The 264451-nt window shown below is 44.3% G+C and overlaps 2 protein-coding genes across 2 annotated transcripts; one reads left to right on the forward strand and one right to left on the reverse strand.

The window, feature by feature from the left end:
- Positions 1-56898: 56898 nt before the first annotated feature.
- LOC143973986 (annexin A1-like) lies at positions 56899-92245 on the reverse strand. The gene is made up of 13 exons (XM_077474935.1): positions 92100-92245; positions 86279-86358; positions 83764-83854; positions 81931-82025; positions 75404-75517; positions 74756-74846; positions 73212-73291; positions 70121-70177; positions 69905-69998; positions 67474-67569; positions 66732-66790; positions 60449-60571; positions 56899-57103 (listed from the first exon to the last, which is right to left on the reverse strand). Exons 2-13 carry the CDS (start codon positions 86342-86344, stop codon positions 57041-57043), a joined length of 1029 nt encoding a protein of 342 aa, XP_077331061.1. The 5' UTR covers positions 86345-86358; positions 92100-92245; the 3' UTR covers positions 56899-57040.
- Positions 89239-230111, forward strand: LOC143975837 (uncharacterized). Its single transcript, XM_077478401.1, has 10 exons — positions 89239-89337; positions 120279-120326; positions 163298-163421; positions 164095-164286; positions 179031-179144; positions 190723-190847; positions 209062-209142; positions 212534-212656; positions 223376-223468; positions 229882-230111. Exons 1-10 carry the CDS (start codon positions 89239-89241, stop codon positions 229885-229887), a joined length of 1005 nt encoding a protein of 334 aa, XP_077334527.1. The 3' UTR covers positions 229888-230111.
- Positions 230112-264451: the final 34340 nt, after the last annotated feature.

Raw genomic sequence — 264451 nt, forward strand, 5'->3', positions numbered from 1 at the left:
CCTCCCAGTATATGGTAGCCGTGAGTACCCCCAGTCCCCCCAGTGGGGGAATATAGCTGAGGAATACCCTCCCTCGGTGAGAAGAGAGGAGCCAAGCTTAGTGCACTGAGTGTTTCTGTGTTTTTGTGATGGTTTAAAAGATCACTACACTGGGGTCTTTTCCGTTCCACTTCTGGTATACAAAAGCTAAATCAGCTGGATGCAATCTACACTCCCCCTGTGTTTCACACATTTGTTGTGTATTCCTCTGTGTTGGGATCTAAGGTTTACACCGATATAATGCCATATTTTGAACTGTAAATAGCTCTGCATCTCTGAAGTTGATAAGGACGATTTTTTTTTTTTTTTTTTTTTTTTGGAAGCTGGCTTGGCAGGACGCAATCTATAATTTACATGTGTCTTATATCTGTTATACTTCCCCCGGTGCTGGGATCTAAGGCTTACACAGTGATAATGTTTTACACTGAACTGTTATCGGCTCTGTTTTTTTGAGGTTGATAAAGACTATCCCTTTTTTTTTTAAACCCCCTGAATGATATTATATATAACTGATTAACGGCAAGTTTACTACTGGTTAACTACTCCTGATTAAGGTTATTAGTGGTTACAGCATTGCACGGGTTTTTTTTTTTTTTTTTATTATTGAAGGAAAAAAAAAGGAACATGGGGCTTTAGCAGGAATCCTATAGAGGACGGTGGGAATAAGGGAGACACTTTTTCTATTGGAGGGGTATTCCCTCTTTTTCCTCTCACAGTGGTTTCCCCCTTGTGTATGGTAAGGAGCTGGGGGTCCCCTGGGGAGGTTTTGATACTGGTACACCAGGTCTCCAGCTAAATTTCAGGCTCTATCTTGGGGGAACGGCCTACATAAGTAAATATGTCTAGACGCCGCGGGGAAGACCAGGGGCAGCAGGAGGGGCAGGGGATACAACATCTCCGCTCCTCTAAAGAAAAAGAAAAAGAAAAAAGTACACAAGCAGCAAGGTCAGCCGCGGCAAAACTAGAAAGGTTTGCGCATGCCCCGATGCACACCCCAGATCAAACACCAATAAAAGGGGCACAGGCGGTACAAACCAAATCTCACCCCGGGGGTTCCACGGATAGAAAAAGTCAAGGCCAAGTGGCCCCATTGTCTACCTTGGTTCCTGAGGGTAAGAGTAAGAAGAGCATGGGTGGTACCCAAGGAGAATCGGAGGCTGATAGACCTGGCAGGCCGCAAGAGGAGGCCCCAACCCTGAGGGATGTATTACAGGCGGTTAATGTATGTCAACAGTCTTTGGGAGACCTGGCAGCTCAGCTAACAGGAATGAAGGAGGACATACTGTTAGTGCGACAGGACATCCAGAAAGTAATTGAAAGAACAGCGGAGCTGGAAGTCAGAATAAGCCAGCTGGAGGACGAGCTAAATCCAATACCGCATACGGTTAAGAATATGCAAAAAAACTTGGACAGCTACGCCTTTAAAATGGATGAGTTAGAAAATCGAGCACGCCGGGTCAATATTAGACTCCTGGGGCTACCTGAGAAAAGTGAAGGCCCAGACGCCGTAAAATTCTTGGAGTCCTGGCTGCCAGACAAGTTTGGAAAGGAAGGTTTTTCACCGTTTTTTTCGATAGAGAGGGCCCATAGGTATCCCTCTAGAATACCACCGCCAGGGGGACGCCCCAGACCTCTAATGTTGAAGTTCTTTAACTATAAGGACAAGGTGACATTAATGCGTAAAGCAAGGGAGAAGGGGGACATCTCCTTTAATGGTTCAAGGATTTCTTTTTATCCAGACTATTCTCCTGACTTACAGAGGCGCAGAGCGGAATTCCGGACAGTTAAAGCCACTTTTCAGACATATAACTTAACATATGCCCTCTTATACCCAGCAAGGCTGCGAGTGGTAACCCCCTCTGGGGTTCAGATTTTTGATTCAGCAGCCGGAGCACTGAAATGGCTGGAGGATAACAAGGAGTCTTTACGGTCTAGCCACGGGGAAAGGGAGGGGAGATAGGGGAAGAGAGTGCTTGTAAATGAGTTTGATAAATTCATGGCTGGAAAATGTAGCTTTCAGGATGGGGAGGGGGGGGATTATTGCGGCGGTGTTTGTGAGATAGGGTGTGAGGAGGGTTATGGATGGTTTGGTCATGTTAAACTCCCGTAAGGGATACCTGGTTAGGTGGGGGGGAGGAAGGGAGGGTTTGTTTTTGTTCTCAAACGGGCGGGAAGGTGGGCTGTGGGAGGGTGGAGGGTTTAGAGGGGCAGGGATGGGAGGGATGGAGGGGGGAGGTGGGTTGGGTGGAGCTGGGGTGGGTGGGGAAGAAAAATTGTTTGTAAAAAGAAAACACGTAGAGGTAGAATTGGAAAATAGCACGATAATTACACAAGAGAGTAAATACCCGAAGGGGAAATATGTAGGTGGTAGGATAAATGCACAGGAGAGAAGGAATACAAACACAAAGCACCATTATAAGACATTCTTTAGGGTTAAATTTAACTGCGTGTTATTATGGCACATAGCTGGGAAACACCAATGGGTTATGATATTTGGGAATCACCAATGGGTTATGATATTAAGTGGGCTGTACTTGATGAGGATAGGTATCCTAGTAGACCCAATACTCGATAAGTCTTATATACTCCCTTCCTGCTTGGCTGCGTGGTGCTTTCTGTTTGTTAGCATGTCTTCTTTTATAACAGATGGTAAATTTGGTGCAGGGTAAATTTATTAACATTGGATCTTGGAATGTGAGGGGCTTGGGTACCCAAGCAAAAAAAGCGATAGTTTTAGCTATGTTGGAGAGATTTGATATTTGGTTTAGCATGTTTGCAGGAGACCCACCTAACTAACATTTCTAAGTCACTGTTAAATAATAGGAAATATCAACAACAATACCACTCAGTTTATTCCTCCTATTCAAGAGGAGTAAGCGTGTTAATAAAGGAGGGGGTGAGTTTCTCATGCACCCAGGTTAGCATAGATGAGTTGGGGCGATATGTTTTCCTGTTTGGTAAACTTGAGGGTATTAGCTGTATACTGGCAAATATATATATACCCCCCCCGTTTAAAATGGAAGTTATCTACAAACTGATGGAATTCATCGGGGACAAAGAGGACATTCCTATTATCGCGATGGGGGACTTCAATGAAGTCCTAGATGTAAACTATGATAGGTTTCCCCCTAAGGATCGGTCCGGGGACTTGGGTGAAACTAGGCTGAGTTGTTTCCTGAGTGAAATTGGCTTGAGGGACCTTTGGAGAGAGAGACACCCGAGAGTTAAGCAATATTCCTGCTTGTCAGGATCGTATGGTACCCTGTCTAGGATAGACATGGTTATAGGAAATTTGGAAATGGCACAAAAAATAAGGGAGATAGAATATCTGCCAAGGGGGGTCTCAGACCACTCTTTGCTGAGGGCTGTGTTCAACACGGGGGTTAAAAAAGTTCAAGGGGGTTGGAAGATTAGCCCTTTTTGGTTAGAACTCATGAAGGATGAAATGGAAGTCAAATTAAGATTAAGAGAATTTATAAGCTTTAATTTGGGCTCGGCGCCAATGAATGTGGTCTGGGATACCCTAAAGGCGTTTATTAGGGGTGTGTTGATTCAACAGGTAGCAAGAATGAAGAGAAAATCCAGAATATGGGAGGAGAACATCAGGAAGGAACTCTTAGAAGCAGAGAATACCTATGTCATGGACCCAACTCCAGAAAATCAAAAAATTTGGCTAAATAAACAACAAGGTTATAAAACAGCGATAGTAAAAAAAGAAGAGAGTAAACGAATCTTCGTGAAACAGCGATACTTTGGAGAAGGAGAAGGGGTGGGAAGATTGCTTGCGCAGTTGGTTAAGACAAATTCCTCACCCTCACTCATTTTAAATATTAGAAATATAAATGGGGCGATAACATGCAATAGTGAAGAGATCGTAGAAATCTTCGGAAATTACTATAGGGAGTTGTACCAGTCACAAGGTACAGGCGAGCCAGGTGCAATGGATAGCTTCTTGGAAAACTTAGAAATGGTGACCCTTACCCGGGAGGAACGGGAAGTTCTAGACGCCCCGATAACCCTTAGTGAGCTTCAACAGGCAGTGGCCGGGATGCCAAATTGTAAGGCCCCAGGCCCGGATGGGCTCCCGGTAGAATTATATAAATACTATGGAGAACTGTTACTCCCTGAGTTGTATAAAACTCTAATAGACATAACGGATGGGAAATACCTACCGGCATCAATGACAGAGGCAACGATTATAGTGATCCCCAAAACAGATAAGGATCCGCTGGAAGTGGCCTCGTATAGGCCAATTTCACTACTGAATGCGGATGAAAATTTTTTAGCTAAAGTACTTTCAAATAGGCTGAATCAATTTATGACAAAGTTAATACACCCAGATCAAACAGGGTTTATTATGGGAAGATCTACTAGTATGAACATCAGAAGAACTTTCCTAAACATGCAGATCCCAGTAGAGAATGCAGGAGAGAGGGCTATAATGTCTCTGGATGTAACGAAAGCTTTTGACAGCTTAGAATGGAACTTTCTGTGGCGGGTGTTGGAGAAAGTAGGAATGGGCCCCAACTTTATCGGTTGGATCAAAAGGATGTATAACGCCCCTAGCGCTAGGGTAAGGGCCAATGGCAGATATTCGGAGAGGATCGAGATGAGTAGAGGGACAAGACAGGGTTGCCCCCTGTCCCCTCTACTCTTTGCGTTGGCCATAGAACCTTTGGCCATAGCCATTAGGGTAAACTCCGGGATTAAGGGCTTTCAAAGAAGTGGAGGGAGACAGGAAAAGATAGCCCTATACGCAGACGATGTGTTACTGTTTTTGGGAGATACTGGTCCATCCTTGACGCAGGCAGTCACTTTAGTAGAAAGCTTTGGAGATCTCTCAGGGTTGGCCATTAACTGGGCGAAATCCGAACTGCTCCGAGTCGACCCCCCGGTTGTTGCGTCTTCGCCGCCGGGTATAAAGGTAAGAGAGGTAGATGCGTTGAAATACCTTGGCATACTCTTGACACAGAAACCTGATCAATATATCAATAAAAATTTAATTCCCCTTCTGCATAAATTTAAGCGTAAATGCGACGTCTGGAGTAAACTTCCGCTCTCAGTAATGGGCCGTTGCAGCTTGATCAAAATGATCTGGTTGCCACAGCTGCTGTACGTTTTGCATAATGCGCCGGTATGGATTTGTAAAAAATGGTTTAGGAAATTAGAGACCCTCTTTCGGGAACTGATCTGGAAGAAAGGCAAGGCCCGGATACGACTCCGAACGCTGCAAATGCCAATAGATAGAGGAGGCCTAGCGGTTCCACATCCTAGGAGCTACTACTTGGCGGCGCAGATGCAGCACCTGGCGGGTTGCGACTCGGAGCAGGGAAGGAAGCTAAAAGGAGGGATTAGAATGATAGGAGCCCCACATGAATTCATGGCTGAGGTCCTGGAGGCCGACTCCTTTCGACATAATAATTCGATAACTAAAATGCTAACCAAGGTATGGAAAGAGGTGAAGTTAAAACTGGGTTATTCAGGGTTATTAGAATCTATACCCCTCTGGGACAATAAAAATCTACCTGAAATATTAACCATTGGTAAGATTAAATCATGGGAAAAAAAGGGTATAACTAAGTTGATCCAGCTTTATGATGGAGGGGCCTTAAGGACATTTTCGGATTTAAAAAATAAATATGATATACCACAATATTCATTTTTCAGCTACCTGAGGGTGAGACACGCCCTGGCAGCACAATTCGGGGGAAACATGCCCACGTGGGATAAAACACCTTTACTTCAGAAGTGGCTCACTACAGATGGGGTAAAGGGGTTTATCTCAGGTATCTACAATCAATTAGGTATGGTTCTTAATCAGGAAACTGCTCATCCGAACTTGAAGAAGAAATGGGAAGAGGATGTAGGAGAAATATTGGATACACAGTGGAGGAGAATTATGGAATTAGGGCCGGTAACCTCAATCTCCCCTTCCCAAAAGGTCTCACAGTTGATGTTGATCCACAGGGCTTACTACACACCCAAAAAATTATGTCAGTTTGGTAGGAGGATAGACGACAGATGCCCTAGGTGTCAGGGACAGGGAGATCTCCTACACATGCTGTGGCGTTGCCCGAAGCTTTTTCGTTATTGGAGAGAGGTGTTGGCGAGTATTAATAGGGTTTTTAAGTTGGAAATGGTAATGGACCCGATTCTGTGTGTACTGGGATGCAGGCAAGAGCCGAGAGAAGGGAAATGTGTCACGGAGGCAGTGGTAAGATGTCTGTTTCAGGCACGTAGATTGATCACGCAGAGATGGCAAGCTAAAAGAGCCCCCACAGAAGGAGAATGGATCCAATGTATTAATGATTTGGTCTGGAAAGAGAAGACATTGTATGTAAGGAGAGGAAACTATAGAGAGTGGAAGGGAATATGGACCCCTTGGATAACAGAGATGGGATATCCTATAGATTAGTCTGATTAAGAGATATCGTGGTAGAATACCGATGTGCTTGAGTATATGGGTGCTTGGGAGGCCTACGGGAAGGGGGGCTTGGGGGGGAGGAATTAGGATGGGTAGGGGTAGGGTGAGGTTGCTCGGGAGGGTTCGGGAAGGGGGGGGTGGGGGAGCGGAATTAGGACGGGTAGGGGTAGGGGGGGTAGGAGATAAATTCCACTGGGAGTTCGCTGCCGGTTAGATATGATTTAGGAAGGTTTGTAAATGCTGTTCGGTTACTTAATAAAAAAAAGAATAAAAAGTTTAAAAAAAAAAAAAAAAATATATAAAAAAAATAAAAATAAAAAATAAAAATAATAAATAAATAATAACGCATAAACCACGATGATGAGATATTGTGCAGTGATATAGATGAGAGGCAACATGAATGAGTCTCTAGCACACGAACTCTGATGTGGAAAAAAGAAAGAAAAAAAAAAAAAAAAGAAAAAAAAAGTTAGCACTTTCCATTTCGAACGTTCGAGTCCCATAGACTTCAATGGGGTTCTAACGTTCGTAACGAACGTGGGGTCCGTTCGAAAGTTCTGGTGCGAACCGAACCGGGGGGTGTTCGGCTCATCCCTAATCACTGGACAGAGATGGTGCTCAGGTAAGTATAAGTTGGTCTTTTAATCTTGCTGTATAGCATGCATTAGGATATAAAAAAAAACTTTTTAACTTTACAACCACTTTAACCACTTGCCGACTACTGTCAGCACATATACATCGGCAGAATAGCACGGCTGGTGCGGACTCCGTAACCGTGCCCGCAGGACCCGCAGACTCGATCGCCCCTTCATCGAGAGCAGCGATCAGTGTCATGTCACTGCTCGCCCATCCCCCAGACAGTTAGAATCACTGCCCAGGACACACTTAACCCTTCCCCGCTCCCTAGTGGTTAACCCCTTCACTGCCAGTGACATTTTTACAGTAATCAATGCAATTTTATAGCATTGATCTCTGTATTAATGCCAATGGTCCCAAAAACATGTCAAAATTGTCTGATGTGTCTGCAATAATGTTGCAGTCATGATAAAATCGCTGATCGTGGCCATTACTCACGGGAGTATCCGACACACGGGAGTATCTGAGACCCCAGCACATCACGGATCATGGTAAATGGTGGCCATTTACCATGTGATCGCTCTGTCAAATGATGGAGCGATCACTTAAAAAACAAACCAGTGTCATGTCCAGTTCCTCTCTCCCCTCTCTGTACCGATCGGTACAGTGTGAACGGAGAGGGGAGAGATCTGTTGCAGCAGTGCTGTGGGCTGTATCTGTAGTGCCCACAGTGTTGCTCTGTGCCCATTGCAGCCTTATTCATCCATCCATGCTAAGCCATCCCTCTGTCATACCCATCCATCCATCCATCCATGCTCAGCCATCCACACTCAGCAATACTCATCCATCCATCCATTCTCAGCCATCCCATCCACCCCCAGCCGTACTCAGCCATATTCAGCCATACCCAGTCATACTCAGCCATCCCATCCATACTCATCCATCCACATTTATGGCTCAACCATGCTCAGCCATCCCCATCCACGGCTCATCCATCCCCATTCATGCTCATCCATGCCACATCAGTTCTCATCCATGCCACATCCATGCGACTACAGTGCCTCACAAAAGTGTAATTGGTAGTCAAATTAGATTTGAGGAATTTATGCTACTAGAACACCTGATGGTGCTCCCTGCATGCTGGGCCTTTGTATGTGGCAGGCTGTAGAAAAGTTTCTCAAATGCGGTATCACCACATTACCATAGGAGGAGTTGGAGAATCTATTTTGGGGTGTAATTTTTGGTATGTACATGCTATGTGTTAGAAATATTGTTTAAATGGAAACTTTGTGTAAAAAAAAAAAAAAATGATTTAATTTTATTTCCACATTTTCTAAAAACTTATAGAAAAAAAATGACATGTCAAAAGACTCATCATGCCTCATAGATTATACGTTGGGGAGTTTTCTTTCCAAAATGAGGTCATTTTTGGGGCATTTCCATTGTCCTGGTGCTCCAGGGCCTTCAAAATTGCAAGAGGTAGTCAGGAAATTAGCAGTAATTTATGCTCCTGGAGGTGCTCCCTGCGTGTTGGACCTTTCTATGTGGCCATGCTGTGTAAAAGTCTCACATATGTGGTATCACCATACTCAGGATAAGTAGCAGAATGAGTTTTGGGGTGTAATTTGTGGTATGCATATGCTGTGTATGAGAAATAACCTGCTAATATGACAATTTTGTGGAAAGAAAAAAAAAACTCACCATGACTCTTACTAAGTAAATACCTTGGAATGTCTGCTTTCCAAAAAGGGAAAATTGGGGTGTATTTGTACTTTCCTGGCTTGGTAGGGTCTCGAGAAATGAGATAGGCCAACAGTACTTCAGGTGTGATCAATTTTCAGAGCTTGGCACCATAGCTTTTGGACTCTAAAACTATCACAAAGACCAAATAATATACACCAATTTGGGTTATTTTTTACCAAAGCTATGTAGCAGTATAAATGTTGGCCAAAATTTAGGAAGAAAAATTACTAATTTGCAAAATTTTATAACAAAAACAGAGAGAAATGCTTTTTTTATTTTACAGAATTTTCAGTCTTTCTTCTTTTTGTAACGCAAAAAATGAAAAACTCAGCGGTGATTAAATACCACCAAAAGAAAGCTATATTTGTGTGAAAAAAGGACACAAATTTCATATGGGTAGTGTTGCATGACTGAGTAATTGTCATTCAAAATGTGAGAGCACCAAAAGCTGAAAATTGTTCTGGTTAGGAAGGGGGTTTAAGTGCCCAGTGGTTAAAGGAGAATTTTCTTTTTTTCTTTCAATTATTTTTTTTTTTAATTTTTTTATATATTTTTTTAATTTTAATGTAAATATGAGGTCTAAGGTCTTTTTGACCCCAGATCTCATATTTAGGAGGTCCTGTCAAGCCTTTTTTCTATTACAAGGGATGTTTAATAGTAATAATATGACAGTGATTTCATCACAAGAAAAAGACAGGAAGTAGGTAGTATGCAAAGGGACCTATTATTAACCGAGAAACCAGTACATAATAAACAAGAACCACCCCCCACATTAGTTTTAGATTATAACATACAATATAAACAGGTAGAGAAAATAATTGAGAAGTGGAAGGAGTAGAAGGAGTAACAAATCTTTAGGTACAGACATAAGGCTAATATGGATCATAATACAAATGCAATACATTTTATAACTTTGTTTTATATTCACGGATGCACGATCACTATTCAGGAGTTGCATAAGTTTGTATGTATAAGGATTTTGCACATATATATATATATCATATACTGCAATTTTTTAAAGAGTATCACTATTAGGAGATCGCAAGTTGCTTGCGATTAATAGCGTGACACTATAATATATATATATATATGTACACACATAGGTATGCGCATGAGTATTGTTTAGGAGGTGTATACGTTTGTATGTTTATGGATTTTGCACATATATATTATATATTTTAAAAGTTCATCACAATTAGGAGATCGCAAGGAGTTTACGATTAATAGCGCAACACTTTATACATATGTGTACACACACAGGTGTATAATACATTCAGGTTTCAGTCATTCACACTGTGGGGAGGTGTGGGAAGTGTCCGCAGCTGAGATACATTTTAGCTTACAGTTTCAACACTAGCAGCGCACAAGGTCCCATCCGTTTTGCTTAGGAATAAAAGTGACCCAATTTTTTTTTTTTTTTTTTTTTAAACAGTGTCAAAATAAAAAAATTTAAAGTAAAATAAATAAGAAAAAAAATGTTTAAAGCACCCCGTCCCGTTGAGCTCGTGCGCAGAAGCGAATAACTACGTGAGTAGCACCCGCATATGAAAACCGGTGTTAAAACCACTACGTGAGGTATTGCCATGATCGCTAGAGTGAGAACAATAATTCTAGTCTTAGAACTCCTCTGTAACTCAAAACTGGTAACCTGTAGAAATTTTTAAACATCGCCTATGGAGGTTTTTAAGGGTAAAAGTTTGTTGTCATTCCACGAGTGGGCGCAAATTTGAAACGTGACATGTTGGGTATCAATTTACTTGACGTTACTTTATCTTTCACAATATTAAAACAATTGCGCTAACTTTACTGTTCTCTTATTTTTTTATTCAAAAACTTGTTTTTTTCCCCAAAAAAGTGTGCTTGTAAGACCGCTGCACAAATATGTGACAGAAAGTATTGCAACAACCGCCATTTTATTCTCTAGGGTGTTAGAAAATATATATAATGTTTGGGGGTTCTATGTAATTTTCTAGCAAAAAAAATGATTTTAACTTGTTAACAACAAGTGTAAAAAAGGAGGCTCGGTCTTTAAGTGTCTAAGGTCACACACAAGGCTTTCCAGACACCATGTCTCTAAACACGGGATTCCAGCAACAAAGATGGCCGCCATTACCTCGTGCATGTGCAGCAGTGTGTGTCTGGCTCCGCCCTACTGGTTTTGTCACAGATGACGTTATTAGGTGCACGGCCAAGTGCTCTAACTGCTCAGTTTATATAGTTACAGCCAACCAGGAGGATCACACCCATTGGATCAAGCGGGAGTCAAACAACAAATGTAAACTAATGTTATCATGGTCAGTGTAGATTACTGTGAGGCTCTTAATCGGCATATCGAACACCAGGAATTGTACTGAATAGCCCCATCTTGTGTAAATAAAATAAAATGCAATCACTGAGGAACTCAATATCACCATCATGTGCAAGAATAATACGTTGCATAACAAATGGATTCTAATAAAAACTAGCTAAATTGAAATATAAACAGTCAATTTAGCACCAATCCTCCTCATTTTCTACTCAATAAATTATAACTAAAGGCAAAATGTTTTTTTTAGTTTTGGATAGAGGAGATTCAGTCTCTAATCCTGTACTGTTGTCCCTGAGAATTTAACTGAAAACCAAAATTTTGAGCTGTCATCATAATGGCAATAGTGAAAGTCCTCCAATTGGGACCCTGGTGACAGCCAGGGTTTCCTTCATTTGGAGGGATTTCCTCTCAAACCCTGTCTTGGTTGTATTTTGTTTTGTATTTAGTTCTACCTTAAGCCATCATGGGTGATTCAGAATAAGTAGATAAGTAGTAGTTCACTAGCAACCCATCAAGTAGTGAAACATGGAAAAGGATAGAAAACTCTGCAGCCTGCATATTCAGAAAACTGTTTACTGGGGCATGCTTGTTCTGGGTCAATAACTTCCTCATGAGTGAATAAGGAAAAAGGCCACTATCTTGCAAAACAGTTTAACCGGGACAAGCTTGCTCTGGGCCAAGTCACGTAGTAGCTAACAAAGGAAAAGAATGCAGCCCTGAAGCTTACACCTTTTAAGGTCAGCAATGGTAGCTCCCATGTTTCTATGCCTGTTTTTTTTCAGGTCGGTGACTCCCTAGGGCAGTGATGGCAAACCTTGGCACCCCAGATGTTTTGGTACTACATTTCCCATGATGCCCATGCATTCTGCAGTGTAGTTGAGCATCATGAGAAATGTAGTTCCAAACTATCTGGGGTGCCAAGTTTTGCCATCACTGCCCTAGGGTATAATGTGAGGACCAGGGTGACAGCTCAATAACCTTCAACTTTAAAACCATATAGCAGTGGCAGCTGCCATATTTATATCCTTGCAGGTTTTCTTAACACCATAAGAGCAGGAATAAGCTTTCTGTATGTTGAATTGCAGTGTAGACAACACTCCTTATAGAAGAATGAGAACGCCCTAAATACAAAACCTTGGTATTTGCAAAGCAAGCAGTAACATGTTCCACAGACAAACTACACAAAAATGATGAGAATTCTAGAGAGGGCAGGAAGATTCTGTCTGCTCACCTACTAAAATATACATAATGTATGTTATGTTAATGATTAACTCATTGTAAAATCTTTAAAAATATTCCTGAGATGAGTCCTGCTACAAGATGTGTACAGAAGCACCATATATCTTATGTATACATTTAGAGTATTTCATTTAGTCCTAGTTATTGGTTTTAAACATGAAATAAACTAAATAAATTATACCTTTACAAATGTGTAACTATTTATGTCTTTTAGTACCCTATTTTCATTTTACAATACACTTACATTGTACATATAACAATATTGTAAAGATTAATTTTGTACTTTGTCACTTCTTTTATCTGCCAATATGCCTAAAGCACCTTTTACATCTCTCCAGTGTGTCGGAGCACGATGCTACATGCATGTTTACATTTAGTTTTTAATGTGTTAACAACGTGTTTTGTTAAGGCACTTTATTGATTTTTTTTATGGGCTGCCAATGCACCACAACACACATAAATCTGGACATGCACCATTTTGTACACAGACCACAATGCACAGATAGTCCACATATGTGCCCTATATTGTTGTAAAAACGCACTTCATTGAATTTTGATGAGTGAGGTAGAGAAAATAGATATGGCGCTATACCTTTTTGAAATCACTAAATATAAATGTCATAGAAATGTACAGATTTTTCAGCTTGCTGGCTAATGGTTTAAACCCTAAAAAATCCTGAATGGACCAAGATATACTAAAATGATAAACCCAATAAATAATATATCAGTCAATATTAAGATGTGAATACAAAAATGAATATAAATTTTCCAGCGTGCTGGTTAGTAAATTAATATAATATAAAAATAAGGGTGAAAATAGGAATAGGAATAAAAAATATATATAAATGTGAATTACACAATAAATGAATTAGATGCCTAAAATAAATGATGCTATGTATACTAAACTCAATCTATAATCAACAGTGAAACTTTAAAAAGTATATACTAAAAAATACTCAATGTGCCTGTGACTGTGGTGATGGCGTAACCAAGAGCTTTGGTATACAAATTCAATCAAATAACCTTAAAGCAAAAACCAAAAAATTCTAATTTGTACAATTGTGAAACACAAGTGAAAAAATAAAATATGAAAAGTGCAACAATTATATACACACTGTGTTAAGTTTCGAAAAATTCCCAATTGTAGATATGAAAATTGGGAAAAAAATACAAGAAAAAATAAATAATGGTTTAGTCCATTATATAAAAAATATAAAAAATATAAGAAATAGAGATTTAGTCCATAATATAAAAAATAATAGATAAATAATGTGAAAAAATCTTGCAGCGGCAAATCAGATGTGAAAGTCTAATAGGGTAAAAATTGAAAAATGAAAAATACAAAAAATGGAAATTAGATAGTGAAAAAAGAGAGATTTTATATGTATAGAAGAGGAATGGAGGGAGTAACTTCGCTTATCTGTTCGTGTTTATGAATTTTGCTCTCACCAGAAATACGACCCCGTCCGGGGTGGATCAGCCTCCACAGTATAAGCCACTGTGTCGCTTCTTGGGCTGTCTTTGCTGGAATGCTGGGGAGATCCCTCGTTCCTCCGTGGGGATGTTGTACCTCGTATTACATATGGTAAAAAAGAGGACTTTCCATGGTATAGTATGTTTGCAACTCAGTTTATTTGTAACAACTTAAAAGTACTCACATTTAGTACGATAAAACACGTATTGTAAAAAAGCGTTCGGAACTTCCGCTCGGCTCGCACGCCGTTTGCACTGAAGGTGTACGTATCTGGCCACGCCCTACGCGTTTCGTCATTCAGACGTCACCTGGAGCGCTCCAGATGATGTCTGAATGACGAAACGCGTAGGGCGTGGCCAGATACGTACACCTTCAGTGCAAACGGCGTGCGAGCCGAGCGGAAGTTCCGAACGCTTTTTTACAATACGTGTTTTATCGTACTAAATGTGAGTACTTTTAAGTTGTTACAAATAAACTGAGTTGCAAACATACTATACCATGGAAAGTCCTCTTTTTTACCATATGTAATACGAGGTACAACATCCCCACGGAGGAACGAGGGATCTCCCCAGCATTCCAGCAAAGACAGCAGAAGAAGCGACACAGTGGCTTATACTGTGGAGGCTGATCCACCCCGGACGGGGTCGTATTTCTGGTGAGAGCAAAATTCATAAACACGAACGGATAAGCGAAGTTACTCCCTCCATTCCTCTTCTATACATAGAAAATCTCTCTTTTTTCACTATCTAATTTCCATTTTTTGTATTTTTCATTTTTCAATTTTTACCCTATTAGACTTTCACATCTGATTTGCCGCTGCAAGATTTTTTCACATTATTTATCTATTATTTTTTATATTATGGACTAAATCTCTATTTCTTATATTTTTTATATTTTTTATATAATGGACTAAACCATTATTTATTTTTTCTTGTATTTTTTTCCCAATTTTCATATCTACAATTGGGAATTTTTCGAAACTTACCACAGTGTGTATATAATTGTTGCACTTTTCATATTTTATTTTTTCACTTGTGTTTCACAATTGTACAAATTTGAATTTTTTGGTTTTTGCTTTAAGGTTATTTGATTGAATTTGTATACCAAAGCTCTTGGTTACGCCATCACCACAGTCACAGGCACATTGAGTATTTTTTAGTATATACTTTTTAAAGTTTCACTGTTGATTATAGATTGAGTTTAGTATACATAGCATCATTTATTTTAGGCATCTAATTCATTTATTGTGTAATTCACATTTATATATATTTTTTATTCCTATTCCTATTTTCACCCTTATTTTTATATTATATTAATTTACTAACCAGCACGCTGGAAAATTTATATTCATTTTTGTATTCACATCTTAATATTGACTGATATATTATTTATTGGGTTTATCATTTTAGTATATCTTGGTCCATTCAGGATTTTTTAGGGTTTAAACCATTAGCCAGCAAGCTGAAAAATCTGTACATTTCTATGACATTTATATTTAGTGATTTCAAAAAGGTATAGCGCCATATCTATTTTCTCTACCTCACTTTTCTTACTGTTCCATCCATTAGGACGGAAACAAAATAGAGGCTGCTCTTACCTATATTACATTATATTATATATACTTTCTGTTTAACAAATTCCATAGCGCGCCCTATCCTTTTATTTTTATTGAATTTTGATGGCTCCTGCATTGGGGCTCCATTTAAAATGATTGTGTGTTGCTGTACATTGTGGTAATGCATTGTAAGACATGCATCTTACATGGTGCTACCACAGCACACAGGTGTGTCATCAACTCTGTAGCCCCTGCCTCATGGGTAGTGTGCAATATATGGAAAGTATAGGTCTTGATTCAGGTACATAAGTTTATTCTAGACTTTGCTTTTGTGTCCTCCCTAATGATGTTGATATACATATATATGTATACATATATATGTATATGTGTGTATATATATATATATATATATATATATATATATATATATATATATATATATATATATATATATATATGTGTGTGTGTGTGTGTGTGTGTGTGTGTGTGTGTGTGTGTGTGTGTGTGTGTATGTATATATGTATGTATGTATGTATGTATGTATGTGTATATATATATATATATATATATATATATATATATATGTATGTGTATATATATATATATATATATATATATATATAATGTAAATGTCCATAGGTGTGTGCAGGGGGTGTGCCAGGTGTGCTTGGGCACACCCTAATCTGTGCGGTGCCCGACTCCCCTACTGCCTGGGTGTCACCCTGTGTTGCCCCCTCTCAGTGCTGTTGGCTTCCATCCTCTTCTCTCCTCTCAGTTGCTGCCGGGAGGATGGAGAGCAGAGGAACTGATGTTTACTATGCTTCAGTTTGTGAATGAACAGGAAGATGCTCAGCAAAGAGCACTTCCCATTCATTTACTGTCCAGCGCAGCTGAGGCTGCAGAGAAAGGCATGTGTGTTTGAGTTTTGGGGTGCACACCCTAATGCAATAGGCTGCGCACACCTATGTCAATGTCATAACTCCATGGGCGAATGTCTGAAATGCAGGCAGTATGGGTTCCTGGCATGAGTCCTTTGGTGCATACTACCCTAAATGTTAGTACTGCTTGGTGCAAAGTCCAGGTGTAACAGGTGATAGGCTATCCTAGATTTTTACAGGTTTCTGGTAGCTATCTGCACCTAAACACCCAGTGTGCATGAGGCCTAAATTGATGAGTAACAAAAATGAGTACATTGAACACGTGGTTGAATTGCTTAGTTTTCACCCACGTGGGTTTAGTTAACTAAATACAGTAAAAGGATCATAGGTGTGCGCATCCTATTGCACCCCTAAGTTCAAACACACATGTGTGCGTATATACTGTACACTTTTAGAACAGACATCCCAAGTTTCCAGTGAGGTGCAGGAGTCTTCCGCATTTCAGGAGCGGGTGCCTTGCAATATCCCGGAAGGGCCAATCCTGGGCGGGTTCGCAGGGTGGGAGCAGTGTCAGGCCATCTGTAGTGGTGAAATGTTCTGATCCAGGTTGATTCCTCTGCCTTCAATCCACACCCCCTCTTCTCTCATTGGCTCCAGAGAAGATCTGAATTTCCCTAATCGTCTTTTAGGACAGCCACTATGAGAGAGAGAGTCTCCTCCTCTTCCTCTGGAAACACTGCGCCAGCCCATAAATTCTCACTTCCCCTGCCGGACCTCAGTTATTAGTGTTTCCTCCGGCGGGGAGACACTGTGCAGGGACCAGGCCGGTCAGTCAGGGAGGGTGTGACCATTTTTCGTCAAGAACCCTGTTAAAGGAAGCAGGGGCTTCCTAAGGAGAAAGTAGGTTCAAGCCGTTCGAATTGACGTTCGGCTTATTTACCTTACCAGGTATTGTCACCCCTTCCTAGTCAAGCGTGGCTTCAGGTCGTGGGGGACTCCTATCACGTCTACAGGGATGCAGCTGGCAAGCCATTCGGATTTCCCTGTACAAGGGTACAGACTGCCTTTTTTTTCTTGGAACCAAGCGGGCCGAACGATGGGCGTCGTTTCTCCCGGAAACAAAGGCTTGACCTCGAATATGATCGAGTTCCGGGTCGTGAAGCTCATAGGAGGGCCGGGCACAATCTGGAGACGAGTCAGGAACGCGCACAGGCAACGTGAGACTCGGTAGTAAGCAGCCACCTGCAGTCATGTCGGAATCTGATGCTCAACCAACAGACACATTCCTAAAGTAAGAGCACCCTGGGGAGGGGTACTCTCTATCTAGGATTGCCCCCCCCCCCCGTGTATGGTTCCTATCAAGACCCTCTGGGTGGCCGGGGGGAGGCTCAGATCCCTGCATTTAAAGAGGGGTCTAGTGCACTCCCAGGGTTGTATCCTGAACTTTGTAATGACAGTTTTTTTTTCTTTCTGTTTTTTCTTTTTTTACTTATATTTCAGAAAGCTTTGGAAAAAACTAAGTCCACGCATAGCTCTAAAAAGAAGTGTGCCTCCTGTAGGGACATTTTAGGGGAATCTTGGACAAAGGTGTTGTGCAGAGACTGTATAGACTCCCTTGTTAAGGAAAGGGAATCTGAACAGAAGTCAGGACTAGCAGTTTCAGTCAAAGAGCTCTCGTCCACCTTCTCTTCATTTAGATCCCTGTTTGAAAAGTTTCAGCTTCCCACGGGTCCAGCTCCCCAGGATACAACCCCCCCCCCCTCTAGCACAGAGTTCTGCTCCGGTTCAACCTGCTACGACAGGGGGGGCAGAGGTTGCAGGCCCTTCAGGGACGGGAAAGGAACTTTCAGACAGTTCCTCTTCCGATTCCCAGGAGAGTTCAGAGGGGAAGGACCAGGACAGGGGGTCCAGGAAAACCTCCAGATATAAATTATCCCTTGATGAGGTAGAGGACCCCTTAAAGGCAATTTATACAACCCCCGGTATCCAGGCGGATAAGAAACCCCTAACCCTTCATGACCAAATGTACTTGGGTTAGGGGAACAAAAGAGAAGGGTGGTTCCAGTACACAAGGTACTGATAGAAACAGTTAAAAAGGAGTGGCAGGATCCTGAGAGAAAGCCCTTCTTTTCTAGATCTCTTAAAAGAAGATTCCCATTTTCAGAGGACCCGGAATGCATTTGGAATAAAAGCCCCAAATTAGATGCTGCCTTCTCCCAGGTCTCCATACACACGGATCTGGCGTTTAAAGACATGGGGGCCTTGGCAGATGTCATGGACAAAAGGATTGACTCTCTGCTTAAAAAATGTGGGACTCAGCTATTGGCAATTTAAAGTCTGAAATGGCAGTTACAGTAGTGGCTCGCAATTTAGAGCACTGGCTCTCACAGATCCAACAACATATTGAGGCAGGCACAGATAAGGAAACCATTCTGTCTTCCTTCCCTACTATGCTGCGAGGTGTCGCTTACATAGCAGACGCCTCTGCTGAGTCTGTCCGCATGTCGGGCAGAACAGTGGCTCTAGCCAATTCGGCCAGGAGGGCCCTCTGGCTAAAGACTTGGCCAGGGGATAGTGCCTCCAAGGTAAAATTGTGTGGGATACCTCTGACGGGGGACCTCCTTTTTGGCCCAGGGTTAGAGACTGTTCTAGACCGCACAGCGGACAGGAAAAAATCCTTTCCTCTTAAACTGAAAACCCCTGTACAAGGGGTTTCGTCTACAAGGTCGCAGGGAAACCCCAAAACCAGAGGGGAAAAATAAAACCTGGCCCCAAAAAGGCAGGGGGCAGAGGAGGGGAGATTTTTCGCCCTCCTGACCAGCCCCGTAAAACCCAGTGACGTTCCAATTACAGCGGAAGGAAGACTGGGGGCCTTTCTCCCACAGTGGTAGGCAATATCCCCCAATCAATTTATTTTAGGGGTGATAAGAAGGGGGTACCTCCTGGAATTCTCAAGACCGCCCCCACAAAGATTCCTTGTCACGCATCTACCCAGGTGCATGGCAAAGGCCGAGGCCTTGCTGGAAGCACTGAGGGAATTAGAAAATCAGGATGTCATTCAGAGTCCCAAAAGCGGAAGAGGGACGGGGGTTTTATTTTCATGTTTTTGTAGTAAAAAAAACCTTCAGGAAAATTCAGATTAATTCTGAATTTAAAGCCCCTGAACAGGTCAGTGGCATACAAAAGATTCCGCATGGAGTCAATCTTTTCAGTAAGGGCTCTACTACCCCGCAACTGTTTCATGGTATCTTTGGACCTACGTGGAGGCCTCACAGAAGTTTCTACGCCTTGCCATAGATCTAGGGGGAGAAACAGTACACCTTCAGTTTCAGGCCCTGCCATTCGGGCTATCCTCATCACCCCGCATTTTTACCAAGGTCCTGGCAGAAGCCATGTCCTTTCTTCGGCTCCAGGGGATAGCTATAATAGCCTACCTGGACGACTTGCTCTTATATTATATATATATATATATATATATATATATATATATATATATATATATGTATATTAAAAGCTAAGGGGTTTTCAGGGAGGCTAGTTTCTACCCTCCTTCACAGTAGAAAAAAGGAAACACGCCAGATCTATGAAAAGGTCTGGTTACGTTTCAATAAATGGTGCGTAGGAAGCTCTTTCCCAGTACGGAGCTCCTCTGCAGTGTTGGAATTTCTGCAGTGTGGGTCAGATAAGGGCTTATCCATTAGTACCCTCAGGGGTCAAGTGTCAGCCCTCAGTGTTTATCTAGAAAAGCATCTGGCTGCCAACCCGTGGGTAGTCAGATTTTTTAGGGCCCTGGCTAGACAGAGACCAGTCCAGGGTCTGCCTTTTCCCAGATGGGATTTATCCTTAGTTTTACAAAGCTTAACAGGACCCCCCTTGAGCCTTTAGAAGAGTGTTTACTAAGAGAGCTTACTTTGAAGACCGTTTTTCTGGTAGCGGTAACAACTGCCAGGAGGGTCAGCGAGATTGAGGTCTTTTCAGTCAGGTCACCCTTTTGCGTTATTTTTCCGGACAGAATAGTTTTAAAGACCAATCCGGCCTTTTTGCCAAAAGTGGTATCCGGCTTTCATAGAAGCCAGGAAATAGTCTTACCCTCATTTTGTCCCAATCCCTCCGGTGAGAAGGAATTGAAATTTCATTATTTGGATGTTAGGAGATGTATCCTACACTATTTAGAGCTCACCAAGGCATTTAGAAGGTCAGACTCCTTATTTGTTTTGTTTTCCGGGGCCAGAAACGGATGTAAGGCGTCCCGACGCTCAGAGTAGCCATCGAGCAGGCTTATTCACTTTCAGGGAAAGAAATCCCAGTGGGTATTAAAGCACACTCTACAAGAGCTATGGCAGCCTCCCCGGCAGAAAGAGCGGAAGCGACGCCAGAACAGATTTGCAGGGCAGCAACATGGTCCAGCTACTCCACTTTCGTAAAACACTAAAGAGTGGACCTGGTGTCGACAGGTGAGCAGGCCTTTGGGCGAAAGGTTTTGCAAGCTGTAGTCCCACCCTAACTGGTAAGTGCTCGTTTATCCTCTCATAGTGGCTGTCCTGAAAGATGATTAGGCAAAATTAGAGTTACGCTTACCGGTAACGTCTTTTTCAGTAGTCTTTCAGGACAGCCCTAGTTACCCACCCGAAAATTGGGGGGAGTCTTACAAAAGACCAGAACGCAGCAGGATAATGGTATTTGACAACATGTTATTAATGTGTTCTTGTGTCTCTCCAGCTGGCCAGAGGTAATCTCGATATAAACTGAGGTCCGGCAAGGGAAATGAGAATTTATGCTCTGGCGCAGTGTTTCCAGAGGAAGAGGAAGAGGAGGAGACTATCTCTCTCATAGTGGCTGTCTTGCAGTGCCACCACCCCCTAATCTGTGGCCAGCCTCTAATCTACATGCGGGGCGCCAGACGCATGGATTTCAATTAGTTTTTTTTTGTTTGTTTTTCAAGCACGTGATTAGAGCCTGAGGCTCGAATTGGCTTCAAAAAGGGGTGGGCTCGGGCGCAGAGCCCTGCGCCCTGAGCCCACCCAGGTTTGTGACAATAGCGAATTAATATTTGCTATTGTCTTCCTCCTTCTCCTCCCAGCCAGTCAGGAAGCAGCCCAATTGGCTGAGAGGAGAAGCAACCATATTGGACAGGAGCAGAGTGGGAGGCGCCAAGGAGGAGATGCAGGGGGAAACCACCTAAGCTGCCCATGACCTGTATGGGGTACGTGCGAGGGGCGAGCAATGGGGGTGTCTGACCGAATGAACATACAAGGGAGGCGGGGTCGGGTGGTTTGTTTGCCGCCTCCTCCCAAAAAATAGAGCACCAGCTGTCACTGTGACCAGGCCATTTTTTACTATTCAGCAATGTGCTACTTCAACTGGCAATTATGCTATTATTGTAACATTGTACCCAAATAACATTTTTTTTTTTTTTTTTTCACACAAACAGAGCTTTCTTTTGGTGGAATTTGATCAATGCTGAGTTTTTTTATTTTTTAAATTTAAACAAAAAAGACTGGGTTTTCCAGTTCTTCGTGTGCAGTGAAGGGGGTTGAAGCAGAACAGAATTTTCTCCAGTGATAAAGGTACTGCAAGCTTCTCCCCATCGGCCACTTACCACATGGCTGGAAGTGGAGGACTCCCAGGTCTGCTCTGCCTCCTTCCCAGTTTCAGCCACTCAATCAGCCAGAGCAGCCACCTGCGAGTGTATATGAAGGAGAGTTTGGCCACACCCCTGAGCCATCCACCACCTCCACAGCCCAGGAAAATATAGGTGACCCCGCCAGCTGCAAGCCCCAGTATGCTACGTACAGAGCACTAGAGAAACACTGCAGTTGGTGTAGAAAGTCAAAGACAGGCCTTTCAGACCTAGTGACAGAGATGGTCACAGAGATGCAAGTGAACCCAAGCACCTCCTGGAGCTGCTTCTGGATTAGGGTGTGCCCAGGCACACCCCCTGCGCACACCTATAAAAAGCATCATGCCTGCAAGGGCTTAGGAACATACATAATAAGCTATCTTGCACGTGCAGAAATTTCTACTGCACTGGCCAAGGTGAAATTATAAAAAAAAAACGGAAAATTTATATCAAATACTTACCGTAATTTTCCTTTCCTGATAGGCTCCATGGCAGCATACGTGTGGGTAGCCCCGCCTCCACGATTACCCAATAGGACCCAACTCCCATAAATCTTTGCTCCTGGCCACTATCAGTGTTCCGTAACTAGCCGACTCCAGACATTTGGGAGGGAACTCCTGCTGCCATGGAGCCTATCAGGAAAGGAAAATTACGGTAAGTATTTGATATAAATTTTCCGTTTTCCTGAAAGGCTCCATGGCAGCATACGTGTGGGAAATAACTCGCCAAACACACCCGGGTGGGCAAAATGTCGAGCAAAGAACAAAAGTTTATTTAGCATTGTCAACCGACAAAACTTGCAAACCAAAATTAACAGAAGACAGAGCCGCTGGCTCTACACAGTAATGAGAAATAAAGGTATTAATAGAAGACCAAGAGGCCGCTCTGCAAATAACTTCAGGCGCCACATGGCGAGAAGCTGCCCACGATGTTGAAATACTCCGTGTTGAATGAGCCGTTAATGCCTCAGGAGGAGCCAAGCCCTTTGCTCTGTACGCCCTCTGAATGATCTGAACGATCCAGGTAGAGATAGATCTAGCCGAAGCTCGCAATCCTTTATTCTTGCCATGAGGGAGAACAAAAAGAAATTTTGTTTGTCTAAAGGGAGCTGTGACTTCCAAATATTGTTTCAGCGCGTGTCCTACGTCCAGAGGATAAACATCCTGACTCTCCGAGTTTTTGAAAGTGGGAAGCACAACTTCCTGATTCTCATGGAAGACCGAGGTTACTTTGGGATGCGATCCCAACATGGGAATCAATACTGCCCTATCTGGAAAGAAAGTCAGAAAGGGTTCTTCTGAACCTAGATTCCTAATCTCAGAAACTCTCTTGGCTGAGGTTATAGCTACCAAGAAGATGGTCTTGAGAGTGAGATCCCTTATGGACAGAGGCTCCGTAGAATCCTTTCCAAGGTTTGAGAGAAAATCCAGCACTAAAGGGAGGTCCCATTTAGGAAACCTTGGTTTTCTTTGGGGTCTGAGCCTAGTAGCTCCCTTGAAGAATTGTTGTACCAGTGCATGGTTTGCCCAGGAAATACCCGTAAAGGCTGAAATAGCCGATACTTGGACTCTCAATGAACTGATAGCTAGAGGTAAATCAAGGCCTGTTTGAAGAAAGCTTAGTATGTCTTGTATTGTTGGAGAACTGCAAGAATTTTCTCTGGAGGACATATGGGCCGAAAACTTGGACCATATACGCTCATATACCCTATTAGTACTCCCGCGTCTGGAATTGAGAAGGGTTGGGATGACCTCTTCCGGACAACCAAGAGCTTCTAGCCTTTCCCTCTCAAAAACCATACCAGCCTTTCCCTCTCAAAAACCATACCTTGAGGTTCAGACATGATGGGCATGGATGTAACCTTGTGCCTTGAGATAGCAAATCCGACCTGAGAGGCAGGGGAACTGGCTCTTGATAACTGAGGAGCAGCAGTAGAGGGAACCAAGGTCTGTTGGGCCAGAAAGGAATTACTGCGAGAATCTCCGCCTTCTCTGACCTGAGTCTCCGAAGGAATTGCAGGATCACCGGAACTGGAGGGAAGGCGTAAGCTGTCTGAAACTTCCAATGTTCTGTGAGGGCATCTATCCCATATGCCTGGGGATCCCTGAACCTTGAGTAATATTTCGGAAGCTTCCGATTGCACGGGGAAGCGAACAAGTCGACTTCCAGGGACAATCCTAAGGTCAAGAGCCAATCGAATACTTCCCGGTGTAGAGACCACTCGTTGTTGTCCAACTCGACACGCGATAGGAAGTCCGCCTGAACATTCTGCACCCCTGGGATGTAGACTGCAGAAAGGTTGGACAAATTCTTCTGAGCCCAATTCATTATTGGCTCCGTCTCCTGTAACAGGGACCAGCTGCGAGTTCCCCCTTGCTTCTTTACGTAAGCCACCGCGGTTGTGTTGTCCAACCTTAGCATGACCGAGGCATTCGCTGTCAGATGATGGAATGACCGAAGCGCCTGGAAGGCCGCTCTTAGCTCCAGAACATTGGAGACGACTCTCTGTGATGGAAACGTCCACCTGCCCTGAGTGACCTCCGAAAGGCAGTGAGCGCCCCATCCTCGGTTGCTGGCATCTGAAGTTACCGTGACCCATGAGATGGGAATGATTGAATGGTGGTTGCGCAGGTTCTTCCCCTGTAGCCAAAGAAGAGACGTACTCATGGCTGGAGTGAGGAATATGCGCTGTGTCTGGCTGGATAAGTCCCACTGTTGTAGAAACCCCTTCTGAAAGGGACGAGTGTGCCACTGGGCCCACTTTACCATGGGAATGGTGGCTGACATTGTGCCAATCACCCTCAGACATTGGAGAGCCGAGAGATGGGATGCTGCAAGGGCTGCATGAATCCTGTCTCGTATGACTCCAACCTTCTCTTCTGGAAGGGCGATAGTACCTTCTGCTGTGTTGAACTGCGCCCCTAGGAAAACAAGAGACTGAGTTGGATCTAGGTGACTCTTTTCTAAGTTCAGAAGCCACCCGAACTCCTGTAGAGTGGAGATGACTAGGTCTTTGTGCTCCAAGAGCTGATCTTTGTTCTGGGATAGCAGAAGAAGGTCGTCGAGATAGTGATGGAGACGAACACCTTTGACTCTGAGAAAGGCCACAACTGCCAAAAGAACTTTGGAGAAGACCCGTGGGGACGTTGTTAACCCAAAGGGAAGACATGTAAATTGAAGATGTTGAATGCCTACTGCAAAGCGGAGGTATTGTTGAAACTCCTTTGCCACGGGAACATGGAAGTAAGCGTCCTTCAAATCGACTGATATCATCCAGTCCCCCAGATACACGGACTGCTGGATGGTAAGCAGAGATTCCATCTTGAACTTCTCTTTGCGAATGAAGGAATTGAGATGGGTCAAATCTATTACCGGCCTCCATGTGCCGTTTTTCTTTTGAACCAGAAACAAAGGGGAATACATGCCCTCTCCACGTTCTTCTTCTGGAACGGGAACGGCTGCGCCTTGATCCAGTAAAGAGTTCACGTAGGTCAATAGGACTTGTTTCTTCTCTTTTGATTCTGGAAGATTTGTGGGAATAAATCTTAGCTTTGGGGTGCTGATAAAACCCCACTTGTGACCTGAGGAAATTGTTTTTTACAGTCCAAAAATCCCGAATTGAGGCCGCCCAAACATGCCTGAAGTGGAGAAGACGAGCCCCCACCTGACAAGTTTGAGCGGGCCCAATTTCAAAAGGATTTCGCGGAATCCTGCTTGCCGGACGAACCCCCTTTTGAGGTATTTTTGAAAGAAGATTGCCTGGATCTCCATGACCTTGAGAATTCTCGACCAGGTCTATAGCTCCGCGCCTCCCTGGCACGATCAGGGCCTTGTCTTCTAGGAAATGGACGCCTTTGATTTTGAAGACGTCTGTCCTGGGGAAGAAACCCAGATTTCCCACCTGTAGCCCGGGATATGGCAGTATCCAGCTTGTTACCAAACAAAGATGACCCCTCAAAGGGAATACGGCACCAGGCCTGTTTGGATGCTGGATCCGCCAGCCATGGACGGAGCCATAACGCACGGCGAGCTGAGACTGCTGCTAACATATCCCGAGATATCAGGCGGATAACATCAATAGATGCCTCCCCCAAAAAGGCAGACGCCATCCTGATTTCTTGAATAGGGGAGTCTTTTGCTGATTCAATAGAAATACCCCTCAGGAATTCCTCTACAGAATCAGCCCATGATTCTATGGCCTTGGATACCGCTGCCATTGCAAGCACTGGTTTGCAAGCCATTCCAGAAGTCAGATATATCCTCTTAAGGTCTGAATCGATCCGCCTTTCCAAAGGATCTTTAAAGGATACCGTATCCTCTAAGGGTAGGGTTACATATCTCACCAAACGCATGAGCGCTGCATCCACCAGTGGTGCTGACTCCAGGTGCTTCACATCCTCTTCTTTAAAGGGATATAATTTGAGGATTTTTGACTGCATGGAACCCTTTTTATCCACCTTGCTCCATTCCTCGGTAATAATGTCACCCAACTCTGAAAGGAAGGGAAAAAATTGTCGCTCCTTATTGAGCTGTTTAAAGAACTTTCTCTGCTTTGGTGGGGAAGTAATAGGGTCTTCCCACTTCAGAGCCTCTCTCACTGCTTTGACCAACGAAGGCACCAGTCCATAGTCAAAACCTAAACTAGGATCCTCACAGTCAGATTCACTATCTGAGATGGGAGCAGATAGGCGGCTTGGCTGAGAGGATTCCCATGTCTCCTGCAATGGGTTCTCTCCAGGTGGAGGAGCCAATAATTCTGACGGGGATTCACACAGCTGTAGAGCATCCCTCTCCTGCAGAGACTCCTTCACAACCCGTCTTACTATTGACTCCAAACGCTGGTCTGCACCATCCCTTTCATCTGCAGCTTTGGAGAAGCAATGATCGCATAAGGATACGTCCGAAGGAACAGGCATCCTGCACCCCCAGCATGATTTTTCCGTACGCTTGCTGGAGTGAGCAGCAGGGGGGTGAGAATAATTCTTATTATGCTGTTCAGATCTTGACCTATGCTGGCTAGATCTTGAGGAGGATTTATGGCGGTGTGATCTTGATGATCCACTGCGTCTAGAAGTGTTAGGTTGTGGATCAGACCCAGAAGGGCTGTAAGGGTAAAACAGACAGAGAGAGAAAAGGATATACAGTCAATCCTACCTATGCCAAACACTCTCTCCAATATATAAAAAGCATAAATACTAAAAGACCTACCTAACATGAGCGGGCTGGCCACTAGGAGGCAGTAAGGCGTCCATATTCACAATAAACCCACAGTTTAAGAAACACTGCAACCAAAGAGAAAAATAAAACACACATTTTTTTTTTTTTTTTTTTTTTTTTTTCAAAAAAAGCATTTCCCCAGCCTAAGGGACACGCTCTTACCTTAAACCGCCGCGCTGACAGCCCCGGGAAGTCGCTGCGACCACTGCAAACATTCCCAGGGTTCTGACAGCTTCCAAAGCCTTTTAAATTTGGCGCCCGTGACGTCATCGCCGACGTCAGACGCGAGGCGCTCGCGCGCATGCGCGGGAACCAAGCCTCGGTCTCATACCGGGTTCGCACATGCGCAGAACGCCTGCATAACCCGGAAGTAGGAGAGAGGTTTGCTGGAACGCGGAAGCGAACGCAAACGGCATGGAGGAGACCGCAAGACAAACAAAAGAAATACACACAAATACAATGCTGCCATGGATAGATAAAAGGCTCACCACTCCACCAACGATCACCTGGCCGAACGGACTGGAACACACACGCCATACCTCCAGCAGATAATGGTCACCCATAACAACGGGACACAGACCGTGCGCACTCAGGTAGGAAATCCTTTCTTCAGCGCTACTCTGCAAATACTCTCCATACCCTGCTTAACAGTCAGGGCCTATCGGAGGAAAATTTCTCAGTCAATCAGCCAATCGATCGTCGTGAAGTTTTATTTCCAGGAAAGAAACCATCTGGTCCTACTGGGGAGGACAAAAAGGGAACACTGATAGTGGCCAGGAGCAAAGATTTATGGGAGTTGGGTCCTATTGGGTAATCGTGGAGGCGGGGCTACCCACACGTATGCTGCCATGGAGCCTTTCAGGAAAGGAACGCGTGCAAAGGGTGCATCTGATAACTTCAGTTCCTCAAGATTAACACACCTCTTTATTTAGCAACTGTAGGTTTATTTACTATTTCTATAGAATAAAACGGTATCTCATATACATGCTATTTTTTTTTACAAAAGCTGTCTCTTCCTACATGGAATTTTACCATAATTTTCCTGAATAACATAAGGAGTCAATTTATATCTAGGTGGTCTGTTTAGTGTGTGTAATGTACACGTGGTATACTCTATGTGAATGTGCATTGCATTAAGGTAAACCATTTATTTGAATAAGCTACCAATGCACCAAAAACTAGACTTGCATTATTTTTTATTTTTTTATTTTTTTACCAAGCATACCACAGTGCATGGGTGTATTGCTTTAGTGTGTGAAAACAAGAAAATTCCTCTTTTGCTTTAGTGTGTGGAGTGCAATGCAAATGAATAGCTCGCAATGCACTAACACACGTAACCTGTTTTGCTATGAGATGCAATAAAATGCACACATTCTATAGACATCTCTTATGTCACTTTTTTTTAGAGAAGAAAAAAAGTACCGTCAAAGTGATGCCTTTAGTGGCTAACAATTCAATATTTTGCCACTCCTATCACTGCATGTGTAAAGACCTGAAAGCGCCATAAAGTAGGTTATTTCTTGATTTTGAATTGTGACAGGTAGAAATTAGCAGATGAAACAATGTTTTACAGATCAGAAATAAGTGGTGGTGATGTGTGTGTCAAGATCAATGGCAGATCTATCAGTCCGTCCCCACATGCCAGGGTGCTAGGGGTAACCTTAGACTCTGTATTGTCTTTTCAAGCCCACATCCAATACCTGTCCAAATCATGCCGCCGTAGACTGTGCAACATTTCCAGAATACGCCCCTTTTTAACTAGTGACACCACCAAGCTTCTAATTCACTCCCTGGTCATCTCTCGCCTCGACTACTGCAACTCCCTCCTCATTGGATTACCTTTACATAGACTATCCCCCCTTCAGTCCATAATGAATGCCTCTGCAAGACTCATCCACCTTACCAACCATTCAGTGTCCTCCACCCCTCTCTGCCAATCCATCCACTGGCTTCCACTCACCCAACTAATAAAATTCAAAGTACTAACAATTTACGAAGCCATCCATAACCCTGCCCCCAGCTACATCACTAACCTAGTCCAAAAATACCAACCAAGCCGCTCTCTTCGGTCCTCCCAAGACGTCCTGCTCTCTAGCTCCCTTGTCACCTCCTCACATGCTCGCCTCCAGGATTTCTCCAGAGCTTCTCCCATCCTTTGGAACTCCCTACCCCAATCTGTCTGACTGTCCCCTAAACTATCCATCTTTAGATTATCCCTGAAAACCCTTCTCTTTAAAGAAGCATATCCTTCTTCTAATACACTGTTTTACTTCCTCCATCAGCTCATTCCCCACAGCTATTAGCTTTTGTATCAATTAACCCTCCCTTTTTAGAGATTGTAAGCTCTAATGAGCAGAGCCCTCTGATTCCTCTTGTACTAAATTGTAATGTAACTGTAATTTCTGCCTTTATTTTGTTAAGCGCTGCGCAAACTGTTGGCGCTATATAAATCCTGTATAATAATATTAAGACCCACTTCACACATGTAGGTTGTGGCAATGTTCGCTGTACTCCAGGTTATCACAATTCATAGTAGTTTGTGCGGTGTGTTGCAGTGCAACTTCTTTAAAATGGCACCCTATTGAAAAAGTACAGTAGGTGCAAATCAAACTGTGTGCAGCACACTGACATGCCTTTACCATAGATTGGGATAAAGTGTTAAAAATTGCTAGAGTTCCATTTTTTTTTTTTTTTTTGCCCACTGCCGTCTGTTAATGCAATGCATATTAGCACATAGAATCCTGTATGCAGTAACAATGCAACTGTGTTTATTTTGTTAATTTTCACTATTTGTTGATAGTCACTTAAAGTGGAGGGCCACCCTGAAAACAAAAAAAATATTAAAAATTACAAAAAAATATAAAAAAAAAAAAAATGAAAAAAAATTTTTTTTTTACTTACCAGAAATGCCTGTTGCTAGGCACTTTCTCCTAATCTTCCTCTTCCTCCTCCGCGGAGATCTTCTGTCTTCTGTCTTCGTCGCGGCGTCTTCTGGGTAATGAGTCGCGCTGTGTTCTGGGAACTGTGTGTTCCAGAACACAGCGCGTCCCATTCAGAAAGCGCTGCGGGACTCGCGCATGCGCAGTAGCTGCGGGACTCGCGCATGCGCAGTAGGAAACGGGCAGTGAAGCCGTTAGACTCCACTGCCTGTTTCCCTTACAAGGAATGGCAGCACCGGGACCCGAGAGCCGAGGGACGGGTCGGCCTCGGGCGGCCGACATCGCGGGCACCCTGGACAGGTGAGTGTGTTGATTAAGTCAGCAGCTGCAGTGTTTGCAGCTGCTGACTTTTTTTTTTTTTTTTTTGTATAACTGGCCCTCCTCTTTAATTTGAAAAATATGATTAAAGTAAATAAGCAGTTATGTCAATTCATTTTCCTAGGCTGACATTTTTTCAATGCTTTCTGTAATGCAATTGACAAACTCTTTAAACAGGCTGTAAGCCTAGCTGGGGGTCGCTAAACTTCTTGCACCTTAGGCAAATGTTTAGGATTTCCTTCTATCCACCACTTTGACCTAGCTGTCAAAGGCAGTCCTCAAGTTCTAACTTTCACCTTCATTTAGGCCAGTACCTGACCACAAGAGGGCAGAGTTGAACTATTTCTGCCCTAACTCCTAGTACAAAATACATTACAGGTAATAATAGTAAATTGCTAAGTGGCATTTCAGTTAGCAGTAGTTTACTATAATCACAGATTTGGTGCAGGGGGTGGGTGGGGAGAGAGGTGACTAAGAAAAAAGACCTGACCTCATTTAGCAACTACATTTAGAAAACAAATGAGCAAACAGTGTGAACAGGCAGTGGGAAAATCGAATAGAATTCTAGGATGGATCACTAAAGGAATCACTAGCAGGAGGAAGGAGGTCCCTTATATAGATCTTTAGTGAGACCTCATTTAGAATTCTGTGTCCAGTTCTGGAGACCACACTTACAAAAAGATATTGTCCGCAGACAGGCAACAAAAATGATAAAAGGTTTGGGGGATAAAACAAATCAAGAGAGATTTAAGGAGATTAAAGTGGTTGTATACCCATTTTTTTTTTTTTTTACCTACAGGTAAGACTTACCTGTAGGTAAAAGCACGGTTTAGGAGATATTCACTTTGCATGCAGCTGCTGACATCAGCGGCGCATGCACTGTGAAGGCCCAGCTGAAGGTCTGGCAGACGCTGCCAGACCTTGCCAGGAAGAAGACTCCCACATGCATGCGCAGGAGGTTCATCAACACTGCCTGACATTGCCGGGAAGAAGACGCCCGCGCATGCGTGCGGGAGTGTTGTCAACGCTGCCTGACATTTCCAGGAAGAAGACTCCTGTACGCATGAGTGGGAGTATCATCTACTCTGCCGGACATTTCCAGGAAGAAGACTCCTGTACGCATGAGTGGGAGTATCATCAACTCTGTCGGACATTGCCAGGAAGAAGACTCCTGCACGCATGAGCGGGAGTATCATCAACGCTACCGACATTGCCAGGAAGAAGACTCCCGCACGCAAGTGCAGGACTGACGTCATCGCAGCTCCGGCCACTCACAGCACCAGAGTCGCAAACCCAGAAGACACGCAGAGGGCAAGATATCAGCTCCCATGGCATGGACCGCCTGCGATACGATGACCTCATTCTAAGGTATTTCATAATGAGCTAGTATGTAGTACATATTAGCTCATTATGCCTTTGCCTTACAGGGTTTTTGTTTTGTTTTTCCTGAGGGTATACAACTGTTTTAAAGGGGTTGTAAACCTTAAAATTTTTCACCTTAATGCATTCTATGCATTAAGGTGAAAAACCTTTTCTCATGCTGCAGCACCCCAGAGCCCCCGTTTTACTAACCAGAACCTGGTCTTTTTCTCCCCGGGGACGAGCACACCAGCTCCAGCTGGTGTCTCGTGTCCTGATTGAATCAATTGATAGCAGCGCAGCCATTGGCTCCCGCTGCTGTCAATCAAATCCAATGACTCGACCCTGGCACCCAGGGGCCAGGTCTTGCTTTCTGTGTCAATAAACGCAGAAGCAGGACTCGGGAGCATGCCCGTACGGGTGTGCCAAAGGAGAGCGCTTCTCCGACAGGGCACTCGAGAAGAGGAGGAGCTACTAGCACTGCTGAGGGATCCCAAAAGAGGAGGATCAGGGCCACTCTGTGCTTAACCAACTGCACAGTGGAAGTATGACATATTTGTTATAAAAAAAAAAAAAAAAAAAAACTTTAATAACCCTTTAATTTGTACAGGCTCAGAGAAAGAAAGAAAAAGTTGAAATACATCAAGGGGGTGAATAAAGTTCAGAAGGGCAGTATTTTCAATATGAAAGAAAGTACAAATCTAAATGTAGAGTATTAGTTTACAAGAGTCGTTGAAACATGGAATAGACAACCAGCAGAGGCAGGGAGTCAGCCAATAAGTAGATTCAAACATGCTTGGGACAACTATAGATCTATACTCTGACAAAAAAAGGAAAACATTATAAATATGAGAAAAAAAAAGAAAAAAGGGGCACACGCGAAAGACCACTCTATGTTACAGTTGTGGAAGAGCTCTGCTGCTTTATCAGGAATTACATGCTAGTACATTTTTTGCTTGACTTGCCCCATTTAACGGTTAGACAAATGTTTAATTTTAAGCATATGTTTGTTTGTTTTTTAAAAAAAGCTCTGTTTTGCATATTTCCCATATTTGACCAAAGCTTAAAAATAAAAATAAAAATGTTTCCAAAAATCTGCTACCAATTGTGGTCTCTTTCGCCCTCTCCAAAAACAATCTATGGTATAAAAAGTCTTAAAGGAGTACACAACTTAAGAATAAAATATACACATTATAATAAAATACAGTAATATATATTTTATTTTTGAATGTACTACATCTCAAAGACATGCCAATTCTATTAACTAGGAGCTGTTATATGATAGGATGATCAAATGGTTTCTGAATCACTGATCTGGAACATGCATACTGATTAGAAATTCAGGCAATGCTGTCTGCATACTTGAAGCATCTGAAAATATTGAAGCCAATGACAACCAACTGCATTTTAAAAAAGGGGACACCAATAGAGTTTCCTTTTAGACATAAAGTATATAGAGTGTCCATTCACTTCAACCCTACTGAATACCAAAATCAGTTGGCAATAAATTGTACTCAGGGGATTCTAGAGATGATGAGGTCCTCTGCCAATCTCACAGCAAATGTAGGGATAACTCCCAAGGGAGTCGTGATTGCTATTGGTCTCCCCTACCCATTCAGACAAACTCAGCTTTCAATTCAAGGGTCTTTTAACTGTTTATTGCTGAACAGACAAAATGCAGGATAACCCAGGCACAACATTACAGAGGACAGCTTCCTGAGAATCCGAGCAGCAACAAACCTATAGCAGTAGCCTCATAGTAGCAGTGGTATTTAGGAAGGCCAAGTATGGTAAGACTCAGTAGACTCAGACACAGTCCAGCACCACATGACCCTTGTCTCTGGATCAACAGTTTGATGGTACCTGGAGCTGTAAACTATGGATTTTTCTCCCATTGTTCAGGTGGTAGCATTGTGGTGCTTTATAGCACTTATGTGTAGTAGCTGTGTTGCCTTAATGCATTGGGTGCCATTCGAGATAAATGGCACCTTAACACACAACTCGTGTAATATGCATTGTGATAATTTGCATATATCTGCAGCACAAACGTGTGATTCAGCCCTTAGCATGAGGTGTGATGTAATTTCACTCTAAAAAGGGACCAACTGAAACACTTGCATATAAGTGCTAGTGTCACATAAGGTTGCACACCATCAGAATACAGGGTGTGTCTGAGGTTTGCATACATTTGTGGCCAGCAGCCTCTACAAATCAATCACAGGCTGGCAGACAGTGTGCATGGGGGTGTACCGGGTGTGCCTGGATACACCCTTATCACCCAGTGCAGTGTAGATTTGCACTGCTATGTCTTCAAAGCCCCCCAACAGGGCTCCTAAAAAAATATATATAAAAAAAAGTGAAACAATTGAACTAAAAATAAAATTGAAAAAATAATACTAAAATAATAAAAATAAAAAACTACTGACACCACCCACTTCCCTACTAATACCAACCTCAGCCCTACTGACAAGTCCACTGCTCTACTGACACATTCATGTGTTAATACATTTTAAAATGTTTTTTTACATTTATAGGAGTGTGTGTTTGTGTATGTATGTGTATGTGTATACATATATATATTTTACACATACATACGCATGTTTGAGCTTTGGGGTGCATGCTCTAATGCAATAGACTGCACACACCTGTGACAGTTGCATACGTACAGGGGCAGATTAGCAGTGTAGTTCTGTCAGTGTACAGCCCTTTGTGCCCATGTGAATGAGCCCCAAAAATTGTATACTGGATTACTGAGATGTGAGGTCTGCTTTAGTGGGGAATTATTACACTGGATCACCAATTTACAGTGGGTATAAAGAAGAATCACCCCCCAGTTAAAATAATCACATTTTGTTGCTTTGCAGCCTAAAATGAAAACAAAATTTTTTGTTTTATCCAGCGGTATTTACTAATAACATCCAAGTGAAAAGATATAACACCAACATGTCAGAAAAAAATTCAAACACAAAACCACTGAGTTGGAAAAAGGATCACCCCCTTGTGTTAGTATTTTGTTGAATCACTATTTGCTTTAACCACTTAAAGCGGAGGTCCATCCTAAAGTGGACCTTCCGCTCATCGGAACCCTCCCCCCCTCCGGTGCCACAATCGGCACCTTTCAGGGGGGAGGGGGGTGCAGTTACCTGGATAATCCAGGTAACTGCACCCACTTCCGGGACAGCTCTCTGCGGAAAGGGGCGTAACTTACGCCCCTTTCCGCAAGTGCCCGCCCCTTCCCGCAAGTGCCCCGCTGCCTGCTGGGAAACACACAGCTCCCAGAGGCAGTGGGGAGCGTCCTTATTGCGCAGCGCAATTCGCGCATGCGCAGTAGGGAACCGGGAAATGAAGCCGAAAGGCTCCATTTCCTGATTCCCATACCCAAGATGGCGGCGGCAGGACCCGACAGACGACCTAGCGATCGGCTTCGGGTGCCGACATCGCGCGCGCGCTGGACAGGTAAGTGTCACTATTTTAAAAGTCAGCAGCTGCAGTATTTGTAGCTGCTGGCTTTAAAAAAAAAAAAAAAAACGCGGAGTCCCGGTGGACTCCCGCTTTAAGGACCAGGCCTCTTTTTCAGACTTGGTGTTTACATATTTAAAACAGTTTTTTTTGCTAGAAAATTACTTAGAACCCCCAAACATTTTATATTGTTTTTTTCTAACACCCTAGAGAATAAAATGGCGGTCATTGAAATACTTTTTTTCACACCGTATTTGCGCAGCGGTCTTACAAGCGCACTTTTTTTGGAAAAAATTCAATTTTTTGAATAAAAAAATAAGACAACAGTAAAATTAGCCCAATTTTTTTTTATATTGTGAAAGATAATGGTACACCGAGTAAATTGATACCCAACATGTCACGCTTCAAAATTGCACCCGCTCGTGGAATGGCGTCAAACTTTTAGCCTCAAAAATCTCCATAAGCGACATTTAAAAAAATCTACAGGTTGCATTTTTTGCGTTACAGAGGAGGTCTAGGGATAGAATTATTGCTCTCGCTCTACTGATCGCTGTGTGGTTTGACCACCGTTTTCATATGCGGGCGCTACTCACGTATACGCTCGCTTCTGTGCGCAAGCTCGTCGTGACGGGGTGTTTTTAAAAAACTTTTTTTTTTTTCTTATTTATTTTAATCGATTTTATTTATTTTTACACTGTTTAAAAAAAAAATGGATCACTTTTATTCCTATTACAAGGAATGTAAACATCCCTTGTAATAGAAAAAAGCATGACAGGTCCTCTTAAATATGAGATCTGGGGTCAAAAAGTCCTCAGATCTCATATTTGGGCTAAAATGCAAAAAAAAAATTACATTTAAAAAAAATATACCTTTTAAGAGGTATGGGCGGAAGTGACGTTTTGATGTCGCTTCCGCCCTCCTATGGTATAGAGACGAGTGGGGGCCATCTTAGCCTCACTTGTCTCTATGCCAAGCTAGGAAGAGGACCCGATCACCCGTGGTCTTTAAGGCATTCCACAGATTTTAAATGGGGTTTAAATCTGGGCTCTGACTAGGCCATGCAAGGACATTCACCCTTTCTCCTTTCTTCCCATTGACAACTTTCTGGCATAGGACAGCAGATTTTCCTCAAGAATTTGACAGTATTTTGCCCCATACATTTTTCCTTCTATCCTGACAAGTGATCCAGTCCCTGCTGCAGAGGAACACCCCCATAACAGGATATTACCATCTCCATACTTTACTGTAGGAATTGTGTTATTTGGATAGTGAACTATATTGGATTTCCACTAGACATATATTCTGTTATTGAGGCCAAATAATTCAATTTTAGTCTTATCTGACCAGAGTACCTTTTTCTATGTGGCCTCAGAATCTTTAAGGCGCATTTTGGCAAAGCTCAGTCATTACTGCATGTTGCCTTTCTTGGAGGAGTGGCTTTTTTCTTGCAACCTTCCCATATAAGTCACATTTGTGGAGAATTTGTGATATTGTTGTCACATGCACACAATGACAAAACCTTGTCATAAATTTCTGCAACTGCTTCAGAGTTGCTGTTGCCTCTCTGACCAGTTGAAATAGGCAGACACTCAGAGGCTGTCCCCTCTATTTCTTCCTCCCCTATGGTGTAGTGACCGCTGGCGGGTACATGAGACACAACTATCTATAGAACCCTTAAACAGACTGTGTACTAATTCAAGACTGACTTGTTCACTTGAACGCACTTGTGGGACTGTTTTATCTACCTTATCAGCTGCCTTATTTGTACATTGGTGCAAACCCGGAATTGAGGCATGTCAGCCCATGTTGAGTTATAACATCCCCAATGCAAGTGAATTATGTAGCTTTATATTATATATACATACATCTGTATGTCCCCCACATCTGACAATTTAGCTAAAACTCTGCCCGGTCTGGGCTTCCTTTGGGCCCTGGTGGTGAGCGCTGTGACCCTGACATCCCTCTGCGAATGGCTTAAATCTCCTGAAGAAGCGTCCAGGTCACAAAACATGTACAGCGGAATCTGTGAGATCTATCGAGGACAAGTGAAACCCCAACTCGGCAGGATATGTAAATACTTTGGTGTATATTTCTCCAACTGTATGCAATTTGTTTCTCTAAAAGGGATTTACAGCTAGAAAACTTTTTTTATTATTATTACACGGTATACCAATGTTAATGCAGATTAATAAAATGTGTTAATTTTATACGTATGTGCCTATAAAGTCAATGATGTTCCTACTCTTTAACCAATAGCCTCTCTGAACAGTTTCCTCTTGGCTCTTTCAAAGAGGTTGGAGCAAAGTCCTGATGCAGGGAGGGTCTGTATTGTACCAAATACCTCCAACTTCTTTCTTAATAGTAGACTTCACTGTGCTGCTATGCATTGATAAAGTGTTTGAATCATTTTTTTATTTATTTTTTGGTATCTATCTCCTGACTTGTGCCTATCCTTAACTTTATCCTGGAGATCTTTTTGACAATACCTTGCCACCTATAGATGCTTGTTTGCATCAGTTGCATTACCTGGGACTTAAATGCTCCAGAAAAGCAATTTTCTTGCTGCACTAATCAAAATGACCACAGCTTATCACCATTGAGAGTCAAATGGCTGTGTGCCATTGAGGAGGTAATTAGCTACAGGAGGGTGATCCTTTTTCCAACTCAGTGAATGTGTTTTAATTTCTGACATGGTGGCTTTCTATTTTTCACTTGGATGTTATAAATTGCACTGAGTAAATACAGCTGGATAAAACAAACAAATACTGTCTGTCTTCATTTTATGCTGCAAAGCAACAAAATTTAATTTTAAGGTTTGTTTTTTTTATTCCCCCTGTACATCATTAAATTTACTAACCTCTCACCCACTGGGCAGCATTGGGGGAAGAGAGAGCAGTAGAACCAGTGTGTTGTGTAAGCAACAGGTATCTGAGCAAAGCAACTGTTTTTCAGAAAGCAGTCTACAACAACAGTCTCCATTTTACTTTCATCATGGGTCTTCTTTAAGCTCCTGCAACAGCTGTTCTATAACCAAATGGAACAGTAGGCCAGGGTCATAAGACCAGAACAGACAGCAAAAAAGCAAGTGTACAAAAAGCATAAATGTGAAATTGCCATAAACCATTATACTTCACTTTAGTGTAGTTATACCCAGAGGCAGGTGCAGAGGAGGACCTTGACTAGGCAATGGGGTGCGTGTGGCAAAAGTTCTGGATATGGGAGAGATATTGGACTGAGTGCTTGGAGGTCCTAAATTACGGGGGGGGGGGGGGGGGGGGGGTGTCTTGAGGCCCTGCCTAAGACAGCAGATGCCTGGTGGTCTTGTACTATGAGAGAGAGATCGTAGAGGCCCTCTGACCTAGGAATAGGGTGCCTAAAGGACCTGCCAGCTTCAGGGAGAAAGAGACTGGACCTAAAGCCTCAGCTAAGAAAGAGCCTGTTGGCAAGAGACCTGCTGTTTGATAGATGTATTAGTTACGCCACATCACCTCTTTCCAGCCATCTGACCCGCATTCACATGGAGCATATGTGTCCATACCCAAGTGTGATAACCATGTGTTTTGTGCATCCCTGTGCAGGGAGCCCCAGTGCCAGATGTGCTAGCTGCACTGCTGATTATACCATTGCACATTTAGATTATTCAATATTGCTGTTTGCTTTTTTTGTCAATTTAAGACCATCATTCTATTAGTTTCAATAAGACCAGCTTTTCTTGTTATATACTTTGTTTTTCATTAATGTCAGTTTTTAACTAAATGCAAGGTTGCAAAAATTTGGACGGGACATCGGAAAACATAAGATTTTTGTGCTTTTGCCAGTGTATGTAGCCAAAGGCAAACAGATTATGAACAGACAGAAGATAAAGCTTGTTTCCTCCTTTTTATTTCCAGAAGTGGATCACATGTTCTTTTGATCACTACACCAGAAAGCAGTATGAATAAAGCAATCAGTCATAAGGCATTATATAACAAAATCTTGTTGGGCTGCTTGAAAACATTCACTGCAAAACATATCAACAGTAAAATACCATTTACAACCAAACTGAAATAATTAAAGGTGTCAGTTTGCGCAAAGAATAGTTCACTCCTGGGTATAGCTCGGTGGGGTCAGGCACAACTGCCATTAGAACATTAGGTCACCATTCCTGGCCACCTTTTGAAAATGCTAGTTGTCAACCTGGCTTCCATAGCTTTGAATAACTGACCTGGCACAAGGTATAAAAAAAAGTCATATATGAAGGCTGGGGAAAGCCAGAATTCCTGCTCCGTAATCTACCTTTTTCCAGGTGAGCAACTCCAGGAGGTACTGAAGTTAAAGACCACCAATTTTCAGAAGCAAACCTCAGCATCAGTCTATACAGTCTTTTCATGACAGTGTTCCTTTAATCCCAATATCTGTCTTATGAGCTATGTCTGCAAGCTGACCCCATCACTAGGTTGGTAGTTTATGAATTTACACTATTCAGAATGCAACTGGAATGCCTGTTAGTACAAAAGCCACAGAAAAAAAAAAGTCTGCATAATAGTTCACTCCTGGGTATAGCTCGGTGGGGTCAGGCACAACTGCCATTAGAACATTAGGTCACCATTCCTGGCCACCTTTTGAAAATGCTAGTTGTCAACCTGGCTTCCATAGCTTTGAATAACTGACCTGGCACAAGGTATAAAAAAAAGTCATATATGAAGGCTGGGGAAAGCCAGAATTCCTGCTCCGTAATCTACCTTTTTCCAGGTGAGCAACTCCAGGAGGTACTGAAGTTAAAGACCACCAATTTTCAGAAGCAAACCTCAGCATCAGTCTATACAGTCTTTTCATGACAGTGTTCCTTTAATCCCAATATCTGTCTTATGAGCTATGTCTGCAAGCTGACCCCATCACTAGGTTGGTAGTTTATGAATTTACACTATTCAGAATGCAACTGGAATGCCTGTTAGTACAAAAGCCACAGAAAAAAAAAAGTCTGCATAATAGGACAGAGAACCCAAGATTCCCCTGTGGCAAGATCTGGCCATACAACTTCCCCAGAGAATGAGCAGCCAGTGGTTAACCCACAAACTTGAACCGTAGAGTAACACATACCACTGTGCACATAGTGTAAAGCACAGTATTCAGGTTGCAATAGTCCTGACTAGGAATGAGCTCAGTGTTTTGAGTCGAACGCAAGTTCGACTCGAACACTGGCTGTTCGCCCGTTCGGCGAAACCAGAACTCAGTGGGCCGTTTCGCACCATATTCGTGTGGTGCTCACAGCCCCTAATGCACTGCACCATTGCAGAGAATTGCTGGCTCATGATTGGCCAAGCATGCACTGTGACCCCGCATGCTTGGCCAATCACAGCGCTGGCAGTGAGGACAGCCATAATTGACAGGATGCCTGTGGCCAATTATAGCTCGGGGGGTTTAGTACATGCCCCACACTATATAAGGCCGCCAGCGTGGGCGGTGGAGGTCAGGGAAAGAGGTCGATAGGCAGGGACAGTGTCTTTACTGCTTGGGAACCTAGCACTGTTACAGTGGGTGTTGTGTGCCTCCTGCACAGTATACACCTGACACTACCCTTTATTACTGGTGTTCTATTTCGTAATACAGGCATCTGCAGTGCAGATGTTAGAGTGGATGTTGTGGAGGGCGTGACCGGCCAGAACGGAGGACGGACGCTCTTTCCTTGTGCTCAGCTGGCCGCTTTGTAATCCACAGCCATCTTCCGCTGTGGATCATCCTGCTCAGACAAAAAGTGGTTAGACCTGTTCCTCGGACTCTCCTCTACAGCCCCATACTGTTTTGGCTGCCCGTTGATATCCACGGGCCGCACCATCCGGCCCGTTCACGGACCCTATTAGACGCTCGTCGGCCGCCATCTTGCGGCCTACTAGGCCTCCAGGAACGCCACGCTCCCCTGCGGAGCCCGCCGGGAGCCGATCTGATGGCGGAGGGTGGACATCGAGAGCGGATCTGACCGATTACAAGGCCCCTGTGGCCGAGGACTGCCTCATTGATCCCGCACGGACATCCGGCCTGGTGAATCCCCTCAGGGGTTATTCCTGGACCCCCTCTCAGTCTCCCCCCACCGGACGGGCACCCCCCCTGGGATTTCTAGGGGGGCAGAATCCTGTACAGGCCTGGATAATCTGACCTGAAATTGATCCTGGTGTCCTCTGGCTGCAGCTTCAACTGGGCAAGGTCCTGGTTCCGGCCTACTCTGGAAGTAGTCGACCATCTTGCTACACCCAGCATTTTACAACTCCTGATTTCACAGACTGCTAGTGTGAGGGAGGAGTGGATTCTCCTGAAACCATCATCAGCTATTGATATGTTTCTCACTACCACTTGCCATCATGACTTTTAAATTAGTTAAAGGGCCTGTCTGCTCCCCGTGACCCTCGCATCACCACATTAGCTACCAAAAGCTCCGGGGGTAAGCATTCCTCTTCATTGCAGTGCTAAAGCGCCCCATGGGAAAAATTGGTCAGCAACAGGAATATTACAAACACATCCCTGATCAGCAGTCGGGGCCTATTATGGACTGCTTTGTTACCAGATCTCATCCGCCCCCCTCACATTCCCCGCCGGACCCCTTCTCCAATATAGACCTGCCCCTGGGAATGGAGGGCCCTGGCACCCCCCCCAGTTATTGCCCCCCAAGCCTCCGACTCGGGTCTGGCAGCCCCGCAGGGGATCCTTACCCCCGATATACTGGATGCCAAGCTGGATGCCAAATTACATCTCCTGATTCAACAGATCACAACTAATGTCTCGGCCGAGGTAAATAAACTTGCGGTGGAACTGCGAAAGGAAATTAACCAGCTTGGTGATCGCATGGACACGCTTGAAAACAAGTTTGATGAGATGGTCAGCTACGTTCAGGCTGTTGAGGAGGACAACCACAATCTACGCCTCTCAGTGTCTCAACTACAGCTCCAACAGGAGGATCTTGAAAATAGAGAGAGACGCCAGAATCTGCGCTTTAGAGGTATCCCGGAGACTCTGGGAGATTCTGACTTACGCGCTTATCTGCTAGGCCTCTTTAACACCCTGGCCTCTGGTGCAGACGTGATTATGTTACAAGAAACTCATTTTAAAGCAGGTGGCTCCCTTAAGTTTGCCTCCAAACATTTCCCCTCCTCCTTTCTAGCCTCTGACCCCACAGGCAGGGCGGGTGTTGCGATTTTGATCAAGAAATCTTGCCCCATTAAGGTTAAAAACTCCTATGTAGACCCCCATGGTAGATACCTAATCCTAGACTGCCAATACTTTAACACCTCTCTGACCCTCGTTAACCTGTATGCCCCTAATGTTGGTCAGATTGACTTCCTTAATGGCCTGTTTGATTCTCCCGATTATCCTTCACAGCCCTTTATGATTGTTGGCGGGGACTTTAATTTGGTTATGTCTCCCACTAGAGATAGACAAACACTGTTCTCTTCAACACCCTCCAAGAAGCTAGCCTCTCAAGCTACCTCCTTTCGACAACTTATTAGATCCCACCGCCTTTTCGACTCATGGAGGATAAAACACCCATCAGATCAGCAATTTACCTTCTATTCCCCAGCTCATAAAATGTATTCACGGCTCGATCACTTCTTTATATCTGCCCCTCTCATCCCACTTGTGGTTGACTCTGAGGTGATGCCGATTACCTGGTCTGATCATGCCCCTATCACCCTAGATCTCCTGCTCACCCAGGCCTACCCCAGAGCTTGTCACTGGCAACTTAATAATCATCTCTTACAATCTGAAAGCTCCGCTCTGTCCTTGCGCAGAACCTTGTAGAATTCTTCCAACTAAACAGTGGGTCGGTTTCTGATTCTTCCACCCTGTGGGAGGCCCATAAGGCCGTTTTTAGAGGTGCTTGCATTGCAGAGAGCTCCAGACTGAAGAGAGACAGAACCGAATATATTCGTTCTCTAACTTCTGCTCTTCTCTCGGCGGAGCAGAGGCTTTTGGGCTCCCCCACAGTGGAGAGATTGCGGAAAGTTACCCTACTCAGGGAACAGATTAAAACAGCCCAACTCGATTGGGCAGCTAAATCACTGCTCTGGATGAAACAGAAATTTTACGAATTTTCCAATAAACCCCACAAAATATTAGTTAATAAATTGCGTTCGCGCACATTCAGTTCCTTCCCTGAGTTTCTCTCCTGTCCAGACGGAACTAAGACTCACTGCCCTCGTGAAATCTCCAACATCTTTGGCGAATTTTACCGCAATCTGTATAATTGCTTATCCCCAGAAAACCCTTTTCACTTTACAGAGGAGAAATTTAAGTCCTTTTTCTCCGACTTGAAACTTCCCAAGTTGTCGTCTACTGATTTAGAGTCCCTAAATAAAGCAGTAACGGCAGATGAGCTCTCGGCTATTATACGGGAGCTCCCTTCGCATAAATCACCTGGCCCTGATGGCCTCCCCTACTTCTACTATAAAACCTATCTGGATATCTTGGGACTGCACATGCTCACTTTATTCGATTCTTTACTAGAGGGCACACCCCCCCACCCCCAATTTTCACACTCTTACATCTCAGTGATCCCTAAACCGGGTAAGGACCCCTCCATCCCAGACAATTATAGGCCCATAGCCCTTTTAAATTCGGATTACAAGATATTTACGAAAATTCTTGCTTTTAGATTGTCAGTCCTTGCCCCCCAAACTTATTCACAGAGACCAGGTGGGGTTTGTCCCTGGCAGACACACCGGAGACAATACCCGACGCACAATTAACCTAGTGGACCTTCTGGATAGGACCAGCAAAACAGCACTGCTACTTAGTTTAGATGCACAGAAGGCCTTTGATAGGCTATGCTGGCCTTATATGTTCGCCACGCTTAACCACCTTCAGACCGGACCATTTTGCTGGTAAATGACCAGAGGTCTTTTTACAATTTGGCACTGCGCTGCTTTAACTGGTAATTGCGCGGTCATGCAATGTTGTACCCAAACAAAATTTGCGTCCTTTTCTTCCCACAAATAGAGCTTTCTTTTGATGGTATTTGATTGCCTCTGCGATTTTTATTTTTTGCGATATAAACGTAAAAAGACCGCAAATTTTGAAAAAAAATTATATTTTCTACTTTTTGTTATTAGAAAAATCCAATAAACTCAATTTTAGTCATACATTTAGGCCAAAATGTATTCAGCCACATGTCTTTGGTAAAAAAAAAGTCAATAATTGTATATTTATTGGTTTGCGCAAAAGTTGTCACATCTACAAACTAAGGTACGTTTTCTGGAATTTACGCAGCTTTTAGTTTACGACTGCCTATCTCATTTCTTGAGGTGCTAAAATGGCAGGGCAGTACAAAACCCCCCCAAATGACCCCATTTTGGAAAGTAGACACCCTGAGGAAATTGATAAGTGGCATGTTGAGCTCATTGAATATTTTATTTTTTTGCCTCAAGCGATTGAATAATGACAAAAAAATTTTTTTTTTTTTTTTTTACACAAAGTTGTCACTAAATGATATATTGTTCACACATGCTATGGGCATATGTGAAATGACACCCCAAAATAAATTCTGCTGCTTCTCCTGAGTATGGGGATACCACATATGTGGGACTTTTTGGGAGCCTAGCCGCGTACGGGGCCCCGAAAACCAAGCACCGCCTTCAGGCTTTCTAAGGGCGTAAATTTTTGATTTCACGCCTCACTACCTATTACAGTTTTGAAGGCCATAAAATGCCAAGATGGCACAAAACCCCCACAAATGACCCCATTTTAGAAAGTAGACACCCCAAGCTATTTGCTGAGAGGCATTTTGAGTCCATGGAATATTTTATATTTTGCCACAAGTTGCGGGAAAATTACAAACTTTAATTTTTTTTTATTTTTTTTTCACAAAGTTGTCACTAAATGATATATTGCTCACACATGCTATGGGCATATGTGAAATGACACCCCAAAATAAATTCTGCTGCTTCTCCTGAGTACGGGGATACCACATATGTGGGACTTTTTGGGAGCCTAGCCGCATACGGGGCCCCGAAAGCCAAGAACCACCTTCAGGTTTTCTAAGGGCGTAAATATTTGACTTCACTCCTCACTACCTATTACAGTTTTGAAGGCCATAAAATGCCAAGATGGCACAAAACCCCCACAAATGACCCCATTTTAGAAAGTAGACACCCCAAGCTATTTGCTGAGAGGCATGTTGAGTCCATGGAATATTTTATATTTTGCCACAAGTTGCGGGAAAATTACAAACTTTTTTTTTTTTTTTTTTTTTTTTTTCACAAAGTTGTCACTAAATGATATATTGCTCATGCATGCCATGGGCATATGTGAAATGACACCCCAAAATAAATTCTGCTGCTTCTCCTGAGTACGGGGATACCACATATGTGGGACTTTTTGGGAGCCTAGCCGCGTACGGGGCCCCGAAAACCAAGCACCGCCTTCAGGCTTTCTAAGGGCGTTACAGTTTTGAAGGCCATAAAATGCCAAGATGGCACAAACCCCCCCCAAATGACCCCATTTTGGAAAGTAGACACCCCTAAATTTAGGGGTACACTAGTGAGACTAGGTAATAAATGGCGGGTGCCCTGAAACTATAAAAAAAATAACTAACCAATCAGCGTCACCTGTAACAGTTATATGGTGATCACTGGTGAAAGGGTTAACTAGGGGGCAATCAGGGGGCTTTATGCGGTAGTATATGGGGGTCCCTGGCGCTATAAAAAGCTGCGGCGAACCTAAATACCTACCTGCCTAACAAGCGTCACCTGTGACACTAATACAGCGATCAGAAAAACGATCGCTTATTAGGCTGGGTTCACACTGGAGCGATGCGGGAACGCCACGAATCCGCGGCGGGTTCCCGCATCACATGCCTCCCGGCGGCAGTTCACACTGCCCTATGCGAACTGCTGGGAGTGTCAGTGAAATGTTAATGACACCTCCAGATCAGTTCGCATATCGCAGTGCGATCTGCAAACTTGGATCGCATGGTGTGAACACCCATGCGATCCGATTCTGCTGCGGACCAAAAAAAGGGTCCCGTGCGAGTTTGCGGCGGGTGCGGCGGGTGCGACACAAATTCAGCCATACTATCTGTATGGCTGAACTCGAATCGCACAGAGATCGGATGTGATTTGCACTGCAGTGCGGTGCGAATCACATCCGTTCTCATAAACCGCTGCAATGTGAACCCAGCCTTAGTGACACTGGCGACGGGGGGTGATCACGGGGTTAAACCTTTATTGGGGGGGTTAGGGGGGTACCTTAGAACTAAAGGGGGCTAACCCTAACTGCCCTAACAGTTATTACAGTCACAAATGACACCCGCCGGGTGATCAGGGGGTTAAACCTTTATTAGGTAATAAATGGCGGGTGCCCTGAAACTATAAAAAAATAACTAACCAACCAGCGTCACCTGTAACAGTTATATGGTGATCACTGGTGAAAGGGTTAACTAGGGGGCAATCAGGGGGCTTTATGCGGTAGTATATGGGGGTCCCTGGCGCTATAAAAAGCTGCGGCGAACCTAAATACCTACCTGCCTAACTAGCGTCACCTGTGACACTAATACGGCGATCAGAAAAATGATCGCTTATAAGGCTGGGTTCACACTGGAGCGATGCGGAAACGCCACGAATCCGCGGCGGGTTCCCGCATCGCATGCCTCCCGGCGGCAGTTCACACTGCCCTATGCGAACTGCTGGGAGTGTCAGTGAAATGTTACTGACACCCCCAGATCAGTTCGCATATCGCAGTGCGATCTGCAAACTCGGATCGCATGGTGTGAACACCCATGCGATCCGATTCAGCTGCGGGCCAAAAAAAGGGTCCCGTGCGAATTTGCGGCGGGTGCGGCGGGTGCGGTGGGTGTGGCGGGTGCGGCGAATGGCTGAACTCGAATCGCACAGAGATCGGATGTGATTTGCACTGCAGTGCGGTGCGAATCACATTCGTTCTCATAAACCGCTGCAATGTGAACCCTGCCTTATGTGACACTGGCGACGGGGGGTGATCACGGGGTTAAACCTTTATTGGGGGGGTTAGGGGGGCACATTAGAACTAAAGGGGGCTAACCCTAACTGCCCTAACAGTTATTACAGTCACAAATGACACCAATGCAAAAAAAAAAAAAAAAAAAAGCAATTGGTGTCACTGTGACTGGGGGGGGGGCAGGGGTAATTGGGGGGGTGATCGGGGGGTAAAGGGGGGGTGTGAGTGTGCCTGGCGTGTTCTACTGTTAGTGTAGTGCTTGTGCAACTCACCGATGTTCTCTCCTCGGTGCCGGAACGAAAACTACCGACACGGAGGAGAGAATACATCACTTCCTCTCCTGTGTTTACATTACAGGAGAGGAAGTGATGTCACCGGACAATTTCATTCGCCGGGAGCGATCGCGAGGGGGTGGCCATGAATGAATGGCCGTCCCCTCGTCCGGGATCGCTCCCGAACGAATTCCGACCGCCGCAGGCACCGGGCGGGGGCCCGATCGGGCCCCCGACCCGCGGGAGGCAAGGGACGTACATGTAAGCCCTTATGCCTGCCCGTGCCATTCTGCCGACGTACATCGGCGTGCGGCGGTCGGCAAGTGGTTAAAGTCTATGGTCTCACGGGCCCCTTTTTAAAAGCACTTGAGGCTCTATACTCAACTGTTACTGCTCAGGTACAGATGTCGTCCTTCATGTCGCCTTGCTTCCCCTTGATGAATGGAACTCGGCAGGGGTGCCCTTTATCACCGTTGCTATTTATTTTATGTCTTGAACCCCTAGCCGAATCCATACGCTCTCATCCAGACATAGGTGGGGTGGTGATGCGACAGGGGGAGTATAAATTATCACTCTTCACGGACGACATCTTGCTTACTATTACCAACCCACTGGTCTCTCTCCCTTCACTGCACAAACTACTCTCATCCTTTGGGGGGATCTCTGGTTACAAAGTTAACACCTCAAAGACTGAAGCTCTTCCCATACACATACCCGCTACACAACTCTCTAGGCTTAAAGAAACTTATCCTTATAGATGGTGCACTGACTCACTCAAATACCTGGGTATTTTTTTGACTCCGTCGTATTCCCATCTGTTCCGTGCAAACTTCCCTCCCCTATTCCAAGACATTAATAACTCCCTATTGACCTGTTCCAATAATCCTCTGTCACTCTTGGGCAGGATCAACGTTCTCAAAATGTCAGTTTTGCCCAGACTGCTCTATCATTTTGAGACACTACCAGTAGCCATTCCAATTCCGCAGCTCAAACTTCTCCAAAGACGGTTTTTAAAATTCATATGGGCCGATAGATCTTACCGCCTTGCCAGTTCAGTGGTGTCTGCGCCCCGGGGTCGGGGTGGTCTGGGTGCTCCAGATGTTGTGAAATATTACCATGCTACTCATTTACGAATTATTACCTCTTGGTCCTCTCTCTACGCCATGAGTCAGTGGGCTGCTATTGAGAAGGTGGTCCTATATCCGGTGCACCCATGCTCCTTGATCTGGGGTGCCTCGTCCCCTCTTCACCCTAATCTTAGGCGTCAATGTACGGCCCCGATGTCCTTTACCCTGGACTTAAGGCAAAAGTGCAACAACAAGTACTCCCTCTCCTCGCCCTGCCCCCCCCCCCCCCCCCTTACAAATGTGTCGTTTAACCCTAGTATCCCTGATGGTTTGTCTTTGGGTAGGGCCTTCATGTGGCTAGACCCCCCCCCCCCTTTTCCAACTTAGAAATCTGGTGCACCCCATCTCGCGTAGGCTTCATACTTTCGAAACCTTACGTGACAAATATAATATCCCTAAGCATTCGTTTTACTTCTACCTACAGGTTAGACACCTTTTCATCTCCAAGTCTCCGACCCTAACCCTTGATAACCCCACGGCCTTTGAACACCTATGCACTCAGGGTCCCCACCAATTACATCTAATCTCCTCTATCCACCAAATCCTCCATGAGTCGACCCCCTTAAATGAATCTACACATCTATATATGAGCAAATGGTCCCAGTTGCTTGATAAACCTACCCCCCTACAGACTTGGGATAAGATTTGGGCTTCTACTTTTAAATCCTCTAAGTGTGTTACGCAAAGGGAAACAGCAATAAAAATTCTCATGTTCTGGTATAGGACCCCCGATGTCATCCACAAATTCGATCCCTCAGTTTCGCCGCGCTGCTGGCGTTGTGGGCTTGAAGTCGGGTCACTGTTCCACATCTTCTGGAAGTGCACCCTGATACGTCCTTTTTGGCTGGAGGTGGGATCGTTGGTGATGGAGGTGATGGGGGCGTCCCTTCCGATCGACCCCCAACATTGCTTATTAGGTCTCCCTATCCTGGGCCTACCCAGAAATACAAACCGGCTGATCTCCTATATTCTATTAGCTGCTAAGAGGCTTATCCCGCTATGCTGGTTGTCTGGCGCAACTCCCCCCTGGCCTAGATTTCTCCAACCGGTGTCCGAGATATGGAGAATGGAGTACCATGACTTGGTTTCCCAGTTTGATAAAGTCCGGGAACCCTGGGACCGGTCGGAATACAGGGCTCCCCCGCCTGTACACCCTTAACGGCCTCTGCTGCTGGTAGGCGCTTCTTCTTTCTGGCCTCTGCTCCCTTCCTTTCCTCTCCCATTAAACCTCGTTATGTGTTTATCCGGGTGACCCACTCCACCCCTCTGAGATTCACCATGATGATCCTATGGAGGTTTTGTTGCTTTGTCTTTCTCTGGCCTCCAGCCTATTGTCCTTCTGATTCTTTTTTTGTCATTCATAAACTGTTTGTTATTTATTTTAATTGTTATAGTTATGCAGTTCACTTTTGTGCCTGCATTTGTGGACATTAATATCTAACTTCTCTAGTTAATGTCTATGTTGTACGTTATGTTTATTTCTGCTTTTCGAGTATCTCATTGCTCGATTATATTGTACTTGCTTTGAAATTTAATAAAAACACAATTATAAAAAAAAAAAAAAGAGTGGATGTTGTGTGCCTACTGCACAGCATACACCTGAAGATACCCCTTATTACTGGTGTTCTGTTTCTGTAATACAGGCATCTGCAGCAGTTAAAGTGGGTGTTGTGTGCCTCCTGCACAGTATACACCTGAAGCTACCCCTTATTGCTGGTGTTGTTCTGTTTTTGACACAGGCAGGCAGCTGCAGTAATTACAATCAATGTACGGTGTCATCTGCTCAGTGTACACCTAAAGCTACCCAATTGCTGGTTTTCCCATCTTCCTGCAGGCCATTACTATGTCTGGAAGGCCAACAAGGAGAGACAGACAGTCACAAGCCAATAAAAGAGGGCAAGCAGGCTCTGTGTCTAGAGACAACAGTGCTGGACGTGGTGCATCATCATCAGCACGTGCCCATAGGACTCGCTTGTTCTTTTCGGCAGCTGGACGTGTTGAGCCGCATCATGCCGAAGACTTGGTAGAGTGGATGACCAAGCCCTCCTCATCCTCTCTCACCCAGGTTCAGGGTACTAGCAAAGCAGCTGCCAACGTGTCCTCTTCCCTCGTCTCAATGCCATCAGTCACTCCTTCCCTAGACCCACCATGTCCTCCTGAGGAGTCCCCCAAACTGTTTGAGCACAGTGTTGGGTACATGCTCTAGGAGGATGCCCAGCGTTTTGGAGGCTCTGATGATGATACCCAGCTAGAGGAAGGCAGTAGCGTGAGTGCAGATAGAGGGAATGCTCAAGGAGAGCAATCTGGCAGTCATATTTCGACTGAATCACAGCACAGAGCTCCGCCTGTGAAGGGCACTGCCTCTGCGCGTTATTCCAAAAGTTATTTGGTGTGGGCCTTTTTTGAGACCGCACCACTGCTATTTGCAACATATGTCTCAAGCGTATCTCACATGGCCAAAACATCAGCCGCTTGGGCACCACATGCTTGACCAGACATATGTTGACCTGCCATGCAGCTTGTTGGCAAGCGTACCTTAAAGACCCACACTAAAGAACAAAGCAGTCCTCTCCTTGCTCCTCATCAGCTGGGATCTCCAACCCCACTAGACCTTCAGTCCTCTCTGAAACCTGCCCTGAGAGGAATGAAGGTGTAGAATTAGGTATGTCACAGCCAGGTACTTGTGGGCACTCTGCTAGCAGTACACCGATGTCCGATTGTAGCAGGCAAATTTCCCTGCTCCAGCTGCTGGACCGTCAAAAGACATTCACTCCCAGCCATCCACAAGCCCAGCAGTTGAATGCTAGCTAAATTGCTAGCACTTCAACTGCTGCCTTTTCAGTTGGTAGACTCGGCCCCCTTCCGTGAGTTTGTGCAATTCCTCAGTGGCAGGTTCCCAAATGGCACTTTTATTCACGGAAGGACATTCCGGCTCACTACCGGCATGTGGAAGGCAATGTCCATGCCTCGCTGGACAGGGCGATGAGCGGTAAAGTTCATATTACCGCTGACTCGTGGTCCAGCAGGCATGGACAGGGACGTTACCTATCTTTCACAGCCCATTGGGTCACTCTTCTGGCAGCTGGGAAGGATGCAGGACAAGGTGCAGTAGTTCTGCCACCATGCCTCCAAAATGCTACTACTAGTTGTGACACACCTCTTGCTTCCACCCCCTCTTCTTCCTCCTCCATGGCCTCTTCCAGTGCTTTGTCCTCAGAACCAGCGGTGCTCCATAGGCGTTCAAGGGGCTATGCAAGTACGCAGGCAAAAAGATGTAATGCCATGCTCGCGCTGGTTTGTTTGGGCGAAGGGAGCCACACTGGGGCAGATATTTTGTCAAGGGCAGGCCGAGAGGTGGTTGACGCCATGCCAGCTTAAGCCAGGAATGGTGGTTTGCGGCAATGGCACCAACTTCCTCTCCGCCCTCTGACAAGGATAACTGACCTATGTGGCTCATGTCCTTAACCTGGTGGTGCAGCAGTTCCTGAGCGGGTACCCGGGCTTACAGGATGTCCTGAGGCAGGCCAGGAAAGTCTGTGTGTATTTCCGCCTATCATAATGCCAGTGCTCGGCTGGCTGAGCTCCAAAAAGGAGTTGAACCTGCCCAAGAACCGCCTTATATGTTACATGCCCACCAGGTGGAACTCAACATTGGCCATACTGCCATAACTGTGTGACTACGGCACCAGGACAAGGGCGGGAGAGTTTTTTTTTTTTTCACCATGCTAGTGGGTCATGATCAGGGATGCATGCACTGTCCTATCACCATTTGAGAAGGCCATGAGGATGGTGATCAGGGACAGTGCCTGCATTAGTGACACTGTACCCCTTGTCAACCTTTTGGAGCATACTCTGCGTGGAATGGACAGGGCACTTGAGGCAGGAAGAGGACTTCCTTGCCTCTCAAGGCCCCCCTTTATCCAGATATAACACAAGAAGAGGAGGATTGTGTCAGTATGGAGGTGGCGCCTGGCACTCAGCAGCAGCCTTTTAGGGATGATTTACAGTCCCAAGAAACCCATGGACTTGCATGTGGCAGCTGCCGAACATGTTGTCCTTAGTGACCCAGAGGGCTCCAGACCGAATGCCTCAGCTAACGTATGTTGCATGGTCTCCCTGATCCTGCAAAGCCTATGGAAGGATCCTCGTATGCTTTGGATCAAGAAGAGGGACCATTACTGGCTGGCCACTCTCCTTGATCCATGGTACAAGTGTAATGTTGCAGACCTTATCTTGCCATCGCAGAGCATGAGACATTTCCGGGAGGCCTGGCAGAAAGGTCTATGCAACGCGTTCCCAGAGACTAGGGGGTTACAAACTCCTGGTCCTGGACAACGTGTTGCTGAGGCTTCGGTCAGTCACAGGAGCGGTGGAGAAGGTGACCGCCTGACCAATGCTTTCAATTTTTTTTAGTCCGCAGCCCCAAGGTACAATCGGTTCCAGCAACCATCACCAGCCTCCGATTTACATGGTGCAGGAATACCTAGGGGCAAGGTCAGACTTTGACACCTTTCCCACCAAAAATCCTCTGGCTTACTGGGTCTTGAGAATGGATCACTGGCCAGAGCTTGCACAGTATGCAATTGAGCTACTGGCCTGTCCTGCATCCAGCGTTCTTTTGGAACGCACCTTCAGTGCTGCTGGAGGCTTTGTAACCGATCACAGGGTGCGCCTGTCCACCAACTCGGTTGATCGGCTGACCTTCATAAAGATGAATCAGTCTTGGAGCACCACCAGCTACCAAGCACCTGAAGCTGATGTAACCAAATTTTTTTTATATGTCACATCCCTTCAAGACTGCCTATGCTGAGTGACTGTCCTGTTATGTTGACTGACTATCCTCTTCAATGATCCTGCTGATAGCTTGGAAGAACATTTTTGGTTCTGGGTGACACCACCAGTGGCTAATGCCCAATTTTTCAGCCCCTGTTTAACAGGGGCATGCAATTAAAATTTGATGCAATGCTTTGCAGCAAGGCTCATTTCTGCACTCCAACTAGAGTATATGGGAGAGGTTTTAGAGTCATGGCACCAGTGCCCGAGGCCCAATTTTTTCAGCCCCTGTTTAACAGGGGCATGTAATTACAATTCTTGATATAACATTTCACAGCAAGGCCCGTTCCTGCACCCACCGAGTGTAACTGAGGACTTTTAGTGTTGTGGCACTAGCACCAAAGGCCCAATTTTTCTACCAATGTTCAACAATGGCATGCAATTACAATTCTTGATATAATCGTTCAGAGCAGGGTGCTCCAGCGCCCACCAAGAGTCACTTTGAGGGCTTACAGTGTTGTGGCAACACCAACACATTAAGCCCACATTTCTGCAGAGCATATAGGGCAGGCCCCTACTTTCAAACAGCCAACTTACAAAACGGAAGGAGACAACAGGAAGGGAGATGAACAGGGGTGATAACCCTCCATGTTTTCCAAAAAGCTTAATAGGTTTTTTGACTGGCGCTACACTTCACAACAAATCTACACAGCCCGTCTTGTTTGCACCACCTGTAAACTGCTGTTCTGCGTATATAGGGCCTGGGTGCCCCAGGCCTCTTTAATTTGGGTACGGGGTTCCCCTTAATATCCATACAAGACCCAAAAGGAGCTGGTAATGGGCAGGGGGGCTACCCATGCCATTTTTCTCTATGGTTTTCATCCGTATTGCCAGAACCAGACATTAAAACTGCAAGCAGTTTTAAATGACTTTTCTGTTAAATGTCATTTTGTGCAGGAACTGTTCTAAACACGTGTCACTTCACAGGCATACTATAGACACACCCAGGAACGATATTTAAAGGAATTTCATTTTTTTTCTCACTTTAAGCGTAAAAACAAAAACAAAATCAGTGCTCCTGAAAAAACTGCTTTTTTTTAAGGCATTGATCGATGTCCCCAAACCCTTTAGGACAATATCGTGCATATTAAAATTAGTACTTTTGATTTCGAACATTCGAGTCCCATAGACTTTAATGGGGTTCTAAAGGTCGTACGAATTTTCGGTCCGTTCGAACTGAACGTGTTCGGCTCACCCCTAGCCCTGATTAACACACACAAGAGAACAGTCTTCTGTATAAAACCATTAGCATGGTGTACAGAAGGTAATGGTCCAGATTATTTCAACTGTCAAGTATATGTAACAGACATCAAGTCTTGTGGGCGTCTGCCACATTTTACTGCAGGCTCCCTAGACACCTGCAATTGCCAGGTCATCTCCCAGTTGGCCTGGTCACTGCCAGAGAAGACAGAGCTGTATACTGCTGTCCCCAGCTTGATTTGGCTGCTGCACAGGCCTATTTTCTAGGTCAGGTCTGGCATTCAGCAGGCAAGGAAGCAGATGGGCAGAGGCAGACTAGACATCATGATCTGCAGTCAAGCGGATTCTTTCTGCACTTTTGGGTGCTGCAACACAGTAATCACCTGTGACAAGCACGACAATCCTAGTCGCTTCTATATCACATCATGAAATCAGTTGGCCCCAGGCACTGAGGGGGGGGGGGGGGGGGGGGAGTTCCTCAAACAGTAGGCAGGGTTTAAATTGCATGTGGTTAGTCTGGGATGACAGTGAAGAACATGGCAAAGTTAAATAGGGAATGTACAGTGAGGATATATTAGATATATAAATATAGGTAATAGCACTCAGTGTTTAGAGATCAGCGTTATATGTAGGTTATAGCACCTAGTGCATGAGCCGTCACTGTAACACTGAGCCTGTAATAGAATAAAGCACACACTAAGGCAGTGATGGCGAACCTTGGCACTCCAGATGTTTTGAAACTACATTTCCCATGATGCTCCACTACACTTCAGCGTGCAAGAGCATCATGGGAAATGTAGTTCTAAAACATCTGGGGTGCCAAGGTTCGCCATCACTGCACTAAGGTATTGGTGAGCACTGACCTGCACACAAGGCAGGCTGCTGAGCCACACACTTTGCCACCGCTTGACAGACTTGCTGTCCACCATGGTTGGACTGTGGGACTTTCCTCTTCACTGCCCAGAGCAGAGACAGTTAGGCAGGGCGTATCCTTGTGTAGAACACCTCAGGATGAGAGTGGCCTGAACTGGCTGCCCTCAGTTGCATTGCTCCACAAGCTCACTTCAGCCAGTCCTTCCTCCCAGTGCTGCTGCATCAACTTGACAAAAACCTAATGGGGGCCTCCCCCCCACAGACCACTGAACGCCAAGTTTGCCCCCCCCCTAGGTGCTGTATGTACTTAATGACAGGCACTGATTTAGCACCTGACACATGGCTCAACCATGGGTGCAGTGTGTCAGCACAGTGCTGCCCTACGCAGTGACCACATTGCATACATGGATGATATGGCACTGTGTGCTACACGTTGTAGCAGCCCAGACTATGAGCCTCAGCTATATTTGGTCATCACCCACCATCCCCACCCCTTGTTTACAAACCAGCTGTCAGACTGGGAATTCATTATTCACATTTATACAAATGCGGTAGAAGGACATTGGTGCAGTTTCAGCTCATCTGTGTAGTCTTGCCAACAGAGATCTACAGGGCTTCACAACCAAATTGACAATGGATTTAAATATTGGTTCTCTTAGCCCTTTCCCACCCTGGCATTTCTTTAACTGGTTCTTTATGTGCAGGGGGAATGATTGACCAATCATGTGACCACTAGCTGTCACATGACCAGAATGTCAATACTAGACACAGTGATGCTCAGTCATTGTACTGGGAGCACAGTCACTGTGTGGGCATTAAAGCCCACCAGTGGCAGCCTGTCCCTCTCGCCACCCCTTTCATGCTAGGCATGAATATATCCACTGTATAATCTGTGGCAACCCCATATTCATATGTCTAGCCCCTATCAGGACACTGGGCACATACATTACAGCAGCCAGGTTTTTTTTGAAGCACCCGATTTGAGCCAGAGGCACAACACATCGAATACTGATCCTCCTCCCAGCCAGGAAGCAGGTATGAAACCAGTTTCTTTTGGCCAAAAGACATTAGGCAATCCTACTGGACTCCTCTCTGCTCCTCCTGGCACTAGGAGATGCACCAGAGAGGACACCGAAGCATCTTTCCCCGATTTCCCTGAGCCTGCCACGCTTTTGGATTCCAATAAGCCCCCATGAGGCAAGATGTGGATTTAGAAGCCCTTGTCCTCAACATGCACACATTTGCTAGAGAAGTCAGGCAAGGTACCCTCAACCCTGTGGCCTTGTATGGTTCCCTTTTACTGACCAGCTGAGCTACATGCTTAAATAAGGCTCCGATATGGGGGGGGGGGGGGGGGGTGCTTTCCCCCCCTCCATGTGGGTTCACCTTTAAGTGCATACCAGAGCCTCAGGTTTTTTTTCTGGGGATATGCATTTGGTGCATCACATCCTTCTCTATATGAAGAAAAAAAAAAAACATGTGCAGCAAAGAAATGGGACACTATGTACATAAACAAATTTATTACATATGCGATTTATGCTTATAGTGACTTGCAATTTTTTGGCCATTGAAATTTTTCCATAGAAATATAAAATGCAGTACTTCCAGCAAACCAGTCTTCTACAGATTTTACTAATGAAATGCTTTCTAGTAGTCGGGGCCACAAAGGCTCAACATAATGGTTTCATAGTCTCCTTTCAGTTTTTCTTCCTGTAAATGTAAAGAGTGTATTATGGTATGTGTATTAACAGTGGAATGTGATATTGCAAAAAACTTTACATATCAATGTATATTGGATTATAATCTCACTAAATCATTCACTTCCAGTGTTTTCTAGGTGAACATGGAGATAAACAGGGATAAATGAATGCAGAAACAAGGTCACACGATAAGGGTTTTGGATTCCTCAGGGTCTAGTCTATATTCAAGCTGTGATAAGAATTCTGTGGGTTACAGGGAAATGTTGATATAACTACTGTATGGAAGACAGTTCAACCCAAATGAAAAATGTATACATGTGAGCGAATCATACCAGCCCCAAAACTGAGGACTATGCCACTATACTGATGGCAAAGATGTACCAATCATACTTGATGCTACTAAAACCATTTAGGAATGCCATGAGCATCAAGCTGCTTGAAGGCAATGTGAAGATTTGCTCTTTGCAGAGAAGCTGGTACGTTGCCTGAGGCAGAAGCTTAAGCTCCAGTTTATAGCCCCTGGATATAATGTTCTAGACCCAAGCATCGGAGGCGCCTTTGCTCTTGTTGGCCACCAATTGTGGTGAGAACTGGTTCCCCAACTTGGCAGGTTTGAGGACCAAGTCTTGCAGAAGATATGCATTCTAGACAGTCTTTAAGCTGGAGGGCTGAGAGAAATGAAAGGAAATCTAGATTCAGAGTCAGACCTACTAGCACAAGCTCTTGTTTGGGGGGGGGGGGGGGGGGGTGCAAAATGTACTCTTGCCACCGGTGATCTTCTTGATACAATAATTTTAAAGACAAGAATAAACCTCCCATTAACCACTTGCTTACTGGGCACTTAAACCCCCCTCCTGCCCAGACCAATTTTCAGCGCTGATGCACTTTGAATTGCGCAGGCATACAACAACACTGTACCCAAATGAAATTTTATCATTTTTTTCCCCACAAATAGAGCTTTCTTTTGGTGGTATTTAATTACAGCTGGGAGTTGTATTTTTTGCTAAACAAAAAAAAATACACATGTTTAATAGTTTGTTATAAAATTTTGCAAACAGGTAATTTTTCTCCTTCCTTGAAGTGCACTGATAAGGCGGCACTGCTGGGTAGCACTGGCAGGGCTGGCCGTGATCAGGACCGATGTCCCGATCACGGCCGCCGGTGATCGGCTCTTTTCTCCTCGCGCTGTCAGCATGAGGAGGAATAATAGCCGATTACCGGCTCGTTGTATCACATGATCAGCTGATCATGTGGTAAGGGGGGGGGGGGGGGTCGGGATCGACCCCTTGCTCGGATCCGTGATCAGGCGAGTGACTCGCCGATCACAGAGCACGCCGCGCGCACGGGACAACGTCAATAGAAGTCGTCCCGGCAAAGGAGGTCCGCGCTGTAGCTGTCATTTGGCTATAGCGTGGGTCTCTACTGGTTAAAGACAACCACAAAACCAGTTTCTTACATGTGAGCTTGGCAGAACATTTTAGCCACACAGTCCTCATGAATCAAGAGAAGGCCCATGCTGGAGATCTGGTGAAGCAAGACTCAGGCTATCCACGCAGTAGCTCAAGTTCATAGGTAGGAGCTTCAGTTGCTGGAGAACTGAAGGGTCCACCAGTGTCCCAAGCTATGGATTTGGGCCAAACAGCTAGGGTTTGACAGAGGAACAGGCAGCAGCCATGGGTTACATGGAAGAGAAAATAAGGCATTAAATCGTTATTTCAGCCTTTTGTCCACAGCCAATACAGAGCAAGACTGTAGAAGTGGATACTCCTAAAAGTATAGAGACAACTGGGATGCCACATTTGTTCCAGAATTTAATCCTTGCAGATTTGAGGTGCTCAACAGAACAGATCAAAAACAGCCTTTCACTAGCCGACATTAAAAATGAATTGCACATGCCACAACCAGCACCGGAGATTTAACAAGTTTGTAAGCTACAATCATTGCACTGACTCAGTCGGTCAGAGCAGTAGTTGATATGGACTTAAAAATCAGTTTGAAGGAAATAAAAAAATAAAAATAAATTTGGGTTATGTGAAGACTGAAGTTGTGAACCACTGAGCTATGGCATAGAATTTTCTCTTTTGCCCTCTACAAGATGTAAAGATAATCTAAGTCTATGTTGCAACTGTAGATGGGACAGATGCAGCTGTTGCCCTATGTTGTTTTGATTACCACTTACAAAAGGATTTGGGGAAAAAAATAAATAAAAAAAACACCTACTACAGCACTCAATGAGCACATTTGGGAGGGGGGGGGGGGGGGGGGATGTGCCCTAGTACCTTAATATGCAAAGTGTGAAGGGAAACATTTTCTGCTTAAAATTAAAGTTATAAAATTGACGTGACCCTTAAATATTTTGTCACAGCTTAAAATCCAAGGTGTAAGCACACCAATGGAAACCACTTACCTAAAAAAAGTTAAGAGCAGATCTACTGGTGAACAGTACAGACAAGCAGTGGGACACACTGAACCACTACATGTCCAGATATTGGCAATCGCAAGCAGGTGCTTCGAATAGTTTTTTCAGGGTTTTGTAGCCAAAATATTCCCCACCTCAAAAAAAGGGGCCCAGATTATATATTCCTGTGCATGATCTGACTGCATTTTGTGTTAGTCAGTCATTTGTTCAACTTCATATCTTTAAGAATGTAGTTTACAGTTATTCAACTTGGCCTGGTCTGACATTACTTGAAGACAACTTTAAAAAAGGGATGCATGCAGGTATGGTATGTCACAAAACATGGCTTGAATAAAAAGGGACAAGATAAACTACAAAGGTCCAACCTGCAGTGAAGCCATTTGGAGAAGGTCTTATTGCCCTGGCCAATGACTACTGTACTTGTCTGCAAGAGCAACTAGGCATGGAAGCACAGGGCATCCTATGGACCCAGCTGGGATGTTGGAATGAGGCCTTGGAAGAAGCACAGGTTTAATACAAAACAGATGTGACAAGGAGCAAGGTTATTGGGATGATGCAGTTTGGTACAGGTGCAGCAGGCCCTGGTATACAAATGCTGCAGAATACAGGGAGAAGCATTATGAAGTATATTAAAAAGGAATATGGTGTGCATAGAGTAATGAGTAACTAATAATTGGAGTGAAGTACTGTACATAGGTTGGGCCACGATTACAATGTATACTTGTGGTGAAGCATTGCTTTAGTTGGAGTGGGACATGCAAACATCAGCCTTGTTCTCAAAAGGCTTGCTGAGGCTGTCTAACACTAGTGTCTTCTCTGGGTGCAGCAAGCCCCACTTACAAGCTGCCATGTCACTTACTCTGGAGGTGTTTGTAAACCTGAAAAAAGGAACTGGAATGCCATGGATAGCTAGATGTTGAAAGAACCTATACCAACCTTAATAGCCTGGCGCAGGGATTTTCCATACAGCTTCTTATAGTGATATTTGATCTCTTTTAGGTCAATTTCATTTCGAGATACCAGCAGCCTGATTAAGTCTTTATGCCTGGTTCCAGATCCCTAAGAAAGAGGGAAAAAACCGGAGTTAGACTTACCGGTAACTCTTTTTCTAGGAGTCTTCCAGGACAGCCTTTGAGATATAGGGCTCCTCCCTCCGGGACAGGAAACACGTCAAGCCAATTAAATAAAAGGTGTGGTCCTCCAGGCCCTCCTCAGTTTTACTCCAAGAACCGCCGGGAGGCTCTGAAAGACATAACACACTAACAATCATGTTAATACACATCCTCACCACTTAGTCCAATTTAAACAACTTTGGGTGGGAAGCCAGGCTGTCCTGGAAGACTCCTAGAAAAAGAGTTACCGGTAAGTCTAACTCCGGTTTTCTCATATCGTCTTCCAGGACAGCCTTTGAGATGATAAGCAAGGAGCTCACCTTGTCAGGGCGGGACCACTGCCTGGAGGACCTTACGTCCAAAAGTCTGCTCTTTATCAGACCATAAATCCAGACGGTAATGTCTTGCGAACGTTGAGTAGCTGGACCACGTTGCTGCTTTGCAGATCTCCTCCGGAGAGGCTCCAGCCCTCTCTGCCCATGATGCGGAAACCGCCCTTGTAGAGTGTGCCTTAACTAAGGGTGCCTGCTTCCCCTCTAACTCATAGGCTTTAACTATCGCCATTCGTATCCACCTGGCGATAGACGCTTTGGACGCCTTGCAGCCCTTGCGGGCGCCCGAAAAATTAACAAAAAGTGAGTCTGACTTCCTGAAGACCTTAGTGGCTTCTAAAAAAAATCAATAGACTTCTCCTGACGTCTAACAAACTTAAAGATCTCGCCTCATCCTTGTCTGAGGTTGAGAAAAAAGTTGGCAAAATAATATCCTGTGTCCTATGAAAAGTGGACACCACTTTAGGAAGAAAACTAGGATCAGTCTTAAGTACTACCCTGTCCTCTAAGATTAACAGAAATGGCTCTCTGACCGAGAGCGCTTGTAGATCACTGACCCTTCTAGCTGACGTGATCGCTATCAAAAATACAGTCTTTAGTACAATCCACTTAAGTGAAGCCCCCTCTAATGGTTCAAATGGATCTTGGGTCAGAGCTCTAAGAACCAAGGCCAAATCCCAAGTAGGACAGGACTTCATTCTCACAGGCCTGGATCTAGATAGAGCCTTGAAGAAGTTCCTGACAAATGGATTCTGCTGAAGGGAGGACTGAAGGAAAACACTTAAGGCCGCCACCTGTACCTTTAGAGTGCTGATAGATAGGCCCAGTTCTACCCCTGCCTGTAGAAAATCTAGGACTGCCGGGACCCCGGGACTTGCAATCCCCTGTTCTCGCAACCAGGAATTAAACCTCTTTCCTACCTTGGCGTAAATTGCCCTAGTAACAGGTTTACGGCATTCTAACAAGGTCCTAATCACTCTCTCTGAGAAACCCTGTGACCTTAAGATTTGTTCCTCAGATACCAGGCCGCAAGCTTGAGCCTCTCTATCTGAGGGCACAGGATCGGCCCCTGGGAAAGTAAGTCCTCCCTGACTGGTAGAAACAGCGGAGGATGTACGGCCAATCTCTTTATGCTGGCAAACCAGGGTCTCCTTGGCCAAAAAGGAGCTACTAAAATGAGGTCCGTAGTTTCCGAACGGAACTTCTGCAGAACCTCCGCCACCATCCTTACGGGAGGAAAGGCGTAACACAGGCCAAACATCCATGGATTGGCAAGGGCGTCTATCCCCCTGGCCCGATCCTGTGGGTGAACCGAAAAAAATTGTGTCACCTTCCTGTTGCCTTCTGTTGCAAATAGGTCTATTTCTGGCCTTCCCCAGCATGACACGATCTCCTCGAACACTTCCTTGTTGAGGGCCCACTCGTCCTGACCTATCTTCTGGCGACTGAGAAAGTCGGCCAGGAAATTCTGGGTTCCCTTTAGGTGAATGGCTGATATTGAGGACAAATTCTTCTCTGCCCAGCAGAAGATTTTGTCCGCAATTACCTGCAGTGCAGGGCTTCTGGTTCCCCCTTGCTTGTTCAGGTAGGCTACTGCTGTCACATTGTCTGAGCGAACTTGCAGATCCCTGCCATGTAACCGGGACTGGAATGTTTCTATAGCTTTCCAGACTGCCAGAAGTTCCTTCTGGTTTGAGGAACGACCTGTCTCTAGGTTCGACCAGGAACCCTGGGCTAAGGTTCCCTCTAGGTGGGCACCCCAACCCAGCGCACTGGCATCGGTCGTGACCACCACCGTAGCTTGTGGGGACCAGGGAAGACCCCTGTCTAGGTTGACCTGGGCCCGCCACCACCAAAGAGACCTCCTGACTGCCGAGGATAGGGGCATAACCTGATCCAGGCTCTCCTGCCTGCCATCCCAATAACGGAGCATGAGTCTTTGTAAAGGACGCTGATGATGTCTTGCCCAGGCCACCGCTGGAAAGCATGATGTCATCAACCCTAGGACTCTCATCACCTCCCTGATCTGGGCTTCCCGACCAGATTGAAGCTGGGCTACCGCCTGCTCTAGCTTGCCGATCTTCTCCTCCGGAAGAAATACTCTCATTTCCACTGAAGAAATCCTGTATCCTAAATACAGGACCTCCTGTGAGGGGGTCAGCTGGGATTTTTCCTGGTTTATCAGCCACCCCAGTGAGCGCAGGAAAACCAAGGCCTCCTGTATGTCCCTCTGCAGCTGTTGGGCCGACTGGGCTATGAACAGTAGATCGTCCAGATATGGGATCACTGTTATAGCCTTGAGCCTTAATGGGGCCAGTGCCTCTGCCAGAACTTTTGTAAAGACTCTTGGTGAGGCTGAAAGCCCGAAGGGGAGAGCTCGAAACTGGAGGTGTAACACCCCCGTGTTCAACCTCACCGCCAACCTGAGAAATCTCTGAGATTCCGGATGAATCGGGATATGCAAATATGCATCCCTGAGATCCACTGTGGCCATGTGACAGCCCTGAAACAGGAATTTGGTTACCGAGAAGATTGACTCCATCCGGAACCGCTTGTATTTTATAAATCTGTTCAGGGGACGGAGATTCAGTATTAACCTGAACTTCCCCGAAGGTTTCTTTACCACGAATACGTGGGAGTAAACCCCCAAGCCTCGCTCCTCCTGAGGTACCTGCACCATTACTTCTTGGTCCACCAGATCCCCCAGAAGAAGAGCCAAAGCCTCTGCTTTCTCTTGGTCCCTTGGTAACCTTGTTACTTGAAAGTTCGGGAGGGGAACTGAACCAAACTCCAACCTGTAGCCGTTCCTTACAAGATCTCGAATGAACGGACTTTCGGTTGAAGCTTCCCACTGTGGGAGGAACTTCCCCAGTCTTCCTCCCACCGGGACGCAGGAGTCACTGGGTTTTAGGGGAGGGTTGAGGAGGATTGAATAAGATACCTCCTCTGCCTCTTCCCTTGTGACCCGTCCAATGCTTTTTGGGGCGAACCTCCCTTTCCTGCAGGTTTTGCTGCCTGGGGCTTCGAAAAAGGCGTTTCCCTTCAGGTCTCTTTTTCCTTTCTGGGAAAGCTTTCTTCCTATCCTGCGTGCGCTCTAACGCCTCTTGCAGGCCGGGCCCAAACAAATGGTCCCCTGAAAAGGGTAATCCACACAACTTTAGTTTTGAAGCTGTGTCTCCTGACCAGGTCTTAAGCCAAACGGCCCTTCTGGCAGCGTTCACTAGTGCTGCTGATCTAGCAGCCAGTTTGACTGATTCTGCCGAGGCATCCGCTAAAAAGCCCACCGCTTTAAACAGTAGCGGAAAGGACTTCAACAGCTGTTGCCTAGAAGTACCTGCAGAAATATGCGATTGTAACTGTGTAAGCCAACACTCCAAGTTTCTGGCCACACAGGTAGCTGCTAGGGCCGGTTTAAGCCCGATGGAAGAGGCATCCCAGGCTCTTGAGCAGCAGATCTCCCCTCTTATCCATAGGGTCCCTGAGTGAACCCATATCATCAAAGGCCAAATCTGTCTTCTTAGAGACCTTAGCCAAGGGAGCGTCTAATTTGGGAACCTTGTTCCAGGGATGCATCGCATCCGATTCAAAAGGGAACCTCCTTCTAAGGCTACCTGAAAAAAATTGCCTTTTTTCCGGTTGTTCCCACTCCAGCAGAATCGCCTCCACTAGCGACTTATGGACGGGGAATACCCTGTCTTTCATTACACTCGACCCTTGATACATCATGTCGTGTTTTGAAAGCTGGACCTGTTCTTCTCTGATCTCTAAGGTGTCATATATAGCCTTGAGGAGGTCACCCACATCATCCAAAGACAGCTTGTATCTGGCTGATCTAATGGCCTCTTCCTCCCCCTCAGATTCTGAAGTAGACTCTGTCCTAGAGGAGGCTAATGACCTGGATAACCTCTCCCTATCCACCTCCTCCTCCTGACTTGGTTCGGATAAGGAAGGCATACTCACGGCTCTGGGTAAAGAGACAGAAGGACCCTGCATCCTATCCATCATGTTTTTAAAAGATTGGAAGGTGGATGCAATCTCATCCTTTACGGATGTTAAAACATTGTGACAAGCTGCCACCGAGTCCTCTTTTACCAGGCTACTGACACAATCTGGGCAAAGCGGCTTCTCCCAACCGGTGCCTAACTTAGCCCCACACACGGCACATTTCCTTCTGGGTAAAGGTATCTGGGCTCTGTCCTGTTTAACCTAAAAACAAAGAAAAACAGGGTCCCATTAAAATACCACCCCTGACCACACCACTGTGCTTCTAGGGTCTGTTTAGGAAGTGCCCCCCTTCACCAGCAGGTTCTCCACCCCGGGAAGGTGCTACGGGTCAGAGTGACCCCCCACCCCCCAGTGTAAGTCCTGGTCTGCCCTCACCAAGCTTACCTGAGAGGTACTGGAGCCTGTTGAACCGGAGTCCACCTGCACAACCGCACTCTCCATGGTTCCTGTGTATCACTCAGTCTCTCTGAGCCTTCACACTGCTCCAGGCAACCCTGTAGTCACACCGCCGCGCCCAAAGGACTGGAACGGGTCCTGCGGCGCCCCCTGATGACGCGAATCCGGCGGAAGTGCGTCTCTCCCACTTCCGTACGCCAGAGCGCAAAAACTCCGCCCCGACGCCGTGCGTTCTTACGAACGTACCGCTCACAGTACCCGAACGCCGGTCGGTAGAGCGAACGTCTCCCGCCGCCTCCGACCGACAGGTACGAGCGGTTAGCGCTCCGAGGGGGAGATTGCCGCGTATCGGGGTCCCGTTCTCTCCGAACGTTTAAATGGCAGCGGGGACTGAAAGCTACCCTCTCCTCCCTTCGTTCGGACCGAGGGGTGCTAAGGGCCAGGTCCATCAAGGCGCTCTCCCCAGGTAAAACCCCTGAGAAGGAGCTCCCCTTACCAGTTCCAAGACGTGCTCCTTCCCGTCCGGCAGGAAACACAAAAACTGAGGAGGGCCTGGAGGACCACACCTTTTATTTAATTGGCTTGACGTGTTTCCTGTCCCGGAGGGAGGAGCCCTATATCTCAAAGGCTGTCCTGGAAGACGATATGAGAAAAAATAAAAATAAAAAATAGAAGTAGACCATTTGAAAGGGATATTGCTAAAGAATGCAATAAACACATTTACATGAAAGTTTATACTTTTTATATGCCAATCAATATGAAAATGAAAGCAAAATCCTTTTAAAGTGCCTCTCCTTATATTGCAATGCAACTTAAATAGATACCAGGCATTAAATGCCTTCATCTACCATTTCTTATCTAGTACCCCCTGGAGACTCCAAACCCAGCAAGCTTTTTATGAAACATCCAACTAAATCTTGGATCTCTTTAAAATCTGCATACCAGCACACCTGTCAGGGGAATGTCAATGGCACGTTGAAGCCAGATATAAGTTTGCACAATTTGTCTCCTTCAATGTACATTAAAAGAAACCTGAACAGAGATAAACATAGGTTGCCTGCTTCTGAAAATGCTAGTTACCTGGCAGTCATATCCTTTGGCTTACATAAAGTTAAAAACCCTAAATAATGCATTCACAAGTTTAGGTTTGTTCTGTGTCAGTTATTTAGAAAGCCAGGCAACTAGCATTTTCAGGACACCCCAGAAATGTTTTTCCAGAACACTTTACATCAGTAAACACGTCTACAGCCCCATTGCCATTTTGGTTGGGACCACAAAGTAATCCATCCCTAAATAAATGTTGGCGCACATTAGGACATCAGCAATTGTTAATTTCTGGATTCTGGCCTTTATTGTAAGCAGTAATAAACGTACCTTCATTGCCAAGTAGAATCTTTCAGCAAAATAAGCCGGTTTGCATGATGCAACCTTCACTGCAAAGTGATACAATAGTTAGAAATCCATAAAAGGGTTACCTTTTCATTGGCAAGAACACATGCAGTCAATGTATGCAGAGTTTTCACAAAAAACAGTTTTAGCCTTGGATCAGCTGTTTTTGTGATTGGTGGCAATCAGACCAAGTTTACTTTTGAGGCAGTTAAATACAAAGTGCACAAAAATCTGCAATTCCGATCAACACACATGTTTTTGGGGAATCTTAACCGCCATCTCATATGCATTTAACCACACCAAACCTGAGTGGAATTTAAATGGTCTCAAAAACAAAAAAATGAAAAAAAAGTAGAAGAAATGCTGCGGCAATACAAGGATGCTAAAATAGTTTTGTAGGATTAGAGTCAGGTGTATGATTAACAAAGTTATACCACTTAGGTGCTACTAATCAATTTAATATGTAGATTGAAACAGTCATTAATCCAAACAGCTGTGTAGGAGGCTTAAATATGGGTGAGGAACAGCCAAACTTACCAAGATGAGAGGTTGTGTTAGAGTTTCACAGGTCATACACCATGGCAAGACAAGTTATACATTTAGCTGGGGTTGAATACTTTAAAAACACCCAGGTTTACAATACATGTTTAAAATCAAACAATGCCACTTCTATTGTCTGCTCATAGCACATGCGGCATTTGTACCCCAATGATAGAAAATCACTTACCAAGGGATATCAGTGTGCTTTCAATGTCTCCCTTCAGTTCAAGATCTATAGCCTTAGACATATCATTTTTGCTGTAGGAACGATACCTGGTGAAAACTAGAAGAAAGCAGAAAATTGTATGAGTGATATCTGCAGACTAGATATTCCACCAATATCACAATTCTGACACTGAAGGTGTCACAATGTTTCAGATTACAATAAAACTGTTTCATGGTACATTACAGCATTCAACTAAAAATGCTCTATATTAAAGTGCCTATGTCATGTGATGAGCATGACTAGTTCAAGACAAAGCCATGATACAAGCTAATGGAACATTCTTTAAACCTTTATGCCAGTGTGCAAGGCAGTGTCAGATCCAGCACATAGGTTTAATATACCTAGTGTTCGGATTGCCAAAGTTATTCTAGATTAGCATAGGCATAGAAACAAACGGTCAGGGAAAAGACTGACTTGACTAGATCTCCTCCGTCCCAGTACACAGCTTTGGCCTGTGGCATCACAGGCTCTGGGCGCTGTGAACAGCCTGAGCCACGATGACATCACTCCCATGCATGAACCACCGGTAACAGCACACTAGCTGAAACAGGAAGAACGTGGCATTGCTTCAGTGCCGATGACATCGACATGCTAATACAGGGGATATTGTCTCAACCATGTAGATTTAGGAGATATCCGGGGTAGCTACAGTAAGCCTCATAGGCTTACCTGTAGTGAAAAGGGGATTGTAAGGGTTTACAACCACACACACACACACACCTGTATAAACAGGCTGTACCATTTGCCTAAACCAGTCTATAGATTAGCCTTTTCTTTCAACCATACAGGTCAGAAAACAATCGGCATTGCTGGCTATAGCCTGCAGCACTGAAAAATCTGACAGGGCGATTGTACAGAAGTACATTGGTAGATTGACTTCTATACAGTGCCCATACATTAGTAAAAATAAAAAACGTGATCTCGGTTCAACCCCCCTGACCATCTCTATTGCAGAGTTTGCAGATTCTGTCATAAGTGCAGAGACTTATCTGCTCACACAGCTCTGAAAAACAGAGTGCCAAGTTTTCAACAAGAAACATTGTAACCAACTCCTCCCTCTTAGATCAAAGGGATAAAACTTCTGTGTGGAAAAAAAAAATCCAGGCAGTTTTTAAAAACGTGTAAATGCAGGAAGTTTAACCAGTCTAAATCTTTCTAACTTAAAAGAAGTGTCAATCAATATTTTGGGCTAGAAAATTACTTGGACCCCCAAACATTTTAGCAGAGACCTTAGGAAATAAAAATGTCAATTGTTGCAATATTTTATGTCACACTATTTGCCCAGCGGTCTTTCAAACACAATTTTTGGGGGAAAAAAAAAAAAAAAAAAACACACCAGTTAGCCCAGTTTGTTTTACTTTGAATGTTATGCCGCGAGAATAGTGATCCAAGCAAAATTAAAAAAATTCTCATTTTAGCCAAAAAAGTGCAGCTCTGCCATACATGGGTCAAAATTTGGCTGGTCTGCTGAACCAACCAACTTTTGATCCATGTATGGCTGGCTTTACACTTCATACCTCTCTCCATGCAAGTCTATTATTCAGTTTTCAGATTGCAAATTACACCAAAATACACAGAACAGTTAGAGGGAGAGCCTATAATCTGTATATGAAATAGAATTCTGAAAATCTAGATACAAGTAATTTCTCCAGTGCCAAGACAAGGTCACCCAATGCCAAGGGGCAAAGATGACAAACTGAGCCTCCCTCATATGCAGGCTTAGGAGGATCCTACCCCCAGTAGTCATCCGCTTGTCAATAGGAATATTCTTATTCGTGTGGACTCATTGCAAGAACAGAGGCTGTACATGGGAGACCCCTGTATCAGAGGAGGCATTAAAAACACTCAAGCATAAAACCTGAGTTCACAGACGGGGTGAGCATACATTATACATGTGAGAAATCCTTGGGTATTAATATTGGGCAAGGCCTGCATGAGAACCACATCTATTAGGTCTACTGTGACTTTTTTGGCATGGCGTTTGGTGAATTCTAATGTGCATTTTTGTATCAATTTTATTTGTGAAATTTCTTATTTGGGGGTCTCCCTTCTGATACTGCACTACATGATTGATACACAGTTGTCTGTTTGTATTGTTTTGTAATTATATTCATTTGGAATGTATTGTGCCATGAATATTTATTGGTTTTACCTGGCTCTACTGCTCCAAGCGCTTTCATCTGACAGGAGTGTTGATGCAGCTGTCAATACTCCTGTCAGCTATATAGTCAGCATGGAAGTGCCCCCATCCTTGCAGTATACAATTGTGCCCAGGGGAGCTGCCCCTCCTGCCCACCAGTTGTCCCAGCCCTGGATTTCAGAACCTACTGGTAAACAATACAATCACAACTCAATTTGCATTCACTGAAAGGATTCTAGTTTTGGCCTCTACCTTTGTAAAGCTGGGGAAAGCTCCTTGAAGTGAGAATATTTATGAAAACTCCTGTATCTGTTCCTTTGCGCTTTTCTCCTGCTTCATAAAGAGCCTGCAAAAGCAAAAAAAAAAAAATTTTTTTCAACAAATCAGATCTACTGTACAGGCAAAACACTAAAATTTAAAAAAAAAAAAAAAAAAAAAAAAAAAATGGATCAGTGGCCACTTTATTACCCTGGCATCGTTGTCAGCCTGCTCATCATTCAGAGGTGCACTTTCATTGCGTTCACCCTAGAAAGTGTAAAACAAAATTTGAATGCAAGTGCATGTACAACATGGAACCACGTGATTTAAACATAATGTGGTACAGCTTCCGTTAAAATATGTACACGTTTGAACATAATTTCAACGACTTGGGTAAAAATTAGGGATGAGGTATATGACTGACATGTAATTTTTAACTACTATTCATGAGCTTGTATATAGTCTTACAATTGATGGCAGACTTTTTTGGTCTGTATTGAAAGGATTTATAGATCTAATGTTTACATTTACTTAGCACCTTGTTTCTCACACTATTGGGTTCATTCTAATGCAGTCAGGCTCTGTGGGACTGCCTGCTTGTTTGAACCTGGGAGCTGCGATGCGCACCTTGAGCCCTCCCTCTACCCATTGTGGTGCGTGTGCGTATCCCAATGCGCATTGGCGCCATGCATGACAGCCACTTTTGGAGCATCATGGCACTGGAGTGGCTTTTATATCTTGGCCACTCTGCAAGGCAATACGTGTGCACCAATCAAGGACAGCTATTTGTTGTTAGTCCTTTCAGGTTCTCTTGGACATACAATCAACACCTGTATCATGGTTTTTAGTGCCCACCTAAGGGCATCATTCTGGAAGCTTTTTCCCCATCCCATCTTACTGGCTTGGTAGGTCTTGATCACTACTTTTATTACACAATATATTCACTCCCTTCTGCACTTTACTATGTCTACAAGATTCTGGTTTACCTCCTGTTTCTCCAATAGGAACACTTGCATGGTGGGTTCATGCAACACTTACCATACACCATGGTGTTATGCCTTCTGTGCACCAAGGTTATGGTTCATCTGCAGCACCATCTACCCACTGTTACCATTTCTACATATGGTTATGGAATATGCATTTCCATGTTAACAGCTACAGTGAACACATACTGTTATAGGCATTACTCTGCATCAGAGTATAACATGGAGCTCCATATTCCTTTGGGGCTATGCTTAGGTCTATGTGTGCCTTTTTCCAGCTCCCAGGACAAACTCAGTATAAAATATATATATATATATACATATACACACACATATATATATATATATATACACACATACATACATATACACACACACTAAAATGGGTGATGTGATCATTTATATAGAGAGTCCTGCAGCCATACACCCCTGAAGGGGGGGAGGGGGGGGTCAGCGGAGGGACGGCATGACAGGTGCAGGACAGCCCTGTCGCCGTTTTAATTAGTAGCCCCGGGGGCCGCTTTAAGAGGAGGGGTCAGGTGGAGCTGAGGGGCAGAGCTATGGCATGGTACGAGATAGCGGCGTACCATGCTTCCACTCGGAGAGCGGAGGAGGAATCGATTCCCACCCACCCTCCCTGGTTTATGACGAGTGTGTTATGTTGGGGGTTATAGGGGTGGGTTGCAGGCGGCGCTTGGGGATTTTTGAGTAGGAAAGGGGAGGATTTCAGGTAGAAAAGACTGTTGTACCCATCCATGGGATGGGGGTGGTTAATGTACTTTCGGGTTAAGAGTTGTTAACCTGGAAGGGTTAAAAGGGGTAGGTCACTGATGGTTTGGGTATAGCCTCCGAAGACAGGGGATACCATCTGGGAGGTCAAGAGGTCAAAAGTGGGAAGTCATTCGCAGTGACCAGTGTGTTATGCTGGTACCCATGACTCGTTTAAAGGCTGGGAAGGTTTACATTTGAAAGTTATTTATGGTATTTTATTAAACTAGATACATTTTTGTTAATAAATTAAGGCCAGTTGGCCATTTACTCCATACCTTGTCCGTGGTTTATTAAAGGTGGGGGATCAGGTTTTGGAGGCGGGTGTGTCATGGGTAGGAGGTTACGGATACACATCTAGGGGGGCTTAAGTCCTTACAAAATGTCAAGTCATGTGACTCATTTAAAGTCCCAAGTTCACACTGCATGGATGCAGAAAAGCCATTGGTAAGTTTTCACAAGCATTCTGCCTAATTGACATTTGTTCCCCTATAGCAGGGGTCTCCAAACTTTGGAACAAAAAGGGCCAGACTATGGCCATTAGGAGTAGAAAAGGCCCAATAGGGGAATTAAACAACAACTTGTCTTTGGTTTTAGGAGGAATAGTGCCCCCCATCAATTGGTGTTAGTGAGAGGAATCATGCCCCATTGTTATTGTCAATAGAAAGGCCAGTGAGCTGAAATTAAATGCTGCAGAGCTCAATGAGAGCTGATTGGAGGAAAGGGACACCTCCTTCACACATGAACAGATGTGAGGCCGTCAAGCTGGAGGTCCCTCACTTTTAACCTCGGTGTCAGGAAAACTTGTAAAAAAGGACTCTTGCTGAGGGGAATAAGGCAGCAGACACTTTGTGCTCTGGGATTGAGAGACACTATAGAGGGATATGCTTTGTTCTCATTTGTCTGAGGTTTACAACCACTTTAAAAAGGTGGGCATAATCCGACACTGGTAAAGCACTGTTCCTGTGTGTCCTTATATCTACTGCAGCGTGCAATTTTGGCTCCATCAGAAAAACTAGAAGCCCCTTTAATCAGTTTTGCATTACAATCATATCCTAATCACGTTTGACTTAAAGAGTTTGTTACCCAGCATTGCCTGCTGTACCATGTACGAGAAAGTATCCTGTTCCCCTTGTATTGCTCCCTTTAGAATTCCTGGCATACCTGCCAGTCCCTCTGCTTGCCAATTAAAATTAAAATTTCCTATTAAAAATTGACCATACCTTAGTCAGTGCTGCTGGGAACTCAGTGTGCTCGCCAACACTGATCAGACTTTTCCTGACATGTGCACACACACTGGGAAGATCAGTGTACTGCTGCTTCTCCCACCACCAGCTCTTATGCAGCCAAGAGGGAAGATACTCATGTACAAGGCAGAGGGGGTTAGGATTTCTATTTTTCTTATATCTATACAAAAAGGTTTTTTATTTCCATGTTAAACTTAATGGGTTGTAATAGTTTACAAGTCACTTGTAATATCCACATACCTTGTCAATGTACATACAAAAAGCAATACATACCAATCTGATTAGCATAAAATGCACAAATACCTTAATGAGTGCTAGAAGGGCTTTTTGGAAGTCTCCAGATGTGTCAGAAGCAACATCTTTTGCAAGTTCCTTCTTAAAATCTGATTGAGGGGGGAAACAAAGACACCTTGCTTAATGCAACCAGCTGTGCCCCAATTTAATCCAACATGCAGAAGCTAGTCTTAAGAGTCAATTTATTCTACCCATTTGCACACTTTGATGATTTTGTTTACCCAATTTGTCATGGAAGGGACAGTGCTTCACAAGAAAACATCTTGCAATATTTTGCAATTGGTTGGGGTAAAAGCCTAATAGTTATACTAAAGTTTAGTAATGGCTCCCCAGTTAACAGGCAAGGAGCACACAGTGGATCCCTTGACACGCACGCATCATACAGCCATGTAACTTATAGCTGGTTAAAGATTTCAGGTGCATCTCAACATAAAGGTGTGCCAAGTATCAGGGCTCATTTACAAAGGCAACCAAAAAACACTCTAAAAGCAACACCACTAATATACATGTGATGCCTTACAGCACAACCCACAGTAACCTATTACAATGCATTGTGATGTAAACAAACTTGCAGTGTCTGTTCATTCATGTGCATTAACAGGCCATTTGTTTGTGCAACGCCAACAAAATTACATGCAAGAGGACTTTTACAAGCTTTTCTAAAAATGCAGCCACAGGAAGAGACCCTTGCTTTTGGTTTGGAAGCAATGGTCTTCCTGCAGGAGGTTTGACAGCCCCTGCTGGGACTCTGATCAGCAGAGCATTCATGTTGCTGATTGCAGAGCTGTAGACTCCTTCAATGAAACCACAACTTCCCCGTCAAGGTTAAGAGCTCCTTTCCCCATGCTGGAAAGGGACATTATTTTCTGCTCTGGTTAATCTTTAAAGAAAAATGTGGGGCTTTGCATGCATGCCATGTGCGTCAAAGCAAACGTATTTGGCATAATTAAAACCAAGAGTTCAATTATGCTTTAAATATAATATATTTAATACAGGTGACCAGCAAGGCCCAAATAATCCTTAGACTCCTCAATCCCTATATAGAATTGCCACAAAGTGTTTCACATGCTAATTTTTTGTAACTTAATTTAGTAAATGTATATTTTGATTTAAGTCTTTCCACACTGCTAAACAGATTGGCCCTATATAGTATATCCAGATTGAAACTCAAATTCTACAGGTTTCTTGTAAGCAACAAATCTTAAAAGCTTTAGCTTTGTAATTGTATACCAAAATGCTGTACTTTATAGTAAGCACACTATTTAACCTGTAAATGCACACTGGAACATATAAAATTAAAGTCAGTCAAAAGCTTTGCGTTTTAGGCTGGCAAGATTTCAGATGCTCACATTTCATAACCAATCCCTTTCATGAAAAAATTAAAAAGGGGTCTGGTTTCTTGCAGTGGAGGTGAAAAAATAAAAATCACCACTTTTGAATGGAATTAACCTGCAAGGTTTTAGAATAGATAGTGCCAGATCATAAACAGCATTTGCCAACAACTTCTATTTCAACAATTCAACAGTATGGATTTTACTAATAACTTTGCCTACCTTCTTTGTAAACCTTATTAATTTCTCTGATCTCACGATTGTCCCGCGATACAAGAATTTCAATTAAAGTACTTTCATCTGTTCCAAGTCCCTAAAGAAAAAAATTAAATAAAAAAAATAAATAAAAAATATGTGGCGGACCTTTTGTTCATATACTCATGAACTGAAAAATATACCAAGTTCAGTGTGATTTGCAATTTGGAGTAGAACAAGACCATCTAACCAAAGTTTCCATTAGCTATCAAAAGTCATCTGAATGTGTATTCTGGGATGGTTGTGCGTTAACTACTCAAAATTTCTCACGTTCATCCAAATATATGTGGAGCCTTTACCAGGAGCACCAGCACCCATGCCAACATTAGATTACCTATTATGGTGGGGAAAAAAAAAAAAACACAAGAGCACTCTACAAAGTGTACATACTGTAAGGGCCCTTTTGCACCACATGTTTATAATGGATGCTTCTGCCATGCGTTTGAGTTTAATGCACACTTTTGTTTGCATGTAAGGGCAGTGTCAAAGCAACTTACAGATTTTTCTTCAATGCTACAGATGGTCACACACACACACACGAACTGCTTATCCATCATGAACACATTGGTATGCTACATGCATTTTCACTTTTAATACATGCTATTGTGTCGTTACCTTGACGGCATTCTTCAGGCAATGTGCATCATACTGGGCTGGGGTTTTCATCAATGCCAAAACTACTTCCTCCAAGTTGCTTGAGAGTGCCTTTTTCAATGCATCATCTAAACTCTGCAAGACATTAAATATGTTACAAAAAAATAAATAAAAAAGTGATCTTATAGCCAAAATGAATCTCTAGATTTCTTATAATGATCACCAGTTGTATCCGATTACATCAAGACTTCTTGTCGTCCTGAGCCAAGTACACATCAGCTGGCTTGAGATTCTTTAGTTTGTGAAACATTGTGGCAGCAAGGAGCTTCAAAATGTTAAAATGCCTGCCATTCACTGGCTTATACATGTCATTTTTACATGAGTATTACAGTATGTACAGTCATGATACACAGTTCATATTATGGTGATCAGACATCTAGCAAAGCTATAACCCAATATATAGGCTCAATATAAAAAGCCTGACCTTTAAAAAGGCTCTTAAAATAGCTAGTGAAGCCTTGCCTTACATACACAAAGTATAAATGGAGTTTAAAAATTAAGATGGCGTCTTTAAGCCAAGGTTACAAGCGTCAGAAGAACAAAGTACTAGCAATTCCTAACACTTGTTTTATCTTTTAGCACTAAAGTACAGTTCACAAAACGTGAAAAAGACTCAGTTAGACTTACCGGTGACGGTATTTCTAAGAGCCTTTCAGGACAACCCCGGAGAGAGTAGCTCCACCTTGCAATCAGGAAACACATGCCCACTTTAAAAACACCTCCTCCTCCTCCATGGCTTCAGTTATTGTGGCCTTCCGACGCTGGAAAACAAAGCACAGAAAGCACAACACCATGGTAGAACTTAATACATTTACTAAGCATAACCTAGGGAGGGAAGTAACGGTTGTCCTGAAAGGCTCTTAGAAATACCGTCACCGGTAAGTCTAACTGAGTCTTTCTCAAATCGCCTTTCAGGACAACCCCGGAGAGGATAACCGAGAAACTTACCCTAGGGCGGGACTACTGCCTGCAGTACCTTCCTGCCGAAGGCCTGATCTGCTGCAGACAGTAGATCTAACCGGTAATGCCGGAGAAATGTCGAATAACTGGACCAAGTGGCAGCCTTGCAGATTTGTTCAGGCGTGGCACCGGCCCTTTCAGCCCAGGAAACTGCCGTGGATCTAGTAGAGTGGGCAGCAATACCTGAGGGAGGTATTTCTCCTTTTGCTTTATAGGCTTCTGTTATAGCCAACTTAAGCCACCTACCCAGCGTACTTTTAGAAGCTTTCTCCCCCTTGCGTGATCCAGAAAATATCACAAAGAGGGCGTTTGATTTTCTAAATTCTTTAGTAACTTTCAGAAACTGTAAAAGACATCTTCTCACATCCAATGTGTGAAAAACTTCCTCTCCTGCATTTGCTGGGCTTGCAGAGAATGTAGGTAACACTATTTCCTGTGATCGATGGAAAGTTGAGGATACTTTCGGTAGGAATGCTGGATCCGTCCTCAGTACCACCCTGTCCTGATAAATTCTAAGGAAGGGTTCTGTAATAGCTAGAGCTTGGAGCTCGCTGACTCTCCTGGCCGAGGTGATGGCCACCAAAAAGATTGTTTTTAAAACCACCTTCTGTAAAGAAGCTTCTTGTAAGGGTTCAAACGGTGCTCCCGAGAGACCCTGTAAAACTGTAGACAAATCCCAACTGGGAAAGTCTTTAAGGGCTACTGGTCTATTTCGAGCAAGAGCCCTAAAAAATCTAGAAATTAAAGTTTCTTTAGATAAAGTCTTTTCAAAGAAAACTGATAAGGCAGCCACCTGAGTCTTCAGGGTACTGGCTGCGAGACCCTTCTCCATTCCTTCATGGAGAAACTCCAAGACGGACACCGTGCTCTTGACCTTGAGTTCTCTAGAACTGCACCAGGAGTTGAACTTTTTCCAGACCTTCATGTAAATTGCCTGTGTAACTGCCTTCCTACTGGACAGCAGGGTCTTTACTACTTTATCTGAGAGACCTTTAGCCTTTAACAGGTCCTCCTCAGAAACCAGGCGGTTAGCTGCAGGAGTTCCACTTCTGGATGACTTACTGTCCCCTGGGATAACAGATCTTTTCTGAGTGGTAACCTCCATGGGGGCTTCGAGGCTAGGTTTCGAAGACCCGCGAACCAGGGTCTTTTTGGCCAAAAAGGAGTGACTAGTATTAAGTCTGTCCTTTCTTCCCTGAATTTCCTCAGTACTAGTGGAATTAGAGGAAAGGGGGGAAAGGCATAGCACAGCTGGTAATGCCAGGGGTGAGCGAATGCATCCAACCCTATTGCTGCATCTCCTCGGTGAAGAGAAAAGAATCTGTCCACCTTTGAGTTCTGCTGGCTGGCAAAAAGGTCTACCTGAGGAACCCCCCAGGCCTCGGAGATCATCAGGAACACTTCCTGATTCAGACTCCATTCTGCCTCTAGCAATTTGCGCCTGCTTAGGAGGTCCGCAAACAAATTCTGAGAGCCCTTCAGATGCACTGCCGATAGTGAGGCTGTGTTCTGTTCTGCCCAGGCTAACAACAGATTGGCCAGCTCCATCAAGCTCCTGCTTCTGGTTCCCCCTTGCTTCATAATGTAGGTAACCGCTGTTGTGTTGTCTGACAACACCTGAACATGGTGGCCTCTCAAACTCTGCTGAAATGCCACTAAACCCAGAAAGATCGCCTTCAACTCCCTCCAGTTGGATGATCTTTGAGCTTCCTGTTTGGACCAGACCCCCTGAGATGTCTGACCATCCAGATGGGCTCCCCAGCCCCAGGCACTTGCGTCTGTAGTAAGGCGCTTGTCCACAGGAAAGGTCCACACCAGGCCCCTTGAGAGGTTTGCCTGGTCTCTCCACCACCAAAGAGCCCTTTTCGTCTTTGACGAAATTTTTAGCTGTTTTTCCAAAGGATCCTGATGGGACCAGCTTGACAGAACCTCCCTCTGAAGGGGTCTGGAATGGAACCTGGCCCACTGAACAGCCGGGATTGCTGCCGTAAGCAGGCCCAGAACTGCCATAGCCATCCTGACTGAGACTGTCTGGTTGCTCTGTATCCGCTGTACAGCTAGCTGTAACTTTTCCTGTTTTTCCAACGGCAGGAAAACTTTCTGGAGAATCGAATTTAATGTATACCCCAGAAATTTCATTTCCTGTGAGGGGGTCAGGATTGACTTCTCTAGGTTTAGAAGCCATCCCAGGCCCTCGAGGTGAGACTGGGCCCTCTGGAGATTGACTAGGACCTGCTCCCTGGAGTCTGCAAAAAACAAAAGGTCGTCCAGATAAGGAACAACTGGAATCCCCTTCAATTTCAGGGGTTCCAAAGCCTCTGCCATAATCTTCGTAAAGACCCTGGGAGAGGACGAGAGTCCGAACGGCAGAGCCCTGAATTGGAGGTGCCATACCGAACTCCCTACCTTCAATGCCAGGCGCAGGAACTGCTGCGATGCCTGATGAATTGGTATATGAAGGTAGGCATCCCTTAGGTCCAGGGATGCCATGAAGCATTCTGGGGTCAACAGCTTTGTGATGGAGAAAATTGTATCCATCCTGAAATGTTTGTACCGAATGAACCTGTTCAGGAATTTCAGATTCAGGATTAGACGGTACTTCCCTGAGGGTTTTTTCACCAGAAAAATATGTGAATAAAAACCCCCGCCCTGCTGGCTTACTGGGACTTGAATCAGAACCTCTTGCTGTATCAGCTCCTGTAACAACAGCTTCATTGCAGAGGCCTTCTCCTGATCCCTTGGCAATGTTGTCACATAAAACCTGCTCGGGGGTGGTTCTGAAAACTCCAACCTGTACCCCTGATCGACAACGCTCTTCACGAACAGATTTGGAGACAGCCTGTCCCATTGTTCGCGAAAAGCTGACAGTCTCCCCCCCACTGGGGAGATATTGTCACTTGTTCTTAGGGGACTGCTCTGGGGGAGATCTAAAGAGGACTCCACCCCTGCCTTTGCCCTTCTGTGAACCCCATCTGCTCTTGTGCTCCTGGTCTTTTTTATGGGACTGCTGAAAAGCACGAAAATTCTTTTTAGCCATCTGCTTTTTCTTAACTGGAAAAGCCTTCTTTTTATCGGCTGTTCTATCCAGCACAGACTCTAAATCAGGACCAAAGAGCAAGTCACCCGAGAAGGGAAGACCACACAGCTTGACCTTAGAGGCAGTGTCCCCAGACCATGTTTTCAGCCAAACTGCTCTCCTGGCTGAATTTACAAGAGCCGAAGACCTAGCGGCCAGTTTAACTGATTCTGCTGATGCATCCGCCATGTATTTGACTGCATTCAGGATCAGTGGAAAGGACTCTAAGAGATCCTTGCGGGGTGTCCCCGCCTCAATATGGCTCTTCAGCTTCTCTACCCAACATTCCAGATTCCTGGCCACCACCGTAGCTGCCATTGCTGGTTTTAGACTGACTGACGCAGCATCCCAAGCTTTTTTAAGGATGGAGTCAGCTTTTTTGTCCATTGGGTCTTTAAGGATCCCCATATCTTCAAAGGCTAGATCCGTTCGTCTGGATACCTGCGAGAAAGCTGCATCGACTCTGGGTTTCTTATTCCAAACCTCTGAGTCCTTATCTTCGAAGGGAAACCTTCTTTTGAGAGCTTTAGAGAAGAAAGGGGCTTTTTCTGGGTCCTTCCACTCCTTTCCCACTGAGTCTGAGAGGACCCTGTGGACAGGAAAAACTCGCCGTTTTGTTTCGTCCAACCCCTGGTACATTTTGTCATGAACTGACAGTTGTACTCTTTCTTCCTGAATTTCTAGAGTAGTGTAGATTGCTTTTAAAATATCATCTACTTCCTCTAGTGATAGCTTGAATTTGGAGCCCCTGCTATCTTCTTCCTCTTCCTCCTCCTCAGAATCCCTGAAGGAGATGAGAGTACTACCCCCTTCGTCTCCAGACTCTTCAGTTTCCACCTGTCTGGATGACGACGCCCTGGGGCTGGGCGGTAAGTTCTGAGGCTCGGTCTGTGCGGGAGGGTTTTGTATCAGGATGGACTTGACTGAACTCAAAGAGTTTGTCAGCTCTTTAACCGAAGAAAACAAATCCTTATATTGTTGAGATGTTTCCTCTTCCACCAATTCTCTGATACAATTTCTGCACATTGCCTTCTGCCATGAATCTCTGAGGGGGGTTTTGCAGGAAGGACATTTTCTCTGACCTGGTCTAGCTTTTCCTAGTGATTTTTCCTGAAACGACATACAGGTTTAATTCACTAAAAGCTCTCAACAACCAGTTGCTTAACACCAAGCCAGTGCAGAGACCCACCACCAAACAGACCTACTAGTGAGACCCCAGAACTAGGCTGCAAAAGGTCAGAGCGAAGTCCACCTCTGACCTGCAGCGACAGGCCCCCAAGAGGGGGGAACAAACAAAGACATACCCACAGTAAAGCAGAGGGTGCCAGTGCACCTTACGTACCTGGGCTGGACCGGTGCTGGGGGCGCCTGTCTCCGCCATAGCTGGCTTGCACTCTTCCATCGTTTGAGTGAGGCAGCTATTTTACAAACAGCTCTCATTTTAAATTTTCCCGGCCGCCGCGTCATCAAGGCCGGCCGGAAGCGGAAGCACACGGTCACCTGACCCGCCCCATGACCCCTGCGTTCCAGGCGCTGAACCACGGCGCCACGCCCCCTCAGAGCGCCCGTGCGTCACCGTGAACGACGCCGTCGCCGCCCGGGACCCGGCGCCGAAAACGGAGCCATGCCGCTGACCTGCAGCGGCCTCCGCCAGCAACAGAGCCCTCCCTGCGCTAACAAGCGGACACCGGGCACCCGACGCCGGCACTCCGAGGGTCCTTACTCCCGTGAGATGGCGGGACCAGGAGCTCCAGGAGTCCTCTCCCCGTGGAGATGCTGCTGGGGGTCAAAGAGAAACAACCTGCAACAAAAGGTAAGCCTTACTCCCCTGCAGAGAGTGTAGCTCTCCCTGGTTCAGGCACATGCTTCCTCCAAGGAGGAAACACAATAACTGAAGCCATGGAGGAGGAGGAGGTGTTTTTAAAGTGGGCATGTGTTTCCTGATTGCAAGGTGGAGCTACTCTCTCCGGGGTTGTCCTGAAAGGCGATTTGAGAAAATGCTCTTTACCTAGCATCTTCATTTGTAGTAGGTGGTTGCTGGAGATTTCCACTATATGATAACAGTGTAGTCACAATAGGTAGGCGCAAGTGGAGTTAGGATTCCTTACAAACCAAGAGGTTGTATTTGCTCAAAACTAGAACCTTTATATTCAGAGCAACCCCTCGTTTCTCTCACTAACCCCACCCTGTCTATGGAGACTACCATTCCATTAAGACTATTTTATTGGCAGATTACCAGGGCTTGAAGGTGACCAATGCCAACACATTAATCTGACCACAGCGGAGTTAACATTTCAAAAGATCTTGCCAGTCACAGATCATAGAAGGGTTTCTAAACAGTGTTACATAAATATGGGTACTAGTGACAATTGTCACTTGACCAGATATTCTCCTTCCATAGCCTGCAATTGTAGCATGACCCATAAAATGTTATGATTCATGTTTCTTATACCTTTCCTGTCTGTTGTTGATAAGCTGCTTTGATTTGCTGGCGTTCACCGTTTGTCCTTTTGGTCAGGATATCAATGATAGTGCCTTCATCCACCCCTGTGATAACAAAAAATAAAAAATTCAGCAAGTCTTTTACTGAAAAGAATGGAATATACACATGACCAGAATGGTTGACAACAGGATTAAAGCAGGACCTGCTTTCAAAGATTTCAAAAAGCAGCAAGACTAAGATTAGGGATATGACTTGCTTCCCTCTAAAGCTGAGTACACATGAAGCAAAATGGGACCAGCCAAAAAAAAACACATGCTCCTTATACTCACTGTGGAACCCAAGTGGTTAATACTCTGCAGTGTAAAAAGGCCGTTTGATCCCATCTTCCTTCCACAGTCCCCAATCCACCTGACAGTACAGAGCCTTGGGGGCACTCTGCACATGCCAAGTTTATTGCTAGAGGTTTTTGGGAGGGTGCATGTGATCAGCACAGGGCCAATCAGCATTGTCCAGACAGAGGGTCAGGTGTCATGCAGCCTCAGGACAGTTAGAGAATGAAAACTCCTACAAACTGGTAGAAGTCACAAGACTGCTATATACTGCTGAGAAAAGTTTAGCAGTTTATATTTACCTAAATAATTGCATTTCTACACTCTGCACTGTGTAAGACCAGATAGTGAATGCAGGGTCCTGTTTAGTAAAACTTTAAACCTGCTCCCATCCCCTTTGTCACCTGTACCAACTACCCTGTTTAGAAGATAGATTCCTATTCTTAACTGGTCCGCTCCCAGCCAACAATGGATGCTCCATAGTAAGGCTATGGGTGACGTGACTGCCTTGGCATTCCATTCATTGTTGACACTTTTCTGTCCCCTGAAGCTGGCTGCTGGGCAAATCACGTGACCAGCCCAAAGTGCTCTGAGACTAGGCAAGTATATGCCTCCATTCACAGGGTAGTTAGGTGGGAGTAAGCCAATTTAAGGTTCAGGTTTGTTTTCAAACTCAAAACCTGCCTAGGTGGATGCAGCATCAAGCCGATGCCACATCTGTCCCCCATTGGCTCTCCAAGATTGAGCAGAGCGATCAAAGACTGCTGAGCAGAGAGCTGGTGACCTTCAGTTACCGCTGTGTGCCTTGGCACCCCCCCCCCCCCTGGCTGGCTGTGTGTGGGGCTGGTTTAGGCTCTCGACAGCTCATGGAGGCTGAGCCAGGTGCTGGTCCAGGTTGGTGGACAGATCCTACTTTGTTGCAGTCTTGTCCCAGCTCTAATGTCAACCAATGAACTGCACTTCTGTGATCCATAGGAGAGGTACAGGCAAATAAGCTTTGACTGTACTTCTCCAAGTATAGTTCTATCTCAGACTTACTCTAATGTAGTCAAATGAGGAATAATTATAACACCTTGCACATTACCACATCATTTCCCTAGCTCTATAAAATATGAAAATATGGGCTGTGTGTCAGGTAGGGATGAAGTCTTTAAGACAAGACAGTGACAATGGAGTCATGACAGAACCTTAAACTCCAGATGCTTCCAGAGCTACGAGTCATGCAGGGGGTTAAATAATCCTGTAAACAATTAGAGACCCTTACATATTAAAGCTTAAGTTTGGCAAAAAAAAAAAAAAAAAAAAAGCTTTAGCATAGGGAGTGAAGAGGTGAACTTATTGCCATTGGCCTCAAAGTGCTGTAAGACTTCTATAAAAAGGGTAGAGTGAACAAGATCCCAATGGGGACTTGCCCCCTAACATGGTCTTCTCAAAGGATACAGCTATCCGCACTATGTGACATGCTTCATTACAGGTTAGGTGACTAAATCTAGAGGGACTTTATAGATCTTACCTTTAGCTTTTATTGCTTTTTCAAGCTCAGCAGCATCTGTTGCAGGATTGAATCCAGATGTTGCCTGTAGTGATGGTCCACAACTTTCAGCCTACAAAAGAGGACCTTGCATTGTGATCACATGAAAGATTTAAATTATGATTATTCAGTATTTATATAAAACTACTGTCTGCCCCATGCTTTATACACTCAAAAGCAGAGCTCTTCCAACCTTCATAGTTGCCAAGGTTGAATAAAGACACCAGTCCATCCAGTTCAACCTGAGTGTGTGTCTACAATTGTCCCTATCCCTGTACATTGCACACACACAGGTCCCTACCCTCAAGGAGCCCACAATCCAAGGTCCCCATTCATATATTAGGGCCAATTTTGGGCAGAGGCCAATTAACCTACCTGCATGTCTTTGGATTGTGGGAGGAAACCCACGCAGGCACGGGGAGAACATGCAAACTCCAGGCAGGTAGTGTCGTGGTTGGGATTCAAACTAGCAACCCTTCTTACTGCTAGGTGAGAGTGCTACTTACTACACCACTGTGCCGCCCTTCTTGAACTGTAATGTCTATATTATAAAGTCTAATAAAGGAGGGGCAAGTGATTCAAAAAAGGTAATGCCAGTGTGGGGATAAGTTGATGGAATAAGCATTTTAATGCTTTGTCCTCCAAGCCTGTATAGGAAAAAAAAAAAATAATAATTATATATATATATATATATAGTAATACTGATGGGGAAGGGGTGGGATAAGAATCTGGTTGGATTTTTAAAGGAAAGACATTTGTATAGCAGAATCTTGAAGCTCACTTTAAAAATAAGGGGCACCCCAGATATTTGCCCCCTCCAAAAGGACAATGTGTTACATTAAAGTGGATGTAAACCCTCACATATACCCAGTGAAGGGAACAGCCTCAGGAAACAAATCCTCTTACAAAAGTTTTATATGTATATCTGCTGTCTTCACCTTTATATATCCTTTAGAAGGTGCACATCCTGTGATATTCTCTTCCTGGTTAGAATTGCAGAGAAGCCTGGGCATACAGCTCATTAGAGGAAAGGCACACACCACCTCATAGGTAGAGATTTTCAGCCCTGTTTGACTCTCAGGGCTTTGCTAATCTAATTATAGTAGGGATATGAAATTAGCGCACCTCCAGCTGTTGCACAACTACAAGTTCCATCTTGCCTCTGGGTGTCATGCTTGTGGCTGTCAGAGTCCTGCTATGTCTCATGAGACTTTTAGTTCTGCAACAGCTGGAGGTCCGCTAATTGCATAGCCCCAATTTAGAGCATCCTCCCCAACACAAATCTCTAGCTGCTTTTATCATCTTGGACTGAACTTGTCAGAAGTTATCAGGCTGATAATAGAACGGAACAGGAGACAGCTGTGGGGCATAGTGCTTTGAAAAGCTAAAACACTGCAGATATACATGCCCAGCCCAAATTTTGTGAATCCGGTTTACATCCACTTTAACACCCTGTCAGGAATATAGAACGCTTGCTCATGGTCTAGTGTGTATTTGCTAATGTGTAGAACACCCCACACCAAGAGGGTTTATAACCCTCCCTTGCTCTAGCCAAAATGAGGTTTGTCTATAGTTCTACTTTAAGGGGGTTTTGGTAGCTTTTTCCCCAAATTTTTTTTATTGAGTTATCAATAGAGAATGGAAGCTGTGTGCAAATGCCTAACGATTTGGTCAGCTTTCATACCATTGTATGCTCTGGACCTCTCAGCCCCTGATTCTCTTTGAAGGCCCTTAACAACTCCCACTGGCAAGAGTTCTCAGGAGTTGGAAGCGTTCCTGGTGCTGGTTCCAGGCACCCTGGGCCCGAAGTTCCTCTAAGTGGGCCCTTCAATCCCAGGCTCTTGCATCAGTTATCCTGAGGTGTTGGAGTTGACCCCAAAGGTGGCCTTTCTGCAGCCTCTGAGGGTAGAGTTACTGTAGAGACTCCCTTGCCTCTGCTGGAATGGGAGCCCTGTCCACCATTTCCCCTCTCCCTGTCCCAGGAGGATAGGAGGAATTGCTGGGGAGTCCTGGAATGGAGCTGAGCACATGGAACCATAGGATACAGGATGTCATCAGTCCAAGAACTCTCATGATCCCTCTGCAAAAGACCCAATTCTAGAAGGGACGCTACCTTGCTCTGGGGTAAAACAAGCTTCTGTGCTGTTGAATCCTAGATAGACCTTGATCTGAGCACGACCTAGTGAGGACGACTTCAATAGTGAGGAGCACAGGGAGTGGGCAGGTGTTTTAACCTTTGTTGATTGTGTTTCCTGTCAGGTGGGACCAGTCATCTCTCAAGGTGCCATCCTGGAAGAGGACTTGAGAAAAATGTATTTGGAAAAGCCACTTCACACCAGCTACAACTGTAGTATTGTAGTTGGGATCCTTGACAATTCTCTTCAGGGGATAAAAGTTAATAGAAACCAGGAAGAGATGTCCATGTTTGGTCTTTAAAATGGGTATTGCAGAGATACACTAGACAATAGAAATTCATTGAAATTTGCAGTCAACTTACAGCCACTGGTTCAGGTCCGCCTTCTAGAAAATTAGCCTGAGCAAGAAATTGTTGCATAAAAGCCATTTTGAATGAAGTGCCTATAAAGTAGAAAAAAATAAAGTTTAATCCACTGATAAAAATGCCATTTAAAACTAAAGCGGGTCCATTCAAGCTGTCCATACAAGTGTGCACCTACCTCAGACCATGTATGCCAAAATGATCGGTACATAAAAGGTTTCAAGAAAGACAGTTTTGTAAACCTTTAGGCCCCTTTCACACTGGGGCGGGAGTGGCTTCGGCAGTAAATCTGCACTATTTGGCCCTTAGCGGGGTGGTTTTAACCCCCCCCGCTAGCAGCCGAAAAAGGGTTAATACCAGCAAAGCGCAGCAGCAGTATAGCTGCGCTGGCCCATTGATTACAATGGGTAGGAGCAGTGACTACACCGCTCCAAAGATGCTGCTAGCAGGACTTTACCATCCTGCTCCAGTGTGAAAGGGGCTGGATTTTTCCAGGCACTATAGCGCCTGAAAAACGCCTCAGTGTAAAAGGGGCCTTAGATTGCTAGCAAATCCCAACCTTTTAGGCTTATAAGTCAACCTATTGATGACTATCCTTATAGCAATCATACCATTTTGTCCAATTTGTTTATGGCTATTGGCCATTTTAACATCGCTTGGGTAACAAATTCTGTTGATGAAATGGAGTTGGAACCTCTTTCAGGTGTGTATCATCTGATCCTCTTTTGGGAGGATTCCCCTTCATTTTTTGATGTGGTAACCAATGTTCTAGGGTCAGGGATTAGAGAGCATGCCCAAACTGGAACAAAGACAGCAAAAAAAGAGCATACAAGTCCAAAGCTACTCCTGGCACTTACATCCTGAAAGCAGTCACCAGGAAATCACAACTTACAAGGTCAGTGCTCAAAAGTCCCCTGGATAGAAGCACACCTTCCAGCTTTCTCCAAACACACCAAGGATACCATAGCTAGCTCCTGAAAGGTGGGTTCAGATTCTTATCCTTGCCACTACTAAGACCTCAGAACTGCTATAAAGTCAATTGGCTGCCTCAGGGGGCAGCAGGTCTCCAGACTATTTAGCACTTCCCCAGCCACCTCCTGGGCACTCCAAGGATTGGCAAGATAAATCTTTTAGGCTGGTCATCTGTCTGTCTCAGCCCCATAGTCCAAAAACTTCTTTCAGAAATAGTCAAACTCAGCCTGTTAAGACCTGAACAGATGAGATCACTGTTCCCCAGACTACAAAGTAGCGAAAAGCAATTTGTTTTTTCTTTTAGCAATAGGAATCAGACCATAAACAATTCTAGATTAAATGGCTTCAGAAAAAGTGACAAGATTTAAGGAGCATTCCAAGCACTTATAACACTGATCAATAACAATTTGGAGGTTTCCAGGCCCAACCTATTCCAGCAACCAATCACACCTCAGCCACACTACAGTCAAACAACCCCATGCATGCTATTCAAACACAGGTTCACTGAATGCTAGAGTTGTGTCTGTCCCAACCTAAAATTTCATCCCGATTGGCTGATCTGTGGTTATGCAAAAAAAAAAAAAAAATATATATTTTCAGTAAATTCCAGCAAATATTAAAGTCCCACACCAAATGTTAGTTTTGAAATGGCTGTTGGGAAGCAAAATCTGGTGCAGCTCTGCATAGAAACCAATCAGCTTAGTTTGGCGTCAAAGCTTAAATTGAACAAGCTTAAGTTAGAAGCAGATTGGCTACCTTGCACAGCTGTACCAGATTTTGCACTCCGGTTTTAGTAAATCAACCCCACATGCTTCTAGCTCAGATTGCAGTATAAAAGCTACAGGCCTGCCACAATCAAATCTAAAAAAAGTTTAATAATGCAGGCCATACACGGTCGAATTTCGAACAAATTCTCTTTTCAAAATCAGAAAATTCGTTTTTTTTGTGATCCGATGATGCCACCATTGATTTTCGAAATTCGGCCGACTAAGCCTTCAATTTCACCTCATGTTGCTACAGAAAATAATTTTCTTGGCTGGGAATCTTCTTTTCTCTCCGTATATATTTTCTTATTACGTTTCTCGCACGATTCTCCCATCATTGATTAGAAAATAGTTTGTTTTTCTAAAAATGGCCAACATGTCCGATTCCTCAAATTTTATTTCCGCACGAAAATCGGCTGTTGCGGCAGCCCACTAATGGTGCGAAATTCATACGAAGATTCTTAGATACGATTTTCAAAAGAAAATTCTTTCGAAATTCGAACCGTGTATGGCCGGCATTAGTTTGATAAAAAACCCACACAGTCATTTTTCTAACAAATTAAGTGTGTGTTGTAAATTTCCTTCAACATTGTTAGTCTTATTGCTGGGGCTGCCATTTTGTTGTATCCCAGAGCAGTGACCATTGGAAATCCTACTTGGTGTAAAAAAAAAAAAAAAAAACCCAACTCACTAAAATGTGTACATTTTCAGCCTTGATTGTAGCTGTTGGTACAGAGGAAGGCTGACAGAAGCTTTACAGTGCTGAAGATCACAGGCTGCCATGGGGGGGAGCCAACAGTAAATGAGAGATGGAACCATTACTTTGCACAGTCTCATTCTCCCCCTTTTAGCTACAATAAATTTTAAAGCTCTCAGCCATGTGTCTCCGATTTTATATGCTCTAAATTGCCAATATCACCAGATAAGACCTCGATCAAGCGTGCTTTAGCTGAATTAAAACCACACATCAATGGCACCATCTTGGTTTCGGCTATTGTGGTCTCATGCAGCAGAACAGCAAAATCTTTTTTAAACTTGCACTACAAGTTTGTCCTCTTTCACATCATATGTGGTTAGATGACCTCTTTGTTGAGCCATAGGGAGTGGAGGTGCCATTGATGTATGGATGCAATTCAGCTAGAGCATATCTCAATTGAGATCATGTTATCCAGTAGGGAGGATGTGAGCAGTGGTGGCATTGGCCCACCCCCCCTTAAAGCACACATGAACAGAGCCAAGGCCGTCAACCAACTGGAGGTGTCAGGAAAACATGTCAGACGTGAAGAGACCCACTGCTCATCGCTGGATCCTGATAGTGCTCAGGTAAGTATTAGGGGGGGCTGCTGCACACAGGTTTACCTTCATGCATATGCATGAAGGTAAAAAACCATGAGGTTAAGGAGGGAGGAGAAAGTCCACAGATGAATTTACTAGTTAATGTTTTTGTCTAGATTAGTTATAATCTTTACCAAAGAATCAGTGCATGAGCCAAAATGACACAGTTGCTCCAAATCAGATTAAAAAAAAAAAAAAAAAAATCCAACTCTGAATTGGGTGTGTCTGGACAGCAAAATAATTTCCAACTCCGGCCAAATCTTAGACTTGAGAAAACAAAATTAAGGGGAAGCAGTTGTCAGAATCAACTGGAGAGATCTAATCTCATTTTCTGTCCTGTTGTCCCAGGGCTAAAAAGCGAGCAGAGGAGTCCAAGACAAACCTTGCTCCATTATGAAAAATGTTGCTATATTGAGGTTTCCTGCAAAGAGATGTTCTATCAATTTCTGTCCCTCCCATGACCAGGTTAGTTACATTTTATTGTGGCCATTGATGCATTCTCACAACATTGGGCCGACAAGTTAAATCAAGACAGACAATACACAGTATGTTAGTACAAGTTGAAAGACCTGCCAGTGTGGTACAATAAATATTTGAATGCATGGCGGTTGACAAGTAGCAAGGGAAGGGGGAGCCCTCAATTTTTAGGTTAACACATGTAATTCAATTGGAGGCCAATTAGCTAGATGTCCAAGTATGCTGGATATAGGGACCCATCTCCCCACGTTTTTCAGCAGCTGCTGCCAGGAACCAACACTGATACTGTCTCTTTATGAGAGCCTCAGCCCATCAGCTCCTGTGGGGAAATTCTCCCCTTCCCTCTGAGTGCGCAAGCGGCGCTTGCAGAAAGACTAGACACCCATTCTGTTCCCTCTTCTGCTTTCCTATTGGCAGGGGGGGGGGGGGAAGCCAATGAATAGCTGCAAAAAGAGCAAAGGATTGTGGGACATGTAGTCCTCAAACTGCCCCATGGTTGTCCATGTGGGTAGCACACCCCAGGGCATCCTGGGAGCAGCAGCATTACAGCTGTAAAAATGACACGGCTAAACACATGTTAACGCTACATACAGCATCAAGCATTTTTCAAGCTGTAGTAATTTGATAGTGGAAAGGAGGAAGAAAAAAAAAAAACACTGCTTAAGTGATTGTAAAGGCTCATTCCCCCCCAATAAAACCAACAGCCCTGTTATGCTTGCCTGCTCTGTTGCTGTGATTTTGCACAGAGCAGCCCAGATACTCCTCTTGGATCCCCCTTCTCTGCTCCTCCCCTTTGTTCAGAGCCCCCACAGCAAGCAGCTAGCTATGGGAGGCACCCGAGCTGTGTCCATTCAGACTTTGAGCCCCAATCTGGCCCCCTCTCCCATGATTGGCTAGTTGACTGACAGCAGCGGGAGCCAAATGGGGCTGCTGCTGCGTCTCAGCCAATCAGGATGGAGAATCTTTGACATTGGAAAGGGACCTCAGGTAAGTGGGGTGGCACTGCTACACACAAGGCTTTTTATCTACGTATAGAATGAAAAAAAAAAAAAAAAAAATTCTGCCTTTACCACCACTACTTTAACACGAATACGGCTAAATGTGCCTCAACGCCAATGCAAAACGCTTCTAAAAGTTTTTTGCAGCCACTGATGTCGGTACTGGCTTTGCAGCTCATTTATTAACACCATGTGTGCATGAGGCCTAAACATAACGGGTTGTTTTACAGAAAGGTGATTACTTGAAGCAACCAAGGTTTTCAAAAAAAAATAAAAATAAATAAAAAAAAAAAAAAAAAAACTGAATAGGAAATGTATGCTCACATATGTTCACTAACTACAGACAACAGCAAAGCCTTCATATTAGGCAGTTTTACAGGGAAGTAAAAGGATCAGCTTTCATCCTCCTAGAAAGTGCAGGTGTAAAAAAGTGGTTAGTGTTTCTTGAGAGCTAATGAACATGAAAAGGAGGCAATTTGAATGAGAAGGCAAATGTCATCTGCCGCCTTAGGCAGTAATTGCTGCGACACACCCAGCGCCACCACCCACAGAGCCCGTAAGAACAATACTACAATACAAAAAGTGTTGTACTGAACTTAGACATAAAATCCATATGGTAAAAATGACATACCCACAAAATGTAATCACTTGCCAAGGTCTCACCAAACATTAGAAACTAACATCCCTGCAATGGGGAACACACACACACACACACACACACGAGCCCTACGTACACAGAATAGGACTATACTGCCATCATTGCAGTAAGTGCAGGGTTAACAGAAACTTGGCAGAAAATCTCAAAGTCTGTTTAATGTTTCCTCATTGGAAAAAAAAAATTATAAAAAATGTTAAATGTTAAACTGAGACACTAACACCACCACAGGTTGTTACTTGTCTGTTTTCAGCACTCCATTACACAGAAACGGATATGTTGAAAAAACAGCTACATGCTGCTACAACAAAAAGCACACGCCTTATAAATAGACATTGGACAGAAAATATTCTTTTCTTGCAACAAGAAATAATGCATGAACAAAACACAAAACAAAACAACAAAAGTACAACAACGTCATAGAGCAATCAATCAGAATCTAGTTAATAGAACACCAAACTGATTTGTTATTAGAAGCAACTGCACTTTGTTCCTTGCTCTGTTACATTGAGTAAGCCCAAGTGTCTCTGCAGTTTTTTTTTTTTTTTTTGTTGTTGTTGTTGTTGTCGCTTTCTTTTCCACATAACGAGTTAATAGACAGTATTAAAACTAGCACCCACCTTGTGATTGTTGCAGAGACTGATGGATTACAAGCTGGGAAGTAATAGACTGCAGCCCTGAGCTCTTGGCTTTTATAAAGAAGTTGAACAAACCACACCTAGCAACAGCACATACCTCTGAAATTGCTGGGATTGGTTGGCAGGCTAAGAGCTGTTTCAAGCTATAATGCAAAAACTAACAGCAGATTATTTCCATCACAGAAACTTTCTGGCATTTTCTTATGGAAGTGTGTTTAGTACAATACAAGCATCTGCAGCCTAAGAAATTGACAGAATGATGTCACGGATTTATAATAATTATACAGAGCTGTAGTTATAGGCATAATAAATGGCTGAAAAGCAAAACATTTATATACACATAAAAAATATGAGTGATATAAATGAACCAAGATAATGGTCAGTGTTATATGAGCCAATGAGCTTTTAACCAGTTTTAGGGCTCATTCACACTAATATTTTTTACAGATACTCAGTGCCATCAATTTTATGCATCGCTTTATATATAGATATATATTAGGGGGGAGCTCCGGCGTGTTCGCATTCTGCACATACAGAGCCCGCCAGGAAGGCAGCGCATCGCTAATCACAGGCAGTGAGACATTGCCCCAATGCGCGGCTGCAGAGATCGGGAAATGACTCACTGCCTGTGATTAGCGCAGCGCTGCGCCGACCTCCTGACGGGCTCTGCATGTGCAGTGTGCAAACACGCCCGGAGCTCATCCTTAATATATATATATATATATATATATATATATGGTACATTCACATGAGTCCCTGCGCTCAAGGAGCTTACAATATAAGGTCCCTAACTTTCATGTACTAAGGCTGCTTTCATACTGAGGAGTAAGGATGAGCTCCGGCGTGTTCGCATTCTCCACGTGCAGAGCCCGCCATTAGCTGCGCTAATCACAGGCAGGGAGACATTGCCCCGATGCGCGGCTGCAGAGATCAGGAAATGACTCACTGCCTGTGATTAGCGCAGCGCTGCGCCGACCTCCTGACGGGCTCTGCATGTGCAGTGTGCAAACACGCCCGGAGCTCATCCTTAATATATATATATATATGGTACATTCACATGAGTCCCTGCGCTCAAGGAGCTTACAATATAAGGTCCCTAACTTTCATGTACTAAGGCTGCTTTCATACTGAGGAGTAAGGATGAGCTCCGGCGTGTTCGCATTCTCCACGTGCAGAGCCCGCCATTAGCTGCGCTAATCACAGGCAGGGAGACATTGCCCCGATGCGCGGCTGCAGAGATGTCTCACTGCCTGTGATTAGCGCAGCGCTGCTCCGACTTCCTGGCAGGCTCTGCACGTGGAGCATGCAAATACGCTGGAGCTCATCCCTACTGAGGAGAAGGGATGAGATTGGGCGTGTTCGCACACTACACGCTCAGAGACAGAAAGTAGGCACGGCACTGCGCTAATTACGGGCAGTGAGACATGTCCCGATCTCTGAAGCCGCACATCAGGAAAATGTCTCACTGCCTGTGATTTGCGCAGCGCCGTACCGACTTCCTGGCGGGCTCTGCACGTGGAGTGTGAGCACACACCCGAGCTCATCCTTACTGAGGAGTTTTTCACGTGCTCTTACGTTAACCACTTCCATTCCCTTAACCACTGGACGTTCCTGAACATTCTTCAGAAGTAGCGGGATCGCGCAGACGTGCTCCCGCAAAGCCGTGCGATCCCCGATGCGCGCGTGTCCCCCGCACACGCCACATCTCGCCACAGCAGGTGGGCAATGTAATTTGCCCTCCTGATCCGCACGATGGCTGTGCATAATCACAGCCATCGTAATGTAAACAAAGGGGGATGGGTGGCAGATGACAGGTGATTGCGCCCACGCAGTGGCGCGATCCCGATTTGCCTGTGCACCCCAAAGCCTGGAGAGCCATATAAGACAGGAGGGCCATGTGATTGGCCCTCCTGATCACATGACGATGACTGTGTCCAATCACAGTCGTCATGTAATGTCAATAGAGAGCAGTTGTAACTGCTCTCATCTCTTCCTCTCCTCACACAGAGCCTGTCAGTGAGGAGAGGAAGAGAGATCTGTGCTGCAGGCAGGAGATCAGTGAGTGTATAGCTGTTTGTCCGCTGTTTACCCACTGCTCACCCAACTAGTGTCCCCAAAACAGTGAAAACACCTGTCATACAGTGAACAGTGAACATCTGCCCATCAACAACTGGCACATCTGTCCGCCAACAGCGGCACATCAGCCCGTCAACAGCTGGCACATCAGCCGTCCGCCATCTGACACATCATTGTAAGGCACATCTAACGCCTGCCATCTGACACATTTGCCACCCACCAATATCAGGCACAGCTGCCCAATATCTGGCACATCTGCCATCCACCATCAGGCACATCTGCCACCCGCCATCAGGCACATTTGCCGCCCGCTATCTGACAAATCTGCCGTCCGCCATCTGACATCTGCAGCCCGCCATCTGACACATCTGCCCATTGACATGACTAAAAGATCGTACAGGGCAGAAGAGGCTTTCCAGATACTCCAGAGTATGTTGGACGAGAGCAGTGGGGAAGTCTCTCCATCAGACTCAGATAGTCACTATGAGCCAATGGAAAGTAGTGGCTCCGAGATGGAAACCAAGGAACATAGAATCTTAACAAGGAGAAGTGAGAGAAATGAGCATGCGCAGACATCCACCAGCAGCACAGCACTCCAGGATGATATGCAGGCATCCACCAGCAGCGCAGCACTCCAGGATAGGCAGGCATCCACCAGCAGTTCTGCCACCTTTCTAGAAGATAGGCCAGATGCTAGCAACGGAGCATCCCATCAATGAGACAGTGCCCATTAGGGATGAGCTTCGTGTTCGAGTCGAACTCATGTTCTACTCGAACATTGCCTGTTCGCCTGTTCAGCGAACAGTGAACAATTTGGACTGTTCACAGCAAATTCGAAAAGCTGGAACACCCTATACAAGTCTATGGGAGAAATCTAAAGTGCTAATTTTAAAGGGTAATATGTAGGTTACTGTCCTAAAAAGTGTTTCTTTTCAGGACTGGTATCAGTGGTATGGTAATAGGCTTGTACACGTATAATATTCTTTCTTCCAAATATAGAAAGAATATTATACTTGACTGCTGCCCTTCTGCTGCAGTTTGCTAATCATTCACAACCCACTTGTTCCACAAACCTCCTTATAAGGACTGTTAACTTGGTCTGTCTAGGGTGCTACAGTACATAGGGTTGAGTGAGGTACAGTCTGCTACTCTATAGAGACTGGTATAGGTCCACAATACATAGGGTTGAGGTGCACACTGCTGACCGCTGCCCTATACTGCAGCAGTCCTTCATCGGTATAGGGACTGACGTACAGTCTGCTAATCACTCACACACAACCTACTTGGTCCACAAAAGTTCTTATAAGGACTGGTAAGGTATAGGGTGCTACAGAACATAGGGTTGAGTGAGATACAGTCTGCCATTCTATAAGGACTGGTATCGGTCCACAATAAATAGGGTTGAGGTGCACTACTGCTGACCGCTGCCCTATACTGCAGCAGTCCTTCAGGGTCATTTAAAAAATGACAGGCAGAGAAAGAGGCAGGCCCTTCCGCAGGGGTGGTAGGGGTAGGGCAGGAGCAACAGGCTTGAGCCAAAGTGGGAAGTTGCAGAAGGTGCGTTCAATTACTTTAAAGGACGCACCAGACTTGGTTGAGTGGCTCGCTGTGCTGACTTCCTTCTGGGGCTGCTTATTATGAGGGGCTCCCACCATCCCTGTGCTATGCTGACATCCTCCTGGGGCTGCTTATTATGAGGGGCTCCCACCATCCCTGTGCTTTGCTGACTTCCTCCTGGGGCTGTACCTCTGCTGTGCATATTTTGAGGTGCTCCCACCATCCCTGTGCTATGCTCATTATGAGGGGCTCCCACCATCCCGGTGCTATGCTAAAAATCCTCCTGGGGCTGCTTATTATGAGGGGCTCCCACCATCCCTGTGCTATGCTCATTATGAGGTGCTCCCACCATCCCTGTGCTATGCTCATTATGAGGGGCTCCCACCGTCCCTGTGCTATGCTGACTTCCTCCTGATGCTGCTTACGGTGAAGGTGTCATTGCTGTGTGTCACGCTGCTGATGTCAGTGCTCTCTATCACGGTGCTGCTGTCAGTGCTGTATATCACGGTGCTGGTGTCAGTGCTGTATATCACGGTGCAGGTGTCATTGCTGTATGTCACGCTGCTGATGTCAGTGCTCTCTATCACGGTGCTATTGTCAGATGACTCTATCACGGTGCAGATGTCATTGCTGTATGTCACGCTGCTGGTGAACATCTCCTGCACCCTCTTCTTTGCCTACCCTGGTCCCAGACCTTCCCTCTCCTCCATTGCCTTCATGCGCTCCACAGTCCTGAATTGCCACAACATTTTCCCATATAAAAAAAGAATGCTTGTAGTTGTCGATCCCAGATTCACCTCATACATGTGTTATGTTATTGGCCATGTGGTGGGACTATATTTGCACAGCTATTAATTCTTTTGTGGCAGCAAATTTGACATGTAGGTTTGCGAAGTTCGCCTCCCATTGAAGTCAATGGGGCCCGCCACGAACGTTACGGTTCGCGAACTATCGGCTATAGGACAATCCGATTATGTGTGGGCTAATCCGATCGTTTTTCACATAAAAAATTAGACAAACCTAGAAATAGAACATGTTTCAAATCTGTCCGACGGAGTCAATCCCTATCAGGAAAACCGTTCATCTGTATGCTGGTCCGACGGACCAAATACGATTCAAGGGAAGCTATTGGCTACTGGCTATTGAACTTCCTTTTTTAGTCCCGTCTTACGCCATCACGTTCAAAATTAATGGACTTTCGAACAGACTTAGTCCGTTCGTTTGTGGCCAAGTCCGTTTGTTCGGAAAGGTCCGTCGGAACTTCGTCGAAAGTCTGTCGGGAAGACCGTCGGACCTAGTCTGCTGGAAAGTCCAGTCGTGTGTACACAGCATAAGGGATACGAAGATATCTTTTAAAGTGGTATCTAGTACCGACTGATTGCTAGTGGGAAAGTGGTCTATGGAGCCAGGGAGTTCCCTGGTATCATCTCCTTTGTCTAGGCCCACGCTCACCTCACGAGCAGGCTCTGTGTTATCCAGCCTGAATCTTGCCTTCTTTAGGCTCCCTGATGCAGATGTGGATAGAAGGGAGTGTTGGCTGCTTGGTGGTGTATTCCTTTTTGTGGGATTACAATTCCTTTGTGTTTGCTGGGGAGTACTAGCCGCAGATGGTACAGGACAGCCGGCACCATCTTGCCTCGTCCCCTGTGTGAAGTAAGCTGTAAGCTTATGTGGCCTCCAGTGCTCTTTTCTTTTATTGGTTATGCTGGGCAGTGTCCATGGGGTACACTCACCAATTCGGGGTGTCCAGATCACTGGTATGTGGGCTGCTGTGTCCCTGATGTGTCTGGCGCTCCAGTCTCATGCGGCCATCACAGTCCTCAGCAAGCTCTGCCCCTAAGTGCCATCATTGGAGGAAAGGCAGACTGTGCTCACAGCACAGCCAGAAAACTACGCTGAGACATGAGATGTGCTCTCATGTCAAGTGGTCAGTTTGAAATCGTAAAGCGGGGGGACTGGCAGGATCACCAGGATATTTCACTAAAAGGAAGCTTGAGACTCTGAAATGTCAGGAAAGTACAAATACCCATCAAATGACCCCTTTTTGAAAAGTAGACAGTCCAAGGTATTTAGTAAGAGGCATGGTGAGTTTTTTGAAGTTGTAATTTTTTCCCACAATTCTTGGGAAAAAGAAGAATGTTTTTTTTTTACAAAATTGTCATAATGACAAGTTATTTCTCATACACAGCATATGCATACTTCCAATTACACCCCAAAATACATCTTGCAACTCTTCCCGAGTATGGCGATACCACATGTGTGGGACTTTTACACAGGCTGGCCACACAGAGAAGTCCAAAATGCAGGGAGCACCGTAAGGGGTTCTAGGAGCATAAATGACACCTCTAATTTCCTAACGACCTATTACATTTGTGAAGACCGTGGAGCACCAGGACAGTAGAATTACCCACAAAATGACCCCATTTTGGAAAGAAAACACCCCAACGTATATTCTATGAGGCATAATGAGTCTTTTGAACAGTTAATTTTTTTACACAAGTCTTCGGAAAACGTGGAAAGAAAATGAAAACATATTTTTTTTTACACAAAGTGGTCAGTTTATATTTCTAACTCAAAGCATGTACATAGCAAAAATTACACCCCAAAATACATTCTGCTACTCATCCTGAGTATGGCGATACCACTTGTGTGTGACTTTTACACAGCGTGTCCACATATAAAAGGCCCAACATGCAGGGAGCGCCGTCAGGCGTTCTAGGAGCATAAATGACACCTCTAATTTCCTAACGACCTATTACATTTGTGAAGGCCCTGGAGCACCAGGACAATGGAATTACCCAGGAAATGACCCCATTTTGGAAAACAAACACCCCAAAATATATTCTATGAAGCATAATGAGTCGTTTGAGCAGTTATTTTTTTTACACAAGTCTTCAGAAAACGTGGAAAGAAAATTAAAATCTTTTTTTTTTTTTACACAAAGTTGTCCATTTATAAGATATTTCTAACACATAGCATGTATATAGCAAAAATTACACCCCAAAACACATTCTGCTACTCCTCCTGAGTATTGCGATACCACATGTGTGAGACTTTTACACAGCCTGGCCACATACAGAGGTCCAATATGGAAGTGGTACCTTCAGGCGTTCTAGGAGCATAAATTACACATCTCATTTCGTTCCTACCTATCACACTTTTGAAGGTCCTGAAGCACCAGGACAATAGAATTACCCACAAAATGACCCCATTTTGGAAAGCAAACACCCCAATGTGTATTCTATGAGGCATGGGCTGCAAATAGGTACTCGGATACTCCGACGGGCTGGTGACAGGTACTCGGGTACTCCAACGGGCTGGTGACAGGTACTTGGGTACTCCGACGGGCTGGTGACAGGCATTCGGGTACTCAGATGAACTGTGACAGGTACTCAGGTATACAGATGGGCTTTGACAGGTACTCAGGTACTCGCGTACTCAGATGGACTGTGACAGGTACTCGGGTACTCAGATGGGCTGTGACAGGTACTCGGGTACTCAGATGGGCTGGGACAGTTACTCAGATGGGCTGGGACAGGTACTCAGGTGGGCTGGGACAGGTACTCGGGTACTCAGATGGGCTGACAAGTGCTCAGGTACTCAGATACTCAGATGGACTGTGACAGGTACTCGGGTAGTCAGATGGGCTGTGACAGGTACTCGGGTACTCAAATGGACTGTGACAGGTACTCGGGTACTCAGATGGGCTGGGACAGGTACTCGGGTACTCAGATGGGCTGTGACAGGTACTCAGGTACTCGGGTACTCAGATGGGCTGGGACAGGTACTCAGGCACTCGGGTACTCAGATGGGCTGTGACAGGTACTCGGGTACTCAGATGGGCTGACAGGTACTCGGGTACTCAGATGGGCTGACAGGTACACGGGTACTCAGATGGGCTGTGATGGGTGATGACAGGTACTTTGATGAGTGGTGACAGGTCCTCTTTATTGGGGGGGGGTAATCAGTGTGGTTGGTGTGTACACTGAGCGGTAACGAGATGTTACCGCAATCTCCTCCTCACACACGATCAGTGTGTGAGAAGGAGAACCCGGAAACATCTCGTTACTGCGGTTTGTTTACATTCTGTGACCGGCTGTGATTGGACACAGCCGGTCACATGGTAAAGAGCCAATTTCATTGGCTCTTTACTGTGATCGGGGTTGGGCTGTGTCAGGGTGACAAGCTGTCATTTGACTATGGCCCGGTATTGAAGTGGTTAAAGAGGATCTTCAGACCCCCCCCCACCTCCTCCAAAAAAATTGTAAGACAGCAGATACAAATACTGTAGCTGCTGACTTTTAATAAAAGGAAATGTACCTGTCCAAGTATCTAGCACCGTCTTCCCCTGGGCTAGTTCTTCGCCGTTCTTTGGGTCCCTGGCGTTGACTACTTGTGGCTTCACGGCTGGCTTCCTACTGACCATATGAGAGCTGTGCTGCACTTTGTAAATGGTCCCACAGTCTCCTGGAATCTGTGACATGTCCCAGAAGGCTGCGGACAAAGGGGGGGGGGGGTGGCATTTTCCATTCGGGTGAAGTTTTGCTTTAAGAAGGAGAAACCAGAAATATCAGACTTTATGTTTCTTTTTCAGTACAGGATTGCTTTATTTATCATACTGGGATATTCCTAGATGCACACATGGGTAAAGGCTTCCTTCTTTGTACACTTCTTTGCAAGGACAATCCAACCATAACCATATCCATTCCTGTTCATAAACATTTACAAACTGACACTTGAAACCTTTATTACATGATGATGAAAACATAAGACATCAGTTACCTTTCAGCAGTAGTCATGTTCAGCTGAAGGTAATGAAAGTGCAATATATACTTGCTCTATAAGTATAAAGTGTATGTAAAATCAATTTTTGTTTTTCTTTTAGATAGAGTAAGGAAGAGTTAAAACCCCTGTCAAGTTATTTGTTTGCTGTCTGTGTCCCAATAGGGAAATTTCCCTTAATTTCTTGTTCTGAAAACTCAAGAGAAATAGTATAAAATGTCTCCAAAGTTAGTAGAACTTGCATGTCTGAGAGGTGTAATAGGAACATTTGTCCCCATTGGATCATTTCTCTTAACCTCTTGCTCTGATGACAACACATTTTTTGTTATTCCATGCTTTCTGAAAAGGGTCACTGGGAAATTAGAGGAGTTTATCTCTCCCATGGAAACACAGCAATAAAAACTTGACAACAAAAAAATATCAATTGCTTATTTGCATACCACAAGAATTGAGGGAAAATAGCTCCAAGGGGGTCTCCAACAGCAACCCCTATTTCTGACCTCCATATTGTATCCAAAACCAAACATGAAAATGGCTGGAGTTCTTGGAGGTTTTGCAGGAGCATAGTTGGCAAAGGGGGCAGGAGTTGCTGACACAGACAGGTGGTCTGGGTCAATAACAAGCAAGGCAGGAATTAGCAGTCTCAGGAACAAGGTAGCTGGCGAGAAATCAAAGCATTGGCCACCATAAAGGAAACAGTTAAAATACCCTCCTTGGCCTGTGTGCATTCGCAGCATCAACGATGAACATCAGTGCACATTAATGCATGTGCACATGTACCAACATGGGCTAACACACATGTGAAAACACAGACAGAATGGACCAGGCCCCTGGATGTACAAATGTGGATCCCAGTGGTACCTTAACAGTATCTAGAGTAGGAAGGATGACCTGGGAAGTGCTGAAGGAATGCTCCAAAGTTTGTGACAGTGGGAAGAAAAATGTCCCATTGTTGAGGCATCATTGGATTCAGATATGCCCCAATGTTCATGTCTATTGGACAAAAAATGCCCTGGCATCAGTGTCTTTAGGAGAAAGAATGCCTAAGCATTTGTTTTTGAGGAAGGGAGAATGTCCTGGCATCGGAATACATGGGAAGAAAAATTTCCCAACAATAGTGTCTATGGAATTCAAAAAGCCTTGGCAATGCCTATTGGCTGAATTATACCGTAGTGTCTGTGTTTAATGGAGGACAAATCCCCTGGCACCATTGTCCGTGGGAGAAAGAATGCCCTGCAGGAACTCCCCAGGATTGGTTTCATTTGGCAAAACTCCCCTTACCTGTGTGTTGGTGTCAGTAGGAAAAACTAAAAATCCTGTCCAACAGCATTTGCATCAGTGCAGAAATCCTCCATAGCATTGCTGTCAGAGGGAAATACCTCTGCCATGTATTGGGGTCCATGGAGGAAATGAGAAACTGGCCTGTCATTGGTGTCAGTGGGGGAGATTTCAGTATTGCTGTGAATGACACTGATAGGCGGCACACATGAGGTGCCACTGACGGGCACTGATGAAGATGCACTAATATGCAGCACTGATGAGCACTGATAGGCGGCACTGATATGCAGCACTGATGGGCACTGATAGGCAGCAATGATAGGCACTGATAGGTGGCACTGATGGGTGGCACTGGTGCACACTGATAGATGGCACTGATAGGCAACAATGATAAGGAGGCAATTATGGGCACTGGCAGGCATCCCTGATGGACAGCACTGATGGGCACTGAAGGGCATCACTGGTAGGCACTGACATGCATCGCTGATGGGCACTGAAGGGCAGCACTGATAATCAGAGCACTAATTAATTGGTAACCAACATTTCCTATTCACACTGTGGTCAGATGTGACTGGACACAGTTGATCTCACGGTAAAGAGCCAACATCATAGGCTCTTTATTGTGATCAGTGGTGCAGCGTGTCTGTTGTCCCACAGTGCGTTTTGAAGGACATCATATGACATCTGGTCAGAACGGTAAAGCCACTGCCTGGCTGTCAATCTGCTATATTCTGAGCAGGAAGGTGTTAAAGGAGAATTATACAAAAAAATTATTGCTTAAACTCACAAGTGCTTTTTTTACCACTAGTATTCCTTTATACTGGTTTTTAAAATTTTCAAAGGCAGTAATTTAGATATTGGAGGAAAGGTTTAGTACTGAGAAACACTTTTTGATAGATAAAAAGTTTTATATACAACATACAACTATATAGATCTGATCAAAATGACGGGGGGGGGGGGGGGGGGACTTTATTCCAAATCAGGGACAGTCCCTTGAAATCAGGGACAGTTGGGAGATATGATATAGGTTGGGAGTTCAAACGCACAAACAAGAACAATTATAGGGGCATTGTAGGATATTTTAAGTATTTATTTTTCATATGCAACTAAATGTTACATTCTAAAGGTATATAACTTTATCAGTGTGTGTAAATGCTTAACGTAGGTGTATACTTTAACCAGTCATCATTATGGTTGCTAAGGCACTGTTTTTTTTATAAGCAATTGTTGATGTTTTTTTAGGAAGAACTATTTTAAACGTTGTTGCATCCCAGTACTGCTGATCTCCTACAGCCACTTTGTAGTCACTTCATGTCTATATTCACTTGATTTAGTGGTGATGCAACTCTTTGCTTCCTGATGGTAATGTAAAGGGATGCTAGCTTTTTTCATTAGTCTCCCACCAAGTTGTTGCTTTGTCATCTCCTCTCCTTACTCATTCTGTGTAACATTATGGCCAGATTTGGGGGGTGAACTCAGAATCTGCTCACAAGGTTTTAACCTCATGAGTATGAGTCTTCTGTTGTTCTTTTACAAGACTGAACCAGGAAGTACTATGTAGGCGAACGTTGCCTTGCGTGTGTGTTCCCCTTCAGAGAAACGCAGGAACTAGGGTTGCCACCTTTCCTTGAAGCCAAACCCGAACACTTTAGTGGCACACACCAATTTTTTTCTTTTTATGGAGTAACACTGTGGTATAAAATGGAACTCTGATTGCAGGGGGTTGCTGCTTACCAAAGCCCCCACTTACATCAGAATTCCCAACATTCCCCATTAAATCAGGGTTCCCAAAGCTCCCCCTTACATCAGAGTTCACAGAGTACCCCTTACATCTGAGTCCCCCTTACCTTAGTGTACGCACTTGCTCAGGGGCAGGACAGAGAAGGGAGGGAGGGGGCCTATGCACTGGGTTGTGGTACTTGGTTAATGGAGAGCATAGGTGGGTGCAACCCGGACAACAGGGGGAATCTGCGCCGCACTGGGTGTGCCCTAGTGTGCCCGAGTTGGAGGGGGAGTTACAGTCCCGTCTGAATAATATGTCTGGGTTTCAGACAGTCTGAAACCTGGACACATGATTCAAAACCCGGACTGTCCGGGACAGGTGGCAACCCTAGTAGTTACTCTCCCACTTATGTAGGAGGTTACACTGTCAATATCCCCCTACACTCCCCAGCCCAGATAGCAAGCAATTGTGCTGCAAGCTTGAAAATGACTTGCTAAGCTATTGCTAGACTTGCCCGAATTCACACAATTGCAGGTCTGCATTGCATGACTCCAGATCAACTTTCTTTGCAAACATTCTGCAAATCTGCTGCAAATTCTGGTTCCGTTATGTTGTGCATTAGTCCTCCCACCACAGGGGTCACTGTGACTTGCAGAGCTCTTGCTGTAGACTCACCACTGCAACTTTGCTCTTGCTACAAATTGGAAAAGTGTAAACTAGAACTTGTGCTTCAAGTGTACAACTTGCCAGTGAAAATGTGCAGCAAGTTAACAAGACTTACTGCCACAAATTTGTGGCAAGTTATCCTTGCCATCTGGGAAAATACCTAGAGCTGAGAGAAAGGAACTGGGAGCCTTTCCTTTTCGGAGAGGGACCATAAGACTGCAAGGGAGGATTTAGGGTGTGCTGCTGCTGTACACATGGCCTATAACGCTGCTCACAGGCTTCTGCTGAGAGAGAGGTGAACTCATGTTGCAGGAGGACAGTGAATGCTGAGATCTGTGGTCCACCAGCCAGCTACGGTATGTTGGGAAGTTGTGTGATAAAAAAAAAAAAAACACTGCGTGAAGAAAAGTGAAATCTCAAGCGCTACGCAAAACAAGACTAACAAGTCTTTCAGGACAAGCTACAGAGCAAACTGTTCTCTGTAGGATCTACAGGGTACAGCAGATCAGAAGAGGTTATAGTGTATGTAACGTGCATAGCAAAAACAAGAGCAAAAGAAATATTTATGCAAAAAATTATGTGTTCTTCTTGTCGGCATTGTCCAAATATTTAACCTGGGCTGGGTCAATCATGTGGATAACTATGATGGATACTGTCATTTTGGGACTTTCAACTTTCCATCTGTTAAATCTTCTGCCCTTGTTGTTTTAACTTTAGATAATAAAACTTTTTTTGTCTGCCAGTAAATACCTTATACAGCCCACTTCCTGTTTCTAGTTTGTTAAAAAGCCTAGGCTTATGACATCATGCACAGCTCTCTCTCACTCTGGTGAGAGTTTGCCAGGAAGGGAGGTGGGAACAGTCATAAGAGGACCAATGAGAGCTGCAGAGCTGGAGGTGTGCCTTTGTGTGTCTGTGTAAATCCAGGAAGTGAACAGGCAGCAGCTTCAGCTGTCCACAGTTAAAATGGCTGCAGCCAGACTCAGTGGAGGGATATTTCTGCAGCTAATTTTTATAACTGTGGGCAGCTGAATCTGCTGCCTGTTTACTTCCTGGATTCACACAGACACACGCAGAGGCACACCTCCAGCTCTGCAGCTCTCATTGGCTCTCTTATGACTCATCCGCTCTTCCTTCCTGGCAAACTCTCACAAGAGTGAGAGAGAGAGCTGTGCATGATGTCATAAGCCTGGGCTTTTTTACCAGAGAAGAAACTGGAAGTGAGATGTATAAGGTATTTACTGGCAGAAAAAAAATGTTTCATCATCGTATCCAAAGTTAAAACAACAAGGGCAGAAGATGTAATAGATGGAAAGATGAAAAAATGACCGAATGTCTGCTTTAATGCTCAGTCAAGAGGTGTTGGACTAAACATAGGTAAATAGTGGACTTGATTGGCAGGCTGGGAGCAGACTCACCATATAGGTGCTATATCAACCAACAGATATGATGCCTATACCTCACAGTTCTAAAATTCTCACAGTTCTGTGTCTGCAAAGGAGGCACACACAGGGCACCCACTGCTCACTATCCTGTTGGTGACTAGGGATACAGATAACAAGAGGAAACAGAGACTTGAGGAGGAGGAGGGGCTAATAGACCAGAAAACGTGCTGCTTGTTTCCTGTATCCCAGGTCATTGACAGAACAGTGAGCACTAGGTGCCCTGTGTGTATCTTCTCTGCAGCCCCAGAACTTTGGTCCGAAGTGTCCTTCTCTTTGCATTGTCGGCTGCTTATATGTACTGGCTTTTTGCTGAGGCTGCACTCCTGCTCCTGGTTTTCTCCTATTCACATCTCTGTTGCTGTGGCACTCTGTGAGCTTGCCCTTTCAATAGAATGTATGAATTTGTCTTTACAGTACTTTTCACCAATTTGCTGATATCACTCAGCTGCGCTCTGCATTTCTGCTTTTTCCAAACTGTCAGCAAATGACTGATTTGGCTACTTTACTGCTGTTTGTAAACAAAGCAGTTGATTCACTCTATCTATACCAGACCCTTATCCTAGCTAAGGGTCTGGTATGGATGTTAATGTGGGACCCACAGAAGAAAAAAAAACAGTGTTGAGTCACAGACCCATACAGACCCATATGTGAAAATGCAACCTGGCAAACCAGGAAAGAGTGGGGACAAGTGTGCACCCCTTCCTGAAACATATCAGGCCTCAACATAGGGGAGTACCTTGCCAAGGGGGAAACCCTCTAGCAAAGCACCTTGTCTCCATGTTGATGAGGGCAAGAGCAGCTTCCCCACAACCCTGGCCCAGGGGTTGGGGGGGGGGGGAAATCTGGAAGACCCTTTCAACAATAAGGGGGCTCCCAGACACTGCTCATCTCACCCAGGTGCAAAGGGTATATAATACCCCTACTCATTCACACAAAAATTGAAAAGTGGACAAACACACTTTTCACAAGTCCTTTATTTTAAAAAAGAAAAAAAAATGCTAACCCCACCTCTTTGTTTACATGGCTGTGAATTTTTAGCTACTAAATGAATGAGGCTGGGTGGCGGAGGTGTACCTGCTACTTTCTTAGGCCGGACATTAGTGGTGTGCATCTTCACTGGTCTCACTATTTTATTCGATTATGATTATCTGGTCAGCGATTTGATACGATTCGATTCCACGATGCATCACAATGCATCACGATTACTGACAATGGTTTCCATCCAAAAAATCCAAACATTTAGAAAAACTCAATTTTTTAAATTTCCTCTGCTTTAAAAAAAAAAAAAAGGACACTCCCTGCATATAGTGGGACAAGGACAGGAGTCCAGGATATGAGGGAGGGGTAGGAACTGAAGGATGGAAGAATCCATCAATAAGAAAGGAAGGATGAAAATGTTTAGAGATGGAGGAATCCATGGATAGAGAATGGAAGGCCAGAGGAGTCTGGAGATAGGAACTGAAGGATGGAAGAGTCTAGGAATGGAGATGGAGGAAACCATAGATAGGAACTGAAGGATGGAAGAGTCTGGGGATGGAGATTGGAGGAATCCATGAATAGGAACAGAAGGATGGAAGAGGCTGGGGATGGAGGAATCCATGGATAGGAACAGAAGGATGGAAGAGGCTGGGGATAGCAATGGAGGAGTCCATGGATAGGAACAGAATGATGGAAGAGGCTGGGGATGGAGATGGAGGAATCCATGGATAGGAACAGAAGTATGGAAGAGTATAAAGATAAAAATGGTGGTGGTGAGGGGGCGACTGAAGGATGGAAGAATCAAATGAAGGATGATAAGATGGTCATCACTGAGGAACAGCAGAGGTAGTGGATCCCCTGTGCTGCGTACATGGCAAGGTTTGAGGGGTGATGGTCTCCTCCTGGAGTACAGGGTTGGGGATGTCAGTGTGTTCCTGTATAAACATATTTTATTAAAGTGGAATTCCACCCAAATGTGAAACTTCTGTTTTAAGGATGTCAGGGCTGGCTTAGCCCTTCCTCCTCTGGGCTGGCCGCTCAGTTGTCGGCTAATTGCCAGCCCTCTTCTCTCTCCACAGTTACCAGCTGTTCCTGATGATGCTCGTCTGACCTGCCTATTTAAAGCCTTCCAGCTCATTTCTCAATTGCCTTCACGTTGGTCACATCACAAGGAACCATCTCCTGCTGTTTGTTTCAAGACTGACTTGCTGACATACCTCCTGGCTTCTTATCCTGCTTGCAGTTGCTCTCCTTGGATCCCTGACTTCTGGACTGGCTGATTACCCGATCTGGTTTATGAACTTTGGACTAGCTGACTACCTGATTTGACTACTGGACTCTGGCTATGCTTGACTACGCTTTTTTCTATATACCTTTTTATTTTTATTATTAATAAACAAGTGTGATTTGATTGAACTTCTGTCTCAGTCTGTTTCATGGTTCCTGACAAAGGAGTCCTGACCCCCTTACATGCCACAACTGGCATGTCATTTTTAGGGGGGGGGGGGTACCATAATTTTGACAGGTACCCAGCTCCCATTTCCGCTTGGGCTGCCTAGGCGGCCCCCCCCTGCAATCTTCTGGGGCACGTCACAGGTCCCAGAAGATTGCCCGGCTATGAAGGACAGTGCAGTGAGACATGCACACCCGGCTGTGAAGCTGCAAGCTGTCACAGCCAGATGCCCACATAGTATTGCCGGCGCCATGGACAGGGTGGAGAAGGGAGGGTTTGGGCGGCCACTTCACTGGACCATGTAACAGGTGAGTGTCTTTTTATTAAAAGTCAGAAGATACAATTGTAGCTGCTGACTTTTAATAAATAAAAAATTGACTGGAACTCTGCTTTGAATTAAAAATAATCTCACTCCCTTAAAAAGTGCACTAATCCGGGCACAGGCATTCACACACACTGCTGCTGGGAGGTCAGGAGGGATTACAATCCACAGCTGACAAACAGCACTGTGAAGTTCCCTGTACTATCTCTGTGCTGACAGTTCCCCGGCTTCCCTGTTTGCACCTTCCAGCACACTGTGAGTTAACACGGTGGAATGTGCAAACGGGAAAGCCAGAGAACTGTCAGCACAGAGAGTGTACAAGGTGTAAGTAGAGTACAAACACATTTGTATTTACTTACTGCTGTTAAAATACATTTGTCTTAATAAATCCCAAGTTACAATCCCTTAAGAGCTCCGCTGTATGTGCTTTTTAAAAAAAATGGAGCTTCATACCGCATCTCTCAGTGTGTGTATATACGCCACTCATGTGACTGCCCGGCCCGCCTCTCTCCTCTCATGTCTCTCCTGGCATCAGCGGGGAATTCTCAGCCAGCCCTGCCTGCTGACTGTAGCTATCAGACAGAAGAGAGGCATGCGGGGCTGAGAATTCCCCACTGATGTCAAGAGATACATGAGAGGAGAGAGGCGGGCCAGGCAGTCACATGAGCGGCATGTGCACACACTGAGAAATGCAGTATGAAGCTCCATTTTAAAAAAAAAGCACATACAGCGGGGCACTGGACTTATTAAAACACTTATTTTAACAATTATGCGCTTGGAGAGCTCTCCCAGGAGGGGCAGGGCAAGTCATAATGATGTCACCCGGCAATCAATTTTTCCGGTTGCATGCATCGGGGACACCAGATCGTGATGCATCGATGCAGCGATTCATTTCAGCACCCCTACCAGACATACATGGTTTGAATTTGCTGAACCAGCCAAGATTTGAATCGTTAGTGGGCAGGCTTAATTTTCCAAGTTGATTGATCGAACAGCTTGGGTACAATCAGCCTATGATTGTTGTCATCTCTGTCATCTCCCGGTTGGGATGGCTTCCCACCCTCCCCTCTCCCTCTCCCTCTTCCTCCGGGAGAAGACAATTGCTGATTCCCCTGCCAGCACTATCTGTGATTGCAGGAAAGAATATTGCACTGTGTATAACCTGCGTTGGTGACCATTGACAGGAAACTGTCATATATAGCGGAGATAGAAATACTGCTACCAGACATGACATTCGGCTTCTGCCAAATGGGTTCCTGCCTAGCCACAGTTCAATCAGTCAGTTTTTACTCTGTTTTAAGGCTTCATCAAAATCTTGCCTTCTCCATGCAAATATTGGAGCCAGTGTGATATGTTTTCTATTGGGCATCAAATTGAAAATAGGATCTCTATCAGCATTCCAATAAGCTGCCAGTTGTGAGCAGTTTTTATGAATCATTCATCAGAAGCTTTAGAGTGACAGGCAAGTACAGTACCTCTTTGCAGTGACTGGGTAAGTGGGAAGAAGGAAGGGTCTTATGGAAAAATCTAATGAAAAATGCGGTTTTGGGTCAGACAATGGCCAGAAATCAAAACAAAATAAACATTATTAGTGCATTACTACTTTAAACCATGCTTAAACCAAATCAAATATTTGAAACAACAAAACAGAAGCCCTGAGCCAGGCTAGCACTGTTAGTGCCAAGAAAAGAGCCACATCGAGACTCATTGATGTAGTCAGAGGTCTAACAAACTATACATTTAAAGTGGACCTTCAGTCATTTTTTCATCTTTCCATCTATTAATTCTTCTGCCCTTGTTTTAACTTTGGATAGTAAAACAATTTTTTTCTGCCAGTAAACCCCTTATATAGCTCACTTCCTGTTTCTTGTCTGGTTCTCCTCCTGCGCCCCCAATGTTGTTTTATGTGGCGGAGACAGGCCAGCCTCTCAGCGGAGGATTTACCCCCCGCCATGTCTGCTGTTTCACAGGACGCCACTCATGTTGGAAAACACTTTCCTTTGAAAGGGAAGGGGTTGGCCATAATTTGCACGGGGTGCATGGCTAATTGCGTCAGACGACGGCCACACGTGCAGGAAGTTGTTAAAGCACTATATGTATGTAGCTGCTGCTGGCTGTGGAGGGACAGAGCAGGAGGATGGCTTGTTTCAGGTTGGTGACACAGGCATTTCCCTTTGACACATTGTACTTTACCAGGCTAGGATTAATAGCAGCTATTAGCGCTGGACTATAACCTAGAAGTGTACATTCTTTTGCTGGTAGTACCTCTGCTTTATGCTTCAGGCTATGAGTGGTAATGGGACCAGGAACTCCTCTAAGGGTTCTAAAGGGGTCTGTGGTTTCACAATAAACTAAATCCATTTCCAAAAGAAAGTCATCCTCCTCTGAGAGGGATGTGGCTGGTCAGATTGAGCCGTCAGGGGGAACTGTTGTTGCAGCTGCGCTAGACACTTCAGTCCCTGTATATGTCACACAAGAGGTTTTTTCTTCTACCATTTGTAATTTGGAAAGAAGAGTGATGCTATGATATCGCTCCATAGTGGGGCCAAACATAGCAGATTCCCGTCTAGTGCTCAGGGCCCTCTTATTGAGGGGTAGGAAGCTGGGGATCAGGTAGATCTTCCCAAAGATTTGGAAGATACTTATTTATCCTCTTCCGAGGATCCTAATATAGAAGGAGTAACATCACAAGACAGGTTGCTTGTGCACTCCCTTACTAAATTGGTTCGTTCAACCTTTTTTTGCTGCCTGCAGCACAGGTTCTTGAGGAACCCACCTCTAATTTGGGTTCATTAGAACCTCCCCCATCTGGGGATGTTTTTCCTATTCATGCACGGCTAAAAAAGCTTATGTATTCTGAATGGGAACATCCGGATAAACAATTTTATCCTCCTAAGAATTCTCCACACTTTGTCCTATGGAAGAGGATTTCTATTAAAAAATGGGGGGTTCCAGCAACTGATGCTGCAATCGCCTCAGTGAACAAGAATCTCACATGTCCAGTTCTTGCTGCAATTGGTGTATCCCAGTCCATTAAGGAACAGTTTGTGGAGATACTTAAAATTCTGCCTGATCAGCAGGCCCAGCAATGAGCTGGTGTATCAGACGCACTAAGTTTCACAGTAGATGCTATGAAAGATTCTATCATTTAAGCCTCACGGCTTATGCTTGAACTAGTGCATTCTCGCAGAGTTCTATGGCTGAAAAATATTGGTCAGCCGAAGCACCTTGTAAAAAGCTCCTAGCCAGTTTCCCCTTTTCATGGTAAATGGCTATTTGGAAACGGTCTGGATAAAATACATCCAAAGGATCTCTAATGGAAAAAGCTCTCTTTTTACCAGAAAAGAAGAAGTTCAAATATTTCTCCTTTCTCTGCTGCCTCTCCTGTGCCAGGGGCATCAGCCTCTAGGCAGTCTCGACGGCCTCAACCGTCAGGTTCAAGGGGAAGACCCCAAGGGCAGCACCAGGGTCAGAAGAGATCTTGGGGCAGAAAGCCCACAAAGTAGGATGCTAAAGCCTCCGCATGAAGGGGCACCCCTGCTCGCTCGGGTGGGGGGTAGGCTCCTGCAATTCTCAAAGAGGAACAGATGGATGGCTTCTGCAGTTTTCTCTAGGTTACAACTAGAGTTCTGAGAGTTTCCGTCTCCTTGTTTTTTCTTAGGTCAAATGTTCCCAAGGATCCAGAGAAAGTCTCTCTTTCTGGCTCTGGATCATCTATTATCCCAGTCGGTGATATCAGAGGTTCCCTTAGTGGAACAGGGCACAGATTTTGATTCAAACCTTTTCGCGGTTCCAAAACCAAATGGAGAGGTAAGACCCATTCTAGATCTCAAAGGTCTGAATCAGCACTTATACATCCGATCCTTTCGTATGGAATCAATCTGATTGGTTCTGTCCATCAAGAAAGGAGGGGAGTTTTTGGCTTCAGTCGATATCAAAGATGCAGATCTCCACGTGCCAATATTTCCGGCTCACCATAAATTTCTGCACTTTGAAATAGAAAATCATCATTTTCAGTTGTGGCCCTGCCATTCGGTCTAGCCACAGCACCACGGGTGTTCTCAAAGATTCTGGCACCTCCTTTAGCCAGATTAAGGGCTCAAGGTATAACGGTCCTAGCCTATTTAGACAATCTACTTTTAATAGATTATTCAGTCTCAGGTCTAAACCAGAGTCTGATCACAGCTGTAAACTACCTGCAATCTCTGGGTTGGATACTAAATCTAGAAAAATACTCCTTAAAACCATTTAAGGAGATTACAGTACTTGGGGCTGGTTATAGATACCGTACAGAAGAAGGTATTCTTACCCCAGACAAGAATCAGTTCCATTGTAGGACTAATTCAACTTATCAAAACAAAGAAAAATCCTTGCATGAGATCGTTAGGGGAAATGGAGGCCATCCCTTATGCGCAGTTTTCACTTACAACTGCTTCAAACACCATCCTGTCAGTCTGGAATAAAAAAAGATTCAGGCCTTGGTTTTTTCCAAATATGCTTGGCTCCCGACGTAAGTCAGAGCCTAAATTGGTGGTTATTATCCAGCAAAAGGGAAAATCTTTATTACTTGTATCCTGAAAAGTGTTAATAACAGATGCCAGCCTTCTAGGCTGGGAAGCAGCCCTGGAAGAAGATTCCATCCAGGGGAGATGGTCCAGGTTAGAGGACCTTGCCTATCAACATTTTGGAAGATTCGGGCAATACGTCTGGCCCTAAAAGCTTGGACGGTGAGACTACGGGACTGTCCTGTCAGGATTCAGTCCGACAAGGCCATGGCTGTGGCTTATATCAATCACCAGGGGAGCAGGGGAAGTCGTGCAGCCCAAAAATAGGTGAATAGTGTTCTAGCTTGGGCAGAACACAACATTCCTTGCCTATCGGCAATTTTCATTCCAGGAATAGAGAATTGGCAGTCTGACTACTTGAGTCGCCAACAATTATTTCCGGGAGAATGGTCTCTTCACCCCGACATCTTCCTAGTGATATGTCACAAATGGGGTATTCCAGACATGGACCTATTTGTGTCCAGATTCAAAAACAAAGTAGACAACTTTGTGTAGAGAACAAGGGATCCGCTAGCAGGCGGAACAGACATATTAGTCTTCCCATGGGATCAGTTTTTTACTGATCTATGCATTTCCTCCAGTTCTGCTACTTCCGTGCCTTCTCTGCAGGATCAAGCAGGAACAAAAGGAGGTGATTCTGGCGGCCCCAGCGGGTCCCAGAAGATCTTGATTTACCATGATCATAAAGACGGCAGTAGGAGTCCTTCGGCTCTGCCATTATAGCCAGACCTTCTCGCACAAGGTCCGGTATTCCATCCTACCTTACAGACAAACAATTTAACAGGTTTGACTGTTGAATCCCACTGTTTAAAGGATCATGGGTGATCTCCTTCAGTAGTGCCTACTTTGATTAATGGCAAAAATCCGGCTTCCAGAATCATTTACTATAGAGTCTGGAAGGCATATTTTTCTTGGAGTGGATCCAGGGGTTGGCACCCCAGGAAGTATGTCATAGGCAGGATCCCTGATTTCCTACAAATGGAATCTGAAATGAAGCTGGCCTTGACTTCTATCAAGGGCCAGATCCCGGCCTTGTCAGTGTTTTTTCAATGGCCTCTTGCTTCCCAATCTTGGTGCATAGCTTATTCAGGGGGAAACATGGATTAATCGCCCTCTAAATCCTTGGGATTTAAATTTGGTCTTATCGGCTTTGCTGAATCAGCCCTTTGAGCCTTTACGAGAAATTCCCTTGGTTCTTTTGACAAGAAAGAGATAATCTTTCTGGTTGCCATTTTTTATGCTAGAAGAGTATAGGAACTAGTGGCTCTGTCTTGTAAAGAGCCATATTTGATCATGCATAAGGATGAGGTGGTTTTATGTCCTCATTCTGAATTCCTACCAAAAGTGGTAACAGGTTTTCATTTAAACCAAGATATTATTCTTCCTTCTTTCTCCCCAGAGCCTCAATCTATGGAAGAGAAGGCACTACATTCCCTTGATGTGGTAAGAGCGATCAGAGCCTACCATTCAGATTCGCAAAACGTTTTGTTTGTACTGCCAGAGGGTCCAAAATGTGGACAGGCAGTGTCAAAATCCACTATTTTACAAATGGATTCATGAAGTGATCAAGCTTCGGCTTAAAGAAGAAAATTCTTCCTTTTCATGTTAAAGCACACTCATCCAGGGTGATTAGTGCCTCTTGGGTGGTGTATTATTTGGCCTCTATGGCTCAGATCTGTAAGGCCGTGACTTGGTCTTCGGTTCATATGTTTAACAGACTTTATCAAATTGATATTAGGTCATGAGGATATTGCCTTTGGTCACAGTATACTGCAGGCTGCAGTATGAGTCATCTGGCCTCCTTTTTGCCCTACTTTTTTGTTATGTCTCCCTCCCTTCAGTTGCCATTGCTATGGGACATCCAACATAGTAACTACTATGGCTCTGTGCCCCCGATGTAGGAAAAGAAACAGGATTTTTATAACAGCTTACCAGTAAAATCCTTTTCTTTGATGTACATCAGGGGACACAGAGGTCCCTCCCTTCTTGGTATACACTTGTATTGCTTGGCTACAAAACTGAGGACTTCCAGTAGTGGGAGAGGTTATATAGGGATTACACTTCTTGCCTTAGGGCGTGCCAGTGTCCATCCCCTATCAATGGTCCTATAACCCACATAGTAACTACTATGGCTCCGCGTCCCCTAAAGTACATCAAAGAAAAGGATTTTACAGGTAAGCTGTTATAAAAATCCTGTTTTTTGCCTACTTTTACAAAACAGATCAAGTTACAAGTTTACAAGTGTGCAACCTCTAAATATTATCCAATCTTCTTGAAATGTAGCATATATATCTTTTACATCACGCAAAAATTTTACAGTTTATTTTTTTCCATTAGAAAATGAAACATCCTAATGCCCACGTGGATGGAGCCAAAGAATTTTAGATAGCATTTTGCACCGGATTCAGATCAGCTTCAATAAATGAGGAGTACTCTCTGATTGTGTCTGCATCCGGAAACAATTCCCGAACCTATTTGTTGGCAAGACAATGAGTCAGCGATAACATTATAAACTCCTGGAACATATTTTGCTTTCAACCATATATTCTATAAATACTAAAACACTAAATAACAAAGAATAAAGATAACTGAAAGTGATTTAGAAACCAAACAATTCATTGCAAAAACAACCCCTTTATTATCCCAATGCAAAAGTATCCTCTTATTCCTAAACTGTACACCCCATAATTCAAGAGCTACGATAACCAGAAATAATTCAAGAATAACAATGTTATTAACAAAACCTTTATCAATCCAAGAAGAATACCATCTATCAGCCGACCATATACCCTGCCAAAAGGCCCCATATCCGCAAGCTCCAGAAGCATCCCTATAAATGTGAAGAGCAGAGGCGATACAAAAAGGGGTTTGCCACAAAGCGCATCCATTAAAAGAAACCAAAAATTTGTGCCAAACCAACAAATCGGCATGAATGTTGGATGCGATTCTAATAAAATGTCTAGGAGATTTAACACCTGAAATAGCTGAAATAGCCCTATGAAGGTATTTTGAGAAAATTCTTCCCATAGGCATTACTCTAGCAGCAAAAGCCAATAAACCTAACAAAGACTGAATCGTTTTCAATTGCACCTTTTGTTTAGTCAAAATAAAATCCAACAACATCCTGGTCTTTACAATTTTTTCCATAGGGAGACGAAATGGCCACAGTGTCAATTTGCACACCTAAAAAGTCCAAACATGTGGTCGGAGAAACAGATTTCTCAGGAGCTAAAGTGGCCCCGAATAAACAACAAATCATCTTAAATTCAGTGAAAATAAATAAACAATTTAAAGTATCTGCTTTACCTATCAATAAAAAATCATCCAAATAATGAATACAATTACAAGAACCCTTGTTTAACCCTGACATCCCAGATAGTTTATCCTACACTCGAATGCTCCCCTGGACACAAGCCGGAATCTTCCAACTCCGTAACTTGGTGCACCCAATCACTCATACACTCCTATCTTTTGAGGACAACCAACGGAAATTCCAGGTTCCCAAAGGCCTATTCTACTCCTATCTCCAATTTAGACACTATTTTAGCTCCAAAACCCCTACCCTTACTCTGGACAAACCTACCCCTTTTGAACTTCTATGTTCCCAAGGCCCATACCAAACCCATCTCATCTCCGAAATCTACAAATACCTGCATGTCATTCCTTCTCTCCCCGCCACAAGTCACTCCTATATGCTCAAGTGGTCGCAGATCATTAAACAGATCATTACCATTCCCCAAAGTCAGAAAATATGGGAAGTTGGGAACTTCCAAATCTTCACGATGTGTAGAACAGACGGAGACAATCTATAAGATTTTAATGTTTTGGTACAGAACCCCAGAGGTCCTGCATAAATGTGATCCTGGGATCTCCCCCATGTGTTGGAGATGCCGGAATAATATTGGCTCCCTTTTTCACATCTTTTGGGAATGTCCCGTCACCCTATTCGTGCATATTTACAAAACCTTTTCGACACTAACCTCCCTCTAACTCCAATCCACTTCCTTTTAGGCTTACCCTTTCCTGATTTGTCCACAAATGCCCAGAAATTAATAGGCTTTATTATTTTGGTGGCAAAGCGGTGGCTGTCGCAATCCCACACTCCCACAGGTATTACAAACCCTGGAGCAGACTCGCAGAATGGAGCACCTTACCGCTATTATTCATGGCACACTACCCAGGTTCTCCAGGGTTTGGGACCTGTGGGACCACTCAAATCTTAACCCAGTGTTCCCTCAAGCCCCCTCTGGCAGTGCACCCCCCCCCCCCCTGAATAGATGTGTGGCTGGAGTACAACCCCTGTCCCTGCCTACATTCCTCATAGGAATTCCTTGGTGCCCCCTCCCGTTCTCTCCTCCCCCTTCCCCCCCTGCGTGGAACCCCCCCGAGGTGCCTCTGTCTGGTATAGACGCTTCGGGGACCCCACGTATTCCAGATCCAATGGGTGGCTATTCTTATGATGTGATCTGTTCATACATTTCACCTGTCCACACGTTGGGTTTCTTCCCACTCCCCCCCCCCCCCCCCTTTTTCTTTTTTGTTTTATTTTTGCTGCTATATCTCCCTGATCTTCACCAACGTTACAGTGTAATTTGTACTGGTGCAATTGTGACCTGATTTTGTCTGACCTTTGCTTTTCCTTTTTTTTTTTCTTTGTTTGTTATATCATTGACACTGACAACTGTTTGATGTTATACTTTTCTATGTAATTTTGTAATCTTTTAATAAAAAATACAATTTAAAAAAAACAATTACAAGAACCCGAACGATAACAAACTACCCATTCTAGAATTACAAAAAAGTTCAAAATAATAACAGGAGATAGAACAACCCATGGGCAAACACTTATCAAAGAAATATTTACTGTCAAAAGCAAAACCTAAAGAATTGAACGCAGATGGACGTATAAGCAAAAGACAGAAAGCTGATTTTATGTCAGCTTTCGCCAACAATGCAGAATTACCAACAGCTCTGATTTTAATCAAAGCATCCTCAAATGAAGAATAAGACACAGAACACAAATTCGAATCAATTTCATCATTCAAAGAAAAAACATAAGGGAAAGATAAAGGATGTTTAACCCCTTCCCGCCGAGCGTACGCAGATTAGAAAAAACATAAGGGAAAGATAAATGATGTTTAACCCCCTTCCCGCCGAGCGTACGCAGATCTGCGTACTCGGCTTCCGGGGGGTATACCGGGATGATGCCTGCACCTGCAGGCATCCCAGTACCGTTTTTTCCAGCGGGCGATTGGCTATCCAGCCATAACAACCGAAGCAGCTAAAAGGCGCTCGGCTGTTATGCTGGAGGAGCGGGAGGGGACGTCCCCCCCTCCCGCCGCCTCCCGCCGCTGTTACCAGTGCTCCCACTCGTTCGGGAGCACCGATTCAAGATCCGACGCCTCCAGCTGCTGGGGAGGAACTGGAACAAAGCCGTAATCGGCTTCGTTCCAGTATCCTAATCGTAAACATGGAAGCAACGTCATGACATCACTTCCCATTTACTCGGCTGCCAATGGCGCCGGTTTTAATAAAAATATATACGGTATTCAGAATCACGGTTTTTGGCGATCTGAATACATTAAAGAGTAAAGGAGGGGTGGGGGGTCTTTTAGAGCCCCGATCCCTCCATAAAGAGTACCTGTCACCACCTATTACTGTCACAAGGGATGTTTACATTCCTTGTGACAGCAATAAAAGTGATCAATTTTTTTTTTTTTTTAAACAACTTAGTCATTTTAATATAAATAAAATAAATTTAAAAAAGCGCCCGCCGTCCCCGCGAGCTCGTGAAGCAAAGAAAACGCATACGGAAGTCGCGCCCCCGCATATGTAAACGGTATTCAAATCACACATGTGAGGTAGCGCCACGATCGTCAGAGCAAGAGCAATAATTCTAGCACTAGACCTCCTCTGTAACGCTAACATGGTAACCGTAATTTCTAAAATTATTAAGCCATTTACAATGACCTTCGTTAAAATTTAAACACAATCCTTTCCAAAAAGGTCCAATAATAGGCGTAAGTGGTTTATCAGCTTGTATGCCTCTAAAATGATCTCTATATGTTGGAACATACCACTGCACAATTCTGGCCGTTTTTCACTCATAATACTTGCATATATGCAAAATGCTTGCAACCAATTGTTGAAATTACGAGGAATAGACCATCGCCGTTCATCCTCAAATTTTTTGCCATCTCTTTTTTCAAGCCTATTGTCTTTCAAACAAGGTAATAATAAAAGCAAATCCACATAGTCTCCTTTCCATATTTTTTTTTTTTATGGCAATATTCAAATGAAAACCTAATGGTGACAATTCGCAAGAAAGAACTTCTTTCATACACGATTCAGGTATAGTAGATATAGCCGTAGAAGAAGGATCTGCATACATAGTAATATACAAAGCAATATTTTGTAATACAAGGAGAATCCACAGCATTATGCATATTATCTCTCCATACAGACTAACCCTTTTTTGGGCTGTAGAATGAGGTAACACAGAAGTAGGTAACAACTTAGACAATAATTTAGACATATTCAAAGCAAAGTCTTGTAAAAGCGAGGCATCTAAAGACTCGCCTCTGGACATTTGCAAATTAGACTGTGCATCCTGAACAAGGCCTTGCGGAACCGCATCAGCAGCCATGGAATTAGCAGCTACAGTATCTTGTGGCTTGCTAGTTGTCATAGCGACAGCATCAACAGCAGGCACATCAGCACATAATGCTCCAGAAACTGAAGGGTTCACTTCCAATGTATTAACATCTGAGTAGTGAGCAATGTTATAATGCATTTTGTGAAGTAAATGGCATTTTCTTACTGCTTTTCTTGAGACTTGTCTTTTTAATTTCTTTTCCACAATCTTGTGGCGTGGAAGGGGATTCGAATCTTCGCAGCCTCTTAGAGACTCTTTTCTTCCCAGCCGCCAGGTCGTATTGCGCATGCGCCATCTTCTGAGACCGGAGAGTAGCCGAGATTATTGCGTCATGGGGTCAATAAGCAGTCCCCAACGGGAGCAAGAGGCAGTCGCAACATGAGGAAGATCTGGAAGAACAGGAGGGGCAACATCCACAAGAGGGTCTTGGTAGTAAGGAGGATGTGGAGAAGCCGAAGGAGTCGGATGGGAACACTGTAAGCCAAGGATGAAGGAGGAGGCATAGATAAACAGGACTGAAGCCACCGTTCACCGTCATCGGATCCGGCCCGCTCCATCACCTGGCGCAGCAATTAATCCATGGCACAGCTGCAGATGATGTGCTTCTTTCTATTGATGCAGCTGACTGTGCTGTTATGATGTATTTTTCTTTCTGATATAGGTCTTTACTCATGCCAGGACTGCTACAGACATCTTAAGCCAATCAAAGGTAAGTACAAATAACTGAAACAAACAGTTTTTTTTTTGTTTCACAGCAAACTGGTTTAAACAGCAATATTTTACTGTCTACCGGCATCCCATATGTGGTGGGTGGGGACATTTCTTGCCCCTCCCACCACTTTTATTCTAAAAAGTGAGATGAATGGCCATTTCACACTGATAATGAATGAACATTGACCATATAAATGTGACAAAAATAAATGTGTCCTTATAAGAATGATGATAATTAGTGGTGACAACTAAGCAGTCCACAGAGTGAAAAGATAAGTATTGAAGTTGATCTTTTTGGTACATTGTTTTCATTGTCACTTATATTGTCCTGTAGCTATACAGTGGCCTTCTTCACATTAGCGCTGCACATATTTTTATTTTTATAATTGCCAAGTTATTTGCATGTGGCACTATTGAGGCTGAGATAACTCAGGTCCTCTGTTTAGTTTGAATATATTTCATTTAAATTTATATGGCTTTAAAATATAGCAGTAATAAAATAAAATAAATAAAAGTCATGTATAAAGTAATAAAATAAAATAAAATACAATATAGTTAACTGTTGACTAGCTCAAGTTTTACTTTTTGGGTGTGTTTAGTCTGGCACTATTCCAGCATTACACATAACTGCTAAGTGCAGTGTTTTTGGCTACATGATTGTGTTGTGTTCTGGTTGTGGTGCATGTGGAGGTTGTAAAAGCACTGCTATTTGTTTAGCTTTGTTGCTATTTATTTAGGGAGAGGATATGCTAAGAGGTCACAGAAGCCAAAGATATATAACAATTAAATCAACTCTGCTATATAAATATATTAAATAACACATTATGAGACACGTTAAAGTGATTCAGTAAGGCAACCAATAAATGTTTAACGCACCTGAACTTTTTTTTCCTGGTGCCACCATGGCAGCATACTAATGATATAGCTCTGCCTCTTGACCACTCCCTCAGGACCAGTGAATAGCATAAATTAAAGGCCTAGTTAGGCCCCACCCAATACTTTTTTTTTCCTCATACCTCCACGCACCAATGTAGAATAAGCGGTACTACTATGTCCCCACCTCAGAGCAGTGTCCATCTGGATACAAAGCCTCTCCCAGGGCAAAGTCCCAGTGCTTGGGCTGCTAAATGAGCTGAGGAGCCTGGGAACCCCTTCTGTGGATCTTGATGGGGCCCTGCAGTATTTCCTCTTTAGGAACAAAATCTGCCATCATATGTAATCATATTGTCATCAAGTGTTTGTGGGCTAAGACTTAGGGGTGCCAGCTAGTTCTTTTCTTCTCTCTTACAGGGCTGCCTTTCCCCTTTCTCTTATCTGTCTCCCCATATCCTGTTAGGTGTTCTCTCTTACCTTGGTATATCTTTCAGGTGTGTGCTTCACATGTCTCAGTTTTTTTGCAATATTTGATTTTCCCTCTTGCTTGCCCATGTGGGGATCTAAGTCGCGCTGCCTGTGGCATCCCTGGCCTCCCTATAGTCTGAGAGTGGCCTCCAGGTGCACTTTTTCTTAGCTGGGGCATCTCTGGATGACGTCGGCGGGCCGTGCTGACCACCATCATGTCATGTCAAATTCCTGCTCTCACTAGCACTATTTTCCTTTCCGGCTATCCTCATATCAGCTGGCGGTCCTATTTGTCCTCAAGCCATGATTCAGTCATCACTTATGCAAAAAAAGACCCTCAAACTCAAAGGTCGGGACCTGTCAGAAACCATGAACCAGACCAAAACAGAAGTACAGCAAAATCACACTTGCTTTTTAATAAAAATAAAAAGGTAAATAGAGTAAGCATAGTCAAAGCATAGCCAGAGTCCAGTAACCGTATCGGGTAATCAGCCAGGCCAGAGTTCAGCAACCAGATCAGGTAATCAGCCAGGCCAGAAGTCAGGGATCCAAGTAGAGGAACAGCAAGCAGGATAAGGAGCCAGAAGGGATGTCAGCAAAGCCAGTCTTTAAACAGGAACACAGGAGATGGTTTCTTGTGATGTGACCAAGGTGAAGGCAGAGATGAAGTGAGATGGACAGCTTTAAGTAGGCAGATCAGATGAGAAACAGCTGGATAACTGTGGAGAGAGATGAGAGCTGGCAATCAGCCGAAAGTTGAGCGGCCAGCTCAGAGAAGGAAGGGCTGAGCCAGTCCTGACAGGACCACCGTATTGGTAAGTTTTCAGGAAAAGGGTGCCTCTGGATTGCTTTGATGCTTGTCAGCTCCGCATACTCAAGCTCTCAAAGGAGAGCCAGGGAAGGTGGAGGAGCGCAGCCCGAGATGCCACTTCCACTCAGGGGAAAAAGTTCCAAGGAAGAAATCTTATCCCCTCTTCCCCAGAGCAACACCAGCGCCCCAGCCTATCCAATAAGCTGGTAAGTAAAGACTGCCTGGAGAAGTTTGCAGTTAATAGGTAACACCCATATATCATTTTTGTTTTAAATGAGGGTGGCCTACACACAATAGTGGTTCCTCTTCCTGAGAGGAAGACCCAGAGCTGCCTGGTTTCAGGTTTTCCTTTGGGGAGTCGTGTATTCAAGTAATCAACGGGCCATTACATGTGTAAAAGTCAAAGCGTCAGTGGTCTCACTCAGGTGTCCGACCACAGCAACGATATACTCGGTCATGGCTAAGGGGGCCCTATGGTTGACTCCACAGGCTGTGTTTGCTGTTTTGTGTTTTGCTGCAAAACAAAAAAAATTGGTGTAGGTTACCTTATAACAGAAAAACTTTGGTAAGAGATCAGAGACAGCCACATCAGGCAACATTTCCCACGACCCCTAAGTAAAAAACATTGGATACACCACGGGTACCCATTAAGTCCTTTGGATGAGCGCATACTCAGGCTCTTGATGTAAAAGCAGGTATCTGGACACATGTTGTACAGATTCTTGGGTGAAAATATCAGGCACTTATGGATCTTTTTGGGAGAGTCCTTATTGCTTCTCTTCCAGAACATTTCTCTCCCACTAGGCTGCCAGATTCACCACAAAAGCAGATGGGCTGCTACAAAACATACAGACACTGCTGATTCAGGGGGTCATCATACCAGTTCCATTCACAAAAAGGGATCTTCAGATGGAGTCCATTCAAGTAGTGCAGACAGATGGCTAGATGTGATTACTGGATCTTCAGGATGCCTACCCTCACATCCTAGATTTTTGTCTTCCTAGCCAGAGTTCTGAAACAATTGCTGGCACACCAAAAGATCTTCATTTACACCCTACAGAGATATGGCTGAGTTATCAACTTAAAAAAAAGAAAAAGAAAAAAAAGAAAGCCAGCTCTCTTCAACCCAACAGTTAGGGTGCCCGGGGGTTTTGCTTCCATCGGAGAAAGAGATGACAGTCAGGAGGATAATTCTGGGGACAGAAACCTCCGCTTGTTTGGCACTTCTTAGTGCCCCAATCTTTTGGAATATCATCATTCATACCGATGGTCCCTTGGGCACCTGCACCAGTTTCCAGTTAAGATTCTTAACTCAATGGAGAAAACAGAATCTAGCACAGTTTATAGTGTCACTCAGTTTGAGTAAGAGTCTGCAGCTGGGGCCAAACAGAGAGACCTTGAACAAGTCATGTTCCATTAGGCCGCGTACACACGCGCGGACTGTTCGCCCAACTTTGTCCGTCCAACAGTTTCAGCAAACAGTCCGCTCAAAATTAGCATGGACGGACATGCCCACACACGACGAACGAACAGTTTGCTGAAACTGTGCGCGATGACGTGAACAGCACGTACGACGGGACGAAAAATACGACGTCCTATACACTGCATTATAGCTTTCGGCGTGAAAATCCTTTCTGAGCATGCGCGCAACTTTGTTTGACGAACAAGCCTACACACGAGCGGGCTGTTCGCTGAAACAAGGTTTCAGCGGACAGTTTTTCGGAAATTCCGAAAAACCTTGTCCGTCCAACTGTCCGCTGAAACTGTCCGCTGAAAGCCCACACACGAGCGGACTGTCCGCCCAAACACTGTTCAGCGGACAAAGTTGGGCGAACAGTCCGCCCGTGTGTACGCGGCCTGAGGCTGTGTTGCTGTTACGAATCATGTCGTCAAGACAGTCGGGAGGGTGCACTGCAAGTGTCTGTTGGTTCAAGGCAAGTAGAGATTCCCAACCAAAAGGGGTGGTCTCAAATGCGCTGGAAGTTCAAGCAGCCTTTTTTATTTTTATTTTTTGGCACTTTCTGCCTTGCTACTCAGAATCTAGAGAAGACCGGGCTCTCTGCATTTGGACAACAGGTCAGCGGTTGCCTATATTCAGCAGGGAGGTATTGAGAGAGGTGAGAGGCGTCTGGAGCAGAAAATCACCTACAAATTCTGAAAGCAGTTTACCTTCCAAGGAATTTAAACCCAGGCAGACCGACTATGATGCAAGCTTCCCCTTAAAAACAGAGTTGGTGCAAAATATCTTCCAATGGCAATTTCGTCTTCGGTAGTAAGAGTATCAAGAGTCCAAATCTGGTCTGCTCCCACAGAACTAGAAACAGAGAACATCAAAGCCTTTCCCCAGCAGATTCCATCCTTCTGGATGCAGAGATTCCAGATTTGCCCATCAAACCCAGGCATCAGACAGTGGTTGTGGGAGACACAGGCAACCTTCCTCAGAGCGTAGGAGCCAGGATGGTGCACTTTGCGGGCATCTGGGCAGAAACGATTTCTGAGTAATAACAACAGACAGTTCTCTTCTCTTGCCACATAACAAACTTGAGAGAAGTCTGACTCGGTGTTCACATCCCCAGGCAGAGGGGACAGATGCTCTGGTCTCTACTGGAACTGCAATCTTCCCTATATATCTCCCCTAACATCTCTCATAATAGGATTCCCCTGGAGGCTGTCGAGAGAGCAGGGTAGCCATGGCCATTCCTCCATGTTGGGTGTGAGGGTCTTGGTTTTCCTTGAACACCCACTTCAGGATGCGGAGGCCTATTCCCCTCTGCTCATGTGCAGGCTGAAGCTGTAGCCATGGTGACTGAGGGGAGAGGCTGTAGAATCTGGGTTGCTCCAGAGTGATTTCTACTTTGTTGAATGCTAGAGGACACTATGCCGATGGCGTCTGGGCTGAAGTCTGAAACCATTCACGTTTTTTTTTCTCAGCTTTGATCCTGCTATGCCTCCAGTGGCGACTGCGCTAGGCTTCCTCTAGGCTGGATTGGACATGGGCCTTAACCTATGCTCATTGAGGTTGCAAGGGTCGGCAGTCATAAGGATTCATCCACTAAGAGGGGGAGTCCTTCCCAAGTAAGATCGGTTATTGTAAGAGGATTTACTTTCCGTTCAACTGGTTGCTTCAACAGGGCAGCGTTCGGCTAGGGACAATACTTACAGAGCAGTATCTATCACAATATCTTAATCAGAGGAATGTCAGAGATTCTGACTCTTGGAGCTTCAGAAAAACATAGTGCTTTCTTCCCAGAAAAAGTATAATTTTGTCCTGTAGGTCACTTTGTACAAAGGGGAGTGACGGCCCTACATTTAACAGATGTCTGAGCTTTATCTAACTTTCCAGAAGATCACACAGGAAAGTTACGCGGACGTGTTTGGAACCTTGAGGAAGTACCGTACCTGTCCACAGTTGTTCCTTTTAGATCATCTATTCAGCCTTTCATCATTCCAGCTGGGAATCACCAGGGAAAAGAGGCTACTACCTTGATTCTGGCAGCTTGGGCTGTGCATAACGTGCAAGGGACTGCAAGCCTCCATCAACAGTGACTGTGCACTGTATCAGAGTGATTGCAGCTTCATGGGCAGCCCATTTGAGAGCATCTGTGGAATCCATCTGTACAGAGGTATACTGATTGTCACAGGTGTTACAGAGTAGACACGGGTGCTTTGCAACAGTGGACTTTGGAGGAAGCACTATTCAGTCTTCTATCCTATCCTAATTTAATCTCAACAGAGCTCATATTTTTAAGGATGGTTATGCTGATGTATCGTCATTAAGTGTTGTAATAAAAATGTTTTTTCTAATATGACTCCATTGCTGCAATTCAAAACCCCACAGGAAATCTCCTCCATTTTTTTCTATCCTAATTCAAGATTGATTTGGCAAGTAGAACCCATCCTGTCAGCTAGTTATTTATCACTAGTATGCTGCCAAGGTGGCATCAGGAAAACGGAAAATTGTATCAAATACTTACCGTAAGGCCCTTAGGAGCAGCTGTAAAAAACGCCCAGTATGGATGAAGCCAGAGTATACCTTATCTCACTATGATTTCAGATTACTGAAGGGAAAATACGGATGGCTGCACACCAAACTTAGATCCAAATGCCTTTATTCACGTAAAACCATGAAGAACATGAAGAGCACTACCTGTACAAGCAAGAGAGGAATGGCTTACATGTTTCATACATGAATTATGCTTTATCAAAGCCCCATGATTTCCGATTGTATTGCTCCCTCAGTGGTCTTCAATCCCCCCTAGTACTTTTTTCTCCTTATCTCTTTTTCTATTTTCCTTTCCTTTTTAATCCTAATAAGTTCCTTCCACCTCAATTTCTATCATCCCTACACTGCTATTTTTTTTCTGCTTCTCCTTTCTCCATTCACCCTCTTCTTTTCCTAATGTGGAGAACACCCGATTTGAGATCCTGCCAGATGCCATTGATTGAATTATTAGCAGTTTGTGTTACCAAGCAATTGAAACAGGTGTACCTAATAAAGTGACAGGTGAGTGTATATACTGTGCATATAATGCGTAAATATGAAATGGAAGTTGGGACTTTGTGTGAGTCAAACAGCAAATTGGACAGAGTAATGCATACATGGTGACCTAATGAGTTTGTTTTTAGCATAAAGAGGGTATAAAATCGCATTCAATATGGAATACATTAAAAGCCAATGCATATATGTACATGTAGGATAAAGTACAGTTCATGAACACATAAAATAAGACTACAAATACATAATCCAAGTATTTCATATGTGTACAACCTTGAAAACGAAATAGCAGTACATTTCAGTTGCCAATGTATGGAGTGATAACTCCGTAATATGAAGCATGTAATTAAAAGTATAGTAAAAAGATGCAATGATGATTGACTATAGCAGGGTGCATCCTATCAGAGCTCAACGTGTTTCATGTGAAAAAATTAATCAGGAGCAGATGCATCCATTGGTCTGTAAAAAATATATATGTATTGATACCGATCAGTTCTGGTAAGAACATGAGCATCAAAAAAAGGGGTAGAAAATATTCCAGTGTAATTACTTACAGAAGACTGGAGAACAGGTTTGCATGATGTTGTACTCATGAGGAGCCCCTGAGATAGGTCATCCGTCACGGGAGCTGAGGAAGCTATACCATGCAGGGGGCAAATGCCCAGACAAAAGATCCCCAAGCAGATAGATTATCCATATTGTGTATGTGATAGCACAAAGTGGGGTTCCAGAGGAGTCTTTAAGAGAGGGGGACATACTATGAAGAACTCTCAGAGGATAAAGATGGTGTAAGGCCAGTAGGAGCCAAATAGCAGTAAGGGAAGCATTTGGTGAAGGTGTTGAAAGAAAACAAAACTATGACGTTTACAAGCCATGAGACCAGGCCCAGACTAGCAATAAGGACGCCCGTTCCGTGGCCTGTTGATGATCAGGCCGCACAGCGACCGTGGCCTGGACAGGGTTAACACAGGCCACAGCCGCCGCTCACTTACTGCGGCCATGCCTGTGTCTTCGGCGGAACTAGCAGGCTGAACTATGTGTCTCTCACACACAGCTGAGTCTCAGAGCCGCATTGACAGTTCTGCTCTAGGCCCCTACGAACTGCTCCACCTCCTACAGCCATAGGTATTCACACAGTGGGGTAAGGGGGGAGGAGCTGCGGGCCGCTGTCAGTATGCCCCCCTCTCATGATGGCAGCAGGGGAGAGAAGAAAGCTTCTTGCTTGTTCTTCTTCCCTCCCAATTGGCCACAGCGGAGGGCCAATCAGAAAAAAATAGTCGGGCATCATGGGAAATATAGTCTCAGAGATAGGAGGCCCAATTGATCTCAGCAGGGAGTCAGCTACAACCCACAGTCCCCAGCATGCACTGTGCTGGGGAAAAGAGAAAACCCAGAAACAAGCCGAGTAGTGCTACACTGTAGCAGGTACTACAGGAGACATGGAAAAAGAAAGAGGACTGTGCTGGGGGGAACTAATAGCCCAAGCTCCACCAGATAGAGCCACACTGTAACTACACCTCCAGAGAGAGAGAGAGAGAGCCATGCTGTACCCACAACACCAGAGCGCCACGCTGTATCTGCACCACCAGAGAGAGCGACCCTATACCCGCACTACCAGAGAGAGTCACACTGTACCCGCACCACCAAAGTGCCATGCTGTACCTGCACCACCAGAGAGAGCCATGAGAGTCATGCTGTACCTGCACCACCAGAGTGCCACACTGTACCCGCACCACCAGAGAGAGCCTTGAGAGTCATGCTGTACCCGCACCACCAGAGAGAGCCTTGAGAGCCATGCTGTACCCACACCACCAGAGCGCCATGCTGTATCCGCACCACCAGAGAGAGCCACACTGTATCCCCACCCCCAGAGAGAGCTACGCTGTACCTGCACCATCAGAGAAAGCCACGGTGTACCCACACCACCAGAGCACCGCGCTGTACCCGCACCACCAAAGACAGTCACACTGTACCTGCACCACCAGAGCGCCACACTGCACCCGCACCATCAGAGAGCCATGAGAGCCACTCTGTACCCACAGCACCAGAAAGAGCCACGCTGTATCCGCACCACCAGAGAGAGCCATGCTGTACCCCCACCACCAGAAAGTCACGCTGTATCCGCACCACCAGAGAGACCCGCACTGTACCACACCACCAGAGAGAGAGAGAGCCATGCTGTATCTGAACCACCAGAGAGAGAGCCCTGCTGTACCCACACCACCAGAGAAAGCCACTCTGTATCCACACCACCAGAGAGCCACAAGAGCCATTCTGTACCATACCACGAGAGAGAGAGAGACACGCTGTACCGCATCACCAGAGAGAGCCACGCTCGACCGCACCACCAGAGAGTGAGAGAGAGAGCCACACTGTACCAGCACCACCAGAGAGAGAGAGCCATGCTGTACCCACACCACCAGAGAGAGAGCCATGCTGTACCCACACCACCAGAGAGAGAGCTATGCTGTACCCACACCACCAGAGAGAGAGAGAGAGCCACGCTGTACCCACACCAGCAGAGAAAGCCACGCTGTATCCACACCACCATAGAACCACAAGAGCCATGCTGTACCATACCACGAGAGAGAGTCACACTGTACTGCACCACCAGAGAGAGCCACGCTGTCCCGCACCACCAGAGAGAGAGCCACACTGTACCCGCACCACCAGAGAGAGAGAGCCACGCTGTACCCACACCACCAGAGAGCCACGCTGTACCCACACCACCAGAGAGCCACAAGAGCCATGCTGTACCATACCACGGGAGAGAGTGCCACGCTGTACCGCACCACCAGAGAGAGCCAAGCTGTACCGCACCACCAGAAAGAGGGCACCATGCTGTTCAGGACCACCAGAGAGAGCAGGTCAGTGTCACTGGGCAGTGTGGGCACAATAGGAGAATCCGGGCCCTGGAAAAGTTGGCTGCTCAGTCTAAAATGCCCAGGCCTATTTTTTGTCCCAGTCCAGGCCTGCATGAGAACGTATCCAGATAGATGAAACAGGGAGTGAAAAGTGTGTGAGGCAGTCATATGTGACGGCCAGAGTGAAGTGAAAAAGACAGCAGAAAATTGTGCACAGCAAGAAAAGTGCCAAATATACCAAGTTCGTTTTTCACGTCACTCCGGCCGTCACATATGCCTATCATTTGCCTATCATTTGTACACCTCATTTAAAGTCCCATCCTTCCCCCTTTCCCCACTTTCTTGTACATCTAATGAGATTTGATATGTTAAAGTTCTGGCTGATCATGTTTTCATGCAAATGTATGTAATATTTCATTCCAATCCCAACTGCTGTATCTGTATCCTTGTGTCTAATAAATAAATAAATAAATAAATAAATTAGAAATTAAAAAAAAAAAGATAAAAAGAAAACGTAGGTCCCCTAAAGCAAAGTATCATTTTTGGTAGGACTTGCCCTTTATATGGTCAAGTAGAAACATATTTATTGTCACCTAATTAATAGAAATATTTTTTTTTTCCCTCATGTCAAATTTAGCCAAGAAGAAAGGAAAATTTAAAGGGAACATTCTGGGTAGATATAAATAAATAAACATGAAAGGTAACCCAAGTCTGTCATCCCATTCAGAGTGAAAGAATATCTCTTTTGCCTTACAGGTGTATACATTTTTAAACACTTTCCTAGATCAAACCATCGTATTTTTATTAAGCCCTTCACTTTGAATTAACAGCCAATTTTCTACGTGAACGCTGTCTTCATGGAATCAGGTAAACATTTAATATCAAGTAAAACAATATTTCTTTAGATTGTAAAATAATGCTAAATTTTAAGTTTACATTCTGCTGATAAAATGTTGGCTGAGGGAGTCCCTGTTCATGAAAAATGTGCTGTTATGAGTGATAGGTAAATGACTCTGTATAAGTTAATGTGCTATGGGATATTGTTTGGTGTGATGTAAAATGCAACAATAGTAGATAACTGGGATGTAATATTTGAGGTTAGAATTTTTTTATAAAAGAAATTTGCATGACATAAACACTCAAATGCATATTTAAAACATCTGTCGGGTGGTAAGCCTTCCTCCATATGTACATATGATCATTTCATTAACAGTTATATCCTGTTTTATCCTGGTAAACTGATAATTTATAGGATGTTTCCTTTTTACATATGGCTGCCAAATTAACTCTTTATTTGTCAGTCCATATATATTTTGTTTGCAAGTTTTGCTAAATTGTGTGTCATAATATATTGGTGGTAGTTCTCATCTATAAAATGTACTCCTACTAATTAAAGTCTTACCACAGTCAAAACTTAACCTTAGTGATTTTCATGGCATCACCCGTGTGTGACATCACTGCCTTATAAAAGAAAGTACTATATTTCCTTGTAGTTAAAAAAAAAAAAAAAAGACTGGCACGCTGCAATGTCATTACCTTAATGATCAAAACTCTATTGTTGCAGGCAAGATCACAATAAGTCCACCCAGTCCTTATTTACATTGGCAAGTTTTAGCCAGGAAGGACTTAAAAGATAAGAAGCAGAGCGAAAACCTAGGAAAACGAGAAAAGGTAAAACTAAAAACTGAAAAAATGAATGGAAAAAAAAATCTATTATTATTATTATATTTTTTATACAGGATTTATATAGCACCGACAGTTTATGCAGCACAATATAAAAGGGAGGCAATACAGTTATAATACAATAAAATGCAAGAGGATTAAGAGGGCCCTGCTCAGAAGAGCTTGCAATCTAATAGGGTGGGGCAGGAGGTACAAAAGGTTGTAACTGTGGGGAATGAGCTGATGGAAGTGGTAAAAGATTAGTTGGAGCCGGGATTTCCATGATTAAGCCCTTTTCAGGGGAAACGTGTCAAGGTAGGATTGGACTGAGAAAACTTATTGTGATTTTGCCTTGTCAATGCCTGTTTGCTTACTACACTTGGGAAGTCCTGATGAGCTCTATTCCACTGGCACCTGTAGCCATATGGGATTATGAGTGGCAGCTTTCTTGGGTATTTGTTGCTATATTTCATTATAACAGTTGTAACTAAAATTACATTACATATTTAGTGTGCCAATGAGGTAATCGGTGCAGAGACTCATACCCCATTTGACCTTGCTTTTCTAAAAGCGGGCCTTCTTTGTGGACAGACTTCTTCTGTTTGAGGGCCCTGCTGAACAATCTTATAACCTCTGTAAGGTTTATTTTTGCCCGCTTTGTCCCAATAGAGAGATTTACATTCATGTCTTGCCCCATAGCCAAAACAGGAAATTAGAGGAAATCCCTGCAAATTGCTCCTTTTACCAGTTTACTAGCCTGCTGGGCAAATCAAATGTTTGCCCAAAGCAGTGAATATTGGATGCCACTACAGCAGATCAATTGTGGAGAGGATATTCTATTTCTTATTTACATTCACTGATGACTTATCACTACTAATACTGTGGTGCACAGTCCTTTAGGTGCAATATGTCTTCATTATGTAGACACATTTATTTAAATGTTACAAAAGAAGGGTACCTACATGATAAAGATGATGTGAATGTACATCAATATAGTATACACTCTCCTATTGAGCTACAGTGCCTTGAAAAAGTATTCACACCCCTTGGGATTTTCCACATTTTGGCATGTTACAACTAAAAACGTAAATGTAATTTATTGGCATTGTATGTGATAGACCAACACAAAGTGGCACATAATTGTGATGTGGAAAGAAAATGATAAATGGTATTCAATTTTTCTAACAAATAAATATATGGAAAATTGCAAGGGGTATGGATATGTTTGCAAGGCACTCTATTGTCCCCAAGGGTGGGTAGAAGACCCCTTTATCAGTATAAATGATCTCTGTGATCTGCTACACAAATCCTACCTGCAAAGCCATTCATAGCTTTAGATTTCCTGGCTTCCCAGTTCAGTAAATCATTTACCAATTTTACACTTGCATTTAGGTTCCTTGTGGTTAAAATCTTCATGTATAACACGCTTCACTGGTACCTAAGCATGACTGTTTACCTTTGCAAGCTCTATGTGTACATCAGTGACGTCCCGTCCATAGGGGGCGCACGGGCGCCCCCTTTCTCCGGTGCCACCTCATCGGTGCTGTATTATCAGTGCCCATCAGTGAAGGAGAAAACGTACTTATTTTGTTACAAAGTTTACAAAATTTTATAACAAAAACTGTCTTTTTTTATTCGTTTAGCAAAAAAAAAAAAAAAATTTAGAGGTGACCAAATACCACAAAACGAAAGCTCTATTTGTGGTAACAAAATGATAAAAATTAAGTTTGGGTACAGTGTAGCATGACTGCGCAATTGTCATTTAAAAAGTGACAGCGCTGAAAGTTGAAAATGGGCCTGGGCAGGAAGGTGTAAAAGTGGCCAGTATTGAAGTGGTTAAGTGCACTGTGTTCGGGCGCCAGACACAGTACACTATGGGAAGTGCCACATCTAAGCAATCACGTGATTGCAGACGAGGCCCTTGATTTACGGGGTTTTGAATTGCCGCATGGCGCAATCTATCGTGCCGGTTCTTCAAGTTAGGACATCACTTCCAGTTTCCCTGTACAGTGAAGTGACGTCAGCCACTCAGTGGAAGGAAGCATGAGGATTGGACTTCTCCACCACCGCTGCTGCCTGCTACCCACTGAAGAAGACTCAGCAGGAGGAGAGGACACCACAGCCCGGTAAGTGAACTGCCTTCTGACACTTGTGGATCTCCTTGCAGTGCTGCCAGCTTTCTCCCTCCAGCAGCTCTGCAGGGGGATCAGTTCAACATATTGGCAATTGGAAAAGTGTCTCGATCTGGAGCAGAAGACAGCTGCAGTCTCAGTCTGCCTGTTGTATCTGCCGGGTCCTGAAACTCCCCCTCATCTGTGTTCTCTCTGGTCAGCATGAGCAGGAAGCTTGCTGCGCCTCCTCCCTGAGTCCTGACCTCTGATCCCCTCCCTCCAGATCATGTTCTCACTGCTATGTTCACTGAACTCCAGGGTTTGGATGGAGCAGTGCTTCTGCTGTAGGGGGTGAGTGGGGGTGGGTTGGTTGCTGCTGGAATGAAGTCACAAAACTTTAGGATTTTGGAGAGAGGGTGAATATGAAGCCAGCCTAGAACTGCAGATAGCTGTCACTGCAATGCTGAGCAAGAAGTCAGTGGACACATCTCTCTCTCCAGCTTCCAAACATCTCTGCCCAGCCATTTCTATATACCATTCCTAAGGTCCCTTTATACGTCACATAGCAGGAACAAACATTCCTGCTCACATTTTCTTTTTTTTCCTTACTTTTTTGCACATAGGGTAACCCATTCACTTGAATGGGCTCTCATGTGACAAACACATCATAGAGGCTTTAGAAACTTTTAAGGCATGCAGCTTTTGCCACATGACAAAACGCACGTCTGCTCATTGCATTTGGGGTGCCATTAACAATTAATGGCACCACAAGTTCTATGCGCATGTGCAGGGCCTTTCCAAAAGGTATTTCAAATGACCTATTACCTGTGCACTTTGTCACACATTCAGACTAAATGTGATTGTAGCCGTATTAGTGCAATTGTGACAGAGAAAATTGAGTACTGTCCGTGATACTTTTTATTTGCACTAACATACAATTTTTCAGGCCAAGCTTCCGGGTATGTCCCCTTCTTCAAGGTCCAAGCAGTCCGCTTGGACACAGACTGCTTGGACCTTGAAGAAGGGGACATACCCGAAAGCTTGTCCTGAAAAATTGTATGTTAGTGCAAATAAAAAAAGTATCACGGACAGTACTCAATTTTCTCTGTCACACATTCAGGAAACTTCAAATGTGAATGTGGCCTAATGCAGTGGCAGTGCGTCCATAAGGGTGCACAGGTTCATGCCCCCTCTCCACAGCCAACCCTCTAGCACCAATAGATAGATTTATGCATTGCAGCACAGCGGCAGGGTTATTTGTTGAAGCACTTGATTAGAGCCATAGGCTCTAATAGGCGTCATAACTGCTGGAAAACTACCCTACTTTTAAAATGACTTTTTCTGCCTGAATAAAGTCTGCAACATACAGTACGTAGCACCTGCCGTGCTTATGTCTATGCAATTTCTACAATAAACAATCAGTGTTTAAAGAACTCCTTGTGTTGATTCCTCTCACTCTTCGGATACACTGAGTAGGCCCAGCCTACAAATGCAGCTATTAGCTAGTCCAAATCACCAATTCACCTTTTTATCTATACTCTAAATCAGGGATGGGCCACCTTAAAGAGGTGGAGATCTAACTGAACAACATGGGAGAAGTCAGAGATCACTGGGCACAGTGACGCCTCCTCACACTTGATTTAAACCTCTAATTGCCGTACTACCATGTTGCAATTGTGTGCATTGCACAGCAATCATGTTTAGATAAGGTGGTGAGGAGGCGACGTATTGCCTCCTCACCGCCTGTCAAACACACTTGGATCACTTTTCAGAGCAGCAGTAAATGAATGAGCCCTTAATTGCATTTGGCAGCAGCACCCTTAGGGTGCGTTCACACTTAAAATTGGGAAGCGGTAAAACCCTGCTGTTGAGTTGCGATTTTTCTGCCCACAATCTCTAATCCCTTTAGATGCTGAAGCAGCAGCCAAAGGTGTACACATTCCTGTTGTTTTGGTAGATTCTACCACCTGCCAATTGTGACCCATTCAATTAAATGGGGCTACTCTGCAAGCGCCCCCCAACTGCATGCTTCTGTGGGGACCAATGGGTTAAAGGGATTGTAAAGTCTCGTTTTTTTTCTATTAAAATAAAAAACATACTTACCTGCTCCGTGCAGTTGGTTGTGCACAGAGCAGCCCAGGTCCTCTTCTTCTCAGGTCCCTGGCTGGAGCTCCTGGTCCCTCCCTCCTGTTGAGTGCACCCACAGCAAGCATCTTGCTATGGGGGCATCCGAGCTGAGCTGTTTGTCCATTCAGACATGTCCCCTATCTCTCCTGATTGGTTAATTATGTTTGATTGACAGCAGTGGGAGCCAATGGTGCCACTGCTGTGTCTCAGCCAATCTGGAGGGAGAGTCTGGAGGGAATGTCTGAGGGACCCGTGGACATTGCTGGATAGAGATGGGGCTCAGGTAAGTATTAGGGGGGGGCCTGCTGGACACAGAAAGCTTTTTATCTTAATTCACACAACAACCCCCGGTCAGTCGGTGGCACCCCCCTGCTCTATGTAGGTTGGTCGGCGGTCAAGTCATCCGCCCCCCTCCCATTGGATGGTCATCAAGCCCGGCACTTTACTTACCCCATCCAAGTTGCGGCCAGCAGTGGGCAGGTTGTAGGTTCCTACGTGGTGGATATCAGCTCTCCTCCTCTTCTGCAACACGGCGGCTTTCACCGTGCATCTCCTCCCTCATTCTGCTAGGTGTCCAAAAGGATCGCCTGTCCTTTCAGCCAACTGGGGGATGGGTCTCAAGACCCTCTTCCTAATTGGCTGGGAGGAGGATCAGTGTGGCGACAGCGAATATTCATTCAGTATTGTCACACAACTGGGTGGGCTTGAAACGCAGTGCTTTGCATGCCGAGCCCACCCTTTTTTTAAGCCTATTAGATGCTCTGGCTCTAATTATGTGCTTAACCCTTTGCCGCGGAGCGTACGCAGATGTGCGTACTCGGCTTCCGGGGGGGTTATACTGGGATGATGCCCGCACCTGCAGGCATCGTCCCGGTACTGATTTTTAGAGCGGCCGATTGGCTGTTATGCCGGAGGAGCGGGGGGGGCGTCCCGCCGCCTCCCGCCACTCTTACCAGGGCTCCCGTTCAATTGGGAGCACCGATGTACAATCCGATGCCTCTGGCAGCTAGGGAGGGACTGGAATGAAGCCGCAAGTGGCTTCATTCCAGTCTCCTAATTGTAAACACGGAAGCTACGTCATGATGTCACTTCCGGTTTACTCGGCTGCCAATGCCGCCAGATTTAAAAATATATAAGTATTCATAATTACCGAAAACAGCGATCTGAATACTTTGAAGTGTAAAGGAGGGATCGGGGGTTAGACCCCTGATCTCTCCATAAAGAGTACCTGTCACCACCTATTACTGTCACAGGGGATGTTTACATTCCTTGTGACAGCAATAAAAGTGATACATTTTTTTTTCTTTTAAAAACAATTTATTAATTTTAAAATAAATAAGAAAACATTTTTTTTAAAGCGCCCGCCGTCCCCGCAAGCTCACGCAGCAAAAAAAATGCATATGGAAGTCGTGCCCGCATATGTAAACGGTGTTCAAATCACACATGTGAGGTATTGCCGCGATCGTCAGAGTGAGAGCAATGATTCTAGCACTAGACCTCCTCTGTAACTCTAACCTGGTAACTGGAATTTTTTTTTAAAGCGTTGCCTATTGAGATTTTTAGGTACCGTAGTTTGTCATCATTCCACGAGTGTGTGCAATTATAAAGTGTGACATGTTTGGTATCTATTTACTCGGCGTAACATTATCTTTCACATTATGCAAAAAAATTGGGCTAATTTTACTATTTTTTTTTTTACAATTCATGAAAGTGTCCCTTTTCCCAAAAAGTTGCGTTTAAAACAACGCTGCGCAAATTCCGCGTGACATAAAATATTGCAACAATCGCCGTTTTATTCTCTAGAGTCTCTGCTAAAAAAAAAATATATATATATATATATATATATATATATATATATATATATATATATATATATGTTTGGGGGTTCCAAGTAATTTTCTAGCAAAAAATATGGATTTTAACTTGTAAACACCAAATGTCAAAAATAGGCTTAGTCATGAAAGGGTTAAAAAAACACCTTTGGAATCCATGGTCTGGCGCCCTGCATGTAGACAAAGGGGTCGGACGCATGGATCGGGGGGCAGCGCCTGTGCGCCCCTAATGGATGGGCGGCTGCTGCTTGCTGTACTGCACAAGATTGCAGGGCACTTTGAAATCAGCCTTATTCACTTGAATGGGTCATGCTTGGCAGGTGCTACATCCACTAACCATTACAGGGTGTATAACTCCTGCTGTGGCTGCGACATGTCTACACCCCAGATTAAAATACATATGATATTCTATGCTAAACTGCTGCCCACCCCAGCTTAACCCACATAAGTGGGATCAGTGGAGAGTAATGAGAAAATAAGGGGGTGAGTCATTTTCAAACTTGCAGCTCAATTGATTGCTATCTGGGCGACTTTCAGCTTGCATTGCAAAGACTGGATTAATCTGCTACAGACCTTCTGATCCTGCTATAGATCACTCTCTAGGAGTGTTTTAGAATTTTGTAACAACTTGGGAAAATCCTGAAGCCATCCTATCGAAAATGTTGTTTAACCACTTGCCGCCCGCCATATAGCAATATGAGGTTGGCAAAGTGGTTGTGATATCCTAACCAGACATCATATGATGTTGGCAGGATATCGGGCCGGGGCGCGCATCGTGGTTTTCGTTGTTGCGGTGTGTCAGTCTGACACATCGCAATTACGATCTAGGTAAAGAGTCTCTGACAGAGACTCGTTACCCTGTGATCAGCTGTGTCCAATCATGGCTGATCATGATGTAAACAGGAAGAACCGTCGATCGGCTTTTCCTCACTCTTGTCTGACAGACACGAGTAGAGGAGAGCCAATTGGCTGTTCTTCTGACAGGGGGGTCTGTGCTGTTTATCAGTGCCCTTCAGTGCTGACTTATCAGTGCCCTTCAGTGCAGCCCCATCAGCGCCCATCAGTGAAAGAGAAAACTTACTTATTTACAAAGTTTTATAACAGAAACAAAAAAAAAACATTTTTTTTTAGTTGTTTAGCAGAAAATAAAAATTCCAGAGGTGATCAAATACCACCAAAAGAAAGCTCTATTTGTGGGAACAAAATGATAAAAATGTAGTTTGGGTACAGTGTAGCATTGTCATTCAAAGTGCGACAGTGCTGAAAGCTGAAAATTGGTCTGGGCAGGAAGGGTGTATAAGTGCCCAGTATTGAAGTGGTTAATTGTTTTCTGAGCTATAGAGCAATATTATGTGAAAAACATATGTGGATAAAAATGTAAATAAAATAAGAGCTAATACACATTAAAAATAAAAATGCTCCCTCGTCAACCAACAAATAGACTGAAGTATGCTTGTATGAGCATTTTAAGGAGAGGTTCTTGATGGATCTTTTCTTTTTAGTTCAGTATCCTACTTTACACGTTCATACAGCACTCAGAACCTTCCCCAGAATTCCATATAATATGTGAAATGAACTGATTTACTTATCAGATTTCTCCTTTAAGACATCGCTCCCTTTCTGAGTAATCCCTCATATTCCCCCTCCTCTACAGACCAGTTGGACAGCAGCCACATCCTGCCTCCTCACCCTTTGCACTAGAGCCCTCTGGAAAATAGTTGCTCATATGTGTAACTTCAGTGTGACTCACTGGATGGGAGTTATTCACATCCTGATGTTGCAACCATAACGTTTTCAACCAACCACACTTTTGTTAGCTGATATTTACTTTATAAAGACAAGCATCTTCGGCGTTTGACTGCTTTGAAAAAAATAAAGACGAATAGTTTTCATTGTGACAGTTTAAACAGGTTTTTCTATCCAGAAAGACAACCAAGGCCTGTCTGAACAACATTCTTCGACACACCCAAAAGACGTATAAAGGACTCATAACAACCTAACGGCTTCCACCCAGTGGTAGAAAATCACACGTGCAGGCAGCCTTCTGTTCTTAGCAGAGTACAAGTTTCAGGAGGCTAGATACAAAATATTATCAGCTAAACACACAATTTAATATTTAACCACTTGCCGACCATACTATAGTCAAACAACAGCTACAGCGTGGTTGTCAAGTTCTGCCGCACGCCCGCTGCAGGGATCTGTGATCGCAGTGCCTGGCGGACACAGCTAATTACATATTGAGGTAAAGTGCCAGTCAGCTGTGCTTCACCATGTGATCAGCTGCGTCCAATCACAGCTCATCATGGATGTCAACAGAAAGCAGTTATCGACACTCTTTTCCTCATGCTGACAGCATGAGGAGAGGAGAGCCGATAACCAGCTTGTCTAAAAGGGACATCCACACTGATAACCAGGGCATTGATTATCAGTGTCCTGATTATCAGTGCAGTCCCAACAATGCCCACCTGTGCTGCCAATCTGTGCCCACCAGTGCTGCCAATCAGTGCCTCCTCCCCCATGTCACCTACCAGTCCCCAACAGTGCCATCTATCAGCGCTGCCTACCAGTGCCACCTACCAGTGCCCATCAGTGCTGCCTATCAGTGCCACATATCTGTGCCCATCAGTGTCGCTTATCAGTGCAGCCTGATCAGTGCCCACCAGTGTCACCTCATTAGTGCCCATCAGTACCACCTCATCAGCGAACATCACATCTTTATTTATTTAGCAAAAAATAAAAAACCCAGTAGTGATTAAAAATCACCAAAAGAAATCTCTATTTGTGTGGAGAAAAAATTATAAAAAGTTGGGTTCAGTGTTGCATGACAATACTTATCATTCAAAGTGTAAGAGCACCGAAAGTTGAAAATTGGCCTGGGCAGGAAGGGAGTGAAAGTGGCCAGTAGGCAAGTGGTTAAAACTTCCAAAAAAAACATGGACTTTAACCGGTTCCTGACCGGACCACGTCTTTTTACGGGGCCAGAATGGCACCCCTGCGTGAAACCCTTCTGGGGCTGAAGTGGTTAAGGTGTCCCAAAGAGAACTGCTGGACTTGCAGAAAGCGCTCCAGCGGATTTTTGAAACAAAATCTAAACGATTCCTGTTCTTTAGGAAAAGAGTCTATTATGAGTCGGGGAACAAAACAGGCAAGACGTTAGCCAGAGCCCTCAAGGAGCAGAACTACAGCAATGCCATACTGGGCATTAAACAGTCCAGTGGCTCTCTGGATATCACTACAGAAGCCATCGCAGGCCATTTTCATGCATACTATTCCAATCTTTACAACCTTCCACGACAACATAGACAACCAGACATGTTAGGCGACAGAACCTTCCCTCCCTTGATAACTCAGATGCTGATTCTCTAGAACAACCGATAGGGGTGACGGAGATTAGACAGGCGATCAAAGCACTGAAACTGGGAAAGAGTCCGGGTCCTGACGGGTACACAGCGATCTACTATAAGACTTTTATTGACCTTCTAGATGGACCTCTAGGGAAGGCCTTGAACTCCTTGCCCCAGTCTACAAAGGCGTCACAGGACTGGCTCTCAGCCTTTATAACGGTCCTACCGAAACCAGGGAAGGACCCCTCGGAGTGTGCGAGCTACCGGCCAATCTCACTTTTAATTCTAGATTTGAAAATGTTTGCTAAAATTCTGGCGGAAAGATTAAAACCGTTTCTGGCTAATTTGATAGGCCCGGAACAGGTGGGCTTTATGCCGGGGAGGGAAGCCAAGGACAATGTTATTAAGTCCTTGCTGCTGATCCACGCGGCGGAACGGGGTGAGGTCAAGGGCCTTCTCCTGTCTACAGACGCGGAGAAGGCCTTCGACAGAGTGGCGTGGGACTACATGATGGCCACGTGCAGGCATGTGGGCTTGGGCACAAACATGTTAGCCTGGATCTCGACTTTATACCGGGATCCCACGGCACAACTGAAAATAAATGGCACACTATCCGAGAGGGTCCGTATCGCTAATGGAACAAGACAGGGCTGTCCGCTGTCTCCGCTGTTATTCATTTTGACTCTGGAGCCGTTTATCAGGCTGATTAATTTAGATCCCTCCATAAGCTGCTTTCGGGTGGCGGGCGGGAAGTTCAAGGTTGCAGCCTATGCAGACGATTTGCTTTTATCTTGACTTCCCCACACACGTCCCTCCCTAACCTGATGAAAGCTTTTAAACAATATGGATACATATCCAACCTAAAAATAAACTACGCGAAATCTGAGGCCTTGAACGTGACATTACCGGCCCAGACGTTTATCTCAACGAAAGCCAATTCACCCTTTAGATGGGAATCTCATTCCCTGAATTACTTGGGAATTAGATTGCCTTCGCAGGTCTCCCAGGCCTTTGAGCAAAATTTTATGCCCGTATTTAAGTCCATTGAACAAGACCTTGCGAGATGGCACACGGGAAACTTCTCATGGTTTGGGCGCGCAGCGATCGTCAAAATGACAGTTCTTCCCAGGCTTCTTTATTTGTTCCGCACACTTCCCATCAAGATCCCGAGGCGATGGTTTCATGCCCTCCGATCGTTGATCATGAAGTTCATCTGGGCGCATAAAAAGCCAAGAATTAAGTACGAATCCTTGATTAGATCAAAGGAGCATGGAGGACTGGGAATACCTGATTTTCACAACTACTATGTAGCTGCACATGTAGCGAGAATCATAGATTGGCACTGCCATGGCAACACTAAGGACTGGGTTGCGCTGGAGATGTCAATCATCTCATTACCGCTGACTTTCTCACCCTGGATTCCATGGGTGGCATATCCGGACGACCTGAAACGACACCCGCTAACTGGGACGACACTTAGGCTGATACAGGATCTCCCCCAACAGACCGAAATCACTTCAGGCAGAGGACCCTTGACACCACTTCACGACAATCCAGACTTCATACCAGGGCTAGGTAACCCACAGCTTCAGACCATTAATGGAGATAGACCCTTACTAGCCAAGGACTGTTACACACACAATGAGGTGAAAGGTCTCCCAGAAATGAAAGGGGACTTAGGCCGGCCCAGGCTAACTTTCTGGACTTACCTCCAAATGCAGAGTTATCTCCAAACACACGGGAAGTTAGGCACGTTTACTAGGCGCTTGACAGGCTTTGAGTCGGTGTGTCTCTCTGGTACACAAATTAATAAGGCTACCTCGATAGCATATGAGTGGTTGCAGGAGGCTAAACAGCCAATAGGTGATGGACCCAGGAGACGATGGTCGGAGGACCTACAGGTAACAATTAGTGTGAAACAGTGGAGGAGTGCTTGTGTGTTAGCTCATAAGTGCTCAATCAGCACTAAAATTCAGGAATTGGCCTTTAAATTACTGACACAATGGTACCTGACCCCCCAAAGGTTACACAGATGGAACCCGCAGGTTCCCGAAATTTGTTGGAGGTGTCAGAGAGAGGTGGGTTCCTTACTGCACATCTGGTGGCATTGTCCGCTGATTGTTCCCTTTTGGGATGCAGTGAGGAAGCACATCAGAGCGATGACAGGAACCACTTTGACCCTGGATGCTGCTGGCTGCTTGTTACACATATCCAGCTGGTCCCTGAAGAAATACAAGCGCTCCCTCACCGTACATCTACTGAATGCGGCAAAATCCCTAATTCCAGTGCACTGGAAGTCCTCATTGGTCCCTTCTGTGAAAGATTGGCTACACAGAGTTGTAGACATTTACGAAATGGAAAACACAAGGGCTCAGGCAGATGAAAAAGTGGAGAGTTTCCTGGGAACTTGGCAACCATGGATTGTCTTCAGGCACTCTGAGACATTCACAGAGATTGTCTCAGGTTGAGATGGGGTGGCACACCGCTCTTTAGGAATGATCCACATCTTCCAAAGCCACGTGAAGGCGATTCCTCTGGCTCTGGGGGTTGACCCTCACTTTCTTATTTCTGATCTCCCCTTCCCCTCTTCCATTCTTATCACTTTTCATTTACTTACTCGTTTATCTTATTTTTCGTTTCCTCTTCCCCTCAAGGCCCCTATCCCCCCCCCCCCTCTTCCGAGCTTTTTCCCGCTATTTTCTGCTACCTACTTTTTCTATAACTCTCTTCTGAGGCTTTATGACTCTCCCACTCCTTGTCAAACACAATGGAAATATGTTCTCTGGTTATATTTGCACGTGGTATTCGAACTATGTATGTTGATTTCATTTAATAGCACTGCTATAGGATTTTATATCACCGCCTAAAGTGGAGCCATTTGGCTAAAGTGATAGCTACCATACCGTACTATTTTGGTACCAGCTCCTAGTATGATGTATTTTGTTTCGATAGATAACCTTCAGCTTATTTGATTGTATAGCCATGGATCACATTGTGTTTCTTGTTCATATTGTATTATTACTGGCCTCAATAAACTCTTTAAAGTATTAAAAAAGGTGTCCCAAAGAGTAACACATAAAAGGATGCATTGTTTAAAATTGAACATGGAGAATGACTCCCCAGTTTTACACTTTATTAATACCATAAATTGAAGACTAGACAGAGAGTCCAACTAAAACACGTCAAACATACTTTTTAATGTGGCAAAGCCCACTATGTGGTATGTTACATAGCCTTGCATCATTATAGAGTATATAGGAGCAATAACTCATAATGAAATATGATGTCCATTTCAAAGATGGCTTGTTATTCCTCAACATTTTTCACAGGAATCTATGCCCGCGTCTTCAGGATCATGATAGCCTACTACTAAAGAAAAAACCTAAATACATACAACTGTATGCAGAAGTACACCACTATACCTGTATCTGTGTTCCTCCAGTCCCCTTTTGCTTGAACTGATCTCTACCACATAGGAGTATTTTGGAGTGTTGTACTTCTGCATACGGCTATATGTATTTCGGTTCTATCACAGCGTATAGTATATTGTTATATTTATGCATATCAAATTGTCTTACGTATGTGTGTATGTGTATATATGTATATATAAGAAGGCCAGTACGGTTGCCTTAATTTATGGGAGGAGCCCGGAGGATATTTAAGCAAACCACTCGCCCATACTCTTTGTCGGTTCCAGTGTGCGATTCGTTACATCACCAGGTCGACTCTTCAGCTCACTTCGTGTTTGTGAGTCTGTTGTTCCTGAATAGTGTGTTGCGGTTGCTTATTTGTGGTTTGTTGATCAAGTCTTGCTCGCTGTCGTAGGTAGGAGTCATTACTTGTCATTACTACATTACTGCATTCATATCATGTCCTAACCATTGCCATTTGTTGTTTCTCCTATATCGTGTGTTCAGTTCCCGCCTCGGAACTTACGAATCGTCCATACACGGTTCTTGCCAAATCAAGTGATTTTGTGTGCTTCATGTACGGCGCCACATGGCACGCTTTGGATACGTTGCATACCTGCTACAGACAGATGCGGACCCTGTCATGTCAGTTTGGATCCAGCAGTGAAATGTACGAATCATTCGTACGCACTTCTCTCATTCTATTATACTACACCAAACTTTGTTATTTTGCATAGTGCACAGCATCCGCCACACCTTCCCGATACGTTGCACTCCCACCACAGTCCGCCGCAAACTTACTTGCATGGCTCACTGTCGAGGTAAGATTCGTTACCACATTCTTTATGTCATATCAATTACCATTCCTTGTCTCCATGTCGTTCGTTAGTTCCCCCTACGAACCGAACCAAAAAGACATTGTCCTTATTCCTTATACTGCTCGCTTAAGCCTCATACACACAATAGGACTTTGTACAAACTTTCCCTTGGATTTTTGTACAAAGGGCGTCGGCCCTGAACTTGTATTGCATACACACAGCAGGACTTTTTCAGCCAACTTTCACCAAACCACGTGGTTTTTCTGCTCTTTACCGCCACCTTTGGTCAACTTCTGTATTGTTGTCTGATCTTTTGCATTGGTTCTGAGCATGCCTGTTTGCACTTTGTACAAAAGTCCTATGGTTTTCTGTACACACGATCAGACTTTGCTCCATCGGACTTTTGTTGCCAGAAAGTTTGTCCGTTCGCACAGCCAACAAAAGTCCGATGAAAACCCAAAAAGTTTGTCCGATGGAGCGTACACACAGTCAGATGTTGCTCCAAAACAGCTAATTTGCATGTTTGTTGTCAAAAAGTCTGATCGTGTGTATGGGCCTTTAGAGGTATGGTAAGCCGCCAAACAAACCAGGTGTTTCTATTACATTTTCTCAGTAACCCAACTCTCATTCGTTGATGCCTTGCAGCCATGCAAAACTGTCTAAAGCCTCATACACACGATCGAACTTTGTATAAACTTTCCCTTGGATTTTTGTACAAAGGGCGTCGGCCCTGAACTTGTATTGCATACACACAGCAGGACTTTTTCAGCCAACTTTCACCAAATCACGTGGTTTTTCTGCTCTTTACCGCCACCTTTGGTCAACTTCTGTATTGTAGTCTGATCTTTTGCATTGGTTCTGAGCATGCCTGTTTTTACTTTGTACAAAAGTCCTATGGTTTTCTGTACACACAATCAGACTTTGCTCCATCAGACTTTTGTTGCCAGAAAGTTTGTCCGTTCACACAGTCAACAAAAGTCTGATGAAAACCAAAAATTTTGTCCGATGCAGCGTACACACAGTCGGATGTTGCTCCAAAACAGCTAATTTGCATGTTTGTTGTCAAAAAGTCTGATCGTGTGTATGGGCCTTAAGAAGCATTTCACCTTGTTGAGACCCTTGCAAACCACAATATCGTCCCAGCAACCTCTCACTCGTCAAAAATAAATAAATAAATAAATAAAATAATAAAAAACCTTTTCGACCACGCAATCTTGGCCCAGCAACCTGACACCTGTTGAGACCCTTGCAACCATGCAAAATCGTCTCAGCAGCCTGACACTCTTGTTGAGACTCTTGAAAAACGCAATATTGTCTCAGCAACCTCTCACTTGCCAAAAAACCTTTGCCACCCCAATTCTCAGCCCAGCAACCTGATACCTGTTGAGACCCTTGCAACCATGCAAAATCGTCTCAGCAGCCTGACACTCTTGTTGAGACTCTTGAAAAACGCAATATTGTCTCAGCAACCTCTCACTTGCCAAAAAACCTTTGCCACCCCAATTCTCAGCCCAGCAACCTGACACCTGTTGAGACCCTTTCAGCCATGCAAAATCATCTCAGCAGCCTGACACTCATTTGAGACCCTTGCAAACGTAATACCTTCTCAGCAGCCTCACACTCATCAAGCCCCTTGCAACCACGCAATGTCGTCTCAAGACAAACCTCATACTCATGAAGACACTTGTGGCCTCGCAATATCATCTCAGCAGCCTGACACTCATGGAGACCCTTGGAACCACGCAATATCATCTCAGCAAACTAGACTGAGACCCTTGCAACCACAAAATACCATCTCAGCAACCTCTCACTCATCAAAACCTTTGTGACCACGCAGTCTCACCCTAGCAACCTGACATTCGTTGAGGCCCTTGCAGCCAGACAAATCGTCTTAGGAGCCTGACACTCTTGTTGAGACCCTTGCAAACGCAATATCATCTCAGCAGCCTCACACTCATCGTGACCCTTACAACTACGCAATATTGTCTCAAGACAAACCTCATATTCATCGAGATAAGATTCAGACGAGATGCATTCAATTGGTGACAAAATTCAGCAGCATGGGATCTTCACACACTTTAAGGCAGCACTCAGAAGAGCAAAGCACTGTTTTCCTTTTTATTTTTATTACTATTATATATTTTTTTATATTTTAATTTACATTTTTTATTTTATTTTTAATATTTTTAATTGTATCTATATATATTTTTTCACATACCATCTTTCATGTTCATCATCCGTATCCTTACATCTGTATATTAACAGTTGCAACTGCATGTGTTTGATTATGGAATATAGATCTTATATCCACATGCCTACTGCAATGGACCAATTGGTATATATGTTTTTGTATGTATGGTATGTATGTCTCTGTCCTGTCTCACTTGCTTAATGTGCGTTCTTGCACAATTATGCACAACTATTTTATCACCATTAGTGGCAATTGCATTATAATCCTGGGCTATTATTATTGTTCTCCTTGCCTTTTTAAACCTGCCTATAGTTCCACCCACATCCCGCCCACAGACCATTGTCATTGGTGTGAAGAAGGAACCAATCAATATTTCTTGAAATGCTTCCCATGCTGATAACCTCACTGGTTTTCGGTCCCCTTCCTGTTGACGTCACTTCCGGGATCTGCGCTCCAAGCTGTCTCTTGCTGTGCGGCTGCACTATTGGCGTTCTCCTAGCAGCAGGTTCCCTCTGCTGGCCTCCTTGGGATTCCCCATGCTACTGGATATTCCTGAGAATTCCAGAGATACACACTGGGACAAAACCTGATGCCGGATCACCTCCTTACCACACACATGATGAGCCCGTTTTAACATTGATCTTGTAATTGTTTTTAATCCCTTTGGGATATTAAAAGTTTTAAACATATTGCACTTAGAGGTGCCTCTCTTTTGTTTTATCCTGACACTAATAGAGACCCTTGCAACTATGCAATATCATCCCAACAACCCAGTTGAGACCCTTGCAAACATGCAATATCGTCTCAGCAGCCTAACACTCATAGAGACCACACAATATCATCTCAAACAATTTCATACTCATCGAGACCCTTGCAGACACGCAATATTATCTCCAGTAGCGTTAAACATTCGGGGCACAAAACAATTTGCAAACACATCTTGGGGGCACTCAATCAGCCTTGCATACAAATAGCGACATCCAATTGAACATTTATCTACAGTGGTAAACCGGCCACTCATCATCTTCTCTGTCTTTTCCTCAGGCCAGTCAAGTTCAGCTTTTCATCCTACACCAGGTTGGCTGTTTCTCCCCAGGCAAAAAAAAAAAAAAAAAAAAAATTATATATATATATATATATATATATATATATATATATGGATTGGCTGGAATAGTATCGGGTTAAATGGCGCTGCCTAAAAACAGGTTTCCATTCCAAAATGGACTCATGAAGTATAAATGGATAAAGAATAAATAGGTAAAGATAAATAAAAATAAAAATAGAAATCAAGGTCTTTTTTCAAAGAACCCAATAGTGTCCCTCAATCTAATGAGGCTCTATATTAATGAACCCAGAAAACCAGAAGGACCCCAAATTCACCCTAACAAGGTTATATCAAACAGTGGGTGTGGTAAATCTGTAGGCCACCGGGGACAGTGGACACAAAACCTGGAATCCTAGTACACCCGTTGCATATTAAATCTCCAAAACAGCAGGGATAGCAAGAGCTAACGATGTTGGAACAGGCTAGAGTATTTCCTTACAAAGGATGAAACAACCCTCAATCTCAAATAAAATATAACTTTAGACCAGAAAAACTAAAAATCACATATAACAAACTAAATGTGCAACCTAATGCGATTATAGATCAAGTCGCAGCAGTGCGAAAAAAGTGTTGCTCACTGGTGAACCTACTAAAAAAATTTCAAAGTACCAGAGGTTCACCAAACCAGTATATAGTGCTAGAGGTATCTATGTATATTTGGCATAACATACATTAATAATCAACCTAAAATCACATATGTATACTCAAACTGTGTTTAGTGAAAAAACCTACACCAGTGTCTATATTAAACCTGTGTGGTGTGACAAAGATATAAATATAGGCCTAATAATTAAATATAGAAAATATGTAAACACTTAACATGCCAGAAATATAGACGATTCTAAATAAGAAAAAAGTGTGTATGTGTTAGTACACACAAGGGGTGAAAAAATGATACCAAAACCTTTTAGTGATATAAGGTAAAAACTACTCTAGACCATAAAAAATATATATATGTGAAGATGTGCATATACCCATAAAAAAGTAAAAAAATTAATTAAAAAAAAAAATATATATATAAAAATAAAATCAAAAAATATACACAAAAAATATATATATGTATATATACGTGAAAATACAGGACAAAATATATATGCGGAATAAGTCCCAAATAAAAGTTCAATGATGTTAATTCAAAAAAGTCCTTAAAAAAATCTTTAAAGTGACTTTGGTGCTTCCTATGCAGTCTTCACTGTGACTTCTGTGCTCCCCCACCAGGAATCCTACTCACCAGAAGTAAGTACCCCTGCAGGGGTTGTGCGCCTTAAGGATCAATCTCCAGATGTCCCGTTCTTTACTTTGTGGTAGATGACTAAATATGCATCAGCATGGATTCCATAAGTCCTCATGGGAAAAAAATGGAAGCCTCCATAGTGTAATCCGTAAAAAATGATTTATTGGCACAGTATAAAAAATATATATATAAAGAACAAAAAACAGCACATCAAAAAAGAAAAAACAAAAGAAAAAACAAAAGAAATTATACTAAAAAATGGCCACAACTCTCGTAAAGTGAGTTATACTGCGAGACCACAGTCCATCAGGGGGTTGGTAAAATAATCCCCTCAAAAAGGAATTCCGGGTTGCCCCCAGAAGATACCATAAAAAGTATATGTTAATGCTAAGAACACAGCGTGAATTAAAGGCACTATTTATGGGGATCCGAAAACAAACCTCCCTATAGGGGTGATAAATCTCAGCTGCGTCCCCCCTGGGATAGAGCCATTCCCGTGGTGTTCAAAGCTAGAAAGCACAATTGTTCCTCGGGATCCGTATGGTGGATACGGATCCCGAGGAACAATTGTGCTTTCTAGCTTTGAACACCACGGGAATGGCTCTATCCCAGGGGGGACGCAGCTGAGATTTATCACCCCTATAGGGAGGTTTGTTTTCGGATCCCCATAAATAGTGCCTTTAATTCACGCTGTGTTCTTAGCATTAACATATACTTTTTATGGTATCTTCTGGGGGCAACCCGGAATTCCTTTTTGAGGGGATTATTTTACCAACCCCCTGATGGACTGTGGTCTCGCAGTATAACTCACTTTACGAGAGTTGTGGCCATTTTTTAGTATAATTTTTTTTTTTTTTTTTTTTTTTTTTCTTTTTTGATGTGCTGTTTTTTGTTCTTTATATATATATTTTTTATACTGTGCCAATAAATCATTTTTTACGGATTACACTATGGAGGCTTCCATTTTTTTCCCATGAGGACTTATGGAATCCATGCTGATGCATATTTAGTCATCTACCACAAAGTAAAGAACGGGACATCTGGAGATTGATCCTTAAGGCGCACAACCCCTGCAGGGGTACTTACTTCTGGTGAGTAGGATTCCTGGTGGGGGAGCACAGAAGTCACAGTGAAGACTGCATAGGAAGCACCAAAGTCACTTTAAAGATTTTTTTAAGGACTTTTTTGAATTAACATCATTGAACTTTTATTTGGGACTTATTCCGCATATATATTTTGTCCTGTATTTTCACGTATATATACATATATATATTTTTTGTGTATATTTTTTGATTTTATTTTTATATTTTTATTTATTTATTTATTTTTTTTTTAATTAATTTTTTTACTTTTTTATGGGTATATGCACTTCTTCACATATATATATTTTTTATGGTCTAGAGTAGTTTTTACCTTATATCACTAAAAGGTTTTGGTATCATTTTTTCACCCCTTGTGTGTACTAACACATACACACTTTTTTCTTATTTAGAATCGTCTATATTTCTGGCATGTAAAGTGTTTACATATTTTCTATATTTAATTATTAGGCCTATATTTATATCTTTGTCACACCACACAGGTTTAATATAGACACTGGTGTAGGTTTTTTCACTTAACACAGTTTGAGTATACATATGTGATTTTAGGTTGATTATTAATGTATGTTATGCCAAATATACATAGATACCTCTAGCACTATATACTGGTTTGGTGAACCTCTGGTACTTTGAATTTTTTTTAGTAGGTTCACCAGTGAGCAACACTTTTTTCGCACTGCTGCGACTTGATCTATAATCGCATTAGGTTGCACATTTAGTTTGTTATATGTGATTTTTAGTTTTTCTGGTCTAAAGTTATATTTTATTTGAGATTGAGGGTTGTTTCATCCTTTGTAAGGAAATACTCTAGCCTGTTCCAACATCGTTAGCTCTTGCTATCCCTGCTGTTTTGGAGATTTAATATGCAACGGGTGTACTAGGATTCCAGGTTTTGTGTCCACTGTCCCCGGTGGCCTACAGATTTACCACACCCACTGTTTGATATAACCTTGTTAGGGTGAATTTGGGGTCCTTCTGGTTTTCTGGGTTCATTAATATAGAGCCTCATTAGATTGAGGGACACTATTGGGTTCTTTGAAAAAAGACCTTGATTTCTATTTTTATTTTTATTTTTATTTATCTTTACCTATTTATTCTTTATCCATTTATACTTCATGAGTCCATTTTGGAATGGAAACCTGTTTTTAGGCAGCGCCATTTAACCCGATACTATTCCAGCCAATCCATTTTCAAAGGAACCTTATTAAGGGATTCTCTTTTTTCCGGGTGGCAGCAGCCTATGTAGTGTTTTACATACAGGTATATCATATCCATATAGAGGTTTTATTTTTATTTATTTTTATCTTTATTTATCTGGCTTAAGCCACTCCCGGTGGTGAATAGCGCGGTTTTTCGATTTTTACTATATATATATATATATATATATATATATATTTACACTTATATATACACTTATATGGAAATAGTAAAAAGGTATTCATGCGCCAAAATGCAAAAAAATACTTGTGGAATGGGGTACTGCTTCACTCACTGGAGGGAAATGTCTGAACCCGAAAAAAGATATTGGTACAAGGATAGTGGTACACTGTACTAGAGGATATGTAAATTTACAATAGTTGTGTATTGTGTAAACATGTAGAGATAAAATCCTAGTAAAACCAACAAGGTGGCCAAAGTAAGTTTAGTTAATAGTTAAAAGTGTATATACAGGTAAGTGAATGGCGGCTAGTAGTACATGACAAAAGTAAAATGTAATAACGTAATTATCATATAGTCTCTTGGATCAGTAATTTGGCATACACATCAATACACACAGATAAAAATAATTCATAAAAAATGGTGATATTATATGGAGATAGTAGAAGGTGCAAAAATGTATATTTAAAATTAAATTAAAATACGTAAAGAGTAATAAAATTTGTTGAAAAAAAAACCGACGTGCAGTAGTGCTGAGGGCTGAATCTAAGTGGAAGAAAGCACAGTCGATTGTTCAAATTGTGCTTTCTTCCACTTGGATTCAGCACTACTGCACTTTGTCGTTTTTTTTCCAACAAATTGTATTACTCTTTACGTGTTTTAATTTAATTTTAAATATTAATTTTTGCACCTTCTACTATCGCCATATAATATCACCATTTTTTATGAATTATTTTTACCTGTGTGTATTGATGTGTATGCCAAATTACTGATCCAAGAGACTATATGATAATTACGTTATTACATTTTACTCTTGTCATATATCTGATGTAGTACTAGCCGAATTCACTTACCTGTATATACACTTTTAACTATTAACTATACTTACTTTGGCCACCTTGTTGGTTTTACTAGGATTTTATCTCTACATGTTTACACAATACACAACTATTGTAAATTTACATATCCTCTAGTACAGCGCACCACTATCCTTGTACCAATCTCATGTTACACTTATATCACCCTCATTGCAGGTTACTGGTCGACTCAGTCTCGATCTGTGCCAGGGCCTCGCTACTAGGGCGCCACTCAGGTGTGTAGTTCACGGATCTTTCTCTTAATACCCAGTTTCTGTGCCCCACTTTGCTTTCTATCCAATGCTACAGCTCTTCGTAAAACACTTGCACCCCCTTATTGTCTTATAGTCATAGTCATGTCGCAGGCTGGCAGTGACAACCTCACACCCATCCCTCTGCCACCCGGGCTCAGAGAGTGGCACCATGAAGTCCCTCTGCACATAGACCCTTCCCAAGCTCATAGCTGAGCTTAGACGCAGGGGCATCCTCTACCCTGCTACGGCCAGGAAGGCAGAGCTCTTTAGGCTATTCTTCCTTGCCAACAGCCACTGCAGGACCCAGAGCCGATCAGGTGTCCCTGCAGTCCATATCTGGGGCCCTCTCCCAGCTGCACGCCATGATCACCTCCCTGTCCGCAACAGTTACTGATGTGCAGACCAGAGTGGCAGCTCTGGAGGTACGCCCTCCCACCACCCTCCCTGACCCAGTCATGGTCACAACACTGGCATCCCCTCCTGCAGGTACACCAGAGTCCACTTCTACTATCCTCCCTGTTCACCTTGTCCCTGCCAGCCTCAGGAAGGACATCTTGGAGGGCAAGGATGTAAATCTAGCATTTCTGCTGATTTTGGTGCAGGATTTGGCTGACAACAGAGCATACACCTGGGGGGACATCTCGATGGTCGCCAAGTCGAGACCCCAGGCTCACCTGCAAACTAACAGCCACCAAATTTTATTTGTCATTCAGAATGTCCAGAGGTTTTGTCTGCTCAGCCACCCCCAGCAGGAGGGAAGAGCTGGACCTATATCTCCATTCAATCACGGGCTTAGGGTACAAGTATGGAGGGCACGCCTTTTATGACTACCACCACTCGTTTTGGGCCAAGGCAGCTGCCAAGCTTAGCCAGTTCCAGGTCAAGACAGACTGGAGTGTTTCTGACACGGAGCTGTTCTGCCGCCACTTCGCAGGCCTCCGCTCCCCTCTCTGCACCACTTGCCAGTCCGCTACCCACATGGTGAATTGGTGCTCTGAAGTGACAACAAGGCGCCCCTGCTATCCTCCTTCCTCCTCCAGCACCGGTAAGGGCTTTCCAGCCCCCGGTCAGCCACGGTCAGTGGACAGATTAGGACAGCCTATCCTTTCTCTAGGAGGAGACCCCAACAATTTTAATCATGGTGGATCCTTCCATGGCCAGTGAAGGCTACTCCATATTTGCACAGCATGCCATAAAGTTCACCCGAGGATCACCTGTCAACTCAAACAGGAGATAAAATCCTGACTAGGCTGGATAGATGTCAGTTGGTTGGGGTTCTAACTCTCTACACACCCCACCCCCTCACTGGCTATATTCCTGGTACACAGCTTCACAGTGGGGTTCCACACCGGTCTCATCACTTTACCCTTCACTACTCATGAATGTAAGAGCCTCCAGTCGGCGGCCATTGGCGTAAATGCAATTGACTCCTTACTACAGTCAGAAGTGGATAAAGGCTTTATTATCGGTTCCTTCCCACAGTCACCTTTCCCAGTCTGGAGAGTCAGTCCTATTGGGCTTGTCAAGGACAAGTTCACTAGTAAACTGTGTACGACTTATCTGCGCCTCATTCTTCTCACATCCCCAGCCTGAACTCCCTGGTTCCCTCTGATAAATTTTCCCTTAAAGTGGTGTTGCCACCAAAAAGAAAAAAATTGCCGAAAATTCATAAAAAAAATAAATAATTGGAAATTTTTTTTTTTTTGCTCACCTCTAAATGCCTGTTGCTAGGGAGTCCCTCGTAGTCTGCCTTCTTCAATGCCCAGGCTAGTGACATCACTTCCCCTTGCTCCACACAGTCATCTGGGACCTGTCACGTGTCACGCATACGCAGTGGGTGCCCGGCTGTGAAGCCGCAGCCGGGTGCCCACAGTAAGAATGCCGGCGCTGCGAGTGGAACGGGAAACGAGGGGGGCTTCGTTCCCCCACATCGCTGAACCCTGGGACAGGTAAGTGTCCGATTATTAAAAGTCAGCAGCTGCAGTATTTGTAGATGCTGACTTAAATTTTTTTTTTTAGGGGGCACCCCACTTTAAGTACACCTCAGTTGACCTAGCCATCCAAGCCATCATTGGGATAGGTCCTGGCACCTGGCTATACAAAGCAGACATCTCTGATGCGTTCAAACTCCTTCCTATCGAACCGTCCCTCTGGTAGTGGCATGGTATTAGGTGGAGGGAGTCCTACCACTTCACCACCAAGTTGACCTCCGGGTCCAAAAGTAGCCCATGGCTGTTCAATGTCTTCGCTCAGTCCCTCACATGGATTCTGTCTCACCAGGCCCGCTGTCACGCGGTCATCCGCTACCTCGATGACTTCCTGCTTATCGAGCAATCGGGCACACCCCTGGCAGATCCCAACAATCTCAACGTGCCCATAGCAGAGCACAAAGTGGAAGGCCCAGCACATTTTATCACCTTTCTAGGTATCATTGCACATGCGTGCAATGCAAGCTAGCCTGCCTCCTGACAAACTAGCCCATATCAGGACAGTTATCCACGACTTTACCCGTTTGAAAGGGTGCATCCGAAGGCAGTTGCAAGCCTTACTAGGGGTGCTGAACTTCAGGATTAGTGATGGCCGAACGGTTCGCCCGGCGGTCGTTTCGCGGCGAATTTCCGACTTTCGCCGTCCGCGGGTTCGAACGCCTTTTTCCGTCGTTCGCCCCGGCGGACTTACGTGTTTAATGTATACAAGAACTTTAACCTTTCGTGACACGTTTATCATGTGTTACAGGACAACCAATTGAGACATGACAGCTCATGGACACTTGGACATTCCCCCTAACCTATAAATACACCCGATCCGGTGGCCATTTTACATTCTTTCTTCTGTCACTGTAGGGAAAGGATCCTGTGTGGAGTAGGGACAGAGAAAACGCTAGCTATTTGGTACACAAAAGTTCTTTTCAGGACTGGTATAGGTGTTAGGTCAGCAGCCTGAGTTTCTTTTGTCAGTTTAGATAAAGGGACAGAGCGCTGTATGCTGCTATTTTAGGGACAGCTCAGCCAGATTAGTCTTTCTTCATCATCATCATCATCATCATCATTAGCTGTTACTATCAGGTCCACAAAAGAGCTGTTCCAGCTAATCGTTCCAGCCTACTCTTTTTTGCCAATTTGTATAGGGACAGGCAGGAAGCAGTGTGTCAGGCAGTGAGGATAATTTTAAAGACTTGCTGTTACTATTAGTTCCACAAAGGTTCTTTTCAGGACTGGTATCAGTGGTACGGTAATAGGCTTGTACACGTATAATATTCTTTCTTCCAAATATAGAAAGAATATTATACTTGACTGCTGCCCTTCTGCTGCAGTCTGCTAATCATTCACAACTCACTTGTTCCACAAAGCTCTTTATCAGGACTGGTAACTTGGTCTGTCTAGGGTGCTACGGTACATAGGCTTGGGTGCGGTACAGTCTGCTGTTCTGTAAGGACCGCTATCGGTCCACAATAGATAGGGTTGCCGTGCACTACTGCTGACCGCTGCCCTATACTGCAGCAGTCCTTCAGCGGTATAGGGACTGACGCACAGTCTGCTAAACACTAATACACAACCTGCTTGGTCCACAAAAGTTCTTATAAGGACTGGTAACTTGGTATAGGGTGCTACGGTACATAGGCCTGAGTGCGTTACAGTCTGCTGTTCTGTAAGGACCGCTATCGGTCCACAATACATAGGGTTGCCGTGCACTACTGCTGACCGCTGCCCTATACTGCAGCAGTCCTTCATTGGTATAGGGACTGACGTACAGTCTGCTAATCACTAACACACAACCTGCTTGGTCCACAAAAGTTCTTATAAGGACTGGTAACTTGGTATAGGGTGCTACGGTACATAGGCCTGAGTGCGTTACAGTCTGCTGTTCTGTAAGGACCGCTATCGGTCCACAATACATAGGGTTGCCGTGCACTACTGCTGACCGCTGCCCTATACTGCAGCAGTCCTTCAGCGGTATAGGGACTGACGCACAGTCTGCTAAACACTAACACACAACCTGCTTGGTCCACAAAAGTTCTTATAAGGACTGGTAACTTGGTATAGGGTGCTACGGTACATAGGCCTGAGTGCGTTACAGTCTGCTGTTCTGTAAGGACCGCTATCGGTCCACAATACATAGGGTTGCCGTGCACTACTGCTGACCGCTGCCCTATACTGCAGCAGTCCTTCAGCGGTATAGGGACTGACGCACAGTCTGCTAAACACTAACACACAACCTGCTTGGTCCACAAAAGTTCCTTATAAGGACTGGTAACTTGGTATAGGGTGCTACGGTACATAGGCCTGAGTGCGTTACAGTCTGCTGTTCTGTAAGGACCGCTATCGGTCCACAATACATAGGGTTGCCGTGCACTACTGCTGACCGCTGCCCTATACTGCAGCAGTCCTTCAGCGGTATAGGGACTGACGCACAGTCTGCTAAACACTAACACACAACCTGCTTGGTCCACAAAAGTTCTTATAAGGACTGGTAACTTGGTATAGGGTGCTACGGTACATAGGCCTGAGTGCAGTACAGTCTGCTGTTCTGTAAGGACTGCTATCGGTCCACAATACATAGGGTTGCCGTGCACTACTGCTGACCGCTGCCCTATACTGCAGCAGTCCTTCAGCGGTATAGGGACTGACGCACAGTCTGCTAAACACTAATACACAACCTGCTTGGTCCACAAAAGTTCTTATAAGGACTGGTAACTTGGTATAGGGTGCTACGGTACATAGGCCTGAGTGCGTTACAGTCTGCTGTTCTGTAAGGACCGCTATCGGTCCACAATACATAGGGTTGCCGTGCACTACTGCTGACCGCTGCCCTATACTGCAGCAGTCCTTCATTGGTATAGGGACTGACGTACAGTCTGCTAATCACTAACACACAACCTGCTTGGTCCACAAAAGTTCTTATAAGGACTGGTAACTTGGTATAGGGTGCTACGGTACATAGGCCTGAGTGCGTTACAGTCTGCTGTTCTGTAAGGACCGCTATCGGTCCACAATACATAGGGTTGCCGTGCACTACTGCTGACCGCTGCCCTATACTGCAGCAGTCCTTCATTGGTATAGGGACTGACGTACAGTCTGCTAATCACTAACACACAACCTGCTTGGTCCACAAAAGTTCTTATAAGGACTGGTAACTTGGTATAGGGTGCTACGGTACATAGGCCTGAGTGCGTTACAGTCTGCTGTTCTGTAAGGACCGCTATCGGTCCACAATACATAGGGTTGCCGTGCACTACTGCTGACCGCTGCCCTATACTGCAGCAGTCCTTCATTGGTATAGGGACTGACGTACAGTCTGCTAATCACTAACACACAACCTGCTTGGTCCACAAAAGTTCTTATAAGGACTGGTAACTTGGTATAGGGTGCTACGGTACATAGGCCTGAGTGCGTTACAGTCTGCTGTTCTGTAAGGACCGCTATCGGTCCACAATACATAGGGTTGCCGTGCACTACTGCTGACCGCTGCCCTATACTGCAGCAGTCCTTCAGCGGTATAGGGACTGACGCACAGTCTGCTAAACACTAACACACAACCTGCTTGGTCCACAAAAGTTCTTATAAGGACTGGTAACTTGGTATAGGGTGCTACGGTACATAGGCCTGAGTGCGTTACAGTCTGCTGTTCTGTAAGGACCGCTATCGGTCCACAATACATAGGGTTGCCGTGCACTACTGCTGACCGCTGCCCTATACTGCAGCAGTCCTTCAGCGGTATAGGGACTGACGCACAGTCTGCTAAACACTAACACACAACCTGCTTGGTCCACAAAAGTTCTTATAAGGACTGGTAACTTGGTATAGGGTGCTACGGTACATAGGCCTGAGTGCGTTACAGTCTGCTGTTCTGTAAGGACCGCTATCGGTCCACAATACATAGGGTTGCCGTGCACTACTGCTGACCGCTGCCCTATACTGCAGCAGTCCTTCATTGGTATAGGGACTGACGTACAGTCTGCTAATCACTAACACACAACCTGCTTGGTCCACAAAAGTTCTTATAAGGACTGGTAACTTGGTATAGGGTGCTACGGTACATAGGCCTGAGTGCGTTACAGTCTGCTGTTCTGTAAGGACCGCTATCGGTCCACAATACATAGGGTTGCCGTGCACTACTGCTGACCGCTGCCCTATACTGCAGCAGTCCTTCATTGGTATAGGGACTGACGTACAGTCTGCTAATCACTAACACACAACCTGCTTGGTCCACAAAAGTTCTTATAAGGACTGGTAACTTGGTATAGGGTGCTACGGTACATAGGCCTGAGTGCGTTACAGTCTGCTGTTCTGTAAGGACCGCTATCGGTCCACAATACATAGGGTTGCCGTGCACTACTGCTGACCGCTGCCCTATACTGCAGCAGTCCTTCAGCGGTATAGGGACTGACGCACAGTCTGCTAAACACTAACACACAACCTGCTTGGTCCACAAAAGTTCTTATAAGGACTGGTAACTTGGTATAGGGTGCTACGGTACATAGGCCTGAGTGCGTTACAGTCTGCTGTTCTGTAAGGACCGCTATCGGTCCACAATACATAGGGTTGCCGTGCACTACTGCTGACCGCTGCCCTATACTGCAGCAGTCCTTCAGCGGTATAGGGACTGACGCACAGTCTGCTAAACACTAACACACAACCTGCTTGGTCCACAAAAGTTCTTATAAGGACTGGTAACTTGGTATAGGGTGCTACGGTACATAGGCCTGAGTGCGTTACAGTCTGCTGTTCTGTAAGGACCGCTATCGGTCCACAATACATAGGGTTGCCGTGCACTACTGCTGACCGCTGCCCTATACTGCAGCAGTCCTTCATTGGTATAGGGACTGACGTACAGTCTGCTAATCACTAACACACAACCTGCTTGGTCCACAAAAGTTCTTATAAGGACTGGTAACTTGGTATAGGGTGCTACGGTACATAGGCCTGAGTGCGTTACAGTCTGCTGTTCTGTAAGGACCGCTATCGGTCCACAATACATAGGGTTGCCGTGCACTACTGCTGACCGCTGCCCTATACTGCAGCAGTCCTTCATTGGTATAGGGACTGACGTACAGTCTGCTAATCACTAACACACAACCTGCTTGGTCCACAAAAGTTCTTATAAGGACTGGTAACTTGGTATAGGGTGCTACGGTACATAGGCCTGAGTGCGTTACAGTCTGCTGTTCTGTAAGGACCGCTATCGGTCCACAATACATAGGGTTGACGTGCACTACTGCTGACCGCTGCCCTATACTGCAGCAGTCCTTCAGCGGTATAGGGACTAAGAGTTTTGTCACAGGGTGATTTAAAAAATGACAGGCAGAGGAAGAGGCAGGCCCTTCCGCAGGGGTGGTAGGGGTAGGGCAGGAGCAACAGCCTTGAGCCAAAGTGGGAAGTTGCAGAAGGTGCGTTCAATTACTTTAAAGGACGCACCAGACTTGGTTGAGTGGCTCACTCAGCCTTATTCTTCTGCACCCTCCTCATCCTCTCGATCTGCACCCTCTTCTTCACTCTCTGCTATGTGCACCCCCAAAGACACTACCACCAACAACACCACCACCACCACATACCTTCCGCTTGAGTGCAAATGGGGGCCTTCATGCTCCAGTGTTTTAATAGGGACCCCCGTATAAAAAGCATGAGGGTCAAGGACCAGTACTGGGTGGCAACGTACTTAGATCCCCGGTACAAACACAAAATGGCGGAAATGTTACCGCCGTCGCAGAGGGCTGTCAGAATGCAGCACTTCCAGGCCTTGCTTCGAGAAATGCTGCATTCTGCTTTTGCGTGCGCTGGCAGAGGAGCAATTCCCACTCCCAGAGAAGGATTTGCGGGTACCAATCCAACAGCGCCTGCAAGAAGAGGCCGGTTTGAAGATGTGTTGGTGACTTCGGATATGAGGTCATTCTTTCAGCCGACCCATCGACAGGTGTCATCCGGATCCAGCATCAGGGAACGCCTAGACCGTCAGGTGTCCGACTACATTGGGTTAACGGCCGATGTGGACGCTCTGAGGAGTGATGAACCCCTAGACTACTGGGTGGGCAGGCTTGACCTCTGGCCAGAGCTTGCCCAATTTGCAATCGAACTGTTGGCTTGCCCCTCATCCAGTGTCCTGTCCGAAAGGACGTTCAGCGCAGCAGGGGGGATTGTGACCGATAAGCGTACTCGCCTAGCTCACGACAGTGTTAACTACCTCACATTTCTAAAAATGAATGAGGCATGGATCTCGGAGGAATTCAACACATGTGATCAGTAGACCATGTATATGTCTATAAACAATTTTTGGAATCAAGCACACAGACCTTCTTAATTCATTTGGCTCACTTCCCTGACCCAAAAAAGCACACCGTACTATATGCCCCTACCCTCCTCTTTGAAGAGGTTGAGCGGTGTCATATTTCTACTGGGGCTGCTTATTATGAGGGGTTCCCACCATCCCTGTGCTGTGCTGACTTCCTCCTGGGTGTTCTTATTATGAGGGGCTCCCACCATCCCTGTGCTGTGCTGACTTCCTCCTGGGGGTTCTTATTATGAGGGGCTCCCACCATCCCTGTGCTGTGCTGACTTCCTCCTGGGGGTTCTTATTATGAGGGGATCACACCATCCCTGTGCTGTGCTGACTTCCTCCTGGGGCTGCTTACGGTGCTGCTGTCAGCGCTGTATGTCACGGAGCTGCTGTCAGCGCTGTATGTCACGGAGCTGCTGTCAGCGCTGTATGTCACGGAGCTGCTGTCAGCGCTGTATGTCACGGAGCTGCTGTCAGCGCTGTATGTCACGGAGCTGCTGTCAGCGCTGTATGTCACGGAGCTGCTGTCAGCGCTGTATGTCACGGAGCTGCTGTCAGCGCTGTATGTCACGGTGCTGCTGTCAGCGCTGTATGTCACGGAGCTGCTGTCAGCGCTGTATGTCACGGAGCTGCTGTCAGTGCTGTATGTCACGGAGCTGCTGTCAGCGCTGTATGTCACGGAGCTGCTGTCAGCGCTGTATGTCACGGAGCTGCTGTCAGCGCTGTATGTCACGGTGCTGCTGTCAGCGCTGTATGTCACGGAGCTGCTGTCAGCGCTGTATGTCACGGAGCTGCTGTCAGTGCTGTATGTCACGGAGCTGCTGTCAGCGCTGTATGTCACGGAGCTGCTGTCAAGCTGCTGTCAGCGCTGTATGTCACGGAGCTGCTGTCAGCGCTGTATGTCACGGTGCTGCTGTCAGCGCTGTATGTCACGGAGCTGCTGTCAGCGCTGTATGTCACGGAGCTGCTGTCAGCGCTGTATGTCACGGAGCTGCTGTCAGCGCTGTATGTCACGGAGCTGCTGTCAGCGCTGTATGTCACGGAGCTGCTGTCAGCGCTGTATGTCACGGTGCTGATGTCAGTGCTCTGTATTACGGTGCTGCTGTCAGTGCTCTGTATCTCCTGCACCCTCTTGTTTGCCTACCCTGGTCCCTGACCTTCCCTCTCCTCCATTGCCTTCATTAGCTCCATAGTCCTGAATTGTCAGAACAATTTCCCAAATAAAAAAAAAATGCTTGTAGTTATCGATCCCAAATTCACCTCATACATGTATTATGCTATTGTCCAGGTGGTGGGACTACGTGCTACCCCCTAATAATTACCCCGTGGCCGCAAATTCGACCTAAAGGTTTGCGAAATTCGCCTCCCATTGAAGTCAATGGAGCCCGCGGCGAACGGTCGTTTTCGCGAACGTTTGTGCCCGTTCGCGTTTCGCGTTCGCGAAACGTCCCGTCGGAAGTTCGTCCATCACTATTCAGGATGAGGATTATTCCTCAAGGACGGTTGTTTATGTCACGGCTTTTAATCTTCCTCTAGTGCAAGAGCCAGACCAAATTCTCAAACTAGACCAAGCAGCAGTAGCAGACTTAGCTATGTGGGATGATTTCCTCACCAGCAGGAACCGCATTTCAATGTTCACCCCGGCAGTGTCAGCCAAGTAACTACCGATGCTGCAGTTTCCACGGGCTATGCGGTCATTTTCGGCCACCACTGGTTCGCCGAACCGTGGCCCCCTGAAATTCTTTTAATCCCTGGTTTCACCCAGTCTTCATCACTCTTTGAGCTGTATCCCATCATGGCAGCTGCCCAGGTTTGGGGCCACACTTGGACAGGACAGACGGTGCTCTTTGCCGCAGACAATCCGGCCATGGTCGACATCATCAGTAAAGGTAGATCCAAGTCACTCCCCATCATGTCCTTCCTGCGCAAGCTCATGCACCTGTTACTCTGTCACTGTGCCGTTTTAACCTTACTTTGCTTTTTCAGCAGGAGCCTGGAGCTGACCCAATGGCTACTCCTTTTCATCTATTAAATCTTCTGCCTTTGTTGTTTTAACTTTGGATAGTAAAACATTTTTTTTCTGATAGTAAATACCTTTTACAGCCCACTTGCTGTTTCTTGTCTGGTCATTAGCCTAGGCTTATGATATCATGCACTGATCTCTCTGTCACTCTCATGAGAGTTTGCCAGGAAGGGAGGGGGGTGAGTCGTAAGAGTGCAAATGAGAGCTGCAGATCTGGAGTGTGCTTTTGTGTGTCTGTGTAAATCTAGGAAGTAAACAGGCAGCAGCTTCAGCTGCCCACAGTTATAATGGATGCAGCCAGACTCAGTGGAGGGAGATTTCTATAGCCTATTTGGCCAGTACAGAATAACAGTATATATAAAATAATATGCAAATTGGTTTGAAGGAAGCTTCAGAATGGCAAAGATATTTTTATTACAAATTATGTGAGCAGACTGCAGTTCCTCTTTAACAATCAATAACATTTTCTCTTTTATTTTATATTGCTTTTATTTATAGGAATACTTACTATTATTAAATTACATTCTTTCCTAATACAGAACCCTGGGGAAAAGCTGCAATACCCTCCACTTCACAAACATGCAGGGACTTGTTCCGGAGTGTTATTGAACCCAATGAGCCATCAGTGTTGTTACAGTCTGACTTACCTGGAAGTGTAACCGACTTGTTTGATGAAGCTCAACCATCCTGCATAGTTAAAAGCATTGCCATAGATAATGATTCAGTTCAAAGTAAGTGGCCTATATTTTTCATTAGAAGGTGCTATCAGAAAAGCTTAATACAAATGTTCCAGGTAACATTTTACTGTTTATTTCTACAGGTCAATATTTATGGGAAAGTGCATATGCCAGATCCTAGTATTGTGGAAAGTTTTTAGCCAGGCATACATATGACAATACTGTTTAGGAGGTTAATTTAGTGTAGCAAGGTCTCTGGCCTTGTCCAGTCTAATGAGAACATCCCAGGCCAAAGATAGCTGACATCTTTCTGCATGTGGGGAAAAAGGATTAGCTCCAGGACACCCTTAAGTAGTTGTAGATTCAATTAGCAGACTCCGAGACTTCAATAGGAGGACAGCCATGCAGGGAAAGGCCCCAGCAAGGCGTCACATCTGCACATGCAGGAATGCTGTCTCCTATGGCAACAGTCTTTAACAATTCCTAACTCAGTGTAACAGTTTCTTCAGCTTCACTACAACTGCCTCTTGTAGTTCTTCAAAACTGAGCATCCGGTCTCTCACTAGACCCACTGATTAACTGACTCTGAATCCCTTGAGCTCCTTCAGTCTTTGGGGTGGTATCTCCCTCAAGCATCACCCATGCTTTCCTGCTGGGTCCCTAGCTTGACAATCTAGATACTTCTCAAGCTTCATCCCTGCTGACCGGCTCGGTCCCTGGCTTGACACACAAGGCTGCTCTGCAAGGGTCACCTCCACTGGTTAGGTCCCTGACTTGATCACCACCTGAAGTTTCTGGTTCTTCACCGTGTCCGTTCGGTGCGAATGCGCTCCCCTTCTACCTCCGACAACTGACATGTTCTCCAGCTGGCAGAACTGTCAGTTCTGATTGGACTGCAAGCCGCAATCCCAACCCTGTACTGCTCTCTTACTTCCGAATAGGCCCTCACACAGCCTAGCAGCCAGATGTCCCCAGGATAGGCCCAATCTCTGGCCTGGCAGCCTGGGGCACACGACACATGTCCACCCAGACAGCCGTCCAGAGGGCACAGAACATAGATCACCTGAATCCAGCCGAATATATAGGCTCTCCCAGCAGGCCAAGGGATTCAAGAAAACCCCTGCTCATTGGCTGAGATACCCCATATACCCATATCCTGACCCTAAGTTGTCCCTCTCATATCTCATACCACCAAGTGCCTGGCCACCTAGTGGTAAAAAAGAAAAGTACAACCAGGCCAAGCTTAGGGAGAAATCAAACGATCTCTAACAATTGACCAGGGTGACTACTCCTGGCAAGTAAATTTGTGAGGAGCATTTCTGACTAAACCCCAGGGTGCTACATTAGCATTTTCCTTTGGTTCATTCTATAAAAAAAAAAAACATCTAAGCTGTTAATTTGCTTTTAGTGAACATGCCTGCTCACAGGAGGCATACTAGCTAACTAAACTTGGGACTAAGTCCTCCAGTACAGGTTTTCAATATTTTACTGAACTGGTGTTTTTCCCCTTGAGTAAACTCCCTTGATTGATTTTTACCTATAGGTAAGCCTATAATAAGGCTTATCTATAAGTACAGTAGATATCTTCTGAACGTGCATCATTTAGGAGTTATTTACTTGTAAAGACGCCAGTGATGTCACCAACTTATGCACTCTGAAGGAACAGCATACCAGTGCCGATTATTCAGAGACCAGTGCCGTGAACAGTGGCATTATCGCGGCTTGTCCAATCAAAGGACCGGAGCTCACCAACCCGGAAGGAAGATCTGGTGAAAATTCAAGCCCTGCCCAGTTTCACATAATGTGCTACTATAATTTTGCCTTGCATGTTTTTTTTTTTTAATCCGGCGGTTTACTATTGCAAACCCCCCCCCCAAAAAAAAACATGTTTTACCTACATTCCTCAAGTTTAACAGTATGCACAGTATGCACCAGCTAAAGCCCTGGCAGGGATATGAGGGGTGGGGAAATCTCAGGGGACCTTGTAGATCTCAGGGGACCTTGTAGTAATAAGTGAGGAATTAAAACAGAAAAGAAAGTAGGGAACATATTTTCAAGGGGGCCTTTCAGTCATTTGGACCTTTCATGGAGAGAAAAAGTGGCAATGGCTAGCAGGACTGCAGACACTGGGTTAATGAGATTCCAGAATTTATGACTGATATAGAGAAAACAAACTTGTTATCTCAGAAAGTAAATAAGTTCTATTTTAGATGTTGGAGACCAGAGGCTTCCTGAAGCTTTGTGTGGCAATAAACCTGCATTCTTAGGTTTACGTTTTACCTTGTCTCCATCAGTTTTACCTTGTCTCCATCATAAGGGAGCAAGAAGGACACTTGCCCTGGGTCCCTCTGCCAGAGAGAGCCTCAGATTCCCTGTATAAAAAAATTAAACACATTTTCCCTGGAGACTTCAAAAGCGGGTCCATTGAAGAAATTGCCCACTTTGCAGCCTATGTCACTTTGTCACTTTATTACATGATGAAGGGCTTGCTAATACCTTTCCAAGTGTTAATGTAGCTCTTAGAATATATTTGAGCATGATGGTCACTAGTTATTTGGGAGAAAGGTCTTCCAGGAAATTACCACTGATAAAGTATTATCTTAAGACCACGATGACCCAGGAAAGGCAAATTGTCAAGAGCAGTGCCCTTAAAATGATACAGTTTGATGAGTTAGTTAAAGATTTTGCAGATGCTAAGTGCAGGAAGAAAGAAAAAATGTTTTCTTCGGAGCCTAACATATATATATATATTTTTAGAACAAATGCAGTTTATCATTAATTTCAGTTCACTTTTTTTCTATCAAACAATTAAATTTCTATGCCTGGGACCCCATGGGGTCTAATTCCAGCACTGATCACCAGACCTTGTTATTAGTCTCGGCCATACATAGGTCTTTGTGAGCTGATTGGCATGCAATGGCTTTCTCTCTTATGCCACGTACACACAAAGCCAACTTAGTCTGACGGACTTCCCGCCGGACTGTCCGCCGGACTTTCCGAACGAGCTACTTACCCACACACGGCCCTTTTTCAGCGGACTAATACGGCGTACTAAGTTCACCGGACTATCCGCCATACTTTTGAAATGAACGGACTCGCCCACACACACGGAGGAAAGTCTGCATATTTTGAGCGCGTATCCAGGTAGCCGGGGCAGCGAAGGAGGCGTCGCTGGCCCCGTCACCTGGTATGGACTTAAAGGGGAATCCCTACACCGAAAAATCGGCGTGGGGGTCCCCCTAGGTCCACATCAGACCCTTGTCCAAGCACGCTACCCGGCCGGCCAGGAAAAGGGGTGGGGACGAGCGAGCGCCCCCCCTCCTGAGCCGTACCAGACCACGTGCCCTCAACATGGGGGGGTGCCTTGGGGAAGGGGGGGTGCGTGCCCACCCACCCCAAAGCACCTTGTCCCCATGTTGCTGAGGACAAGGGCCTCTTCCCGACAACCCTGGCCGTTGGTTGTCGGGGCTGTCACCGCTGTTGCCGTCTTCTGTTCTTCTGTTGTCTTCTTCTCTTCTTTTCTTCTCTTCAGATGTTGCCTCGTCGCTGCCTCCGCTCACAATGGCAGGGACGCGGCGCGCGGCGACTTATATAGGGACATCGCTAGAAGGTTGAGTATTAACAAAACACTAACAATTTACATGTGCCCATTTATTTTTTTTTTTTGGCGCACCCATTAGGGAAGCTCAGTGTTAGTTCAGGAACATTTCAGGCACATTTTTTGGACATTGTAGGCACCCCCTGTCCCCGTATTGAGAGTATGTTGCCTGATATTGTTGGGAGGGGGCGCACTGCCATTTCTCTTCTGGCCAGCCAGACTGCATGCTTGTATCAGGATCTGGTATGGTTTTTTGAGGGAGCCCCATGCTGCTTTCTTTTTTTTTTCTTTTTTTTAGCATGAGGTATCTCTTTAAAATCTAGATCAGATCACATTTTTGGAGGAGACCCCATGTCTTTTTTTTCTATAAGGTGTCCCCCTAAAAACTGACACAAAAAAGTTACTTGTAATACATAGGGGGAGATGTACTAAAACCCAGGATCCGGGGCAGCTGTGCATGGTACCCAATCAGTTTCTAACTTCAGCTTGTTCAAATAAGCTTTGACAATACAACCTGGAAGCTGATTGGTTTCTGTGCAGAACTGCACCAGATTTTGCACTCTCCAGTTTTAGTAAATCCCCCTCATAAGATCATTGCAGGGTGATATATGATAGAACTACATTATTGCAAAACAATATTATTGAGATGAGATAACATTTTGAGATCCATTGGATGGTCCTTCAGGATTCAGGTATGAACAAAAGACAATACCCCCGATTAGGGGTTAGCACAGATGTTCCTTTCCCTTCTTACTTCATATAAGTACAGTATATAATTGATTTTACTACCATTTAATACAAAATGGTATAATGCAATTTTTACTCTATAGTATAGAGCACAGATCTCATTGATTGAGTATGACCAGCTAATTCACACTGCCCCGTGCTTGGTATGTGGTTTATAACTTCTGCCTGTTGAATTGCCTTGTTTCTCACTATGCATGTAAGGCAGGCGAATAAAAATGTAAAAATTAAGACATTGTCCACTTTATGGCCACTTCCATAGAGGAATAACATTGCTTGCATTTAAATGTGTAAGTCTAAAATAGTTTGGGCCCTGAAAACATACATTTTATTGTGGTAGATTATTAATATTCAGTGTTATTAAAGTAACTGTAAACATAATAATAATAATAAAATAAAAAAAATACATGTCATACTTACCTGCTCTGTGCAATGGTTTTGCACACAGCATCCCTGATCTTCCTTTTCTGGGGTCCTAGGTCAGATTGCTTGCTATGAGGGCACTCATGCAGGCTCAATCCCAAGCCATGCTCTGTGAGTCCATTGATACACACAGCGTGGCTCAGCCCCCCCCCCCCCCCCTCCGCTCTCTCCCAACAGGCTGTAATTGACAACAGCAGGATTCAATAGCTCCCACTGCTGCCTGGCCAGTGGAGAGAGAACCTGCTCTCAGGTACAGAGCTGGATCAAGATTGGGCTCAGGTAAGTATAAGAAGGGGCTGAGGGGGAAGCTGAACCCACCCAGAAGGTTTTTTACCTAGGCAGATATTGCATTAAAGCAGAGTCCCGTCCCCCCCCCCGTCCTGTCCCCCCCCAGAGAAAAAAATGTAAATTCAGCAGCTACATATATATACTGTAGCAGCTGACTTTTTGTTTCAATAGATTTTTATTGGTATTTTAATACAATAAGATCAAAAATAATATTTTTCACACAGTAACTTAAAAATTATGCGATATAGGAGTACAAAACAGTGTTGGGAGTCATTGCATCAAACCTCTATGACCAGTGTTTGGATGATTGTTTCAGGTGTGTATCATAAAAGGTGGTAGTGCTAGTCAGCAGTAGTAGATTTGGCCCCCCTCTTCTCATACACCCCTTTGGGAGCAATCTGTGTCCAAGATGGAGCGTGGCCACCTCATTGTGATGTCTGAGTTGGTTATACACACTTAAGCCCCATACACACTATCAGTTTTTCTGCTGAGTTTTTCCTTCAGGTTTACCAAAACCATGTAGTGCAAGGGCCTGCCTGATTGCATTCAAATTTAAACTCCTAAGGTTTGACCTCATATTATATGGTTTTGGTAAATCTGAAGGAAAAACTCAGCAGAAAAACTGATAGTGTGTATGGGGCTTCAGAGAGAAGGTAGCACTTCGGTCTTTGCGTACTAGGAGAGCCAATGCTACCAGTGAGTAAAGGAGATGTGGAGAGTCCCTGTGGAGGACGCCATCATCCGCTCATATGTGCAGTGTAAGTGAGTTAAGTCTATTACATTGGCTGTTGTGGGAGGAGCAGTATTTTTCCAATTTCTGCTGAGCATTAATCTCGCAGCTAGAAGTATTTGAACGATCATGTATTGCAAGGTTTGTGGGAATTGGTCTATGCCAAGAGAGAGGATTGCCAGGGCTAAAGTCGGTAGGATCTGTTGAGATATGTCCGAGATGATATGAAATACATTTTTCCAATATAGGAGCAGTTTGGAGCAGTTCCACGTAACATGCAGGAGGTCCCCTCTTAGTCCACACAGTCTTCAAAAACTATCTAGGAGTTGAGAATTGAATTTAGATATTGTGGCGGGGGTGTAGTACCATCGAAGGGTTATTTTAACTGATAGTTCCCAGAGAGTGGTGCATTTTGAGGCATTTTGTGTAATTTTACATGTCTTGTGCCACTGAAGAGTTGTAAAAGATTGTTGTAAGTCATTTTCCCATTGGATGTGTGAAGGCGATTTAACAAAGGTTTGTTTTTGTTGGAAGATGTTGTAAAATGGTGTGATTCCCTTTCGAAGTGGAGTAAGTGATGAGAGAAATGACCATGCTGAGGCGTGTATGTTTTGAGGGGGGTTTGGGCAGTTGTGTAGGCAATGTTTGATTTGTGCGTATTGGTAGAAATCTGTATGTGAAATGTAAGGGGATTTCCAAGGGGGTCTGTGGCACATTCGTAGGGTGGTTGGATAGTAGGTGCAACCAGGTTTTAATGGATATTTTCATGGTTGGGGGTGAGTAAGATGGGATTTTAGCTCCCATCTGAGCTGCAAATAGCCAAAGGTTTGTCGGGCCATATGTGTTAAACGTTGATTCAATGGAGCCCCAATTTGTGTAAGGAGAGGGGAGAAACCATTCCTGTTTGGGTTAGAATGGAGGCCGAGAAGTGGTCTCGAAAATCTATGTAGCCCATCCCCCATACATTCTATGTTTAATGAATTTCAAGTGCGAGCGTCTGGATTTTTTCCCACATGGCTTCGAGGGATTGAAAGAAGCTGGTAGGTATAGGAATGGGGAGAGTGCTGAATAGGTAAAAAATTTGTGGAAGACGGATCATTTTGAACGCAGCAGGAGAACACATGTTTGGATATATTGTGAAGGCCAGCTTAGATTTTGGCTTGTAGGGGGAGATAGTTAAGCAAAAACAGAGAGTTTGTGGATTTCGTGAGATGGATACCTAGGTAGGGTATACTTTTGTCTGCCCAAGTACATGAGAATTGTTGTAAGAGATTCCTAGTACCGCGTCTAATTCTAGGTCAGGAATGTGAGATTTTGTGGGGTTAGCCTTATAGTAGGATACTGTCAGAAACCATGAATCAGACCGAGACAGAAGTGCAATTTAATCACTTGTTTATTAAATAAAAATAAAAAGGTCAATAGAAAAAGGGTAATCAAAGCATAGCCAGTGTCCAGTAACCGGATAGAGTAGTCAGCCAGGCCAGAGTTCAATAACCAGATCGGGTAGTCAGCCAGGCCAGAAGTCAGGGATCCAAGTAGAGCAACAGCAAGCAGGATAAGGAGCCAGAAGGGATGTCAGCAAGCCAATCTTTAAACAGAACCGCAGGAGATGGTTTCTTGTGATGTGACCAAGGCAAAGGCAGAGGTGAAGTGAGCTGGACAGCTTTAAGTAGGCAGATCAGACGAGCATGATCAGTAACAGCTGGTAACTGTGGAGAGAGATGAGAACTGGCAATTAGCCGACAGCTGAGCAGCCAGCCCAGAGAAGGAAGGGCTAAGCCAGCCCTGACAGATACCTCTCCGAACCAGGCTAAGAGTTTTTGGACTTCTGGAAGGGTTGATGATGGATTGGTAATCATCAGGATAACATCATCCGCGAATAGGCTGATTTTATTTACTGTATTTCCTATAGTGATGCCTGTTATGTTGGGGTTAGTCAGAATGTGTTCAGCTAGGGGTTCCATTACCAGATTAAAAATTAGGTGGGATAGTGGGCATCCCTGCCTTGTTCCGTTGGTTATGCGGAACAGAGTTGATAGTAATTTAGACGTGTATACTCGCGCCGATGGATTGGTGTAGAGGGCTAAAATGGCCTGGAGGATACGTCCCTTGAAGCCCAATTTTAGGAGAATAATGAGTCAAGGTTTGTCGACCTTTGGTGAAGCCTGCTTGGTCTGTGTATAAGTGATGGGAGAATGTCTACAAGTCTATTTGCCAGTAGTTTGGCATACAATTTAAGGTCCAGATTCAGTAGTGATATGGGACGGAAATTTTGAGGGGTGGTAGGCTCTTTAACAGGCTTAGGTAAGGTGATCACAAGCACAGATAACATTTCGGTAGGAAACGAGGAGGCGGATGCAGCATGGTTGAAGAGTGTGCATAGGTGTGGCGTCAGTGTCATGTTGAACACTTTGAAGTATTCCCCAGTATAGCCGTCTGGCCCAGGGGATTTAGAATTAGGAAGATTATCAATGGCCGAATGTATTTCGGTCTTGGTAAAGGGCTGGTTCAAGTATGATAATTGGTCAGACGATAATGGGGGTAGATTGATCTGATTGAGGAAGGTTTGTATCTCAGTCAAATTGGGTTGGCGGGCGTTGCTATCAGAGTTAAGGTTGTACAGGTCTCCATAATAGGAGCTCAATGCATCCGCTATGGCTTGGGGATTAATGATTTTGTTGTGGGTAATGGAATGGAGTAGATGTGCTATCTTAGTTTTTAATCTTTGCCCTTTTATGCAGCGGGCCAAAGCCTTCCCTGCTTTATTACTTATTTGGTAGGATCTTGCATTTAGTTTCCTAAGGTTCAATTAATATCTCTCAAGTAGTAATGAGCGAAGTTCGTGGCGTAATTTGTATATTTGGAATTGTAGTGTAGGTGAGGGGTTTAATTTGTTTTGGCGATCTACTGCAGCTATTTTGCAGTTAATTCTTCCAACATCTGCATCCTCCTTTTTTTCATTTTGGAACCAAGTTGTATAAAGAGTCCTCTCATGAAGGATTTATGAGCCAGTGTTATTGAGGACATTATTATTATTATTCTGGGACAGATAGGTGACATTAGGTGGGTGTTGTAGGATAGAGTTGTTCACCCTCCAGATGAAAGAGTTGGGATTGGCTGATTTGTTTGTAATTTTGATGCTTATAGGCGCGTGGTCTGACCAGGTGATTGTGTGAATATCTGTGAATATGTATAATCCCTCTCATCCACGTGACCACACCTCCAGGCATCATACAAGTCATTGTTTGTTAAAAAAGAGTTCAGTGGAGAGATAAATCATTTTGATCCAGAAGAAGAGTCCATCTCATAGTCTGGAACTAAGTTGAAGTCCCCGCAGATTAGTAAGAGACCCTTTTGTATATCTCTGATTGCCTTAAGGGTATCTTTGAGGAAGGGCTTGTGTCTATGATTCAGGGCATAAATATTTACCAAAGTGTAAGCGACATTGTCTATGGTACATACAAGTATTATAAATCAATAATAAAAAAAGTGGTGTTGCGCTCCCACACGTGAATATATCTCAAAAAAGAAAGCCAATCATTATTAATAGACCAATGTGTCACTTGTGCAATTATCTATTAGTGTCCAAAAATCAATAAAGTGCTGATGTGCATAGAATATCACTACGTATAAAAATAGGTGAATAAATAAATAAATACAATAATATAGTGGGCAACAAAAAAAAAACAACAATAAATAATTAATAAAAAAGCCAAGTGATGGTGTCACTCAAAGTGAGGTAAAATATAATCAATAAAATAAGTCCAAGTGAAAGTGTCACTTTAAAGTGAAAATATATAACACAATGGTGAATCTGTGGCAAAGCAATCTCCACAACAAAAGTGATGTCCGGGTGTTCACTGAGCACACTGGGTGATTACCTTACAGCTGTAATGTATACAGCATATATAGTCTTTAAGGGGAAACCAGGAAAGGAGCTTCAAACTCTTGTAGCCTCACCGCCTCCCAATATGGGGTTAATCCACGGGTTAACTCAAAGGGAATGACATTGCAGATATGTATAACACAGTACAACAGATTACGAGCGTCCTGTTCGTGTGCGAACATCACTTCCGGTGTCCTACGCGTTACGTTACGTCACTGTCACGTGACTTCAACTGGGATCACGTGACAGTGACGTAATGCGTAGGACACCGGAAGTGACATTCGCACACGAGCAGGACGCTCATAATAAGAACATCTTTTGGTTTTGGTATGAGGCGTATACAATCGATAGTGCATTCGATTGGTGATATTTCGGGTAGTAGATGAGCAATGTCATGTCTCCTATGTACTTGTGTAGATCGATTGGGGCTACTGACTCAAGGACCCCCGGAGCTTGTTGTGGCTTTTCCTTGAGTGGTCCTCGATAGGAATGAGCCGAACACCCCCCTGTTCGGTTCGCACCAGAACCTGCGAACAGACCTAAACTTCGTGTGAACTTTAGAACCCTATTAAAGTCTATGGGACTCGAACGTTCACAATCTAAAGTGCTCATTTTAAAGGGTAATATGCAGGTTACTGTCCTAAAAAGTGTTTGGGGACCTGGGTCCTGCCCCAGGGGACATGGATCAATGCAAAAAAAAGTTTTAAAAACGGCCGTTTTTTCAGGAGCAGTGATTTTAATAATGATTAAAGTGAAACAATAAAAGTGTAATATTCCTTTAAATTTCGTAGCTGGGGGGTATCTATAGTATGCCTGTGAAGGGGCGCATGTTTCTGGTGCTTAGAACTGTCGCTGCACAAAGTGTCATTTGTGCAGGAAAAAAAGTCTTTTAAAATCACTTGCGGCTAAATTGTCGGGTCTCCGTAATACAGAGAACACTCAATGAGTGTTCTCTGTATTAGCCGACAATTCATTCATTCATTGATTAAAAAAAAAAAAAAAAAAAAAAAAAAAGCGTGGGGGTTCCCCTAAATTCAATCAAAAGGCCCTTCAGGTCTGACATGGATATTAAGGGGAACCCGTGTCAAATTTTAAAAAAAAATTGACGTGGGGGTCCCCCCAAATATCCATACCAGACCCTTCAGGTCTGATATGGATATTAAGGGGAACCCCGCATCAAATTTTAAAAAAAATTGACGTGGGGGTCCCCCTAAATATCCATACCAGACCCTTTATCCGAGCACGCAACCTGGCAGGCCGCAGGAAAAGAGGGGGGGACGAGAGAGCGGCCCCCCCTCCCTCCTGAACCGTACCAGGCCACATACCCTCAACATTGGGAGGATGCTTTGGGGGTCTGTGACCCCTCAAAGCACCTTGTCCCCATGTTGATAAGGACAAGGGCCTCATCCTCACAACCCTGGCCGTTGGTTGTGAGGGTCTGCGGGCGGGGGGCTTATGAGAATCTGGAAGCCCCCTTTAACAAGGGGACCCCCAGATCCCGGCCCCCCCCTGTTTGAAATGGTAAGGGGGTACAAAAGTACCCCTACCATTTCACAAAGAAAGTGTCAAAATGGTTAAATAAGACAAACACACTTTTGAAAAATTCCTTTATTAAAAATAAAAAAAATAAAAAAAAAATTCCAGCGGTGCTAATCCACTCTTGCTATCCAGCGACGGGTCTCCGGGGTCCAGCGATGGATGATCATATCCAGCGACGGGGGATCTCTCAGTCCAGCGCTGTCCATACCTCCTTCTTCTGTCTCCACTGCGGAGACACTGCAGAGAGCCGAGCGCTGACATTTCTTATATTGGGAGGGCGGGGCCACCCGTCACCTGACCCCGCCCCTCTGACGCAGGAGAGGGAAGCCAGGGGTTCCCCAGTGACGTGTGGGTGACCCCGCCCCCTCTGATGTAACGCAGGTTTCCGTTACATCAGAGGGGGCGGGGTCACCCACACGTCACTGGGGAACCCCTGGCTTCCCTCTCCTGCGTCAGAGGGGCGGGGTCAGGTGACGGGTGGCCCCGCCCTCCCAATATAAGAAATGTCAGCGCTCGGCTCTCTGCAGTGTCTCCGCAGTGGAGACAGAAGAAGGAGGTATGGACAGCGCTGGACTGAGAGATCCCCCGTCGCTGGATATGATCATCCATCGCTGGACCCCGGAGACCCGTCGCTGGATAGCAAGAGTGGATTAGCACCGCTGGAATTTTTTTTAAATTTTTTTTATTTTTAATAAAGGAATTTTTCAAAAGTGTGTTTGTCTTATTTAACCATTTTGACACTTTCTTTGTGAAATGGTAGGGGTACTTTTGTACCCCCTTACCATTTCAAACAGGGGGGGGGCCGGGATCTGGGGGTCCCCTTGTTAAAGGGGGCTTCCAGATTCTGATAAGCCCCCCGCCCGCAGACCCTCACAACCAACGGCCAGGGTTGTGAGGATGAGGCCCTTGTCCTTATCAACATGGGGACAAGGTGCTTTGAGGGGTCACAGACCCACAAAGCATCCTCCCAATGTTGAGGGTATGTGGCCTGGTACGGTTCAGGAGGGAGGGGGGGCCGCTCTCTCGTCCCCCCCTCTTTTCCTGCGGCCTGCCAGGTTGCGTGCTCGGATAAAGGGTCTGGTATGGATATTTAGGGGGACCCCCACGTCAATTTTTTTTTAAAATTTGATGCGGGGTTCCCCTTAATATCCATATCAGACCTGAAGGGTCTGGTATGGATATTTGGGGGGACCCCCACGTCAATTTTTTTTTTAAATTTGACACGGGGTTCCCCTTAATATCCATGTCAGACCTGAAGGGCCTTTTGATTGAATTTAGGGGAACCCCCACGCTTTTTTTTTTTTTTTTTTTTTTTTTTTTTTTTTAATCAATGAATGAATGAATTGTCGGCTAATACAGAGAACACTCATTGAGTGTTCTCTGTATTACGGAGACCCGACAATTTAGCCGCAAGTGATTTTAAAAGACTTTTTTTCCTGCACAAATGACACTTTGTGCAGCGACAGTTCTAAGCACCAGAAACATGCGCCCCTTCACAGGCATACTATAGATACCCCCCAGCTACGAAATTTAAAGGAATATTACACTTTTATTGTTTCACTTTAATCATTATTAAAATCACTGCTCCTGAAAAAACGGCCGTTTTTAAAACTTTTTTTGCATTGATCCATGTCCCCTGGGGCAGGACCCAGGTCCCCAAACACTTTTTAGGACAGTAACCTGCATATTACCCTTTAAAATGAGCACTTTAGATTTCTCCCATAGACTTGTATAGGGTGTTCCGGCTTTTCGAATTTGCTGCGAACAGCCCAAATTGTTCACTGTTCGCTGAACAGGCGAACAGGCAATGTTCGAGTAGAACATGAGTTCGACTCGAACTCGAAGCTCATCCCTAGTCCTCGAGGTCTGCGAGCTTCGCTTTGATCCAATCTGTATTATCTGCTTGCTCTTTGTAAGCATCTATGAGGTCATTCACAGTTGTGGTACAGGCGTCCATTTTGTGCTCAATGTGCTGTACCCTCTCTCCCAGCCCCTGCATTTCTGATGTGAATTTGCAGATCATGGTGGAAATATTTAGCATTAATGATGAATGTAGAGATAGGAACATGTCCTTCATTGTAGTTTCCCATACCGGTTGGCCAGATGTGGGGTAGTTTGCTATTAAGGATGGTGTGTTAAGGCCTACCTGATCTGGAGGAGAAGCGGAGCTCAGAGCGCCTGAGGCCTGCACCACGGGATCCATTCGCATCCTTGCTTTTACTGGGCTATTTGGTTCCGAGCTGTGAGGAGGTGAGCTCTGGGTGGGCGGCTGATTGTTTTCTTCATCCCATATTCCAGGATCATCATTTGGGAGATCTGTGTAGGAGGATGATGCTTGTGTGTGTCGGCGCCATCTTGCCAGTTCTCTTCGGCCATGGCTGGGATTGTAAAGAAGTCGGTGAGCTTCTTGGGGTATCTGTTTTCTTTCCGTTTAATGTTTCCATCGACACTCGGGTGCTGCCTTCTCCATTGCCTGCAAGGGAAACTGGCAGTGTAGCCTTACAGCTTTACAGCCGGTTCCCTTCTGCGCATGCACAAAGTGTGATGCACTTTCTGAATGGCTTGGCAGCGGGGAATGAGGAGGGGGCCAAACTTCCGAATGATCTTGCCATGACAAGATTTCCTGTAAGTGGGGATGGCTACCTGTCAAAAACAGGTTCCCACTCCCCCTCACCCCGAAAGGTGGGGGGGGGAAGCAGATAAGTGGAGCTTCCACTTTTGAGTGGAACTCCGCTTTAACAACCACTTTACAACCACTTTAAAGCAGGTCTTCTTCTTTCCTATGCTGTCTGCAACCTCCCTAGTTAGATACAGGATGGAATTATGAAATGGTCACTGAGCCTTGCAACAGTATTTATTTTTTCCCGATTTCTGAAAAATGCTGTTGTACAACAGGCTGATTGGAAGGTTTTGCTCCAAGATTCTAACAATCCAAAACCATTTCCTTGAGACAGTTGCACCTTTGTCTCCTCCAGACTGGACTACTGTAACACACTTCTTATTGGGATTTCTAGAAAGAGTCTGCAGAGGCTTTAGTACATCCAAAACTCTGCAGAAAGGATCCTGTTGAGAGTGCGGAAATATAAACATATTACCCCTATTCTTCACATGCTTCCTGTTTCCTCTAGGATTGAGTATACGATTTCCCACCTCACACATCAATGCATCCATGGTCATGCCCCTCCCTACCTGAAAGAACTTCTCAAACCACAAAACTCAACACGTTCCCTCCGTTTCACTCATTCAAACTTCCTTCATATACCAAGTATCAGACTCAGGAGATTGGGAGACAGGGAGTTTTGTGCAGCTGCCCCGCACTTGTGGAATGCCCTACCTGACACCCTGAGGGCTCCTCAATCCACTGATTGTTTTAAAAAAGGTCTTAAGACATTTGTTTTGCCTTATTTTGCCTTTGGTCTCTTTTAGGTGTTTTTTTTTTTTTGTTTTTTTTTTTTTTCTTTTTAATCTGTAGCACTTTGAGATCTTTTTGATGAAAAGGGCATTATAAATAAAATATATTATTATTATTATTAATAATATTTTTCATTTTAAAATGCTTCCATATATGATAAGATCCGTTTGCTTTGCAGGCCAAGAGAAACAGGGTGAGTCTTGGTTCACCAAAATTGGAATTTACACTCGCAAGTTGGCCTTCCTGAATTGTTGGAAAGGTGTGAAAGAAGATGTAATAGAGCTTGAAAGAGGTGCTGTCACAGATTTTTTATATTTTAGCATTGTTTTGTCTTTTTTGTTACATTTAGAGCCCCTTCATACTCATGCACTGCAATACTACAACGCACAACAATGTACATGTGGTACATTTTACTTTCAAAAACAACACACTGAGGCAAGGCATCTAGGTTACAGTGCTCTGCAATGCACTGTAACCCACTACTGTGCATTCTGGTGTGCTGTGTCTGAAAATAAGGCACTCAGTCCAAAAATATGGGCTGCCTTACAGCAAAACATTTTTATATGCAAAATACCAAATTTTAATGAGCATGTAATAGCACACAACAATCCATAGGCAAAATCAAAATTGGTCTGAATGTTTGTTTTAGGTCACCACAAAGCAGATTATTTTTAGGGGGGTTGGACTGAGCTTCAATGTGAGCAAATGTAAGCTGGCTTTGCTCCTGATCCTGCTGATTACTTGCTTTTTTTTAATAATTGTATTTTTATAAAATTTCAAAGCAAGTACAATATAATCGAGTAATAAGATACTCGATAAGCAAAAGTAAACATAGCGTATAACATAAACGTTAACTAGAGAAGTTAGATATTAATGTCCACAAATGCAGGCACAAAAGTGAACTGCATAACTATAATAGTTAAAATAAATAACAAACAGTTTATGAATGACAAAAAAGGTCCGTATGACAATAGGCTGGAGGCCAGAGAAAGACAAAGCAACAAAACATCCATAAGTTCGTCATGGTGAATCTCAGAAGGGGGAGTGGGTTACCCGAACTAATACATAATGAGGTTTAATGGAAGGAGGAAGGACGGGAGCAGAAGCCGGAAAGGAGGTGCTCCCACCGGCGGCTGCAGCCGTTAAGGGTGTACAGACGGGGGAGCCGCATATTCCAATCGATACCAGGGTCCCCAGACTTTGTCAAACTGGGAAACCAAGTCATGAACCGAGGCCGCCAGGTACTCCATTCTCCGTATCTTGGACACCAGTTGGAGAAATCTAGGTTGGGGGGGTTGCGCCAGACAGCCAGCATAACAGGATAAGCCTCTTGGCAGCTAATAGAATATAGGAGATCAGCCGGTTTGTATTTTTGGGTAGGCCTGGGATAGGGAGACCTAATAAGCAGTGTAGGGGGTCGATCGGAAGGGACACCCCCGTCACCTCCATCACCAATGATCCCACCTCCAACCAAAAAGGACATATCAGGGGGCACTTCCAAAAGATGTGGAACAGTGACCCGACGTCAAGCCCACAATGCCAGCAGCGCGGAAAGACTGAGGGACCATATTTGTGGATGACATTGGGGGTCCTATACCAGAACATGAGAATTTTTATTGCCGTTTCCCTTTGCGTGACACATTTAGAGGATTTAAAAGTAGAGGCCCAAATATTATCCCATGTCTGTAGGGGGATAGGTTTGTCCAACAACTGAGCCCATTTATTCATACACTGATGTGTAGATTCATTTAAGGGGGTCGACTCATGGAGGATTTGGTGGATAGAGGAGATTAGATGTAATTAGTGAGGACCCTGGGCGCAAAGGTGTTCAAAGGCCGTGGGGTGGACAAGGGTTAGGGTCGGAGATTTGGAGCTGAAAAGGTGTCTAACCTGTAGGTAGAAGTAAAACGAATGCTTGGGGATATTATATTTGTCACGTAAGGTTTCAAAATCATGAAGCCTACGCGAGGTGGGGTGCACCAGATTTCTGAGTTGGAAAAGGGGGGGGTCTAGCCACATGAAGATCCTACCCAAAGACAATCCATCAGGGATACTAGGGTTAAACAACACATTTGTGAGGGGGGGGCAGGGCGAGGTAAGGGAGCACTTTTTGTTGCACTTTTGCCATAAATCCAGGGTAAAGGACATTGGGGCCGTACATTGACGCCTAAGATTAGGGTGAAGAGGGGACAGGGCACCCCAGATCAAGGAGCATGGGTGCACCGGATATAGGACCCCCTTCTCAATAGCAGCCCACTGACTCGTGGCGTTGAGAGAGGACCAAGAGGTAATAATTCGTAAATCAGTAGCATGGTAATATTTCACGATATCCGGAGCACCCAGACCTCCCCGACCCCGAGGCGCAAACACCACTGAACTGGCAAGGCGGTGAGATCTGTCAGCCCATATAAATTTTAAAAACCGTCTTTGGAGAAGTTTAAGCTGTGGAGTTGGAATGGCGACTGGCATTGTCTCAAAATGATAGAGCAGTCTGGGCAAAACTGACATTTTAAGGACATTGATCCTGCCCAAGACTGACAGAGGGTATTTGGACCAAGTCAGTAGGGAGTTATTGATATCTTGGAATAGAGGAGGGAAGTTTGCACGGAAAAGATGGGAATACGAAGGAGTCAAAAAAACACCCAGGTATTTGAGTGAGTCATTGCACCATCTATAAGGATAGGTTGCTTTAAGCCTAGAGAGTTGTGTAGCGGGTATGTGTATGGGTAGAAATTCAGTCTTTGAGGTGTTCACTTTGTAACCAGAGATCCCCCCAAAGGATGAGAGTAGTTTGTGCAGTGAGGGGAGCGAGACCAGTGGGTTGGTAATAGTTAGCAAGATGTCGTCCGCGAAGAGTGATAGTTTATACTCCCCCTGTCGCATCACCACCCCACCGATATCTGGATGAGAGCATATGGATTCGGCTAGGGGTTCAAGACATAAAATAAATAACAATGGTGATAAAGGGCACCCCTGCCGAGTTCCATTCATCAAGGGGAAGCAAGGCGACATGAAGGACGACATCTGTACCTGGGCAGTAACAGTTGAGTATAAAGCCTCAAGTGCTTTTAAAAAGGGGCCATTGAAACCATAGACTTTAAGCGTGGTGAACATACAGTGGTGTGAAAAAGTGTTTGCCCCCTTCCTCATTTCCTGTTCCTTTGCATGTTTGTCACACTTAAGTGTTTCGGAACATCAAACCAATTTAAACAATAGTCAAGGACAACACAAGTAAACACAAAATGCAATTTGTAAATGAAGGTGTTTATTATTAAAGGTGAAAAAAAATCCAAACCATCATGGCCCTGTGTGAAAAAGTGATTGCCCCCCTTGTTAAAACATACTATAACTGTGGTTGTCCACACCTGAGTTCAATTTCTCTAGCCACACCCAGGCCTGATTATTGCCACACCTGTTCACAATCAAAGCATCACTTAAATAGGAGCTGCTTGACACAGTAAGGTCCACCAGAAGATCCTTAAGGCTAGGTTCACACTATTGCGATGCGGGAACGCCGCAAATCCGCGGCGTTTTCCCGCATCGCTCACCTCCCGCCGGCAGTTCACACTGCCCTATGCGGACGGCTGGGGGTGTCAATGTTATGTTAATGACACCCCCAGATCCGTCGGCATATCGCAGTGCGATCTGCCGACTCGCACAGGAATCGGATCGCATGGTGTGAACCCCCATGCGATCCGATTCCGTTGCGGACCCAAAAAAGGGTCCTGTGCGAGTTTGCTGCGGGACAGCTGCGAGTTCAGCCATACTATCTGTATGGCTGAACTCGCAGTGCTACGGAGATCGGATGTGATTTGCTGTGCGAATCACATCCGGATCTCCCCCCGCAGCAGTGTGAACCCAGCCTTAAAGCTACACATCATGCCGAGACCCAAAGAAATTCAGGAACAATTGAGAAAGAAAGTAATTGAGATCTATCAGTCTGGAAAGGGTTATAAAGCCATTTCCAAAGCTTTGGGAATCCAGCGAACCACAGTGAGAGCCATTATCCACAAATGGCGAAGACATGGAACAGTGGTGAACCTTCCCAGGAGTGGCCGGCCGCCCAAAATTACCCCAAGAGCGCAGCAACGACTCATCCAAGAGGTCACAAAAGACCCCACAACAACGTCCAAGGAACTGCAGGCCTCACTTGCCTCAGTTAAGGTCAGCGTTCATGCCTCCACCATCAGGAAAAGACTGGGCAAAAATGGCCTGCATGGCAGAGTTCCAAGGAGAAAACCACTGCTGAGCAAAAAGAACATCAAAGCTCATCTCAATTTCTCCACAACACATCTTGATGATCCCCAAGACTTTTGGGACAACATTCTGTGGACCGATGAGACAAAAGTGGAACTCTTTGGAAGGTGTGTGTCCAAGTATATCTGGCGTAGAAGGAACACTGCATTTCATAAAAAGAACATTATACCAACAGTAAAATATGGTGGTGGTAGTGTGATGGTCTGGGGCTGTTTTGCTGCTTCAGGACCTGGAAGACTTGCTGTGATAAAAGGAACTATGAATTCTGCTGTCTACCAAGAGATCCTGAAGGAGAATGTCCGACCATCTGTTTGTGTACTCAAGCTGAAACGAACTTGGGTTCTGCAGCAGGACAATGATCCTAAACACACCAGCAAGTCCACCACCGAATGGCTGAAGAAAAACAAAATGAAGACTTTGGAGTGGCCTAGCCAAAGTCCTGACCTGAATCCTATTGAGATGTTGTGGTATGACCTTAAAAAGGCCATTCATGCTCGAAAAGCCTCTAATGTAACTGAATTAGGACAATTCTGCAAAGATGAGTGGGCCAAAATTCCTCCAGGACGCTGTGAAAGCCTCATTGCACGTTATCGCAAATGCTTGGTTGCAGTTGTTGCTGCTAAGGGTGGCCCAACCAGTTATTAGGTTTAGGGGGCAATCACTTTTTCACACAGGGCCATGATGGTTTGGATTTTTTTCACCTTTAATAATAAACACCTTCATTTACAAATTGCATTTTGTGTTTACTTGTGTTGTCCTTGACTATTGTTTAAATTGGTTTGATGTTCCGAAACACTTAAGTGTGACAAACATGCAAAGGAACAGGAAATGAGGAAGGGGGCAAACACTTTTTCACACCACTGTATAAGGCCAGCATAGCCTATCGAAGGCCTTCTGTGTGTCTAAACTAAGTAGCAGTGCTGATTTGTTGGTCCTATCCAGAAGGTCCACTAGGTTAATTGTGTGTCGGGTGTTATCTCCGGCGTGTCTGCCAGGGACAACCCCACCTGGTCTCTGTGAATAAGTTTGGGGGGGCAAGAACTGACAATCTAGAAGCAAGAATTTTCGTAAATAGCTTATAATCCGAATTTAAAAGGGCTATGTATCTATAATTGTCTGGGATGGAGGGTTCCTTACCAGGTTTAGGGATCACCAAGATGTATGAGTGTGAAAATTGGGGATAGGGGGGTGTGCCCTCTAGTAAAGAATCAAATAAAGTGAGCATGTGTGGTCCCAAGATATCCAGATAGGTTTTATAGTAGAAATAGGGGAGACCATCAGGGCCAGGCGATTTATGCGAAGGGAGCTCCCGTATAATAGCCGAGAGCTCATCTGCCATTACTGTTTTATTTAGGGCCTCTAAATCAGTAGACGAGAGCTTGGGAAGTTTCAGGTTGGAGAAAAGGGACTTAAATTTCTCTTGTGTAAAGTGAAAATGGTTTTCTGGGGATAAGCAATTATACAGTTTGTGGTAGAATTCGCCAAAGGTGTTGGAGATTTCACGAGGGCAATAAGTCTTAGATCCGTCAGGCCGGGAGAGAAACTCAGGGAAGGAGTTGAATGTGCGCGGACGTAATTTATTAACTAACATTTTGTGGGGTTTATTGGAAACTTTGTAAAATTTCTGTTTCATCCAGAGCAGCGATTTAGCTGCCCGATCAAGTTGGGCCGTTTTAATCTGTTCCCTGAGGGTGACTTTCCGCAATCTCTCCACCATGGGGGAGCCCAAAAGCCTCTGCTCCGCCGAGAGAAGAGCAGAAGTTAGAGATCGAATATATTCGGTTCTGTCTCTCTTCAGTCTAGAGCTCTCTACAGTGCAAGCACCCCTAAAAACGGCCTTATGGGCCTCCCACAGGGTGGAAAAATCAGAGACCGACCCACTGTTTAGTTGGAAGAATTCTGCAAGATTCTGCGCAAGAACAGAACGGGAGCTTTCAAATTGTAAGAGGTGATTATTGAGTCACCAATGACAAGCTCTGGGATAGGCCTGAGTGAGCAGGAGATCTAGGGTGATGGGGGCATGGTCAGACCAGGTAATCGGCATCACCTCAGAGTCAACCACAAATGGGATTAGAGGGGCAGATATAAAGAAGTGATCGAGCCGTGAATACATTTTATGAGCTGGAGAATAGAAGGTATATTGCTGGTCTGTGGGGTGTTTAATCCTCCATGAGTCGAAAAGGCGGGTGGGATCTAATAAGTTGCCGGAAGGAGGTAGCTTGAGAGACAAGCTTTTTGGAGGGCGTTGAGGAGAACAGTGTTTGTCTATCTCTAGTGGGGGACATAACCAAATTAAAGTCCCCGCCGACAATCATAAAGGGCTGTGAAAGATAATGGGGAGAATCAAACAGGCCGTTAAGGAAATCAATCTGACCAACATTAGGGGCATACAGGTTGACGAGGGTCAGAGAGGTGTTAAAATATTGGCAGTCTAGGATTAGGTATCTACCATGGGAATCTACATGGGAGTTTTTAACCTTAATGGGGCATGACTTCCTGATCAAAATCGCAAACACCCGCCTTGCCTGTGGGGTCAGAGGCCAGGAAGGAGGTGGGGAAATGTTTGGAGGCAAACTTAAGGGAGTCATCTGCTTTAAAATGAGTTTCTTGCACCAGAGGACCTTAATTCCTTCAGGGCCACCCAGTACTTACGTATAGAGCCTAGGCCCTTTACATTATATGAAAAGAGCTTTAAAGCCATAAGGGCAATCTAGGTAAGAAAGCATATGTAAGTACCTGGAAGTTACAATACAGCTGACAATAGGTAACAATGAGCCAGAACTCCAGTCGATATAAGGTATCGTTAGCGTCAGTTATGCCTAGGCGGTGGGGAAAGAATAGGTACACCCAAAGCCAGGATAACCTGAGGCCAAACCAGCCTATGCAGTGCATAAGTAAACAACAAAACTGATCTGTAGGAATGGACACCATAGAACAAAAAACATTAAAAAGAAACATTAACAGAAGCGTCATAAAAAGAAAAAAGAAAACAAAAACAAAAAAGAAAAGAACATCTTGAGAGCCTGAGGAAATCCCCAATATTATGGGACCTTGTGATGCTGCAAGTAAGAGGCAATTGGCCGAAGGTTCCTGCATTTAGCCAGGGTGATGGGGGAGAGGTCACTGAAGATCTGCAACTTCACTCCCTAGTAGACGATTTCAGGTTTGTTGCGTGTGGATTGGATCAGTGCCTCTTTGCTTTCAAAGAAGTGGAACCGAACAATAACATCTCTGGGTCTAGCTTCTGCAGGAGGCTTGGGGGCTAGAGAGCGATGAGCCCTGTCAAGGCGCCAGTCTATGTCCACTACCGTGGGGGCCAGGGTGTTAAAGAGGCCTAGCAGATAAGCACGTAAGTCAGAATCTCCCACAGTCTCCGGGATACCTCTAAAACGCAGATTCTGGCGTCTCTCTCTATTTTCAAGATCCTCCTGTTGGAGCTGTAGTTGAGACACTGAGACACTCTCTCAATGATCGCTCATTGAGAGAGTTGAGAACCCTTGGAGATCTGAGGTGTATCGATCCTGAAGTGGGCAGCGACTATTCGGATGGTGATCCATGACCTGATGTATACGAATCGTGTGTGACGCACATAAGCCTGCATGACACATTTACTATATAGTAGTTTGTGTCCATCACTTTCGGTAAGGGTATCCACTGTTTTCTATAATAATTTCTGGCTGTGAACGGAAGGCCATACATAGTTCATACCAACGGAATATCTGGACTCACGTTTCAAATTATTTTGTCATAGCTGGACTTTTTTATGTTCATATTGTTAGTTCACTGTAGCACATTTTTTGTATTCCTTACTGGACTGCACAAAATGTGATATGTGTGCTGGCCTTTTAAGTTTGATTTCACTACCAGATCATTTGGTGATTTATATCTAGGTTTTTTACATTTTTTGACATTATAGCGCTACATTGTTTGTTATCATTTGTTATTTTGACTTAGTTTGTTTGTATGTTAGCTGCTGTTTTGTGTTATATCACAATTTTGTGTCACTTATATAGGGAGCGCAGTGTTTTCCCCCTCTTTTTGATCTGCTGAAATGATGCCAAAACTGTGCTAAACTGTGATGAACTCTGCTAAAGTTTGCTGAATAGGGCTGAACTTTTCTGTACAGTGCCAAACTGTGCTGAAGAGCGCTAAACTATGCTGAGCAGTGCTGAGCGGTGCTGAGCTCTGCTGTACTCGGAGCTGAACGGTGCTGAACGGTGCTGTACAGTGCTGAACAGTGCTAAATTGTGCTCAACAGTGCTGAATGGTGCTAAACCATGCTGAACTGTGTGGCACTGTACTGAATTATTTGTAGTTATGGCACAAGGGCATCCCTGGAGCCTGAAATACCTGAGCTGTAAGATTTGGTGTGAATAAAACTGAAGTTCGAGATAACCACTAGAGCTATGCAGAGAAAGAATAGAGGTGAAGGAACAACGTAGACCCAGGGCGCCCCTGATAGTAATGATCCATCCTCACAACGGATACAGATAAAAAATATAAAGGTTTTGGGGATAAATTGCAAAGCTCTGTAGGAAATATGACCATGGTACCTTTGGTAATACAGCACACACAGCATAAACCTGTGCAGATATTGGAGAAGCAAGATTTTCAGGAGTTGATCCCAGAATCTTCAAACGTAAAGGTACAGGAGATTTATGTTTGTACAGAGGGGGAGAGGGGGAGTGTGGAGGAGGTGAAGAAGAAAGGAAGCAGTGATCAGTGACATGTCACACACAGCCCCCCCCCCCCCCCCCCCCAGTTAAAATCACTCCCTATGACACACATACACCCTACAGCACCACCTAGTGGTTAACCCCTTCACTGACAGTGACATTTTTACAGTAATCAGTGGAATTTTTAGCATTGATCGCTGTATTAATGCCAATGGTCCCAAAAATTTGTTAAAATTGTCCGATGTGTCTGCCATAATGTCGCAGTCAAGATAAAAATCACTTATCGCTGCCATTACTAGTAAAAAAAAATATATATCAATAAAAATGCCATAAAACTATCCCCTATTTTGTAGACGCTATAACTTTTGCCCATTCAATCAATAAACGCTTATTGCGTTGTTTTTTTTACCAAAAATATGTAGAAGAATACGTATTGGCCTAAACTGAGGAGAATTTTTTTTATATATTTTTTGGGGATATTTATTATACCAAAAAGTAAAAAATAATGTGTTTTTTTCAAAATTGACACAATTTTTTTGTTTATAGCTCAAAAAATAAAAAACACAGAGGTGATCAAATACCACCAAAAGAAAGCTCTATTTGGGGGAAAAAAATTACATCAATTTTGTTTGGGAGCCACTTCGCACAACTGCGCAATTGTCAGTTAAAGCGAAGCAGTGCCAAATCGCAAAAAGTGCTCTGGTCAGGAAGGGGGGAAATTCTTCCGGGGCTGAAGTGGTTAAATACCTGGGAATACAGGTTTCCTCTAACATAAGGGAATATATGAACTATAATAGAGTATGGACTAAATTAACCTTATTGGTGGTAGGGCCTGTAAATTGTATTACAATGTATTTGGCCCCACAGTTACTTTATGTTCTACATAATTCACTGATCTGGATACCACTTAAATGGTTTAAAAAAAATAGATTCCCTGTTTTGAACCTTGCAATGGAAAGGGCAAAATGCTAGAATTAAGCTAACTACACTACAACTCCCTAAAGATAAGGGGGGTTTAGCCGGTCCAAATGCTAAAATTTACTTTTTAGCAGCACAACTCCAACAGGTTGCAGGATGGGGAGTGATTGACTGGACAGATCCTATCCAATCGATACTTCTGAGCAGATCTTCACATTTCATTTGATAGCTCAATTAGAATCGGGTAATTTTTCTTATGCATTACAGGGCTCTACCCTGGGACTCATACATAAGTATGACAGGAAATGAGACATATAGTTCTATTCTCCCCTATGTGGAAATAAAAACTATGAGCAAGTGGGCAGACTAAAGGGGTTTGGAGCATGGAGAGAAAAGGGGATAAAATATCTTGCACAGCTTTATACAGATAATATATTAACATTTCAAGCTTTGCAGAAAAAAAATTCTAATGCCCTCCTACACCTTTTATAAATATCTACAACTGCACCATGTGCTACAGAGTCAGTTTAAAGATAACAAGTTAAGATTCAAAATATGGCACGTGCATTTTCTTGTAAAGATACAGGTTAAGAGGGTCTTATTTCCACTCTCTATGGCCGTTTGACTGAAAAATCACAGAAGGTAAACAGCTGTTTAGCCAGAAGGGGATGAGAAAAAGACCTTGGAAAAATGTCAGATGAAACATGGCAGTGTATACTGGAACATGTACAATCTGTATTCATCTCTCCACAGCAATGCTTAACCCAAATAACCCATAATATATAGAGCTTATAGGACACCAGATAAATTATACCAATGGGGGATGGGGGGTATACGTCAGAATGCCCCGAGATGTTCAAGAACATCTGCTGACCTAATGCATATGCTTTGGAAATGCCCTAAACTGTTCAGGTATTGGCAAAATGTGGTCGAGACTATTAATCAGGCCTATCAAACACAGGTACAGGTAAATCCAAAAATATGCTTATTGTGCCCATTAAAGAAGTATGCACTACAATAATTAGGATACCCATTAATAGGATGCTATTTATAGCACGAAAACTGATACCAATAAAATGGATATCCTCCAAAATGTGCGACATATGAGGAATGGCGGATACAGGTAAATGATGCATTGTTAAAGGAATGGCAGGTATATAAGAACAGGGGTTTAGCAAATATATTTAATGAAATGTGGGGACCATGGCTTATGCTACCAGGGCTCAGATGGAAATATAAAGGTCAGTAGACAATTTACTAGCTATAGATTAGATTAGATTAGAAATGATAGCTAAAATAGGAAGAATTGGTATGGAGGATTCATGAAGGGGAGGGGTATGCTAGTAACTGATTTTGCTTTGCCCAAGGGAGGGAGAAGGGGAAAAGGAAAGAGAAAGAGAAATGTATTTATTTATTTTCGTAATATGTTATTGTTGTATGTAGTTTGTATTTGTATGTGTGTTTCACAACGTGATTGTGATGGGGGAAACATTTTAATAAAAATAGATTGAAAAAAAACAAAAAACAAAAAAACAAAGCAGAATATTTTTTTCTATTCTATGCATAATATTGTTCTATAATACCCATTACAAACCTTAATACTCTATCGCTACCAACAAACCTTGGACCATGCCTCAGAGATAAATAGTAGTAAGAGCTACAGGCATGTATTGTACATAGATATAGCCCTTAGAGCTTCTATGTGATTTTTCTATTTAAATGCCACCCAACTGATACCTTTTAATGCCTGGTTTATTGTAAATTCTGTTTCCAATGACAGGAAAAATATGTGTTAAATGTGCACCTAAGATGCAGGTTGGACTATTCATCTGCCTGCTCAGCAGGGATCAGCAGACAGATTCCCCGCTAAGCAGGTGGACTCCTGGCGCAGTCCACTCCATGTGAAAGGGGCCTAAGAGTAGATAACTTCAGTATTTTGTGAGAAAATCCTACAACTAATAGCAAAAATGTAATTTCTGTTGATGTCTAATAACTGATATCTAAATGCTGATTTTGCAGACATTCATGAACTTCGAAATACTTGTTTAAATGAAAGCTGTGGTCCAAGCGATCTAGCTGAATGTGAGGAGAATGACGGACAGCCTTATATACCGTATCAGCTGGCAAAAATGTACATAACCAAGGTAGGTATAGAAGAAAGATATTGTATTGTCTAACTAGTGGAAGATGAAGTATATTGTAAACAGGTCAAGCAATATAAGATTCTCAAATTCTCGTATATATTGTAACTCTAGTATTCACCAGATTTTAGTGTTTTTTAAATTGGAGTGACTAATGTAAACTGCTTTCTTATGCCGCGTACACACGGTCGAATTGTATGACGTACTTAGTCCGTAGAAACACATTTCAACGGACAATCCGCTCGTGTGTGGGCTTCAGCGGACTTTTTCAGCGTGCAGTCCGGAGTACTAAGAATTTCGGTTTGCACAACAATCTTTCCGTCGTACTTTGGTTTCAGCGGACAATACGGTCGTCAGTATGCTAGTCCGACGGACTAAGAATGGCGCATGCCCAGAAAGGATTTACAGGGCGGAAGCGCTCTGTCTTGTAAAACTAGTGTTCGTATTGAAGCTAGCATATTCGTCATGCTGCTAATTTTGTGTTTTTTTGATATAGCACATTCTTTTCTTCTTCATAATGCAAGAAAAGTGAAGTTGCTTTGCTGCTTATATTCACACAGAGTTATCACAAATGTCTTTATTCATCCTTATCCTATGATTAATATTCCAATTCGAGAATAAATTAAAAAAACAAAAACGGACGAATTAAGCTGAAGTCCGAAAAGCGCGAATCGTCTCTAACCAAACTTCCACTAACGCAAAGTCAGCAGAAGGAGCCCAAAGGGTGCTTTGCTGTGTCTTGGACTTCCTATTTCTAGTCCCGTCGTACGTGCTGTACGTCATCGCGCAAGCTTTCGGCGGACTGTTTGTGTATCCGTGTGTGGCCAAGTCCGTTCGGTAGAAAGTACGCCGGATTGTATGACGGACTAAGTACGTCATACAATTCGACCGTGTGTACGCGGCATTAAAGGTATTGTGCACTTACAAATGTTTTCATTGTATTAATGAGGTATTAATGTAGCTGTACTCCCTGTGTCATTTGTTTACCATACCTTGTGATGATGGGTTCACCTGTTGTAGCTGCAGTTTGTAGTGTCATGGCTGATCATTTCCCATATCTCCATGTATTCATTCACCTAGCTTGTTCCTAGGAACAGGCAATTTCTTCTTCTGGGTCACACAGCATTCAGTGCACACCTTGTCAGTGTTGCATCACAAATGTGGGAGTACACCCCTCACATTTATGTAAATATTTTATTATATCTTTTCATGTGACAACACTAAAGAAAGGACACTTTGCTACAATGTAAAGTAGTAAATGTACAGCTTGTGTATTTGCTGTCTTCTCAAAATAACTCAACACACAACTCTTAATGTCTAAACCGCTGGTAACAAAAGTGAGTAATGTCCAAATTGGGCCTAACGTGCCAATATTTTGTGTGGCCACCATTATTTTCCAGCACTGCCTTAACCATGGAGTTGGGCATGGAGTTCACTAGAGCTTCACAGATTGCCACTGGAGTCCTCTTCCACTCCTCCATGACGACATCACATTGGTGGATGTTAGAGACCTTGCGCTCCTCCACCTTCCATTTGAGGATGCTCCACAGATACTGAATAGGGTTTAGGTCTGGAGACATGCTTGGCCAGTCCATCACCTTTACTCTCAGCTTTTTTAGCAAGACAGTGGTCGTCTTGGAGGTGTGTTTAGGGTCATTGCCATGTTGGAATACTGCCCAGCAGCCCAATCTCTGAAGGGAGGGGATCATGCTGTTTTTCAGAATGTCACAGTACATGTTGGCATTCATGGTTCCCTCAATGAACTGTAACTCTCCAGTGCCGGCAGCACTAATGCAGCCACAAACCACGACACTCCCAACGCCATGCTTGGCTGTTGGCAAGACACATTTGTCTTTGTACTCCTCACCTGGTTGCCGCAACACGCACTTGACACCATCTGAACCAAATACGTTTATCTTGATCTCCAGTAATCCATGTGCTTAGTCTGCTTGTCTTCAGCAAACTGTTTGCAGGCTTTCTTGTGCATCATCTTTACAAGAGGCTGCCTTCTGGGATGACAGCCATGCAGATCAATTTGATAAAGTGTGTGGCATATGGTCTAAGCACTGACAGGCTGACCCCCCCCCCCCCCCCTACCCCTTCAACCTCTGAAGCAATGCTGGCAGTACTTATACATCTATTTCTCAAAGACAACCTCTGGATATGACACTGAGAACATGCATTCAACTTCTTTGGTTGACCATGGCGAGACCTGTTCTGAGTGCAACCACTGTATAGTCTTGGCCACCATGCTGCAGCTCAGTTTGAGGGTCTTGGCAATCTTTTTATAGTCTAGGCCATCTTTATGTAGAGCAACAATTATTTACTTCAGATTCTCAGAGAGTTCTTTGCCATGAGGTGCCATGTTGAACTTCCAGTGACCAGTATGAAAGAGAGAGAGCGAGAACACCAAATTTAACACACCTGCTCCCCAATCACACCTGAGACCTTGTAACATTAGCGAGTCACGACACTGGTGGCTAATTGGGCCCAATTTCGGAATTTTTACTTAGGGGTGTACTCACTTTTGTTGCCAGCGGTTTAGACATTAATGGCTGTGTGTTGAGTAATTTAGAGGGGACAGCAAATTTACATGCTGTACAGCTATACAAGCTGTACACTCACTCCTTTACATTGTAGCAAAGTGTAATTATTTCTTCAGTGTTGTCACATGAAAGATATAACAAAATATTTTAAAAAATGTGAGGGGTGTGCTCACTTTTGTGAAATACTGTATATGAAACACATCTAGCTTCCACATCCACTTCCAGCACAGTGATTTCTCTATGAATGCTCTGTCTGTTTCAGATCCCATTTTTGCACCTGCATCAGTGCTAGACCGAGAGATCCATGTAGTTTCTTCACAGGAAGTGTCTGTTTTTAGACTACAGACAGATGCCATGCATTACCTGTACAGTGCCGTGCTGTATGGCTGTATGTTTGAACATAAACAGAAACTTCTGTGAAGATTTAATATACTATAGGCTCTGTATACAAAGCAATAAATCACACCATGAAACTACATGATCAATGCATATCTTATGCATGTGAAAAACAATGTGCTGGTAGGAAGATTTATTATGCCTTTAATTATTTGGGTTACTATGCTGCCTGCCCTTTTTGCTATTTTTTAAAAGGATAATGGTTTTAAATTTAGCCTACTACCTGTTACTGTGATTAAGATTAATGCCGCGTACACACGACCGGACTTTTCGACGGACTAGGTCCGACAGTCTTCCCGACGGACTTTCAGCGGAGGTCCAATGGACTTTCCAAACGAACGACTTGGTCCGTTCGAAAGTCAGTTCGTTTTGAATGTGATGACATAAGACGAGACTAAAGAAGGAAGTTCAATAGCCATTAGCGAATAGCTGCCCTTGCGTCGTATTTGGTCCGTCAGACCAGCACACCGAGGAACATTTTTCCCGATTTTTAGTCTGTTGGACTTGAGTCTAGATAGATTTGAAACATTTTCTATTTCTAGGTCCGTCTGATTTTTTTACATACAACAATAACTGAAAGTCTGGTCGTGTGTATGCGTATAAGTTTTATTTTTTTATATTTTCTATTTTATAACTGCATAAATATCCACTGTTAATGCTGTCTATGAAAAGCTGGACAAACGTCTGTGCCAGTGAAGGCTTCCCACAGTTTTTCCCTTCATTACATGGTTGACTCCTTTGTTATTACATTTTAAAATGATTGGGAGGGACACTTCTACTTCAATCTTCTTCTACTTTGCCTAAATGGCAGGGTAGTGACAGCTCTCTAAACATGTCAGAGTGGACATTTGATACACACAAACCTCTTGCTGGGGCACAATAGCAGCTTGTGTGCAAAACTATAAAATACTAAGAAACTAAAAAGTGGACTTGTTAGTTTGATGCTGACTATATACAATACAGTCTGGGTATACAATCTCTTTTAGCTCTACCAACAATATGTGCTGCAAGAGATTGCGTAATGCAGTTCAAATTGAAGTTACTTTTTCAGGGGTCTCAACTGGCGACCCTCCAGCTGTTGGGAAACTACAAGTCTTATCATGTCTCTGCCTGTGGGAATCATGCTTGTAACTGTCAGCCTTGCAATGCCTCATGGGACTTGTAGTTTCGGAACAGCTGGAAGGCCGCCAGTTTGATACCCTTGAGAACCTCACATTACATAGTTTGGGTAAATCTAAAGATTATGCAGAGCAGAGATTGTATAATTAGACTGTAACATATATGCAGTGGGGACCCATCCATTAGGGGTGCCAAGGCGCCACCCCCCATCTATGTGTCCAGCCCTCCGATTTACATACAGGGCGCAAAAATATTTGCCTTTTTCACACTAAATCTCCTCCCCACCAATCAGGAAGAAGGTCGTGAGACCCCTTTCCCGATTGGCCAAAACATCAGGGGATCCTATTGGACGCCTAGCCCCTAGGAGGAGACCCCCCCCGAAAGAAAAAAACCATCAGCCGGCACTTCATATATGGCAAACTTGATATTGTATAACTGCGCCCAAATTGGCTAGGTTTCTTACTGAACATAGCCAACGATGTATCTGACTGAAAGAACTAGTGAGCTGTTAATAGCTGTTCTGTAAGCATGCTGAAACACTAAAAAAGTTAAATACTGAAAAGCAGGGGTGTAACTATAGGGGGTGCAGCAGTCGCGACCGCAACCGGGCCCTGTGATGCAGGGGGCCCATGCAGCCCCCTCTACATGTGGCCGGCAGCAGCATAGGCAGCTAGGGGTACCAGTGCACCATGCGCATGGGTGGCTGGAGGTGGAGGGTGACTAGCAGAGCTCCATGCTCGACTATCGCACTGGCTGCTCTTTAGTTGTGCATTCCCCGCATGACCTTGTCCTCAGCCGACTCCTCAGAGTACCCCTCTCCTGCTCCATGCATTGCCACTCAGTCCGATGTCTGTTCTCCCCAGCCAGAGTCCCCCCCCCCCCCCCCCCCGAGTCCGGCCCACACTGCACTGCATACTTCTCCCGGGTAAACAATCTTTAAGCACACAGATGCAGTTCAGCCCTATGAGAGCCCCCCGCAGGACACTGCAGGCTTGTCTTCCAGCCCCCCTCCTCCCCATCATACACAGATGATGAAGATATGCTGATCGCCCGTCCAGCACACTGGATGGAGCCCAGGCCAACATGGATGAGTGCGCGGCCTACAGCTTGGTCATGGTGAGTGAGAGGACCCCATCCCCCACACACCATTACATACCCCCTCCATCTCCCCCTGGGGACAGGGACCCCTTCTCACGTGGGGACAGGGACCCCCACCTCCCCTGGGGACAGGGACCCCTTCTCACCTGGGGGCAGTAACTTCATATGCCCTGGAGAAAAGGATCTCATCTCTTCTGGGGACGGGGGCCCCATCCTGCCTAGGGACAGTCCCCCAATGGGGCACCTAAAAATAAAATAAAAATTAAATAAAAAAAACTACTCATACCAGAGGTGGAACTACAGGGCTCACAAAGGTCATACCTGTGACCACGCCCTGGAGTTCCACCGCCAGACTCGGAGGGAAGGGCCCTGGCTGGGGTTCAGGGTGGGGTTCAGGGGGGCCCTTCATGGTTTCTTGCATCGGGGCCCTGAAGGTTCTAGTTACGCCACTGCTGAAAAGTAAAATTCTTAATTACTTTTAATTACATAAAAGTACATTTTATACCATGTTATTATACTATAACGAATGTACTTTACAGAGCAACATGAATAAGTCAGACATTCAAGCATATACTGCATTTCTATACAGTTTAGTAAATCAGAAATTTCAAGTCATAGAATGACCTGCTGCTATGCAAGAAATGGTGTTAAACCAGTGAAAATAAGAATAAAGAAATTACCCTATTAATATGGTTGTATTTTATTCACTCTTTATTCTTTTATCTAGCAACTTATTTTTTCTAGGAGAAGGCAAAACTGAGAAAAGTAAAGTAATTATTCGATTCTGAGATTACTAGATCTTACAATAGCTGTGCAGAACAAGGGTCTACTTTTACTGCATAAAAATTAAGTAAAATATTTAAAGTGTATGTAAAGACTAAACCTGGCCATAGACAGTTGGAATCTTGGCCTGTTCAGTGGGGACCAGCCGAGATTTGGATCAAGTATGGGCAGGCTGAATGTACGCTTGATCAACTACGCTTGAATGTATGCTTGATCTTGACAAAACTAGCTTGTCCGATTTTACATGTGATTATAGCTAGTGGCTATTATAGCCGCTGACAGTAATCACTGTGTCCCCCTGGCAGGGGAAGCTTCCCCCGTGCCCCTGCTGGAATAACACAATGGCTCTGTGGTAATGGGGGAGTCCTCTGCGGTAAGGACCCCCCCATTAACACTGATGGGAGAATCAAGCATTATTTTTCCCTGCAACCCGTAGTTGCAGGAAAGAATATTGCTCTGTCTAAGTGCCGGCTTAAATCTAGCTTTAGCATCAACAGTTTATTGAAGCAAAGTAATTTTTTTGGGAATCTATTACAAAAGTTTCATACCTGGAGATCCTGCAAGTAGCAGCATTTTCTGTTTCAAGCTGACACCACTAAGCCACTGGTCAATAATTACTGTAGCAGAAGCATTGCCAGATTGCAGTGTGTACTTCTTCAGTTTGCCATTGTGCTGCCAATTGGGTCTATCGATGGCCAACTGGGTGTACGGCAACCTAAAAATGCTGCTCAAAGTGGAATGCGGGAATCCTCCCTGCTGTGTCATTGTATTCAGACAGCAAGAACTCCCCCCGTCAGAATACATTGATTAGTGCTACAGCAGATTGGTTGCATGTGCCGAGTAAAGCTAATTTTTTTTCAACAAGCCCATTCATGAGAAGTTAATGGTTAGATTGACTTTTAATGAATGGGACCGGTGATAGATGGATCCAAATTTGTCTGTTCCTTGCTGAACCAGCTGAATTTCAATCCATCTATGGCCAGCTTAAAGTGGAAGTAAACCCATCAATAAAACAGTTTCATTTACGCCACGTGCCAGAAATGTAACACTCCCATTGGTTGTGCTCTCAACCAAACTGTCAAACATCCAATGGCTGGTGACATAACTGATGCTACATGTGCAGCATCATGGCAGTTGGCAGCTTCCTTGGCTGAAAACAATAGGGGGATTTACTTACATTTTAACTAATCAGGCAGTCACATTACATTGTTGTTGTTAAGTCGTTTAGTTGTGTCGGACTCTGTGACCTTATGGGCCATAGAGCATATGAGCCATAGAGACTTTTCTGACCTCTAGGACCTCCTGGAGCTTGCTTAACTTAATGTTCATTGTTTTGTTGATGCTATCTATCCCTCTTGTTTTTTGTCATCCTCTTCTCCTCCCTTTTCTCTCTTCTCTTTTTCCTTCCATGTTTCCCAGTATCGGGGTCTTTTGCAATGAGTCCTCTCTTCACATTAGGTGGCCAAAGTATTTGAGTTTCAGCTGCAGGATCTGTCCTTACAGTGAATATTCAGGGTTGCTTTCCTTCAGGATTGACTGGTTTGATCTTCTTGCCATCCAATGGACTTTAAAGAGTCTTCACCACCATAGTTCAAAAGGATCAATTCTTCAGCTTTCAGCCTCTCTTATGATCCAGCTTTCACAACCATAGGTTACTACTGGGAATACCACAAGCCAGAATTAAGATTGCGGTGAGAAATATCTACAACCTGAGATATGCAGACGATACCACACAAATGGCAGAAAGTGAAGAAGAACTAAAGATTCTCTTAATGAAGGTGAAAGAGGCGAGTGCAATAGCTGGCCTAAAATTGAACATTAATAAAATTAAAATCATGGCAACCGGTCCCATCACTCCTTGGCAAATAGAAGGAGAAGAAATGGAAACAGTGACAGATTTTATCTTCCTAGGCTCCAAGATCATGAGAGATGGTGACTGTAGCCATGAAATTAAGAGACGCTTGCTTCTTGGGAGGAAAGTGCCTATAGCTCTGACTATATGACACTATGTCAGTAGGGTGATGTCTCTGCTTTTTATAATGTTGTCTGGGTTTGCCATTGCTTTCCTCCCAAGAAGCAAGCATCTCTTAATTAATGGCTACAGTCACCGTCTGGGAGAAAAGATTGTTACTGCTCCAGGTAGGTGTGTTGAAAGTAGAACCCTTCTCAAGGTGGAAGTAGCAGGTGCAGGCTCAACATATAATGATGAAAAGAAAAGTTCTGGACAGCCACACTCCAATATCAACACCTTTATTGTGAATAAGTACCAAACGTTCATGACAACAGCAGGGTACAGGATGAATACTGATGTGTTTCACACTCAATAGTGCTTAATCTTAGTTAGGATTAAGCACTATTAAGAGTGTGAAATGTGTCAAATCTCAGATTGTTGATATTTCTCCCTGTGATCTCAATTCCGGCTTGTGATTCGGCGATATTGGCGTTTCGCATGATGTACTCTGCATATAAGTAAAATAAGTAGGGTGACAATCTACATCCTTGCCACACTCCTTTCTGAATTTTGAACCAGTCAGTTGTTCCATGTCCTGTTCTAACTGTTGCTTCTTGACTTGCATACAGGTTTTTCAGAAGACAGGTGAGGTGCTCTGGTATTCCCATTTCTTTCAGTATGTGCCACCTTGTTGTCAATAAAGTAGAAATAGACATTCTTCTGGAACTCTCTTGCCTTCTCCATGATCCAGCTGATGTTGGCAATTTGATCTCTAGTTCCTCAGTTCCTTTTTGAAATCCAGCTTGCACTTGTGGTAGCTCTCAGTTCACATGCTGCTGAAGCCTAGCTTGTAGAATTTTCAGTATAACCTTGCTAGCAATGTGAGATGAGTGCGATCGTACGGTAGTTTGAACATTCCTTGGCTTTGCCTTTCTTTGGTATAGGAATGTACCGTAAACAGACCTCTTCCAGTCCTGTAGCCATCATTGGGTTTTCCAAATTCATTGGCATATTGAGCGCAGCACTATAACAGCGTCATCTTTTAGGATTTGAAATAAATCAGCTGGGATACCATCACTTCTACCAGCTTTGTTATTAGCGATCACTCTGGGATTCGAACCAGTGATCCTTTTTACTGCTAGGTGAGAGTGCTAACCACTACACCACTGTGCCACAGGTTCCTACAGTATACAGTATTCTTCTTTACAGTATTGGACTTTCCTTTCACTCTTACCATCCACAGCTGAGAGTCCTTGCGGCTTTGGCCCAGCTATTTCATTAGCTCTGGAGCTACTTGAAATTGCCCTCCGCTCTACCCCAGTAGCACATTGGACACCTTTTGATCTGCGGGACTCATCTTCCGGTGTCATATCTTTTAGGTTTTTGTTTCTCATCATGAGGTTGTCTTGGCAAGGATACTGGAGTGGGTTGCCACTTCCTTCTCCAGTGGATACGTTTTGTCAGAATTCTCTGCTGTGACCTGTGCGTCTTGCAGGAACATGCTGTGAGGTCAGTGGCTGGTGAGGCACTGACTAATATCAAAGCCAGATACACAGAGGTTACATACGCCCCATTCGTTAGAGCGAGAGAAATAATTCTAGAACTAGACCTCCTCTGTAACTCTAAACATGTAATCTGTAAAAAAAATTAAAGTGTCGCCTATGGAGATTTTTAATTACTGGAGTTTGGCACCACATGTGTGTGCGATTTTAAAGCGTGACATTCTAGGTATCTATTTACTTGGCGTAATATCATCTTTCACATTATACAAAAAAATCAGCTTATCTTTAGTGTTTTTTTATATTCATTAACCACTTTCAGACCGGACCAATTTGCTGGTCAAAGATCAGACCACTTTTTGCGATTTGGCACTGCGTCGCTTTAACTGACAATTGCGCGGTCGTGCGACGTGGCTCCCAAACAAAATTGACGTCCTTTTTTTCCCACAAATAGAGCTTTCTTTTGGTGGTATTTGATCACCCCTGCGGTTTTTATTTTTTGCACTATAAAGAAAAATAGAGCGACAATTTTGAAAAAAACACATTATTTTTCACTTTTTGTTATAATAAATATCCCCCAAAAATATATAAAAAAACATTTTTTTCCCTCAGTTTAGGCCGATACGTATTCTTCTACATATTTTTGGTAAAAAAAATCGCAATAAGCGATTATTGATTGGTTTGCGCAAAAGTTATAGCGTTTACAAAATAGGGATAGTTTTATAGCATTTTTATTAATAATTTTTTTTTTTTTTTTACTAGTAATGGCGGCGATCAGCGATTTTTATTGTGACTGCGACATTGTGGGGGACCCATCGGACATTTTTGACACATTTTTGGGACCATTGTCATTTATACAGTAATCACTGCTATATAAATGCAGTGATTCCTGTGTAAATGACACTGGCAGTGAAGGGGTTAACCAGTGGGTGGCAGTGTAGGGGTTAAGTGTTCCTAGGGGTGTGTTACTAACTGTGGGGGGGGTTGGGCTTTCATTTAGTGAACACTGATCTCTGCTCCAATCACATGGAGCAGAGATCAGCATCACTAGTGGCAAGGCAGAATGGAGAAATGCTGTTTACTCTGCATTTCCTCCATTTGGCCGCTCCGTGAGACGATCGCGGGGATGCCTGCCGCGATCGAGTCCGCGGGTCCCGCGACCGGACTCACGGGGGTCCCGACCAGCGCGGGAGCGCACCGCCAGCGGCACGCTCCCGATGGCAGGGCGGCATTGAATATTGGACGTACCTGTACGCCAATATGCCTGCCCGTGCCATTCTGTCGACGTACATCGTCGTGCGCTGGTCGGGAAGTGGTTAAACTGTTTTTTCCCCCAAAAAAACGCTTGAAAAACTGTTGATTTAGCCTGGGTGGCAAGGGGTTAATTACCATAAGTAATATACAAATAATTATTTTATATTGTTTTTAAGGTACTTTACTATATTTTCAAAAACTGTACTCAAGCAGGTGGCTTAATGGATAAATTACTGAAGTTTGAAGTTATAACTTCCAACCAGTAATTTTCACAGTAAATAGATAAATGCCTCACCTGTCATGAATATTAAAAAAAAAACAAAAAAAAATAAGCCTCACCTGCCTCTCCTGACTGCATGTCTTGGCATAACTCATAGCTTTATTGAATTACTCAAACCCCTTCACCGCGACAAGTCAGTGATCCATAAAGGGGTTACACATTACATAGTTGTTAGTAAATCTAAGGCAGATTATACAATCTTGTTATGTGTGTGACCAGTTCTAGTCTTCTTACTGTGAAGAAGAATGAGATTGTGGAGGTGAAAAACAGTGCTCAGAAATAGGCCACCTAAAATAACATTTTGCAGAAGGGAAAATCAATAGGTTACTAAACATATTTAAAATAATTTAGACAATGGATAAACAGATTTTTCAGTTTAACCAGTTGCTGACCGCCGGCCGTCAAATGACGGCCAGGCGGCGCAGCTATTGTGGCGGGAGGCCGTCATATGACGGCCTCCCGTTTAAACAGGGATGCGCGCGATCGTGCGCGCGCATCCCTGTTTCTTCGGTGGCGGCGTGTCACGGAGACACCGCTCGCCACCGAAGGGGGTGAACAGCCATTCGTTATGGCTGTTTACCACGTGATCGGCCGTGATGAAGTCACGGCCGATCACAGATGGTCACACCCCCTACGTGCACGGCGCATGCGCGCGATCGCGAGCGCGCTGCGCGTGCACGTCGGTGGCGGCGTGTTCCCCGGGAACACTGCTCGTCACCAACACTGGTAAACAGCCATTGGCTGGCTGTTTACCCACGTGATCGGCTGTGATCCTTTCACAGCCGATCACTAAAATGTAAACAAACCGCGGTAACGGGATGTTACCGGGTTCTCCTCCTCACACACCGATCGTGTGTGAGGAGGAGATTGCGGTAACATCTCGTTACCGCATACAGTGTACACCAAACATACTGATTGCCCCCCCCCCCCAATAAAGAGGACCTGTCACCACCCCTCATAGTACCTGTCAATCACAGTCCATCAGAGTACCTGTCACAGTCCATCAGAGTATTTGAGTACCTGTCCCAGCCCATCAGAGTACCCGAGTACCTGTCCCAGCCCATCAGAGTACCCGAGTACCTGTCCCAGCCCATCAGAGTACCCGAGTACCTGTCCCAGCCCATCAGAGTACCCGAGTACCTGTCCCAGCCCATCAGAGTACCCGAGTACCTGTCACAGTTCATCTGAGTACCCGAGTACCTGTCCCGGCCCATCAGAGTACCCGAGTACCTGTCCCGGCCCATCAGAGTACCCGAGTACCTGTCCCGGCACATCAGAGTACCCGAGTACCTGTCACGGCACATCAGAGTACCCGAGTACCTGTCACGGCACATCAGAGTACCCGAGTACCTGTCACGGCACATCAGAGTACCCGAGTACTTGTCACGGCACATCAGAGTACCCGAGTACCTGTCACGGCCCATCAGGGTACCCGAGTACCTGTCACGGCCCATCAGGGTACCCGAGTACCTGTCACGGCCCATCAGGGTACCCGAGTACCTGTCACGGCCCATTAGAGTACCGAGTACCTGTCACGGCCCATTAGAGTACCGAGTACCTGTCACAGTCCATTAGAGTACCGAGTACCTGTCACAGTCCATTAGAGTACCGAGTACCTGTCACAGTCCATTAGAGTACCGAGTACCTGTCACAGCCCATCTGAGTACCCGAGTACCTGTCACAGTTCATCTGAGTACCTGTCACCGCCCTTCAGAGTACCCAAATACCAGTCACCAAACCATCAGAGTACCTGTCACCAGGCCATCAGAGTACCCGAGTACCTGTCACCAGGCCATCAGAGTACCCGAGTACCTGTCACCAGGCCATCAGAGTACCCGAGTACCTGTCACCAGGCCATCAGAGTACCCGAGTACCTGTCACCAGGCCATCAGAGTACCCGAGTACCTGTCACCAGGCCATCAGAGTACCCGAGTACCTGTCACCAGGCCATCAAAGTACCCGAGTACCTGTCACCAGGCCATCAGAGTACCAGAGTACCTGTCACCAGGCCATCAGAGTACCCGAGTACCTGTCACCAGGCAATCAGAGTACCCGAGTACCTGTCACCAGGCAATCAGAGTACCCGAGTACCTGTTCCAGTCCATCTGAGTACCCGAGTACCTGTCACAGTCCACCTGAGTACCCGAGTACCTATCTCCAGCCCATCAGAGTACCCGAGTACCTATTTGCAGCCCATGTCTCATAGAATATACGTTGGGGTGTTTACTTTCCAAAATGGGGTCATTTTGTGGGTAATTTCACTGTCCTGGTGGTCCAGGACCTTCAAAAGTGTGATGGGTAGGAATGAAATAAGATGTGTCATTTATGCTCCTAGAACGCCTGAACGTACTACTTCAATGTTTGGCCCATCTATGTGGCCAGGCTGTGTAAAAGTCCTACACATGTGGTATCGCCATACTCGGGAGGAGTAGCAGAATGTATTTGGGGGTGTAATTTTTGCTATATACATGTTATGTGTTAGAAATATCTTATAAATTGACAATTTTGTGTAAAAAAAAAATGCGTTTTAATTTTTTTCCACATATTCCAAAAACTTCTGGAAAAAAATGAACCGTTCAAAAGACTCATTATGCCTCACAGATTATACGTTGGGGTGTTTGCTTTCCAAAATGGGGTAATTTTATGGGAAATTCCATTGTGCTGGTACTCCAGGGCCTTCAAAATTGTAATAGGTGGTTGAGAAATGAGATGCGTAATTTTTGCTCATAGAACGTCTGAAGGTACTACATCAATGTTAGTGCTCTGTATGTGGCCAGGCTGTGTAAAAGTCTCACACACGTGGTATCGCCGTACTCGGGAAGAGTAGCAGAATGTATTTTGGGGTGTAATTTTTGCTATATACATGCTATGTGTTAGAAATATCTTATAAATTGACAATTTTGTGTAAAAAAAATGCGTTTTAATTTTTTCCCACATATTCCAAAAACTTCTGGAAAAAAATTAACCATTCAAAAGACTCATTATGCCTCACAGATTATACGTTGGGGTGTTAGCTTTCCAAAATGGGGTGATTTTATGGGAAATTCCATTGTCCTGGTACTCCAGGGCCTTCAAAAGTGTAATAGGTGGTTGAGAAATGAGATGCGTCATTTTTGCTCGTAGAACGTCTGAAGGTACTACATCGATGTTGGTGCTCTGTATGTGGCCAGGCTGTGTAAAAGTCTCACACATGTGGTATCGCCGTACTCGGGAAGAGTAGCAGAATGTATTTTGGGGGGTAATTTGTTGTATACATATGCTGTGTGTGAGAAATAACCTGATAATATGACAATTTAGTAAAAAAAAATAAAAAAAAATAAAAAATCTTCATTTTGCAAAGAATTGTGGGAAAAAATGACAACTTAAAAAAACTCACCATGCTACTTACTTAATACCTTGGGATGTCTACTTTGTAAAAAGGGGTCATTTGGGGGGTATTTGTACTTTCCTGACTAGTTAGAGTCTCAAGAAATGAGATACACCTGATGTACTGAAGGCCTGATCAGAAGTGATGAATTTTCAGTGATTGGCACCATAGATTGTAGACTCTATAACTTTCACAAAGACCAAATAATATATACTAATGTGGGTTATTTTTACCAAAGATATGTAGCAGTATAAATTTTGGCCAAAATTTATGAAGAAAAATTACTAATTAGCAAAAATTTATGACAGAAACGAAGAAAAAGGCATTTTTTTCACAAAATTTACGTTTTATTTTATTTATAGCACAAAAAATAAAAAACCCACTAGTGATTAAATACCACTAAAAGAAAGCTCTATTTGTGTGGAAAAAAGGACGCAAGTTTCATATGGATACTGTGTTGGATGACTGAGTAATTGTCATTCAAAGTGTGAGAGCGCTGAAAGCTGAAAATTGGTCTGGTCAGGAAGGGGGTGTAACTGCACTGCACTGAGGTGGTTAAGCAAGCATGGATGCCCAACACTTTAATCGACTGAGCACATTTATTAGTGCTTATGTCATTGCTTTACTTCATTTTAAGTGAAATAGATTCTTAAAACATTAATAAATTGTCCTTTCATCCTTGAAAATGTCACAAATCACAAAATATCTGTTACTAGAGAACTAAGTATTGGAATCCATTTCACACTACTCATTTAGCACAAAAACTGTGAGGGTTAAAATTAAGACTATGAAATTATTAGTGAATAAAGCTAAACATTTCTCATATATGCATAAACTTTAAAGTACTGTAGCCAAGGCTGTAGGCCCTTTTAAGGTGCTAGAGCCGCATAGCCTGGGCATCATGGCCAAAATGCAACTTGCTTCTCCTCAATCAGCCATTTAATTGACAACGCTGCTGGAAGGAAGAAGAAGAGAATTATGATTGGCTGCATTGGATGCCACTCTAAGCCTCTCCTTCGGCCTGCGGGAGACGATGAAGGAGGAAACGGTCAACTTGAAAATGATAGAGTGCCTCAAATGCAGCCACTACCACTTCCAGAGGCCCGAACAATAGCAGCACATTTTCATGTATAAAATGCATTGCATCAAGTTAGACCCCCCATTCAAAGTGAATGGGCTGTGATACAACTCAATGCCCAAAAAATTTGGTCCTGCTAAATTCTTTGCAGTGTATCACAATGCACACTCAAAAGACATTAGAATACAATAACCCCCAGCCCCGGTGAATGTGCCAGTAATAGTAAGCTACAGCCTTGGTGTTAGTGGCTGCAATAATATCCCCAAGCATTGGTGTTAATGGATGCAAAAATTAACTCTCAGCACTTATGTCAGTAGTATTGACCCCCCACATTGATGTTCAGTGATAGTGAGATTTAATCCCCCTCCATACATTCGGGTCAGTGGGAGTGAAATGTATCCTCATCCCCTCCATATTGGTTGGCAGTGGCCATAAAATTTCCTTCTGATATTTGTGGTCAGTAACACTAAAAGTTAAACCTCTCATAGATGGTCAGTGACAGTAAAAATGAAACACCCCCTGCTTCCCCATAGGTGGTGATGACATGATTGCAGGTTCCCATGCGCTCTCTCCCTCTCATAGGTTGGGACTTTGCTATTACTGTGGGTGAAGATAACCACACTGTATAGTCTTTCAGTTCCAGGTGCTGAAACACAGAGAACACTCCAGTGACCAACACCCTGATGCCACGCATGCTGCACAACTGGTGCTCAATAGCTGGAAGGCCACATGCAGAGTTCCAGGGGTCTAAATAAACAACGAAATACCACTCTTGTTGTTTCAGTGTACTGTTGGGTCAAGATACAGGGCAGGTCATCATTTGAAAAAGTAGGAGAGCCCATCATTTGCAAGCAGCTCCTGCAGGAATAGTGCTACAGTACCTTCATATTACAGACATTAGAAACTATAGCAGACTTTGCTATAATAGTATGATATCACAATTGTAAGTAAATTATATTTTTCAATTGTCAGAGTACAGAAACAATTGGTATTTTCTGAGCTAAATCACATAAGATCAGTTTGTCTGGGATCTATGATTTCGTCAGTTGTGTTTATACAACAGTAACTACATTTTAACATAATTAATAGTATATAGCAGGAAATTTCTAGTATGTCATTTTGAGTTCAAGTGGTTGTACCAGGGTCGTACTGTTTTTTTTTAGAGCCGAGGATCAGCTCTCTTGTCACAGCAATTGGAGCGGCTGACTAGCTATTGCAAGCAGCAGGAGGGACCCCCCCCCCCCCCTCCTGCTGTCTTCCATGGCTCTCTTGGCCTCTCCTGTCCCACTGAGAAACCTAAGCGACCAGCTGGCACATCCGCCAACAGGACTGGCTTTGTTGGGCTGTTTATAATGGTAAAACGGAAGCGATGACATGACATCACTTCCGGTTTACCCATATGTTTTTGGCGTCATTTTCAAATAATGAAATGCATTCAAAATACCGATCTCTGTACTTTTTCATGCTTTTAAGTGAAGAGGAGGGATTTGGGGTCTTATTGACCCCAGAAGCCTCCATAAAGATTACCTGTCATGTGCCTATTGCTGTCACAAGGGATGTCTACATTCCTTGTGACAGCAATAAAAGTTATCTTTTTTCTTTTTAAAGCAACAGTGTAAAAATAAAAAAATACATTTTTTTTTAAGTGCCCCGTCCCCCCGTGCCAGCACGCAAAGGCGAATGCGTGCTTTGGTCCTGCATGCACGCAAATAGCGATCGTGCCACACATGTGATGTATCACCGCGAACCTCAGATCATGGGCAGTAATTCTAGCGCTAGACCTCATCTGTAAATTGGTAACCTGTAGAGGCTTTTAAAGCGATGTCTATGGATAGTAAAATGTACATAGTTTGTTGCCATTGCGTGGGCATGCGCAACTTTAAAAAGTGTGACATGTTTGGTATCCATTTACTCAGCATAATATAATTTTTTATACTTTATTTAAAAAATTAGTTATATACTATTTTTTTGCATTAGAATTCTAAAGTGCATATTTTCCCCCAAAAATTGTTTAAAAAACTGCTGCGCAAATACCGTTTGACATAAAAATCTGCAATACCCACCAATTTATTCTCTAAGGCCTCTGCTTGAAAAAAATATATATGTTTGGGAGTCATTGATTGTTAAATGTAAACAAAACGCGCCAGAAAAGGCCTGCTCTTCAAGTGGATAGACTGAAATATTATCCTTATGTATTTGTACACTAAGGACATCTAGTGGCAAATGTTGGTATTGAATCATGTTTAATTATTATTTATTTACTATATTATTATTATTATTATTGCTGTTCTTTACAGACAACACTGAACCTCAGTCCCTGCCCTGAGTGCCGGTTCACACAGGGGCGACCTGTCAGGCGACTTGTCAGCCTGACAAGTGGCACTAAACTCAGTACAATTTAAAATTTAACCGTTCTAAAAGAAGCGACTTAAGGTAACTTCAACTTAAAAAGGTTCCTGTACTACTTAGGGGCGACTTCGGAGTGGCTTGCATTGAATTCTATTAAAGAAGTCGCTAGCAAGTCATGCTGAGGTCACGCTGTGCAGGGCGGATTCAGAGTCAGGCAACTTTGAAGCCGCCCCTGTATGAACTGGCACTGAAGGTCACTATCATAGTTATTAAAGAAAATACAATTTGGGATAGAAACTAATGATGACGTCAACATCTAACTTACTTTAACAGTTCACTGAACTTACTTTAACAGTTCACTGTGTTACATCTATCTTTCAATATGCCTAGCTTTTATGTTTCTTTGCCTTGCTCAACTTATATGACTTTTTTGTTTTTTGTTATTTTTTTTTTTTGTTATTTTTAATGTACATGCACTGTATTTCCTTTTATTTCAGGTAGTCAATGATATGCAAAAAATGAAAATAAAACACATGCAAATCATTAGTGAAATTGATGATAATGCAAAGAGGAATCGGGTAAGTTAAAGATTGTCAATTTACTCTACTAAGACTAACAAATATCATATTTCATTTCTCGCTCTCTCTCCAGCCAAAATCAATGTGGAGCCTGAAAATAAATGAGCTATCTAAATAGAACTTTCAGGAAAATAAATATACTAAGTTTGGCTCATAGAAAAGTCAAGAGTCCAATTCAGAAAACATATTTTTTTTACTTATGTAAATTGGCTCACAAACCAAGCGGCCCCTGCCTCAAGATTATTGCTTCAATTTGAAAACTAAAATGGCATAAGATAATACCTGCAAGGTTCCTGCATAAGCTTTTTTAATTGAAAATACATTTTCCTTCGCTCCTCCAGAGCCCCCAGAACTCAGGCATGCTTTGTAAGCAAATACCTTGATTGCTTTCTCCAAATGGCATACATGAAAAATTTGTATTGTGGGATAAAGTAGAGGCACCAGAGAGATTGAAATAGTTTCCAAGTAAATATCTTTGTAAAGTGCATGCCTAGGTTATCCACATTATTTGTCTACTCAGTGGCGGTGCATCCATAAAGGGCGCAGGAGCACTGCCCCCCCCCCCCCCGTCACTCACTCTCTGGCATAGATAGATTCATGCATTGCATGAATCTAACTATGGTCGCCCGCTCCCGCCCCCTATTCATGTGCCCGGCCCCTTGTCGGGCACTGGGCATATGAATTACAGTGGCAGGGTTTCTTTGGAAGCGCCTGATTAGAGCCATATGCTGTGCTGTGCGTTCGCTGATTACTCATTGGTGTGTTAGGGAACCAAATACATCGCTTCCCTAACACTGACCCTGCCTCTCAGCCAATACATTGTACCCCATACTCATTCACATAGGGTGGGGGCCGGTATCTGGGGGCCCCCTTATTAAAGGGGGCTCCTGGATTCTGATAAGCCCCCCGCCCGCAGACCCCAACAACCAACGGCCAGGGTTGTCGGGAAGAGGCCCTTGTCCTCATCAACATGGGGACAAGGTGCTTTGGGGTGGGGGGCCGCACGGCCCCCCTTCCCCAAAGCACCCCCCCATGTTGAGGGCACGCGGCCTGGTACGGCTCAGGAGGGGGGGTTGCTCGCTCATCCCCACCCCCTTTCCTGACCGGCCGGGCTGCGTGCTCGGATAAGGGTCTGATATGGATTTTGGGGGGGGGGACCCCCACGCCGTTTTTCGGCGTAGGGCTTCCCCCTTTAAGTCCATACCAGGTGACGGGGCCAGCGACATGTCAATCTCGCCAGCGAAGGTGGCGACATTGACCTCCTTCGCTAGTCCCGTCTACCTGGAGCCACGTTCAAAATTAACGGACTTTCCTCCGTGTGCGGGAAAGCCCGTTCATTTCAAAAGTCCGGCGGACTAGCAAACAGACGGCTGAATTTTTGAGTCAAAACTACTTTCTAAGTCCGCCGGAGCCCGCACACAGGCGGATTGTCCAGCGGACTCTGGTCCGCCGGACCAGAGTCCGCCAGATAGTTTGATCATGTGCACGTGGCATAATGCAATCGTGGTCAACTTATTTGATATAGAGGGGACCCAAGTGTGGTCCCTGACATCACCAAGTCTTCTATAAATGACGTTGCATAAAGCTGTCAGGCTGTAGGCAATGAACAAGAGATACATACACATATCCACTCTTCTGTGCTCAAGTGTGTTAAAGCGGAGCTTCACCCAAAAGGGGAGGTCCAGCTTTAAGGCCTCCTTCCCGTCCCCTTTAGAAAATTGCACTTTTTATTTGGGGGGGGGGGGCAGGTACCTGGTTTTGACAGGTATCCACTCCCCCTTCCACTCAGATCGCCTAGGCCTAGGAATGGAGTAGAAGTTCTCCTCCACCCTCATTCCCTGCAGTCTTCTGGGACATGTCACAGGTCCAAAAAGACCTATCCAGTCGCAACACAGGCCTTGCTGCCTTCTTTGGATAGGGGGGTCCTGGAACACAGGCCTCACTGCCCTCTTTGGATATGCGGGATCATGGAAACTGAATGAAATAACAAATGAAAGGGTCAGGCATCTAAGCTAGCATTTGTTTGAAGACATGAAAATTGGCAGATTCAGCATGAATTGCCCCAAAATTTGAATGGAGTATGGCCAAATTAACAACCCTCTGTGAGCTGATATATGCCCAATACTGAGCAGAAACCAATGACGCATAGCTGTCACAGAAAGGGTAGAATTGTCTCACTGCTCTGCTGACTTGTATCTAAATAAATCGTTTTTTTATTTAGTAGTGGGTTGTGTAAACATTAGAAAAAAAAAGTTGTTTTAATTATTGAATTTTATCAACGAAATCAATTTAATGGACTCTTAAAGTTTTAGTCCAACTTTCCTGAACATTTCCAACAAACCCCCCCTAAGCAAAACAGCATCCCCAACTCAATACATACCACTGCTTACCTTTTTAAATAGGTGTTTCTTTTCCATTATATTTCTACAGACCATGCTTGGCCTGTTTACAAAAACTTCTAGATAGTCGATCCCCTCTGTCCTGCCTAAAAGCCAGGAAAGGCTGGTGGTTAGAAATGTACCCTGCAGGCTCCCCCTCTTTATTACCTCTTATTTAGTGGCCACCAGTGTATAGGAGGAATCCCTTCAGTTCTCCCACATACAGGAGTTTGGCTCTCATGGTTGAGACGCAGGATCTTTCATTCTATTACTGGGGTAGGACTCACTAATTCGGGGTACTTTGACGCAGTAAGTAACTTAGCACTATATAACCATATAGTGTGACCAAACCCCCATATTTTTTGAATATGTTCAGGTGTTTTTAACAAGCCTGCTGGAAATGTCATTCTTGAATGTGTGCACTGTAATATGTTCACTACTGTTTGTTGGTCTTATAGCAGCACCATCTTGAATTTAAACGCATTAGGGTGTGCCCCCCAAATATGTTTTTTGTAGAAATGTACCCCCACTCAGCGCTCCCACTTGATCAACCTGCACAAATGCACAGTGCGGTCTTTTTTCCTCTTGCGGCGCTGTTGAACAACACTGAGCCCAGCCACTGCTGCTAAAGGAAGAAAGAGTGCATAGTTCATGTGCACTGTTTGTACAGGTCAGATCATCCTCTGGGAGCACACTTCTAACCTCCAGCCTATCCTGCCTTTAGGCTGGGGGCACACTTCTAACCTCCAGCCTATCCTGGGGGGGTCAGCTATCTCAGAGTTTTTACAGACAGTTCACACATAGCCTACAGAAATGGAACTTATTAAAAAAAAAAAAAAAACTTGTAATACGTTGGGGATGCTGGAATGCATGTGGGGGGTTTGTTGGGAATGTGCCAGAAGGGTGACCCAACCCTTTAAAAATAAAAATAAATTAAACTATAGCTTTAATCATTTTAATGAACATGATTTTTACATTCTTGTTGTTGAAAATTTACATTTTATTATGTCTAGGAGCAAGAGATTCTAATCTTGAAAAACCATTACCGTGATAAAATGAAGATCCTAAAGACTAGGTTAGAGACCTACCATGACCTTATGGAACAAAAAACAGGATGCATGCAAGAAAAAATAAAGGTAAAATGCATTAAATAATGCACATCTATTTCCAATTTCACTTATATTTTCCGATATAATCATTTGCAGATGAATCTTTATTTCAAGCAATAACTGCATGTTAAAAGAAAAAAATATTAAAAACCAGTCCATAGTAACTATACTACGAGATACATGTGTATCATTATAAAGTAAACATGGCATGTCTATATAGGGTTGGTGCAGTGTTAACAGGGCCTATGCAACTGGAGGAAGTAACTACTGTGCTGGCTCTATCCACTTCAATACAGGGCACTTTCGCCCCCTTCCTTCCCAGCCCAATTTTCAGCTTTCATCGCTCTAGCGCTTTCAGTGACAATTGCGCGGTCATGCTACACTGTACCCAAATGACATTTTTATAATTTTGTACGCAGAAATAGAGCTTTATTTTGGTGGTATTTATTCACAACTCCGTTTTTTTTTTTTTGCGATATAAGCGCAAAAAAAGCGGAAATTTGGAAAAAAAACTATATTTTATTTTTTTTATTTTAAAAGAGATCCAATAAAATCAAATTTTGGCATAAATTTAAGCCAAAATGTATTCTGCTACATGTTTTTGGTAAAAAAAAATTCTGTTAAGTGTATAATAATTGATTTGTGTGATCACGGACATATGTACGCAAATGATCATGTACATATGTGTGCAGGTGATCACGTACATATGTGTGCAGATAATCATTGGGACATGTGATTTTAGTGGGACATATGTGGGGGGCATGTTTTTATTATTAGGGACATGTGTTTTTATTATTTGGGGACATGTATGTTTTGGGGACATGTGTGTTTTGGGGACATATGTGGGGACTGTGTTTATACTGTGTGGTGTGTTGTGTGTTTACACTAGACTGGTGATCAGTGAGTAAAAAGCTGTAAAAAACAGCTCATACTCACTGATCATGAGCCGGCTGCAGTGATCTGCTCTCCTCTCCTCAGCGATGACTTCTGTGTGAGGAGAGGAGGAGCCAATTGCCTAGCAACCGGCTGTTTGTTTACATCACATGACGGCCGTGATTGGACACGGCCATCATGTGATCAGGAGAGCCAATCACAGAGCCCTCCTGCCGATCTGAGATGCGCCGTGTCTGTGTGACACGAGCACATCGGGATCGCGCCGCTACGCGGGCACGCGCGCGATCCCGCTCCTTCTGAAGGACGTTCCTGAACGTCCTATCAGAAGTAGATGGCTCCCACCCGGCCGTATATGTGCATTGGCCGGGTGGGAAGTGTGTCAAGCCAGCAATTAGAGGAGCTTTTTCTGCTTCAAAAAGTAACACATGTAGGTGAAATATGGATTGGAAGGGGGCAATATTTTGGCAGATAAAGTAGCCCCTGTAGCAGGAGCTGAGTGATGGGCGCATACCTAGGCGAAGAAGAGTGGTAGTTTTTTCTTTTTTTATTCTCCAACAGGCACGCGTTCTTGTTATTTGTAATTGTAAAGTTATGTATTCTTTTTAATAACAAGCCTACCTGCATTGGTTTTGCACAGATTGGTTTCCTGCTGGTGCTCTAGGCTCCTCCTCCTCTGTGTGTGACACCAGAGGAAGCCTCTTCCTATGGTGGCACACATACAGACTTGATGCTGAGCTACGGGGCTGTATGTGTCTATTGACATACACATTGGTGAGTGTGGAGATGAGTGAGAGGAAGATTGCCCCCACCCATCTCCATATCACTGCAGGGTGGAAGTGACTTCAAAAAGTCACTTCCGCCCATAGCTCTTAAAGTGCCATTTTTTTTTTCAATTTTTTTTAAATGACAACATTTTTTTTTATTGCATTTTAATGTAAATATGAGATCTGGGTCTTTTTGACCCCAGATCTTATATTTAAGAGGTCCTGTCATGCTTTTTTCTATTATAAGAGATGTTTACATTCCTAATAATAGGAATAAAAGTGACATTTTTTTTTAAAACAGTGCAAAATGTTAAAAAATGGTAAAGTAAATAAGAAAAATAATAATTAAACGCGCCTCATTCCGACGAGCTCACGTGCAGAAGCGAACGCATACGTGACTAGCACCACATATGAAAACGGTGTTCAAACCACACATGTGAGGTATCGCCGTGATCGGTAGAGCAAGAGCAATAATTCTAGCCCTAGAGCGCATTTAGGTTTAAAAAAAAACCCTAAGCATTTGCAAACACTTTAACAGCTACCCAACCAATGGCTGTTTGATAAGCTAGGGGCTGATCCACTAAATTTGATTTCACCACTAGTGATGGCCGAACGGTTCGCCCGGCGGTCGTTTCGCGGCGAATTTCCGACTTTCGCCGTCCGCGGGTTCGAACGCCTTTTTCCGTCGTTCGCCCCGGCGGACTTACGTGTTTAATGTATACAAGAACTTTAACCTTTCGTGACACGTTTATCATGTGTTACAGGACAACCAATTGAGACATGACAGCTCATGGACACTTGGACATTCCCCCTAACCTATAAATACACCCGATCCGGTGGCCATTTTACATTCTTTCTTCTGTCACTGTAGGGAAAGGATCCTGTGTGGAGTAGGGACAGAGAAAACGCTAGCTATTTGGTACACAAAAGTTCTTTTCAGGACTGGTATAGGTGTTAGGTCAGCAGCCTGAGTTTCTTTTGTCAGTTTAGATAAAGGGACAGAGCGCTGTATGCTGCTATTTTAGGGACAGCTCAGCCAGATTAGTCTTTCTTCATCATCATCATCATCATCATCATTAGCTGTTACTATCAGGTCCACAAAAGAGCTGTTCCAGCTAATCGTTCCAGCCTACTCTTTTTTGCCAATTTGTATAGGGACAGGCAGGAAGCAGTGTGTCAGGCAGTGAGGATAATTTTAAAGACTTGCTGTTACTATTAGTTCCACAAAGGTTCTTTTCAGGACTGGTATCAGTGGTACGGTAATAGGCTTGTACACGTATAATATTCTTTCTTCCAAATATAGAAAGAATATTATACTTGACTGCTGCCCTTCTGCTGCAGTCTGCTAATCATTCACAACTCACTTGTTCCACAAAGCTCTTTATCAGGACTGGTAACTTGGTCTGTCTAGGGTGCTACGGTACATAGGCTTGGGTGCGGTACAGTCTGCTGTTCTGTAAGGACCGCTATCGGTCCACAATACATAGGGTTGCCGTGCACTACTGCTGACCGCTGCCCTATACTGCAGCAGTCCTTCAGCGGTATAGGGACTGACGCACAGTCTGCTAAACACTAATACACAACCTGCTTGGTCCACAAAAGTTCTTATAAGGACTGGTAACTTGGTATAGGGTGCTACGGTACATAGGCCTGAGTGCAGTACAGTCTGCTGTTCTGTAAGGACCGCTATCGGTCCACAATACATAGGGTTGCCGTGCACTACTGCTGACCGCTGCCCTATACTGCAGCAGTCCTTCATTGGTATAGGGACTGACGTACAGTCTGCTAATCACTAACACACAACCTGCTTGGTCCACAAAAGTTCTTATAAGGACTGGTAACTTGGTATAGGGTGCTACGGTACATAGGCCTGAGTGCAGTACAGTCTGCTGTTCTGTAAGGACCGCTATCGGTCCACAATACATAGGGTTGCCGTGCACTACTGCTGACCGCTGCCCTATACTGCAGCAGTCCTTCATTGGTATAGGGACTGACGTACAGTCTGCTAATCACTAACACACAACCTGCTTGGTCCACAAAAGTTCTTATAAGGACTGGTAACTTGGTATAGGGTGCTACGGTACATAGGCCTGAGTGCGTTACAGTCTGCTGTTCTGTAAGGACCGCTATCGGTCCACAATACATAGGGTTGCCGTGCACTACTGCTGACCGCTGCCCTATACTGCAGCAGTCCTTCAGCGGTATAGGGACTGACGCACAGTCTGCTAAACACTAACACACAACCTGCTTGGTCCACAAAAGTTTTTATAAGGACTGGTAACTTGGTATAGGGTGCTACGGTACATAGGCCTGAGTGCAGTACAGTCTGCTGTTCTGTAAGGACCGCTATCGGTCCACAATACATAGGGTTGCCGTGCACTACTGCTGACCGCTGCCCTATACTGCAGCAGTCCTTCATTGGTATAGGGACTGACGTACAGTCTGCTAATCACTAACACACAACCTGCTTGGTCCACAAAAGTTCTTATAAGGACTGGTAACTTGGTATAGGGTGCTACGGTACATAGGCCTGAGTGCGTTACAGTCTGCTGTTCTGTAAGGACCGCTATCGGTCCACAATACATAGGGTTGCCGTGCACTACTGCTGACCGCTGCCCTATACTGCAGCAGTCCTTCATTGGTATAGGGACTGACGTACAGTCTGCTAATCACTAACACACAACCTGCTTGTTCCACAAAAGTTCTTATAAGGACTGGTAACTTGGTATAGGGTGCTACGGTACATAGGCTTGAGTGCGGTACAGTCTGCTGTTCTGTAAGGACCGCTATCGGTCCACAATAGATAGGGTTGACGTGCACCACTGCTGACCGCTGCCCTATACTGCAGCAGTCCTTCAGCGGTATAGGGACTGACGTACAGTCTGCTAAACACTAATACACAACCTGCTTGGTCCACAAAAGTTCTTATAAGGACTGGTAACTTGGTATAGGGTGCTACGGTACATAGGCTTGAGTGCGGTACAGTCTGCTGTTCTGTAAGGACCGCTATCGGTCCACAATAGATAGGGTTGACGTGCACCACTGCTGACCGCTGCCCTATACTGCAGCAGTCCTTCAGCGGTATAGGGACTGACGTACAGTCTGCTAAACACTAATACACAACCTGCTTGGTCCACAAAAGTTCTTATAAGGACTGGTAACTTGGTATAGGGTGCTACGGTACATAGGCTTGAGTGCGGTACAGTCTGCTGTTCTGTAAGGACCGCTATCGGTCCACAATAGATAGGGTTGACGTGCACCACTGCTGACCGCTGCCCTATACTGCAGCAGTCCTTCAGCGGTATAGGGACTGACGTACAGTCTGCTAAACACTAATACACAACCTGCTTGGTCCACAAAAGTTCTTATAAGGACTGGTAACTTGGTATAGGGTGCTACGGTACATAGGCTTGAGTGCGGTACAGTCTGCTGTTCTGTAAGGACCGCTATCGGTCCACAATAGATAGGGTTGACGTGCACCACTGCTGACCGCTCACCTATACTGCAGCAGTCCTTCAGCGGTATAGGGACTGACGTACAGTCTGCTAATCACTAACACACAACCTGCTTGTTCCACAAAAGTTCTTATAAGGACTGGTAACTTGGTATAGGGTGCTACGGTACATAGGCTTGAGTGCGGTACAGTCTGCTGTTCTGTAAGGACCGCTATCGGTCCACAATAGATAGGGTTGACGTGCACCACTGCTGACCGCTGCCCTATACTGCGGCAGTCCTTCAGCGGTATAGGGACTGACGTACAGTCTGCTAAACACTAATACACAACCTGCTTGGTCCACAAAAGTTCTTATAAGGACTGGTAACTTGGTATAGGGTGCTACGGTACATAGGCTTGAGTGCGGTACAGTCTGCTGTTCTGTAAGGACCGCTATCGGTCCACAATAGATAGGGTTGACGTGCACCACTGCTGACCGCTGCCCTATACTGCAGCAGTCCTTCAGCGGTATAGGGACTGACGTACAGTCTGCTAAACACTAATACACAACCTGCTTGGTCCACAAAAGTTCTTATAAGGACTGGTAACTTGGTATAGGGTGCTACGGTACATAGGCTTGAGTGCGGTACAGTCTGCTGTTCTGTAAGGACCGCTATCGGTCCACAATAGATAGGGTTGACGTGCACCACTGCTGACCGCTCACCTATACTGCAGCAGTCCTTCAGCGGTATAGGGACTAAGAGTTTTGTCACAGGGTCATTTAAAAAATGACATGCAGAGGAAGAGGCAGGCCCTTCCGCAGGGGTGGTAGGGGTAGGGCAGGAGCAACAGGCTTGAGCCAAAGTGGGAAGTTGCAGAAGGTGCGTTCAATTACTTTAAAGGATGCACCAGACTTGGTTGAGTGGCTCGCTCAGCCTTACTCTTCTGCACCCTCCTCATCCTCTCGATCTGCACCCTCTTCTTCACTCTCTGCTATGTGCACCCCCAAAGACACTACCACCAACAACACGACCACCACCACCACCACCACATACCTTCCGCTTGAGTCACTGGAATTATTTTCCGATCCATATCAAGAGGACATTTCTGATGCGCAGCCACTCTTGGTATTGGATCAGGAAGAGGAGGTAGCAACAAGCGCTACTCAGCAGTCTGACGCCAGTACCCAGATCAGCCCAAGGAGGAGGTTGGTCCCCGGTGTTGCTGCCTACTCTACTTATAGCGGTGGGGAAGGTGACGTTGATGATGACGTGTCTAGTGATGTCACGTGGGTGCCCACAAGAGAGGAAGAGGAGGGGAGTTCAGAGGGAGATATGGACCAGCAGATAGGGAGGAGAAGCAGCAATGACTTACATTGCACAGCAGGGACAAAGCAGACTGCAAATGTATCAGGAGCGAGTCATCGACCATGTACGGTCACATCTGGCGCTCCCAGGACACCGGCACATGGCTCCGCAGTGTGGGCTTTTTTTAACGTGTCCGCTGCTGACAATAGCGTTGCCATCTGCAATCTTTGCAGTCAACGCGTTAGTCGCGGTAAGCCCAATACTCACCTAGGGACGACCGCCTTAAGAAGGCACATGAGCAGCCATCACCGAGCCCAGTGGGAGCAACGGAACACACAAAGCCACACTGCAGGCTCTCACCGTCCAGCCTCGTCTTCTACTTCTCCTTCTCCTCTCTCCTCACAATTGTCCTCCACTCCACCTTCCATCACGCCAAGCTCACATTTTTCTGCAAAAAGGCAGGCTTCCGTGGGCCTAATGTTTGAGCGTAAAAAAATGATGACGCCGGATAACCCTCTTGCCCAACGGTTGGCGGCTGGCTTGTCAGAACTCATAGCCCGCCAACTACTGCCATATAAACTGGTGGACTCGGAGGCCTTTCGCAAATTTGTGGCCATTGGAACACCACAATGGAAGGTCCCAGGAAGGAAGTATTTCTCAGAGAAGGGCATCCCAGAGCTATATGGCCATGTTCAGCGGCAAGTGAATGTATCTCTGGCACACAGTGTCGGTGCCAAGATACATCTGACCACAGACACGTGGTCTAGCAAACACGGGCAGGGAAGGTATATCAGTTTTACTGCCCACTGGGTGAACCTTCTGACGGCCGTCAAGCATGTAACCCGTGGCACCCGTGTAGATTTGGTTTTACCGCCACGGATTGCATGCAGGCCTGACTCTTCTTCTCCTCCTCCTACTCCATCCTCCTCCCTCTCCTCCTCAGCTGCCTCCTCCTTTTCCGCTGCTAGCGTCTCTTCCACTGCACCGCCCAAGCTCCCCAGAACCTATTCCACATGCCAGGTGAGACGTTGCCATGCCGTGCTGCGTCTGTTGTGCCTGGAAGCAAAGAGCCACACTGGCCCGGCACTCCTTTCAGCTTTGCGTTCACAGGCAGATGAGTGGCTAACACCGCTCAATTTGACAGTTGGTAAAGTGGTGTGTGACAACGGTGCCAATCTGCTTAGCGCATTGAAACAGGGCAAAATCACGCACGTGCCGTGCATGGCACACGTCTTAAACTTGGTCGTGCAGCGATTCCTTGTCAAATACCCTGGGGTCCAGGACATCTTGCGGCAGGCAAGGAAAATCTCGGCCCATTTCAGAAGATCTTACACGGCCATGGCTCGCCTTGCTGACATTCAGCGGCGACACCATCTGCCGGTCAGACGTCTTATTTGCGATTGCCCGACGCGATGGAACTCAACCTTCTATATGCTTGATAGGCTGCTCCAGCAGAAACGTGCAGTTAACGTCTACCTGTATGAACTCTGCGAAAGAAACGGTTCTGGGGAGCTGGGTTTTTTTTCACCGCGCCAGTGGCTGCTCATGCGCGACACATGCAGACTTCTGCGGCCATTTGAGGAGATCACCAAACTGGTCAGTCGCAGCCATGGCGCCATCAGTGACATGGTACCTTATGCCTTCTTTCTGGAGCGTGCATTGCGTCGTGTCATTGATCAGGCTGTGGAGGAGCAGGAGCGGGAAGATGAGGAAGTCGCAATGCTGGATGAATTCCCAGGGGGGGCTACTCTATCTGAGACAAGTCAACAACAGGAGTCTGATGAGGAGTCAGAGGAGGATGGTGCCGGGGCGGATGAGCAGGAGCAAGAAGAGCATGCTTTAAACCTTTCTGGGATCCCTGTTGTGCGAGGATGGGGAGAGGAGAATGAAGAGGACGACATTATCCTGGATGATGAGCAGGAGCCAGGCCACCACACCGCTTCCACTTTAGTGCAAATGGGGGCCTTCATGCTCCAGTGTTTTAATAGGGACCCCCGTATAAAAAGCATGAGGGTCAAGGACCAGTACTGGGTGGCAACGTACTTAGACCCCCGGTACAAACACAAAATGGCGGAAATGTTACCGCCGTCGCAGAGGGCTGTCAGAATGCAGCACTTCCAGGCCTTGCTTCGAGAAATGCTGCATTCTGCTTTTGCGTGCGCTGGCAGAGGAGCAATTCCCACTCCCAGAGAAGGATTTGCGGGTACCAATCCAACAGCGCCTGCAAGAAGAGGCCGGTTTGAAGATGTGTTGGTGACTTCGGATATGAGGTCATTCTTTCAGCCGACCCATCGACAGGTGTCATCCGGATCCAGCATCAGGGAACGCCTAGACCGTCAGGTGTCCGACTACATTGGGTTAACGGCCGATGTGGACGCTCTGAGGAGTGATGAACCCCTAGACTACTGGGTGGGCAGGCTTGACCTCTGGCCAGAGCTTGCCCAATTTGCAATCGAACTGTTGGCTTGCCCCTCATCCAGTGTCCTGTCCGAAAGGACGTTCAGCGCAGCAGGGGGGATTGTGACCGATAAGCGTACTCGCCTAGCTCACCACAGTGTTAACTACCTCACATTTCTAAAAATGAATGAGGCATGGATCTCGGAGGAATTCAACACATGTGATCAGTAGACCATGTATATGTCTATAAACAATTTTTGGAATCAAGCACACAGACCTTCTTAATTCATTTGGCTCACTTCCCTGACCCAAAAAAGCACACCGTACTATATGCCCCTACCCTCCTCTTTGAAGAGGTTGAGCGGTGTCATATTTCTACTGGGGCTGCTTATTATGAGGGGTTCCCACCATCCCTGTGCTGTGCTGACTTCCTCCTGGGTGTTCTTATTATGAGGGGCTCCCACCATCCCTGTGCTGTGCTGACTTCCTCCTGGGGGTTCTTATTATGAGGGGATCACACCATCCCTGTGCTGTGCTGACTTCCTCCTGGGGCTGCTTACGGTGCTGCTGTCAGCGCTGTATGTCACGGAGCTGCTGTCAGCGCTGTATGTCACGGAGCTGCTGTCAGCGCTGTATGTCACGGAGCTGCTGTCAGCGCTGTATGTCACGGAGCTGCTGTCAGCGCTGTATGTCACGGAGCTGCTGTCAGCGCTGTATGTCACGGAGCTGCTGTCAGCGCTGTATGTCACGGAGCTGCTGTCAGCGCTGTATGTCACGGAGCTGCTGTCAGCGCTGTATGTCACGGAGCTGCTGTCAGCGCTGTATGTCACGGAGCTGCTGTCAGCGCTGTATGTCACGGTGCTGCTGTCAGCGCTGTATGTCACGGAGCTGCTGTCAGCGCTGTATGTCACGGAGCTGCTGTCAGTGCTGTATGTCACGGAGCTGCTGTCAGCGCTGTATGTCACGGAGCTGCTGTCAGCGCTGTATGTCACGGAGCTGCTGTCAGCGCTGTATGTCACGGTGCTGCTGTCAGCGCTGTATGTCACGGAGCTGCTGTCAGCGCTGTATGTCACGGAGCTGCTGTCAGCGCTGTATGTCACGGAGCTGCTGTCAGCGCTGTATGTCACGGAGCTGCTGTCAGCGCTGTATGTCACGGAGCTGCTGTCAGCGCTGTATGTCACGGTGCTGATGTCAGTGCTCTGTATTACGGTGCTGCTGTCAGTGCTCTGTATCTCCTGCACCCTCTTGTTTGCCTACCCTGGTCCCTGACCTTCCCTCTCCTCCATTGCCTTCATTAGCTCCATAGTCCTGAATTGTCAGAACAATTTCCCAAATAAAAAAAAAATGCTTGTAGTTATCGATCCCAAATTCACCTCATACATGTATTATGCTATTGTCCAGGTGGTGGGACTACGTGCTACCCCCTAATAATTACCCCGTGGCCGCAAATTCGACCTAAAGGTTTGCGAAATTCGCCTCCCATTGAAGTCAATGGAGCCCGCGGCGAACGGTCGTTTTCGCGAACGTTTGTGTCCGTTCGCGTTTCGCGTTCGCGAAACGTCCCGTCGGAAGTTCGTCCATCACTATTCACCACTAGATATGCCTCTTTGTATTCCTGTGGGGCAAAGTTCTGAGAGGTTTCCCATTATACACACCTGACTATATCAGGTTCCTGTTCAACTGTGGAGAGCTTATGTATAAACCCGATTTTTATGAAACAGTGAAAAATAAGTATTTTATTTGACTAAAGTAAGCCGATGATGTATGACACTCTCACCATCAGGTAGGAAAGTTTCTACTGAAGAAGAGTTCCTTATTGCATATAGAATTGGTTCTTTGAAGAGAGTTATATCATATACAATATTACCCATATATGTTGTATACAACTACACATTTCATTTATGTTGCAAAACATTTAGGCAAAAAGTAAACTTAGTTAATATATTTGTAGGTTTTGGAAGAGGAAAAGGAGCAGTGGATACAGGAAAAATCATCCCTTCTCAATGAACTTCAAGAATTAAAAGAGAAATTGGGACAGGAAAAGGTACTTAAAGGATATATAAAGTCACAGCATACACTTTCATTTAATAACACCAGCAATGTAATACAGACAATATTTATATTTAACAATCCAATACAAGCTTACTTTAAAAAAATCTCCTTTCATGTTGTGCTTGTTATCTGGTCATCTCTTTCCACATCTTCCTGGATGCCCTTCATGCCTTTCAGTTTCTCCTTTGCTGTTTACTCTCAATTTCTAAGGACTACATATCCCATGGTACCCTGCTGCCTGCAAGTAGTGATGACACCATAGTGTGTTTCCTGCACCAACTCCTCCTCCTCAATCGTCTTCTTCTTAATACTTCTGTCGTTCAAAAAGCAGGCTCTGTGAAATATTTGACAGCAGTGTAAAACAACATATTGAATACCTGTCAAATTCAAAGAAGTAAATGTGTGGGGTTCTTTAAAAAGTACTGTACATTGCATTGAAAAATTGTTTTAGATTAATAGGAGTAAGCTGGAAATAATTGAATTTCAATCAAAAAAGAAGACGACCTATTCCTAGTAAACAAGCGTTCATGTGACAGTGAAATTTGAATATACAAACCCTGTTTGGGTATAAAAAAGGGGCCAATTAAGGCTACAGCTGCCACCATATACCCAGCCCAAAAGGCAAGTAAAACACATAAAACAAAATAGTGTAACGGACCCAGGTGTGCTAATCAGAAGTGCATACATATACACATTTATTTTTAGTTTTAATCCATAATGTGTTGCAGAGGGGTGCTGTGTAAATCACACTGAATATCGTGAGAAAGTCTATGACACTTTTTCAGTGAAATAAGGCTGCTGTCGCTAACACCTTCACATATGCAGAGAAGCAGGGGGTGCAGATTGCCCCCCCCACATATAAAACTCTTACCGGAACACTTGAACACTGCGTATAAACACTTGAACACTGCGTATAAATATCTGAGTATTGTATGAACAAGCTCTCCAGGGGTATTTCCTCTACGAGTCCCGTTGATACCAGACAGCTGGATCTCTCAATCAGGAAGTCATTAGGCTATGCATGCAAAATTGGCATATAGTCACATGTAGTCAGCAAGAGCGATCGGGATCGTTATGGCTTCTCCTACCCCACTGAGCCTGTCTTTCCAGCAGAAGTCACTACTGTGTCCCCGAACAACGTGTTGATGTCACTACTGTTCGTCACATGGCTCCACGCTGACGTGTTTCGTCATTCACATCATCTGAGGGTGTGGCCATACAACGAACGTACCCTTATATACTAGAGTTTGGCTGGGAATATTTAACCTCTTACATTATACGGTCTCCTCTCTAAGCTGAAGTGTCGATACAACAGCAGAGGTAACATGATCAGCTAGCTGAGACGTACGGGAGCCACAAATCTCTGCATGGTCGGAAGGCAACCCCACACACGTACTACTGCCCGTGGATCAATCACCTGTATAACTTAACCATAGTAATCATCCCAACAGTATTAACGCATGATAATATAATACCTAAATATAAAAATACATATAAAATGCATTCACTTTTATAATGGTAATTATACATGATTATATAGTACAATCATATACATCGTATACTAAATACACGTAACCAATTGGGCAACGATCAGAGCAAAATAAATGACTATCACAATAGAAAAAAAATCATACTGATTTTAATTGTAAACTAAAAGATGGATATAAAACACAGATATATAAATATAAAATGTATAAATAGGAGTAAATGAGCTCCACACTTGACTTTACATTATATAGCCCCCCTTGGCATATACCATTATACAGTAGTTGGCATCTCTTACATAGTTATAAAAAAAAATGGTCAATCCTCAAAAAATGATGCCATAAAGTAAAACTAATGTCTCGTACACACGATCAAACAATCAGGTGGAAAAACAATCCCGCCATGTGTGGGCTCCAGCGGATTTTTTTTTACCCAAAAGTCTGGCGGACTAAGGCCGCGTACACACGGGCGGACTGTTCGCTCAACTTTGTCCGCTGAACAGTGTTTCAGCGGACAGTCCGCTCGTGTGTGGGGCTTCAGCGGACAGTTTCAGCGGACAGTTTGACGAACAAAGTTTTTCGGAAATTCCGAAAAACTGTCCGCTGAAACTTGGTTTGAGCGGACAGTCCGCCCGTGTGTGGGCCACTTTCGAAATGAGCAAACTGTTCCCGCTCTGAGGAAAGTCCGCTCATTTCGAGCGCGTCTCCAGGTAGGCGGGGCCCGCGAAGGAGACGTCGCGGGTCCCGCCGCCTGGTATGGACTTAAAGGGGAACCCCAACGCCGAAAAAAATCGGCGTGGGGGTCCCCCTAAAGTCCACAACAGACCCTTGTCCGAGCACGCTACCCGGCCGGCCAGGAAAGGGGGGCGAGCGAGCGCGCCCCCCCTCCCGAGCCGTACCAGGCCGCGTGCCCTCAACATGGGGGGTGCCTTGGGGAAGGGGGGGCCCCACCCCAAAGCACCTTGTCCCCATGTTGATGAGGACAAGGGCCTCTTCCCAACAACCCTGGCCGTTGGTTGTCGGGGTCTGCGGGCGGGGGGCTTATCGGAATCCGGGAGCCCCCTTTAATAAGGGGGCCCCCGGATACCGGCCCCCCACCCTATGTGAATGAGTATGGGGTACAATGTACCCCTACCCATTCACCTGTAAAATAAAAGTACCCCAAAAAAAAACACAACACACGAGATAAAATATTTTATTGCACAGCTCCGGGGGTCTTCCGTCTTCGGGGGTCTTCTCGCCGGACTCCTCCGCTATCTTCTTGTAGCTCTTTTGCTAGCGGAGGAGTCCGGCTTTCTTCCTCCCCGCCGCCGGCCTCTTCTCCCGACTTCGGGGGTCTTGTCCCCCTCTTCGGTTCTTCTGCCGGGCCACCGCGCCTTCTTATAGCTCTTTTACAGGCGGTGGCCCGGTCTTCTGTCGCCGCTGTCGCCTTCCGGTCGCCTTCCGTTCTTCTTCTTGTTGTTGTTGTTGTTCTTCTTCTTCTCCAGGAGATGTTGACACGTCGCTCTCTCCGGCCGGAATGGCAGAGCCGCGCTGTGCGGCCACTTATATAGTGACAATGGGGCGGTGTCACATGGTATATGTCACATGGAAAAATCGGCGTGGGGGTCCCCCCAGGTCCATATCAGACCCTTATCCGAGCACGCTACCTGGCCGGCCAGGAAAGGGGATGGGGACGAGCGAGCGCCCCCCCTCCTGAGCCATACCAGGCCACGTGCCCTCAACATGGGGGGGTGCCACGCGGCCCCCCCACTCCAAAGCACCTTGTCCCCATGTTGATGAGGACAAGGGCCTCTTCCCGACAACCCTGGCCGTTGGTTGTCGTGGTCTGCGGGGGGGGGGGCTTATCGGAATCCGGGAGCCCCCTTTAATAAGGGGGCCCCCGGATCCCGGCCCCCCACCCTATGTAAATGAGTATGGGGTACCCCTACCCATTCACCTGTGAAAAAAGTAAAAAAAAAAAAACACAACACACAGGGGTTAAAATAGTTTATTGCACAGACTCCCCCACTATCTTCTGCTCTTTTGCTAGCTCTTTCACTAGCGGAGGAGCCTGGCTTTCTTCTTCGCCGCCGCCCTCTTCTTCCGACTTCGGGGGTCTTGTCCCCCTCTTTGGGGGTCTTGAGCCCCTCTTCGGTTCTCGGTCCTGGTCTCGGTTTCGGCATAAGGGTTCTCCTTTAAGTCCATACCAAGTGACGGATCCAGCAACACCTCCTTCGCTGGCCCCGGCTACCTGGAGACGCACTCAAAATGAGCGGACTTTCCTCGGCGTGTGTGGGCGAGTCCGTTCATTTCAAAAGTCCGGCGGATCGTCCGGCAGACTTAGTACGCCATATTAGTCTGCTGAAAAAGTGCCGTGTGTGGGCAAGTAGCTCGTTCGGAAAGTCTGGCAGACAGTCCGGCGGAAAGTCCGCCAGACTAAGTCTGCCGGATAGTCTGCTACGTGTGTACGCGGCATAAGGGATACACTTCACATTAAAATATAAATTAGTCAGCAATTGTGCTTGAGCCGACATGGAATAAGATCAACGGCTTACCTATCTTCCTAGCTGCCTCATTTTCCTCTTTTTGAATATTGGAGAAAACGGGAGTACCAAATAGGCAAAACCATAAAAATTAGAATACAGTAAAAATAAGGTAAAAATATAAATATATAGGGGCCTTGCCCATATACTGTCTCAAAAATTACTGATGAAACAATTAACGTCCAGGTCTAAATTCAAGACACTGGGCGTAAGTGTGTTCATCAAAAATTTCCAGCGTGTTTCACTCTTAGCCCTTGTACACACGGTCGGAGAATCTGTCGGAATGTGTCCTATCGGACCGTTTTGTCGGTTTATCTGACTGTGTGTGGTATGCATCGGACTGATTCCGTCGGAATATCCGTCGGACCCAATTTTCCAACTTGTTGGAAATATTTTCCGACCAACTGGTTCGATCGGACATACTCCAATCATGTGTAGAGAATTTTGATCAGACCAAGTGCCACGCATGCTCAGATCAAATTCCTACATCAAAGCTATTGGCTACTAGCCTGAACGTAGTCCCATCGTAACGAAAATACGTCATCACGTTCTGAATGATCTGATTTTTCGACAACTTTGTCTGACCGTGTGTATGCAACAGTTTCGGACAAGATCCGACGGGCAAAATCTGACGGACAAAATCCGACGGATTTGGTTGTCGAAATCTCCGACCGTGTGTACAGGGGCTTAGATATTTCACGTATTAGGTTAGAACCCCATTTGGGTGAACCCTATAAACCCCCAAAACTTAAGACCAGACGGATCTTGGTTTTAATGGTTCTTAAAGTGCATGGAAACGCTGTGATATTTAAACCCAATCTCTATGTTATGTATGTGTTCCGAAATTCCCTTTTTAGGGTTCTTTTCATACAGCCCACATACATCAAATTACATGACCACTTTATAACGTACACCACATGAGTAGTGCTACAAGTTATAAAATCTGAAATCTTAAAAGTTTTATTGTTACCACTAGAAGTGAATTCAGTAAATCCTTGAATAGGGTGGTTGACTTAGAACAAGTTTGACATCTCCTACAAGCAAAGAAACCCGCACGATCCAAAACATAACAGGTCTCACAGGTGGATCTAGCACTTTTTTAACCACCCTGTCCCCAAAATTACTCAGATATTTATGCGCAGTGTTTTCCGGTAAGAGTTTTATATGTGAAGGAAAACTGCACCCCCTGTTTCTGTGCACGTACGGAGGTGTTAATGACAACAACCTTATATCACTGAATCAAAGTATTATGGACTTTCTCACTCTCTTCTGTGTGATTTACACAGCACCCATCTGCAACACATTATGGGTAAAATAAACGTGTATATGTATGTGTATATGTATGTACTTCTGATTAGCACACTGTGAAGATTATAGTGTGTATAGAACTGCCTGGGTCTGTTAGACTTTATTTTGTTTTAATTGAAATTCAATGTGGAGAAGAATATATGATTTTTAACTTTTGAGCATAGATACAATTAAACTATCCCTAAAATCAAAATATTTATCCTGCCTGTACATGCGTCTTCTTCTCAAATCAATCAAGATTTGCTAATGTTTATCTTATGATTCTTATTGTATTTTAATCACAATGGTTTATAGAAAGTATCTATGAAAAGCTAACATCATCTACGTTAGTAAATCAACCCAATAGACCTGCATTGTGAGAAATGATTATTAAAGCACACGCATTGCTACCAAAGTATATGTATGGTTTGAACTAAAATGGCTGGCCCTTGTACATAAAAATTACAAACTGTAAACAGAAACAAGATTTTATACTTCAAGATTATCTCTATTTACACATCTATTTCAATTAAACATTATTTAAAAAGAGTGCACATTCCTTTTAAAACTTAAAGTGGAGTTCCACCCAAAAATGGAACTTCCGCTTTAAGTGACCCATTTGGGGGGGGAGCGAATACCCTCTTTATAGAGGCATCCAGGTCCCACTTCCTCCCATGGCTCCGCAGCACAGAAAGGAAGCTCACCTCTCCCTCCCTGTAACCTTCTGGGACATGTCACAGGTCCCAGAAGATTGCCCGGCCATTCGCAGCACACAGCGCAGCTCGCGCATGCGCAGTGCATGTCCGGCTGTGAAGCCGGACGCCCACAATAAGAATGCCGGCATCATGGAGAGGAGAAGGAGAGGAGCGGGGCTTCGTATGCCCGCATCGCTGGACCATGGGCTAAGTGAGTGTCTGATTATTAAAAGTCAGCAGCTACACTTTTTGTAGCTGCTGACTTGTATTTTTTTTTCAGCGGAACCCTGCTTTAAAAAAAAAAAAAGTATTGTGATTATGAAGAGGTAAAAAAAAACTGTAAGGTTATAGCTGTCCCTTCAATGTTCATTTTTTTTAAAATTCTAATATAACATTATTATGTTCTTATTTCAGATTTAACACTGTATGGCTTGAGCTGTATTTTCAAGGAAATTGGCTTCAGTTGCTCAGGTCCTTTACCGAATGATGTCACTATTCTTTGGATGTCAGAAACATATACATTTCATGCCAAGACATATGCAAAATATAGCAACCAGCCTATCAAGTTGGTACCAGAATTTCTATCTACATCAAAGAACATCTCTGGAATGACATGGTTAGCATCTCTCTAAGCAGTTGCGAAAAGGAAATAAATATATTTGAATATATTAAAATGGTACCTTAATTAGTGAATCATTATTTGAGTACATTTTGCAGTTACGGTAGGTAGAAAAATTTATATGAATGCTACCGCTTGTAAACCAAGAAACCAACCCCCTTGGTCTCTCAATACCCCCATCATACCCACACATAATGACCTCTAAAATTGTAGGGCGGGAGGAAGCGAAGTTCCTTACCCTCTCTCTTCCTCGTGGTAACTGTGCCCTCCCCTTCCTTTCCGTCTCACTTCCTCCCCCAGCTCCACCCCCTCCATGTAGAACTGCCAGCCCTGCTACATGTACCTTCTCCCTACACTTAATTCCCTGTAACAAGCCCCATTAACCCCTGTCATGCCGGCCCTCCGCTGAATTACCTTTGGTAATACTCCGGGCCTCTCTATAAAGACAAGAGACAGGTCCGCATTCAGAAAATAACCCTCATTTTCAGGTACGCATGCTGTTTATGGTCACAAGAATGAAAAAGTGGAAATCTATTCAACTAAATGAGACTAATTTGTGTAAACATAACACTAATGAAAACTGTACATATCTGCTGCAGTAGAAAGTCTTTCAGCTATAATTGCATAATTAAGAAGATATCAGAAACTATTGTCAGATTAATTCCAGAATAATTAACAGGTTTGCATCTACTTTTCCCACCATTTCACATGTCCTGAGTTGGGTGCTGGATTATTACTCAGTAAAGTTTATCACATTGTTTTAGCATAGTAACCATTCATTAGAAGAGCATTAGTATGGCAATATTGTTTTAATCATAAATAGACCATGTTTCTAAGGTTTTGTAAAGTATGTGGTCTCATACTTTTATATGGGTACAGAATTCTTTAGTGACCTTAAGTACAATGTTTTCATATTTTATATTGGGTAAATCATATGTAGCGCCTCCCTTGGTCTTCTAAAGGCACTGTGTAACCTCCAGATGCAGGGGGTAAGCTAGCGTTTACCCAAGGACTGAGTCCATGGCTAAATTAAAATGATATTTTTAAAGCTTTAACCAATTCAGCCCCGGAAGGATTTGCCCCCTTAATGACCAGGCGATATGGATTGGTTTGCGAAAGTTATTACATCTACAAACTATGTGATAGATTTAGGGACTTTTTTTTTTATTGTTTTTACTGGTAATGGCGGCGATTTTTAGCAGGACTGCGACATTGCGGCGGACAAATCTGACCCCAAATGACACTTTTTTGGGGACCAGTGACACTATTACATTGATAAGTGCTATAAAAATGCACGGATCAATGTACAAATGGCACTGGCAGGGAAGGGGTTAACAGTTGGGGCGATCAAAGGGTTAAGTGTGTTCCCTGGGTGTGTTCTAACTGTAGGTGGGATGGGCTTACTGGAACATGACAGAGATCACTGTTTCCAATCACTGGAACAGTAAATCTCTGTCATGTCATCTGGCAGAACGGGGAATCGCCCTGTTTACATAGGCAGTTCCCCATTCTGCCTCTCCTCACCATGATCGTGGGTCATCGGCAGACATTGAGTCTGCGGGCACACTCCCATGGTACACAGTGGGCTCACGCACCCACTATCCTCCTTGCATGGACCAATGTACAGGTACGTTGGTTTGCGCAGGAGAGCCAACCTGCTGCAGTATATCTGCGTGAGCTGATCGGCTAGTGATTAATGTAGAACTTGGAAGAAGGTAGTAGGAGAGAGGGTTAGGGGTCTCTGATACCAGTAGCAGATAACTTACACACTCCTTGGATCTAGAAATAGTAGCGCTTCACAAGATCAGAACCTTTCAGCCGCCTCGGCGATACTGCAAACCCATTTTCAGATGTGGAACAAGATCCAGCTTTAGTGTGAGAACCTTCAAGCCGACCCAGCAACACTGTAAGCACGTTTTCAGATTCTAGTGCATCCTGTAAACGAGTCACCAGGCCCTCCTGCCCATGATAGCCCAATTTTAGGACCACACAGCTACACATAATTCCAAATCTATTGGTATAAATGTATGCTATTTCAACAAGGTCATACCATTAGAAATGTGTTTCTTTTGTGGTAGTTGACTTCTTTCAAATTGATAATTATTATTATTGTTCTGTTTCAAGCACAGCTTTATGCAGTGGCGGCTGGTGCTAAATATTTCAGAGGGGGGGTAAGGGGCGGCAAACTAACACCAGCACTAACACCAGCCCCCCCCCTCTCGGGGGACATGGATGGCGGACAGGAAGTGCAACCCAAGTCCATCCTCTTTTGAAGCCAATTAGAGCTTCTGGCTCTAATCACTTTCTTCTTAAAAAAATAAAATAAATACCATTGGAATCCATGCGTCTGGCGCCCTGCATGTAGATTAGGGGCTGGGCGCATGGTTTAGGGGGACGGCACCCCTGTACCCATATGGACAGGTCGCCACTGGCTTTATGCATTGATATACTGCCTTTAGACCTCTTAGGACTGTATGGTCAACTGTACAATAAGTACCCTCCACAGGCAGCCTGACTTTCTAATAAGAGACCGAATTTTAGTCCAACATACAGTAGTTTCACTTCCTAAAATGCTCATCGGTCATTTGAAGGGTAAGAGACAATAATGTTTTTAGCATTAAGTCACAAAGGCTAGCAGCTCACTGGTAGAACTGATGGAGAAGAATGGAAGGGTCTATCTAAATGACTAATATACAAATATATAAATACAGAATTAACAAATTGTAGTAACACCAACTAGATGTCAGCATTAAGACATTAATACATACTGTCAGGGAACTCACCGTACGTTTGCCCGTCCCCGTATAGCAGCAGTTCACCTTCGTTCTAGACGCCATGCGCGGTGTCCCCGTCAGAGGCGTACGAGTTCCGGGACGAACGGATGCACGCTAATCCGAACATGTGGACGTACACCAATCCAAACACGCAGAGGCACCCGCGCAAACTGAACGTATGTACGTATTCACGCACGGACGGCCACTTCCACCAATCCTGGCTCACTTCCCTCTATATAAACAGGATCCTGGCCTGACACCAGTGCTGGATCGTCTTCAGCTACTCCTGAGAGACCTGATCGTTGTTCCTGTGACCTTGTTCCTGATACCCATTCCTTGGATACCCCTTGTTACGATCTCCTGGACTTCCACTGACCTCGGCTTGGACTTTCGACTTTGGCTTGCTTCCTGATTCTGTACCTCATTTGCTAGCACGTTACCAGACCCTTGCTCGTCCTTGACTACGCACCTGCCTCTTGTTCCTGTACCGCATTGCACGCCAGTTGCCGACCTTGCCTGTTATAGACGTGCAGTGCTTCCTGCATACCTGCTGAACTTCCGCTGCCTACCTCCGTGACCAGTCTACATCTCTTCCTCCGTGAGGACCCAGCGTCTCCAGGTCTTCAACTTCCACCTGCAGGCACCTGCACCCTTTTGTTGTCTCCACGCTCCCTGTTACCATCTCCAGGGGCGTAGAGACGGGAACCGTGCGAGAGGCCACCCTCAACAGTCTGACTCCGCTGTAAGGTACGTGACAGTACGATCCAGCCAGAAAAATGGAGTCAGACAGGGAGGCCTTACCTTTGGAAGCCTTGTGCCAACAGATCTCTGCCCTTACCCAGGCAGTTCAGGGCCTGCAAGATGGTTACCATCAGCTTGAGCAGAGAGTGGAGTCATTAACGCCAAACACTGCTGCTTCCCAAGGGGCTACAGCATCCCGGTCCGCCAGTCCGGCAACTTCAGCATCTATACCTGCAATAGTGGTGCCATCCCCTGAGCCTCGAGTTCCTACTCCAGAGCGGTTTTCCGGAGATCGCAGCAAATTCCGTGCCTTTCGTAATGCATGCCAATTATACTTTCTGCTACAGCCTCACACCTTCTCCTTGGAAAGCACAAAAGTAGGGTTCATCGTCTCCTTGCTTCAGGGGGAACCTCAGACCTGGGCCCACCGCCTATTGGAACAGGCCAGCCCTCTACTTGATACAATGGACTCTTTCCTGAACGAGATGGCTAAATTATATGACGATCCTCAGCGTGCCACAACTGCTGAGGCCAGTCTCCATGCTCTGCAACAGGGTCGCAGGCCTGTAGAGGATTATGTGACGGACTTTAGGCGGTGGAGTTCTGATACTCAATGGAACAACGCCGCCCTACGTTACCAATTCCGCATTGGACTTTCCGAGCCATTAAAAGACGAGTTGGCCCGTATCGGAGTTCCCAGTTCTTTAGAGGACCTCATACAGGTATCAATCCAAATCGACAGCCGTCTCAGGGAACGGAGATCTGAGAGAATTGGCCAGATTCGTCCCACTTGGATGTTATCCAAGGTCCCGAACCATCCTCCCATTTCCACACCTGCTCCCATCTCCGAAGCTCCAGAGCCAATGCAATTAGGATTGCTTCGTTCACCGTTGTCTTCAGAGGAAAAGCTACGCCGACGCCAGAACAATCTCTGCCTTTATTGTGGAGAAGCTGGTCATTATGCCAATACATGTCCAAATAAGATTCGTAAGTCCAAAAACTCATCTCTTGTACCTAATGCATTACCTCTGACAAGATCAATTCATATTGCTGTTCCCCTTTCCTTACAGCTTCCAGAAGGAACACTCCAGGTTCAAGCTATAATTGATTCTGGCGCCTGTAGCTGCTTCATTGACCATGCTCTCGTTCTGCAACACAACATTCCATTGACACTCAAGCAACGCCAACTCTCCATACGGCTAGCAGATGGATCCAACATCAGATCGGGCCCCATTACCCATGAGACTCAACCATTGTCCGCCAACATCCTATCCGATCACCAAGAACTACTCCGCCTGGATGTCATTTCTTCACCACTATTCCCAATCATTTTGGGAATGCCCTGGTTACAAGCTCATAATCCTCAAATAAACTGGATAACTGGTGAGGTAGTGTTTCGGTCCACTTACTGCCTCCAGAATTGTATCAAAATCTCACACCACCTGGTCCCGGTCATTGCCTGTTCAGGCCCTACATCTGAGCTCCAGAGACTGGTCCCAACCACTTATCATAATTTCCTAGACGTGTTTGACAAACGAAAGGCGGACACGCTCCCTCCTCACCAGGTCTACGATTGCCCAATCGAGTTATTACCTGGAGCCGAAATCCCGTTCGGAAGGATATTTCCCTTGTTGGAACCTGAACTTTTGGTCCTCAAAGAATACATCGATGAGAACCTCAAGAAAGGATTTATCCGACATTCCTCTTCTTCAGCCGGTGCTGGAATATTCTTCATTGAAAAGAAGGACCATTCGCTCCGCCCATGTGTCGATTACAGGGATTTGAATAAAGTGACGATTAAAAATCGCTATCCCCTTCCATTGATTCCGGAATTATTCCAGAGACTTCGATCAGCAAAAATATTTACAAAGCTGGATTTACGAGGGGCCTATAACCTAATCAGAATCCGTAAGGGGGATGAATGGAAAACGGCTTTTCAGACACGCTTTGGCCACTTTGAGTATCTGGTCATGCCATTCGGACTCTGCAACTCACCAGCTACTTTTCAACATTTTGTTAATGATATTTTCAGGGACTTTTTGGATTTGTTCGTAATTGTTTATTTGGATGACATTTTGGTATTCTCAAACTCTCTAGAAACCCATCGTGACCATGTAAAACAAGTTCTTTTGAGATTAAGGCAAAATGGGCTCTATGCTAAAGCCGAGAAGTGCGAGTTCGAACGTCAGACCATTCACTTTCTTGGTCTGGTGATATCAACAGAGGGAGTAGAAATGGATCCTCAAAAGGTTTCAGCCATTCTGTCCTGGCCACCTCCAACTGACAAAAAAGGGGTACAACGCTTCATTGGATTCTCCAATTTTTACAGGAAATTTATCAAAAACTTTTCCAGTGTTATAGCACCCATCACGCAACTCACCAGCAAACAAAACCGTTTTCAATGGTCTGTTGAGGCTCAAGCTGCGTTCGATAAACTGAAAGGACTATTCACATCTTCCCCAATACTCAAACACCCTGACCCTGCTCTACCTTACACCCTGGAAGTGGACGCTTCAGAGAATGCTGTAGGCGCCATTCTGTCCCAACGCCAAGGGCTCAAGTTATTAATGCACCCTGTAGCGTTCTTTTCCAAAAAACTAAGTACGTCGGAAAGGAACTACGATGTGGGAGATCGGGAACTTCTGGTAATCAAATTGGCTTTAGAAGAATGGCGGTATCTATTGGAGGGGGCAACACATCCAATATTGATCTATACAGATCATAAAAATTTGGAATACCTCAGAACAGCCAAACGTCTCAGGCCCCGGCAAGCAAGGTGGGCTCTTTTCTTCTCCCGCTTTAATTTTCATATAACCTACAGACCGGGATCCAAGAACAGTAAACCTGACGCATTATCCCGTATGTTCTCTGAAACTGAAGCCTCATCCCCTCCAGATACTATTTTGCAAGCTGGGAACTTTTTACTAACACAAACCAGTTTTCTATCACAGGTTCGGCAGTCATCTCGAGGAGCGTCAGTCCCTCCAGATACTAACCTCCAAGAAAGAGATGGTCTCCTCTGGCGAGGGAGTAAACTATTCATCCCTCAAAACCTTCGCACCTCCGTTCTACAGGCTTGTCATGACTATCCCCTGGCAGGTCACTTTGGGGGTCACAAGACTATAAATTTCGTTTAAAGACATTTCTGGTGGCCAAACCTTGCAAAGGACTGCAGAAACTATGTTAACTCTTGTTCGACCTGTCTTCGGAATAAAAATAGCAAAAATAAAGCCTGGGGATTGTTGAGGCCATTACCTATCCCTGAAAGACCATGGGATAAGATCGCAATGGACTTTATTGTTGAGCTTCCTCCCTCTGAAGGATTTTCCTCTATCTTTGTGGTGGTGGATCGCTTTTCCAAAATGGCACACTTCATTCCCATGAAGGGAACTCCATCTGCAACTGAGACAGCCAGAATATTCATTAGAGAAGTTGTTAGACTCCATGGAATTCTCGGTGATATTGTCTCTGATCGTGGAGTCCAGTTTACGTCAAAGTTTTGGAAGTCATTGTGTGAAGCTCTGGGCATCAAATTAAATTTCTCTTCAGCCTACCATCCCCAAACAAACGGGCAGACCGAACGCACTAATCAGACGTTGGAACAATATTTACGTTGTTTTACTTCTTTTTCTCAGGAGGATTGGGCCTCATTATTACCCTTGGCGGAATTTGCATTCAATAACTCTACTCACTCTGCCACAAACCAGTCACCATTCTATTCTAACTATGGTTTTCATCCCTCTTTCCTGCCAACATCCATACTGGATTCTCCTGTACCAGACGTCCAGGATAGGCTGAATTTCTTTGTTACCAACAATCAGGTACTTAAAGAGACCCTTTCCAAGGCACAGGAGGACGATAAAAAAAATTTTGACAGGAAAAGAAGGGGGGAATTGGATTTAAAGGTCGGTGATCGTGTATGGCTTTCAACCGCAAACCTGAAACTGGCGTGTCCCTCTAAAAAATTGGGACCCAGATATTTGGGACCTTTTCCAATTAAAAAGAAAATTAATTCAGTGGCCTATGAACTTGAACTTCCCGACTCATTCAAAATCCATCCTGTATTCCATACTTCGCTACTTAAGCCTGATGTACCTAATTCCTTTCCAGATCGGGAGTTAGGCCCTCCAGAAGCTATATTGATAGATGGGGAGGAGGAGTTCGAGATCGAAGCCATTTTGGACTACAGGAAACGTCAAGGACAAAACCAATACTTGATTAAGTGGAAAGGCTTTGGTCCTGAAGAAAATTCCTGGGAACCCGAAGCAAATCTTCATGCCCAGAGGCTTATACGGGCTTTTCATCACTCTCAAAGGTCGGTTCAAAGGGGCACCCGGAGGCTGCCCTTAAGGGGGGGCACTGTCAGGGAACTCACCGTACGTTTGCCCGTCCCCGTATAGCAGCAGTTCACCTTCGTTCTAGGCGCCATGCGCGGTGTCCCCGTCAGAGGCGTACGAGTTCCGGGACGTACGGACGCACGCTAATCCAAACATGTGGACGTACACCAATCCGAACACGCGGAGGCATCCGCGCAAACTGAACGTATGTACGTATTCACGCACGGACGGCCACTTCCACCAATCCTGGCTCACTTCCCTCTATATAAACAGGATCCTGGCCTGACACCAGTGCTGGATCGTCTTCAGCTACTCCTGAGAGACCTGATCGTTGTTCCTGTGACATTGTTCCTGTGACCTTGTTCCTGATACCCATTCCTTGGATACCCCTTGTTACGATCTCCTGGACTTCCACTGACCTCGGCTTGGACTTTCGACTTTGGCTTGCTTCCTGATTCTGTACCTCATTTGCTAGCACGTTACCAGACCCTTGCTCGTCCTTGACTACGCACCTGCCTCTTGTTCCTGTACCGCATTGCCCGCCAGTTGCCGACCTTGCCTGTTATAGACGCGCAGTACTTCCTGCATACCTGCTGAACTTCCGCTGCCTACCTCCGTGACCAGTCTACATCTCTTCTTCCGTGAGGACCCAGCGTCTCCAGGTCTTCAACTTCCACCTGCACCCTTTCGTTGTCTCCACGCTCCCTGTTACCATCTCCAGGGGCATAGAGACCGGAACCGTGCGAGAGGCCACCCTCAACAGTCTGACTCCGCTGTAAGGTACGTGACACATACATAATGAAATTCAATACAACAATAATGGATACACCATAAGTGTTCTAGAACAATAAATTGTGTTTCTAAATAAACCAAATGGCCTTTAAATTTCTATCATCTACCAAAGATGAAACTGAATCCCAAAAAAAACTGTAAGCGATTGATTTATATATAAAAAAAAAAAAAAAATTATAAAGAAACCACCCTATACCAGTTAGTCTCTCCTAGAATATGGGCAGTTTAATTATACCTTTGCGGCACATTTCTTTATCTCAGAAATGCTGTTTTGGATTTAAAGTTGCCATAATAATAAGAAATACACACAACTTTATGAATAAGGCGGGAAATAGACATCCAAAAGTGGCAGTAGCGGAAAAAAAAAAAGCATAGGTTTTCCTAATAATCTTAATCATGCTCTTTAATCTGGCAAAATAATTTGTCACAATTTTGACTTACCTATAGTGGCAAAACATGTTGCCGCACACAGGTATCAGAAAGGACACCACTGGTGCTGATCCTGAAAGATTGTACTGAGCTGAATGACTTTACAAACCAAAGCAATTAGCAGAGCACTGTAGTGTTTTGGCAGGAATATTGCCTGCAGAATGCACATAACACAACAGGCCTGTTTGCTGCCATTACTCCCCTGGTAACCCCTACCAAGGAGTGCTACAAAGCTCGGCAGGATTTGTGACCCAGAGCTACAGAGGAGGTAGATGTACTTCTACAACCACCTGTTTTGTCTGAGAGCCGCCCACCCGAGCACCAAGTGGGGTCAGGATCACAGTGGCAGCCGCATTATAATTCCCACCTTCTGGAGCCTGCAGCACCTATGATGGACATCACATGTCCCGCGGTCCCCACATTGGACCAGTGGGACGTCCATCAGTGCTGCAGTCTCCAGAAGGTGGGACCTGCTATTACACTTGGCTCGGGTCAAATCGGTCTCCACTCAGCGGCTGCGCTCGGGGCTAATAATAGAACCATGCCTACCCGAGACCCAGGGCTTTTTGGGAACCCACTCGGGGGTTCAGCCACCATCTGCCCCCCCTGCCGATGCCACTGCTTACTTGAGTGTGCAGCTTCTTCTTCTTTTAGTTCTTGCCTATGTTCCAGCTTAAGCTGGTGCCATGATCACTGAATAAAGTGTGCTGTTCCAGGGTCTCATTTCTGTTGCAGCATCACATGACTGAGTTGTATCCCCCTACACTGGATACATCAGTAGAAACACACAGCTCTATAGCCTAGGATGGCAAGGCACTCCTCTCCCCCCCCCCCCCCCCTTCTCCAAGCTGACAGACTTAATAGAGAATGCACTGTCCACTTTTAAATCTAATGCACGATCAGACATTCGGACAACAAAACCGTGGATTTTTTTCCAACAGATGTTGGTTCAAACGTGTCTTGCATACACACAGTCACACAAATGTTGTCGGAAATTCCAATGTCAAGATGTACGACGAGCTGAAAAAAAGGTTCAATAGGCAGTGCTGCAGCTTTTCTGCTTGATTCCAAGCATGCGTGGACTTTTGTGCATCGGAATTATGTACACACACTCAGAAATTTGAGAACCTGCTCTCAAACATTTGTTGGCGGAAATTCCGACAACAAATGTTCTATGGAGCATACACACGGTCGGACTTTCCGACAACAAGCTCACATCCAATATTTGTAGTCGGAAAATCCTATTGTGTGTACAGGGCATTAAAATGTGTAAACTGCAAGTGCTGCGTTAAGAATTTTTATAAATAGTTTACTGGGGAATGTTTATTTTGTTGTGGCCCAATGTGGTAAACTAAAATACCCTGAGGGCTTCATTCTTTAAAGATTTATTATGAAATAAGTTACATTCACTGAAGTGTTTTTTATAGTTTTGCATCAGATTCAGGCTTTCTGTGCTCAGACATGGAAAACACATCTAGTTACTACAGAGCAATCCAATTTAAAGCAAATCGGGAACTGGAAATACATCAGAGAGCATCAGAAGCTAATTAACAAAGTAAATAGAATAGAATACATATCAACATCTGTATAAAAGATACAGCGATTGAGAAGTAATCTATTTTCTCAGGGACATATAACAAAATACATAAGACATTCAAAAAGAAAAAAACAATAATAAGGATATAAGAATATATATAAATAAACGGCTAATATATAAAGTACAAGGCAGGAAATACTCAAAGGCCAGTCCCACATGCCCCTCAATATCCCACACCTCCTCCCTCCAGCCACATAAAATAAATACATAAAGTATATATATTGTATTTATGGTCGGAGCCCTCCGCTCTAAGAGATATGAAAGAACACATAAACACGTCACAAGACTAACAACATAAAATAGACCTGAATTGTGCCCTTGAAGGAATATATAGAAGAGCGCCAAATCAGTAAAAAGTGCATTTATTTTATACAATTAATAAAAGTCTCACTTACATCCATAATTATTATTGTCCTCCGTTTGATAGTCAAATCACTGTTCCCTTTCGCTGGTGCTGTTACTGGATGAATCCTCCTCCACAGCGCACTAGGGGAAGCTCTGCTGTGTTCTGTGGTGCACAGAGAATCAGACTGGCTTGCGGACAGCGTGTGACATCAGCTGGGGGGGTACCCAAAAGCACAACGCGTTTCTGAGCTTGCGCAAGCCTCGTTCGGGCATGCGCGCTCCTTTCTCAAGTGCAGGTATAGACAATGCTGCAGTGGACTGCTCTTAAATAGGAGAGTGAGTAGATAATGACAGACAAGATAGCAATTAACCCTATAATTGATGCAAGCTGGTTGAGAGGGTTATACTAATGATAATACTATGGCAAGTGAGTAAAATATATGGTAACGAAGGTGAACTTGAAAAAAGTGAAAAGTTTTAGAGAAGCGTTATATATATATAGGGAACAAGGAATGTATGTATAAAAGAGTTGTGGAAAATGAACAGAAATGAAAAAAAAAAAAAAAAACTATGAAAAAAATAAATAAATAAATAAATAAAATACATTTTTGCAAAAATACTAATAAAATTAATAATGATAATAATAATAATAATAATAAAAATAACAAAAATAATAATAGTGGAAGTGAAATAAAAGTAAAAATAAAAATGAGAAGAAAGATGAAAATGAAAATGTAAATAATAATATTAATAATAATAATAGGAATAAAAATGATAATAAAAATAAAGATAAAGATAAATATAAAAATAAAAAATAAACATGAAAATAACTATAAATATAAAGATGGTAATAGTAAGTTTATTTATAGGTGGTAGGTAATTTTGGATCTCAAAAGTATTGATAATAGGCCAAATTGGGGAATGCCTATAGAGACGTTGATAACAACTAAAGGCTTGAATAATGTGAGCATAGTAATCATATTGATAACAACAACAATAGTAGTAATAGCAATAATGCTACCACCATTACTCTTACTACTAATCAATCTTGACTGATTGGAGGTATTATAAATGAAGAAACAACTTCATGTTAATAGCATATGATCATGAGCCCAGTTACAGATAAGTGCGACTTAGTCGCATTTTTAAACGCATGACAATTATGTTGATGGTGGAGATACAAGATCAATATATCACAATTGTATGTGAAAACTCACGTCAAGATTGATAGAGGTGATGCGATTAAATTATGTTTAAAAGATATGTGTATAAAAAGGTATATGTATAAAGGAGGAAGGAAGGGAAATTGTTTACGAGCCTTCACAGTTAAAATATATATCCAAGTTCTGTGTGTACAGAAACGGAGAGATCAAACATAATTATATAAAAATCATATACATAAAATGGAGAAATCACATACATAAAAACAAGGTATTCCATATGCATATATATATATACCAAGGAGAGGAGGGGAAGGGTATTGGCATTGGGATCGCAGTACTTCCAGGAGAGAAACGAGGAGAGAAATGAGATCACTAATATATAAGCGAGATAACAACAACAATAGTAGTAATAGTAATAATGCTACCACTACCACCACTACTACTACTACTAATAGATCTTGACTGGTTGGAGGTATTATAAATGAAGAATAAACTCATGATGATAACATATAATCATCAGCCCAATTACAGATAGACTGCGACTTAGTCGCATTTTTAAACGCACAACAATGATGTTAATGGTGGAGATACAAGATCAATATATGACAATTGTTTGTGAAAACTCGTGTCATAATTGATATAGGTGATGCAATTAAATTATGTTTAAAAGATATGTGTATAAAAAGGTATATTTATAAAGAAGGAGGGAAGGAAAATTGTTTACGAACCTTCACAGTTAAAATATATACCTAAGTTCTGTGTGTACAGAAACCGAGAGATCAAACATATAATAGTTATATAAAAGTCATATACAAAAAAATAAAAAAAAATAAAAAATAAAAATCGCATACATTAAAAAATATAAAAATCAAAAAATCGCATACATAAAAATAAAGTATTCCATATGCATATATACACCAAGGAAAGAAGGGGAAGGGCATTGGTATCGCAGTCCTTCCAGGAGAGAAACAAGGAGAGAAATGAGATCACTAATATATACTGTAAGCGAGAACTATTTTAGAGGATAGTATGGATCTCAATTTCCTCATTGAGGCCATTGGGAGCGAGGGTGTCCAAAGAAAAAATCCAATATGTTTCGCGCTCACATAATCTGGAGAAGCGTTCTGCTTCAGACACCCCCGCTGGTATGGACTCGATGACCCAAACTTGTAGGCCCATGGTGGATCGATCATGAAATTCTAAAAAGTGTCGGGGTACACTATGTTTGTCTGAACCCAGTTCAATCAGTCGTCTATGTTTGCCAAAACGCTGTCTAAGGGGGCAGATGGTCCGGCCTACATACAGCATTTTGCAGGGACAGGTGAGGCCGTACACTACATAGTTGCTGGAGCAGTTGTGGAACTGGGTTGCTGAGTGTATGATACCCTTATGGGTAAAGCTCTTCTGGCCATGATTGACAAAATCGCAAGTCTTGCACAGTGTTTTATTACATCTATACATGCCTACAAGTGGAATAAGGCACAAGGGACCGGGTTCTTGTTTATATTTGAGTTTGCTCGGTGCAATTTTATTTTTAAGAGTTGGTGCCCTCCTGTAGGTAACTTTTGGTCTATCTCCCAGGGAGGAGCACAAATGTGGGTCCTGTTTTAAGATATCCCAATGTTTGCCCAAAATGTACTCCATTTTTTTATATTGTCTGTGAAAGCTAGTAATAAACCTTACAGAGGATTCTTCTGGGGGCTTAGCGGATTTTGGTTTCTTTCCGGGTAGGTAGATATTATAAGCATGTTCGACTAAATCTGGAGGATAACCCTTATCAATGAACTTCTCCTTTAGAAGGGAACTCTGTAATATGTAGTCACTGTCTCTGGTACAGTTTTGTCTAAGTCTGCAAAACTGACCCTTAGGGATGTTTTTTACCCATGAGGGGTGATGGCAGCTGTTGAAATGAAGGTATGAGTTACCTGCGGTGGGTTTTGTATAATTACGGGCAAAAATGGTGTTTCCCTCGTGGCTCAATTCCAGATCGAGAAAGGCAAGACTATCTTTATCCCATACGGAAGAGAAGGACAAGCCTAACTCATTATCATTACAATGGCGGACGAAATCATCTACCTGGGATGGGGTACCATCCCAGATAATCACGATGTCGTCGATGTACCGACCAAAGAATATCACTTGTTGTGCAAAAGGGTTATTATTAAGGATATATCGATTTTCCCACAGACCCATGGTAAGGTTGGCATAGGAGGGCGCGAAATTAGCACCCATCGCTGTACCTCGGGTCTGTAGGTAAAATTCAGCTTCAAATTCAAAATAATTATGAGTAAGACAATAAGTAGTTGCCTCCAAAATAAATGAAGCCTGTCTGGTGTTGAGGCTTGAATCGAGTGATAAGAAATGTTGTACTGCTAATAAGCCCACCTCGTGTGGAATCGAGGTGTATAAAGAATTTACGTCCAGTGATAACCAAGAGTAGTTTTCATTCCAAATGTATGGGGACAAGAGATCCAGAAGATGTATTGAGTCACGAATATATGAGGGTAAATTTTGGGCCAAGGGTTGCAAGAAAAAGTCGATATACAGGGAAAAGCCGCTGCTGACACTATTCATGGAGGCAACGATAGGCCTACCTGGTGGATTTGATGTATCCTTATGTACCTTGGGCAGATGATAAAAGTAAGGTGTGCTATAAAAGCTTTTTTGTATGAACAGGGCTTCTTTTTTGTCAATAACTTGATTAGATACGGCCTTTTGGATGAGAGCCTCGGCTTCAATACGATAGGAGGCTAAAGGGTCGCTGGATAGTTTTTGGTAAGTGTTTTTATCTGAAAGTAATCTCAATGCTTCGGCCACATAAGTTGTTCTGTCCTGTATGACAATCCCACCCCCTTTATCGGCTGGCTTGATGATAAGGTCAGGGTTATTTAAAAATTGTTTCAGTGACGTTTTTTCTCCAGGCGTTAGATTGTTAATGCAATATTTCTGTGTCTTGGCGGATTGCTCACACAACTTTTGTAAATCTGCCATGACTACTCTATAGAATGACTCAACATAGGGTCCTTTAGACTTGGTAGGAAAAAAAGAAGACTTTGGTTTCAAATTGGTGTGTAGGACTGGGGGTGATGTCTGAAAATGTTGTGTGAAGAGTTCCCAGTCTGGGTCTGTTATATTATCTTCAGGGTCTGAGTTGTCATTGTAAATACTACAGGTACCTAATGTACTGGTAGGGCTATTGGTACAGTCATCAGAGTGAAGTCCTGGGGGAGGTACATTTAGTTGAAATGTGGGTGGCTCTGAGGCTTGTTTTTTAATAGTTTGTAAATGAAAATATCTTTTAAGAGTCAGGTTTCTAATGAACTTGTTGAGGTCTTTGAATAGTTGAAACGAATTGGGCTGAACAGTGGGGGAGAAGGTGAGGCCTCTGCTTAACAGAGAGATGTCATCTTGTGTCAGTTCGGATGAAGATAAATTAAATATTTTTACCGTCTCTGAACTTTTGCACTGGTGTTTATGTTTTCTTCGTCCGGCTCTACACCCTCGTCTGTAAGTTTTCTTTTTCTCCGATGTTTTTGGTGAGGGCCTCTCTCTAAAAAAGGAGAGAAGGAAAGGGCCGTCGAATGGGATGGAATATCCCCTTTATCAAAGTCGCCTACAAGTAAATTAAGGGATGACGCAGATTCTTCTCCGTCATTTGTAACAACCGTGCCTTTATCGATACTAGTGGTGGGACTTAGATTGGATACGGCCTGTTCTTTGTGGATTGACGTTGGCTTAGCGTCTGATTTTAAAGTATTTTCTTGAATCCTAGGTGTATCGCATACATGCCCCGTAGGTGGTGCCATTTTTGGTATATTCTTATTACCATTGGATTTATGTGTATGTTTATTTTGATCTTGGTTTTTATTTTTATTTTTGTTTTTATTTTTATACCCCTGTGTGGGCAAAGATCTTACTGTATGTGTATTAGGATCTTTGACCATGTTACTTCTTTTATTAGGGCAGGGATGTTCTGTACAAATACTAGAAGATGGGCGGTCCCTATTTTGTTTAAGGGTATCATGATTATTTGCTGCTCTGAATAAAGGTTGTAGTGACATAAGTGGTGGTATATTTTTCTTTTCTTTCCAACAGAATATTCTATCTTGAGAATAATCCTCTATATCTCTATGAAATTTCTTTAGTTTGGTCTCAATAAGGTTGTTTTCTTTAGTTTTAGTATTCCTTTTAAGTGTATCTAGCCAAGTGGGCGGGACTTTTAAGTGATAAGCGATGATCTCAGAAGAGAGAATCTGTACATGATGAGTCAATTCTTCAAATTTTATGTGTCTCTGACTGACAAGAACTTCTAGCCACTTGGCTGTGCAAAATTCTGCTATGCCTTCCCATTCTTTAGTGTGGGGGGCATCCAAAAAGGAGCAATTTTTTAGGATCCTCAACCCTCTGAATTGTGCCCTTGGTCTGCTGTAAGGTAAGCCCTGGTGAGCTGGGCGGTGACCCCTGGTCTTCTGGGCGAAATGCCAAGAGAAGGCTGCATACCTTAAGAAAGTAAATGGATGTTTCTGTAGAGAAACGTGTTTTAAGTGAAGTACTCTGAGAAGGGAAATGGGTGGCTGGGTACCTTGCACTGGAACCGACACAGACCGTTGTGGGTGGTCTGATTATATACCCTCCGGGCTCCTCCCATAATTACGGGCCACCATACTGGCCCTCTTATTTATGGTCGGAGCCCTCCGCTCTAAGAGATATGAAAGAACACATAAACACGTCACAAGACTAACAACATAAAATAGACCTGAATTGTGCCCTTGGTCTGCTGTAAGGTAAGCCCTGGTGAGCTGGGCGGTGAGCCCTGGTCTGCTGGGCGATATGCCAAGAGAAGGCTGCAAAAGACTTGGTTTAGGGAGGTAATTATTAATTTATGTACAACAAGACACTACGGGGCAAAGTTGCTGAAGGCTCAGGACATTTCCACTTGTGGATTGGAGATGTATCGAGTAAAGCAGGTGGATTCCCGCCTGCCCATCTTTGATCGCGTGGACTGGGACCCCGTTTCGTGAGGCTGCTGATGCTGCTCCAATGCGAAAGAATGTCCAAGAAAATGACCAAGGTCCTGGCCTAATTTGCTCAAAAGGAACCTGACGTGACTAACTGGTTGCTGCCTGGGGTACTAATCGGGAACGGTAGTAATGGGCTGTCCTGCGAGGGATCAAACATATGGGCCAAAAATTGATCTAGGATGGACACGGGGCACCAGGCTTTGAGAGTTTTGGAAAGGTTTGATGTCAACCCCTGGACCGGACTATTGTGTTTTGGACACCCTGAGGAGCAAGATGAAGTAAGTCTGATGGCGTGTGAGGTGGCATCTACGTAACACTTTACAACTGGGATGGTGACAGTATTCACTGGGGCGTAAGAAGCTGTAGAAAGGCAGGTAGATGGCTGCTTGAACGACCAGGCTGAATTTAGCCAAAGGGGAATGTGACAGGATGAAAGACACGTCTCGGAATATGGCGCTGGTGATGGGTAGCCGTTTAATACTGATTTGGGGTCATTGCCTGTGAATACCACACAACATGGTCTTGACCGCATGGGCGGCAAACAAGACGGTTTGTTAGGATCTCATAAGGGGATGAAATACTGGATGTCAGCTGAGTGGGGTCTAAGGTATTGTGTGACAATGCAAACTGTGTGTGGTGGCATAATATGAAGACCAGGATGTGATGGAGAACTCTTGTTATTGCTCTGGGGTTTGAGGCTAGTAACCTGACATAGAACCTCTAGGCTGCACGGTAGGCCTTCAGGGTGTTGTGAGATAGTGAAAGATTAATAAGGCAGGTAGTGCCGTGAAAGTGTTGTTTGAATCCGAGGTTAGCTACGACCAGTGTGGGATAAGAGACATGGTCGGGTCGGTTCCAGGTTCCTGCAAAAAATAACGAAGCAAAGTTAATGGGTAGTGCGTCGGCCAGATTATTGCGTTTGTCTGGGATGTGGACGCATTGGACGTTAGATTGGTGCTGTGGGGATAGTGGCACGAGCCTGCGCAGGAAGGCCACGATGACAGGCTACTAGGACCTCCTTTATTCATAATACTGGCTGTGGCTTGGTTGTCTGTGGCGAACGTCACCTTTTGTCCTGCCCAGTTGTTGCACCAGACTTGAGCTGCTGCGACAATGGGGTAGAGGTCGAACAAAGAGGAGGACTAACTGAACCCAGGAATCAAGAGGATTTCTGACGGCCATGGCCCTATAAACCCAATTTGGCCAAAAATTGAGGCGAGGACCTGTGGAGGCTGTGGTGACCATGACTACCTGAGATGAAGAGAGAGATGCTGAGGGAATACACATTGGCATGCCATTCCAATTTGTGAGAAATTCGACTCCCATGGGCAGATCTGCTATAGCTGGCACATCTTAATTTAAGGATTTAGTCAGGGTCTTTACCTGGAAGAGAAACACTAAAAGATGGGAGGTAAAGGATCCCCTTGAGTCTGGCTGCTGCCTTAGCTGAAAATGAGCGGTGATAGTCAAAGGATGGGCACCCTGCGTACTTGTGACCTGCTGCATGCAGATACGGGTCCAATTCTGCCCTCCTGTTGGGGTTGCTCTGCCTAGCATGTCTCTGACTGTCCCTAAGGCCAGCACAAACTCTGTGACAGTGAGCTTGCGATTAAGTAAAGGGTCTCTGGCCTTCAGGATGACAGAGACATCTCCCCGCGAATATTACTTGTTCTAGGCCAAGTTGTGTACTGCTATGAGGAGGGATGCTAAGTTAACGTCGTTGTCATCCAAGATGTCCTCCTAGATGCCCTGCTAGGACAAGGTGTGCAGGGAAGACGATGGTGCAGAAGTTGGGTGTATCTGTAAGTGAAGGTACGGGAATGATGGTGGTGACTGGAGCTGGTAGGGGCACGGCTGAGCGTACCTCCAGGGCTGTCACTCTGCTTGGACTTCGGCGACTGCTGTTGACAGTGTGGTTACCCAGGAGTGCAGCTGAGTAGTCGCAAAGAAGATAGACTGAAGTGGTGCCTGGAAGGGCTGCCACTGGCGGTGGAAACAGTAGCCTAAAGGCTTGGTTTCCTGGCTGCGGCAGGGTAGGATTTACTCCTGCGACACCGTTCTGCTATGAGTTTTTTTTTTTTTTTATTGGTCCAAGCTCTTGTGAGACTGTAAACCGCCGCTTGCTGAGCCCGTAAAGGGTGATGGCAGGGCTGAGGTAAAGTCCTCACTGTCTGCCTGTGACATGGCGTCAACTAAAAGCAAGGGGGGGGGGGGGTGCGTATGTTTGAGGTAAGTTGCAAAGGTAGGAGGGGATAGTTGCGTTGGGTAGATAAGATGAAAGGCGGAAGGAAACAAGAACAATAGGACAAGGAACGACAGCCATAGTGAAACCGATAGTTAACCGATAGCTCGGGTGTCAGTCTGGCTAGGTAACCGATAGCTCGGGTGTCAGTCTGTGCTCGGCACAGACTAATGAACCAGAGCGCCCCAGGGGGGACTGGGGTGGGTAGCTGAAGTCTGGTATATTATTACTAAGTAGGAATGTTGCGATCTGTAGTTAATTGACGTGGGTTCGGTCTACTAATGCTTGCACTGCCAGCAAGTATGGAGATTAGGCGACCTTGTCTGCGTATTGAAGGCTTGTGCTTCGAAAACAGAGTAAAGTGCACAGAAGAATGTGACAGTTGCTAACGCCCCAGGAGCAGGTCAAATTCTGTATGTGAAGTAAAAATATGTAGTGAAAGAGTGTTTAAGAGAAAGGGGGAATCCCATTGAACTAAACACCTGACTGTATGCACTAGTTGTGAAGTTGACTGGTTGGGGTTCGAGAACTGAGTTGACCGGGAGCCTGTAGTAAGGTGACATGAGAATTTCGTTTTGACAAGGGGGATTGCAAAGAGCTCTTTGGGGCAAAGCTGGCCCCCTGGTGAAGATGCAAGCCCTCGACAATGGTTTTTTTTTTTTTTTTTTTTGGGAGATACTGTCCAAACCTGGTGCAGGGTGGACTAACTGGTGTTCTAACTGGCCTAAAAAGGGGAAAGCGACAGAGAAAATGATGAGCAGCCGTGTTGCTACTGGAGACGATGAGTGGCAGTTTGAGCCACTTGCTGAAATGCTTGCAGCGATTGCAAGGAAGCGGCCTTATTTGAATTATGAGGTGAGAATGAATGATTGGATGAATGAGGTGAGCAGCTGTGTTGCTACTGGAGATGAGTGGCCGTATTAAGCTATTGCAGAGATGCTTGCAGCGATTGCAAGAAAGCAGCTTTATTTGAATCTATAAATTAAATTATAAGTGTGTAGGAATGAGGAGAGCAGCCGTGTTGCTACTGGAGATGAGTGGCCGTATTGAGCCATTGCATTGATGCTTGCAGCAATTGCAAGGAGCTTTGTTGAAAGGCGAAAGAAAAGGTTATAGAGGAAATGTGATTATGTAGAAATGACCGTGCGCAACACTGAGCAATTTGGTGGAGAGAATTGTGTATGATCATGTATGGATAGACTGAGAAAGTCAAACGTAAGTACTGCAGAATTCGTACAGTCGATGTGACTAGTTTGAACTGGGTTATAGCTATGGAATAGTCTGCAAAAGATTTGACTCATTTGAGCCGGAGATGCAACAGGATTCGGCTTGGTTGTTAGAGTTGCGTTTGGCAAGAACTGGAATCGTTGCGCCGATGCTGCGACTAGACTCGAATCCTTCGTAGATGCGACTGAGAGGCTCATATATGGGATCCGACCGTATCGCTGAGGATATGGCTGGGTTCACATTGATTGAATTGTGATGGTGGTTGAAGGGGCTGGTGATTGCCAATGATCCGAAACATAGAAGCGAAGTTGCGACTAGATTCGAATCGGCCGTAGATGCGAGGTGACTACAGGGCTCGTATGACAGATCTGCCCGTATTGCCGATGATATGGCTGGGTTTGAATCGACGAAATGGTGATGGTGGTTTGAAGGGGCTTGTGATTGCCGAGGATCCGAAACATAGAAGCGAAGTTGCGACTAGATTCGAATCGGCCATAGATGTGAGGTGACTACGGGGCTCGTATGACAGATCTGACCGTATTGCCGATGATATGGCTGGGTTTGAATCAACTAAATGGTGATGGCGGTTGAAGGGGCTTTGTGATTGCCAAGGATCCGAAACATAGAAGCGAAGTTGCGACTAGATTCAAATCGGTCGTAGACGCGAGGTGAGTAAGAGGCTTGGATGTCGGATTTGACCGAATCGCCGTAAAGTGAACGGCTCGAGTAAACCCGCGTTGGGTAGAAAGCAGGAAATACATGAAAGATAGAAAGACTTACGGTGGCGTAAGTGCGACTTTTTGCAAAACGAACATGATAACATAACTACTAGAGTTTAGAGGAGCGGTAACAACAAAGTCCTACCTGCAACAGCGAGTGTGTAGCGGTCCGAGCGTGGGACAATCGATGAAGATATACGACCGATCTCAAAGGTACAACTACGTGGACACGCAGTGAGTTGGCAGAGTCAGCCTGTGCAATGCATTTGACGCGAATCAGCTTAAAAAATGTATGAGATGAATCTGATATAAATTGGCAGTAAGGAGTATCTGATACGAATTGGTTGTAGAGTGTATGCCATTCCTTACTGTGAAACCAAACACCTATCAACCACCCATCCCCCCAGGCTAGTCAAGTGCAGGAAAGGATGAGAACAGTGAATCTTATAACTAGTGAAGCCTATGGCGAGTGATATTGGAGAACGACCGACAGCGACTCGGAGGCTTGGATCTATGAATGAATCGTATGTTTGGTAGAAGGAATTTACGAATGTACTATGCCTGTGCCGAAAGATGTCGGGGCATGAGTGTCAACAACTCAGAGGTAGGTTTTGCGAAAGGGGTGCAGGATAGTAAGCATGATAAGCCGCAAGTTTGCACATGATATGAAAAGATTTGGATACTACTTATCTGCGACCATGAGCGTGAACCGCCGACAAAGACCACGAATGAAGAACCCGAAGTGCACCTGCGATTTGACGTACAGATAGTCGACCGTGAGGGAGCTGAAACGAGTCGGCCCCTTGATGTGCAGTACTTTGCACTGGAACCAACACAGACCGTTGTGGGTGGTCTGATTATATACCCTCCGGGCTCCTCCCATAATTACGGGCCACCATACTGGCCCTCTTATATATATTGTGTAATATAGTAATGGTGGCGATCTGTGATTTTTATCATGACTGTGAAATTGCGGCAGGCATATCGGACACTTTTGACACTATTTTGGGACCATTCACATTTATATCAATGCTATAAAAATGCACTGATTACTGTATAAATGTAACTGTCAGGGAAGGGGTTAACACTAGGGGTTAACTGTGTTCCCTAGGGAGTGATTCTAACTGTATGGTGAGGGGACTCACAAGGGGAGGAAACTGATCGGTGTTCCTCTGTACTGGGAACACCCAATCGGTCTCCTTTGCCCTGACAGGAAGTGGATCTGTGTGTTTACACACACAGATCCATGTCCCTGCTCTGTTACCAGCAATCTGGCGGACACCATGGACATCAGGCATGCACATTGACTCTCGAGTGAAGTGGCGGGCGGGCGCGTGCAAGCACGCCCCCTAGAGAAGCAGGGAAGCCAATGACGTCATATGATGCCCACCCAGGATGGGAGATCCCTCCTACGGACATTATTTGACTATGAGCGGGGAAGGAAGTGGTTAAAGGAGAAGTACAGCCAAAGCTTGTATGGCTGTACTTCTCCTATGGCTCACAGGAGTGCAGCTCATTCTGCACTTCTGTGACCTGTTTTCAGCAGACAGCGTGCTGAAGCATCACAGAGTCAGTTCAGGCTCAGGCAAGATTGCGACAATGAAGACGGGATTCGCCAACATGTCTGGACTGACACCCTGCTCACCCTGCTCAGCCTCTCAGTGAGCCTGGGCCCCTCCACAGCTCTGCACTCCAGTGAGCGGGGGGGGGGGGGAGGTGGGGCAGAGCAGACAGCAGTGACTGACTCAGCAGCTCTCTGCTCAGTGATCTGCAAATCTTTCATTGCCCCTCAAATTTTGCAACCATTTTTGGTTCTGTAAAAGTGCCATACAAGTTTCCCCAGTTCAATCTCAGCTGCAAAATTCCTTATGTTTCCTGTAGGATTTCTGCATTGAGCCTCAGAATCTGCAGCCTATTTTGGTAGTGTGTCACTGAGAAGGTGACAATGTTTCGGCAGCTTGTCCTCAGCTGCAAAGTTTCTCATGTTTGCTGCGGGGTAACTCCTAAAATGTCCTGCAGAGTTTGTGGTCCATTCCAGTGCTTCAACGCTGTAAAGGTGCCACACAATGTTTCCACTGCTCAATTTCACTGGACATGTTTCTACTGTTGGCTCCTGTGTTTTCTCTCAGAGTTTGTGGCTCATTCTGGTGGCCCAGCACTATAAAGGTGGTACACAATGCTTTTGAAGCTCAATCTCAGCTTTAGAGTTTCTGTTTGCTGTAGAGAAAATCCTGCATTGCACCTCAAAGGCTGCAGCCTGTTCTGCTGCTCTGGTACTGTAAAAGTGCTACAAACTCAGCTGCAAAATTTCCGAAGATTTCCGTTGGCTGCAGGGAAAATCTTGCATAGTGTTTCAGAGTCTGTGGCCTAGTAAAGATATGAACAGAGAAAGTATTTCTTCTGCGCTCGTGAAGGTGGTATTAGTATGGAATGGTAGTACTTTCAAATGGTGGAAATAGAGGATGTTCATTTGTGTCCCACTGCCTAAACTGACCAGTGGTGGTCCAAAGAAGGCAGAGTAAAAAGAAAGAGGTGGAAGGCACATGATCTAAGGCTTGGATCAAGATGATACAATGTATTCATATACAAAGTAGATAAATACAAAAAGTTACTACGTATTCATAAAAACTAGGTTACAAAATATACATTAAAAGTTAGACATGCCCATGCAAGTGAAAGTGCTCAAAGGTAGGCTGACGTGTTTCGAGGGGTTCCCTCTTCAGAGCCTTGGAAAACATAACCTTGAAAAACAAAGGAAAGTCTGTACAATGTGGTAGACCAACATAAAGAAGAGTGGCTGATTGGGAGGTGTATCACATGGTAAGTAATGGATTCTCCTTTACTCTAGAACTGTCCACATCACAGCACTCTAGAATAATAAACACCAAATATATGTATAGTGAAAGACACATAAATACAAATTGTTGGAATTGTATACTACATATTGTTATTACAGACCAAAGACATATAATTAAAGTATTAAGATGTTAAAACATTGAAGTCTTAAAATATAGAATTATTGAAGTATTAAAACATTAGACAATAAAGCCTTAAAAAGCCATTACAAGCCATTAATAGTTGTGGTTTTTCTTAAGGTATTACTTGAAAAGTATTAGAAAGTGTTAAAAGCATTACTACTTACTAAATAAGGGTTCACCAGACACAGTTGCAGCTTGAGCGCAAGTATGAATATACAAACATATACACATACACACACATGCATATGTATACACATATACACAGCATATACAGATACATGCGCATGCACAAATATATATATATATATATATTGAAAGGCCAGTATGGTGGCCTGTATTTATGGGAGGAGCCCGGAGGAGTAATTGATCAGCCCGTTCAGCTGTGTTCCTTATCAGCCAGTACGGTGGCCGGAATTTATGGGAGGAGCACGGAGGGGTATTTAATCAGCCCATTCTGCTGTGTTCCTCGTCGGTTCCTGTGTGCAATACCCACCCTCCCATCCCCTTTTTAGGGCATTTCTCAAGGCATCATACTCCTCACAGAGTACTCATTTCACTTCATTTCATGTTCATTTCATTTAATCCTCATTTCTTATCTAGGGTATGCCCCCTTATTTTGGTATACCATACGTTAGACCAGGGCACACCTTCAGGTCTATTTCAAGTGGTAAGTTTATGTTAACCCTGTTTGTCATCGTTATACGTATCGGTCATAGGGCTCTGAACCATAAATATATATATATATATATACACACATATACATACATACATACATAGAGACCACGTACATGTTCTACAGGATAAAAGTCACCAATGTGCATTTGATGATGACAGAATTAGAGAAACTATTATGTGAACGCATCTGCGTGTAATCAAAGCACATAAACGCATCCGTGTAGAGGTGCGAGCAAGTGACTACTGCACCTGCTGGTGCTCCAACATTGTAAAGGTACCACGCAATATTTTCACAGCTCAGCCTCAGCTGCCAAATTTCTAATGTTTCCTGCAGAGTAATGCCCTGTACACACGGTCGGACATTCCGATGTCAAAATCCGTTGGATTTTGGTCCAAACTTTTCTTGAATACACACGGTCGCACAAATTTGTCGAAAAATCAGATCGTTCAGAACGCGGTGACGTAGATCACATACAATGGGACTATAAAGAGGGCAGTAGCCAACAGCTTCTGTCTCATAATTTATTCTGAGCATGTGTGGCACTTTGTCCATTGGAATTGTCTACACACGATCGGAATTGAAATGATCGGATTTTGTTGTTGAAAAATTTTAGATCCTGCTCTCAAACTTTGTGTGTCAGAAATTCCAATGGAAAAAGTCAGATGGAGCCCACACATGATTGCACATTTTCCATCGGAGAGTCCGACCGTGTGTACAGGGCATTAAACTTGTGCTGCATCACAGAGTTTGCAGCCTTTTCCCATGCTCCAACATTGTAAAGATACCACAATTCAGCAGCACTGAGGAGCAAAGAGGATAAAAAAAATATATATAAAAAAGTATTTTCCGATTGCGCTTCCCTTTACTCCCCCTCTCTTTTGCTCCTTATATACTGGAATTGTTGAACAATTCAAGCTTGGTGAGGATTGTTTGCTGCTCAACTTTGTACTGTTTACAGAAAAAAGATTTCATTAAAAACGATTGAAACAGAAAAATTATTTTATGGTAAAAGGTAAGATCGTTGCGTATGGTACCCCGTGTGTTAATAAAATAAAGAATGCCAACTTTATTGAAATCGAGAAACACTGCTGTATGGTAAAACATACTGTATATTGTGGAGTACCTATAAATGACCACCAGATGGATCATTTCTCCATCAGTTATACTGGAAAACTATTGCTGTGACGCCAAGTACCACACTAGATGTAGGCATCAGCATCATTTTTTTCCTTTTGTTTTACTTATTATTAGGATTATTTTAACTCTTCATCTCACTGTCCATTTAAGTTAAAAATACAGTCTTTGAGCTTCAATGACACAAGCAAAAAGTTTTCTGACCTTGTGACTTGCTTTCAGATATACTAAATATGTGTACATATGTATTTTGTGCCACCTATTTATTAATTTTAGGTTTATTTGTGGTAGATTTAAATATCCTAATCAGAAAACAAAAATAAAAACCATGCTGGAGGCCTAAAAATATTATAAAGGTCGAAATAGCAGCTGTCACAATACCATAATACAGGGCATATCAATCAAATAAACAAGAAAGTGCAGCACTTAAAAAATAACATATATCACAAATATTGTGCAAAAAAAAACAAAAAAAAAACACAAGAGTGAGTATAACAAGCACGGTAAAAAAATCTCAGGTGAATAATAAAGAGTGAAAAAAAAAACTTTCTAGGCACCAAACACAAAAAAAGTTTTATAAAAATAACAGATTTTATTTCATATAATATACAACATAGAAATACATCTTTAATAAATCTTTTATGGGAAAAAAAGAAAGAAATACATCTAAAAATCTCATGGGTAAAATTGGATAGTCAAGGTAAGCTAATTACATAGTCAGGGAACCCAAACCAATCCTGCAAAGATATAAATGTGTAAGCCAGAAGATTTAAGGCTGCCAACATCCAGAAGGGATTTGTTTAGGTTGATGTTTTTTTTCACTCTATATTGTTCAGTTCATAAAGGAGGTGGCACCTTGCTACTGGTCTATATATCCGCAGTACCACCTTGTGATGATATAATAACACTAAACACATCCCAGGCGACTGGTAACCCATTCACATGATGCAAAGGTGAATCCCAGAAGGGGCAAATTTCCAAATTCCAGTAAATCCCAGTTTGTCATCACCACAATGAGGACAAGGTAGCTTATCAGATAATAATGACCCATGTAGGACAAATAAGTCATAAAGGGCTTTTGCAAATATAAGCTGATTCCACGGGACCTCCTGTTCACTCACTACGATCACGGAAGGGTAGTATGTAACATCATATTATATCGCACCATGTACTGGGCATTGAGGCTCCTTGTGCCCCCATAACTATAAAAAAAAGAACGCTCTCCATAGTGTAAATCTGTTTAAAATAGCAAGGTTTAATAAAAGAATTGCCCTTACAATGCAAGTAGTACAAACAGGCATGTGAATCAAAGTAAGTTCATTCTTTCCCACAATCAAAATGGCCGAGGCTGTTTTGGCACATGTTCAGTAGCATATATTCCGGCTCTGCTGAATATTTGTGATATATGTTATTTATTAAGCACTGCACTTTCTTGGTCCTATTTCCCCCTTACAGATCACACAGCCAGGCACAAAGAATTTCCTGCACTCGTCCAGCGGCTTCAGTCTAGGGTTTTTTTGGGGGGTTTTTATGGGTAAACTGTAGAACAGCCTGAGGGCTCTTTACTTCTGATTGTACTGTACAATAAAAAGGATGTTCCACAGGATCTTTATAGAGATGATGGCTTGTACTCCTTCCAGAGTTGAAAGCTAAATGCAGTCACTACTCTTCAGAGCTGGGGTCATTTAGCCACACGATCACGGTAGCCTCCTGCCAATTTCCATCAGGCTCTTCTTAGTATAGGAGATGTAGACTCACACCACCATAGGACAGCTGCACCCTTTCCCTCCAACTTCCTGCTGGCTCTCTCCAGTGATCTCCAGACCCAACTTGATCCCTAGACTTGAACTTGCGAATAGGCCCCCAGGAGCACCCCTGCCCTGCTCCATACCTTAGATTTTCTATGAGCTCCACCACAACTTACTGAGCATGCCTCCCCAGGGATTGGCTGGAGTACCATAAATATTTATGCCCTGTTCTTTCTTCCACTATGGTTCTAGAATTCTCTAGCAGCCTGTGAAACACTGAGCAGCCCTAATTAATCAACTCTTTGCTCTGCTAATTACACTGGAGCTAACTAAATTTACTTAACAGCCTACTCTACACTAGGAATGTGCTACATTAACATCAAAAGAAAGCATGGCAATCAGATAACCATTTGATTTAGCCCATTATAAACATAATTAACAGGACAATACACACCCCAGGCTGGCTCTAATAGCCACCATAAAGAATGCATTATCTGCATTAATGTAAAAAACCTTCAGTATGCAGAATTTCCCCTTTATTCTTTCCTGTGCTCGATCTCGATACAATGAAGTGCAAGAGAGCAGATGCTCTCTCCCTCCTCATTGGCTCAGAAACATTAGAGGGAGCTAATCAATCATTGTCAATGAGGAGGGAGTGAGGGCGGGGCCCAGCCACACTCTGTGTGTCCATGGACACAGAGAGCTGGCTTGGGCGCGAACACACATTCGTTTCCTCACCTAAAGCAGCTTGCTATGAGGGCACTTGGCGGGAAGAGATAAGATCTCAGACCTTCTGACTGGTCAGATCATTTCTGTCCAGACCCTCCTCAGAGACCAGAAAAGAGGGGCTGCTTCAGCAGTCTAGAGCTCTCCTTTATCATCAACCAAAGAACATCAGGCAAGATTTATGAGCGCCACTGAGCCACTCTTTTTGTAATTATATTGCATTATTGTCTCTTTTTCCTTTGTAATACCTTTTTCTTGTGTACATTTTGTTTGCTCTGTTTTTGCCTGTTTTATAGTAAAGGATATTTCAGAATAGTTAATATAGTCTCTAATGCACTAAGCCAGAACTTCCCAAAGAATCCCAGTCTCTTTTAACCTCCCTGGCAGTATGATTCAGTCTGGATATAGGTGCTGAAAGCGGTACAATTATTTTGCATGGAAATTTGGCGTCTTATATTGTAGCCCTGTAATTCTTAGGAATAACTCTCTTAAATATGTTCAAACCAGAGTCTAGCAGACATCCCGGGTATGATAAAGTTTATAATATAATAAAGAATAATAAAAAAATATTCAATAATGTAATCAAATCCTAAAACACTGAAAAAGGGACACGTTTTGGTTGCTATGGACAATCTCCAAATTCCAGGCAGAAAAAACAGTATTTATAATATAAAAGTGCTTGCAGTGCACTGCACAGACCACTAGGGACAAAGGGGGTGTGTAATTTTGTAATACAGCACTGTAATCTGTAAGATTACAGTGCTGTGTGTGTTTTGTGTACTTTTACTTTTTTGAATTTGCCGCCGTTCTCCGCTCCCGTGCGCGGTAACGCCGCAGGGAACGGAGCTCGGCGGCATTCGGCACTGTGAATCGAGTGGAGGACGGCTCGCTCACACAGCACGGAGGACATAGCTGGATCCAGGGGACAAGGTAAGTAAGTCTCCCTGTGTCCTCCCCTGCATCCAGCAAAGCGATCCCGAGTCTGGCTCGGGGTTACCGCTCCTATCAGTAAATTCCTAACCCGAGCCAGACTCGGGATTACCACCAGGGAGGTTAACAGTGCTACTATATGGTAAATCTCTGGATATTCATGTCTGTGGTAACAGTAGGGTTGATTTACTAAAACCAGAGCGTGCAAAATCCGGTGCAGCTGAGCATGGTAGCCAATCAGCTTCCAACTTCAGCTTGTTCAATTAAACTTTGACAAAAAGCTGATTGGTTTCTCTGAAGAGCTGCACCAGATTTTGTACTGTCCAATTTTAGTAAATCAACCCCAGTGTGTATTACAAACATTTATTCAAGGTCATAATTCCTATGGGTAAGCTTTATTCTGCAGGTTGGATGGGATACAGCTTACCCCTAGGAGTGAAAGGGAGCATGTGTACTAAGAGCAGTCACCTTTTTTGGAAGAAAGGCAGTTCAAGGCTGTACAAGGCTGAACAAGGCCACACAGTAATTATTGCTGGAACATGCAAGAAGATAAGTAACATGGCATGCTGCACTCAAGTGGTGGGAAGAATTTAATTAAGGACACGTTTACTAAAAATAACTTACAAATGCAAAACTCCTTTGCTAACACACTCCAGAATATAGAAAATCTCTTAGAAAGCGATAGAGATGTCAATAGTGTCACCATAAATACAGCATATTCAACATATTAGGATAACAAGTAGAGCCATGTAGCCACTCCTTTGGGACTCATAGGACAGGTGTGCATCCAGAACCAATAATTTACCATCTGTCTTTTTCATTATTGGAAAATCTATAACTTAGTCGTATACTCCACTGCAGTGGTAGTTCTTTCCTTAATTCTTGCCACATCTTTATAAACCACCTTGGTGATACATGGTTTGTACGTGTGTGCTACTTTAAAACCTCAATTATTATTATTTTTTTTTTTACTTTTCTCTTCCTGATTAAAGGCCCGTACACACAATACAAAAATCTGAAGTAAAATTTTCTCAGACGAACGATCTGCCGATTTTCTGATTATTTGTATGGTGCTTTCAACAGCCATTCCAAATTTTCGGACAACAAAAACTGGATGTGCAGGCTATAAAGATGTTGTCATACCTGAACACAACATCCAGTTTATTAGTTAGTAGATTTTGTCTGAAAAAAATCATAAGAGCAAGCCTACGCATGCTCAAAAAAGAAAGAACACATACAAAACTATTCAAAACATTACATCAATTCTGAATTTTTTTTATGGTGAGTAACATCTTCACTTTCGACTTTCAAAAATTAGACCAAAATTGATCCAATAATCTGATTGTGTGTACCTGGCTTTAAGGATCTGAAAGCTTGCATCTTTAATAATTCAATTTAGCCAGTAAAGGGTGTCAGTTAAAATCCATACTTCCCGCTTTTCTTTTAGTAATTTATGAGAAAGTGGATTGTCCATTATTTATTGATTCGGGAGAACTGTTGAGTTGTCTCGTTTGTTCTGTTTTGCCCTAACAAGGCCAAAGGGTTTTTTTTTTTTTCTTTTTGTATGCAGACATGTTTTGAAGCTATTGTCACTATGGGGTTTATTTACTAAACCTGGAGAGTGCAAAATCTGGTACAGCTGTGCATGGTAGCCAATCAGCTTCTAACTCCAGCTTGTACAAGTGGGCTTTGATGAAAAAAAAAATAGAATCTGATTGGTTTCTATGCAGAGCTGAACCAGATTTTGCATTCTCTAATTTTAGTAACTCAACCTCTTTGCCTTAACACTGCAGCTTCTAATAAAAGCAATGCAGAAAAATCTATTTAGTAGATACATTATATTGTACTCCATAGTGATTCTGTCACTGCGCAAGCGCTCTCCTGAACACAGCCCCAGGGTACATAAAGTCAACACGGTATCAGTTCTGTCACTTTATATACCCTATTGACAGTGGCGGTGCATCCATAAGGGCGCACGGGCGCCGCCCCCTCTCTCCAGCCACCCCCTCTAGCACCAATAGATAGATAGATTCATGCATTCATGTATCTATGGCTTCCTCTCCCACCCCCTATTCAGGTACCCAGCCACTTTTCGGGCACAGGGCACCTGAATTACACCGATGGGGGTGTGTAAAAAAAGGTGACCTGCGCGCGCCATGCTGGGCGCTCGCAGGTCACTTAGCTGTCTCAGAATAGCAGATGAATATTCACTTTCCTAACACTAAATCGCCCTCCCGCCAATCAGGTGCTCGGATCTGTTACCCATCACCTGATTGGCTGAAACGGCAGGCGATGTGATTGGACATCAGGCGCCCAATCATAGTAGAGGACAGAAAGAGAGGATGGGAGAAGACATCGAGGAGCTGTGCCACCGAGACAGGTAAGTGCAGATGGCGGGCCAGCGGGGGTACACTGGCAGCATTTATTATGGCATAGTGGCTGAGTTTGATGGGGCACAGTGGTAGCAATTGATGGGCACAGTGGTTGCGTTTGATGGCACAGTGGCAGCATTTTATGGGGCACAGTGGCTGCATTTGATGGCACAGTGGCTGCGTTTGATGGACACAGTAGCAGAAATTGATGTTTTTGTCAGAGAAGCTCCTGAACACAGCCTCAGTGCTTTTACTTTACATATCCCAGGATTGTGTGCTGTAGAGAGGACTTAATAAAACCTCATCGATCTTGGCTCACATACCCTGAGGCTGTGTTTGGGAGAGTGCTTGTAGTAAAAGCATTTCTAGTAAGGGATATTTTCTGTGCAGAGAACTTACTAGCAATGTTTTCACTGCACAAGCACAATTTGCATTTAGAAGCCACTCTACCAAACACAGCCTAACCATTGACTGTTTACATGCCTTGAGTTTAGAAAAGTACTTGTGGGTCTAGGTCAGGGGTGCTCAACTGTGGCCCTCCAACTGTTACAGAACTACAAGTCCCATCATGCCTCTGCCTTTGGAAGCCATGCTTATAACTCAGTGTTTCTCAATTCCAGTCCTCAAGGCACACCAACAGGTCATGTTTTCAGGCTTTCCATTATTTTGCACATGTGATTTGATCAGTTTCACTGCCCTAGTAATTACCACAGCCATTTCATCTGTGGGAAATCCTGAAAACATGACCTGTTGGTGCATCTTGAGGGCTGGAATTGAGAAACACTGTTATAACTGTCAGCCTTGCAATGCTTCATGGGACTTGTGGTTTTGCAACAGCTGAAGGGCCACAGATTGAGCACCCATGGTATTTGTCATATGGCTGGCATTCACATCAATCCCTTCCCTCAAGGAGCTGACTATCTAATTTCCCTTATTCACATTCATACACATACTGGGGCCAATTTGGACAGGAGCCAATTAACCTACAAGCATGGAACACAAGCACAGGGAGAACATGTAAGCTCCATGTAGGTAGTGTCGTGGTTGGGATCCAAACCTACAACCCTTGTGCTGCCAGACCAAAGTGGTATCTACTAAGCCACGGTGTGGTCCATGTGGCAAACGTTGGATTTTTTAAATTTCCCTCTGCTTATAACTCTGCAGTTGTCAAATAAAATAATCACCCATATAGGGTAGTAATAATTACAATTCAATCACTACATAAACATATTAAAACTTACTACTGGTTCTAGTGACAGGATTGTAGGAAAGTGCAGTTTACTTTTGCCACTGCTGGTGGTGCTCAACCGCAGTGGCATTGCAGAGGGAAAGAAAGCCAAGAGGAACTTGGTTCCTCTATGGTATCCTGGGTCACTGAAGAAACTATCCAATTGGATGTTGGGGCCCCATGTGACTCTGAAGGCCATCTTGGATTGGGCAGAGTGTAATTAAGACCTTGACTCTCAAGCTTGGTGCATTTCGCATGTTGGTAGTGTAGGGACAGGTCTTCCATCTGTCAGGGACAGTAATTAGTGGCAGGGAGAGGTTCCAGATGAGTAGGTAAAGAACAGGGGCATGCCATCCTTCCTGGAAGTCTCCCCATTTGGATAAGTACCAGCCAGGCCTAACGCTTTACTTTTCATTGTAACATTCCATGAGTGCACATGGTCGGGTTGTCTTCCCATCAGGTAGTTGTGCTTGGTTGAAGTTTAAATTAACAATACAGTTCTGTTTTTGCAACTGGACTCTAGGTGTTTATTGCCACAGTACTACAACGCACCTCCCAACATGGTCACTTCAGGGAGTTGGCAACCCCTGCTTTTTAGAATAGAATAGAAGCATATAACAACAAAACTTTGTATTGATGGTCATATGAACAGGTAAGAAGGTCCAACGGCAAACATAGCACAACTTAGCAGAAGGGTTCTTGGGTTATAAATTGTTAAATAGTGCATCTCTTGTCTGAGAGCCAGCATTCCCAATTTTACTGGAACTTGGGAGTTGCATGGTGTATATACGCAAACATCCTCTCAAAAGTGAATTGGCAAGCCCTTTAAACTTAATTTAAATTGTTATACTTAAAGAGGAACTAAAGTCTGCTCACATAATTTGTAATAAAAACATATTTGCCATTCTGAAGCTTCCCTCCAACCACTTTGCATATTATTTTATATATACTGTGATTCTGTACTTGCCAAATGTGGTGCAGAAATCTCCCTCCACTAAGTCTGGCTGCATCCATTTTAACTGTGGGCAGCTGAAACTGCTGCCTGTTCACTTCCTGGATTTACACAGACACACAAAGGCACACCTCCAGCTCTGCAGCTCTCATTGGCCCTCTTATGACTCTCCCCCCCTTCCTGGCAAACTCTCATGAGAGTGAGAGAGAGAGAGCTGTGCATGATGTCATAAGC

Source organism: Lithobates pipiens, unplaced genomic scaffold (assembly GCF_037356315.1).
Source record: "Lithobates pipiens isolate NorthernLeopardFrog02 unplaced genomic scaffold, aLitPip1_a1.2 Scaffold_13, whole genome shotgun sequence".
NCBI lineage: Eukaryota > Metazoa > Chordata > Amphibia > Anura > Ranidae > Lithobates > Lithobates pipiens.

Bases quoted from the DNA above. Each gene is read 5' to 3' on its own strand.
- LOC143973986 (XM_077474935.1), bottom strand. From the start codon at position 86,344: ATGGCTTTTATGCAACAATTTCTTGCTCAGGCTAATTTTCTAGAAGGC. The intron at 82,026-83,763 runs GTAAGATCTATA...TTGTTATCACAG, and splicing joins AAAAGCAATAAAAGCTAAAG to GGGTGGATGAAGGCACTATC. The intron at 60,572-66,731 runs GTACGTTTATTA...CCTCTTTCTTAG, and splicing joins GATTCTACTTGGCAATGAAG to GGATCTGGAACCAGGCATAA.
- LOC143975837 (XM_077478401.1), top strand. From the start codon at position 89,239: ATGAACAGAGCCAAGGCCGTCAACCAACTGGAGGTGTCAGGAAAACAT. The intron at 190,848-209,061 runs GTAGGTATAGAA...CTTTTATTTCAG, and splicing joins CAAAAATGTACATAACCAAG to GTAGTCAATGATATGCAAAA. The intron at 212,657-223,375 runs GTAAAATGCATT...ATATATTTGTAG, and splicing joins GCATGCAAGAAAAAATAAAG to GTTTTGGAAGAGGAAAAGGA.